General features: G+C 37.6%; 6 protein-coding genes and 1 long non-coding RNA gene across 15 annotated transcripts; 3 read left to right on the top strand and 4 right to left on the bottom strand.

Moving 5' to 3' along the window:
• Window positions 1-13,211: 13,211 nt before the first annotated feature.
• On the bottom strand, window positions 13,212-150,315 carry LOC127432640 (uncharacterized). Its single transcript, XR_007895773.1, has 2 exons — window positions 150,129-150,315; window positions 13,212-14,473 (listed from the first exon to the last, which is right to left on the bottom strand). It is a non-coding gene; the product is annotated as an uncharacterized LOC127432640 (long non-coding RNA).
• On the bottom strand, window positions 15,302-22,728 carry LOC127432636 (protein kish-A). Its single transcript, XM_051683953.1, has 4 exons — window positions 22,679-22,728; window positions 21,332-21,441; window positions 16,242-16,276; window positions 15,302-15,804 (listed from the first exon to the last, which is right to left on the bottom strand). The coding sequence occupies exons 1-4, from the start codon at window positions 22,679-22,681 to the stop codon at window positions 15,734-15,736; spliced, it is 219 nt and encodes a 72-aa protein (XP_051539913.1). The 5' UTR covers window positions 22,682-22,728; the 3' UTR covers window positions 15,302-15,733.
• xrcc4 (X-ray repair complementing defective repair in Chinese hamster cells 4) lies at window positions 22,751-78,001 on the top strand. Of its 2 annotated transcripts, none has more exons than XM_051683902.1 (8): window positions 22,751-22,871; window positions 29,317-29,459; window positions 29,546-29,739; window positions 49,657-49,823; window positions 54,720-54,869; window positions 55,366-55,508; window positions 64,109-64,250; window positions 76,344-78,001. In XM_051683902.1, the coding sequence occupies exons 1-8, from the start codon at window positions 22,867-22,869 to the stop codon at window positions 76,456-76,458; spliced, it is 1,059 nt and encodes a 352-aa protein (XP_051539862.1). In that variant the 5' UTR covers window positions 22,751-22,866; the 3' UTR covers window positions 76,459-78,001. The 2 variants fall into 2 exon arrangements, with proteins under 2 accessions (XP_051539862.1, XP_051539863.1); XM_051683903.1 differs by lacking the exon at window positions 76,344-78,001 and adding an exon at window positions 64,490-64,508.
• On the top strand, window positions 78,818-109,644 carry vcanb (versican b). 8 transcript variants are annotated; one of them, XM_051683777.1, is made up of 16 exons: window positions 78,820-79,116; window positions 80,452-80,522; window positions 83,227-83,637; window positions 86,313-86,487; window positions 86,704-86,831; window positions 88,516-88,809; window positions 94,190-94,972; window positions 96,942-97,679; window positions 97,905-99,881; window positions 100,225-100,338; window positions 100,437-100,550; window positions 105,280-105,438; window positions 106,253-106,335; window positions 108,152-108,296; window positions 108,387-108,569; window positions 109,188-109,644. In XM_051683777.1, exons 2-16 carry the CDS (start codon window positions 80,459-80,461, stop codon window positions 109,319-109,321), a joined length of 5,502 nt encoding a protein of 1,833 aa, XP_051539737.1. In that variant the 5' UTR covers window positions 78,820-79,116; window positions 80,452-80,458; the 3' UTR covers window positions 109,322-109,644. The 8 variants fall into 8 exon arrangements, with proteins under 8 accessions (XP_051539735.1, XP_051539737.1, XP_051539739.1 ...); XM_051683779.1 differs by having other exon boundaries at window positions 96,942-97,904; window positions 98,130-99,881; XM_051683778.1 differs by having other exon boundaries at window positions 96,942-98,129; window positions 98,355-99,881.
• hapln1b (hyaluronan and proteoglycan link protein 1b) lies at window positions 112,348-136,756 on the bottom strand. The gene is made up of 5 exons (XM_051683901.1): window positions 136,624-136,756; window positions 121,837-121,993; window positions 116,764-117,126; window positions 115,441-115,743; window positions 112,348-113,581 (listed from the first exon to the last, which is right to left on the bottom strand). The coding sequence occupies exons 2-5, from the start codon at window positions 121,949-121,951 to the stop codon at window positions 113,292-113,294; spliced, it is 1,071 nt and encodes a 356-aa protein (XP_051539861.1). The 5' UTR covers window positions 121,952-121,993; window positions 136,624-136,756; the 3' UTR covers window positions 112,348-113,291.
• Window positions 150,316-152,778: 2,463 nt separating the features above from the next.
• Window positions 152,779-186,198, bottom strand: edil3b (EGF-like repeats and discoidin I-like domains 3b). Its single transcript, XM_051683873.1, has 11 exons — window positions 185,961-186,198; window positions 183,362-183,436; window positions 179,993-180,022; window positions 178,703-178,831; window positions 172,483-172,596; window positions 169,367-169,548; window positions 166,488-166,643; window positions 165,419-165,563; window positions 165,141-165,325; window positions 158,697-158,852; window positions 152,779-154,000 (listed from the first exon to the last, which is right to left on the bottom strand). The coding sequence occupies exons 1-11, from the start codon at window positions 186,025-186,027 to the stop codon at window positions 153,851-153,853; spliced, it is 1,389 nt and encodes a 462-aa protein (XP_051539833.1). The 5' UTR covers window positions 186,028-186,198; the 3' UTR covers window positions 152,779-153,850.
• A 2,820-nt stretch (window positions 186,199-189,018) lies between these two features.
• rasa1b (RAS p21 protein activator (GTPase activating protein) 1b) lies at window positions 189,019-203,695 on the top strand. The gene is given in 27 exon segments (XM_051683954.1): window positions 189,019-189,093; window positions 189,644-190,099; window positions 190,101-190,222; window positions 190,491-190,643; window positions 191,607-191,742; window positions 192,151-192,221; window positions 192,400-192,517; window positions 192,615-192,646; window positions 192,798-192,850; window positions 195,109-195,227; window positions 195,277-195,372; window positions 195,511-195,634; window positions 195,725-195,881; window positions 195,978-196,065; window positions 196,166-196,246; window positions 196,620-196,777; window positions 196,884-196,960; window positions 197,072-197,244; window positions 199,583-199,742; window positions 199,830-199,972; window positions 200,075-200,190; window positions 200,299-200,385; window positions 200,470-200,537; window positions 200,681-200,769; window positions 200,873-200,950; window positions 201,880-202,014; window positions 202,615-203,695. Coding segments are annotated over 26 exon segments (3,090 nt in total). The 5' UTR covers window positions 189,019-189,093; window positions 189,644-189,727; the 3' UTR covers window positions 202,699-203,695.
• The last annotated feature ends 15,610 nt before the right edge of the window (window positions 203,696-219,305 follow it).

Genomic DNA, 219,305 nt, shown 5'->3' with positions numbered 1-219,305 from the left:
TTAGAATGTCGTGGAAAAGTTCATTTATTTCAGTAATTCAACTCAAATTGTGAAACTTGTGTATTAAATAAATTCAATGCACACAGACTGAAGTAGTTTAAGTCTTTGGTTCTTTTAATTGTGATGATTTTGACTCACATTTAACAAAAACCCACCAATTCACTATCTCAAAAAATTAGAATACATCATAAGACCAATAAAAAAAACATTTTTAGTGAATTGTTGGTCTTCTGGAAAGTATGTTCATTTACTGTATATGTACTCAGTACTTGGTAGGGGCTCCTTTTGCTTTAATTACTGCCTCAATTCGGCGTGGCATGGAGGTGATCAGTTTGTGGCACTGCTGAGGTGGTATGGAAGCCCAGGTTTCTTTGACAGTGGCCTTCAGCTCATCTGCATTTTTTGGTCTCTTGTTTCTCATTTTCCTCTTGACAATACCCCATAGATTCTCTATGGGGTTCAGGTCTGGCGAGTTTGCTGGCCAGTCAAGCACACCAACACCATGGTCATTTAACCAACTTTTGGTGCTTTTGGCAGTGTGGGCAGGTGCCAAATCCTGCTGGAAAATGAAATCAGCATCTTTAAAAAGCTGGTCAGCAGAAGGAAGCATGAAGTGCTCCAAAATTTCTTGGTAAACGGGTGCAGTGACTTTGGTTTTCAAAAAACACAATGGACCAACACCAGCAGATGACATTGCACCCCAAATCATCACAGACTGTGGAAACTTAACACTGGACTTCAAGCAACTTGGGCTATGAGCTTCTCCACCCTTCCTCCAGACTCTAGGACCTTGGTTTCCAAATGAAATACAAAACGAGGACTTTGGAACACTGGGCAACAGTCCAGTTCTTCTTCTCCTTAGCCCAGGTAAGACGCCTCTGACGTTGTCTGTGGTTCAGGAGTGGCTTAACAAGAGGAATACGACAACTGTAGCCAAATTCCTTGACATGTCTGTGTGTGGTGGCTCTTGATGCCTTGACCCCAGCCTCAGTCCATTCCTTGTGAAGTTCACCCAAATTCTTGAATCGATTTTGCTTGACAATCCTCATAAGGCTGCGGTTCTCTCGGTTGGTTGTGCATCTTTTTCTTCCACACTTTTTCCTTCCACTCAACTTTCTGTTAACATGCTTGGATACAGCACTCTGTGAACAGCCAGCTTCTTTGGCAATGAATGTTTGTGGCTTACCCTCCTTGTGAAGGGTGTCAATGATTGTCTTCTGGACAACTGTCAGATCAGCAATCTTCCCCATGATTGTGTAGCCTAGTGAACCAAACTGAGAGACCATTTTGAAGGCTCAGGAAACCTTTGCAGATGTTTTGAGTTGATTAGCTGATTGGCATGTCACCATATTCTAATTTTTTGAGATAGTGAATTGGTGGGTTTTTGTTAAATGTGAACCAAAATCATCACAATTAAAAGAACAAAAGACTTAAACTACTTCAGTCTGTGTGCATTGAATTTATTTAATACACAAGTTTCACAATTTGAGCTGAATTACTGAAATAAATGAACTTTTCCACGACATTCTAATTTATTGAGATGCACCTGTATATAAAATGTATATTATATAACTTTTTATATACTATTATATATACACTATATTGCCAAAAGTATTCGCTCATCTGCCTTTAGACGCATATGAACTTAAGTGACATCCCATTCTTAATCCATAGGGTTTAATATGACGTCGGCCCACCCTTTGCAGCTATAACAGCTTCAACTCTTCTGGGAAGGCTTTCCACAAGGTTTAGGAGTGTGTTTATGGGAATTTTTGACCATTCTTCCAGAAGCGCATTTGTGAGGTCAGACACTGATGTTGAACGAGAAGGCCTGGCTTGCAGTCTTCGCTCTAATTCATCCCAAAGGTGCTCTATCGGGTTGAGGTCCGGACTCTGTGCAGGCCAGTCAAGTTCTTCCACACCAAACTCGCTCATCCATGTCTTTATGGACCTTGCTTTGTGCACTGGTGCGCAGTCATGTTGGAACAGGAAGGGGCCATCCCCAAACTGTTCCCACAAAGTTGGGAGCATGGAATTGTCCAAAATCTCTTGGTATGCTGAAGCATTCAGAGTTCCTTTCACTGGAACTAAGGGGCCAAGCCCAGCTCCTGAAAAACAACCCCACACCATAATCCCCCCTCCACCAAACTTCACAGTTGGCACAATGCAGTTAGACAAGTACCGTTCTCCTGGCAACCGCCAAACCCACACTCGTCCATCAGATTGCCAGATGAAGAAGCGTGATTCGTCACTCCAGAGAACGCGTCTCCACTGCTCTAGAGTCCAGTGGTGGCGTGCTTTACACCACTGCATCCGACGCTTTGCATTGCACTTGGTGATGTATGGCTTGGATGCAGCTGCTCGGCCATGGAAACCCATTCCACGAAGCTCTCTACGCACTGTTCTTGAGCTAATCTGAAGGCCACATGAACTTTGGAGGTCTGTAGCAATTGACTCTGCAGAAAGTTGGCGACCTCTGCCCACTATGCGCCTCAGTATCCGCTGACCCCGCTCTGTAATTTTACGTGGCCTACCACTTCGTGGCTGAGTTGCTGTCATTCCCAATCACTTCCACTTTGTTATAATACCACTGTCAGTTGACTGTGGAATATTTAGTAGCGAGGAAATTTCACGACTGGACTTGTTGCACTGGTGGCATCCTATCACAGTACCACGCTGGAATTCACTGAGCTCCTGAGAGCGGCCCATTCTTTCACAAATGTTTGTAGAAGGAGTCTGCATGCCTAGGTGCTTCATTTTATACACCTGTGGCCATGGAAGTGATTGGAACACCTGAATTCAATTATTTGGATGGGTGAGCGAATACTTTTGGCAATATAGTGTATATATATATATATATATATATATATATATATATATATATATATATATATATATATATATATATTTATAAGTTGTTAGGTCTGTGAGATTGGGGTCAGTCGCTCTGTAATACTGTATGTTCTAGTAAGAGAGAAATTCCAGGTGTTTGTTTTTCGCCAAGAACATGCGTAGATCATTTCCTCTCAAATGCTTTGGGCTTTCATTTATAATAAAATTAAACCTTAATTGGGACTTTATAGGGGATGTACACTTTTGTCAATGCCTGGAGCACGAGTCTAGACATATAAATGTTTTACATATCAGGTCTGATGTATTTACAATTATATCATGCCAGTTATATGAAATTAAAGTGTGAGCCAATACCATGAGTATTGTTAGAAGGCATTGTTGATAGAATTCCAGGTTTTGAATGTGTCTGGTTTTTCCCCATACTTTTAAATAGTAAAGTATCTGTATAAACATTGGACGTTCTCCAAATGATCGGCCCTACCCGATATGGCAATGAGTGTGCAATAGCCCCTTTGTTTGCTTTCTTTTAGACAAAAATATATGTCCTCTGAGACCTTAGCACAGATCTTAAAAATATTTTGTGAAAAAAGCCTCCCCTTTTCATTACATCCTCTAAAAGCCATCATTGTTTGCAAGGTTTCATTGATGCCAACATTGAATAATTAACAACTGAAAACATATGGTTGTTTATTGCAGCACTTAGTGCGTCAAGTTAGATTTGTGACCTAATCCGATAATGGCTAAAGAAAACAAAACAAGTGTTTGATCAAGAAGATGTGTTAGTTGGATCCACAGTGGCCCCCAAAAAGTATTTGGACACTTAAGCCACACTTAAAAATGTTATTGCATTAAAAACAAAATCTGCAAACAAATTCTGCTAGAGCTTTTCAGAGAAGTAACTTCACTTTTTTGGTGATTAGATTTAACTAACTGGTGCCAGTGTTCAGAATACAGTAGCGTCATATTGCAGAAATCGTAAGAGTATTATGGTAATATGCTGTACACTTTACACAAGTCACAGCCTGACTTGATTTTTGCTTGGTGGATGATAAAGCTGGACCCCAAAGACTTGCATTAAATGAGGGACCAAAACTATATCTAGAACATGAAAATCAGTTGTTTTTGTAGGTTACTAACAAACATGGACTCATGTTGGAATTGCCTAGTCACTGTGCTGTGCCCAGCCATGTGCTTCATCTGTTGAGAAAAGAGCCTTTTGTTTCCATTGGTAGGAGGCTTTAATCAAATGTTTGTCGACCGCCCAAAGAGTTTTGGTCAATGTCTTTGTTGCCAAGTTAAACAGCATTTCTCTAGGATAGAGCCAAAGATCTGTGAGCTCCAGGACCAGGAGATGGCCTCATATCCCACAGCACAAGAAAACCTCAAGGAAACTTTGACCTCTATAACAAGCCTTGACTCCCTGTTTTGATTCACAGAGGATTTAAAGTCCACTCTTATAACTAAGGAAAGCATCACTTTTACTACTGCTCATATTTTAGAGTTAGAGATTCGAACAAACCCCTCTTAAGTATTAAACTTCAGACTGATCTCGCAGTGAAATCGGAAACAGTAGATTGACTTTTCTTTAGCTAAAATCGGTCTATGATTACCGAAATTTTAAAATTTGTTGGGCACGTGTGAGCTCCGTTTTCTGGGTGTATTGTCCACAGAGGGACACCAAAAGTGAGTTGTGAAGCGAGTTGTTTTCAGATGTACAGAATTTAATACAGTGAAGAGGAATTCATATTTTATAAACTGTACCACCCAAACCTTAACCTAACCATCAGTGGAGTAAAAATGTAATGTTAGAGGGAAAAATTCAACCTCAGAATCATGCTCATCACTGAATAAGCGATTACTTTCTGGTTTCAACATGGAATCCGTCCCGGGTCTCTCATGCTGCTGACACTAGGTGCTTCCAGTCACCAGCTAGGGAAGGTGAATATGTTAGACCCAATGCAAAAATGTCTTATAGGAGATGATGCTTGTCAGTGAGTTGGCACAATGTGGCTGATCCTAGGGTACTGGAACTCTCAGAGACAACATGACGACACTCTGTGTGATCATTTTGCAAACTTCTGCATGTAACTCATCCCATACTGTTCATGCTACAGACATGAATTATACCAAAAATTGTGTGTCTTGTGTGCTATGAATTTTTTAAGCAGTCAGACTTTTTGCCTAGCAGAAGATAAAACATTCCAAAAATCCCATAGTCACTGAAGGAAGGACATGAGTCATATCTAGAGACCATAGGTTGCCAGCGGTCCCATATCAGCCAGTACATCCTGTATTTTGGTTGAAATAAAGCATATTTAAGTGGAAACACTCAAGAGGAATAACACCATATTCCTCCCCATCCCTGTATCCCTCTTCTTTGTTTACCAGATAAAATTTGAGAATTTAGTAAAGTCCTAAAATGATCATTTATATCACTTCCCCAAGGAGGTCATTTTTCACCGTTGGTTTTTAGCACCTTGTTAATACACACGCCAAACCAATGACAAATATGCGCAACCATAATAATAATACACTCTAAAACTGCAATTTTTTGAATTGGGGAAAGAGAACACAGAAGAACTAGGAAAGCGTTTAACGTCATGGATGATGATTTTTCTGCCAGTTTTGCTTTCTCTTTCTCATGCTCCTTTGTCAAACATGTGTTTCTCATTAGCGTCCAAACTCTCAGAGCGCAACCTTATGGTGAAGGATGTTTGGTCCAGCACAGAAACCTGAAGACAAATGAGAGTATCAGATATATGAACAAATGATTGTTTAGAATTGTCATCAATGCGCAAAGAAAAATTGGACCAGCCAAGATAATTGAGATATCAGAATCAAACTGTTGTTGATTTATGCAGCGACTTTCAGGGGGGTCAACTTTTTTAAAATACATTTCTATAGTGAAGTAAGTAGATACACTGATCAGCCACAACATTAAAACCACCTGCCTAATATTGTGTAGGTCACCCTCGTGCTGCCAAATCAGTGCCAACCCGCATCTCATAATAGCAGAACAGGAATGCCTCGTTGATGAGAGACGTCAACAGAGAATGGCCAGACTGTTTTGAAATGACAATGTCTACGGTAACTCAGATAACAGCTCTGTACAATTGTGGTGAGAAGAATATTGGTTGGTGCTGTTTTGGCGGCACGAGTGGGACCTACACAATATTAGGCAGGTGGTTTTAATGTTGTGGCTGATATGCAACGGTATATATACTGTATATGCAATATAATACATGCAATTTCAAGATCTCATATTTATTGATGGAATACATGGATTTGTACATTTTTAAAAAGTGAAAATGCAACCAAAGTGATGAAAAACTAATGATATATATATATATAATTTTTTTTTTTTTTAGAAGGTCCCCTGTATAATTAACAGCATGAGCTGAGAGAATATCTTACAAATGTAAGCAAAGTGGACATTATAACTGAAAAATACCCAAATTAATCAGAATCGAATCAAGTCTAATCGAATCGGTTAATCTTTATCAATACCCAGCACTAAGGCACATTGCTTGTCTCAGTCACCATTCATTTTCATTGCATCTTTTTTTTCCATACAGTGACTGAGGCTGTCATTCTGCCTCAATATTACACATTTAATTTATCACATAATCAGAAATCCACACAATTATGCCGGTGTGGCTTTCTTGTTTGTTTTTGATTTGTGTGAAGTCTTTCTCTCTTGCGTTCAGCTGCTTTCCATTGGGAAGGTGGATGTTGTTCCTGTTTCCGTGAAACGTAAGATGCCAGCAGTTAAATTTTACAGTCTGTTTCAAAGAGCCCTGCCTACAAAAACTCCTCCTGCGTTTTACTGATGCTCACGGATGAGTCATTTAAAATACAGGCATGTGCGAATGGTCGTGTGTGTCACACCACGGCATAGCATGTCTTTTAGTGAAGATACAGTTACAGCTTATTTGGGGGGAGTCTCGCCAACCATTGCTGTCTTATTTGACACAAACTAAAAATATTTACTAGAAAGTACTATAAGTCATTCTGAGTAAAAGTGCGCCTGCCAAAATGCATAAATGTAAATGTGACATGATTCTATCAACACATAATTTGACATCTTGTCAAAGCCACAGCTCAAGAATTCATTCAAACTTACTCTAGTTCTAATCTATTTCATTAAACCTTTCCTGAAGGAGATATGAACCTCGACACTAAGTAAATAAAATGTTAACGTGACCAAACTGCAGTCCCCACTGATTCTTTTCCCCTCTTTTGCAGTTACACCACAGGGAAAGAGCAATCTCCCCTCCGATGCTCCACAACAGCTGTTGCCTTTTAAAACACTCTTGTGCAAGAGGACATACTACAACTGAAACCCATCCAATGATAACATGCTGGAAAAGTAGTTTTATGCTGTGGGCACATTCACTGTCAGGGAGATTGAACCCGAACAGATGTAGGCCAATTCTAACATCGCCCTGTTTTGTTAAGTAATGCCCTGTTTAACAGGTAATAAAGATATACTGTCCAGTCATTATTTGGTTTAGAGGTCCATTCAAATATTAGGCAACTCTGAAACATTTGTGTGATTCCTTGTCGTGCTTGGCAATACTCGCTAAGGATGCTAGCACAAGTCAGTCCTCGAGTAGCTCAAATCTGTGGCACCATGGTTATAAAATAAACTAGATTTTTACATTTTCTGAAAGAAAATGTGAGTGGTTTTTGCTCATGCAAACCATGCCGCCACAATGCTAGGGTGTTGGCCGTTCTCAGTGTTTTATAGCTTTTTGCTATCCGGTTGCTAGGGTGTTTTAGGTGGTTGCTAGGAGGTTCCTTTCTGGCCCGAGTCAAAAAAGCCATCCCAAAAACTCTGGTCCTTAGACGTGGCTCAGGTCTCTCCTTCAATGTGTGGGATTTCGCTTCTGTTCTATCATCTGCCAAGCAAAAATCGAAAGCCAAATTTCTTAGAAAAACTAGAGCGCAATTTGAGGTATGCGTGGGGCGAGTTACATTTCAAGTTTAATTCTTGCATCTAAGGGTTTGTTCAAATCCTGAACCCTAATAGTAATATTGATGCCAGCCCTTGACAACAACATGATCACACAGAAAGTCAGCATATTGTTTCTGAGACTTCCGGTACCCTAGGATCGGCCGCATTATGTGACTCCCTGACAAGCACCCTCTCCTATCAGATATTTTTGCATCGGCTCCAGCTTGTTTATGCATCAGCAGCATGGAAGACCTCGGTCAGACCCTGCGTTGAAACCAGGAAGTAAACGTGTTTGCATAATCACTGACGAGCGTGATTAGGAGGTTGCATATTTCCCTGTAACATTACATTTTTACTCCACTGATGGTTATGTTTAGGTTTGGGGTCTGGGTTGGAGGGTTCAGTTTTCACTGTGAGATCAGTCTGTTGAAAACACGACTAATTAATTACACCTCTGACAATGAGATTTTAACATTCTTATAATTACATTTTGTAAACATAAAGCTGTCTTTCTTGTGACCTTTTTTTTTATGTCTTGGAATATTTAACATACTATATTACTATAATATACTATAGTTAATTAGTTTTACTATATAAATAAAAAAATAAAGGTTCCAAAATTTGTCAAAAAATAATCCTATTTTTATTCAAAAATCAAAAGAAACACATAAGAAATTACATTTTGCGGATAGAAAATGAAGCCTACTTTAGGGCCATTCATATTTTTACATTGTGACATTATTTTCATGACAGTTACACACATTTTATCCCCAAATTCTAATTAGCGCAATGCGAATAATGATGGACATTGTGATACATTCATATAACCATAACTTGGAAAATGTATATATTATTTAAATTGTAAAGTATTTACCAGTATGCATCATAGTTGTACTCCCTTGGTACTGCCTTTCTTGCTGTAATATAGTAAAAGAAAAAAAAAAGAGAATGTGTTACGGTAATGAGAATCAAAACTGCAGAAATAGTCAAATTAAAATATCGAGATGCATTACGGCAATGAAAATTAGGTGGTAAAATGTGCTTAAAGGACCCAAAAATGAAAATTCTCTCATCATTTACTCACCCTTATGTCATCCCAGATGGGTATGACTTTTTCATCTGTTGAACTTGTGAAGATTTTTAAAAGAATATTTCAGCTCTGTAGGTCCATACAATGCAGGTGAATGGGTGCCAAAATTTTTAAGCTCCAAAAATCACTTAAGTCAGCATAAAAGTAATCCATACGACTCCAGTGGTTAAATCAATGTCTTCAGCAGCGATATGATAGATGTGGGTGAGAAACATATCAATATTTAAGTCAATTTTTGCTATAAATTCTCCTTTTCTCCTTGCCACTCCTTTACTTTCACATTTTTCTTCTTCTGTTCTTGGTGATTCACATTCTTTGTGCATATCGCCCTCTACTGGGCAGGGAGAAGAATTTATAGCAAAAATGGATCTGTTTCTCACCCACACCTATCATATCACTTCTGAAGATATGGATTAAAACACTGGAGTATGGATTACTTTTATGATGCCTGTATGTGCTTTTTGAAGCATCAAAATTTTGGCATCCATTCACTTGCATTGTATGGACCTAAAGAGCTGAAATATTCTTTTAAAAATCATAATTTGTGTGATGCAGAAGAAAGAAAGTCATACACATCTGGGATGGCATGAGGGTGAGTAAATGATGAGAGAATTTTCATTTTTGGGTGAACTATCCCTTTAAGTGTTACAATGCAATAAATCTTAATGTTCCAAGTATTTCAACATGGGTTCAGAGTAATTTGATATGTTGTCGCGCCTTACGAATTCTCCAGTGTGACATAAGAGCACATTGTTCTCTCTTCTCACATGAAGAAACGTCATTTAGAGAGTTTGTGCTATTAATCCCTAATAAGCAAATAGAGTGAGTGGGTTGATTATGTTCACTATGTAAGTGGTGCTCCGAGTGTCACGTACAGCAGCTTGAACTTGTTTTCCAGCATCACTTATGATGCCCCCCTGACAGCATGCACCCCACAGCCTTCAAACAGGCCACTGATGGGCCAAAACGCACCACTCACCAAAGCTGTGCCCGTGGGCACCGTAGGGCACAGATGATGTGTGCCCAGCTCAGCTTCCCACGGAGAGGGCAAACGTCACAACAGGGGCGCAAAGCTCCATGCCAAAGACAGCTGACGTTTCCAGCTCAGATGTGCTCATGTTGTTTATTACACAATTATAAACATGTCATCTGTAGGGGGTTGAGTTGTATAACAATACACAGAGAATCTATTCATGGGAACTCACTCTGTAAAAGCTCCTGTTTCCAATTTAACACAACAAGGGGGTTTTGGCTGCTTGCATTGCATGGACCAACAGAGCTGAAATGTTTCTGCAAAATCTTGGTTTGTGTTCTGCATAAGAAAGAACGTCACACACATCTGGGATGGCATGAGGGTAAGTAAATGATGAGGGAATTTTCATTTTTGGGTGAACTATTCCTTTAAAAACACAGTGCTCCTCTGCGAGACGCTGAAAAAACTACACGTGATGCAACTGTCAAAGATATCTGTCTAGCGCATGTAAACATTAAAACAGTGCCAAGAATATTAATTCCACAGCAGCTGACTTTGTGCTGAATCAATTTGTCTCAGTAGTTCAAGACCTTTTTATTCACTGCTTTGTTTATGGTGAGCAGTCCCACTTATTTTATATTGACTGCTGCCAACAAACCTGAAATCCATCAGTTAATAACTAGGGTTTCCTGTATCAATGTTGTCAAGAGGAATTGCTGCTGGCAAAGATCTAAAAATGATTCCCGCTGCTTTAACAACCCCCCAGCGTTCACTTTTAATGTCAAGTGACATCAATTTGACTTACAAGTGGCCTTACAAAAAAGCGACCTGTAGCTCTTTGGTCTTATTTTTATGCAGGCGCACAGAGTAAAACCTTTCAGAACCCCGTAGAGAGGGACTTCTTTTATTTTGCAGGGCTTCTACACTGACGCACACTGGAGGAATATGGGTTAAGCTCCTCAGGGCTTGCACTTGAAGTCACTCGACTGGATACATAAATGTTTAGTGCTTGTTAAGTTGAGATAAAAGAGTCTTTCCTGCTCTGTGTGAGGAGGACACCAGAGGTTGAGATCTTGAGATGTGATGGAGCAATCACATTTAACCTGTGATTATTACACGTTTAAGTTTTAACAGACAAATGTCGTTGGTGTCAGTATATTGCTGTTCTGAGATATTTGTGTGATCCCATTAAATCCTCTATAAGGCAATGACATAAGATAAGTTCTGATAGCACACGTACATCACCCAAACATCTATTTGATGTGTGTGTTTACATCTGGAAGACGTATTCTTTAGGTTGTTGCTCATCTGCAATACGTCTATAAGATGTTTCCTCTTGGATGTCAATAAGACATTCAGCAGATGTCTTTGAGATGTTTATGTTTTAAAATGTATTTAAATCTGATCTTTTAAAGATGTTTAGCAGATGTTTCCCTAATAGCACATGTATTGTACGTCACCCAGACGTCAACTTGATGTGCCTGTTTTCATCTGGAAGACATATTTGTAAGGTTGTTTGCTCATCTGCAATACGTCTTTAAGATGTTCCATTTCAGATGTCAATAAGACACTCAGCAGATGTCTTTGAGACGTTTATAAATTAGAATGTTAGTAAATCTGATCTTTTTATGTTGTTTTCCAGATGAAATGCTATTAAACAGACATCTCAGAGATGTGGTGTGCCATCTGGGTCAAGTCTAACCAGGTCTAACAAACAAAATATGACTTAAAACTAGATGACCTTATAAAAACAAACTTGTAGTTAATATAAGTTTGCCACAAAGCTCAGTTACATAAAAAAAACTTTGGGTTTCACTCAGAGAAATTATTCTCACAATTTAGTCTAACATCTCAACATGTTTTACTAGAAAAACCCAAAAGAATACTCATAAAATCAAAGAACTCTAATCTAAAGACCTCAGATGATCTTCAACATAACAATTTTGAAGGTGCTAAGGGAGATCTTTAGCACACAAAATGAGTCCTTTCTGTGGTGTCTCTAGTTGAAAAATGTTTAAAATGGCTAATAGACAAACTCTTTACACTTTGATGAGTGATTCACAACTTTTACTTGCATTTCCTGACCTTTCTGTCATGTATGGCTGATGTTTTAAAGATTTATGTCAGTGGCTGCTAGATAAAATAATCACTCCAGTAACATCTTCAATTCTTCCTATGCGAACTGACAGATTTGTGAACATGAGCAACGTTTGCAAATAACCCCCAAAAATCGCATTGTGAAAAGATTTATTGATGTCCACTCACAATATTAATGGCTTTTCATTGCACATGTATAATATACACAGCTTGCTGGCTGGAATAAAGCTAAACTCTAATCTGCCAGGTTAAATAATTTACCCACAGCCTGGAGAGATCACTTACTATCTTCTAACTACTTTTGGGAAGTACTTCTGGCATTTAGCACATTGAGCTATTTATAACATTTCTATATCCACTGCTTGTGCAGGTCTCTGTTATTACTAAAATATTTAGTAATATCAACTGCAAATCTTTGATAGTGATAGAAATAGTGACAGCACATAACTTTGGTAAATCTTTGTGTAGTTTTATGATAAAACAAAATGGATGAAACTATATTGTTCTAATTTAATTTATAAATAAATGCAGTTGTTTTTGTCACTTCTTTTACATTTAAATTGCTATAAAAGATAATGTACATTTACAAAAAAGCTGAATGATATTATTTAGGGATGCACATTGGTGTTACCCAATATTATTATTATTATTATTATTATTATTTTAATGATCGAAAACAGTATCGACCAGTGCTTATTTTTACCAATTCATAGTAAACTCTTTATGGATGCCAGGTTTTGAAAATAATAAACAGTTTTCCATATTTTCTATTGTACTTTAACCTCGTGCAACCCTGCGTCCACATGTGTGGACAGTGTATTTTGGCTTCGCTATACGCAACGCATAATTTAAATTTATTTAAACTGACTGAAGACCGTTCACAAGACTCTACACTGTCATTTAAGGGTTAAACTTCTGCCACACTGCGGCATGTGACACAACAGTATGAGGTTGATTTCCATAAAGTGCTACTACAGGCACAGCGCCAACAAAAGTGCCTCTGGTGAGAAACATCTTTAAGTTTTTTTTATTGAAACCGGTTTGTTTGTAAAGAGTAGCATCTTTAGTTTCATTTGATATGCTGCTTTAAATAAAATCCATACATTTTTTTATGCGTCAGCGCACTGATAAAGATTAAATCCACATATGTGGAAAATGGGACCTTGTTCTCTCAAAAGTTGAAAAAAACATGTTAGTTATTTTGAATAATTTATAACTATAACACATCTGTGTCATTTCGCTTCATTTTAATATAAATTTTATTTTGTTATCATTGTACAATACAGTTCTATTCATTAACATTAGTAAATGCATTCCTATATATTTACTAATCATTTTCACCAGCCGTCTGGCACCAACAATCATCCATGCGATTATCTAATCAGCCAATCGCGTGGCAGCAGTGCAGCGCATAAAATCATTCAGATACGGGTCAGGAGTTTCAGTTAATGTTCACATCAACCATCAGAATGGGGAAAAATGTGATCTCAGTGATTTTGACCGTGGCATGATTGTTGGTGCCAGATGGGCTGGTTTGAGTATTTCTGTAACTGCTGATCTTCTGGGATTTTCACACACAACAGTCTCTAGAATTTACTCCGAATGGTGCCAAAAGCAGTTCTGTGGATGGAAATGCCTAGCTGATTAGAGAGGTCAACAGAGAATGGTCAGACTGGTTCGAACTGACAAAGTCTACTGTAACTCAGATAACCGCTCTGTACAATTGTGGTGAGAAGAATATAATCTCAGAATGCTATTGAGATGCGGGTTGGCGCTGTTTTGGTGGCATGAGGGGGTTTTAATTTTGTGGTGTATGTGGACATACATTTTTTGGAAAACTATTTGCTCTAGAATTATTATTATTTATTTTTTTTGCTTGTTTATTAGGTGCTACTAGTTGCAAATAAAAAAGGGAAATGGACAATGCACACAGCAGTCATTCGGGGGTCTCAGGAGGTTAAATATTTAGATGCCTTAGTTTACTTGTAAAATTCGATATTGGAGTGTGAAACCCACTTAGAAAACTAAATAAAAATAAAAATAAAAGTTGAGATTTACACTGGCAGCCAAAAGATTGGAATAATATACAGATTTTGCTCTTATGGAAAGAAATTGGTACTTTTATTCACCAAAGTGGCATTCAACTGATCACAATGTATAGTCAGGACATTAATAACATGAAAGATTACTATTACTATTTTAATTTTTTTTTTCAGAACTTCTTGAACTACTTCAAAGAGTTCTCATCAAAAAATCCTCCATGTGCAGCAATGACAGCTTTGCAGATCCTTGGAATTCTAGCTGTCAGTTTGTCCAGATACTCAGGTGACATTTCACCCCACACTTCCTGTAGCACTTGTCATAGATGTGGCTGTCTTGTCGGGCACTTCTCACACACCTTACAGTCTAGCTGATCCCACAAAAACTCAATGGGGTTAAGATCCATAACACTCTTTTCCAATTATCTGTTGTCCAATGTCTGTGTTTCTTTGCCCACTCTAACCTTTTCTTTTTGATTTTCTGTTTCAAAAGTGGCTTTTTCTCTGCAATTCTTCCCATAAGACCTGCACCCCTGAGTCTTCTCTTTACTGTTGTACATGAAACTGGTGTTGAGCGGGTAGAATTCAATGAAGCTGTCAGCTGAGGACATGTGAGGTGTCTATTTCTCAAATTAATTTATTAATTATTTTTTTAATTTTAGAAGTGTTGGAGCTCCTTAATTTTAATTAATTTTATTTATCACACATTATACGTTCGCACATATACAGTGAAATTCTTTTTTTCACATATCCCAGCTAAGCTGGGGTCAGAGTGCAGGGTCAGCCATGATATGGTGCCCCTGGAGCAGATAGGGCCCAACAGTGGCATCTTGGCAGTGCTGGGGCTTGAACCCCCAACCTTCTGATCAGTAAACCAGAGCCTTAACCACCAATGCCCCTCAAACTAGAATGAGCAATTTAGCATGATTACTCATGGATAAGGTGTTGGAGTGATGGCTGCTGGAAATGGGGCCTGTCTAGATTTGATCAAAAATGACTTTTTTCAAATAGTGATGGTGCTGTTTATTACATCAGTAATGTCCTGACTATACTTTGTGATCATCTGAATGACACTTTGGTGAATTAAAGTACCAATTTCCTTCCGAAACAGCAAAATCTGTACATTATTCCAAACTTTTGGCCGCCAGTGTATAATATTAGCCATCATATTGGTTGGGCTAATAAAATTATCAGCTGTTGGTATCAGCCAAGATTTATATATCTGTGCCTCTCTAATATCATTAATATACAAAAAATTCACAAAAATCAGCATTTAAATTGCATGGAAAAGCTTTCTGTATTAAATTAATCTTTTAATGCAAATTCACATCTCCATTTAAAACAGATCCAACAGATTCAGATGAATGATGATATAGGCATGATATCAGGCACATGTATGTGCAACCCATTTGTCCCTAATGTTTCATATTAAAAGCATTTCGACCCTCTGACACCCATAAACATTTGGTTACCTCAAAACAGCTTTGAGTGCTGAGTCAATGACTACTGAAACATTACCATGGAGGCCGACAACAATTTGTATTTACAAAAATAGGTCCAGGAGACTGAGAAATGCCTCAAGATCACTCGACATGCATTACTACTGTGCTTCAACAGAACCCCAGTTCTGCCCATGAGAGTCTGAATGTTGACAAATCACAGATCTTGTTCCCTGTCGTAGAATCTTGTAGCTGCTTTTTATCTCTTCTCAGATCATCTTGTCGCTACTCCGAAAATAAAATTGTGACGGCCATGATGATACAGCAACATGCCACATATGGGCTTTTACGCTCACCTGAAAGGTAATGCAAGAGATCATTAGACCAAAAAAATATTTGAGCCCATTTTAAAGATTCACGCATTTCAATTTGATGGAATTTGTTTATGAAATATACCATATAAATGTAACTTGATAACACTTTACAATAAGGTTGTATTCATTAACATGAGTAAACAAGAACTAACAATGAACAATACTTATACAGCATTTATTAATCTTGATTTATAATTTCATCATAAATAGTTTTTTTACAACTAAAAGTTGTGTGTTAACATTAGTTTATGCATTAAGAACCAGCAGTTGTATTTTCATAAATGAACATTAACCAAGTACAATAAATGCTGTAAAAATATATTGCTCATTGTTAGTTCATGATACCAATCCATTTACAATTGTTAACAAATAGAACCCTATTGTAAAGTGTTACCGGTAACTTTTATGACATTGCTTACCTATTCTTGCACATTTCCAGAATATTCCAAGGAATCTATGGGTGGAAGGAAAGGTTTAAATGTTATTGCATGTAGAGCAACAGTAGACTTGACCCATTTAATCTTTAACATATGCAAATTACTAACAATCTTATTATGTTTACATTTGCATATTACATTAAACTGATATCGACCCCACAGAAAATGTTTTAACTTTTAATATTCTCTTTTAATGTGATCAACAATCAAGTACCTGTTTGCCAAAAAGTTACTGAACATATATTGAATAAATAATTGTGTATGTAAATAAAGGAGCTTTTTGCCCTTAAAAAATTGCCCATAAAATGCCAATGCCAAAATAAAATGCCAATATTTCATTGTATCATTCAAGGTTCTAGTTGAACAATTATTAGCTGAATAATATATTTAATTTAACCCATTTCGAATTTAGATTTTTGCTTAAAAAACATTATTCCGGACAGCTAAAAAATGTGTTCCATAGAGGAGAAAAGAGTCATTAAAACAGTAATTGAGAGCATATTAAAATCACTATTTAATATAATTAGTGTTAAATTATTACACTAATTTCTTGTATTCAACTCAATATTATGATCAAGTCTTTCCCAATGGAAATATTTTAATAATGCAATTATTACTGGCCCATACAAATGTATAAATATTTATTTTTATACACAATTTAAAATCATATTTAATCAAACTACACATTGAAGGCTTTATAGATATTACAGTTTCATTTTCTGTTAATGCATGATTTTCTGTAAAGCTGCTTTGAAACAATGTGTGTTGTGAAAAGCGCTATACAAATAGAAATGACATGACTTATAAATGCATAACATGTATAAATGTTTCTAATACCAAAAGATGGCAGGTAGATTTGTTGTAGTTTGTGAGTTATGAGGGGAAATTTTGAAATTGTTCCAATTGCCCCGGTCCCCCTTAACAGACAAATAAGATTTGTTGAATGAAGGAAAGGAAAAGACAGAAGAAAGCTGCAGTTTTGTGGCAGCTTCTGTCCAATGAGTACTCATCTAGGAAGCATGAAACAGTCGTCTTTACAGAAGATTAGATGGGGCAGAACTGGATGACTGATGAGCTACAGAGGGGCTGAAATATCATAACAGATACTTGACAGAACAGAGATCTACGAGCAGACAGGCATTTGGCGTTAACAGAAACAACAAATCTGGTGGTCAGTAAGAGCATGTACTGTCAGCAGCCCCACCCCCAGGAATGAAACCACTCAAATTGAACAAATCTTTAATACATTTCTTGAGTTAACTATCTTAAGGTTTCGCCTCTACAACAATTGTTTGAACACGATTGAATAACATAAAAATATTTGACGTTCTCTTTACCAATCATTTACATTGTGAAATACAGGCTGAGTGGACAGTTTTTGTCCATGATTTCTATGTTGTAATTCACTGCAAGTCGGGATCCATGCCACAGCGAAAACACTGCGGCAACACACGAGGCTCTGTTGTACAAAGTTTGAGAGGGGGAATGCTACACCCATTACTTTAATATCTAGCAACTCCAACTTGTCTTGGAAAAAGCATTTGTTTGCGGAGATCAGATCGCTGAATGCAAATAATCTCCTTCATTTTCTTTACCCTGTCAGCGGAAATCCAAACATCTTGTTGCGCCAATCCGACAATAGACGAACACTTTATTTCAAAGACATCGGCCCAAAACTAACTGACCAACGACACTTGTTTTAGAGTCCATAAATTAAGGAAATAAAGAGTTTATTGTACACTTTATCAGAATCAGCTTTATTGCCAAGTATGCTTACACATATAAGGAATTTGGCTTGGTGACAGGAGCTTCCAGTGTACAACAATACAAAAACAGCAGCAAGGCATAGATAATAATAAAAAATAAAAAATAGTTATACACATATGTACACACACACAGACACACACATACATACATGCATGCACACATACGTAGTGCAATCTAATACAATCTGTTATCTGTTATGTACAGTGCAAATGTTTTTGTTTTGTTTTTTCCCAGAGGAATGAAATGGCAGAAGAGGATGGATGTGTTGGATAAATATGAAAAAAAGACTAAACTGTGTATTGCACATAGTTATTGCTCAATGGGGCAATTTAACTGTTCATGAGATGGATAGCCTGAGGGAAAAAACTGTTCCTGTGCCTGACGGTTCTGGTGCTCAGAGCTCTGAAGCGTCGGCCAGAAGGCAACAGTTCAAAAAGGTAGTGGGCAGGGTGAGTGTGGTCCAGAGTGATTTTTCCAGCCTTTTTCCTCATTCTGGAAGTGTATAGTTCTTGAAGGGGGGGCAGGGGGCAACCAATAATCCTCTCAGCAGTCCGAATTGTCCTTTGTAGTCTTCTGATGTCTGATTTCGTAGCTGAACCAAACCAGACAGTTATTGAAATGCAGAGGACAGACTCAATGACTGCTGAGTAAAACTGTATCAGCAGTGCCTGTGGCAGGTTGAAATTCCTCAGCTGGCGAAGGAAGTACAACCTCTGCTGGGCCTTTTTCACAATGGAGTCAATGTGTGTCTCCCACTTCAGGTCCTGTGAGATGGTAGTGCCCAGGAACCTGAATAACTCCACTGCTGCCACAGTGCTGTTTAGAATGGTGAGGGGGGTCAATGTTGGGGTGTTCCTCCTAAAGTCCAAAATCATCTCCACCGTTTTGAGCGTGTTCAGCTCAAGGTTGTTTTGACTGCACCAGACAGCCAGCTGTTCAACCTCCTTTCTGTATGCAGACTCATCGTCATCTCGGATGAGGCCGATGACAGTGGTGTCATCTGCAAACTTCAGGAGCTTGACAGAGGGGTCCTTGGCGATGCAGTCATTGGTGTAGAGAAAGAAGAGTAGTGGGGAGAGCACACATCCCTGGGGGGCACCAGTGCTGATTGTACAGGTGCTGGAAGTGAGTTTCCCCTGTCTTACAAGTTGCTACCTGTCCGTCAGAAACCTGGTAATCCACTGACAGATAGACATGGGAACAGAGAGTTGGTGTAATTTATTCTGGAGTATAGCTGGGATGATGGTGTTGAAAGCTGAACTGAAGTCCACAAAAAGGATCCTTGCATATGTCCCTGGTCTGTCCAGATGTTGCAGGATATGATGCAATCCCATACTGACTGCATCATCCACAGACCTGTTTGCTCGATAAGCAAATTGAAGGGGATCTAGAAAGAGTCCAGTGATGTTCTTCAGGTGGGCCAACACCAGTCTCTCAAATGATTTCATGACCACAGACGTCAGGGCGACAGGTCTGTAGTCATTAAGTCCTGTGATTTTTTGTTTCTTTGGGACAGGAATAATGATTGAGCATTTGAAGCAACATGGGACTTCACACTGCTCCAGTGATCTATTGAAGATCTGTGTGAAGATGGGGGCCAGCTGGTTAGCACAGGATCGAAGACACAATGGTGAGACGCCATCTGGGCCTGAAGCTTTCCTTGTCTTTTGTTTCTGAAAGACGCAGCGCACATCATCTTCACAGATCTTAAGTGCAGGTTGAGTAGCAGGAAGGGGGAGGAGGGGGGTTGCAGGAGGTGTTGGTGTTTGTGTGAAGTGAAGGTCAGAGTGGGTGTGGGGTGTGAGATTGGGCCTTTCATATCTGCAGTAGAACACATTCAGGTCGTCAGCTAGTTGTTGGTCCACCACAGGGTTGGGGGTAGGAGTCCTGTAATTTGTGAGTTGTTTCATGCCACTCCACACTGATGCAGGGTCGTTAGCTGAAAACTTGTTTTTCAGCTTCTCAGAGTATCTTCTTTTAGCCACTCTTATTTCCTTGTTCAGTGTGTTCCTGGCCTGATTGTACAAGACTTTATCCCCACCCCTGTAAGCTGCATGGCCTCTGCTGTAAACCACTGTTTTCATTGTTGAACTTTAAATAAGTCCTAGTAGGTATGCACACATCCTCACAGAAACTGATATATGATGTACCAATATCTGTGAGCTCGTCCAGGTCTGTGGCTGCAGCCTCAAAAACACTCCAATCCGTGCAATCGAAGCAGGCTTGTAGTTCCCGCTCTGCTTCATTAGTCCATCTCTTTACAGTCCTTACTACTGGCTTGGTTCATTTTAATTTCTCCCTGTAGTTTGGAAGAAGATGAGCCAGACAGAAATAAGAGAGTCCCAAAGCTGCTCTAGGGACAGAGCGATATGCATCCTTTATTGTTGTGTAGCAATGATCCAGTATGTTCCTGTCTCTGGTGGGGCATGTAATGTGCTGTTTGTATTTGGGCAGTTCACGTGTGAGATTTGCTTTGTTAAAATCCCCAAGAATAATAATAACTGAGTCTGGGTATTGTTGTTCCGTGTCTGTGATTTGATCAGCCAGCTGTTGCAGTGTTCAACATCTTACAGCAAGACATTACTTTTTTTCTTTTCTTTTTGGATTTTCTTCCCTTTTCTCCCCAATCTGGAATGCCCAATTCCCAATGCGCCCTAAATCCTCGTGGTGGCGTAGTGACTTGCCTCAATCCGAGTGGCGGAGGACGAATCTCAGTTGCCTCCATGTCTGAGACAGTCAATCCGAGCATCTGATCACATGGCTTGTCGAGCGCGTTACTGCGGAGACATAGCGCATGTGGAGGCTCACGCCATTCTCCACGGCATCCACGCACAACTCACTACGTGTCCCACTGAGAGCGAGAACACATTATAGCGACCACGAGGAGGTTAACCCAACATGACTCTACCCACCCTAGCAACCAGGAAAATTGGTTGCTTAGGAAGCCTGACTGGAATCACTCAGCACACCCTGGATTCGAACTTGCTGATCTACCCAGGCCCCCTGCCAAGATATTACTGATTTTTTGGGGGTATTAACCAAAGGCCCTCTGTTTGAATTGTTTGTCTAACATGGCTAAATTTATCGAACTATAAAACAAGTGCAGTAGTCTGCAAGGCCGGTTTGTACATCAGCAATCTCCAAATCTGTGTCCAAGTGTTTACCTTAGTAAAGCTTTTCTTGTGTATTTTGTTACAGCAAAATAAGTTAAAATGTCAACTTGAGAGACATCAAACATTTCTTTTAGAATGTATCTGGAATTTTGCTGTGTGCTTTAGAAATATGGCAAATGACAGTAAACATACCCCGTTTTGTTCTTGTCCAGTAGACTGGGAGCGAGTGCTCGAATATATGCACAGGTACAGATGAGCAGTAAGATTACAGTCAACAGACTCTGGAAATTAAATATGGCAGACTGCAAGAGAAAGAGAAGACCTGAATGAATTCACTTAATAATGAACAATTAACAAAATAGTGACAATTCAATGCACATTCAAGCATCTTGCATTTGTTTAGATATAAATGGGGCAGTTCAATTATAGTCTTTGATTCTTACTTGATCAATTGATTATTACCCATCTTAGATGTGTGAATCTCACAAAAATATGTCCTGGTCATGCTTCCTCCACAAATTCTCAATACTGTAATGTAAAATATATTTCTGATTTTGGGGAGAAATGTGACCTGAACATGTTGTCATGAGATACACTCATTAAAAGTGTCAATACCACATTCTCCTTCGTTTGCTTCTGACAGTTTGCATTCGTGCATATTGCCACCTACTGGAAGGGGCTGGTCAAAGGTGGAGATTTACAGTATAAAAAAAAAAAAAAAAAAAAAAAAAAACCGACTTAAATATTGATCTGTTTTTTTTCTCAGACCTATCAAATCACTTCAGAAGACATTGTTTAAACCACAGGAGTCGTATGGATTACTTTTACACTGCCTCAATGTGCTTTTTGGAGATTCAAAGTACTGGCCACCATTCACCTGCATTATATGGACCTACAGAGCTGAGATATTATTTTAAAAATCATAATTTGTGTTCTGCAGAAGAAAGAGAGTCATACACATCTGGGATGGCATGATAGAGAGTAAATGATGAGATCATTTTTATTTTTGGGTGAACTATCCCTTTAAGTTTTCCTTCCCTTTACTATTCTGCTTAATTTTGCTATTTCGGTTTTCTTAATTTTAAACCATTTTAAACCAGATTTAGTGACAATTGATGTTACATGCTATACTAACGTGGACTTGATAAATAAACATAGATTTGATTTCAATTCAAGGCCCCTCTTCATTTTTCATTGTTAAAAATGAGCATTGAGAACAACATTAAACAAATCTGAGCAGGTCATAACAGTTACAGCTCAATATTGAACCAAAAATACTGATATTGATACATATCTCTCCTGATTCACTGCACTGATCAACATGCTAAACTGTTATTAGTTTGTTTATAATCATGCAGTAATACAGCTAACAGCACATTTAGCTTCTCCAGACATTTGTTTCCTTTTAACTTGCCCCGTGGACCGAAATAACGCAACAAAAGACGACATACGCAGACATACTGACTAATTAAACTGCTAAATTAAATCTACAAGCCCTAAAATGTATAAATTATATCAAAATAACAGCTTAACACTCACCATGGCGATATCTGCGGCCAGCCAACTCACACTTCCGGTGCCTGGTGGAAATGACGTCAGCAGAACGGAAATCAGAAAGCGCGAAAAATCAGCCGGAAGAACAGAGGAAATGAAAGTAAATACTGCTGATGGAGTGTGTTAGTTTGAATTAAAAATCGCTTAATATACGATATACATTTCCTTTCGGAATGAGGTGAGACTGTGTATTATGGGCTCATATTATGGTTGTTTTGTCAGAAAAATGCACTTGCACGTGATATTTGTGTGAGTGGGATTGTGCTGTTTGTGTCAGTGTTGTTTAGTTACCTGTCACATTAGCAAATTTATAAATGAGTTATAAAGCTACATCATGTGGATATTACATATTCAACCGAAGCAATGAACAGGAAAATAAATTATATTTGTTTTTTAAGTTACCGTTTAACGGAGCAGCGATGAATAGGGGTGTCTTGTCCACTTCGTGTTGACGCTAGAATGTTGTTTTTGTTGTGTTCCCTTAAATTCACCATGGTAACCATAATGTTTGCCAAGTGACCAAAATATTAACTACAGCTATTGTTTGTACGGTAAAATCATAAATGATTATGGAAAGAAATAAATATAAATTAATAAGTAATATTATTTTATTTTACAATTTTATATATATATATATATATATATATATATATATATATATATGTACACACTGGCGGCCAAAAGTTTGGAATAATGTACAGATTTTGCTGTTTTGGAAGGAAATTGGTACTTTAATTCACCAAAGTGTCATTCAGATGATCACAAAGTATAGTCAGGACATTACTGATGTAATAAACAGCACCATCACTATTTGAAAAAAGTAATTTTTGATCAAATCTAGACAGCAGTCATCACTCCAACACCTTATCCTTGAGTAATCATGCTAAATTGCTAATTTGGTACTAGAAAATCACTTGCCATTATATCAAACACTGCTGAAAGCTATTTGGTTCATTAAATGAAGCTTAACATTGTCTTTGTGTTTGTTTTTGAGTTGCCACAGTATGCAATAGACTGGCATGTCTTAAGGTCAATATTAGGTCAGAAATGTCAAAAAAAGAAACAGCTTTCTCTAGAAACTCATCAGTCAATCATTATTTTGAGGAATGAAGGCTGTACAATGCTTGAAATTGCCAAAAAACTGAAGATTTCATACAAAGGTGTACACTACAGTCTTCAAAGACAAAGGCCAACTGGCTCTAACAAGGACTTAAAGAGATGTGGAAGGCCAGATGTACAAATAAACAAGAGGATAAGTACATCAGAGTCTCTAGTTTGAGAAATAGACGCCTCACATGTCCTCAGCTGACAGCTTCATTGAATTCTACCCGCTCAACACCAGTTTCATGTACAACAGTAAAGAGAAGACTCAGGGGTGCAGGCCTTATGGGAAGATTGCAAAGAAAAAGCCACTTTTGAAACAGAAAATCAAAAAGAAAAGGTTAGAGTGGGCAAAGAAACACAGACATTGAACAACAGATAATTGGAAAAGAGTGTTATGGATCTTAACCCCATTGAGCTTTTGTGGGATCAGCTAGACTGTAAGGTGCGTGAGAAGTGCCCGACAAGACAGCCACATCTATGACAAGTGCTACAGGAAGTGTGGGGTGAAATGTCACCTGAGTATCTGGACAAACTGACAGCTAAAATGCCAAGGATCTCTTTGAAGTAGTTCAAAAAGTTTTTAAATTGTAAAAGTAATTTTTCACGTTATTAATGTCCTGACTATACATTGTGATCAGTTAGATGCCACTTTGGTGAATAAAAGTACCAATTTCTTTCCATAAGAGCAAAATTTGTACATTATTCTAAACTTTTGGCCGCCAGTGAGTGTGTGTGTGTGTGTGTCAATGACAATCCAAAAAAGCATATTTAAGCAGCATCAAAGTAATCCACACAAGTCGATTAAGTAATGTCTTTTGAAGTTAATCGATACATTTGAGCAGAAAAATGGAGGCAGCATTAAAGCATAGTGGTGTTAATGACCTCGAAATGTTGTTTTTGTTTTGGTTTCTTATCCTTGTCATGTGATCCTGATGTTCACAAACAATGGCCTTTAAAAAACAAGCTGTAAACATTATTGCTGTGCTAAAGTATTTTCACATGCACCAAGATAGCATTCCATTATAAACACATGAAGAGCCTTGTGCCATGCATAGATGCTTTTATCCTTTTGACAACGTCTTGTATAAATATTTATTTAAATAAAATTGCATAATTGTTGTTGAGACAAGCAGCGAGTCAAGGGGTGAAGTTTTTAATTTTGGGCATAGTCAGTGGTTGAAACCCTGGGATGGATCCATGTTTGCAGTTGAATGGACAATGATGTTGCCGTGGTTTATGCGGCCCATGATGTCATACCGGCATTGGCCAAAGACAACACACTGCAAAAAATGATTTTCAAGACAAGTATTTTTGTCTTGTTTTCCGGTAAAAAATATCTAAACATTCAACATGATTAATTTACTTGAGGAGCAAACTGGCATAAGGTTTTAAGCCTTGTTTTGAGAGAAATATAATCAAATTTAGTGAGATTTATGCTTAAAACAGAAAAAACTGTTTGCCAATGGAAAATAAGAAAAATAAACTTAATTCAAAGAGAGCACAAATGTATTTCGCTTACCCATTGGCAGATTTGTTTTCTTGTTTTGAGTCTAAATTCACTAAATTTTGTCAGATTTATCTCAAAACAAGACTTAATATCTTATCCCATTGTGCTTGACAAGTAAATAAATCATGTTTTAAGAATGTTTAGATAATTTCACAGGAAAACAAGACAAAAATACTTGTCTTAAAAATAATTTTTTTTGCAGTGCAGTTCAGCCACACTTAAGCTGTGTTCCAGAATTAAGATACTGTCAGTCTAATACAGCATGTGCGAATGTCATATCATCTCTGCGGTACAAAACACAAACCATTTGTTTCAAAGATCTTTTTTCCCATTTAAAACTTGAAATGGGACGTGTCCCTTAAAAATAGACTTATTCACAAAGACACACAGAGAATTGATTCATTTGCTTCCAACTACTGATGACCTTTGGAACGTAGAGACAGTACTGAAATCAGTAAGCAAGCAACTTGGTCCTTTGGTGCAGTATGAATATGTCTATTCATGGGTGGATGCGTGGAAAATATGTTGCACAGTTGCTAAAACAAAGAAGAAATCAGAATGATGCGTCCAAAAATATGGAGAATTTGTAGGGGGTGAAACCTGTCGAACATGTCCCTAAAAAAAAAAAATAAATGTTATTTTATTTAAGCTTTTAATAAAAAAAAAAAAAAATCCTGTTCATATATGATTATTTTCATTACTCATTTACAGTAATGAGAATTAGTTTTTTTTTTCACATTACAGAAATAAGAATTTAGAGAGAAAGGTGTTTAATTGTTACAAAAATAATGTCGCAATTAAAAAACTCTTAATGGTCCTAAAATAGGCTTTGTTTAATCTATGCTAATTTAGAGGGGCCTGGGTAGCTCAGCGAGTAAAGACGCTGACTACCACCCCTGGAGTCACGAGTTCGAATCCAGGGCATGCTGAGTGACTCCAGCCAGGTCTCCTAAGCAACCAAATTGGCCCGGTTGCTAGGGAGGGTAGAGTCACATGGGGGTAACCTCCTCGTGGTCGCCATAATGTGATTCGCTCTTGGTGGGGCGCGTGGTGAGTTGTGAGTGGATGCCGTGGAGAAAAGCGTGCAGCCTCCACATGCACTATGTCTCCGTGGTAACGCGCTCAACAAGCCACGTGATAAGATGCGTGGATTGACGGTCTCAGACGTGGAGGCAACTGAGATTCGTCCTCCGCCACCCGGAGTGAGGCAAGTCACTACACCACCACGAGGACTTAGAGCGCATTGGGAATTCCAAATTGAGGAGAAAAAAGGAGAAAATAAAAAACAAAACAAAAAACATCTATAATTTATATATTTTCTTTCTGTAGATTTTTAGGCCTTCTTCGATAATGTTTCTGAAAATACCCCTTTTTTTCTTTTTTTCTTCTACTCCCCGGGAAAGCAAAGACAATAAAACTGACTGTCATTTTTTTTCCAGTTACTTGCACATAAATTATAACACTCTTGACAGAGATCGATACTTATATTATAGAATGTCAGTCTTGTTTAGACAAGAGGGTTTTGTTGAGGTGGTTGTGGCCATCTGTGTGCAGCAAAAGAGCTCTTTACAAGTCTTGAAAATGAGTGGAATGTGTCTTAATTATACTACAGCGCGTGTCATTCACAAGGTCTCAAGATATATTATTAAGGAACCAATAATCTCTTATAACTGGTGGTGTGTGTATGAGCCAGACCCACATTATCGTAAATCTCTGTCTGTCAAGCTTTTGTCGATTTAAAATATTACAAGTTTCCCTAAAGCATTAGACATTGATCTACTGTATGTATTATGATCGTTATTCTCTCACAAATCCATCAGCAATCCATAAGTATATGACACTCCTCCACTGGCCTTTAATTTTCTGCAATAAACATCATGCACACCTCATAAATAATTAGCACTTGACGGACCCTTACTCACCAAAGTGACGTGATAAAAAATTGTCATTGTGAGAACCAGAAATTGCAATTTGTTACCAAAGCAGACAGCAAAAAGATACAAACCTACAAGTTTTGATCTCAATTGATAAGAAATGTGTTTGGGTGATTGCCAGGACATTGCTATGAGCTTACTAAGGTTTTCTGAGGGTTTTTAGTGCATTGCTCTGCTATGTGGTTGCTAGGGTGTTCAGGGTGCTATCTAGGTGGTTACTTACAGGCCCAAGTCAAATGACTCTATCACCATGTCTCTGTGATTATTTGGTCTCTAGATTTGGCATGTCTTTTGTGTTCCACTGATAAAAATTGGAATGACATGTTGAGAAAATAGTGATAGAATTTAGATTTTTGGTTGAACTATTCATTTCGGAGTCTTTGTCGTTTGTCTCAAAGTTGGCTTCTCGTATTCTTATTGGCTTTGCTGCATCTGTCATTACCTAGAGTTAAAAATCACCTCTGTGCAGATGTTACTGTAGCTAATGAATGGCTGTCCTGTTTCACAGAGGTTAACTTTCAGTTCCCGTAGAGCATGCACTGTGTCAATCTTTGGATATGCTGACCCTGTTGTACAATTGCGGCACAGTTTGCTCAGAAGTCGAAGTGAAAATAGTAACAATTAGTCGTGATGCACGACAGGAGGGAAACAGATGTGAATGGTTTGCTGAGGGTTTTGGACACATTGATTTTAAGTTTGACAAGCAACATTAGTGTCGACTGACATATAGTTAACTTATAGTCTTTCACCTTTCCCCTTGGTGATCTGCATAGTGTCAGCTCTGACCTTAGAGGTCGGAAGTTTCTCACACGTCCGCACTGAGCTCAGCTGACTCCTGTGAGTTTCATCCATCCAGTTGTGGTTGACTGATGTGGGTTGTTTAATGGTTAAATGCCCTTATGTATAGAAATAATACAATGAAATAGCTGAATTTTACACTTGTTATACAATTATTTATATTACAACATGTTTACGATATTGTACAATATGCTAGGCAGAATAACCACATCTGTTAATGGAGTATTCCGGGTTAAATACAAGTTAGAGTTAGATTACCACAAAAAATTATTTCAACTTGTCCCTCCATTTCATTAAAGCAGGTTACAGCGAGGCACTTACAATGGAAATTAATGGGGCCAGTTTTTGGAGGGTTTAAAGGCAGAAATTTGAATCGTATAATTTTATAAAAGCACTAACATATTATTTGAGCTGTAAAGTTGTTTAAATTGTCGTTTTATAGTTGTTTTAGGCTTTACAGTGTGGTTGTCATGGAACTTGGATGTAACTTTACAAAAAAATGTTAGTAAGTGATTTTATCACACTTAAATCATCTTAACACGCATATTGTATATGTGTTGTTGTGGCTATGCTTTTAAAAACCGTGAGTATCTAACATTTACAGATTGGCCACATTCACTTCCATGGCAAATTACTTCCTGTAACCCATATTTTAGCTTTTTTAAAGAAAAGAAGTGACAAGTTGAAATTAATATTTGTGGTAATCAACATTATGCTCCAAATGCTGTCAACTGAGCTTAACTTTGAACCCAGAATGTTCCTTAAATCGGTTGTCCACTGATTTGTGAATCCCAAAAAGGGCCAAATATCATCAGATTAATCAATCCGGCTGATTAATCAGTCTGACCGATGTATTAATCTATCACTACTCAAAAATGACAGATGCCTAACTTTTAAAATGGCCAAATATTGATTAAACAGTATCACTGCTCGAAATTGCTCATGCCATTAATTTCAAAATGGCCAAATATTGGCCAATTTATCGGCCTGGCCGATATACCAGTCTATCACTATTCACTTCTCAAAATTATAGATGCAGATAATTGGAAAATTGCCCAATATCAGCTAATTAATCTGCCTGGCCAATATATTGGTTTATCACAACTCCAATTTACCAATGCTTATGATTTTGAAATAGGCAAATATCAGCTGATTAATCAGCCTGTCAGATGTATTGGTCTATCACTACTCAAAATTAATGTTGACAATAGTTATTAATGCATTTGGATACTTTCTGTGTTTTTAAGGTAAAATGTGACTTTATGACAATTTTACTGCAGGAGTCGCAGCACCAGTCTACGTCAGATATCCGTCACCTCTGAGCCTCAACGTACGTTCTTTCTCAAGCTTGAGTGGGCTGAAGATCTCGGATCTGGCTTTGTCATTCTTTTGTCTGATGTTGTTTCTGCATGGAGTGGTGAAGGTAAGAAGTAAACTGCCAAACTGCCAATAGAATTGCTTTTTGTCTAAAACTGCAGACCTGTTTAATTGGTTGTGTTGTACGATTAGTTTCAGAGGAGGATGTGTCCCGGGAAGCCCAGGAGATAGAGATGGAAAGGGACCTGTATGTTCGTTACCTGCACCTGGCTCTCACCGGAGAGGGACCGGTAGCGGAGGGGGAGTACATCTTCCACCTGGCACCTGAGAGACCCGGCAGCCCCCTGCTGCAGCTGTCTTATGAGAAGGTGCAGAGCGACATCTCGGTGAGTGGCATGCCTGAGATCAGTACGCTGCACATTGTGATGTAATAGTCTTGCTGACTGACACGCACCCGCATAGTATGCGGCTAGGGTCCGAAATGAACGCTTGCCAAGCACCAAATGAAAGTAAATAAAACAGTGTTACGTGCCAATTGGCTGGTAACTTTATAAGGAACTGCAACATTGCATGTTTAAAGTCAAGCTGTAAAAACAATAGTCTGACCCTTGATGTAAGTGGTGTGATTCAAATCAAAGACACAAAACAACTTCTAATGAAAACTCACACATCATGTTCCAGCTTTTACCTTAGTGGAAAATATACAGTCATAATTTTATTTAGGATGCCTAAAATGATAACAACTATAGTTGCCAATTCCGCTTGCAAATATGAGCAGTTGCGGGTTGCTGTTTTTTTGCGCTTATTTCCAGTATTCAGTCAGCGGTTTTTGCGGACACGCGCAGCCCTCGTGGTCTTGCGCAAACTTGCATATTCGTGCTTTACTCCGAAAAACTGGATCAGTGAGTGTCAGTGTCACTAGGCAACCCACAGTAACAACATGATAGGTCAAAATAAAGGTAAAAGGTGAGTTTCTCCATTGTTTCCAAGTGTGCACTGGATGATTATTTGATATGATACTGCTGGAGTTTGACTGAGAGACCTGTAATTAAAATTATCCACACAATGTATCTTTATTTATGCCTTTTAGGCCTAATGTTTGCTTAAGATGACCCATCCTCCTCTGGCTTTACATCAAGAAAATATGATATGCCAATATTATTTTTCTATGGTATGTGTAATATCAATAATGTATTCATTGAATAGATTAAGTGACCTTATATTTTCAAAATGACAGTAAGGCAGTGTGTGAAGCTGTAAAGATAATTATTAAATTGCAAGGTTATAGATTAAGAGTCTTTGCAGTCCATCCAAAAATTAATGGAGGGATGCAGGTAGGAATCAGTGGTGTCTTTTGCTGTTGTGCTATGTAGCAGTATATATACTATATATCAATTGGATTAAAAGGTGAGCACAGTAAAACCACACTGGCATCCATTCAGGGAACTTTCTCAGGAAAGATAATTTGGTCACATGTTTATTTATTTATTTATTTTTTTCATAATATGCAAGAACATTTAATGTCATAAATAATTATGCATTTTATCAATTACAATATTAGATCGATTAGCCCAAGTTGCTTGTTTCACTTGAAAAATCTGGCAACACTGATAACAACACATCTTCAAATGAACATCTGGTCGACTAATCGGTTTTAAGCAAACCCTGTATAGATAAAGTTGGCAGGTTTTAATGCTTTGATGTGTTACAAAACAGCTTGATGGCTTACAATTGAATGAAACAGTCTGCGGGGGTTTCAAAATGCCCTTTAGACTATTGATAACTCGACACAGCATCTTACAAATGCAACGTTTCAAAAAACAGTGCAGCATTTATGGTTGTAGTGACAGCGCTCTGAATGGAATACACATAACTTCCTTTCATTCCATCCTTTCATTCCACCCTTTTCCTTTATATTCCTTCATTTACACTTCTTCTTATCTTTTTCCTTTCTTCCATTCCTTCCTTACTTTCCATCCATTTGTCTTTACTTCCTGCATTCTTTCTTTACTTCCATTCTTCCTTTGTTCTTCCTTCCTTCCCTCCTTTGATTTTTTTACCTTCCTTCCTTTTTTACATTTCTTCCCTCCCTCCTTCCTTCCCTTTTTGAATACACAATGGAATACACATAACTTCCTTTCATCCTTTCATCCTTTTCCTTCCTTCCTTACATTCCTTCATTTACACTCATTCCTTTTTCCATTCCTTCTTTCCTTTTCATTCCTTTCTTCCTTCTTTCCATCCTTCCCTTCTTCCTTCCTTCCTTCCTTCCTGCATTCCTTACTTCCATCCTTTATTCCTTCCATCTTTCCTTTCTTCCTTCCCTCCCTCCCTCCTTCCTTCTTTACTTTCCTTGCTTCCTTCTTTACATTCCTTCCTTCCTTCTTTCCTTTCAATTCCTTCCTTCCTTCCTTCTCTACTTTCTTTGCTTCTTTTCATTCCTTGCTTCTTTCCTTTCAATTCCTTCCTTCTTTACTTTCCTTGCTTCCTTCTTTTCCTTCCTTCCTTCATACCTTTAAATTCCTTCCTTCCTTCTTTACTTTCCTTGCTTCTTTTCATTCCTTGCTTCTTTCCTTTCAATTCCTCCCTTCTTTCCTTTCAGTTCCTTCTTTCCTTTCAATTCCTTCCTTCTTTCCTTTCCTTGCTTCCTTCTTTACATTCCTTCCTCCTTTCTTTCCTTTCAATTCCTTCCATCCTTCCTTTCAATTCTTTCCTTCCTTCCTTCCTTCTTTACTTTCCTTGTTCTTTTCATTCCTTGCTTCTTTCCTTTCAGTTCCTTCCTTCTTTACTTTCCTTGCTTCCTTTCTTGCATTCCTTGCTTCCTTCTTTACATTCCTTCCTTCCTTCTTTCCTTTCAATTCCTTCCTTCCTTTCAATTCTTTCCTTCCTTCCTTCCTTCCTTCTTTACTTTCCTTGCTTCTTTTCATTCCTTGCTTCTTTCCTTTCAGTTCCTTCCTTCTTTACTTTCCTTGCTTCCTTCCTTGCATTCCTTGCTTCCTTCTTTACATTCCTTCCTTCCTTCTTTCCTTTCAATTCCTTCCTTCCTTTCAATTCTTTCCTTCCTTCCTTCCTTCCTTTTTTACTTTCCTTGCTTCTTTTCATTCCTTGCTTCTTTCCTTTCAGTTCCTTCCTTCTTTACTTTCCTTGTTTCCTTCCTTGCATTCCTTGCTTCCTTCTTTACATTCCTTCCTTCCTTCTTTCCTTTCAATTCCTTCCTTCATTCCAATTCTTTCCTTCCTTCCTTCCTTCTTTACTTTCCTTGCTTCTTTTCATTCCTTGCTTCTTTCCTTTCAGTTCCTTCCTCCTTTACTTTCCTTGCTTCCTTCCTTGCATTCCTTGCTTCCTTCTTTACATTCCTTCCTTCCTTCTTTCCTTTCAATTCCTTCCTTCATTCCAATTCTTTCCTTCCTTCCTTCCTTCTTTACTTTCCTTGCTTCTTTTCATTCCTTGCTTCTTTCCTTTCAATTCCTTCCTTTTTACTTTCCTTGCTTCCTTATTTACATTGCTTCCTTCCTTCTTCCCTTCCAATTCCTTACTTCATTTACTTTCCTTGCTTCTTTACTTTCCTTGCTTCTTTTCATTCCTTGCTTCTTTCCTTCCTTCCTTCCTTCGTTCCTTCCTTCTTTACTTTCCTTGCTTCTTTTCATTCCTTGCTTCTTTCCTTTCAGTTCCTTCCTTCCTTTTTTCTTTAAATTCCTTCCTTCCTTCTTTACTTTCCTTGCTTCCTTTTTTACTTTCCTTCCATCCTTTATTCCTTCCATCTTTCCTTCTTTATATTCCTTCCTTGTTTCCTTCCTTCCTTTCAATTCCTTCCTTCCTACCTTTTCTTTTATCCACTCTCTCAACCATTGCTCCTGTTCCTCTGTGGGAACACATCTGTTTCATAGATGAGAGAAGGGCTATGCAATCTCTGCTTGCTTGAGGTTGTACTGGGACCGTGATTGGCCAAAATCACTCTCAATGCTTAACCATTCCCAGAGAACTACCGCTCTTTGTGTCGAGCTTTAAAGGAGGTTTCCCTTGTTTGATGTCTTGCGAAGCTAGAGGGTGCCGAGGAAATCCAGTATCTGGGAAGTTTTCAGTAAACTATAGATTTAAGGCTTCTGTCACGTACTGGATCCTTGTTCTCTCTCTCTCTCTCTCTCTCTTTTTTTTACTGTATTACACTGCCAGTCAGATGGGGCACACCTACTCATTCTTTATCATTAGTATTTTCTATATTTTATAATAAAGTCATTATAACTATGAAATGACACAAATGCAAGTATTATGTAATGAGCAACGTTTGTCATATTTGAGCTTCTTCAGAGTAGCCACCCATTAGATTCCAGCACTGCACACTCTGGTCATTCTCTCAACCAACTCAGTGAGGCTCAAATCATCTCCAACTTATCTATTTAATTTTGTCTTGTAAAGAAACCTATATGTATGCACTATTTAAATTTGTCAAGAATTTAATTAAGCATTATGCAAAAGTCTTTTGGTAAAAAGGTTTTTAAGGTCTTAAATTCAGTTAAGTCTGCCCATACGTTTGACTTGCACTGGATAGTTTGCAATGTTCAATTCATCCATCATCATTTCCATCATATTTTGCTCCTTTCTTTACTGTTGTAGCAAAAATGTTCTGTTTGTTGTGTAATTGTGTGGCAAAATGTATGTAGCCTGGAGAAAGATGGCTCTGACATAATGTTTGCTTTAAGTAGAACAGGACTTAGCAGGCCTCAGTGGATGGTAAATCACAACAAGAGAGGATTCCTTCACTTCTGCGGTCTCATTTTGAATTCTGCTCCCACCTTAAATAGCAGCCATTACTGTAAAGGGTCATTTATAAGTGATTAATCAAGGCTTTTTTTTAACATGAGGTGTTGTTGATTAGTGGTGGAAGAATGAGACAAATGAACAGTCCAAGACAGCAAGCTTTGATACTTTGATCGTTAGTACATGATCATTTGTACTGACTTTTTTTAATAGCATGATATATCTGATACTTTACGTCTCTCTATTATATGATCAGGTTATAGTCATATGAGTCCGATATGAACTTGTGGGGAAAAGTCTTTCAATTTAAGTCTTGGAATTAAATAACCAAAATTATGTTATGCCATGCTTAACAGCACCCCTTAACCATGGTAAAATCAATTTAACGCACAGCCTTGAGTGGATTATTGTTTTTATAAAACAATATAATACCGATAGAATACATGTAATTTATCAATATTAATAATCACAAAAAAATAAATCAAAAATAAATCAATTCCCAAGTAATATAATTCATTAGCCTAACTGTTGGCTGTTAATGGTTAGAGCAGCTTATTATATTATAAAGAATTTAGTTGATGTGCAGTCACAGGTGTGCAAATCGAATATAATTTAAAACTGCCTCGAAAGTTGCTCATTGGGAGGACTATGAACTAGGTTTTGCATTTGAAAACTGCATCATTAATTTTTTTGCTGTCACAGCAGAGGTGACTAAATGGAAGTGGTTGGTGTCTGTTTTAGAAAAAGGGAAACTGACACTTCCCAGGGAGGAAAGTTCTATTTAATACACAAATTTGCGCACAAAATTCTCCATGATCTTTATTAGATTACTCAATAGTTTGGCCAGTGATGCTTTGTGGTTATCCCATCAATGCTCTTTTATATAAAATAAATATGACATAATTTGTAGAACCTCCAGTTAAGATTAAGATTACCACATTAGGGTCACAGTACATTAGTGAAAAAGTTGAACATCTTTTATTAGCAGTCAAAAATGTTGTGTGTTGTGTGCTCTCAAAGAAATTGTCCTTCTCAAAGGAGAATTTTATCAGAATGTTCATGCTGCTTCTATACAATGAATGTGGATGGGGACCAATGGCTCCAAAAAGTACAAAAAGCACCATAAAAGCATCATAAAAGTTGTTCGGATGACTTGTACACTATATTTGAAGTCTCCTGCAGTTATATGATAGCTTTTTGTGAGCAAACTGACTGAAATTGTACTTGTTCTTCACTAGAAATCTTGCTTGATAGCTGTGGTCACCATTCACTTTCATTTAATGGAAAAGAGCAGCTTGGACATTCTGCCATAAATAACTTGTTTTGTGTTCCACGCAAGAAAAAAGTCATATGGATTTGGATCTACATGAGGGTGAGTAAACGATGGCAAAATATTCAGTTTTGGGTGAACTATTCCTTTAAGTACATTGAAAATAATTAGACTAACCACTATAAAGGTAAAAATATAACATCTATTGCAGAAGGAAAGCTTTTATATGGGTCAGTTGAGTTGAATTGTCCCCTCTTTGACTTTAGACTTTGTTTTAGGGCTTTCGTGTTCCCACAAACATGTCTGAGCTCTCATGCTGTGGTTTATCCATTATTATGCTCTTGAGTAAAGTTGTTCTGGACATTTGACGGTTTCCCCGCTTGTTTTCCTGGCTCCATTTACACTTTACAAATCTGGACCAGCACTCCAAATGACTCTTATGTAAGCATTAATGGGTCATTGAATTCAGTAAAGATTTCAGCTAATTAAAGAAGTGTTAAGACATAAATGCTCTGTTAGATATTACATAAGACAATAGGGCTGTAATATTGCTTTAATGTCATACATTTATTTTTTAAACTTTTCATTTTTTATTGCAGTTGTGGGTGAATCTCATGAAAACTGTTAAGAAATGTACATGAAATGGGCTACTTCATCCTAAAAGCAAAATAATATATATATATATTTTTTTTTAATAATTTTTGAAAGGTTCTTATTAAAGGTTTTTATGCATTAAGCACATATTACCATCATAACTGTAATACAATAAGTAAATAAATTAATGTACTGAATTTAATTTTTGTTGATTTTAACCCTCAAAAGGGCAAACATACTATTTATATAGAAAATTATTTAATTGCTATTTTTAAACACATTAGGGCCCCCATAATACATTTACATATTTTTTCTAAAAATTGCTTTTATTTTACATTTTATAGCATGTAAAAATATTGAAAATATAAAATTGAAAAGGTAGGAGTGTTTGCCTCTAGGTCAGCTTCCTTCTCAAAAAATGCTGCCTTTTTACTTTCAGATAAAGATTGTGAGTTGATGCCAGACTTTATATTCAAAGTCACATCCCCTTTTTCAATATTTTTCACAAAAATTTGATCGGCCCACTCATTCCTCCTCTCTCCAGCTTTTTAATGTTTGTATCCCCTAGAATACGAAAACCTTTTTTAGGTTCATAAAAGAAACCATTGTGTCCATTCATGATTTTCATGTTTTACAGTAATAAGAGTATAAGTTATACGCATTAAAATTATTAGCGTTTAGGAGGAAAATGTGCTTACTTGTCAAAAAACAAAAAAGAAATGCAAAATTATGTTTACATAAAGAAAATGAAGCTGTGTCACTATTTTCACAATTTAAAATAATAATTCAAAAATATTGTTCTCTTTACTGTAATAAAAAAAAAAAAAAAAAAAAGATAAATATAATAAACATTTTATATCTTTCACATCATGGTAGTATTTTTTTTCTACTGCCTTTAAGCTGATTTAAAAGAAAATTATGAAAAAATGCACTACAGTATTGTTTTACGGTATTACAGTAATAAGAATCATTATTGAGAATAATGGCAATTACTGAGAACTCCAAAATAATGAGAATTTGTGGGACAATATCCTTAACTGTCATGAAAATAATGTCACAATACAAAACATCTTATTGGGCCCAAAATAAGCTTAATTTACTTAATGCAAAATATAATTTCTTATTTTATTTTATTTTATTTTTTGTGATTTTGGTGTGAAATATGACCTGGACATTCACTTAAATATTATAGTATGTTAGTTCTTAATTATGCAAGGGGCACATGATGATTATCTTTAGTTTGTTGTTTTCTAAACAGTTCCTGTGGTGGTGGTGATACACAGCTGCAGCATTCTTCAGTGTAACAGCTGAAAGAAGACAAGAGTCAAGTGTAAATGGTCAGGTTGAGCTTTGCAAAAGCAGGTGTTTGGCCTGCCAGTACAGCTCTGCCACAAAGCGTTTGAAGACAGCACTTTTATTACAGTAACCCTTCTAAAGATTTAAGGACACCCTGACGTCTGTTTCCAAAACCACATATTACTTCTCACTGATGTCCCATACAGGTGGACCGTCAATGCCAAAGCACGAAAGACACTTGAGAAGAAGCGTTTGCGATTTCTTGAATAGTTGAGGTTGCATGACCTGTTGACAGTGGTATTTCTGCAATGTTGAATGATACTGCATATTTAGACAGATTCTTGTATTGATAATGGTTGTCAGATTTTAGGGTAATACTATAATAAATGCCATTAAAGTGGACGTATCATGTTTACACCATCATTTATTCAGTATTTACCAGTTTGGCATTTACATATGCAATTCTTAAAGGTACAGTAGCAAAAAACTCAGAGAAAGCTATGGTCAGAGAAATCGTGGAAAATGGTTATGTATAACTACATTACAGCTGTTTTTGGAGCAAGAAACCAAGAGTTATAGTACTCTAGTGGTGTTGGGTAAAAAAATCTATTTTCTGATGCATTGCTATCTTCATTTGAACAATATCGATTCTTAAATCCCAAGATCAATGTTTTACTCTATGCAGCAACCCTCTATCATGGGCATATGCGACTAAAAATATCTGTGTTTAGCCACTGGCTGGTAACTGTTCAGATTTCACTCACCAGTGATTGAGTAGTATAGTGGCGAAGAAGTTCTGCACTGAGATCCTTTCACTGCGTGTTGAGAGTAAAAGTTGTGTCCAAAGATGAGATCCATCATGTTTTTAACAGACGCGCTACATTTCTCTGAAGGGCGACAAGCAAACTTCCAAACCAAGGTTAAGATATCCTTACTGTTGCAGTGTATGGCACAAAACTGATTTTCTAACTGTATTTGCGGTTTATATACATTGCCTTATGACGTCTATTTCAATATCTCTCATGTTCTTTACTGTCAGTTGTTGATCATAAACAAAAACAGACACATTAATATCAATCACATACTGTATATAGCACAGAACCAGCAAAGAAACAGTGCAGCGACTCTGTCGCCTATGGCTTCTCATTTCTAAAACTATTTGAAAGATTCTTATTAAAGGAATAGTTCACCCAAAAATGAAAATTTGCTGATAATTTGCTCACCCTAAGGCCATCCAAGATGTATCTAAGTTTCTTTCTTCATCAAATCAGAATTTAAGATTTTAGGATTTCATTTCAGGTCTCCTCCTTTAAACAATGCAAGTGAATGTACTCCATTTTTTGACGGTCCAAAATACATATTTAGGGTCCATCAAAATAATCCACACAACTCACAGTCGACATATAAAGTTCTTCTGAACCCAAATGATTGATTATGTTTAGAAACAAAACAATACTTATATACTTTTTAACTACAAATGTTTGCTTCCGTACATCTCTGTGACGTGTGCTCATGAGAGGGATGACGTAAAGCTCGTTGCTGGCATCACGTGGAGGAGGAGGCAGGAAGTGCGTCATTGTTTACAAGAGAAACTTGCACAGACCTCAGACCAAGCGCCGTTCACAAACCAAAACAGTCCAAAACAGTTTCAAAACAATATATATATATATAAAAAAAAAAAAAAAATCAAAAAAAAAAAAAAAGATATCCTTTATTTCGGAGCAATGCCGTTGCGTTATCTACTTGTGCTTTTTCTTTAGCAGAAATATATAGGCTATATGACTGTCAGGAATTCAAGCCATACAAGTTGTAGTTAGTGAAACCAAGTGCGAAAGCATTTACTGAGATTCACAGGGTTTACACAGTAAGATCAGTGGTACAGGTGATATCACACAGAAGAGAAGCTTCACAAACTGAAGAGGGATTCACAAGGTTGATGTCCACAGAACTGAAGAGGTGGTAACAGGCGAAACTGCAGGGTAAGCACTAAACAGATATCGACGAAGATCAAGAGCAAATACAGACAGGTAAATAAACACTGCGTGAGAGCAGCACAGTCAAACTAGAGTCCTTTGTTTGAGACTTGACAGTGAAGTGGCGTGAAGGTGAGTTATTTATGCAGGCAGTGATGAGCGAGTGAATTGAGTGCATGTGCAGTGAATTAGAAATCAGGTGATGAGGAGCGGAGTACTGAGGGAGATGCAGAGCTCGAGGGAGGCATGAGAATGACAAAGTTTTCACACATACCTGAGTTTGCTGGAAAAACAGCACGGGCACAGCTGATGAATTCAGATATCAACCCTTTGTTTCTTTCGGTGGTCTGAAATCCTCAGGGGTAAAATGTTCACTGCACACCCTCCAATATTTGAGAGAATGTAGTGGTGTACTGATATCCAGGTTCAGCGCGATAAGCCAGAGCTTCAATCGCTCATGATCATGCATAAGCAATCGATGAAAAGTTCATATTTTTTCCCGGCGTGCATTTTCTTTGGGGTTTCTAAGGTTGAAGCATCCAGGTTACACACACCAAACAACCATTTTGAACAATACACTTATACAAATACAAATCTACAGCAAAGACAATTAAACTTTTGCACAGCGCTCCTTCTCTTGTAAACAGTGACGTGCTTCCTGCCCCCACGTGACACGTAACCTTGAGCGTACGTCACAGAGATGTATGGAAGCGAACATTTGTAGTTAAAAAGTATATAAGTATTGTTTTTTTTCTAAAAATAATCAATCGTTTGCCTTCAGAAGAACTTTATTTGTCGACTGCGAGTCATGTGGATTATTTTGATGCACCCTAAATATGCATTTTGGACCGTCAAAAAAATGGAGTACATTCACTTGCATCGTTTAAAGGAGGAGGCCTGAAATGAAATCCTAAAAATCTTAAATTCTGTTTTGATGAAGAAAGAAACTCGGATACATCTTGGATGGCCTGAGGGTGAGTAAATTATCAGCAAATTTTCATTTTTGGGTGAACTATTCCTTTAAAGGTTTTTATGCATTAAGCACATTTTACCATCATAACTGTAATGCAGTAAGTAAATAAATCAGTGTACTGAATTACATTTTTGTTGATTTTAAAAAAGGGCAAACATACTATTTATATAGAAAATTATTTCGTTGCTATTTTTCAACACATTAGGGCCCACATAATACATTTCCATAGTTTTTTCTATAAATTTCCATATAAAAAAAATATTAAGAAAAATTATTTGACATTTGATAGCTTGTAATAATATTGAAAATATAAAATGTAAAAGATAGGAGTGGTTGCCTCGAGGTCAGCTGCCTTCTCAAAAAATGCTGCCTTTTTACTTTTAGATAAAAATGGGTCTGGTCTGAACCAGGGTCAGAAATAAACAAGGTCTTAGGGTAAAAATGCCACTGAAGGTGACAAAAATTACCCCGAAATTGAAAATGTAGGGGCAAAAAAAAAAAAAAAAAAGTGGCACTTATGATTTCTATTTCTTATTTGTAGCATCAGATATATTTATTTTTCTATTCTAGACATAGTATATACGTATCATGAAATTATTTGATGTTCATTTAAATGGATTAGATTAGATTAGATTAGATTCAACTTTATTGTCATTGTGCAGAGTACAGGTACAGAGCCAGTGAAATGCAGTTAGCATCTAACCAGAAGTGCAAATAGCAATATGTTTATAAAAAATATATATATAAATATATATGAGTATATACAATAAAGATTTTTATGGAGTGCAATGTTAATGAGGTAGAGAAGCAGAGGCCAGCTCAATGCAAATGTCTATGAATACAGTACAAGGTGTAAATGAAGAAGTATAAACACTGAAGGTGCATTGTGCAGAATAAGGTATAATATATGTAAATACATATATACATATATATATATATGGCTGGTGACCATAACAGTGTAAGCGGCATCAAGAAGTAGAAATTATGTGCAAGGGGATGTGCAAAACAAATATGTTGTCCGAGTGGCATGTAGTGTTCAGCGCCTGAGTTTAGAGTTCAGTAGGCTGACAGCTGAGGGAAAGAAACTGTTCCTGAGTCTGCTGGTGCGACAGCGAAGACTCCTATAGCGTCTTCCAGATGGGAGAGGAGTAAACAGACCGTGGTTGGGGTGAGAGGTGTCTTTGATAATGCTTCTCACCCTCCTTAAGTGGCATTTGTGGTGAATGTCTTTGATGGAGGGTAGCTGAACACCAGTGATGTATTGAGCAGTTTTCACCACCCGCTGGAGGGCCTTCTGGTCTGAGACAGTGCAGTTGCCATATCACACTGTGATGCAGTTTGTTAGGATACTTTCAGTAGTGCAGCGGTAAAAGTTCAGCCGTATGTGGGGGGACAGGTGAGCTTTCCTTAGCTTCCTAAGGAAGTAAAGGTGCTGTTGCGCCTTTTTGATCAGAGTGGAGTTGTTGTAGGTCCAGGAGAGATCCTCAGCGATATGGACACCCAGGAACTTGAAGCTAGACACACGCCCCACTTCCACTTCGTCCCCATCAGTGTAGATGGGAGTGTATGTGTGGCCCTTCCTAGTCCGCCGGTAGTCCACAATCAGCTCCTTGGTCTTCTGGGTGTTGAGTGTGAGATTGTTGTTGGCACACCACACTGCTAGGTGCTGTACCTCTTCCCTGTAGGCCGTCTCATCGTCGCCGCCGATCAAGTCTACCACTGTGGTGTCATCTGCAAACTTGATTATGGAGTTGGAGCCATGCTCAGGTATGCAGTCGTGGGTGAAGAGGGTGCACCCTGTGGTACACCAGTGTTCAAAGTGAGGGTGGAGGAGTGGTGGTTGCTGATCCTAACAGACTGTGGTCTGTTAGTGAGAAAGTCCAAGGTCCAGTTGCAAACTGGATAGGTATAGGTAACTGCTTATCTGATTATTCAGGATGAACATGTATTTTAAGGAATTAATTAATTTGCAGTATTTGACATAACACTATGACATCATATTGTCATATTTTGTATGGTTAGGAAAAATATGCCCTAACAATTCCCTCATAATGGTGAAAAAAGCCCCTAAAAACAACTCCAGGGTGTTACTTTTCGCACTTGAAGTAGCAACACCCAGCGCTATTAACTAGTAATGTTTTATTATGTTACAATTTATATAAAAAAATACATAGAATATATCAGATTATAACAATTATGGTAACTGCTTTCAACAAGGTTCCATTCTTTAACAATAGTTAATGCATTAGATTTTATGAACTATTTGTTAATAAAAAAAAAATATAATTATTGTTAATTGTTTGATAATGTTTGTCCATATTCCACTAACATATATCAATGTATACTATAATTCAAATAATTATTAGTATATGTTGAAATTAATATTAACCAAGACTAATAAATGCAATAAGAGTATTGTTCATTGTTATTTCATAACTAATGCATTAAATAATTTTAACAAATACAACCTTATTTTAAGGTGTTACTACAATTATTATATATAATAATTAATGAATTATCAAAATTATAAATATTATATGTTTATTAGTGCTTTTAAAGATTGTGCCATGATAGGATGCACAGCTACTCCAAGCTGGCATAAGGTGAGATTGGTCAGGAAATAAGGATCTGATTGGTATAAATTGAACTACCCATACTTTCAAAAATGAAAAAGGATTTCAGTTTTCTTTATTAGTTAATTAGTGGCAAATCAAAAATAAGATGATCCAATATTTTCAAATAATCCAACAAACAAACAAAAAATAAATCCATTTTGCACATTTTATTATTCGGCACCAGTTTTCCATACATATGCAATTTATGTACTAATTATATAGCCTTAGATAGATAGATAGATAGATAGATAGATATTATATATTTATTTACTTGTACTTTACTGTCTATATTTTATATAGTATATAAACACACTCAATGGCCCCAAAAGAGATTGGTAAATGCTGTAATTGCTATCAGACTGCTGGACTTTAAGGGGGATCTTGAGAAAGAAACGCTGTTATTCCTTTTCTTCCTTCCGCTGTTAATTGCTTAGCACTTTTCATGTGTTGCCGCTCAAGCAAGTCGTCTTGTGGGACATGTGGAAGCATTCCTGGCCGTGTGTGGAAGATCACAGCTGTAAACTACCTTGACACTGATGCTACAGAAAACCAAACACCTACCAAACACGTGGAAATGTTTAAGCCGAGTTGTCATCACGGAAACTGTTCTCTTTACAGTTTTAAAGAATGATACTTCGAAACAACATTTAAAAAGTGTACTTATGGAATAGGGATGGGCAGTGTTGCTGCGTTCATGTCCTGTTGGAATTACTATAATTATGAGATGAGAATTCAGAGATTCTGCTCCGGGCTGTTCATGTGCTTGTAAATGATTTGTTTAAATGACAATGCTCATAAAGCCAAAATGGATCCTTGAGTGGCTTTGTTGTTGATTACAACTAAATATTTAATCATTACATTAATTAATTCACTATATTAATATTAATTGATAATTAACAAGTGGGAGCTTTCACAGAATTCTGGAGTTCAATGAAGACAATTCAGAATCTCTTAATTACGGTAATTTCAAAGTAAAATGTATAAGACACCACAACACCAAAATCGTAATTTTATGCTACAGTAACGTTATACATCATGATATGGATATTTTTACTAGAAATTCACAACAAAAAAAAAGTTTATATTTTATTATGTAACAAATTGTCCTGACTGCTAATTGTGATTGCATGAGCCGCGTTCAAAGCAGATTACAAAGGCGCATCTGTGATTACGCATAATATTATTGCGCCAAATTGCTACATTGCTTGGCAACCTCGAACAACATTGATTACTGTATAATACTTGGAGAATGAATTGCTTACTCTCTTAATCCTTATTAATGTAAGTAACTGTTTATTGAACATTGTTTTTATTATATTGCTGAAATTACCTCTTTTGAAATCATTGGTACTACGATTGACCCCAAAAGTGTCCTACAAAGCTGTCTTTACTTAAAATGATAGTTTAGCCGAAAGGTGAGAGATGAATATTGTAATAGTCACTTGATTTTATGTGGTTCGACACTACAATTTCTCTGAAACTTTGGGAGGTCTGCGGCACTGTGTGTGGTTTATTGAATTTGTGGCACCTAGAAAACGACTTTTCCCACAGGGACAAATAGAGAATGGTTCCCAGCATCCTCACGGGGATATAATGCCATCTGCTCTGGGTTCTGCTCACCAGTTGACTGATTGCAGAGATGAAACTGTCTAATACTTTCCAGACCAGCCAGCCATGTAAAGAAACAATACACGCTCTGTCAAGAGGTCATTCTTAGTCACTCAATGAGGGAATGTTTCCTTCTCTCCTCTGGATTTTGGTCATGTTCAGTTTGTTCACGTCCCATTTGTCATCAAATCTGTAATCTTTAATCAAATGGGCCATTACATTTATTCTTCTTTTGTACCATTTTCCCCCACTTGAAGTCCACTTACAATGTTTTTTGCACCAAGAACAATTTGACCCTTAGAATTAAATTGGACATGTTTGCTACTGTACTTTTAAGATTATATGTTGATGACCCCGCTTATGATTGGACAACATCATCACATTAACTACTAAACTGTGTTTGGTAGTAATTACTGTAACTAAAATAACAGTACTCCTAACTTTACAACTTTTTTTAGAAGAGAGACGGTAGCTCAGCTGTTTTCAAAATTGCTACTTTTTCAGTAACAAGCATTATTCCAACAAGTAGCGGTGTCAAACGTGAGGCTGTTCAAGCCAAATGCGTTTTTGCATCCATCTGTGCGGTTTTTCCATGGTTTTTCTATGAAAACATGCACTAGGTGAACATGCGTCCTCGATCATTGCACTTTTTTTGTGGCCAAATAAGTATTTAGATAAAGGTGCAATATGTAACAATTTTCATGTAATAGTCACCTTTTTTTTGCCAATGTGTGAATGGCTTGTAATGCAACTTAAAAAATTAGTCCTTTCCAGACTTCCTAGATTGCCTATTAAAGTCTGTAGTCTGATTTTCATGTGAAGGGAGCGGGTCACTTTTGCCGGGAAAATCCAAAGGATGTGACATTTATGCGCGCTCCCAAGAGCCTTGCCTCAGTGCTTCTCTTCCGCTATTCAACATCGACAACAAAGTCCAACACTAGGTAACGTTATCTTAGAGATGGAATCCAGCAAACGTCCGGCTCCCAGCACAACACCGACTCCTACACAAACTCAGAGTAAGCCAAAAAAAAAAAAAAAAAAATTTTATTTATCTACTGAATCCCATCTGGCTAAGCGGGAACGTGATCATGGTCAAGTGAAAACTAGAGTGAACATCGGCAGGGCATTTGATCCCTGGAGGGACATTCGTTTGATTTTGGGGATCAAAATCGACCCTGAATTGCCGTTCTTCTTATTGGACAGGTAGGCTTACATAACTGCAAAGCATGTGAAATATAGTGCCATAAGGATTGATATGTGTCATTTTAGCTAACTTGATTTTGCCTGCACAGTAACTGTCAATCTGTAATTATTCAGCAAGGTAAACTACAATAACACATTAAATGAATGCTAGACAATGTTCAAGATAATGCAAAAAGACCCATTCATTAGTGTAACGTATCTTGGTTATACAGAAAATATATACATTCTATTATTATAAAACAATAGTGCATCGATATATCAGAATGACAGTCAATACTGAATTGTGTCAACATATTTATAATGTACAGTCTATTTTATAAACAGCTACTGTCATAATCCACCAAATTTAGCTAACAGCTATTGATAAAGCTGGCTAGCTAGTTAACGCTGACATAGGCTATGGTATAAATGCAGTCAATATATCATGCAAAGAAAAGTGATTACTTCAAACTACAGTCTCGCATAGTCAGACCTATATCCACACTTTGTTTTAGCCCTGTTCCAGCACTGGAGAGTCAAATATAATATACAGTCTCAAAGTTTGTAGTAAAACAATCATAACTGTGTAATTTGAATTATGCTACCTCATCTGTCTGCATGATGCCGGTGAATCACGTTGCCTTGTTGTATGTTACGTCATTGTTTTGGCCGATGCTATTTTGAAGTAGGAATAGCTTGTAACTTGGAAAGCTACAGTTAAAAAGTATAGTTTCCCCTACAGTGCTACCAACATGCATGATCATTTGTTGAATATTAAATTGGCATAGGTGTGCTCATCGTTCTCCTCATATTGGGATTTTCCTTACAGTATTGGTTGGTTGCCTACTTATGTGTTAATTTATAAAATATAATTCACCTCAAAATACAGCTCAAATAAAAAAAAAAAATGTGTCACTCAGAGGACATTAAACTACAGCTATTATAAGCATAAGGGCCCTAGTTTTAGCCATATAACTTTTTTTCAGATTAGTCAAAGCAGCCTGTGTCTTACAGTTTGGCTTTTCAATGTGAGATGAGTCAACTCGGTCCAGGTTTGTTGCTTGGAAGCTATAGAAACTCTGGCTAGAAAAGTTTCCATGTTTAAGTTACCACTTTGAAATGAGTTGATGTTTGCTTCTTTGTTTTGTATAGAACGTAGATTTGGGGTGGTATGATGTAGCGGTTAAAGGAGAAGTTCATCCAAAAATGAATATTCTGTCATCATTTATTCACCCTTATGTAGCATGGAGCACAAAATAAGATTTCACAATTTTCATGCTGCTCATTTTTTTTTTATACAACAAAAGCATATAGTGACATGGGGTACTCCAAAATGACAAAAAAGCACCATAAAAATATAGTCAAGACGACTTGTGCACTATAATCCTTGTCTTCTAAAGCCATATGAAAGCATTGTTTGAGAAACAGACTGAAATGTAAGTCTTATTCTCTGAAAATCTTGCCCTGGAATGACTACATGTAAGAGTCACACCACAACACATTGTCTTTTGCTAGGAACTGTAAAGGACCTGTTGTAGAACAACAGAGTTAGATTGAGGAGCAGTCTCAGTTATGGCAGAAGCTTCATTGTATGCTCAGCTATGTGTGAGGTCTGTTATCTTCAGAGTGGTTCTTTTAAAGCAGTCAGTCTTATCACTGACTCGCTAACACAACAGACAGAGTTCCCTTCCCTTGTGTGTCCAATCAGAGGTCATCTATTTAAGGATTTGAGACTTGGTGTATTTTTTTGGCTCTGATCACAGTTGTTGGGGTGTCTTATCAGTGTAAGAGTCTCAACTGAGTGTTTATCCAGGTGTTAGACAGACTTGGATGGTAAAACCTTGAATATGTCAGCACTGTGTCTATCAGGATGCTAATGCAAACAGAGTGCAACAGTGAACGCTACTTTTTCTTTTTCAGCAACCTAATTTTTGCCAATTTTCTCCATTAGAATAAAAAAATACACCATCTGATTCCAAGCAAACAAGTGTTCAAAATTAAAAAAGAATGTGTTATAGTTGTCTATCGGGTCGCTAATGCTAATAAAGCGCAACAGTGGCTGCTCGTTTTTTCGAGATTGGTTCCCGAAGTATTTTTTGCCATTCATTTTCTCTGTAAGAATTTAAAAATAAAACATTTGATTCTAAGCAATGTCATGGAAATTCTAAATACTGACCCAAGTAAATCTAACTCCCTCAATTACCTGACTAACCTGCTGGTCTCCTAGTTTCCCAGCCTGCTGGTACCTTTTTCTTCAGTGCATTACAACTCCACTGAGTCCACTGAGAGATTGGCAGTGTCCTGCCCACAGACAATACTTGTATTCTGTCACTACATGCTAGCGATTTCACCATAATACCTATCTCATATTTAGACTTATGCTGCAGCATAATAACTCTACCCAAACACTAGTTTCTGCTTTGCTCATTAATTAATACACGACCGGGGGTTCCGTCAGACGCAGCTGTGGAACTCTCCCAAGAAAAGTTAAACACAAGCTTTTATAGATGATATTATGTGATCTCTCCTGATACTTGTTCACTTTATTCTGAATGGATATAGGTTAGTTAGAATTAGCTTTTCATCTTGGCAAGAGATCAAAATTATGAAATATAGATATTAAAAGAGAGTGTGATCAGTTATAGTTAGCTGCATATTCCAGTACATAGAGTTCTACAATGTCAGGTTTGCATTTTCAGTTCCCCTTAAAATATTCCACTTGCACTGACCATTCTTTTGCTTCCCTTCTCAGCTACCTTTCATATTTAGCCCAAAATTTTCTATCACAGCAAACAAGTGTATCTTTGTTTTTATCTAAGCAAGTAAAGATCAAAAAGAAACATTGCATTTACAGTAAGGCACTTTAATGAATAGCGCACCCATAAAGAAAAATTCTCTTATCATTTTCTCACACTCGTGCCATCCCTGATGTGTATGACTTTCTTCTCCAGAACACAAACTAAGATTTTTAGAAGAATATCTCAGCTGTGTAGGTCCATACAATACAAGTGAATGGGTCCAACATTTTTAAACTTCAAGAGCATATAAAGGCAGCTTAAAAGTAATCCATTTGACTCCAGTGGTCAAATCCATCTCTTCAGAGGTGATATGATAAGTGTGGTTGAGAAACAGATCAATAATTAAGTCCTTTTTTTTACTATAAATCTCAACTTTCACTTTTTGGCGATTTGCATTCTTCATGCATATTGCCACCTACTGGGCAGGGAGAAGAATTTATAATAAAAAGACATAAACATATTAAGTGTTATCATGATTTTAGTGTGATAAAATGAGCGATTTACCGTCATTACAACGTTTTACCGGATTACAGGGTTTACTGCCGTTCCATCGTCATGTCAACGAAGTTGTAATATTGGATATAACTTTACACTGAAAAGAATGTGATTTTATCATGCTAAAATCATTTTAACATGTATAATGTTTATGTCATGTGGCTATACTTTTGAAACAGTGTGTATTTTAATGTTTGTGAACTGGCCCAGTTCACTTCTATTGTGAGTGTTTACTGTTAGCATGTTTTCTTCTTCTTCTTCTTTAGGGCCCAAGCACTGAAAGTGCGAAGGCCCTATTGTTCTTCTTCTTCTTCTTCTTCTTTCTTCTTCCTTCTTCCTTCTTCTTCTTCTTCTTAATGAACAATGTTCAAGTCAAGATTAGTTTTTGTGGTAATCAACATTGTGCCACAAATGCTGTCGATTGAGTTTAACTTGTACTGAACCTGGAACATTCCTTAAAAGTTAAAATCACATTGACTTGTGACTTTACAAAATCCTATAAAGTATCAAGGTGTAACAATTTTGGAGATTATGGTTGGTCTGTCTTCAAAGATCTGTATGTTTTTGCTAAAAGTAAATTGCTCTATGATGAAAACAAATGTGATTTTTTTTAATTTTCTTTTCAGGATCCTGACAGTTGTGCTCGATAACTGATGGGCAGGTGTCTCCTCCAGGTGTTGACTTACAGAAGGTCTTTCTATTATTTATCTGTCTTTCTTTGTGTCTCTCTCCATCTTTCAGTTCAGGCTCGGTGTGGTGGAGCTGCAGGCTGTGCCAGAGCCCACTGAAGTCATAAGGGAGCTCATTAGTCATGGCCTGGAGCTGAGCACACGTCTACAGGCCAAAAATCAGCACCTGCTTGAGGAGAACCAGAAACTGAAGCGAGAGCAGGAGCACATCACCACTGAGTACGTCCTCACCAAATCAAAGCTTCATTTATCATTCAGTGCTCATAGCACTGCGAAGATGATGTCAACAAGGAAATATATTCGTCAAGTTGGTTCTGTTTTAGGATTCTGTTATGTTTTAAAGGGAATGTGACATGGAAAACAGGATTTTCCTTACTCTTTTGAAATTACACTAGGAAAAGCTCCCTAAACCATTTATAGAAACTAAGCTCCAAAAATGAAAAGTTCTGTCATCATTTACTCACCTATATGTCATTTCGATCCCTCGGTGGAACTAAAAAGGTCATCTCAAATCTCATTCGCACTTATGCACATAACGCAACCCTTACACCTGCAGATAATGATTGCAACTTCTAGGATTACTCTCTCCTCATGATCCATCGTGATTTAAAATGAAAATATATGGCTTCATCTTTACATGGTTGCTAGGGAACTCCAGAGACACAATGTTTTTGTTTGTTTAGTTTTTTGCTGTGATACTCAATGCCATATTAAAAGAGGGAACCTTATATATGTGAACACAGCTATTTTCGCAATAAAGTTGAAAGTTTTTCGCAGTTAATTTGGCTGATTTAGGGCACACGACCCATGCTGGACAATGTGGGTGGTTGCGCAAACAAGGGATTCCCTGGAGGTCCTGGTGACAGGTGTCATTAATGTGCTTGTTACTATTCTACTTCTTTTTCTCTCTCTGTCTACACGTGTTTCAGTATTTCCTCTCAGTGACATCAGCAGCCAAACTTTGCCGCCACACTTTCTAACACCTTCCAAAACAAAAATTATGGAGAATTAGTAATGCTACCCATCAGCGACATTGACAGCACTTACAGCACTTTATTGGAGTGTGTTTATACTTTCCAAACAACCACCACAGGTGTCTCCGTTCAAAGACACTCTTAAGGTTTTCCATATTAAATAATAGGGTGCTTATCCTTTTATAAATTCACATAAATTGGAATACAAACCACAGTGTAATACAAACCGCAGTAACATCATGCTCTGAGAACTAAACATTTCCATCCTTGTCATCGCCATTTCTGTGTAACAGACTAAACACGAATCTGTACAAGTCAGGGTTATTAAAGTATTACATATTTAGTTTAGTTTTTATTTCGGTTTTATTTTCAACATGCACTTTCAGTCTAGTTTCATTTGTTGTCAATCTGACCGTTAGTACCAGTTTAATTTTTCAGGGTAAACCTTTATAATAACTTTGTATTAGTTAACGCAATATTTAACATGTACTATTAATATGGAACACTTTCACAGCATTCATTAATCTTGGTTAATGTTCATTTCTACATATACTAATACATTTTTAAAGTTAAAAGTTGTATACTTTAACATTAGTTAATGAATAATCAACTAACATGAGCTAACAATATAATTATAAATCCACATTAAACAAGGTAAATTAATGCTGTTAAAAGTTATTGTTCGTTGTTTGTTTGTGATGCCTAATCCATTAACAAATTGTAATGAATTAAACCTTTAAAGTGCTACCTTTTTATTAAATATTCTTAAACATTAATTAACAATGACTAATAATATATTTATAAATTAACATGAATCAAGATTCATAAATTCTGTAAAAATTGTTTGATGTTAGGATAACACTTTACAGTAAGGTTCCATTTGTTATCATTAGTTAATGCATTAGGTGTCATGAACTAACAATGAACCATATATTTTATTACAGCATTAATTAATCTTAGTTATTGTTAGTTAATGAATATACAATCGTTCATTGTTAGTTCAAGTTAGTTCATAGTGCATTAACTAATGTTAACAAATACAACTTTTAATTTGAAAAATGTATTAGTATATGTCGAAATTAACATTAACCAAAATTAATAAATGCTGTAAAAATATTTTTCATTGTTAGTCCATATTAACTAAAGTTGTTAACTAATAATAACAAATAGAACCTTATTATAAAGTGTTACCATTTTTAGTTTGTGGTGCATAATCCATTAACTAATGGTAACGAATACAACCGTATTGTGAAGTGGTACCTTTTTCAATATATTTAGGTTTATTTTATTTATTTTTTTTATTTTAATGTGAACTGTTCATTGTTAGTTTGTTATGGCCCATTAACTAATGGAAACGAATATAACTAAAGTTCTAAAGTGGGACTTTTTTCAATGTGTGAATATATACAGTGCATCCGGAAAGTATTCACAGCGCTTCACTTTTTCCACATTTTGTTATGTTACAGCCTTATTCCAAAATGTATTAAATTCATTATTTTCCTCAAAATTCTACAAACAATACCCCATAATAACAACGTGAAAGAAGTTTGTTTGAAATCTTTGCAAATTTATTAAAAATAAAAAATGAAAAAAATCACATGTACATAAGTATTCACAGCCTTTGCCATGACACTCAAAATTGAGCTCAGGTGCATCCTGTTTCCACTGAACATCCTTGAGATGTTTCTACAACTTGATTGGAGTCCACCTGTGGTAAATTCAGTTGATTGGACATGATTTGGAAAGGCACACACCTGTCTATATAAGGTCCCACAGTTAACAGTGCATGTCAGAGCACAAACCAAGCCATGAAGTCCAATGAACTGTCTGTAGACCTCCGAGACAGGATTGTATCGAGGCACAGATCTGGGGAAGGGTACAGAAAAATTTCTGCAGCATTGAAGGTCCCAATGAGCAGAGTGGCCTCCATCATCCATAAATGGAAGAAGTTTGGAACCACCAGGACTCTTCCTAGAGCTGGCCGCCTAGCCAAACTGAGCGATCGGGGGAGAAGGGCCTTAGTCAGGGAGGTGACCAAGAACCTGATGGTCAATCTGACAGAGCTCCAGCATTTCTCTGTGGAAAGAGGAGAACCTTCCAGAAGAACAACCATCTCTGCAGCACTACACCAATCAGGCCTGTATGGTAGAGTGGCCAGACGGAAGCCACTCCTCAGTAAAAGGCACATGACAGCCCGCCTGGAGTTTGCCAAAAGGCACCTGAAGGACTCTCAGACCATGAGAAACAAAGATTGAACTCTTTGGCCTGAATGGCAAGCGTCGTGTCTGGGGGAAACCAGGCACCTCTCATCACCTGGCCAATACCATCCCTACAGTGAAGCATGGTGGCGGCAGCATCGTGCTGTGGGGATGTTTTTCAGCGGCAGGGACTGGGAGACTAGTCAGGATCGAGGGAAAGATGAATGCAGCAATGTACAGAGACATCCTAGATGAAAACCTGCTCCAGAGTGCTCTGGACCTCAGACTGGGGCGAAGGTTCATCTTCCAACAGGACAACGACCCTAAGTACACAGCCAAGATAACAAAGGAGTGGCTCCGGGACAACTCTGTGAATGTCCTTGAGTGGCCCAGCCAGAGCCCAGACTTGAACCCGATTGAACATCTCTGGAGAGATCTGAAAGTGGCTGTGCACCGACGCTCCCCATTCAACCTGATGGAGCTTGAGAGGTCTTGCAAAGAAGAATGGGAGAAACTGCCCAAAAATAGGTGTGCCAAGCTTGTAGCATCATACTCAAAAAGACTTGAGGCTGTAATTGGTGCCAAAGGTGCTTCAACAAAGTATTGAGCAAAGGCTGTGAATACTTATGTACATATGATTTTTTCTTTTTTTCGTTTTTTTTTTATTTTTATAAATTTGCAAAGATTTCAAACAAACTTCTTTCTTGTTGTCATTATGGGGTATTGTTTGTAGAATTTTGAGGAAAATAATGAATTTAATCCATTTTGGAATAAGGCTGTAACATAACAAAATGTGGAAAAAGTGAAGCGCTGTGAATACTTTCCGGATGCACTGTATGTTTTTTGTTTTAATGTCTTGCCAAAGTTATTGCTAATTAGTTAAATTAATGTTAATGAGTGTATGTAATGTTAATTAGTTACATTTCTCAGTGTTTTTATTGTTATCGTTGTCTAGTGAAATTTTTGTGTTTAATGAAGTCAAGTTGTAAAGGTTTCATGTTTTTTAAATATACTGTGTAGCAAAAACTACAATTAGTATGTGGCCATTTTAAGTTGATTTTAGTTATTTTTGGAGACATTAAAATGTACTTTTCTTTAGTCTTGAGTTTTTCCAGTTACATTAAAAGGATCATCGTCTGTTATCATTTGCTTGTTCAAAACCTGTTAAGATGTTCTTTCTTCTGTGGAACACGTAAGGAGATGTTAGGTAGATTGTATTCACTTCATCGCATCTTTTTTCCGTGAATGGTGACTGAGGTTCGCACGTCCTTTTGTTTTCCACAGAAGAAAGTCACACAGGTTTTGAATGACCTGATGGGTTAGTAAATGACGAAAGAATTTTGGAGAATAAGTTTTGGGAAAAATAACCCTTTAATTTTTATTTCAGTTAACAAAAAATGTTGGCGCCTGGGTAGCTCAGCAAGTAAAGACACTGACTACCACACCTGGAGTTGCAAGTCGAATCCAGGGTGTGCTGAGTGACTCCAGTCAGGCTTCCTAAGCAACCGGTTGGCCAGGTTGCAATGGTGGATAGAGTCACATTGGGTTAACATCCTTGTGGTCGCTATAACGTGGTTGTCGCTCTTGGTGGGGCGTGTGGTGAGTTGTGCGTGGATGCTGCGGAATCCTCCACACGTGCTAGGTCTCCGCGGTAATGCGCTCAACAAGCCACGTGATAAAATGCGCGGATTGACAGTCTCCGACGCGGAGGCAACTGAGATTCATCCTCCGCCACCCGGATTGAGGCGAGTCACTACGCCACGAGGACTTAGAGCGCATTGGGAATTGGGCATTCCAAATTGGGGAGAAAAAAAAAACAGTTAACAAACATTTTTTAATTTAGTTTTCGTTTAAGTGTTATAGTGATAATAACACTGATGTGAGTGGACTGACTTGGGCATATGAGTGTATAGGTGTGTTTCATTGATCTTTACCCCTTACAGGATGGAAAGGTACGTCCAGGGAAAGGAGACCCTCGAAAGGGACCTCTACAGTCGCTTTGTGCTGGTTCTAAATGAGAAGAAGGCCAAAATTCGAGCTCTGCAGGAGAGAGTCAAAGAACTCCAGGACTCTATAGATAAGGATAAACTGAGGTAATGATGTACTGTAACAACCTACTATGACCTTTCAGCATGATACAACCTCACATGAGGCATCTACTGACAGTTTCTCATACTATTAGCATTTTTTTCAGTTCAGCTTTTTTATTTTTCCCCTCTTAAGAAATGCCTATTTCGTTAGGTAATAGAATATTACGTTAATAAATATTACTTCCAGCTTTTCTGACTTTTTCTTGCTTGGGTGAATCTCACGCAAACATGTCCAGGTCTCAAATCTCCCCAAAATCAAAATATATATATATTTTAAATAAATGTAAAATGTTCTTAAAGTATAGGCCTTTACTCTCAAAAACATTGCACCGAAGCATTGCACTGCTGTTTATTAAAAAAATCCACTTCATGTGACTATATTCTGCTGATCTGGTGTTTTGAACATAAGAATAGGTCATTAGCATATAGATTGTGTGATGTATTTATGTGTTATCAAGTGTCTCATTAGCATGTTGTACCTGCTGTTTTTCTTCAAAAGGAAGAAAGCAGGAAGTGAAGACAAAGAGGTGAGTGAAGCTGCAGCAGATAAAAGCCCAGGGGAAGAGACCGATTATGGAGGTAGCACAGAAGATGAACAGGAGGAAGATTCCATACGCCCCGACCCAAAACCTCTTCTACAAGGTGACTTTTTTTTTTGGAGTTATTTAGAGTTCCTTAATGTCAGATGCCCCTTGAATGTTCGGGTGTTTCTATAACTTTGGGTACTTTTAGCACTGTAGACTTCTAGAAAGGACGACGTTAAAACTATTTCACACTCCTACAAATGTATGTATCCTAAATACACACAATTAAATAATATTTTCATACTCTTTGCATAATTTGGCAAAAATACAGCTTATTAATACAGACATTACACCCAATACAAATATTCTGCTCACAAGTGTTATTTAACTTGGATTTTCTTTGTTTTTAATCAAAGATAATTTATCTGATATTTCTTCTCAAGCATGCTCTTCATTGACACTTTGGTGACTTGTACTAACAAGTATACAAACTTTTGAAAAAAATTATGGGCAAAATTGTTTGATGTGGTGAAAATACTGTGGGACAGTCGTACTTAAAAAAAAAAAAAAAAAAAAAACAAATGATAAAAAAAAAATTTCACTCTTTGTTTATATTTTCATAGTTTTTAACATGTAATAATTTGTATTTTTGTAATGTTATTAATGTTTCATAGTTAAATAATGAAAGTCTGGGTCTGGGACAAGATTATTTCAGGAAAATATATACATAAAGGCGTTTGAAGAGTACTAAATAAAAGTGAAGGCTTGATAAAAAGTTTCCAATTCAGTTTTAATGTTACCTTCATGTAACAAAGAATAAGTTTATATCTGTTCGTTTGAATAAAAATCAACCCCTCTGATATTAAGTTGCCCTGAGTTAAAGAAACACCAATTTATTGGCATGCACACACCTCAAACCTTTTTGCTCAAATGCAAATTACCCCTGTGAATTTCTTTGTGTACTTTTTAATGAAGTCTTGGAACAGTTCATGTGGATTTGTGAGAAAGCCTAGCAAATTCTCAGTTGGACTGTAGCTAGTTAGACTATATATTTAAAGTCCCCAAGGCTCTAGAAATATTGTGTTCATTGGACACAGTTACTGTGCATGTTTGCGGTTATTCCGAATGTTTCAATCGTTCAGAGGCGCTCTAGATGTGCCTACAGCTGAAGTTGGACCAAGACAAATGAATGAAGCTCATTTAATAGTGTTTAGCAAGTTTGGAGGTTTAAATGTAGGGTTTTCTCCCACTGTAGGTTGAATCATGTAGGCTAGGAGAATGAAACAGAATGCAAGTGTCTCGAGTTGAAGTTCGTTTTAAACTGACAGCATCTAAAAAAACGCATGCTCCTGCTTGAGACACTAAAAAACAACAGTTAAAAACATCTGTCTAGCGCATATTTACATAGAAAAACAATTAAAAAACGGATGCAAACGTTTGGTTTGAACGGCCCCTATAATGTCTGAATAGCTCTTCACTATCTATGTTTTCAAGTTGCTCTCAGCAGTTTGACATAAATACTATGTAATGGTAGAAAAGGGTGCAAAAGATTTTTTCTTTTTTTTAAACGGTGCGCATGGCTAAAAAATTCAGAACCACTGTGCTGTACCTTTTATATTGTGTTAGATACAGTATATCCACATGTCAATCGGTAGGCAGGATGATTTACTTCCCTGCACATAATAAGATGAACAAACATGGAGAAATCCGGCAATACAGAGCGGAACATGTTCCAAACAATTCGATACCATGAAGAACTCGTACAGGCCATATTATTTAACTCTATTTAAGTTTGGAAACTCCATTTACAGTTTCTTAATGTCTTCATTTTCCAAAGTATGCATTAATGGAGAATGTTTTTTCGAAATGCTCCATTTTCAGTCTGGGAAAACAGCATTCTAGTGTGGGAGGTGTAAATTTAGCTAAATTAAAGCATTTTCCAATGAAAACCAAGCTTATGCTGATTACACTTAAGGGTCAGTATTAAGACTAGGGATGCACCGATACCATTTTTTTTTACTCCCGATTCGATTTTGATACTTGAAATTTCAGTATCGTCCAATACCTATCCGGATACAATAGCAATGTTGTTGTTTTTTTCTTGATGAGTTTAGAATAACGCATTGTGTGGAACCAACTGGGAGGAATTTTTTATGTGTAAAGAAATTAAAACCTATAACTGTACATTATTTAATTTAAATGAAAACGAAAAACAACTATGTTTTTTTAAATTAACAGCAATTCCAGTGAAAATCTTCAGTAGAAAAGAAGCCATTTCTCTTTTACACATTTTTGTTTCAACTTCTATCTGGACTTGTTAATGGTTTCAGGTCTCTTTTCTATCACATAGTCATTTTTTGGAACCCAGTCAACTTAAATATTTTTTTTATATATATAATTTATTAAATTACAGATGTAATTTGTTATTATTAATAATAGTAATTCAGTTTCATTATACAATAGTGACCCATTTCTGTTGTAATTTCTTAGGGCTTTTATTTTGACTCATGCTTTTATTTTGATGGACCGCTCCAGGAAGACTCCAGAACAGTGTTTGTAGGCTAGTTCACAGTAGTTTAATCTGGTGCCGTTCTCAATGCATGTTATTAGTGAACTAAACTATTGAGATGAAGTTTGCGTTGAGTGCCCACATATCGCGTGCCGATCTGAGCAGTGCATCACAGGCCCATGTGGGTGCTTATGTGACAACAGAGCGGCATCATTCAGGGCAGTGTTATTATAGTGAACGAAAACTAAAGTGAAAACTAACTAAAATCATTTTTCATAACTCCAAAACTAACTAAAATAAAACAAATATCTCAAATTAATTTTAGTTTTTGTTATACTAGGGTGAATATGGCAAAGTGGGACACTTTTAGGAATTTTTATTTTCTTGACACTTTGAATTATGATCCAAATGACACATAACCTAACATTATACTTTTGAAGAAAGCTTAGGATGTCTTCTACCTTAGTCAAAAGCAAAAATTAAGAAATATTCTATAATGGGAAGTAGAAACTTTGAAGATCCCCTTGACCAAATCCCAGATATGTTTAAGCAGCAGGGCCTACTGGTAAAGTGGGACAGAGGAAAAACAAATTTTTTTTTTAATTAATTTTTATATTTTCTTCTACACTTTCACATCATAACATTAAGTTAACTTTTACTTTTTACAAATTTCGGTCATTTTCTTTACCATTGCTTTTCCCACCAGTGGTCATGAAATTAGTTCTGCCATTTACTCACCCTCATGCCATCCCAGATGTGGATGACTTTCTTTCTTCTGCAGAACTAAAAAAACAAAAGATTTTTAGAAGAATATTTCAGCTCTGTAGGTCCATGCAATGCAAGTGATTGGGGTCTGAAACGTTGAAGCTCTGAAAAGCACATAAAGGCTGCATAAAAGTCATCCATAAGACTCCAGTGGTTTAATCCGTGTCTTCTAAAGTGAACTAATCTGTTTTGGGTGAGAACCTCTTTAATTGTACATCTTGCAATTACAGTCTACAGGAACGATCATGATTTCAAGCTCGATTACACTTACTAGTACAGTTCGCAGAGTGCTAGATGGCGCTGGGAAATATAATCGAGCTTGAAATCATGATTGCCAAATAGACTGCTGATGTCATCGTGTCACGGTGCATCCCTAATTAAGAGTTTAAAAGTAAAAATTTTTGGGGGGGGCATATTGATCTTGGGTGGGCAAGTAGTTGTCACTTCATCGGACTGGGAGGGGGGTGTCAGAAGTTTCTGGGGGGCACAAGGAAAATCTAGGGGGGCAATTTTTAGCTTTTATAGAATTCTGAGTTTACAACTTGTAATTACAATATCTGCGAAGACGTGAACGCTTTTTACAAATCGGAATCTCCCAATTTGAGTCTGTTTTGAGTCTTTTGGTTTTAACTTGTGTTACAGTGCATCCGGAAAGTATTCACATCGCTTCACTTTTTCCACATTTTGTTATTTTACAGTCTTATTCCAAAATGGATTAAATTCATTATTTTCCTCAAAATTCTACAAACAATACCCCATAATGACAACATGAAAGAAGTTTGTTTGAAATCTTTGCAAATTTATTAAAAATAAAAAGCTGAAAAAAAATTACGTACATAAGTATTCACAGCCTTTGCTCAATACTTTGTTGAAGCACCTTTGGCACCAATTACAGCCTCAAGTCTTTTTGAGTATGATGCTACAAGCTTGGCACACCTATTTTTGGGCGGTTTCTCCCATTCTTCTATGCAGGACCTCTCAAGCTCCATCAGGTTGGATGGGGAGCGTCGGTGCACAGCCATTTTCAGATCTCTCCAGAGATGTTCAATCGGGTTCAAGTCTGGGCTCTGGCTGGGCCACTCAAGGACATTCACAGAGTTGTCCCGGAGCCACTCCTTTGTTATCTTGGCTGTGTGCTTAGGGTCGTTGTCCTGTTGGAAGATGAACCTTCGCCCCAGTGTGAGGTCCAGAGCGCTCTGGAGCAGGTTTTCATCAAGGATGTCTCTGTACATTGCTGCATTCATCTTTCCCTCGATCCTGACTAGTCTCCCAGTTCCTGCTGCTGAAAAACATCCCCACAGCATGATGCTGCCACCACCATGCTTCACTGTAGGGATGGTATTGGCCAGGTGATGGTTTCCTCCAGACATGACGCTTGCCATTCAGGCCAAAGAGTTCAATCTTTGTTTCTCATGGCCTGAGAGGCTTTCAGGTGCCTTTTGGCAAACTCCAGGCGGGCTGTCATATACCTTTTACTGAGGAGTGGCTTCTGTCTGGCCACTCTACCATACAGGCCTGATTGGTGGAGTGCTGCAGAGATGGTTGTTCTTCTGGAAGGTTCTCCTCTCTCCACAGAGAAACGCTGGAGCTCTGTCAGAGTGACCATCGGGTTCTCGGTCACCTCCCTGGCTAAGGCCTTTCTCCCCCGATCGCTCAGTTTGGCCGGGCGGCCAGCTCTAGGAAGAGTCCTGGTGGTTCCAAACTTCTTCCATTTACAGATGATGGAGGCCACTGTGCTCATTGGGACCTTCAGTGCTGCAGAAATGTTTCTGTACCCTTCCCCAGTGCTCTGACATGCACTGTTAACTGTGGGACCTTATATAGACAGGTGTGTGCTTTTCCAAATCATGTCCAATCAACTGAATTTACCACAGGTGGACTCCAATCAAGTTGTAGAAACATCTCAAGGATGATCAGTGGAAACAGGATGCACCTGAGCTCAATTTTGAGTGTCATGGCAAAGGCTGTGAATACTTATGTACGTGATTTTTTTTTCATTTTTTTATTTTTAATAAATTTGCAAAGATTTCAAACAAACTTCTTTCACGTTGTCATTTTGGGGTATTGCTTGTAGAATTTTGAGGAAAATAATGAATTTAATCCATTTTGGAATAAGGCTGTAACATAACAAAATGTGGAAAAAGTGAAGCGCTGTGAATACTTTCCGGATGCACTGTATATACCGTGTAACAGCTGTTTTTGCATTAATGCCATTATGCATAATGTCTATTTTGTGGTCATATCATCTACGTCAGTCTTCAAGTTTTATTCAAAGAAAGTTCTTCTCCTCTTAATCCATTTTGTATTGGTTTACGACAATGGAAGTGCCAAAAACATTGGTGTCTGTATTTGCCCCAGGTGCAAGCTTGTCCATCAAGCCGCTTTTAGCTTTTGATGGAGGTGGGATGAACCAGCACCCTGTGATTATTAAACCTTTGAGCTCCTCATTAGCTAGAACTGACCCTGGCTCTGAACCAGGCCTCACACACACAACATCAGACGTCCAGCTCAGTAAGTGATTGTGGCAGTCCACAGGTAGTTCATCTAGTTCGCTTGGCCCCCTTTGCGAAGTCCGTCATTGGTTATGCACTTACTTCAGATCTCAACTATGACATCATCTCCCAGACTGTTTCTTGGAAACGCCGTCTGCTTTTTGTTGATTTCAACATCAGGCTACTTGAAGGCCACATTTGGGGGTTTGTCCAGGATGTTGAGTCACAGCATTTTGAGGCACAAAAAGGGAAATGAATGGGAGAGGTGGAGTCACACATGATTTAGTCTGCAAGTTGCTCAATTTCTCTGTTTTCCCCATGTGTAAACCCTGTGGAGTAAAAATGGGTTGTAAAATACCATATCCATCATCTCCCCCCTTCCATTTGTCATATGACTCTGTAAACAATATGGATTGTAATGTATGGTTGCTAGGTGCTTGTCACTGTCTTTGGGGTTGGTTTCTCAGCCTTTAGGCATGCTCAGTGATTGTCCTTTTCCTTCAACAAACACGACTCAGTGGTCCATGTTTCAGACTGTGTGCTTTGCAATGTTTTTGTACATAAGACATACTTAAAATGGTAGGAGTAGTACTTGAGACTTTTTCTTCGCAATACAATTAACCAAAATGGTGCAGTACATGATGTGTAATTGAAAGAGTCCTCTGATGTGGTTAGGATGTTTTTTTACGGCAACTAAAGTGAGTAAAACCCACACAGTCTCACAGTACTATCTGTCCAGTTTGAATTGAACTCATGTAGACAAAAACAAGACACCTCTTCTGTAAGCACTTAAAGGGATAGTTCACCAAAAAATGAAAATTCTCTTTTCATCATTGGTACGTGTTTTCTTTTTCATACAGTGAAAGTGTGTGGTGAATATCTCAGTGAATTTCTCTAGTGCACATTCATTTCTCAGTACTTTTTACACCTCTATCTAGTAGAAACCTTGAATAAACTACCTCTGTGCAACACTGTCATATCATTCAAGTACTCCTGCTGTGCTTAACTGCATTCGCGCTGTATGTACATCAATTAATACTGACGTTCAACATGCTTTTAATGGGTTTATGATGTTGATCCTGTTAGTGGAGTTTCAGCTTTGGCCAGCAGCCCAAACACCAGCTGCGAGAACTTCCATTAATCCCAGTTAGTCTCTTCAGTGCAAAGAGCCATTGAGATTGTAAACAAAATTATTTATTAAAAAAAAATATATATATATATATATATACATTTATAAAAACATCACATTGTGACAGAAAGGGGGGCGACTGGGTGTGCCAAGAGGGGTAGTTCACCAAAAAAAATTATCTTATCACTGTCTCACCCTCATGCCATCCCAGGTGTGTATGACTTTCTTTCTTCAGCAGAACACATTTGAAGAAAAATAGAAAAATATCTCAGCTCAGTAGGTCCTTAAAATGCAAGTGGATGGTGATCCGACATTTGAAGCTCCAAAAAGAAAAGACAATTAACATAAAAGTCATCGCTACGACTCCAGCAGTTAAATTAATGTCTTCAATATTTAAGTACTTTTTAATTCTAAAGCAGTGCTTCCGGTCTGCATCAGTATGCTTGTGTGACGAGATCGCGTTGGCATGTTCACTCGAGAACTGACGCACGTGCAACACACCCGGAAGTGCAGCGCTGTTTACAACTGAGGAGGAGGAACACTGTACAGAAGCTTCGTTGGTTTTGGTTTAGATCTGTATTTCTATCTGTTTGTTTACTCACAATGGTGCATTTGTGTGCTTATCCTGGATGTTTCAACCGAGAGGAGAACGTGAGATTACGTCCGTAACATGGCAACGCGAATATGTCACACGAGGACAACGTGAATGCGCATTCTGCTGCTGACCGGAAGCGATGCTTTACAGTTAAAAAGTACTTAAATATTGATTGTTTTTGCACCAAAAGTGATCGTATTACTTAAGAAGACATTAATGTAACCGCTGGAGTCGTACCGATGATGTTTACGCTGACTGTCTGTGATTATTGGAGCTTCAAAGGTCGGATCACCATCCACTTGCATTTTAAGGACCTACTGAGCTGAGATAGTTTTCTGTTTTTCTTCAAATGTCTTCGGCTAAAGAAAGAAAGTCATACACACCTGGGATATCATGAGGGTGAGTAAATGATGAGAGAATTTCCATTTTTGGGTGAACTATCCTTTTAAAGGTGCTGTAAGTGATTTTTAGCCGTTCTGGAGCTTCCACAGACTAGCCGTTTATTTAGCCATGCCCCTTTCCAAAACCCACACTCTGCATGTCATTTCATTAAAAAACACTTACAGTGGGGCCTGGGTAGCTCAGCGAGTAAAGACGCTGACTACCACCCCTGGAGTCACGAGTTCGAATCCAGGGCATGCTGAGTGACTCCAGCCAGGTCTCCTAAGCAACCAAATTGTCCCGGTTGCTAGGGAGGGTAGAGTCACATGGGGTAACCTCCTCGTGGTTGCTGTAATGTGGTTCGCTCTCGGTGGGGCGCGTGGTGAGTTGTGCGTGGATGCTGCGGAGAATAGCATGAAGCCTCCACACGCGCTATGTCTCCGCGGTAATGCACTCAACAAGCCACATGATAAGATGCGCGGGTTGACGGTCTCAGACACGGAGGCAACTGAGATTTGTCCTCCGCCACCCGGATTGAGGCGAGTCACTACGCCACCACGAGGACTTAGAGCGCATTGGGAATTGGGCACTCCAAATTGGGAAAGAAAAAAAACACTTTAACGTAATAGCCATTGATTATGTGTAAATATTGACGGTCAAATGTAAATGTTTTCAGGACTTTCAGAACGAGCCGTTTTTGCAGATTGGATTCAGTAAATGTGATTTTGGTCTGGAGAGGAAGTTATAAGTTCTGAAAGTTACAAAAGATCAAGAAAAAATTGATTCCTCATGATGTGAACTTTTTAAATAAAAGACAGATAGAGCTCAGTTTTTAATGTTCTAACAGAGATGCCAGAAAAAAGCCCGATGGATGACAGTCTGAATGACATCACAGATGTGGCCCCCTGCCGCAAACGTCGCCATCGCCATCTGCAACAGCTAGAGACTCAAGCCAAACAGGCGGCACTGGACCAGCGACAGAGAACCAGGTATCATCACTCACGTCTTCAGATTTACACATTTGATCTAATTACATATTTTATTGCAGCTGATCAACTCGTAATGCACCCAAACTCCTAGAGACCCGTTCTTTAATGTTCCATATGATACTCATAAACTCCTGCGACTGTTTCCATAAAAATGTCAGTGATAATTCTGGATTTTGTTATTCTCCTGTGTCCGTTTCATGCCATCTTGGATGCTGCTTTCTCTCTGCGCCGACGGCCAGTTGAGCAGACAGAAGCGGGTTTCCCAGAACCTTCTGAAGCCATTGCCTCAGCACCTTTGCTACAGATACACAAAGAAATTGTTTGTTTCCAGTGTTGGCCCCCCTAGGTGCTTCTTTCTCCTTTTCCTTTTTTCTTATTAATAGGAAAATGTGCATCATTTCAGTTTTTGCCAGTACCTCATTGGCTCACATAATTGTACAATAAAACTCCCTCAAATGGTTTAAATTTGCATTGAGCAACTTCTTCAGACTTGATGGTACCTCGAGGACAACGATCCTGAGAAAAAGTGATGTGTTTTGTCCTAAAATAATCTTACTTTTGAACCAAACAACTAAACCAAACAACTACTTTCTGAGTTTCTTGGTACTATAGAATGTGTTTGGTTTGCTTTGATTGGACATTTCTTGACTATAGATGTCTTCATGCATGCATTTAGATGTTTGACATGTAAATACGATTTTACTATGAATACGGGTGGGTAACAGGTAAAACCCCTAAATCTATAGTGCTGAATACAATGCAAGTTCTCAGATGAAAAAACACATGACTTGCTGTGAATAAGTTTCTCTCATAGCGTTCATGAATGCGCAAAATGACATAAATTTCAAACACTTTTGGCACCTAAAGGATGCCTTCAGAAGTCATTTAATATGATGCGTGAGTCGCATGGACTACTTTTTTGATACTTCTAGGTCCTTTTTTAAGCTTTAAAAAGAGTGCTATTTTTTAAGTTTAATGAGAGTCTTTTAAAACGTACTGTAAACAAGTGTGTTTGTGCAGTCTGCAGGCAGTCAATGTTTAAACCAAGTTCTAGATACACTCTTAAATACAGTCGATGTCACTGACTGATCTTGCTGTCAGCAGACACTTCCCAGGCAGCGGTGGTCTGTGACAGAGTGGTGCCTCTATGCCAAATGGTGTGTGCGTGTCCTCACATGTCAGGTGTGACACGTTGGTGTCAGGAGCACAACTTCTCCCTCAACGTCAGTAAGACCAAGGAGCTTGTGGTGGACTTCAGGAGAAAAGACAGAGAACACAGCCCCATCACCATCAATGGAGCACCGGTGGAGAGAGTTAGCAGCTTCAAGTTCCTCGGTGTCCACATCACAGAGGAACTCGCATGGTCCGTCCACACTGAGGCCGTTGTGAAGAAGGCTCATCAGCGCCTCTTCTTCCTGAGACGGCTGAGGAAGTTTGGAATGAACCACCACATCCTCACACAGTTCTACACCAGCACTGTAGAGAGCATCCTGACTGGCTGCATCACTGCCTGGTATGGCAATAACACTGCCCATAACCGCAAAGCCCTGCAAAGTGTGTTGCGAACTGCCAGACACATCGTCGGAGGTGAGCTTCCCTCCCTCCAGGACATATATACCAGGCGGTGTTTAAAAAAAGCTCGGAGGATCATCAGAGACTCCAGCCACCCGAACCATGGGTTGCTCTCACTGCTACCATCAGGTAGGCGGTATCGCAGCATCAGGACCCGCACCAGCCGACTACATGACAGCTTCTTCCCCCAAGCAATCAGACTTTTGAACTCTTGATTTCTCACGATCAATATACATCATTACTGCACTTTATTAATCTTATTATCTCACACCGGACTCATAAATTATATTCTCTCTTAACAACACACTGGCAACTGACTATCAGCCGACAACCTGAATGTCAATACAGCACAATACAACCTACTGTATATATTATATATACTATTTTTATTGTATACTGTGTATTCTATATTGTGTGTATGTGTATTCTGTATTGTATGTATTGTATACTGTACATTGTATATTATTATTTGTATATTGTGTTGTGTGTAATTGTGTATAATAGATATGTAAATTGTGTTGTGTAAATCTGATGTTTATTGTAAATTGGTATATGTCTCATCACTGTCATGACTGCTCTGTTGCTCAGAACTGCACCCAAGACTTTCACCCACTGTTGCACTTGTGTATATTGTTGTGTGACAATAAAAGTGATTTGATTTTATTTGATTTTGAGACGTTGAGGGGAACTGAGAGTTTGTATTGGACTTACTTTGTCTTATTGTTGTTCCCGTACTGGACTCTGCCACCCCGGTAAGACATTCCAAGTGTTAATAGACTTCCATGGCAGGGAATTCTGGCTCTAACTTCTTTAGAGAATAATATCGCATTCGCCACTGTGTATCGCAGGAGTCGCTGAATCCAGCTGGAGTCCGCCAAGAATTCTCATCTCATTCCATTCCTGGAACGATGTGTTTAAACAGCCACGTGACACATGTGCCTCGGCAAGAGCTGAAACGCTCTTTATGGATACGGAACGTGGGTCGTTTTATGTGGCGAACAATGTTAAAGGGATAGTTCGCCCAAAAATGAGAATTCTGGCATCGTTTTCTCACCTTCATGTTGTTCCAAACCGGACTTTTGATATATAGCTGACATATTTTATGTCCAGACTGCTCTTTTCTAAACAACGAAAGCAGACAGTAGCTAATGGACAAAAAAGGGAAAAAAAATTACCATGAAAGTACCATAAAAGTAGTCCATACGACTTGTACACTAAGTCTTCTTTAGCCCTATTATAGCTTCTGGTGTTCTTCTTCACTGTAGTCAAATTAATTCACACTTGTGCATAATTAAATGTTCACAAAACACACGAGAACCAATTACATTTGGCATTGAGTGCATTTACATGCATGGCAACATGCTGATAACAAACGAACAAAACTCAAAATCAGGGTAATGTGCAAAAATCTGTGTGTGCTGATTGTTCTTCACTTAAACCGTTTAAGATCTTACCCAGATAAAGGAAAAAAACGTTTAACGTCTTTACAAGACCACACAATGATAGCCTATTAAGCATAACTGGTGTAAGATCTAGCATGTTAAAGGAATATTCCGGGTTCAAAAGACAGCATTTGTGACATAATGTTGATTAACACAAAAATACATTTCTTTAAAAAAAGCAAAAATTGAGGTTACAGTGAGGCACTTACAATGGAAGTGAATGGGGCCAATTTTTGGAGAGTTTACAAGCAGAAATGTGAAGCTTATGATTTTATAAAAGCACTTAGATTAACTCTTCTGTTAAAACTCATATATTAAAGTTTAAATCTTTGTTTTTACAATCATTTTAGTGTTTTAGGGTTTGTTGGCATTACATCGTCATAGCAACGAAGATGTAAAATTGGCTTTTACAACTTTACACAGAAAAGGTTAGTAAGTGATTTTATCACTAAAATCATGTTTACATGCATATTGTTTATTTCTTATGTCTATACTTTTAAAATATTAAGTTTCAAACCAGCCCATCTGGCACCAACAATCATCCATGCAATTATTTAATCAGCCAATCGTGTGGCAGCAGTGCATAAAATCATGCAGATACGGGTCAGGAGCTTCAGTTAATGTTCACATCAACCATCAGAATGGGGAAAAATCTCAGTGATTGTGACCGTGGCATGATTGTTGGTGCCAGACGGGCTTGTTTGAGTATCTGTAAATGTTGATCTCCTGGGATTTTCACGCACAACAGTCCCTAGAATTTACTCCGAATGGTGCCAGAAACAACAATCATTCAGTGAGTGGCAGATCTGTGGACGGAAATGCCTTGTTGATGAGAGAGGTCAACAGAGAATGGCTAGACTGTTTCGAACTGACAAAGTCCACAGTAACTCAGATAATCGCTCTGTACAATTGTGGTGAGAAGAATAGCATCTCAGATTGCTATTCTGAGATGCGGTTTGGTGCTGTTTTGGTGGCACAAGGGGGTCCTACACAAGATTAGGCAGGTGGTTTTAGTGTTTTGGCTGATCGGTGTATATAAAGCAGACATCAAAGCGATCTCTCGCATCCCCCAAGGCAAGTAATGAGTCACAATGAACTCTGTTCACTATTCAGAATTCTAGTGCCTCTTAAGCCAGTGGCAATACTGTTCTGCCAAAATCTCTAGTGTAATCAAAAAGCGAAGAGCCTTTTATTGTCAGTTTTAAAGCTGTGGATGGGCATTGAGTAATCAAGCGTGGAAAATAGAGGATTCTTAGTTGGAAGCAGCCAAAATACAAGCTCTTAGATAGAGTCAATAGTTGGTGCCACAACTTTTACACAAACCAAAAAATCCCAGGATCACTGAGTCTAAACAACTGCCGTTCACAGATGGTGAGACTCTGTGCCATGGCATCTGCTCTAATAAAGGCCATTTTAACAAGCAAAGGCTGAAGAGAATCAGTAAGCAGACATCATTTGTTTATTCAGCTACAGAACCGCATATGGCTTTTACCTTTAATCCATGTGTTCTTGTGTTATGCTTTGATTCAATAATTTGTGATTTCAAGTTCACGTGAAACGCTGTTTGCAACCCATTTCGTTCTATAATTGTATTTCTGAGTGAAACTGGATTATGATGAAAAAAAAAAAAAAATTATTGAAATTCGTCAGGAGTTGATTGGATCGTTAAAAGTGGGCGTTTCATACCAGAATGGAGGTAGGTTATTGGAGGGGCGAGATTGAAACATGTTTGGCTGTTTTTCTCTGTTGTAATTATATGTGTTAACATGATTTTATTGTGATACAATTGCGGACCGGGTTTACGAGCGTTATGTCATCATGACAACAAAGTTGTAATATTGAATATAACATTACACAGATGAGGATAGTAAGCAATTTTATCACATTAAAATCATGTTAACACATATACTGCTTACTTCTTGTGGCTATACTGTTGGAAAATTGTGTATTTTAATGTTTATGGACAGACCCCATTCACTTCCATTGTAAGTGCCTTACTGAAACCGCAATGCTTTTTTTGTTTAATTGATTGATTGTTGAAATAAATAAATGAGAAATTAGTTGAAATTATTTTTTGTGCTCATTATCATTATGCCACGAATATTAACAACTGAGCTTAAGTGAACCCGGAACATTCCATTAAAGAGACAGTTCACCCAAAAATGTGAATACTGTCATCATTTACTCACCCCCATGTTGCTCCAAACCTATATGACATTCTTTTCTATGTGGAAAACAAAAAGAGATGTTAAGCTTAATGAAAGCGTCAGTCACCATTCACTTTCACTGCATCTCTTTTCCTTGCAATGAAAATCAGTGGTGACTGATTCTAACATCATCTTTATGTTCCATGGAAGTAATAAAGTCATATGGGTTTGGGACAACATGAAGGTGAATAAATGATAGCTGAACTTACATTTTTGGATGAACTATCCCTTTAAGAAAGTAAACAGTGTCAATTTTGACTTAAAAGTGTCTCCTTCCCAGGTCAAAGAGAAAGAAGTCTAAACGATATTAGAGGACTCAGAGAGGCATCTGAACTGATCCAGTTACTAAGGTTCTGAATAGCCATTTTAGAAGACATGAGAAGAGGGAGACAGCTCACAAAGAAAGAAAGAGAGAAAGGGAGAAGGAAAGAAGACAGAGATGGAGTCATTTTGCCCCTGGCTGAAAGAGTAGTTCTACAGTCTTGCAGCACCTGCCTAGTGATGGATCTGGGACAGCTTGACAACCAACAACAATCAACCCAATTACACTGCATTAATCCGCCGTTCAGCTTCTGTTCAGGCAGTATTACAACTAACAACTAATTGCAAACGTAATGTATAGAGCTCTAACAGTTTTTGGACAGTTGAAAATACTTTTTTTTGTTTTTTGTTTTTTTTTTATCCCTGAAAGAGAGCTGTTTTGTAGCATGTGATCAAAACATGTCTGCTTCATAAGTTGTCATTGATTTGGCATAGTCCAAAACTGCTACCATAATTCTAATTAAATCATCCATTGTTTAACAGCACAATCTCATTGGTCCAAAATCCTGCTCCCCATGCTGTATATTAAACGTTACCAACCTGGTCTCATAGAATCCCATTACTATACCTAGATTTTTGCAAAATTATTTTTACGACTCGTTTTATGTATTGCATCAGTTTGCTGGTGAAATGAACACTAGAGGTGCTACAACAACAACTTGTATTCACTTTCTTACAAACCATGAGTAAAAAGGCAGATTATCAGTTCAATATAACTTACTTTTTGCTCTGTTCCTCACACAATACTATCTTATGATATCTAAACACTTTTACTATAGCGCCAAATTGTACGGTGATACATGTTAACTTTTGCATGACATAACCAACCACATTCACAAGCTTGTCTGAGTGTGATCAAAATGTGTGGTAGCTCAACTGATAGAGCATTGCACTTGCTATTTACGAGTCCTGAAAAGCACGCATGTTGACACAAGCCGAAAGTAGAAACACCACAAAATGATTTGAATGGTTATCGGTTAGGTTTAAGGTTTATGGTAGGGAGGTAGGTTTTGTTGATTTAAAACTTTATAGAGCATTGATCTGTTAAGGGAGAACATTTAAGTCACTTTTAGTGCCACAACATTTTACTTCAGAACTGCCGCTACACGTTAAGAACCCACGAAATGTCATTTAGCAAAAATGTTGCCACAGTCACATAATTTTCATGAGATCAGGCTCAACGTAAATTATCCTGATTAACGTGAGTTTGTCGTGTCATGTCTGGCTAGGTCACAATCTTATCTCAGCACTTATCTTAAAGAGGAATAGCCAAGTATGAATCTTGCACGAAGACCTGCGCACTTCACCGTTAATGTGCATTACCCTCGCCATTATATATACAGTAGTAGTTCCCCCTAAATGTGCGCTAATGTTGTGGTTTGGACCCTTGCTCCAAAATTCTGCATTAATCCAGTCTTATAGAGCTGTAGTCTGACATTTGCTTTTGTAGAGAACTTTATGGCCCCTAGAGTACAGTATAACGTCTGACCACCATCTCACACTTTCGTTCTCCTAACCAGATCCAGAGCTTTTCGTCATGCCTTCAGGAATCATTTAAAAGAAACATAAGACCTTTTTCCCCAAACCTGCAGACAATTCCCACCCTTTTCCCACATAATAGCAAAATGTAGTGGATTACAAGATGAGTGTGTCCACATTCATGCTTTTATGAAGGTGCGTTAAAGCTGCCGTATAGACGTATTTAGTTGTCAGTGATTCCGCCAAAAAACTGACTTGCTTGAAACTGGGTGTTTCTTCGATTGAAGGAACTTTTCTGTCCCCTAGAATGATTTTATAGGACAAAATGCTGGACTATCTGTTTGTACAACCAAAGGAAGACTGGGGAGTTTTCTTGAATCTTTTTGAAAACAATGATTATTACTGCAACTCTGTTTGTGATGCAGAAAGTACACACTGCAGCTTTAACATGGATGAAACACATAGTTTGAAGAAGTAACATTTTTCAAGATTTCAAGTACTCAAAACAGTCCCATATTAAAGAATCACCCACTTTTGGATTTCCTCCAAAAGGGCACTAGAAAGTAACTTTTTCTGTTCGTCATCAAAGCTACCCTTTCAGGACTACAGAGTTTGATTGTGTCAAAATAACTTCCAGATGCCGACTGCTCGGGAGAACCAACTGCTCGGCCACATCGTTACACCCATATTTACATGTGCATAAATGCAGATGCACTGTTTACATCCAGACTGCCTGAGATTATGTTGAGTAGGCATAATTTCACAGCCAACAATTTCAGGTTTACTTCGCAAGGGCTTGTTGAAAGCACTGCAGACTGCTTTCTGATGCTCGAGTTACTTAGTTCAATACGGTGTAGTTTTCAGAGAGCAAAATGAGATTGGACCAATCAGCTGATACTATTTAGCTATTTATATTATGGAAAAGATCAAAATCTAAGGGCCTATACAGTCATCAGTGTTTGCCTGGTACCAATGCAGCATAGATGGCAACTTGGTCTATGAACAAAAGAAAGACACTTCTCGGAAATGGTGTTCGGACTTTAAAACTAGCATGCCAAACTATAAGTTACTCATAATTTGAAGTACTTCAACTACAGTCAAGCTACCTCCTTTTGGAATAGTTGGCTACAACATTTCTATAAATGCGCTATAAAAATTCCTCTGTTCGTTTAGAGCGACCTGTCCATACCGCCAAGAAAACATTGACTCGATGCAATGGTGTGAGTTGGGGCCGCGACTATCTGTTTTTTCGATCAACAAAAGACGGGGGGGATTCAGAAAGCTGTTTGAAAACAAAACGTTTGTTTTTGCAGTTCCCCCTCAGCTTTAAGGAGGCAACATATACAGTATCAGATGATATTGTTTATCATTTAATTATTTTCCGGCACAGAAACAATAAAGGCTTTTCTCAGTTGTGGTGACAGCATCAAACGTTTATTTTATTTAAACTAAATACAGCTAAAAAATTTGAATCTGTCCTTTTTATATCGCTGAGACGGAAACATAACAAACAAGTAGCTTTTAATTAAATATTTTACGAAATGCTTGAAATGCTGCGCAAGGACTAGAATCTGTGAATTGTTTTTTAATTGGTTAATTTACATGAACACATCCAGTTTAAAAGCACAGACTTTTGGAGGTAACTCTGTCACCCCCTTGAGTACTAGGGTTTGTTACCGCCACAGTAACTAAAGCACACGTTAAGCATGTTTAACTGGATTGTGCCTTGGCCAAGGGCTCACATCTGCGTACGTGTACATGTGTAACACATGTTTCTTGCCTTAGGAGAACGCATTTGATTATTCGCTCAGTTCTCGCAACTGTAAAGCTACGTGTGCAATCCGATGTGACATTAAACTACCTACACCTCTATTTGTTGGAAAAAGTAGCTTGTTATTGGAAAAGCTACACTGCTTTGAAAACGGCTGAACTACTATTACTTTACTGGAAATCACAGTCAAGTTAGTCGCGTCACTACTTGTTCTTTGTTATTCCCAACACTGCGCGATGAGCATATTTCTTGGAAGCCTACGATTATGCTAATAAATGGATTTATGAGAAACAAGTGTGGCATCTGTTTTTGAAGCCATTTTTTAAGACTTCCTCTTAAATATGAGCTTCGTTCTGTCACAAATACAGCGCAACTGCTAGCTCACCTCACCTACTGCTTCCTTTCTGCCTGACAGATGTTTAATTGCATGTCTCAGAAATAGTTATTTGAATCCTGAACTCCACTTGTGGCAGGGTGAGACCCAAAATTCGATCTTACAAAGATCTTAAAAATGAGTCGGTTTGAGATCGGCTAAGTGCTTCTAATTTGATATAAAAGTTGTTTTAAAATAATGCAGAATCTTAAATATTTTTTCTACAATTTATGTTATAACTGTTTATTTCCAGATTTTAATGAAAAAAAAAACAAATCCCATATTTTCAATAGGGCTGTGTATTGATGCATGTTTTCCAATTAGATTTGATTCTGATTTCAATACGATTTGTTTAGATTCCTATTCATTTGGGTGTATTGCAGTAATAACTGAACAGAATTTCTTTCATATGTAAGTAAAATGGACATTATAATTACTATATTTGTCCATGCTGCTCACATATGAAAGAAATTCTCAGCTAATGCTTGGCACATACTGAAAATAACTTGATACATTCCAAAATGATTAATTAAAAAAATTAACAACAGGGCCCAAACTATGCAGTTTACTTGCTTTTTACTTAACAAATTGAATTACTCAACATGACCAAAACTGAAGATAACTTTAAAGTAAAAGATTTTGGGATTGTAAGAATCAATATCGGGATTGTTCACGATTGCGATTAATTGGAAAATCGATATTTTTACCCAGCCTTATATTTCAGTGTGCTTTCAGACTTTTGGAGACCCAAAAGTCTGGAGTCTAGTAACTGGAGTGTTCTGAATTTTTTTGATCTGGGAAAATGAAACTCATAAATATTCCTATAATTGCTCTAATTCTCCAAAGTAGTGCTCTGATCTTTTTTATTTTTTTTAATAACGTTTCTTGTTCTTTTTTTATTTTTACATTTACAAATTACCTCCCACTGGTAGTTAAGCTAATAAGGTATATTCTATTTACATGTTTCATTTTTTTCTGATTATGCCAGTTTTTTTATGGAGCAGGTCTTTCTATTGTGCCAGCATATAAAAGTTTTCTCAAATATCCTCAGCATGATCAACTAAAGCACCATCTTACCTGATTATTGTAGCTACCTTATTAGAAGACGCTGTTGGATATAAACCTGTTTCTAATAAGGAAGAGCTTGTTTGCAGTGGAAGGATTTTTAAGACTGTGTGAATGCTTTGCTTGGACAAAACTCTTAACTTTTAATGAACTCCATTTCCCCCCCATAGTGAGGCTTATTAAAGCTCAGAAATATAAGTCAGCTTGACAAAAACAGAAAACTTTGAAAATTACTCTTAATCAGTGCTATGCATTTTTGCTCAACTTAATATGAAGACTGGGGCTAGTTGTCAAACTTTATACTCCAGTGAATATTTCTCAGGGTAAGTTTGTTTTTGAAAATCAGTTTCTGCATAGAGACCTACCTTAAAGTCTTGGCTAAAAAAAGAAAAGCTATTGAACATTTTCACTGTTATTGCCCTGGAAAAAAGATGCACATTATGGTAGTTTCTTCTTTTCTGAACCTAAGCTGTTGCAAAGAACCATTGAACCTTTATTTTGAAGAGTGTTCATTGAGGCTGTGTAACTTTCTTTCGACAGATGTGACGTTTAACATGTTGTCCTGTGTATGTTTGTTTAATTTCAGCCATTTTGTCCATGTGTTTTGTAGTACGCCACCGGACAAGCTTTGCTTAAAAGGCTACATGAGCCCTGTCACATCCTGAAATTAACAGGCTTAGAAGACCATAAATCTCATTTATTTTCCCTGTGACCTGATTTCTTCCAGTTCTTTGAAAAGCTCTCCTTAGTTCTTATAGACAGGTCCTGTGGGAACTGCTGCAGCTTAATCTTTTTTCTTCTCCATTTTATTGCTGAGGAAGCAGTTTCTGATATTCCAATTTTATCACAATATAGTAACAAAAGTGATTTTTTATTATTTATTTTTTTTGCTCAATTTTTACCGGCAGGACTTGCACATTTTGTTCTTTCCATCCTTGTTCATTAGTAACTTCAAAGTAAACTTGTCCAAGTTCTGCAGTTGGGCGAGTTGGATGCATTTAAGTCACACCACTTAAATGGACCCCAATACACATTTGGACTTAAGTCACTTAAAAAAATGTCATTGCATTAGAAACAAAATATCAAACCAAGTGGAATCTGCAAACAAATGATGTTAGATTTTCTCTCAGAACTTACTTTTCGGAGCTATTTTTGAACCAACAATTTTTGGTTCCAATTGGTGATTTTTAGTGGATGTATAAAGTGAGTTTCCCTCACGTTCACACAGGTGTCCTAGCAGAGTAATCACAGGTGGAGTTTATCACCTTACTATATATATATATATATATATATATATATATATATATATATATATATATATATATATATATATATATATTATTATTATTATTATTATTATTATTGTTGTTGTTGTTATATTATTTGAAACCTAACAAACTTTTTGTGTCAAATATTTTGCTTGAAATGTGTTGGTGCTACTTCAAAAGAAATGGTACTTGCTTTGATATTTAGTTATCTAATGCAGTCACATTTTTGGGTGAACTATCCCTTTAAGAGATTCACCTAGCAAGTGACAGCTTCAGTGTGTACATCTGCAACCTACAGACTCTAATTATCATCCAAAGACATCAGTAAATGTGACACTAAGGACACATGGCATGCAACTGATTAGAAGGAGCTTTATTACAATGCAGTCTTGACAGAAGTGGGGTGAACTGTACAACATTTTTGACTTGACCTACTTTTTACAGGCCAGCAAGCCTCTGGCGATATCATATTTGACTGGGTCACTGTAATCAGGACACAGTAAGAATTTACTCCAGTGTCATGACTTACTAGCTGCTGGTATGTATTTAACCTTTGCCTTCTGTTGATGGTTGTTCCTTCACTTTGTAATTTTAGAGAGAAGCCGACGGATGAGGCCAAAGCAGAGACGAGCAAAACTCCAAATGTCCAACTGAAACCAACAACCAGTGTGACAAACCCTGATCCAGATGACCTTTTTGATGATATATGACCTCAAAGGAGCACCATTTGTGAAAACATGACTCGAATACTGTTTGTAAGCTCTAGGAGTAAAAAAAATGATACTAAAAATTAAAAAGTTTATTTACAATAAATATGAATTAAATTAAAAACTACTTTTTTAACAACAAAAAAGGGGGGAAGCAAGAGGCATGTCTAAATAGATCAATTTTTAACTCTGTAAGTGTGAATAAATGTAATAAATTTGAGTAAAGAGGTCTTTTTCTAATTTCCAAAGAAATGATCTTGATTTCTGAATGGATTTGCATTATATAATTATCGCAAATACTGAGGGTTAAGGGATTTAATTAAACCACACTAAGAAAATATTATGTGTGTTACATTTATATAGTGCTTTTTCAGGCACTATACTCAAAGCACTTAACACAGTGAACTCTCCTCAACCAGTGTGCCACATCCACAGTGCACCAGTACACTCACCAGCTATTGGTGGAGAGGAAAGAGTAGAGTTTTAGAGCCAATTAATGGATGGGGATTATTAGGAGGCCATGATTGAGAAGGGCCAATGGGGGGAATTTGGCCAGAACACCAGGGTTACAACCCTACTCTTTACAAGAAGTGTCCTGGGATTTTTAATGACCACAGAGAGTCAGGACCTTGGTTTAAGGTTTCATTTGAAGGACAGTGCCTTTTTACAGTATAGTGTCCCCATCACTATACTAGGGCATTGGGACCCATATAGACTGCAGGGTGAGAACCCCCTGCTGGCCTCCCCAATACCACTTCCAGCAGCAATCATAGTTTTTCCCCAGGCGGTCTCCCATCCAGGTACTGGCCAGGCTCAACCCTGCTTAGCTTTAGTGGGCAACCAGTCTTGATCTACAGGGTGGGTGAGAGAGAGTGAGTGAGAGTGAGTATTAATGTGCAAAAATTCAGCACTGTACTTAAAAATCATGATTGCAACAGAAAAAGAATGTAATAATGCTATGCTAAAAAACTGACAATTGGTAACCATGTACAGTGAAAAATTACGTTTTATTTCACATGACAGTGCATGTCATTTTGCAGTTAAATATTGTAAAAAAAAAAAAATATATATATATATATATGATTTACATTAAAGTTAATAGTGAAAATTTTTATTTTACAAGGCAATACATGTGATTTTACAGTAAACTATTGTAAAAATTACAATGCAAAATAAAATTTGGGATTCCCAGAAGTCCCTGTATGACCCATCACATTTTATTATATTTTAGAACCGGTATGTTTCTTCATATTTTAGGTACCTTTTTATACTTTGCGTGTTTTATGTTAGCCTACATTTTATGTTGATTAGTTAATGTTTATCATTTTATTGTTACCTGTGTTACTATATGATAGTGTTTGTGTGCCCATTGCTCCTGAAACGGCCACCCTTGATGAAACTGAAGTCATCGTGTGGCATTTTTCTGTGTTGCTATGGTGGTTAACAGTAAAATACACAGGCACCAAACTGACATTGTGAAAAATGAATACTGTTTTTATTTATTTGTTGTTTTTGTTTTTTTTTCCCATGAATTTCTGACACAGCAGCCAGGTTTTCTTTCTTTTTTTTTTCCTTTTTTTTTTCTTACTGTAAATTAAACAGGATTTTTTTTATTTTATTTTTTAACATTAAAGACTAAAATATGATTACAAATGGTGAAAGAATTAATGACCAGTAACCTCACCTAAACTTTTACAATGTCCCTTATACATAGCCGGTATAGAAATTTTAACCTAGAATTATGTCAATTTTACCTATGATTTCAGGTTAGAAGTTGTATACCAAAAAGTTGTACACTTATCCTTTAAGTTCAGTTATCACCTACCCCATTGCAGTGGCTAAAACTGATGAATAGTGAATTTAGCCAGAGAAGGTAAAGGTACCTTCTATCCCCCGTGTGGAAAGCTCAAGCAAGCTCTTATGTCGGAGTTGGGCAGTTCACATGAGTTCACAAGAGTATTTCTGTCACCTTCACACCTCTTAATAACTACCAGCACCTTCTCCCGATCTGTGCTCTGTCAGACCGGTATAGTGAGCCGCGAATGCGTTTTTACGCACGAATCTGCGACTCCGGAGTGCGAACTGTATGTATCTGTTATCTGTATATTGAGTGTTGGGTTCACTTGGGAAAGTAAAACGAAGGCTTTCACTATCTGAAACGGTTTGGCGATCTGTTACAGATATTTTATGTGCAGTTGGACTGATACGTTTTGCGCGCAAATTGTCGCCGCGTCTCCTCTTTTGTGCTTCGTCCGTGATACTTATAACTTAGTTGCCCCTTTAAGAAACTTCTGCAGTATTACACTACATAGAAGCATCTAGTACTAGTTTTATTGGTGATGCAAATCCAGTTTGAAATCCAGTGAGCCGAACATCCCAGTTCCTCTTCTCCAGTATGAATCAGATTCATTTTGGGTGGGCACTCTCTGCCCCTCCTATAGTAACTGACGAAATCATGGGTAGACATATGGAATTTGAACTTTCTGCCGGCTCATGTCTTCATTCTTTTCGTTGGCACCAGGGAAAGTAAACGCTCTGAAGTCTGTTCATTGGTGTTAGAGCATTAGAAATATTTGCACTTTTTTTTTGTAGGATCCACACGGTTTCTCGAATTTGGAGAGTCGGGAATAGTAGAGACTGTCTACTGGAAAAAATAACAAGGTACGTTTATTAAACATTAATAATCATAATACGAATATTATTTTTACTATTTTATCATATAAGCACTTTATTAAAATTTTAATAACAAAAATTGTAACTAAATAAACCACAAGTCTGCAATCAATCAAGATACCTTTTTTTATTTAATTTTTTTGTATATATATATATATTTTTTTTAATAAATATTTTTTATAAATATATAAATTAGCAAGGGTAGAATATTAATTTGATCTGTTATTTCTAAGAGCTTGCTGAGTATAGATCATTTCACATGCACAAGATGTACAAGTTAGTTGTAGTTGATGTCCATTCCATCTTAGTGTTACCAAGAAGCTAAAGCAACTTTTTTACTATATGAATTTCTTGGAGTTGCATGTCATTTATACAAGATGTGATATTATTATTAGACAATATTTACTCGGTCTCCTTGTTTCTTGGTGGACTTTCTTGTACTCACAACAGTGCTTGTCTTTGGTGAACCTAAACACATTACTTCTGCGTTTGGCATTCTTCTCAATGGAAAGCCACTTACTATGATCTCATCATTATCTTTTTTTAATGCCAGTTCTGCCTTAATGTGGATAACAGAGAGTGTGATATCAGTGATGCCAACGTTTAGATAAGCTTTGGTTTCAGTGTGGGTTGCTCTGATTGATCTATCGTTATTACGCATATATAAGGTTTAGTGCGCAGTTCTCAAACTGTAGATTTTCACCGCATTTTTAATTATTAGAGAGTGGTCGTGAAGATGCTTGATGTATCGCTCTCTAGTGTTGGAGAATGTGTACTAAATGAGGGCGTGTAATACACTGTCATTGTCATTGTTTCAGTGTTTAAACCACAGTCAGGATTTGGATCCACCAGCTTTCACATTTAATGATCTTTATATTTATAAAGTATGAATATTTGTTTTTTCTCTAGTCTTGCTGGGACGATCATGTAGCTTATACTAAGAGCAAAAATATGCATATTTGTTGTCATTTACTATGAATAAATCATTTATAGACATGTTATAGATTGTAATAACACATGAATAGGCTAAAACAGTGTTCAAGAAAAAAATACATGCTTTAATAAAGCTTTATATTGAATTAGTGATGGAAGACAGGAAAGCAAGCAGATAGTGGGTGTATAAAGTCCTAGTTGGACCCAGAAGAAAGACATAGACAGGCATTAAACACAAACAATTTGCCATTCAACCCACTTTACGAATAAACTGTAGATGCCAATGCAAATAAAACTGATCAGAAATCAAATCTCATGGCTATTAACTATTAACTACTAACTATTTTTTTTTCTGTCAAAAATGAAAAGGTTTCATTTATTTATTTACAGATTTGAGATGTTATTGGACATTAAACATATCCTCTGGTTAGTCTGTGCCTGCAGTGCTATAACCCAGGATGGTAAGTCTTAAAATTTTGGTCTTATCCACTTTCACAACTTACATATTATAAAGATGCATTTCTGCTTTCTTTAGACTCTCCAGAGCTTTCATCTAGGCAGTTGTTGTAGGCTGACCTCCAGTGTGTTGCTTGCTAAATGATAACTTCCTGTCTGCTAAATTACTACTTACTACTGTATGAAAGATGATTACGGTGCAACTTTGTGTGGAGGCTTCTTGAAGTTAAACAAATTAGCATTCAACTGCAAGATTTTTGTGTTATAATCTTAAATGTCTTTAATCAATGTTTAAAACATTAACTAAACTACATAAATATTTAATTTCATATCATACTGACATACTTAGACTACCAGTAAAGGTTTGGACACAATTGGGTCTGTCAAGAAAATATCCTAGTCATATTTAACCCCCAGATAATATAAATAATTAAATAAATAAATAAATAAAAATAATAAAACAGAAGTTACAGTTTTCAATAAGAAAATGGAAATTACATTTAGGACCATAAGATTTTTTTGCATTGTGACGTTATTTTAAGGACACTTGAGCACATTTTACTCACTAATTCTCATTACAGTAACTCATCCAGATGGTTTATAGTACTATTCCCGTTGTTTTAATGCTAATTCTCATTATCGTCACAGTTCTTACTGTACATTGCAGTATATTTTTAAATTAAAATAAGCGAAAATGAAAGAAGGTACCAAAGGAGTGCTACTATGCATAATAAGTATAATAAATACTTTACAATAATATCTATATAAACTCAGCAATAAAGAAACATCCTCTCACTTTCAACTGCTTTTATTTTCAGCAAACTTAACATGTGTAAATATTTGTATGAACATAAAAAGATTCAACAACTAAGACATAAACCGAACAAGTTTCACAGATATGTGACTAACAGAAATGGAATAATGTGTCCCTGAACAAAGGGAGGGTCAAAATCAAAAGTAACAGTCAGTATCTGGTGTGGCCACCAGCTGCATTAAGTATTGCAGTGCATCTTCTCCTCATGGACAGCACCAGATTTGCCAGTTCTTGCTGTGAGATGTTACCCCACACTTCCACCAAGGCACTTGCAAGTTCCCAGACACTTCTGGGGTGAATGGCCCTAGCCCTCACCATCCGATCCAATAGGTCCCAGATGTGCTCAATGGGATTGAGATCCGGGCTCTTCGCTGGCCATGGCAGAACACTGACATTCCTGTCTTGTATGAAATCATGCACAGAATGAGCAGTATGGCTGGTGGCATGTCAGGATGAGCTTGCAGGAAGGGTACCACATGAGGGAGGAGGATGTCTTCCCTTTAACGCACAGCGTTGAGATTGCCTGGAATGACAACAAGCTCGGTCCGATGATGCTGTGACACACCGCCCCAGACCATGACGAACCCTCCACCTCCAAATCGATCCCGCTCCAGAGTACAGGCCTCAGTGTATTGCTCATTCCTTCGACATAAACGCGAGTCTGACCATTATCCCTGGTGAGACAAAACCGTGACTCGTCAGTAAAGAGCACTTTTTGCCAGTCCTGTCTGGTCCAGCGAAGGTGGGTTTGTGCCCATTGGCACAAACCCACGTTGTTGCCGGTGATGTCTGGTAAGGACCTGCCTTACAACAGGCCTACAAGCCCTCAGTCCAGCCTCTCTCAGCCTGTTGTAGACAGTCTGAGCACTGATGGAGGGATTGTGCGTTCCTGGTGTAACTCGGGCAGTTGTTGTTGCCATCCTGTTCCTGTCCTGCAGGTGTGATATTCGGATGCACCGATCCTGTGCAGGTGTTGTTACATGTGGTCAGCCACTGCGAGGACGATCAGCTGTCCTTCGTGTCTCCCTGTAGCGCTGTCTTAGGCATCTCACAGTACGGACATTGCAATTTATTGCCCTGGCCACATATGCAGTCCTCATGCCTCCATGCAGCATGCCTAAGGCACGTTCACACAGATGAGCAGGGACCCTGGACATCTTTCTTTTGGTATTTTTCAGAGTTAGTAGAAAGGTCTCTTTAGTGTCCTAAGTTTTTATAACTGTGACCTTAATTGCCTACCATCTGTAAGCTGTTAGTGTCTTAACGACAGTTCCACAGGTGCATGTTCATTAATTGTTTATGGTTGATTGAACAAGCTTGGAAAATATTGTTTAAACCCTTTACAATAAAGATCTGTAAAGTTATTTGGATTTTATTTTTACATTTACTTGACAGGTTCCATGAGAATCACCCACTTACACATTCTTTTTTTAATTTATTTTTTTCTATATTTTAGAATAATAGTTGTCATCAAATCTATGAAATATCATAAACGGAAGCATGGAAATTTTGTGGAGACAAAACATGTTAAAGGAATCGAAACTATCTAATATTTTAGTGTTTTCAAGGTATGCACCCTTTGCCTAGATGACAACCCTGCACACTCTAGTATTCACAACTAACTTTATGAGGTGCATCCTGAGATGCTTTTTAAATAGCATTAGAGAAACATACAGTAAATTCAGACTTGCATCATGAACGTTCAGAGTTGCGATCTCTGTCCAAGCTGCACTTTTATGTATGTTGTCATTTGTTTGTAAAAGCTTACAAAAGATTTTCTGCTCATGAGATCATTTGATGTGTCTGTAAGCAAATGTCAGCTCTTGGGTTCCTCGTTTTAAGTCTCCGCCATCGTTCTCCACCTGTTCTTCATCTGTTTCCTTTTCCATACACAGCCCGCAGGATGAAGGTAGAGAAGAGTCCTCCAGTATGGGGCTCCCTGGCGGAGCAGGTGGTGTTGCCCTGCCATTTCTCCATCCTACCACCCCCTACTGGCACCACCATCATCTCCAGCACCACAACAGCTGCTGCGCCCATGGCCTCCAGCGCCCACCTCGATCATCTCCGCATCAAGTGGACTAAACTGGAGGGCGATACGGAAATCACGGTGCTGGTGGCCCAGAATGGTTTCATCAAGATCGGGCAGGAGTTTAAGGACAGGGTTTCAGTGCCCAGCCACCCTGAGGACATGGGCGACGCATCTCTGACAGTAGTGAGGCTCAGAGTCAGTGATGCGGGAGTCTATCGCTGTGAAGTTATGCATGGCATTGAAGACACTCAAGATTCAGTCTCCCTGGATGTCAGCGGTAGGTGTTGCTATACGAAAGCACATGCTCAAAGGGATAGTTCACTCAAAAATGAAAATTCTGTCATCATTTAATCACCCACCCATGTTGTTCCTAACCAGTATGACTTAGTTTCTTCTGTGAAACATAAAAGAAGACCTTGTTAGAGAATGTTAGAGACTGAAAGCATCAGTCACCATTCACTTTCAAAGACGAAAAATGCAATGAAAGTGAATGGTGACTAAGCCTTTTTTTTTTCTCTCCTTTTGTGATACATGGGTGAGTAAATGATGCCATAATTTTCATTTTTGGGTGAATTATTCATTGAACGTCAACATGAAATTAAAATTGACCATACTTCAAGTAATGGACCAGCCCCATTCAGTCTTACTGTTACTGTGATTTTAAATGAGGGACGAGACAATATTGTTTTTGTGGTAATTAACATTATGCCACAAATGCTGTTAACTGAGCTAAACTTGTATTGAACCCAGAATATCCCTTTTCTGGTCTTTGCATGATCCACTGGTATGTTACTGTAAGTAAAAAACACAATTCTTGTAATCTTTTGTCAAAATGTAATAACTTACTCTGCCTCTGAATTGACTTTTCCCTTTTTGCTGACATCACCAAGCCTTCTTACTCTGTTTTTCAACCCCTCTCCTCCAATCACCTAGCTCCATTCTGGTATGACACGCCAACTTTTCTGTGAAAATCCTCTCATGATTTACTTACCTTTAAGCCATCCCAGACCTTCTTCAGCAGAACCGAAGTGAAGATTTTTGTAAGCAGATTTCAGCTCAGTTTGTCCATACAATGCAAGTATACGGGTGCCATTGGGCTGCTGGCTGTTTGATGGTCCAAAAGGCATATTTAGGCAGCATAAAAGTAATCCACACGACTCCAGTCGATCAACTAACGTCTTCTGTAGCAAACCGATAGGTTGGTATAAGAAACAAATCGATAATTAAAATGTTTTGAACTTTAAATCGTTGCTTCCGGCCAGAGCTGTATTTCTGTTTGAAATGAACTAACTCTCGCGTGACTTTCTTTCCTCTGTTGTATACAAAGCATGCGCTTCCAACTTTTTGCGTGAAAGTGCCATTGCGCTTACGTCACTGATGCGTCGACTGCTGACAGGAAGCGATTTTTTAAAGTTAATAAAGTTTAATAAAATCAGATCCAAGACACATTTGCCTTTGGTTTGAAATCTGATTAAATGCGTTTCATTCGTGATGTGACATATACAGTATATAATGTATACATACAGTATATCATCATACACTGTGCATTATTGAATAGTAAATGAGTCAGTGTTTTCGAACACAACATATGTTTGAAAGTGTACAATACAGTTGTAGGTGAACTGTGTTATTTCTAGCGCCTCTAGTGGCACTAAATGGAGTTGCAAAAGTAACGACTGTTTACAAACAGTTTTCCCAAAAACTCCCCTGTCTGCCATTGGTTGGCCAGAAGGATAGTCCCGCCCCAAACTCATGCCATTTGTTGAGCCAGTGTTGTTGTGTCAGGCTAGTCAGGACATTTAATCAAACTGAGCAGTTTTGTGATAGTGCCGCATAGCCAGCTTTTACACTTTCCTGACCAAGCAATCAACATTTGAATGTCTTCATATAATGGCTCTGCATATTAAGCTGGGATTGGGGGAAGTATTTTAACATAGAAAAACACTTTAATGCCACAATCTCTCCTGTGCATTGTGAATTCAGTGGTGGTGCTTAAGTAATACTATGGCAACTTATGTGGATATACCAGATTTTGGGTACACTGTCTGAATGGATCTGATTTCATCAAAAGATCAGATTTGAAAAAACTAATCAAAATTGGGTGCAGTGTGAACTTAAGAACATCATTTGTCAGCAGAACTGGCTGTTATGAGAGACAATGGCCTTTAGTTAAGAGTAACATTTCGAAATATACTGTAAAAAGAAAGAGTTAAAATAAGTGTTTAAGGAGTGGAGTGATATAGACAGTTAAGACTGAAGAAATTTGTCTGCTGTTTAGTGCTGTGAGAGTGATTGTTATTCTGATCATGTTCAGTCTTAGACACGACAGGTCCCGAAATAGCTGAACAATTCAATGATTCTTCATTTTTGCCAAACAACAGCTTGTTGTTGTGGTTGCAACTTCCAAGCTCTTTTACAAAGGCAGGCTTTTGCAAATATAGCAAATCCTCACATACTTTTTTTTTATTATTATTATTTTTATTTAACTTTTTTTCATTAAATCTTGGGAGGGCATGATCACATTTGCAGTTGCCAAGTATTCTAAACATTATGATAAAAAAATAAAATAAAAAAATAATAATTTACATTTTTGTAGCACCTTTCAAAAGCTCTAGGTCGTTTCACTAGCAAATGCCAGTACAAGCAAATCACATTCATTCATTATATTCAAATGAATACTGGCAAAAGCATTGGCAAAATGTAATCATCTGGCCAAAGTGCTTAAACAACAAACACTGGCGAAATTAAACATATCACTTCATTTCTATCAAGTGAATCATATTGATCAAAACTTTTATGGTGTTCTTTTCGTGTTTGACAATTTTCACACAACAACAACAACAAAATTGCTCTTTATGGTTTGATTTGCTCAACATTGTCAATGCTGTTGGCACATGATTTATGTTGTCACATTTTCAGAATTTCACCAGCATTGCTCATGTATTTTCACAGGTGTTGTGTTTCATTATCGGACCAACAGCAGTCGCTACAGTTTAGATTTTGAGCATGCCAAGCAGGCCTGCGTTGATGTGGGTGCAACCATTGCCACGTCTGAACAGCTAAATTCAGCCTACGAGGACGGATTTGACCAGTGCGATGCCGGATGGCTGGCGGACCAAACCGTCAGGTGATTTTTAGCTACAGACCCTTTGAACTGTTTGATTATATAGAAAGTGGAAAGAATTGTCTAGAATTAAACCTGCATCTCCTAAATGAGCACCACAACTCAAAATTATTGGAAACCAGACATGGGTTCACTTTTGGCATAGCATTATCTGTGTTGTGCACAATCATGTTATCTACGTTGTTGATATGAAAACCACATCTGGGATTGTTCTTACAGATATCCAATAACAAAGCCACGGGAAGGTTGCCATGGAGATATGATAATGAAGCCAGGAGTTCGAACATACGGAATCAGAGATCCCTCTGAGACTTATGATGTGTACTGCTATGTAGGAAAACTTCAGGGTAAGTTTGGAAATCAGCTACCGGGGCCTGGGTAGCTCAGTGAGTAAAGACGCTGACTACCACCCCTGGAGTCGCAAATTTGAATCCAGGGCGTGCTGAGTGACTCCAACCAGGTCTCCTAAGCAACCATATTAGCCCGGTTGCTAGGGAGGGTACAGTCACATGGGGTAACCTCCTTGTGGTCACTATAATGTGGTTCGCTCTCGGTGGGGCACGTGGTGAGTTGTGCATGGATGCCACGGAGAATAGCCTGAAGCCTCCACACGTGCTATGTCTCCATGGTAACGCGCTCAACAAGCCATGTGATAAGATGTGCGGATTGACGGTCTCAGACGTGGAGGCAACTGAGATTCGTCCTCCGCCACCCGGATTGAGGTGAGTCACTACACCACCACGAGGATTTAGAGCGCATTGGGAATTGGGCATTCCAAATTGGGGAGAAAAAAAAAGAAATCAGCTACCGACATAAAACATTTCCCATATAGAGACTCTGACTCTGTTCCAAATCTACCTTGCTATCTACGGTCTACATGTACATTTATTAATTTAGCAGATGCTTTTATCTAAAGCGACTTAAAAATATGGAATGCAGCAAAAGTGAATCATAAGGAGGCAATAATATGAGAAGTGCTGCAATATAAAGTTTCAATTTGCTCAAAGTGCAATTTTGAACAAAGAAAGTGCATTGCTTTATGCAAGACATAATAATCTGGAAAATGTGTGTTAAATGGTTGAAGCTGCTGTTGTAACAACTTTCATAAAAAATATTTTTTGTTTTTTTGGGGGGATTTTCCCCCTTTTTCTCCCAATTTGGAATGCCCAATTCCCAATATGCTTTTTTTTTTTAAAGTCCTCATGGTCGCGTAGTGATTCGCCTCCGGGTGGGGGAGGACGGATCCCAGTTGCCTCCGCGTCTGAGACCGTCAACCCGCGCATCTTATCACGTGGCTTGTTGAGTGCATTGCCATGGAGACACAGCAACCACGCTCAACTCACCATGCGCCCCACCGAGAACGAACCACATTATAGCGACCACGAGGAGTTTACCCCATGTGACTCTACCCTCCCTAGCAACCGGGCCAATTTGGTTGCTTAGGAGACCTGGCTGGAGTCACTCAACTTTCATAAATTGAAGTTTTCAACTTATAATTAGTGTAATTCCAACATGATATGAATGCGTCATAACCCTCAAAGCTGATCCAATAAAGTGTCGTGATTGCATTTCGCTAAGCTAATGGCTCGTCACTCTAATAAGCTAAAAAAAAAAAATACACAGCACAATGAAATAATAGGCAAAGACATCCATTTTTAATTAGATGGAACAAATTCTTATCAATATGTTTCCATATGCAATAAAATACAGTTATATTTAAAATGGACTTTTACTCTGTCCACCATCTTGGATGAAAGTTTTCACTGAGATTGCTGTAATGGCAAATGATTTGTCCGCAAAGGATGTTTGCAAGGCTTCCTTAAAATTTGCACTTATTTAGGTAGCTTATAAATTCAGCTGTTTGGAACAGCCTGTGCATCTGGAGCGCATCTACAGAAAGATGCCTGAAATGTTGTCTAGGTAGGCAGCTCACTAGTTTGTGGAACTGAGCCTGTAGAATATAGACAACGTGAACTGAAAGACAAAACATGATGTGTAACATTGTATGGACGTATGTGTTTCTGTTCTCAGGTGAGGTGTTTAACCCAGCAGTTAATACTAAGATGACTCTTGATGAAGCCAGGGAGGCGTGTGAGAGAGAGGACGCAGTTTTAGCAGCACCAGGTCACCTGCATGCAGCCTGGAGGGAAGGTATGGACCGCTGCGACTTTGGCTGGCTGTCGGACGGCAGCGCCCGCTACCCTATCTCTGTACCAAAAAAGCAGTGCGGCAGAGGACAGCTGGGTATCAGGACTATGTACCGCTTCCTCAATCAAACAGGATTTCCCTTACCGAGTGAGAAGCTTGGAGCTTATTGTTTCAAAGGTATGACTTCATGAGATGCTTAAATTTTTGTCATTATTTGCACAATGTATATTGTACAAAATGGATAGCTTTGGCTCATTTCGGAAGTCCTAATAGAACAGCCAAAATATGCACAACTGTGACCGCAAATCAAATTAATTCTATATTAATGCACTAAGTTAATATGCTACAGTTTGGCTAATGAATATAATCGCAGAAGAATTGTTTATTAGTGGCAAGCATCACTATTATTATTGCTCATACGCATTAGGGGCTTGTTCTAAACCCCAATCCCTAAGTATAATGCATAACTCATCCTACAATGTTTGTTCCACAAACATTTTCCCCAAAACTCCTCCTATTACCAGTAGGGGGTGTTATTTAGTGTGTTATTGCATTGAAAAAAGCTAGATGCAGTGCAATAAACAGAACAGGGTGCAGGTATCTCGAGACTCGTATTTTTAAGTTGAAGTTATTTTTTTAAGGGAATATTCCAGGTTTAATACAAGTTAAGCTCAGTCAGTAGCATTTGTTGTATAATGCTGATTATCAACAAAAATAATTTTGAATTGTCCCTCTTTTTCTTTAAAAAAAAAGAACAACAAATATTGAGTTTACTATGAGGCACTTACAATGGAAGTGAATGGGGCACATTTTGGAGGGTTTTAAGGCGGAAATGTGAAGCCTATCACTGTGAAGGCACTTACATTAATTATTATATTAAAACTCATGTATTATTTGGGCTGTAAAGTTGTCAAAATCGTTGTTTTATGGTCATTATAGGGTTTTAGCTTTTACAACATTACATTGTCATGGCAACAAAGTTGAAAAATGGCATATAACTTTACACAGAAAAGGTTAGTAAGTAATTTTATAATACTAAAATCATGTTACCACGTATATTGTTTACATGTAGTGGTAACACTTTTGAAACGTTTGAGGATTGGCACCATTCAGTTCCATTGTTAGTTCCTCACTGTGACCCAGATTTCTGCTTTTTTAATGAAAAGGAGGGATGACTAAAAATAAATTTGTAGGTAATTAACATTATACCACAAATGCTGAGTTTAACTTGTATTGAACCGGGAATATTCCTTTAGCTTGGCACGCCGTCTAAAAATGTGTCGCTTCTGCGCGAGATGCCAAAAAAGCAGTGAGATGTGCCGCATTGGTCAAAAACGCAAAAAAACTCCTTTGGTGTTTAGCTGACCAAACAGATAGTCCTGTCCCCAGACTCATGCAATTGGTTGTGCCCGTGTTGCTGCGTCAGGCTGGTTGGGATGCTCAAACAAATGTTTTGTTTTGGTAGTGCCACAGTGTTACACTTTTCGAGAAAATCAACTTTCGAATGTCTTGTAGTTGTCTCTGCATTTTAACCTCAAAAAAACATTCAACAAATGACACACTTCACCTTTAACTACATAGACATGTGCGTTCTACATTTCATCCTACATTTCCCCCATCACATATATTGTTTTTATTACGCAGGGAGGTTTCTGTTTTGCTGTGATATTGTAACAGCTGTTACTGAGAGACTCTGGGTTGACTTTCCCCTTCTCTTGTAGCTGGGTGGAAGAAGCATAAGCATTCTCTCCTGGGAATCCTCACATTTTAGCCCCTCATCTGCCAAACCTCTGTCCTACATCTAGCTCAAATATGTGCCATAAAATGGCAAACTAACTGACCTGTTTTCAGGTCACTTGCTGTGCCCAGACCACCTATGGCCTTTGAACCTTGTATGTATCCCACTGGGGGTTGTGTAAACTTGCTCTCTGCACAACCTCAATTGTCACTACTGAAGGAAAATGGAAACAGGCCAAACAAAGGCAGCGGTTAACATGCGCTTAATCCAATTTTACATCAAGTATCTCCTTTTCACCCCCTACCTCTTGGGAATTTGTGGCTTTCCTGTTAGCTGCGGTTTGTTTCATGAAACTGGTCTTGAAGCACTTCTCATAAATGGGCTTCCACTGCAGAGTACCGCAAAACAAACAAAAGCGCTCTGGGTAGGCCAGGAAAAGAGCGCGGAAGGCAAGAGTGCCCCAATATAATATACAAACAAGGGTTTGCTTGGGGATGTGGCTTCCTCCTGTGCTTTTATAGCAGAAAAAGATGCCTCGTGTTTTACACCAGAGATGACTGCAGAAAAAGAGGACATGTTCCTAACGTCGAACAGCTGGCTGTTTGTCACACTGAGCAACTGAGAGACAAAGAAGCAGAGATACTGTACCATCATAGCCCTTTCATTAGTGTGTAGCTTAAAGAAAGTTGAAGACAGATCTACAGATGGATAAACCAAAGAAAAAATAAAAGAGGGAGAAAGAAGGCAGGCAAGAAAGGAGAGAAGGGTGTGGGCCTTTGTCTGTCCACAATGCTTTGCATAACTTCAGCATTATTCAGTTGTTCTGCAAGATGAAATGTAGTGGTTACTAAAACTGATTCAATAAATGATCTAAAAATGATCAAATACTTTAAATGGCAGAAAAGAGTTACTAAGGTGGTTGCTTTAAAAGCATATTTGTTACAAATTACTACATGCAAATGAAGACAAGAGAAAAGCAATACAGATAGACTAGATAATGCCAGCAAAACAATTTTACCATTTAAATGCACTGTTTTATCTTAGAAAGAATAATAATGGCTAAGTTTCCATGAAATGAAAGCACAATGTTCAGTTGTAGTCATTGTAGTATATTTCTTTTGTTGTAAATTATCAATTGTAATCCTGCAAGTAATCCACATTTTTTTCCAAAGTGGATTGATTTTCTGATTACATTTTTAAATGTAACTGTAGTTGAATACAGTTACCTTTTTTGTATCTTGATTACTCCCCAAACCTGGTGTTGATTAATATAAAAAATGTGTGCCATCGCATAAACCACCATACTGTCGGTTCAATGCATTCGAGAACATGCATTAAGGACATGAAATGAAGTGTTAAAAAATGTATACTGTATGTTTCCAAGTATAAGTATAAATGACTCTACTGCATGCAGCCAAATGGCTGGCTGCCAAACTTGCCATCATGAATGGGTTTGCTGTGGTGTTGAGATCTTAGTGCATTTTCCTTTGCAAGAAAATCTTTGACCATCTGAGCAGACCTTTGGAAACCCATCAACAAGTCTGTCATGACCACAGCATCTAACCTAGAGGGGTGAACATTATTGAGTCAGAAGTTACAAGAGTTTAAATTTTTATTATGGTCAATAAAAAGTAGGGCTGCAACTAATGATTATTTTGATAATCGATTAATCTAACGATTATTAGAACGATTATTCGACTATTCGGTGATTATTGCAACGATTAGTCATTAGCTCTTAATCGATTATTCAGCTTGTGTACTAAACGTGCTTACTAATAATAAAGAGGAAAAAAATAATCTTTTAAAATACCTCTAAATGACATTCACTGAATTAAAGGGGAAAAATACTTTTTATTAAGTTTAATTCAGTAAAGAAATCCACTGCAAATAATCATATTGTTATCAAGTGTTTTTGTCTTGTTTTCCATTTAAAATTGTCTAAAAATCCTTAAAACAAGATACATTTACTTGAGAAGCAACATATAAGATATTTAGACTTGCTTTAAGAGAATGTATCTTAAATATAAGTGTATTTTGTATATGTGTATTTTTTCACTTGGTTATACTTCTGCGAATGAGGTAAAGACAAAATATACTTATATTCAAGATCTATTCTCTAAAAGCAAGTCTAAATATCGTATATGCTACTTCTCAGGTGAATGCATCTTTTTTTTAAAGGAGTTTTAGATATTTATATTGGAAAACAAGCCAAAACAAAAACTAATCAATAAGTATTTTGTTGCAGTGTATAATGGGGCGAAGATACCCTCTCTCACCTTTCTGTTCACTTCAATCCATCTTTAACTCACAAAAAAACGAACTCTCTCTTATTAATAAAGCTGTGTATTGCCAATTTCCAAAATGCACAGTGACATATATTATGATTCAATAAGTCGAAAGCCATCATGTTATAATCTAGCTGCATTAAGCGTGTGCACTTGAGGGATGTGTCTCCGTGACAGAGTGTGCATCAGCCGGGTGAAGTTTCCCTCCCCTTTAGATTGGGACACTTTGCGCAACTCAAAGAAGAGGCGCTCACTGCACAGAGATATGCCAGTTTTGGAGTTTGTAGTTATTTACATGATCTGCTTCCATATTATTTGAACTTTAATAAAGCTATAACGCATTAAATATAACTGCATTTAAGATGTAATGCTGGGGTGTCTACTTTAAAGAGCTCCGGCTCCGCTTATTCCACAACGAGAGTGCTTCTGTATTTACTTAATTTGTAATTTTGCAGTATAATTCCCTCATAATTTGTGATCTACATCACCTGAAGCTTTTTGTAAGGTTTAGAGTGCATCTGGACTGTGAGCTATGTAATTCTTCCTCTCCTCAGTCAGGCGTGAACTGCAGTGCTGCTCTCACGTGTCATCAATAGAGTTTAATGGGATCTCATGTTGCATTAAATAAGATCAAACAACTATTTGGGAACAAAACATTTTGTCAACAATTTTTTATTGTCGACATTGTCAATAACGTCGACTAATCGTTTCAGCACTAATAAAAAGTTAGACCTGTATCAGTGTTAGCATGAATGTTTTAAGGTTTGATTCATCACTTGTGCAAAAGCAAAGACTTTGGCACCTATTTCATAAAATATTCTTATTGCTTTTATTCAAGAATATTTACCTGCTGTAGTCAACATGTGTTCAGAACACATGCAACCAAGCCAAAACATTTCTGGAAAGGAAACTGGAGTTTCAAAATAAATATAAACTGTCAAGTTCTACCCTGTCATACACAGTACGTCATTTTCCTAAAATAACTCATTACCAGCCAAAAGATCCAAAGAAATGCTTAGACTATTCTGCTATTGTTGGCATTGAAAGAAATTCCATGACTAAATTACCAGGACTGTGCTGCCAGTGATTGTACTAACATGGTCAATGGTAATACACTGATTGTTCCTCATTTTGGATAAACCTACCAAGCTTAACTTAAAACATGTACCTTTTAAAGTTGATTTAAAGGTTATTTCAATTGTAAAATGCTTTCTCCTATCCCAGTTTTATGTGTAATTATAGTAAGCCATTCGTAGGTTGACTTAACAAAGAAAGGAAAAAACACATTGATCTGTTTCTTTGAGGAGATGGATATGTTAACTTCTGGCTCAACCAATGGCATGATTTTGGGGCAGGACTACATGTTTGTCCAAACAACAAGAGGAAGAATGTTTGAAACACCTGTCTGCATGCTATTTATTTTTGCAATTCCGTTTGTTGCCACTAGTGGTGCATAAATTGCACACTTCACTTTAGGGTTCTTCAAATTAAAATAACATCTTTCCTCTCTCTGTTTTTTTTTTTTTTTTTTCAGCAAGGGAGCCCACAACAGCTCCTACAACTGTGCCAACAACAGAGACTACAACAGCTCTATTTCCTTTGGTCACACTTCCAGTCTCTTCCATTAGAGCAACCCCTTCTACGCAAGCCCATGACTTCACAGATGAGCCATCATCCATGTTTTCTGCAAGAATTGCTCCACGCCACAAAGCCACCCCTGAGGCCTACCCATCTGCTGAAGCCATCACTTCTGCCCCAACTGAAGAAATCCCATTCAAAGACTATGAAGATGGGAACAGTGCCTTGGTGCAAGCACTACCCCATGCTGTTGATTCTCTCTTACCTGATCAGCTACCCTCAATCCCTACTGCAACTGGAATGCCCCCATATCCAGATCCTTATCAAGATTCATTGTTCTCCATTCAGCTACCCCGTCAGCCCACTACAGGAAGCAGACACCCTGGGATGGATACTCCTCATGGGGAATACAATGAGAGTAGCGCAGTGGGTAGCAGCAGTGGGAAAATGGACACTCCTGATAATGTCATTCCTACTTTGCCTACTGTGTTTGTTATGGTCAACCAAGAAGATACAGCAAAACCAGCCATCGTGTACAAAGAGGATGAAACCACAGCAAACACAACTCAAGAAGGGTTGGTCATTGCAGAGTCCACCATGATAACACCACATTTAAGTGAAGCAGTCATAAATGGTGAGAACACGGAAATTAGAAAGAATACTGACATTCCACTGGACATGAAAAACCAGCCTCCACTCCATATCCTCATAGTCAACTTCCAAGACAAAAACCACTCAGGTAAGACTCACCTCTAGGAGATGTCACATTTTTAGTGCAATTTCATTTGCATTTGGAAGACATTTTATCCAAACCAGCTTGTTTTTGTGCATGCCATTACATTTCTCAAACGGTCAATCCTTAGCCTTTCAAAATATATGCGCACTATGACTGTTTTGTGATACTCTTTATGACAGTCAAAGCTAGCTGCATGTGCAGATGACTTGAACAGACTCAAACTGTCCGTGTGTCTAGAAAAACTGGGCTGCACGCAGCAATGTACTATGCTGATGACGACATTTGCATAACGTACACTGTGCATGAGACATAGGGGCACACGGTAAACTGAAGTTTACTTTGGCCTTTACAGTGCACACAAGTATTATTTTATTTGTATGTGTGTTGTGTCAGAATTTAACCCATGATCTTGGCACTGCCAGTGCCATGCTACAGGAACACAATTAAATATGTTGAGTTAAGTTGATGTAGGAAGATAAAGTGAATAGCTTTACCAGTGAGTTTTCTCTCGTGTACCTGTAGCTCAACTGGTAGAACATTGTGCTTTCAACGTCAAAGCTATGGGTTTGTTTCCCAGAGAACACTTACTGAAAAAAGATATACCTTGAATTCACTGCATGTCACTTTGGATAAAAGCATCTGCCAAATTAATAAATGTAAATGCTTTTAAAGCAGCAAACAGAGCCAAGAAATTCTGGATTATTGGTTGTTAAGCATTCAATCAAGTTTTCAGGTGATTGTTTCCTTCCAAACAAGACCACTGTGCTCACATGACCCAAATTTGCTTGTCCTGTCATTTTTCGGTACACTAATGTTCTGTGATTGTTGCTTGTCCAAAGCAGCATGCAGTTAGTGAGATGCAAATGAATGCAGATCTTGGCTGAAGAGTGGCCAGGCTTGGCTCTGTCCAGCTGTCCAGTGCTGTCTTTCAAACCTGGCCTCTGTTGTCTTTTGATTAAATGCAGTTGCTTTGATAGCTGGCTTGTGCCAAATCTTTGTCTCATCCAGAAGTATAGCCAAACAAGTGGTGCTGCCTACATAATAAAGAAGCATGGAAACAGATCACCCATGCTTTCCCGTGACCTTAATTGACTTCCCGTGTTGCTCGAGAGAAGCTGATAAACATATGTACAGGGGCTGCAGACAGCATTCCTGTCTTGTTGGTCCTGTGGGTCAACATTAATCAGCTGACCCATTTAAACCATTTGATACTGTTAAAGTGACATTACTCTAGTAAAACGTCAGGGAGAGGTGTTGAGTTTGAAAGAGAGAGAGAGAAAGAGAGTAGCTCTCAAAGCCACAAGAGACAAATGTATCCCGGGTCAAATGGCAAAGCCCCTTAAAACATCAATCAGCGATGTAATCACTTTGAGCTAATTACTTTCCCTTACCTCCGCATCAGGTTACCATATGTGGCTGCCAGTGTGTTCACCAAGGGAAAGCATATTTGGGGTTATTATATATAAGGATTTTCAAGATGTACTAAATTTTGGCCATATTTCACACAGATTGTAGCCAACTAATTTCCCAGTTGCTGGAATCACATTCTTTAATTTTGAACAGTTTAAAAATGAAAAGATCTTGTGGCTGGAATTGGATATACTGTAGAAGCCTTTTGTTTTTAGGGTCTCATAGGGACATATCACTGAATGAAATGCGTAATAAGCAGTTTGCTGTACAAAGTAATACTAATCAGTAATATCTTGACTGCCTAACATCACAATTGACCCAAGAGTTTTATTTGCCCCAAGCAAGACTCTTGCCTTTAGGTGGAGTTTTAAGGCTCTTTTATTTTTCCCAACCATGACAGTATCTAAGACATCAGTAAAGTGTCTTCAAAAATTGGCAACATAAAGTTGGAACTGAAAATGGAAGCAAGCTTTACAGTACTATGTGGTGGTAATTCAGAGCTAGCTCTAAAATACTCAGTTTTAATGTGAATGCATAATGGGTTCTCTTGTTTTGTCAACAGTTGATGATATTCTCAATTTCCTTGATAAACCAGTCTTTCTGTCGGGTGAAATGGAGTCTCCTTTGGGCAGTGGAGAGTTTGATTTATATCCCTCAGCTTCTGTTACCATTACCCCAAAATTGAGTTTTATCAACGGAAAACACGAGCTAACTCTGAAACCGGACATTGAGCAAACTCAGGAAGCTAGAGGAGACCAGTTTGACACCGCCATTCCGGCAATGGAAGAAACCGTCCATGATTATGAGACTGGCATGATTACTGAGGAGGCTGAGGGCATCAGATCATCCCATGAGATGGGTGAATCTGGCTCAACAATGAAAAGCCCAGTCGAGCCCCAAACCACAACAACAGAGAGCTCTGAAAGTAAAACCATGGCAGAGTTACCCACATTTGCAACCAAATCCCCAAGCCATGAGATGCCCTTACACACCATAACCTTCAGAATGCCGACGAACGAAGAGGGTTTGGGGATGCAGCCAACAGATGATGAAAAGGAACTGACCCCTCCAGAAGGTTCTGTGGATGATGTGCTACCAACAACGAAAAGCCCAGTTGAGCCCCAAACCACAACAACAGAGAGCTCTGAAAGTAAAACCATGGCAGAGTTACCCACATTTGCAACCAAATCCCCAAGCCATGAGATGCCCTTACAAACCATAACCTTCAGAATGCCGATGAACGAAGAGGGTTCGGGGATGCAGCCAACAGATGATGAAAAGGAACTGACCCCTCCGGAAGGTTCTGTGGATGACGTGCTACCAACAACGAAAAGCCCAGTCGAGCCCCAAACCACAACAACAGAGAGCTCTGAAAGTAAAACCATGGCAGAGTTACCCACATTTGCAACCAAATCCCCAAGCCATGAGATGCCCTTACAAACAATAACCTTCAGAATGCCGATGAACAAAGAGGGTTCGGGGATGCAGCCAACAGATGATGAAAAGGAACTGTCCCCTCCGGAAGGTTCTGTGGATGACGTGCTACCAACAACGAAAAGCCCAGTCGAGCCCCAACCCACAACAACAGAGAGCTCTGAAAGTAAAACCATGGCAGAGTTACCCACATTTGCAACCAAATCCCCAAGCCATGAGATGCCCTTACAAACCATAACCTTCAGAATGCTGATGAACGAAGAGGGTTCGGGGATGCAGCCAACAGATGATGAAAAGGAACTGACCCCTCTGGAAGGTTCTGTGGATGACGTGCTACCAACAACGAAAAGCCCAGTCGAGCCCCAAACCACAACAACAGAGAGCTCTGAAAGTAAAACCATGGCAGAGTTACCCACATTTGCAACCAAATCCCCAAGCCATGAGATGCCCTTACAAACCATAACCTTCAGAATGCCGATGAACGAAGAGGGTTCGGGGATGCAGCCAACAGATGATGAAAAGGAACTGACCCCTCCGGAAGGTTCTGTGGATGACGTGCTACCAACAACGAAAAGCCCAGTTGAGCCCCAAACCACAACAACAGAGAGCTCTGAAAGTAAAACCATGGCAGAGTTACCCACATTTGCAACCAAATCCCCAAGCCATGAGATGCCCTTACACACCATAACCTTCAGAATGCCGACGAACGAAGAGGGTTCGGGGATGCAGCCAACAGAAGATGAAAAGGAACTGACCCCTCCAGAAGGTTCTGTGGATGATGTGCTACCAACAACTACATATCATGACTCAGATGTGGTAGCTACCAATGAGACGGAAATAGCTGAACCAGAGAAGACTACAAAAGAAAATGGGGTGGATAGTTCCACCAAGGCACCATTTGTCACATTGAAAACAACTCTAGAACCCAGCACTGTTGGCAGAAAAAGGCAGCTAGATACAGAAGATTTTGAGGGATCAACCTCAGCCGAGGAAGAGGGCTCGGGACAAGATTTATTTCCAACCGAAGAACCAAAACACCAGACTCAATCACCTTCTATTACTGTTTCATCTTACAACTTTACAGGTTCCTTAACAAGTACTGATCCTAATCAGCCAAGGCAACCCATTAGTTTGGATGTGCTGAATGCAGAACCCACTATACGTATTGTTTTAACTTCTCAGAAGGAGGAAGTCTTAGGAGAAGAAACACAAACAAAGCCTCCTACAAAGTCTACAGAGTCTCTTTATACTGAAGACTCTGGGAGTGGACAAGACCAAATGACCACCAAAAGTCCTTTGTTGGGGCCTGAGATTGAAAAGGATGCAAGCACAATTTTTACCATCACTGAGGACTTGAGCTCTGGTGATCAGCCAACTGAAGCATACTCACTGAAACCATTCACTGCTACTACTGTGCCATCCCTTCCAATTCAGGAAACTGAAGAAACAAGGAAGATTAGTGCAGATTATGAAGCAACTCAATTATTTGAAGGCTCTGCAGAAGACCCAACACCATTGACTTTTACTTCTGTCCAAACTCAGACAAAGTCCCAATTCACAACCCAAACCCAAACTCCAGTGACCACCATTCTGCCCACTGATGGTCTAAGAGCAATGTTTTCTTCTGAAGAAATAATTTTAATCCAAACAATACCTTCTGATGCGACAACCACCTCAGTGCATTCATCAGAGACTTCAGAGGAGAAAACTCAAGAAATTTCACGTTCTCCACTTGGTTACTCAACTGAGAAACCTCTCACCTCTTCAATACCAGTTTCTCATCTTCCCACCTTCAGTGTTTCTACAGAGCCACATGTGCAGGAGCCAGTGCCAGTCCAGGTCTTGGGTGGAGGAACGAGTCAGTGGACTGCTAGAGAAGAAATTCTCACCACTCCCGAAGCCACAACAACTGTGACATTTGAGAAGGATGTTGTAGATTATGACACTGAGGCAGGTCCCTCAATCGTTGAGGGACAACCACCATCCAGGGATGAGTTCACTACAAGAAAACCAGAACCTTGGACTGTTGCCAGCTACACTGTTGAGAGCCACATGGTTGATTTGAAAGGTACAGTATCACTTTTTTTCACACTGTTAAAACTGCTGTATGTAATTTCTGCACAACTTCCAGTATCAGACAGAATTCAAACAGGTTTTATACACTTGGTTAAGGCAATGGTGCTTTGCTGGGCCGCTCAAACAAAAAGACTGTAATTCTGTTTGCTGCCACTAGTGTTGCGGAAATGACACACTGCAGCTTTAATGATTCTGTAACTTATATTGATTATCATGTAGAGTTCCATTTTGCTAATTTTCACCACAGTTCCCTTCTTGAAGTTCACAAAAATACTTTTGCTTTATAATGTCCATAGACCATTTACAGAGTAATAGACATTATTTTGTCATTTCAGGCCTCACACTTTGCTCAGTCAGTATGTGTGAGAATGGTGGAACATGTTTTTTTAATGGAAAAGGAAACATTTGTGTCTGCATGCCTGGATTCAGTGGGGAACGCTGTGAAAATGGTATGGAGGCTCTGATATTTTCAGATTTATTAATTTTTGTTAAAGATTCAGAGTTCCTAGATTAGTGTCAATTTCTCATCATATCCAAATTCCTGCAGACATTGATGAATGCCAGTCCAACCCTTGTCGCAATGGAGCTACTTGTATTGATGGTTTAAACTCTTTCAGCTGCACCTGTCTGCCCAGCTATTCAGGAGCCCTTTGTGAACAAGGTATGAAAACACCATTTAACATATTGCAATAAATTTAATTTGGCTATTATATGAAATTCTTTAAGTATTGTTGGTCTATTTACAACTAAAGGTATATGGACAGTTTCTGTGGCATGCTATTGCTAACAGGTTTAGTTATATACAACTTAATGGACAGTATCTATTGCATGCTAGCATATGGCTATCAGATAGCTATTACAGCTTGATGTCTATGGAGAGTGTCTGTGACCTGTTAGTAGGTTGCTAGCAGATTACGTTATTTACAACTAAATGTCAATGGACAGCATCTGTGGCATGCTAGCAGAATGCTTGCAGTTTTAGCTGTTTACAGCATTAACTAGCTGGTTGATAGCAGACTGGTAAGAAGTTCTAGTAAGCAAATTACACTAGCTTCATCCCAACACACATAATTATGATTTTACTTTCCAAATAGTTTGATGATTGCATTAAACGTTTATTTGCAGTGATGCACGAATGCCTACTAGGCTTCCACTGTAAGTGAAATATTTCTTACCTAGTTTTCATATTATTGGTACAGGACGGAATATTTTATGATGTATTAAGGTGCAGACATTAGGTGCTTTATAAATATTGATTTATGGCTGTTTAACTATTCCACTGAAGCAATGAATGTATATGGGATGCAGTCCAAACTATTAGTCTGGACTCAGACAATCCAAACCATTGAGTTCACCACATCTGGCAGGCCTGATCCTCCAGAGGGTGTGTGGTATGGTGTCCAGAGAAACGAAAGCAGATTTGTGTCAACAATAGGGTTCAGAAAAAAGGGCACACTGTCAGAGACAGTACTGACAGTACCCTTTCACTGAACTCACTGCCTTACTTGGCATGAATCCAGGCACATTAGTGTGGCTAGGTAAATGACGAGTGCATTTTCCTTCATTAGCATCGTCATATTTGTCCACCACAAAAGCATAATTTTTCACAAGTTGGGTCGTGACTTTTAGAGGGCTTCGGAAACTAATTAAAGACAGAATGAAATGGCATTTAAAACTCACTGAATTTCTGTAATGTCACAGATTTCTGCATTAAACACAATATTCAGCATAGAACACTACAGGTTTGGCCTTTCAATCAGGATTTGATAGAATTGCCACATGATATTTATTGGTCAATATATGCACTGATGAATCATGCACAATATGACCAGGAAAGTGGTCAATTTGTTTGGTTGGTCAAAGTGGCTAATTTACTTATTAAAGCTGAAGTGTGTAATTTCTATGCCATTAGCGCCATTCTGCGCCACACAGAATTGCTAAATGAATGACTTCAAACCGCTTTTCCATATACTCCCCCTGTCTTCCATTGTTTCTTCCAAACAGGTACTGAACCCATGCCATTGGCTGAGCCAATGATCTTTTGTTAGGCCGTTCAAAGAAAAGTTGAAAGTGCCGCAGAGCTAATGTTTACGATTTTCATGGTAATCAATCTACGAATAGCTTGCATACAGTTGTCTCTACTCATTAAGCTAGGATATGAGAAAGTAAAGAAAGTAAATGGGGTCAATTTAGATTTCAACAAAGCATTTGTACTGTATCTGTAGGTGCCAAATGTACTGTCAGGTTGATCATTTATTTTAGTCTTTGGCCAGGCATTGCTCTGTGTAGGGATTAAGCTTTGATATGGATGAAGTGAAGTACAGTAAAATCACATTTACATACAAAGAGTGTCTTGTTGACATCTACTGAATGCCTCGTTTCACAGTCAGTTCCCATTACTCAACCAAAATGTGTGTTCAACCCATGAGTAACAGTGAAGAACTTCAAACATGAGAATATCCCTTTGGATCATCTGTTGTGGCTTGAATTATGACAAACATCTCTTAAAAAAAGAGACAGAAAATATTGAAACTCTTTGCACATGGCTGTGGACAGTGCTCAGTTTTTGAATATTATGAAGTCAAGTCATTCTCCTGTGATGATGTGAGGCAGCGCTGAGATTGATTCTGACAATGGTTCCTTGGCCCTTTCTTGGCTGTTCCCTTAATTAAAGGTGAGGCCCCTTAGGAGAGAGATTGCTATTGGAACATGGGTCTAGACTGCGAAATCAACTGGAACCAATTAATGCATCAATACGTCTCAAGAGGCTCATGTGAACTCCAAGTCACATTGGGGACAAGCTCCAGTATAGCAACTCCCTAACACTCATGTAGGGCTTTTCTTGGGACGGGACCCTTGGTTTTCCACTCTAAAAATAATCGGGACTTACGTATGTGAGCAAGCTCAGAAAATAGCTTTTTTTTTCTTTTTTTCTTTTTTTTTTTTACTTTGAAGAGGGCTATTAACCTTCTCGGGACTTGAAATTTACGCTCACTTTCACAGACTTGACGATCATGTTGGGCGTTGATCCCCCAATGAATTGGTTCCAGCTTCATCCAAAATATTGTTGCCATTACTCAGCAGAGCTAATCTTACACACACACACACACACACACACACACACACACACACACACACACACACACGCACACACGCACACAAGCACACACGCACATGCACAAACATCACTTCTGAGGACACCTGTTTGCTTGATAGCCAAAGTCAGAAGACCAACCAAAAAAGAATCAAGAACTCTTGAGTTTTGCAGTTGTGGTAATGTAAAAGAAATGTAAAAAAAGACACTTATTTCACTTTTAATAAATCATGTCACAGTACCACTCAAAAATTATCTTCTGACGACAGAGCCAATGCAGCATGCAGTAGCAATATGCAGTTCAATGGCATGTTTGTTTCTATCATTGACTAGTGGTTGCAGTCTTTTTCCTTATTTCATCCATAGCATGGTTCATCATCATATATTTCACCTTACAGCACTGAGCAGACAAGTTTACAATCTTCCACAGTCAGAGGCCTGAGTTGGCTCCATTTAACAAGTTTACAATCTCCCACATTCAGAGGCCTGAGTTGGCTCCATTTAACAAGACCACCTGAACTTTAACCCTAACCACCCAGTAGAGAGGGTCAACTCAGGGTCTGGAGCAGGGGTGTATAAATATTTGGTCTGACCATTGTTTAATTTCAGTTCTTTATTATATGATGCAATGCACTTTTAGACCCATAAATGTCTTTATAATATTTCAGACTCGAGTTATTCTAATGCAGGTATCTCCTGACCTCCTCACACAAGTGCTCTTGATGTGCACTTCCACTGTTGTTTCCACCTTCGTCTCCTGTTGTTCACCATCATTTACATCGTCTTCTTGCACTACTTAATGAAAGCAACAGCTTAACTGTGAGTGTTGCCATCTTGTGGACCTATTAATAGTGCAAATAATTCCAGGCATATGCGCAGACTATGTGTACAGACTACGTGCGGTTAGAAAAATCGGGCCACATGCGTGTACTTTGTGTACGTCACTCAACCTGTATACATAGGCTAGCCTACAAGTTAAAACTGAAGTATATTTTGGGCTAACTTGTCCCACACTGTGCTACGAATGGCATAACAATGAGTTCTTATCTTATTTTATTTTTTTACACCCCTAGTCAGGAGGCTTAATAATTCTGAATGTCAGGACGTGTATGTTATCTATACTGTAAATTATATTTTAAAACACGTCTAGGCTATGTGGTGATTGCCTTCAAACCCCAACATTTAGCACTAAGAGGTAATGCTTGTGAGAAGGATCAGTTATTTACTACACATTTTGTATTACTTGCTCTGAGGTTCTGTGTGCATTTTGCTAATATTTACTAGTATGCTATGAGAGCGCTTCTGCTATATTAAGAAAGAACTGTACATTCAAGGCAAAGGAAAAAAAGCTTGTAAATGTGAGTAATGAGTCAAATAAAACTATGAGCTGTGCGTCTGACATGATTTACTTGGCCTTGTTTAGTGGTGTTTTCTTCCCAGCCTCATTAGATGCCATTGTTTGCATTTAGCTTACACGCTGAGCGCTACGGTCATTGGTGGTTTCAGTCCAATCAAAATGTTGATGATCTTCATTGTGTGCTGTCTTATGAAAAGTGCTTTGCGCTAGTTTAACCCACTTAGCTGCAAAACTCAAAACAGATACGGTTCTGTGTCCACATTATATTCTGCAGCAAAACTGATTGTACTTGATCTGAAAGACAGGCTTGTTTATGGATAAGATCAGACAATCGCCTTGAGACATTTTTTCTGATAGAGAGATAGACTGTGAGCACTCTGATGTGTGTTACTTGTTGCTATATCATGAATTTCAGAAGCATCTACAGTTAAAAAAAAAAAAGGCTTTTTATTTAATTATTTTGAGAAGGGATGCACCAAAATGGCCGATATTATGGTCAAAAACCGATATGAGGGCAGATATTCTAAATCAGTAGAAAAGGTTGATCACTTTTTAACACTTTTTAAACCTAGCATGTAGAAATTATATTTTAAATTGGAAAAACTATGACCTTTCCTGCTGAGAACCTACTTAAACCAGCCCAAGATGGTCTTCTAGCCTTGGTCTTCATGCTAATTTTAGATGGGGTTTAGGCACCTGTCATCTAGTTAGGCTGAAAGATCAACTGAAGACCAACTTGGCCAGGCTGGGTGACCAGCTTAAACCAGCTAAGACCTGTAAACCAGCAGGGTGATGCTATCTGCTTCCAATATTTGCCTAATCAGACCAATAACAAATATTTTTTTCTTTTAAAGAAAAATACTAATAATCACTGTGTTTTTGTATGTGCTACTGTTTGTGTGTTTCTCATAATTCAATGTATCCCATTCATACCTGCAGATACAGAGGTTTGTGACTTTGGTTGGCACAAGTTTCAGAGCCACTGCTATAAATACTTCACGCACCGGCGCACATGGGAAGCAGCCGAAAGAGAGTGTCGAATGCACGGTGGTCATCTCACCAGCATCCTGTCTCACGAGGAACAGCTCTTTGTAAATCGTAAGTGTCCTGTTTCATGAACCATATATCCAATACAGGTTATTTATTTGGGGTTCCCCTTAAATGTATGTTTTACAAAAAACAGATACTCGTTATAGAAGTGTATGAGCACTTACTGAATGCTTGGATAGATTCAACAAGGCATTAGTTATATTACAGATGCTTGACCTTGCAGTTGACTTTAATCAAACAAACTTCCCTTCGGCTGCAAATAAATGATTTGTAATTCATTTGTTTGTGTCATATGATGTATTGTTTGGTTAAAGTGACTTTCTGGTGTTTCCACTTCAACCAGGTAGTCCATTAAGGATGTCAAAGATGTTTTCACTAGTCCAAACATGAAAAGATTAATGAATTTCTATCATATCCATTAGCTACTATTCTATAAAATGACACACCCTGTATCTTAATTACTTGAATTATAGGCTTTTGAGAGTGGTAAACATACCACTGCCTGGTATTAAAGGTTTATTTCCCCCAAAAATGAAAATTCTGTTATCATTTGCTCAACCTCATTTTGTTCCAAACCCATTTGACTTTCATTCTTTTCTGGAACACAAAAGGAGATGTTTGGCTGAATGATAACAATGCTCTTGTCCATGCAACAAAAGCATATTGTGATATATTGGGGCTGTAAACGTCAAAGATTATGAAAGAAATAGTAAAAACGTAATTATTATGACCCTGGTGCTATATTCCAAAACCTTGTACAAGGAAAAAAAATCTTATTTGTGTCAAGACATGAGTGTTCCATATTTGAGATGAGGGACTAATATTGTAGAGATATAAATTGACACATGTAATTGTTTTGTAGGTATGGGACATGACTACCAGTGGATTGGGCTGAATGATAAAATGTTTGATAATGATTTTCGCTGGACAGATGGCAGCCCGATGGTAAGACTAGTCATTATTTACATCTTAATAAAGTTCATTCATTAGATGCACACCTGTGCTCCAGGTAACCACCATTGCTGAGATATGAGTCTGGAAAAGCTAGAAGCTGGAATTTGGACTTGATTAAATGAGGTTGCTTGATCCTAAAATTAGTGAGAACCCCTAATCAACAGACGCAAGGCAAATTTTTTGCAGTACATCTAAGTGCACGCAGACTTTGGAAGGATGTGGGTTGACCCTCAATCTGTGAAACTGTCTTGTATACACATTTGCTGCAACCACGGTTCAGTTAGGAATATGGTTAAAGGAATAGTACACCCAAAAATTCTCTCATTATTTACTCACCCTAATACCATCCCAGATGTGTATGACTTTCTTTCTTCTGCAGAACACAAATGAAGATTTTTAGAAGAATATTTTAGCTCTGTAGGTCCATACAATGCAAGTAAATGATGACCAGAAATTTTAAGCACCAAAAAGCACATAAAGGCAGCAAAAAAGTAATTCATAAGACTCCAGTGGTTTAATCCATTGCCTAGAGACTGAAATGGCAAGATGTACAGTAAAAAAGAAGTTACATTTTGGTCTGTTCTCACCCATTACTATTCAGTCATTATTATTATTATTATTTTCAGATATTCTAAGTCTAGAATGCTCCACAGCCAGATTTTAGAGCTGTTTGATTCCAGGATTTTGGAATCGATTCCAATCGATTCTTCATAAAAAAGGAGGCAAAGTGGAATCTTACAGTATCGGTCTTTTGAGATCAATTCATACAGATGAACAAACATATTGGATATACTGATGACTGATCGACCTCAAAACGCTCGTTGATCAGTCAAGGAATTGTCATTTAGCTGCCATCCCTTTCAAATCTGTATTTAGTATTAGTTTATGTAATTAAACACAGTCCAAACATGTCATGTCCCTGAGCGGAATCGATTCCCCTGAGTGGAGTCAAGCTTTGGAGTCGACTCTGGATTCCCAACACCTCGGAATCGAAGAATCAATTCTTTTTGGAATTGATTCCCAGCCCTACCAAATTCCACAATGCTTTACCACAAACTATTTCATGAATTATTACTGATAGCTGGTCGAAGGCAGCTGATTTTGTGAAGGACCTAAATTGAATGTGTACATTGCTTGTGTTTTGTTATTTGGTTTTGTGTTGAGCATTTGTTTCCTGTGTATTTGTGGTTGATCGTATTGTTAAATCTGATCTTTTATATTGAGGGATTACACCATAAAGTAGACAGTTTGCACCTTCATTTGCAGTTTGCACTCCCAATTAGTTTTTCCTACAGCCAATTAACCTCAGTTGAAAACTTGCTAAAGATTTCAGACCCTTGCATCTTGAATCTATGCATTAGGGTTTAACAGTATTTCTTCAGTATTTCTTCACAAACAATAGCCCATGCAAAATTGATTTTACATATTAATATAAAGTACAATGATTGTGCATCAACCATTCGATGAAAACATCTATGCATGTTTTTACTGCCTTTCTGCATCTGAAATGGGGCTTGTGTGTTTGTGTTAAACCCACGCAAATTGAACGCAGCAGTACATTCGGTTTCAAAAACCTATCATCCCTTTCCCCCCTTTTTGATCAAGGAAAGTCCCATGCAACCCTACCAGATGTGTTATAAAGAGCATCTGTTTTGATTCTTACATGTGATCTTTGCGCCCTCATGTGGCCACATGATGTAGAATAAATTTGTAGTAGTCTGAATAACACAACATCCCCTTGTTGTACTTGTGTTGTGGAATTCATTACCGTCTTGTATTAAACCACACTCCATTCTGTTTGCACTAGCAATTTGAGAATTGGAGAGAGGGTCAGCCAGACAGCTTCTTCTCCACTGGTGAGGACTGCGTGGTGATGATCTGGCATGAGAATGGCCAATGGAATGATGTGCCATGCAATTACCACCTGACTTTTACCTGCAAAAAGGGCACAGGTGAGACCTTCTCTTCCTCCTCATTTGGCCGATAGGCATCTTACACCCAGATGTGAGCTCATTGCCTTTCTACTTTGCTTCTTCTCACAGTTTCCTGCGGGCAGCCACCTATCGTGAAGGATGCCAATATATATGGCAGCAGGAAGCCGCACTATGAGATTAACTCCCTGGTGAGGTACCACTGCAAGGACGGTTTCATCCAGAGACACGTTCCCACCATCAGATGCAGAGGAGACGGCCAATGGGACAAGCCCAAAATCACATGCTTAAATCGTAAGTCACTGTTACCAAGTTTCTGATTAAATGGATGTTAATGGAATAGTTCACCCAAAAATGAATATTCTGTCATTTTTTACTCACCCCCATATCGTTCCACACCTTCAACCCTTCAGGGCCATTTCTGAGCATATGGCGGCCCTAAGCAAAATCCTACGTAGAAAACACATAGCCAAGTAGCTGACTTACATTCATTTCTTACCAGTGGTCTGGCTGCATTTCTCCTCCTCTTCCTTTTTCTTTTTTTCCCCCCACTCCCAACTTGTAGGTGCGCATGCCTGTCACATTTAGCTACAACTCTCTCTTTGCAGTTACATTCTCCCATGCCTCTCAGGCTACCAGGGGCCCCCTGGTGGCCCTAAATGGCCACTTACACCGCTTATAGCTAGAAACGGCCCTGTGAGAAAGAGAAGCCTAGATCTTCTGCAAAAAAGTCTTTTGTGTTCCATGAACGAAAATAATACATGTTTGGAACGACATGAGCTGAGTAGCTAAATGATAAACGCAATTTACAATTTTTGGTTGAACTATTCCTTTGAGTGAAATTATGTATTATACTGCAGATTTGATGGTATTGCACTTTATTTAAAAGTCTCATTTTCTTTTGTTTCTCAGCATCAATCTACCAGAAGACATACACACACAAATATCAAAATAATAACTATTACAACAATAGTAAGAGACGCTACAATGAGCTGACGCAGAACCGTCATCGCTGGTCAAAAACAGCAGATGTCTCCATACACTGATCTCCAACCAGAGCTACAGATGCTTCACATCAACACAGAGAATATCTTCAGTCTAAAGGGACGAAGCCAAACTATGTGCCTGATGAATGTTTTACAGCAAGAATTGAATTACCCTGAGGGACTGCAAAAAACAAAAAACAAAAAAACAAAAAAAAAAACACCGTTACCCACCCACTGAGAGAGTGTACTTTCTGTCATTGACTATGCAATAGTGATAATCGCATATTGTATTAATGTTTAGAAGTGAAATGGAGGGGGTCTCTGGTTGTAATGTATATAGTAGAGATAATGAACAAGAAATTAAAAACAGCTGTGAATGGTGACTGTTTATTTTTTAATTGATCTGTAACTTTTGCTTGCGAAGAACTGGATCTCCTTGCTGAGAGCACAATTAGGGTATGCAGAGAGTATAAACAGAACAATTACAGTAAGTATTTACAAAGAATAACAGAACAAAAGTCTTTATTTTGTTTCACATTGGTGGGATGGGGAGGGTTTCAAAAAGTACATTACAGGGTTGGAAGAAAAGCAATGCTGAAAGGACTGGAACTCATGAATCGAAAACAAATCTTCATCATCGTCTTCCTATGTGGCATCCTCACTCTTTATCCAAAAATTATACCAAACCATTGTACACTCAGTTATCATATTCATTTACACATATCAAAATATATATTTTAGGTGTTTTTTTTTCCCTTCATTTTTTAAAATGATATGTGGGTTTGTAATATATAACCATTTTTACTTTTTTAATGAATGTCATGATAAAATATGAAAATATGAATAATGTATGTGTGGTTGAATGAGCTAGACTTTTTTGTTGGACATTATTACAACTACATGAAGCCATAGAAGTTAATTTATTGCTGAAGATACATATAACGATGAACGAACTGTGAGATTTTGAATAATAAAGCATTATTATGAACAGTTTAAATCGTGTGTGTTCTTGTTTGATTTCATTTCACAAAAATCCCATGTTAATTCTGACAGAAAGTGACATTAATGTTGTGCTGTGGCTTTATGCACCAGAGAAACTAGCACGCAGCCATCTTGAAAATTTTGTCTCGGAACTTCCGGTCTAGCGGTCGCTATATAGACATCTGTGGTGTTGATGTCAAAGTAAAATTAGCTAGTGAAGTGTATAGAGTTGTCAAAAGTCATTATGGGTATTTTAAAGTGGTCAGGGGATGTCATAACAACTGGAAGCAGAGTGGGAAAATTTTAAAACAAGAGTACTTCATAAATACACAAGATTCTACCTTCATGCTGTGGACGTACTAATATGCCTCTCTGCTCATGAAACTCAGAGACAACACAAAGTCATTAAAAATATCTCTGTACGACACCTCTGACAATCTTCTCATGTCATTTACCCATCGTGTTATAGCTAAGGCAAGTAGAGTGTTAAAACTAGGACGGGGGGAAGGGGTGCTTCTGTGAAAGTGTATGTTTTATTTTATATTCCATGTACAACAATTTTAATCACATTTAAGCCTCTTAAAATTGTAGGGTGACAAATACATTTTAAAAAGTACAATTTAATTGTTATGAAATGTGTAATTATTACCACACATTTACAGTGAAATTCTTTTTTTTTTTTTCACATATCCCAGCTAAGCTGGGGTCAGAATGCAGGGTCAGCCATGTTACAGCACCCCTGGAGCAGATAGGGTCAAGGGCCTTGCTCAAGGGCCCAACAGTGGCATCTTGGTGGTGCTGGGGCTTGAACCCCTGGCCTTCTGATCAGTAACTCAGAGCCTTAACCACTGAGCCACCACTGCCCAATTATTAGCTGTCACTGTTGGAAATTTCATGTCAACTATAACAATTAAACGCTTGTATTATGAAAAGTGCAGTGTGTCATAGCTGTCCGAATGTGATCTGCCAGGTCCAGTTTACCTCCACGGGTGTCGGGAAAAATGAACATTAGAGAGACAGAAAAAACACCTCACTAGCATTTTCACGTAAAGGTAAAGGGGAGGTGTAGACTCACACCATCAACTCTTGATGAAAAATACTTTCTGTGCTCCCACACATAATCCATTTTGATCAACTCTTCTCAGTAGCTTCAATACAAACAGGAAGTTAGATGACAAAATGCGGAAGAGTGGAGTATGGAAAAGGGGCGGGGCTGAATAAGGCGAATAGAGGGTAGTGTAATGGAGAGTTTTTTCAACAAATTACTGCCATCCACCACTGTCTTTTCTAGGGACATCCCTGCATTTTCCTGCAGGACAACTTCAAACCACATACTGCCTGGATTACAAGTGCATGGCTCTGTAAGCAGAGAGTGTGGGTGCTAGATTGACCTGCCTGCAGTTCTGACCTGTCTCCAATTGAGAACGTGTGGCACATTATGAAGCACACCATACGGCAATGAAGACCCCGTACAATTGTGCAGCTAAATGATTGGGGGAAAATTCCACTTTCTAAACTTAACAAACTTGTGTCTTCAGTGCCCAAATGTTTAATAAGTGTTATTAGAAGAAATGGTGATGTTTCACAGTGGTAAACACTCGACTGTCCCAACATTTTTGGAGCGTGTTGCAATCAACTGATTTGAAATTACTGTACATTTTCAAAAAAGAAAAACATCTTATAATGTGTAGATGTAGTACTTTCAATTTAGCAAAGGGTGAATATAATTTACAAATCACTCCTTTTTGTTTTTATTACCAGTTTTCATACTGTCCCAACTTTTTCGTAATTGGGGTTGTACTACGTAACACAATATGAAACACTAATGTCTTTTTGACTATATCAGTCCTGATACCTGGAAACAGTAACATGCATAGAATAAAACTACTCATGTGACCTAGAAACTGGGCCATGTGTTTTCTTTTCTTTTGAATTCTGCTAGCAAACTAATTTGTATTTACTAATTTGGCACCTTTGCTATATATATATATATATATATATATATATTTTTTTTTAGGTTTCATGAATTGATCACATCAGGTCTGCAATATAATAGAACACAAATATAAAATAAAAACAAGCATTAGAAAAAACAAGCTAGATTTACTTTTGAAATGCAATGGTATTGTCATTATGTCTGTGGTATGAACCACAAATTTCTCCTATATTTCTGGCCACAAAGATCATTTTACAGTGATGAGGTCAATACAGTACAGCTCTTCACATGTATGCAGATAGAATGAACTGTTCTTAAATTGAGTCACAGGGGAGACATTTTATAAAAACATATTTTTAAGAAAAAGATAATTAACAGATACATTTATAAACACACTACTTTTATATTTCAATAGTTTAAAAAAATCGTAGAACAATGCTGTTGTTTCTTAACAATGCGACTTATGTAAGACTCAACATGGTTTGGTCCACACATGAAATGTTTTCAAAAAAAAAAAAAAAAAAAGGTATGATATTAGAAAATAATACATTTATAGCACCCCTGTAAGGATGACAAAAGGGAAAATTGTGTTCATTGTGCCATGACTGTGTGGTGTTTAGCACATTCATTGAATTTATTTCCATCATGCTTTTAAATGGGATATGATTTCTTGAATGATAAACTAAGTGCACAGAAGAATCATTTAAATGTGTTAAGCTTTACTGTCATTCAATTCTAGCACATCCCTCAAGCTACTGCATGCTAAATGGAAGAGCACAGTGTGAATCTCTACTGAAATATCTCGCCAAATATCTCTTCCTTCAGCACTGCTATAAATGATCATTCAGACCTGGAACACATTTATTTTCTGTGGCATCCTATGAATACTGTTCTTGTCTTGTTGGCGTCTTGTGGCAAAGTCTTGATTTTGAGTGAATAGGGTAACTGAAGTCCCTTTTTCAACCTTTGCTTAAACAAAACACCAATCACTTACTGTATCTTCAAATCATTCCGTATTACAGTATCTAGAGACTGTCACAGTTTTAATGGACTCAAACTAACTCCTTTCATTGTTATGCTTCAGTTTGTGAGTTATACGATTGGTACATCATCTCATTTTTCGCTCTTGTAGCAGTAGACGCCATAGAGTTTGTGCTTCTTGTTGGGGAATCCAGAAAAGCGTACTGCAGCCTCTGTGGGACTGCAGCGCCGGCGAGGCCGTGAGATCGGGTAGCGCACACTGCCGTCCGCCAGCCAGCCCGCATCACAGCGGTCGTAGCCCAGCAACTTCCACGCGGCATACATCTGGCCAACTTTAGCGATTTGAGCGCTGTCCTTCAGACACGCTTGCACTGCCTCATCATACGTGAGCTTGGAAGGATGTATCAAGTAGTAGAACCGTCCTGGAGAAACAGGGGTGATGTAAAGAGAAATGTCAATTATCTAAGTTGGATATAAGGTCAAATAAAACAGAAAAAATGTGGAAGAGAATTTGCATTAGAGGTTCTTAGCATGGCTAAGCATGCATGTAACGATGTGGCGTCAATTTGTAGGCCAACACAGATGGCTAATTCACCATGGGTTCCTTCAGGAATTTCCTGTGTGTTTTAATTTGCCATTTTTAGACTGAGTAAAATAAGTTCTGTGGTAAAATCACTTGAAGAGACTTGAAGAAACGCTGTGCTTTACAACATAATTTAGAGTCATACTTTAAACGGAAGTTTAAAAGCCACTGTGTTGCTAATAAACTAAATAAGGACAATAGTGGCTGTCTATTTCATCAAGATTGTATATTCAATGTATTACTGTGTGTACTTCATGTTGTAGAACAAAACGTGAAAGGATGCACGATTGACAGAAATCCTATTTGTGAATGAATTCCCTTCATATTGTAACCACGATTATTAATTTCAATTAATAGAATTTACATGAAATTCCTTTTTTGTGGGGGGCAGATTGCAATCCATATTTCTTTATGTAAGCTACACCTCACAAAAACAAGTGTCACAGCTCTATCATCCCGCCACCTTCCCTTTATGTTTGGACAGTTAGACTACACTTCCCATGATGCACTGTTCCCCATCTTTGTTCCCAGGTGTTCTATGTTTTGTCATTACCCATGTGTGTATATAAAGCCCTCATGTTTCCATTAGTCTTCCTAGGTTCTTGTTTGTTAGCACGTTAGCGTATGGATGTTACATACATAGTTACCCAGCAAACTGCTGTTATGTTTGATTTCCCTTTTGCTCCAATGCTTTATTTTCATCATTGTTTCTTCTTCATCTTCTGAGTTCCATAATAAATAGTTCTACATTTGGATCCCCACTCTCTTGTCTCGTCCTTTCCAGTACCGTGACACTTAGAACTTAATTATCGCTTTTATATTGTTATATTATAATGGGAGCATTCCAGTTTTGTTGCACCAATACTTATAGGCTTATGTACTTAATGAACATGTCTGCGATTGTTTACAATGCTCAACCACTGAAAAAAACTTAAATACAAAACTTTAATTCAGTAGGAGATCTAAATGGAATGCTGTAATTGACAGTTTTTCGGTTAATTGCATTAGCCGTAATTGTAATCTTGATTATTTTTTCGATTAATTGTGCAGCCGTATGTGAAAGTCTCCTCAATAATTATAACCACAGACCCTATTTAACTCATAAATCCAAAACTGCAATTATAAAAACCCTTAGGAAATTCCCATGGTAACCAATGGCTTGAAAATGCTAGATGTACTAGGGTTATACATGCATGGGTTCCAACTGGTAGAGCATGGCACTAGCAACACTAGGATCATGGGTTTGATTCCCAGGAAACACATGAACTGATAAGATGTATACATGTAATGAACTGCAAGTTGCTTTAAATGAAAGCATCTGCCAAATGTAACAGCTTTATTACTGAGTTACTGATGAGTTTATCACCAAGGTTGTAATTATCTAGCTTATGTCAAATGTCTTTCATCAAAAGTATGTAATCTTTTATATATTAAAATATCGTATCCCAACTTATTATGCAGAGAAAACTAGAGGTCAGTCATCCATAGGTTGATTTCCACAAAACTGTTGCTCAGTGGTGCCAACATTGGTTCAACCATGAGTTGGACATGGCATGAGTTTGGGGCAGGAATTTTGGTTTGTTCGACCAATGAAACACTCTGAGATTGTAAAACACACATTATTTTCGCAATTCCATTTGGTGACACTAGTGCAGCAGAAATGTAAACCTTATTCTTTAAACAGTGGGGAGGACAAACCTTTGTAGTTAGAGGTGAAACAGAAGACATCATATTGTTCTTTTTGCTTGTTGCGCATCCCATAATTCCTCACACCGGGGATGGTGTTTTTGCCTCCACACGGCTCTCTGGATTTGGTGATGGGGTACTGCACTGATCCGTCACTGAGCCACCCTGCATTGCACCAGTCCAGCCCATCTCTCCAGGCATCGTACAGCTGCTCGAAAGACGCTACAATGGCATCCTGACCTCGACAAGCTTTCTCAGCGTCATGGAAGTTCAGGTTGTAGCGACCAAGTCGAGGGAAATATGGAAAGACAATGCCTGTGGAATGTCAAAGATCAGGTAAAGCATTAGATATGGACTGTATCAGGCTGGTAGTAGACCTTATTCAGACTAGCCATATTTGAAGAGACTGTACTTCTATCATTCACAGTCTTTTTTTCATTCCTGTCAAAAGTTAAATATGGCAGTACTCTGAATAAGGTCCATGATACAAATTATTGCGTTATTATTATAAATTGTGTATATTATTTATAGATAGATTTAGGCCGATTTTCTGAGCAAAGTTGCAAAGTTCTTTTCAGAGAAACGATCTAATGCTTTCTGATTCGAGAATAATGTGTAATCTGGCAATAACAAATTCCTGATTGCTAAATCAATGTTTTCTGCAGTGCTCCTTCTAAAGTGAATTAAAATGTTCTTGCATTTTGATTTATTGCATGCAACTGAAAGATGACAAGAGTGTCCCATTATTTGGCCTGGATAGCTCTTGCGTCATGATCTTGCTGATGGTTTAAATTGAAAGTCGTTCTACTCTGCATTGTAAGATAATTGAATAGTGTTTACATTACACACTGTGTGAATAGAGTCTTTACACTGCTCTCTCACAGCTATCTGGCTTTAAGGATGCTATAACAGAAAATAAACATGATCCAGTGTATGTTTATTGATTCAGTGTAATAAATTACAAAGAAATATGGAGTTAATTTAATGTTTTTCACTTCATCTGAACTGCATGCATAAACTGTTTAGAGTGATTGCTGAAAAACAAGCTCAGTTTTACAATAGAAATGTTGTTCTACAAAAGTGTTTTTTTTTCACGTTCACCACCAAAACATAATTTTTATCCTAATTTCTCTCAGACCAGAGGATAGCCACATACTGGGGACCAGCATCCAGAGCACAATGGTGACCTTTTCAGCTTTACAGATTCCTCGGAATCTGGGTTAAAAGTCCACACAGAGACGTTCTGGTGGCGCACAGGTAAGTATAACTAGATTGGCATTTCCTTCCTGTATAAAATCCAGCAAGATTTATTAGCGACTTAAAGCTGTGCTTTACCTTGCAGGTCAAGGGATACAACCGCTGTGTCATCCTCCAAACCATCAATGACCTCACACTTATATTTCCCATAATCCTCCAGTGTGATCTCAGTGATGACCAGCGAGGCATCGTTCTCGCTGGCAGCCTGCAAGTGCACGCGGCCGTGGAATTGACCATAGCTCTTTTTGTGGAAGCCCATAGCTACATACACATCAATTTCCTTGAGATAGTCTGAAGTCAGTTTAGTCCATTTGATCCTCAACTTGGGATTTGGGACAGAAGTGGGATCCCGGTTGAACTTGCACGGCAGTGTGGCATTGCCTCCACGTTGTGAGATCACTTTTGGTTGTGCTGTATCAACTGAGAGTCGGGGTCCATTTTCTGAAAAATCAAAGACAGAGATTTCAGACCTTTAGCTTGCTTGATTTGTTCCAAAACAGGGGCTAAAATAGTTACACTGTTGCGTTTTCTTCATGGTTCGGTTTACTTTCACAAGGGAATATTTCAAAACAAACCAAAACTGTGTTAATAAAAGTCTCATTTGAGCAAACTGTTCTCTCATTGGTCAGAATGTTTGTGCGCTGTTCCACAATTTAGCTCATACATCGATATACCGGTTAAAATTATGTACCTGTAAAACTGTGTCAACTGGTATAGATATTTGAGTATTGTTTATGTCACGTTTATGCAAAAGTCTCTGCAAAAGAGGTTGCTCTGCAAATAAACATTATTAGACACACTAATGGATATTGGTTGTAAAATGTCCATTACGGTTATTTTTATCTGTCATTAGCTGCTTTTGCATAATTTTTTTTTTCATTGAAAAGGACCTGTTCTCACGGTCTCTAAGCTCTCTCTCTCTCTCTCTCCTTCTCTCTCTCTCTCTCTCTCTCTCTCCCTCCCGTCTCCCTCTCGCGCCCGCACACAAACACACATGCATACACAAGCATACACACAGAAAGAGTGAAACCAGGTTTTTATCTGTGAAAAAGTTGCTGACGCCTTCCTACTTGTGTCTGTTCTGCCGCTATCCAAAAGAGAGAAGCGATCGTGCTAAAATTACCACAGGAATTATTGAACAACTCCCATTTTGAATGTGCAGCTATATCTAATATAGTTGCCAAAAGGCTATATCTATATTTCTTCTCAGCAGATCCATCTGATATGCTCATGGTTTTTATTGGGATATTGTTTGGCTCATTGGTCCTTTGGGTCGCATTGCATTCTCACCACATGCTAGACCACTCCAGAGTTCGTTTGCAATCGGACTGAGACTATCTCATCCAGGTGGTCTCGGACTGATTGTATTGGTGCGGATCGGAGTGCAATTGCCATGTTCATATATGCCTAAGCGAACCAAACTAATGGAAAAAATGCACCAGGTTCCAAATCAAGTGCTCCAAATGAGCCAGGTGTAAATAACACCCTTAGAAAATATTTTGCATAAAGCAAATATGGATCAAATAAATAATGGACACAATAATTTGATGCAGAGTGTGACATGGTTAATAGCCATCGCTTAGATCCAAATGAGATGTAATACCAAAAAACAGAGGAACTTTATCACAATTATCTTCCCATTTCATTCTCCTAAGCCCTCAATCATTGGTTAGTGTCCAATAACATAAGGCATTTCTTAACCCTTATGCACTGTTCATCACTGAATCACATTACAGTTGTTCCCAGTCAAAAGTGACCAGAAACAATAAACGTGTAATTCTTTTAATTGTTATGAAAGAAATGTAACAACTCTAAATTAAATAATGTAAAAGCACTAAAGTTGTGCATTTTGGGTGTTTTTTATTTTATTTTATTTTATTTACTAATTTATTTACCTATATGACCTTGAGCTTGAGCTTGAAAATGTATCTTTTTGACTTTTATTATGAATATTTTCTCAAATACTGAACCAATCCTCATAAATTACAGTATATACTGTTTGAAAGCTTAAAGTCTCAAGAATAAAACTGTGCTGTCCATTTAAAAAAAATAAAAACCAGATGAAATTACAAGTATAAAAACTAGATAGCTGCAGAGAGCTACTTATTCATCCCTGGTTGAAGAGAAGATGATTTCTAGATTTTGTTACAAGTTCTGCATTTAGATATATATATTTAAACATTATCAAAGACTACTTTTGTCAAAGTTTAGCATTTTGTTTGATTTGTTTGAGGTTATTTTTTGTCAGTTTTTGCATACCTGAAATGAGTAGAATAACAAGTAATAACCTAATTTATCCCTGGTTGTAACAAGATGAATGTGTGTGTGTGTGTGTGTGTGTGTGTGTTCAGCATTGTAGATGTGTTATGGTCTCACCAATTCATTTTGGTGTGTGTGTGTTCTGCATTGTGGCTGATTTATTGATTTATTTATTGACAAATTAAAAAAATATACATAATTCTGTTTTATAGTCTGACCAGTTCAGCTTTGTGTGTGTGTGTGTGTTTGTGTTTTGCACTCTTGATATTTGGTAGTCTCACCCCTTCATGTCTGTGTGTGTTTTTTTCTGCATTGTGGCTGTTTTTTACATTTTATATAATAAATAATGAAAAACAAATCTGTGATTTTTAGTGTTTCCCATTCATTTCCAATGTACAAGTGTTACTTTTTTTTCTACCACTTAGACTAATCGAATCAACTCCAGTTTCTTTGTGTGTGTTCAGATATTAAATGGACGAAAAGTCACCAAGTCTTGTACCAGTCAGATAAAGGAAACCAGTTTTATTGAAGAAACAAAATTGATTTAGGTCAAAAATGACCAAACAGTGCATGAGGGTTAAAGAAGTCAGTGTGAATCCATCCTTGCCTGTTGTGGTTTTGTAAAGACATGAATCACTGAGTTTGTTAGATTTTTGAGATGGAAACTCCCTTACATGTTTATGAAGGAAACTCAGAGGGACTATTAACATTGACTAAATATTCCTCCAATGAGGACACTCCAATAGATGTTCCATCTCCTGCAACCATTTGAAAGACCACATAAAACAAGAGAAATGTGCCGGGCTGAGTCTCCCACTAGCAGACAATGTTGTTCATGTGACCTTTTTGCAAGACTTATGACTGGTTGCCATATTCACATGCTGTTGTGCTGGCTTTGTTGTTGACTCATGCCATTCAATACTTATGCGTGATAAATCAATTTGCCATGACATTTACAACTGCTTAGAGCCATGGAGTTAGTAGTAAATGGTAAAAAAAACATCATGGAAGAAAACATCATTTAAAAAACATTTTTGTTATTGCCACTACAGCTCTGTGCAGCTATAGCTAATGTCATCTGGTTCTCATAATGGTTCCAAAGTGGCATGTGACATATTCAGAACTCATTTGAGATGTGATTGGAGTGTGATTCCAAGGTAAATCAAACCTCATGTTTACTCAATGCGCAAGAGATTTGTGTATATCAACAAAACTCCCCCATACTTGTCCCCAGTAACAGGAAGATGACATCTCAAATTCAAATAAGGATCCTAGTGAGATTTTTGAGTGGGACTATCATAGTCAAGTTGTCCTCAACAGCACCCTGTTGGATCTGCTGATAAAACTTGAGAGTCGCCCACTGTCAGCTAGGACACACTGCAGCTAAACTGCAGAAGAATTCAGCTTCTGCTTTGTAAGGCTTACATTAACACTATGTTCATACTTGTGCTATGCAACAAGTTTCCAGCATCAAGTAATTTTTCAGTTCTCAGGGTAAGTAAAATGCTGCACGAACATTTCAGCCAGTCATAACATTTCTGCTACATGAAGTGTAAATTTTGGACAAATGAGATTTACATTTACATTTACATTGATGATTTTGGCAGATGCTTTTATCAAAAAAGACTTCGCTATCGCTTGCACCATGTTCTACCTGTTGAGCTACATAAATACTCAGCATGACACATCATAAAAGGACACCAAGAAATTGATAAAATGTCTTTTTGCGCATTGTTGTTAGGGCTGGTAGGCCGGGCGCATCTACCCATTAATGCTAAGCAGGGTTGAGCCTGGCCAGTACCTGGATGGGAGACCTCCAGTGGAAACTAAGGTTGCTGCTGGAAGAGGTATTAGGAAGGCCAGCAGGGGGGTGCTCACCCTGCGGTCTGTGAGGGTCCTAATGCCACAGTATAGTGACGGGGAAGCTATACTGTAAAAAAGCACCATCTTTCGGATGAGACTTTAAACCGAAGTCCTGACACTCTGTGGTCATTAAAAATCCCAGGGCACTTCTCATAAAGAGAAGGGGTATAACCCTGGTGTCCTGGCAAAAATTCCCCTCACTGGGCCTTATCAATCATGGCCTCCTTATAAACCCCATCCCTGAATTGGCTACATGTGTGTGGGTGTTTTGGCGCACTATGGCTGCCGTCGCATCATCCAGGTGGATGCGGCACACTGGTGGTGGTTGAGAAGACTCCCCCTATACTATGTAAAGCACTTTGAGTGCCTAGAAAAGCGCTATATAAATGTAAGGAATTATTATTATTATTATTATTACCCATTTACAGGGGTGAATACAATATCAACGTTGGAGACCCCTTGAAACTGGTGCCTGACCGGGTGAACATTTTGCCATCTGTGCACCGCCCTTTGAGGTTGGTTGGGTTTGCACTGCATATGCTGCATACCTGTATGCTGTTCTTTTGCCACCGCTGGTAGGTCAAAAACTCAGATTAACTTCGAAATGAAAAGTTCACTTGTTTTTGTAATCATGTTGTTTTACCTGGATGGTACATAGTGGTTTATACTTAATAATGCATACTATATTGTTGATGACAAACTGATCATAATTGTTTTGCAGATTTGGTTAGGAAAGCTGTGATACTACTGATACTGATATCAGCACAAGTAAATATGGAAACCCAGTGGCTTATCAATTATTCCACACTGGTAGTAAGTAATACCAGCCACAAAAATGCATCTTGTGATGGAACCCAGAAGGGTTTGAATCACCTAAACCGACACCCATTGAGATAATTATGATAAGTGTCCATGTCTTGCAGAAATGCTGGAGGGTGAAACCCCATTTAGGGGATGTGCAGTACAGCCCCGTATCTCTCACTTACACACATAATCACAAACACATACACTCCTTTTCCCACCCCTTACCTGAGATGTATATGGTCCTATAGTGTTCCAGGTCGCTGTACGCCTCGTCAAAGTTGTCTGCTCGGCTCACGGAGAAGAAGACCAAGATGCAAACAGGAAGATAGATCACCTTCATCTTGATTTATAGCACCAGGGGGGTTGGGGGGGTGTCACTTCACTACACAGAGAAAAGAATGGGGGTCAGTCAGACAGTATGCATTTGATGAAAGTTGAGTTTTCTAGGATAAAAGAAAAATTCTTAGGAGTCGTATTATTGAGCATCACTTATACAATGTCAGGTCATTTTGCATTTAGTTTAGAACAGAGATCTGTTTTCATTGAGCAGCAGATCCTCTGCATATTCCCATCTGCAGTAAAACTCCCCTGTGCAGAGCTGTCACGCAAAGACCAACGCACACCGTGTCCTTTTCACCACATCTCCCAAAGAGCCAACTACATAAAGAGGACTATTACAGAAATAACTGTCCAGGCACCTTAAACTTTTGCATGCATGCATTAATCTCAATTAACACCACTGCAATCCAAACACCAGTGCTGCAGAGTTGCTTTCTGTACCCTTCACCTTATGAGGCACTGAAGTGTGCAAAACGTGCAGTCAAGATGCTCGCTATGGCAAACTAACATAAAACTTTACAGGCATACAGTACTTCTAAAGCACAGATAGTCCCTTTACAGCACAGCCTTTGCAGACATAGAGCTCAACAAAGAACTTACCATCTTAAGGAGCTTGTGCTCCCGGCTACTAGCGCATGTAAGGACAGCTACACAAAACTTCAAGGTTTGAAATTATGTAGACTTCTCTTTCTCTCTCTGCAGTCACACTGATTGATCCGTGTTTTTTCTTCATTAATTTCAGAGTGCTGACGCACTGAGGTAGTTCCTCTCTACTGCAGTCAGCAGAACTGCTCTGCAGAGTAGCCAACCCAAACCCCCCCCCCAACCTCATTATGCCTAGCAGGAAGCCACCCCTGATAACACTGAAGACTCACAGATGCAGTGTGCCTTCTCCTGTGACAGATAAGTTACCACAGTGTGCTCGGCTGGGACAAGGCAAAGCCTTATGTGTACAGTGCAGGAGAAGTATTGCAAGCAACTCAATACATCTAAGCACTATGGGAGTTCGAGGCAATAGTAATGGGTCACGATTGTCGACTAGTCATCCAACAATCTATTAATGACTAGTTGAATAGTATGGTCGGCTATTTTTTTTTTTTTTTTACATAGTTTGTATATTTTTAGCAGCATAACTTTAATTCTTAACACATACAAAAAGATGTCTTTGGGCCATTCACACAAAAACTGTTTTTGTGTTTGCGCTCTTTAAAAAAACAATTATTATGTAAACATGCACATTTTTGATTGTCCAGCAGTTTTCAGCATCTTATGTTTTTTTAGACACCGTGTCAGATAAAAAAAGATTTTCAGCTTTTAACGTCAACTGCATCTAGATTTCTTTGCGCAAGAATGCGTTCGGTCTGAATGGCCCCTTAGATTGCTGTGTTGTGAGTTACACTGTTTTTGAGCATCTCACAGCATGAACATTGCATTTTTTTAAATGCCATCTCAAAGTTAAAAAAGCTCAAGACCCCTGCATTCTGTTTCATTTTATTGCGCTCAGTCTAGCTTTTTTGAGAACACATCTTAATAATAAGCCTAATTATACACAACTTCCTTAAGACCAATTAGTCCACTAGTGGTTCAGTCAACCCACCGACTTGTCAATTTTGAAAATCTGTTTTGCACATCCTAGGCACTGCAAAAAGTAATAGAACAAATTAGGCAGGGACTGGAAGGATGCCTCATGGATTTGCTCAGCTAAATTGCCCCACGAGGACACTTTATGACACAATTGTTACAGTGGGAAGAGTTGTTCCCACCCAACATGACCCTAAGGCATTTTTAGCTTAACAACTCTCAGACATGCACTGTTTTGTGGGGTGACGGTTAAGCAAACACAGACTGTTAACTCTTATCCACACCAACTCTGCTGTTGACAAAGAACACTGTTACCAATCGCATTCCTTTGTGAAATTCCATTGTGTACAGTGAGGTCAAGCACAGGGAAAACAAGCCATGCCTTAAGTTTTTAGAATATGGGTAAACGTCCTAAACACACGACTGCAATTGATCAGTATGCAAGAATGGTTTAAAAACAGTGCCAGACCACCAGTTAATTAAATTAAGCATTACATGAATCTTAGTCTTGCACAACTTGAGAACTTATCTTCTGGAAAGAGGCACAGATTCAGTTTTTTGCAATCACAAACAAATAAAGAAATGTTTTGAATGGAAGAACCCATGCTCAGGGTCTTTAAGCAGAAATGCAAACACTTGGTGCAGTGTAATATCAGCATGACATCATCTGTAAAGAAATTAAAGGAGTTATCAAAACTCTGAAGTCTGGGACAGGTCCCATTTAAACATGCTTGTTTAACTCAAGCACAGATTATTCCAGCTATTCTACTTTCCGATCCTCATTTGGAAATCCCTTCTGCAAAACTTAAACCTTTCATTTGTTAGACGTTATTTTTACAGAACTGATGTAAAGTGTTACGTTAACTGAGCTTTTTAGCGAGTGTCCATTAACATTCTTTTGCAGTGATGTTTGAAAACAGTTGCTCTAAATGAACTTATAATAAATGTTAATAGTAATGTTTAATGCAAAGGGTTTGGCTCGTAAAACGTATTTCGTCAGAACAGTCATTTGTTAATAGAAGATGAGATCTGATCTGATCTGATCTTCAGAGAACAGCAGTTTTGGAGACTATACACAACTTTACTTTTATATAAATTTTGACTTCACAATGGTGAGTGGTAATGTTGTCGGCACAACGTGGGGGGCATATAATTACATCATTCCACTACTGGTTCCAGAGCAGCTGTGAAGCTCAGGGAGATTATGGATCCATTTTGGCCGGAGCCTGATTTCCCCTTTGACCCCATTGTCTAGCATGCCAAAAAATAATCCCTTAAGTGGTTGATTTGAGTAGTTGTTTTGAATTGCTATGAGGGCTATTCCTTTCTTCTTTTAGCAGTATATCTTGAGAAGTGGTAGTGGTCATTTTAGCATTTACTATGCACAGACCATATGCACTAAATATTCATTCTAATCATGCATTACAAAATTTAACCTTTTAAACTGCCAACAAAATGTTTTCAAAAGACATTGCCAAGTAAATTGCAGTTTGTCAGAATACAGAATAGCAATACATTCTTAGTGATAAACCAATAAATTAGCTAGTATCAATCGCTGATATTTGTACTGTACATTTAAGCTGATTAACAGCTTAATAGTTTCTCCGTTATATCAGTTTCAGATACACCAATAGCCTTGTCAAAAGATTTTCTGTTTTCATTTTTTAGTGAATTTTAAATAGGATGACCAGACGTCCCCATTTTCCATGGACAGTCCCAGTTTTTGGTGGTATGTCTCCGACTGGAGCGGTCCCCAGAAATGTCCCCATTTTTCCCGAGCATTCAAAACAGCCCGCATGGTGAATTATATTACATGGCAAGAAACTGCCCCAGCAGCAAAGCCTACCGTGTGCTGTTTATTTTGACCAACAGAGGGGGCTGCTCGCTATAGCAGCTTCAAATCATTCATCTTCCTTCACTGATTATTTGGTCGGGCCAGTTTTGCCATTAAGCAGCCATTTGCCACTAGCTATTTATGTAATAAAGTTATATTGTTATGTATTTTATAACAGGTTCTGAATTCGGTGCGGGATTGTACTGAAAGTTTGGCCTTCATAACGTGGGAAGTCCTGCACAGACCACACAAACTATAACATGCTGGTTAAAAGTAGTCAAATTAATACCTGCAGATGAACAAATAAAATCAAAAATTTTATCTATGTATTTAATTGGACTGTAAAACCGATCAATGTGATAATCTCTCCGTGTGATCAGTGTAATATTCACACACTAAAGGAAGCACCTTCTCACATATTTGCTACTTTGTTGTTTTAACATATACCCGAAATAAATTTCAAAGAAGAATATTACATTAATAATAGTGATCCACCGATATGGGTTTTTAATAGCCAATTCCGATGCCGATATCCAGAGAGTAGGGTGGTCGATAGGCCGATACAATGCCGATATATCACACAATTTAATAAATTAAATTACAAACATAAAATTGCTAAAAAATTAATAAACTCTTATTTAGCACTATATTTACTCAATTTCACACTAAACTTTAACTTATAATAATATAAAATATAAAAATATAAAATAATATTGTTTATAAAATGGTAGATACCAGTTTCTTCTGATTTCTGTTTAGTCACCAAATTTTAGTAATTTATTTGCACATGAAGAAATTGTTCATATATTAGGAAGAAGGAAATAACAGTATACAGAGTAGTCCAGGAACCATTGATGGCATGTGTGCATTAACAATATAATTTTATCCAAAAATACAGAATCAAACCAATTGTACATACAGTGCATAGTGAATAGGATATTTACTTATAGCACACGTGAAGCGCTCATGTGGATCCAGCACGAGCAGCAATCTCCTGACAGTTTAAACGGCCTGGATCGCCTGCTTGGATTGTCATGGACAGACTGTCATGATTGTTTGATCCTGATCCTGAAGTTTTGATTCTGGCTGATAGAATATGCGCTTCAGAGGAAGATATTAGACGAGCGCTCGACTGGAAGAAAACCCTGGATTTTCATAAGGTTCGTGAATTACATCTGTTTAAACGAGATATGCGCATGTTTGCAGACGGTAGGCTACATGATATAAGTTTTATTGATATTTGCCTTTTTATCATTAGACAAGACAGTTAAAAGTTACAGGGAACTGTTGAAGAGAGAATGAAAGAATATGTGCTTTAGAGGTAAATAAATGAGTGCTCCACAGGATGCTGGATCTGCTGAAGTTGTGTGAGGTTGGTTTATTACATCTGTTTAAAGGAGATATGCGCATATTTGCAGATGGTATATGATATTAGTTTTATTGATATTTGCCTTTTTATCATTAGACGAGACAGTTAAAAGTTACAGGGAACTGTTGAGGAGAGAGAGGGAGAATGAAACAGGTGAGCACTTTAACATTATGAGCTCAAACGTGTCTGTCGCAACTCTGATATGTGGACCGTTTAAATGAGACTGTGTTGAACACCGGTCTGTTATTGTAGTAGCACGATGGCACATAACTAAACGAACCTTGGCTGGTCGTTTATATGTCTCAGTCGCTTCAAATGCAAGCAGACGATTCTCAGTGCCCTCAAGAAACAAATCGACCAAACTGGAAAATTTATCGGACAATGCCGATAATTAAAAAATTCCAAATATTGGCCGATTTATCGGCCTTGGCGATATATTGGTCAACCACTAATTAATAACATGGAAATAAAATATGTATAATAAAATATCTGCAAAGAAATGTACAGTTAGTCAGTACATTACAGCATAAATTACATTGCTCCTTGCAGGGAAATGAGTGACTGAAACGGATCACCATATATAAGACTTGATCGAAATAAAAAATAGTAATTAAGAAAAACAGGTCCATATGAGATATGCAAACAGTTAGGTAAAATAGTATTATGATAATAATAATAATTATTATTAGACGAAATTTAATGATCAACTTTACCTCCGTGTTTGAATTTCATTGAGACAAAGGCTACAATTCAATAGAGCATGATACACCACACCGTAAAAATTATTTCCATGATTTGTTAATTTAATATTTTTTGCCAGATCAACTTAGATTCACTAATGTGTTCAGATAACATACTGTAAGAATCTATGTTTTTATTGAGTAAACTAATGGCTCAATGGCAATGCACTGATATAAAAAATTATTCCACTAATTGTTTTTATTCAAATTATTATTTATTTTATTTTATTATCAAATTTTATTTTAAATGAACTCAAAAGTCTACGACCTATTGACCACTGAATTTGAAATGTCCCTGTTTTTCGTTTCAGAAATTTGGTCACCTTAATTTTAAATACAAAATGTGTTCATTTAATCTCAGCAATTTCTTTGTACATCTCATTTGCTGTTTTTTTACATGTATATCGCCATCCTGCTCTTTCACAACAGCATCAACCATTGAAAAACATACTGGTCGACCACTAATTATTAGTGTACCTGAAAGCAATATTTCTACAGGAAATGACCAAAAATAACCTGATATGCATGTTTGCATGAGCATAAGCAAGTCCGCAAGAGTTTCAACGGCACTGAATCTCATTTGTCCTTTTCGTATTTTCTGTTAACATAATAATACAGGTGATCAGCAGTGGTTACTTAAGATGATACCAAAACTGACAGCATGAAGATGCCCTTCAGCGATCCAGATAGCACACAAATATTAAAGAGTGCACACTAATTTCAACCTGAGCTGATATGCATGAGAGATGAGGATTTGTCTGTCTTGTCTATGCTAAGTGGGTTAATTGTGCTTGCCAGGAAATGCAGCTAAACAAACCTGTGCAGGTGACAGTGGTGGTTTTCAGGTAAGTGCAGAAATGGTAAATCACATATATAAAACGGTAAACCTGTGATTTCAATGACTCATGTTTAATGCTTATGTTTGATTCCACAAAGCGCTCAGAAACCCTTAATTTCCATAACATCAGACACAAACAGGATTGTTTCCTCCCTTCAAATGAGTCGCTGTGTTTGAAGAGCACACCATCTCTCTGCACTAGACATTAGACCGATGACAGATGTTTGACCAGGATCTTTAAACCTCATTCACAGTGAAATCAGGTTTGGTTTTCAATGACTTCTCAATGTTTCTGTTTAACATTAAAACTCAGTGTTTCCCAGAAAGGTCATGTATTGGTTTTTAATCATCGAGGACAGATTAAAATCAATACATGAAAATGGTGTCTGAGAATAAAATATGTGTTTCATGTAGATGTCTTAGGCCACATCCACACTAATTTGTTTTCAGTTTCCTAACATCAACGTTTTCCAAAGTATGTGGTTATGGAGAGCGCTTTCAAAGGCGCTCAGTTTTCTGTAAAGGAAAACGCCATTCTAGTGTGAATGAGAGGCGTAAACGTAGCTAAATCAATGTGTTTTCAACGAAAACATATTAGTGTGGAATTGGGCTTAGGAAACTTTTTTTTTAAGGATTTTGAAGATATAAATTCTGGCAGTTTCCTTTAGCTGTTCCTCTAAAGAAATTCCTCAAACTGTCTGAATTTCCCAAATCCTTCTAAACTAAACCACTTCAGCCATTATTACAGGTCAATATTCACTTAAATTTGGAATGTATTGAAATACTGTATAGATTTGATCTTTGCAGGCATTTTCAGGGCAACGCTGATTGAATTTTCAGCCTCTCCCTGAAACACACGTGTTTATTTGCCAGGCAAATCAACTGTATCTTATTATGAGCAGTGCAGAAAGACCCACTGACACGTATGTAGTTTTTGCACACTAAAATTTGTAAGACTGGCCCCATTGACGGGGTAATTGGATGGGCCATTACACATTTTTTGGCAGCCAACACACCACTCCCAGCCCCAACAACTTAAAGAGCCATGTCACAACATTTAAAATCTTTCCATGTGTTTCTCTAGGGGTCAGGCATGTGTTTGACCCCCACTCTCTACAAGCACTGACTAAAGTGGTCTTCATTACATAAGTCCAATCCATTTTTTAGCAGGAGTCAGATACAGTATGTCATGAAAGTATTTTACAACACACAGCTGTGGTTTTACCCCCATTTGCATTTAGACAGTTAGTGTTGTTTTGACATACTGGAACATTCTTTATCGGTTTGGTTTATTTGGAACATTTTTAGCTAAATATATCTTAATTTCTGCTTCATATACGGTATGCATTCACCTAGTGTCCTGGGCTATAGGCCCCCTCTGAGTGTTGCTTTTCTTATATTAAAAATATTATGTAGTGTTTCACATATGAGCTGTTTGAGAGACCATTGCAACAGTTCAGCCATTAGTGTGTAAAATAAGGAGACACTCTGTTCTGAACCAAAGACTCTTTCTGGGATCCAGATGAAAAAACTATTTTGGGATTTGTGGCAAACGACTTAGAAATAAGACTTACAAAAAAAGAGAAATCTAATGTTGTATCACTGAAAATAAAGCTATTCTCTTGTTTTCAACTACACTATCAGATAAATATACTTATAATGTCAAGTTTATGTGTTTTGGTTCATGTTTTTCATGTCTTTTATTTTCAAGTTTAGTTCCTGTTCATGGCATGTGATTTCCTGTTCCCTCATGTGATCTTGTCATGTGTTCCCCCTGTTCATGTGTCTTGTTTTCATTGGTTCTTTGTTTGATTACTTTGTTATTAGTCTTGTCTTTTCATTGGTTTAAGTTCATTTAGTCTTGTTATCTTGTTTATTAGTTTAGTCTTGTGATTGGCTGTCTTGTTTACTTGTTACCCATGTCCTTGTATTTAAGCCCTCATGTTTGCCATTGTCTGGTGTGAGGTATTGTGTATGTAACTTTGTTGTTTTGTTCTAGTCAAGCCATAGTCAAGCCATAGTCAAGCCATAGTCAAGCCATAGTCAAGCCATAGTCAAGCCATAGTCAAGCCATAGTCAAGCCATAGTCAAGCCATAGTCAAGCCATAGTCAAGCCATAGTCAAGCCATAGTCAAGCCATAGTCAAGCCATAGTCAAGCCATAGTCAAGCCATAGTCAAGCCATAGTCAAGCCATAGTCAAGCCAAGTTCATGTTCACGTTTTTGGGATTCCACGTTTGTAAATAAACTGCACTTGGGTTCATCTTCACACCATCGTCTCTTCGTCTGCCTGTTGCCAACATCATTACATATAACACATTAAAATGACATCTTTTACAGTACACTTAGTAATTTTTTGTTCATGTGTTGCTGGTTGATAAGACAGGGGTCTTGAACTTTATATTGACACCTATTTGCATGCATAACAAATGGGAAACATTTCCGGTTACCGATGCCATTGTAAAAAAAAATACTGTATTCATAGGCCAATCTGTCACCTGTGATTATTTTTTTCCAAAATCAAAATTGCCTGAAAATAGGGGGTTACTGAGCTGAAGTGAATAGTATTCAACTGGTCATGTGATCTCAACATAATGTAAAAGGAAGACCACCCTTGTGCACAATAAAACAACTTTTTTGGGGGGTGACTGATATAACTGGAGTCTTCAGCTCATGTAAGTGTTCATCATGTAACTGAAAAAAATTACACTATCAGTTAAATTTTCTAAGCATTAAGAAAAAAAGCAAGTAATCTTTTCATTTGGGTTGTACCTGTTCTTTACTGTTTTCTAAACATGTCCCATATGAGTTTAAGACAATATACCTTTTATTCATAGACTCCAGCATAAGGGAGAGCTCTGTGCTCAAAGCATAAAGAACCTTTGACTTGGTGGCACTACCTGGGTGTGAACGGCATGGCTCATACTGGCTCTAAAAGTGGAATCATAACGCTCAGATGTAGAACAGCGGATGGAGTTTTTGACGCAATGCAGAAGGTAACATTCTTGATGTGTGTCACTTTTTCAATGTAAGAAAAACATTATATGCAGAGACAACTTATAAATAAACCATTTTGAGATTGGTTTCCCAGAAAAGTGTAAAAACTGTGGCTCTGTGGTGCTATCAAAACATTGCATTATTTGTTTGAGCATCCCAGCCATTGCAGCATTGGCTCAAACAAGAGTTTGCAGTGGGACAACCTGTTTGTCTGACTATGGCAGATGGAGTGTTCGAGAATCTGTCAAAACCATTTGGTGACACTATAGAGGTGCAGAAATTACACACTTTGCCATTAACAACAGATTATGTTTATTTACAAGGCAAAAAACCCATGAAAACAATTTCAAAATGAGCAAAGAGCCCATTACTCTTGGTAAGGCTATTTATTTAAATGCAAAATAGTCTGTACTACAAATAAATTGGTCATTTGAAAAATTATATTTTCCTCTAGTGGTACAAGGGGTGGGTTCATACCAGTCCACCCACCCAGTATCTCATTAGAGTTCTGTAGGTTTTGACGTCACCCTCGTGCCACCTTAGCTCACAAAGAGCCCTCAGTACTGATGCATAAACTGCGACCGTTTCTCTACTACTGAGCATGAGAGAGAACTAGCATCCTCAACTCATCCAGTCCAAGCTACCAGGAAGCTCTCTACACACCTTCAGTGGGCATTTTCTAAGTTATGTACCAAAAATAAGCCATTAAAAATAGATTTACAGTCCTTATCCTCAAAATTATATAACAAATGTGTGTTTCAGAAGAAAAGACTGATCAGGAAAACTATATGCTTCCTATAAACAGTGGGCTGTGTTTGGTAGCTTTACAGAACATGAAGCATTTTAAACATTAAAACTGAAACATGTTCTTGTAGGTGTCCTTAAAGAGGGTCAGACTTGCACAAAGCACATAGTTCCTCTACATGCCCTTATTTGCAATTCAGACGTGATTGTCTCGGTCCAAAGCCAACATTTTTCAATCTCAGTGCTGTAATATGTTTTGCAATAAAGCCCTAAAAGGCATGTGTTTTAGATTGTTATTTCTCCAAGTGCCTGGTGCCATCTGACCTGTTTGAAGTATCAAAAGTATTAAAATATTCAAAAGAACAACTCATAAGAGTAATTCGTCTGGGAATCGGACTGCACTGGTTGTGCTGTATGTTGTGTGCTCTAGGTTTAAAAGAACCAACTCATAAGAGACATTAGATTGGGAATCAGACAACACTGGTTACACTGTATGTTTTGCACTGTAGGTTCAAAAGAACCAACTCATAAGAGTCATTAGTTTGGTAATCAGACTACAATGGTTGCGCTGCATGTTTCACACTGTAGATTTAAAAGAACCGACTATTAAGAGTCATTATTTTGGGAATCGGACTACAATGGTTGCACTGTATGTTTTGCAACGTAGATTCAATATAATCCATTCATAAGAGCCATTAGTTTGGGAATCAGAAAACACTGGTTGCGCTGTATGTTTCACACTGTAGATTCAAAAGAACCGACACGTAAGAGTCATTCATTTGGGAATCAGACAGCACTGTATGTTTCACTTTGTAGATTCAAAAGAACCAACTCATGAGAGTCATTAGTTTGGGAATCAGACTACAGTGGTTGCGCTGTATGTTTTGCACTATAGATTCCAAAGAACCGACTCATAAGAGTCATTTATTTGGGAATCGGACTGCACTGGTTGCGCTGTATGTTTCCTGCTATACATTCAAAAGAACCGACTCATAAGAGTCATTAGATTGGGAATCAGACAACACTGGTTACACTGTATGTTTTGCACTGTAGATTCAAAAGAACCAACTCATAAGAGTCATTAGTTTGGTAATCAGAAAACACTGGTTGCGCTGTATGTTTCACACTGTAGATTCAAAAGAACCGACTCATAAGATTCATTATTTTTGGAATCATATAACACTGGTTGTGCTGTATGTTTCGCACTGTAGATTCAAAAGAACCGACACTTAAGAGTCATTCATTTGGGAATCAGACAGCACTGTATGTTTCACTCTGTAGATTCAAAAGAACCAACTCATAAGAGTCATTAGTTTGGGAATCGGACTACAGTGGTTACGCTGTATGTTTTGCACTATAGATTCCAAAGAACCGACTCATAAGAGTCATTCATTTGGGAATCGGACTATACTGGTTGTGCTGTATGTTTTGTGCTCTGGGTTTAAAAGAACCAACTCATAAGAGTCATTAGTTTGGGAATCAGACTACAATGGTTGCGCTGTATGTTTCGTACCATAGCTTCAAAAGAACCGACTCATAAGAGTCATTAGTTTGGTAAACAGACTACAATGGTTGCGCTGTATGTTTTGCAACGTAAATTCAATATAACCCACTCATAAGAGCCATTAGTTTGGGAATCAGAAAACACTGGTTGCGCTGTATGTTTCACACTGTAGATTCAAAAGAACTGACTCATAAGAGTCATTAGTTTGGGAATCGGACTGCAGTGGTTGTGCTGTATGTTTCGTGCTGTACATTCAAAAAAACTGACTCATAAGAGTCATTCATTTGGGAAAGGGACAACACTGGTTACGCTGTATGTTTCGTACCATAGATTCAAAAGAACCGACTCATAAAAGTCATTAGTTTGGGAATTGGACTGCAGTGGTTGTGCTGTATGTTTCACTCTGTAGATTCAAAAGAATTGACTCATAAGAGTAATTTGTTTGGGAATCAGACTGCACTGGTTGCACTGTATGTTTCGTGCTGTACATTCAAAAGAACCAACTCATAAAAGCCATTCATTTGGGAATCATACTGGTTGTGCTGTATCTTTTGTACTCTAGGTTTAAAAGAACCAACTCATAAAAGTCATTAGTTTGGGAATTGGACTGCAGTGGTTGTGCTGTATGTTTCACGCTGTAGATTCAGGAGTGTTGCGACGTTGCTGACTGGCAGATTATTTAGTGCAGTGTTCCATCCGCATTGGCAGAAGAATGCTTGTTCGAGAACCATTAACGGAACCAAAAGTCATGAAAATCTTTTGGTTCTGGTATTTTTTTCAAAGTGAAATCAGTTCCCAATCCTAGTTGAATAAATCTCTGTACAAACACTAAATGAGTCCAAATTAGGCTCTCATTATTAACATAACCAACAATTCATAAATCCGAAGTAAAATGGTAAGAACAGAAAAAAAAACTGGCAGTGATTGTAATTAACAGCACTGGAGTATAAGCATGAAATGCTCCATGTACTAATGAAACAGACATAAAACTGGCTCTCTGTTGCAGTAAGTGATGCAAGGCATTAACCTGGAGGAGATCAGGGGTGAAATGAATTGCATCGCTCGAGGCCGCCCTCTACTACATCACAGAAGTGTGGAGAATCAATTTCAGAGGTCACTTGGAAAATCTGCAGCTTTAATGTGATCTGGCAGCAATGTGAGTAAAAGGTCAGAGTTCAGCCGTGGTCATCTCAGACCACTGGGCCTATCTCAGAAAAAATCTGGCAATATGACCTTGAGATCAGCAACCAAACAGCTGCCAGACAGATCTGATTAACTACAAAAGATGGCAACATGCACTGACCATCTTTATTTGCTTTGCTATTTTGCGTGTGTTATACATGACATACATATATAGTACAAGAGTCCTGTGTATGTTATAGCGGAAATGTTATTTTGAAGAAAGTCAGTCAAGAGTGCTTTAGTGGCTGACCATGTTGAAACTCAATGGGTTTTAAAGGTACGTGATATTCATGCTCCAAACCGATAGATGGCAAGCTCAACTCATCAAGCAATTCAGAATGCTTCATTCATATGTCAAATAAAGCCATGCATTATTAATTTATACTTTTACACACTCTCTGGCCCCATTATTTGTTTAACCAGCTGTTTCCTTCTGGGCACTTTCCACTATTGAAGTGAACCCTCTGTATGCGCCCATTTTGTACCATAAGAACATTCTGTCATTGCATGGGCAATTCAGACAAGTAGGCTTTTCACTCAGCAAAATGTAGGCTACACTTGCTGGTCTCTTTGGAGCCAGAGTGTCTCATAATTAATTGAGAAATTACAAGGGGAAGTTGTTTGTGTTTTAATGTTAATGTGACTGTTCATATGAATTGACTCAACTGCTGGAACACCACTAAACAGCTTTAGGAAACCATAAAGATAAAACTAATTGATTTGAGGGGTAGATTGAAAGCTAAATGACTTATGTAACCATCATGACGTCTTTTACAGTTCTAATTAAACATCAAAATATTGGCAAATCTTCCAATGCAAGGACGACTACTTTGAATCTTGAAACAATCAACTGCTTTGATGATTTATTAATTGCCGATGTCATAAGCTTCTTCAAAACATAGTTAATAAAACTAAACCTCATCAATTAAATACTGAACTGGATTACAGTATGAGTCATTCAAATGGACAGTTGACATGTCAAGCAGTTGCAGTAAAGTAGTGTCCTGCTGTGTGACATGCTATACTTCATCAAAAACTGTTTAAAGAACATTTGTCTTTTTCTGTTATAATTATCACACATGGTTTTAATGGCCTCATATTGAGAGAACATTTGTAGGCCCGTTTTACACCTCAGGACTATTTATGTGAACTGTATAAATGTTAAAATGATTAATAATGGCTAAAATTTTATAGAACTGGTGAACAGGTTTACCTTAAATATAGGCTAATTCCCCTATGCATTAATATTTTAAAATGTAAATTGTAATATGTTGTAATAAAATCTTATTCCATTAATATTACTGTGTACATAGTTCATGCCCATGATACAAAATATAAATATACAAAACTAGGAATTGTTTTTATTCTTGAAAATGTATCTGCATGCCAGAAGTCCCAAAAAGATTCAATCAACACAAATACAAAATATTTTTTATTTTTTTATTTTTTTAAATCTATAACATTTTGAACTTGAACAAACATATGTAGAAGTAGTCTCACTATTGCCACTATTTGTTCCAGTATATTATTATATTATTAATACATAGGCCTATCAATAAATGCCCGATTAGTAGAAGACTACAAAAATGTTTACGAATTATTTCCGTAAAAGTCTGAGCATGGCTTTTGGCTGACTTCCCATTTCAAATATATTTTTAAAGCCATGTAACAATTTGAGAAGTTTATAAATGCAGATCATGCAGAAGATCGCTAAGAATAAACATATGTTCGTTAATTCCACATGTAGTGAGGTATTGCGAGTTCTACTGCGCTTTAAATAAAATAGCCTACATTTTTATTTTGATCACAAGTAAACTCGGCTACCCATAAAGAGAATAAACGGACGGAGCATGGAAAGAAGGGATGTGTAATTGCAGGTTCTTACCTTGTGGAGCAGAGCTCTGCGTGACTGCGTCCCTCTGAATGATCTCTGATGAGCTCGTGCATGTGAACTGCTCGCTGCTCTTCACACACGTCACACATGAGGCAGAGCCCGCTGGAGAACAAACCGCGCGCTGACCGACAGAGCAGAGAGGTGCTGAAATCGACACCGTGTGCGTCATCAAGGACTGTTACAAAGTTACACTGGAATGTAACAAGCGGTGCGATGATTAATGTTACGTGACATAATTGTTTTTCAATGAAGCAATATTTACAAACATCCGTTCTAACGGACAGGGGCGGACTTAGCACTAGGCAAAGGTAGGCAATCGCCTAGAGCCCACAGAAGCCAAGGGTAGGGTTGCAACCCGTCCCGTAAAATACGGGATCGTCCCGTATTTAAAGATAAAATGATGTGTCCCGTATTGATTGTCCCGTATTTAAGCTGGTCATATGGTGTAAGGGTGAAATCCTTCCAGATCGCCAGTTTAACATTGATATAAGTTGAAAAATTTGCCTATGGTGGGTAAGGGACCGTCTGAAAAGTCCACACATTGTACTAAAACGTGCTATTACTGTGGTGGGTGTGGTAAGGGACCGTCTGAAAAGTTCACAAATGGTGGTAAAACTGGCGTTTTTTCTATATAAATGTTCAATAAGATCAAACAATGTATGAATACAATCATCAAGACAAGTACAGGTGAAGGAAAAAAATAAACAAATAAAATACAAATTATAAAAAAAAAATATGTATAAACCATCCAAAATGTATACATAAATAAGATAAAGAAGACAAACAATTGAAAGAATTAAAAGAAATATATATTTAACATATAAATTATGTATTTATTTATTTTTTATAAGTCATGGGTCAGGAAATTCTCATTTTAGCATATAAGAAAAGATATACATTTTTTATTAATAATGCATATTAACTCAACGCATTTATTGCTAAAACTGTGGAGGATGTGGTTAGGGGCCATGAGGTTTTATGCAGTCTACACAAGTTCATAAAAATGTGAATGTGAGCCAAACCACTCAGACAGTTTTGCGTGATTTCACTGTATACTCTGTTGTAAGTTACAAGCTAAACTACATTGCTGCTAGTTCACAGTAGCAGATCCTGGCATATGTGATATAGGCAGGCACCTAAGGCGGCAACGCTCTCTGGGGTGGCAAGACAGGGTACCTGCCAGGCTGCCCCTGCACAGAACTCGCTAAATCGCGATGGAAGAAAGGTGCCCCGAATTGTGCCGCCCTGCCCATGGCTCGCAAGATCGTGATGGGAGAAATGTGCCCCAAATTGTGCCACCCCGCCCCCGCCCAGAGCTCGCAAGATCGTGATGGGAGATAGGTGCCCCAAATCATGACACCCTGCCCCCGCACAGAGTGCAAGATCGCGATAGGAGAAAGGTGCCTTGACAGGCTACTCAGCCTTAAAGGCTCTATATGGTTAGGATTATGGATGTTCATAATGTATTCTTACATTATGAACAAACATAAGATAACCATGATAAACAGTAGGCCTATAGGAAGGCTACACCATGACACAGGATCTTCTTAGTGGTCTTGCAATAATTAGTATCAACCATGTGATTGCTGGGCAGATATGAAGTCATTGATGATTTTGCATCAGTGAAAACTAGAAGGTAAATTTAATTAAGGATTAGGTGTAATAGCACAGAGTAGCAGCAATCTGTAAGAATTCTGGCATCTGTTTTATTTATTGAATTTAATTGTGCAATTTATGTTATGTACTGTATATACAGTATTATGTCAATGTTAATAGAATGTGCCATTTATTTATATATATAAGGGGCATTAAGGGGGGTGCCATGTCCGATCTCACCTAGGGCACCAAGTAAGCCAGAACCACCACTGCTAGTTCAGTTTGAATTTAATTTGTGGAGAGAAAATAATTTAAAGGAATCAAGACTTCCTAAGGTAACACTGTCTTTCCAAATGGATCAGATTGCTGCACAGCCTGCACTGCCACCCACCGCTGCTTTCACAGCACTCACTATATTCACCAATACAGTGTTGATGATGATTATGGTCTGGGCATTGACACTCATAAATAAGAAAACTTTTTTCTCAGACTGTTGACTCGTTTTCACCTTATTTAGCAGCATAACTGTAGCTAACTTTTTATGTTTTCAAATTTAAAAGTTGATCAAAGCCTTTTGGAAACATAATATTCTAATATAATCTAATAATTTGGATATATTTCATTCAAGGTCAAGTTGATGGAGGAAAAGTGCATTAAGAAAGAGGGAGAGTAAGAAAGAAAAAAGGTATTGTAGTGGTATATACAGTATTATAGTTCATAGTTGCCAGATTGTGTTTTTTATATAATGTGTTGTCAGACATTATTATTCACTCCTTTTTAGAAATTTGGCACAACCACGGACACATTTTTGTTTGCTGTTTGCACAGTCTAGTGCTGTCACATAGATCGATGAGGTATCTCAGGACACTAATTGTATTTCAGTGATATCTTTCAGGACGAAGGAATATTTTTTCCATACCATTCTATAATATATATATATATATATATATATATATATATATATATATAATATTTCTCATACAGCACCTTTAAGAGAAAACTGACATAAATTACGTGTGTCATTGAAGAGGGCCCCATCCCTGAACTTTGCCTAGGGCCCCCAAATCACTAAATCCGCCCCTGCTAATGGACTTATAGTTAAAGGAATATTCTGGGTTTAATACAAGTTAAGCTCAATCGACAGCATTTGTGGCATAATGTTGATTTATCACAAAAAAATCATTTCGACCCGTCCCTCCTTTTCTTAAAAAAAAAAAAGAAAACAAAAATAGAGGTTACAGTGAGGCACTTACGATGGAAGTGAATGGGGCCAATTTTTGGAGGGTATAATTTTATAAAAGCACTTACATTAATTCATCTGTCAAAACTCATGTATTATTTTAGCAGTAAATTTGTTTAAATTGTCATTTTTACAGTCATTTTAGGGTTTTAGGATTTGTTGATGTTACATCATCATGGCAAAGAAGTTGTAAAATTGACTATAACTTTACACAGAAAAGGTTAGTAAGTGATTTTATCACACTAAAACCATGTTAACACACATATTGTTTGTCTTGCGGCTATACTTTAGAAACAGTGAGTGTTTTAGCGTTTACGGATTGGCCCCCATTCACTTCCATTGTAAGTGCCTCATTGTAACCCATATTTTTGCTTTTTTAAAAGAAAAGGAGGGGCAATTCCATTTTAAATAATGATAGTCTAATAATAAATAAAAAAAAATACTTATATTTTTCAACACATTTGGATTAAAATAAAACAATGGTGTCGTGTTAACTATAATTTTACAGTTTATTTCCATATTGCACATTTTGGGTTTTGGTAAAAAAAAAAATTTTGGTCATGCTTCTTATAAAGATTTTTTTTTAGTCTGTATCATAAACATTTATAACACTTTAAAAATACCATAGTATTCCCTTTTTTTCTTTTTTCTTTCTTTCTTTCTTTTTATTTATTTATTTTTGACATGGTACCATGGTAATAACATTTTTTTGGTCATGTACTATTGTTATACTATGTTTTTGGACATGTATGATGGTAACACCATGGTATTCTTTGAAGCAGAGAACCATGGAAATACTGTGGTATATGAATATTGTAGTCATTTAATATGGTACATTTCAAAATATTGTTGAATGGTTTGATGGTTTCAAAAGGTTTTAATTGCCTGAAACCACAGATATGTCCCCTCTGGGTGTTATCAGATATTGTCAAAATGAATGAATGATTGCAGTGGTTTATGTAATGCTCAACTTTTCATTTGACTGAATGAGGAAAGCATGCAGTTACAATTCTAGCCTAATTTGTTAAAAAGTCTTACAAACCTAATTTGTGTTGTGCTCTTGCTTCATTTAGAGGAAACATTCTTCAAGCTTCATTGTATAAAAATAAGATCATAGTTCTATTTTTGGCGATTTTGTCAGCAAATTGCAATGTACGGGTTTACAAATGCTGGAAAAAGCAGGACAGGCTTACACCTTAATACATATTTAGATTTTAGAAGGAAATTTTTACCTACAGTAGCTGGTTTTCACAACAGAGTGTTCTTTTAGAAAATGTTTAGAAGAAAAATACAAAACAAAAATGAAACATCACTCAAGGATAGATGTAAAGTATTTCCACTCTGAACATATAAAAAGAAAAATTTGTCATTCATAATTCATAATGTGCCAGGTTGCTCTTTGTAGCAGTAAACACAGTTCTGTTTATTAGATCCAACATAGTCCTCAGTCTTACAGCCCACAGTCCATTCACTGACCATCTGATATTGTACATAAAACTGGCTAACATTTGCAAATGGCAAACTTCAGTTTGATTCACCCAACTGCTATGCAACGGGACATAGCAGGAAATATTCACGATTATGTAAAAAACCTACTTTTGTGAACTAGTCCTAGGTTTTTCGCTCAACCTCAATAAAACCAATGCAGTACAATTCTCTGGACTCTCTAGGTCAATAATTATATATATTAAAAATATTGTTGAACTTTACCTATTGGGTAGCTATAACAGTGTCATTTAGAAAATGGGCGTGGACAAGTGTACAAATACTGTAAGCCCATAATTCCTAAACAATTACTCAGAACTTAACGAAATTAGGTGAGCACATGCAACGTATGATTCTAAACAAACATGCAGACTTTTATGGAGACTGGACCACAGGTGGCGTTATGAGCTTTAAACACCATGTATTTCCTTAGTAAATTGCCTGTATTGGCTGTAAATGGTCTATTCCATCTATGATCTAGGTGGTTACATGCTTGCTAAATAAAACATAATACCTTTTTACACATGTGCTTAAAGGCCTTAAACCCCTTGAACCCTGTTAATTGCTGCCCGCAGCTATATTTTTTATTATTATTATTATTTTGGAGAAACTTAATAACAAGTTAATTACATATCTTCGACCATGTGAATTTTCCATTTTGTTTTCTGTGTATGAAATAATCAGTTCTTATTTTTGGATGAACAGAATTTCTTATTATAAAATCACAAATTTGTTGTGTTCTAAATAATCATTTGCAGAGACGGCTTCACCATTATTCCAGTGGGGTTTTTTTTCACTCTGGTGTATTCTTGTGGTGTCATTGATTTCAGATTTACCTCCCTGCCTTTAAACAACACTCATTCAGTCAAACTCTAGTTGGTCTCTTCCTGTCTAAGTAGGAGGTTCTTGTCCAAAAACAAAAAAAAAAGCTGTAAAGTGGACCGGACTTTATGCCGATTGTCAAAAGTAATGTCCAACACATTAGTCATCAAGACAGCTGATTCTCTTACCACAGGGCAGGATTTGGCTTTCCATGGATGTTGTGATACAGTACTAGCGTCACATCTGTGCACAAAAGACAAGAGTTCTTATTTTGTAGCTTTCCTGATGTGCAGTAATTGTTGTTGTAGATCAAGGTATGCCAACACAGTAGTATTAATTCAAACCATTCCTTCTGTGCCCTCAGCCAAAAGTTGGCACAGACTGAATAGAAGGGCAGTAAATGTGCAAGAGAATGCAAAAGGACACCCTAGCAACTGTTCAGCTAGGCTAATGTAGATTTTTCCTCATTATATTGATATACATCTTTGCACAGTTCCATGTTCTTTTACGTAGACACATTGTTAATGATCTAATTTCTTGGATTTGTCTCTATATCTCATGATCAGCTTAACTAATTCTCCTGACAGTACATTATTGATTGTCTTCACAGAATCATGTGGTGTCCTACATAGTGTTAGTGCATTAGAAGACACAAGATTTAAGGGTAGCGATCAGTAATGGGTGAGTAAACAACATCTCAAGTATTCAGATTTAAAAAAACTCCATTGGGATTCATAAACTCTCTGCACTCTTATGGAAAAAAAAAAAAAGATTGATAGACAAACACTTCATGTTCATATGTCACATGTGAACAGGGCCTGAATTTCACATGTGCTGTTTTTGGGACGCATGCCTGTTTACAATCAGCGTGCACAAAGACACCTTTCTGTGAGATAAATACCTTTAGAGCAATCAGAAAAAACACATGCCGCTTCGCTGAACGATCTCTTCTGTGGTTGTGTTTCTCAGAGGCACTGAGCGCACAGGTTTGCTCTTAGAAAGCAGGTACTGTAAGTTGGCTACAAGGTCTAATTCATTTTAGAAAACTGAGCCCTCAGGAATTTTGCAGCACAGCTCCCTGAGGTTCTTGGTTAACTTTCTTCCTTGCCAACTGAAATTGCTGTGGGGCAGCGAACAAGAATCTAGATTTTTAGAAGCTGTCAAAGATTTTGTAAGCTTGTAAGCCAAAATGATCTGATCATTTCATTAATATCTCAACTATGTTAGTGGTAGAAATTCAGGAAGAAACTCTGAGGTAATTCAGACATTTGATTGCCACATGCCATCATTATATAACAAGGAGGTCTATAATACGCTGATTATCTGATGGCACCTCAAGAATGTGCACAATCCCAAGTCCTTCACTGGTGACTATCCTGCCGGTGCATGAGCTGTGACGTCAAAGTATAAATCCATTTCACACTTTTATAAGGATAGTTCGCTCAAAAATTTACTCATCCTCGTTTTGTTCCAAAACCATATGGCTTTCTTTCTTCCGTGGAACACAAAAGATGTTAGGCAGAACAATAGCTCAGTCACCGTTCACTTTTATTGTATGGAAAATTATTAAAATTGATTGTTATTTAAACAAATGGAGATTTATTTAAATATGCATGACGTTGCCAATTTTATAATGAGTTCAATTAATGCCAAAGCAAATACAGTTGCTTTACCATTTACAAACTGTACTGTTTAAAACATTACTACGTTTTTAAAGTTCATACAACTGAAATGTGCAAATCTTAAAAATGAAATAGCATAGAAAAATTGAAATATTTTTTTGAGTATACCTGGCAAAGCTAAGCAATATTCTTTTTCTCAACATTCTTTTTCACTTTTGTTAAACTTTTTCATCCATGGAGCTGCTGCAAGTATTTGCTTGTAATTGGAAAAAGGTGTTTTGAAGGCAGCGCTTTCCAACAAACACACTAACAAAAGGTGCTCAGTACTCTGTGGTTGAAAGATCCTGTGACTGACAGAAGATGGACCCAGTTAGTTGCCATTTAGCAAAAAGTTCTCAATCAAAGTGATTTACGGAGCACTGATTGCATGAGCAGCCTCCTGACAGCAGTCTGGGTTAAATGCCACGGCTCAAGGGCACAGTAGTCACAGAGGAAGTGACTGTCAGTTAAAGAGAATGAAGTACTGTTCTATTTGTTTATTGTTTCGTGTCTATTGTTGCCTGTCTCGTGCCTGCACCAAACACATTTAATCTTTTTACACTATGGGACAGCAATGACTATGACTTACATTGCTTTGTCAGTGTTATCTGTCAGTCTACAGGGCTGACAACTCTGAACCAGAATGAAGTTAATTAGTGGTATTTGCTAAGCAAACATCACTAGAACTATTGGTCATGCTTTGAACAAACCCCAAACCCTAAAACTTTTACTTGTAACTCATCAGCTCCGTATGGCTACAATTTGAATGATACCTCAAATTGTGTGACTTATTGACTTTTCAAAGGTCTGAATTCTTTTTCCAAATAAATAGGCAGCAAAAAAAACAAAAAAAAACAAAACAAAAACAAACGTACATTAAAAGAGAACAAAGTCGTACTGTATAGGGACCAGAATCATAGAAACTTGATGATGTCAAGTATTTATTTTTACTTGAACCTGTGTAATGTGTCCGTCTGGTGTCATTACACTGACAGACACACCACACACACATAGCAGGGCTTCCCTGTCAGTGATAAAATGATGGAGAAAGGAGCTCTTAATGCTATTTGATGTACAAAACAAGCCAAGATGGGACTTTTGATAGAAATCAAGTTTTTTTCAGCCTATGTTAGGCGCAGGGTAATTAACACAGAAGCAAGTCTAATCTTAAATATTACCAAAACGCAGAATGAGACATTTTGTCTGTAAGCGCTTTTCATGTTGAGTTCAAAGCGGCGCTTCCACTGATGCCCTGACGCTAATCATGAATGCAGCTCACGATTACTGTAGGAAAGCGGATAGCCACAGTCTACCGGCCAATTAATATTGTGGAGGATGAGACTTTAAGAGATTTAATGCCCATTGCAATGAATATGCAACCTATGGGGATACTAGTTCTTTCAGTTAGTCAAACTGGCACTTAGACTTTGTGAAATGTTTAATGTTATTTGAATTGATGCTATTTTAGTGTATTTCTATCTTTATACTGTGGAAGGCTTTGTTTGAAAAATGTTAATAAAGCATTATATTGTTATTTACTGTTTTGTTTTCTTTCTTAAGATGGAAATAAATGCATTTTGACAGTAAAATAAATATATATAATGTCAAATTTCAGCACTGCAAATCTGTGATTAATCACGTTTAACTACAAAAAATGTGATTAATCGCGATTAAAAACTTTTACTCGACTGACAGCACTGATATATATATATATATATATATATATATATATATATATATATATATATATATATGCAATTTCCATACATCATTTTTATTGATGGAATACATGGATTTGTACAATTTTAAAAATCTAAAATATGACCAAAATGATAACAAAAAGAAAATAAATTGGTCAAATTAATAATCTCGTAATGTACCAAATTTGCTGTTAAAGAATTTATTTCATATACAAGCAAAATGGACATTTTAACTTAAATGTACCCATATGAATCAGAATCTAACTGAATCTGGAAATCTGTATCAATACCCAGCCCTAGTCTCTAGGGTATTTGTAGAGTGTTTTGGGTGGTTGCTAGGTAGTTGTTTACTTGCCTATATCAAAAGGGCCCACCTCAAAGTCTTTATGATATTCTGGTCTCTTGATGGCTTGTGTCCTGCTACAAGGTAATTCACAGGGGTGGATCTACCGGGGTGGCATAGGGTGGCATATGCCACCCTAAGAAAAAGCATTGCCACCTCATCAGCATCCAAATGTGTTAAATATAAATGTAAGTATATTATAGTTGACATTAACATTGTGTAGGGGTTTATTCATGTGAAACTGTCTAAACTCTCAACAAATGCACAAATGACTACAGACCCATAGCGTGATTGATTACAGCAGCAACTAATCCTGTGATTGTTTACAGCAGCTGCAGCGGCCAATCACAGCATCGACCAATCGCCTACCTATTATTGCAGCGCATGTACTGTGTTTGGGCTCTCATGGGTTGATGAGCTTATTTCCTCAACAATGACCACATGGACACATACTGGAAAAAAAGAGGTAAAAGATGAATTTCTCAGTTGTTTCCAAGTATTCACTGAATGATTATTAGATACATCGCTGACAGTTATGGGCTGAGACGAGTGGGACGTGTCCTCACCAATTATTGAAATAGCTATGTCAGGTATGTGTATAATCCAGATGAAACATCTCCAGTTCTTGAGTAGGAGTTTCTATTTCATCTGTGTGTGTTTTGACTGGTGATCCGGTGCTGGAATGTGTTATTTTGAATTTTATGATGAGTGTTTGTTGCGGCTGTTATCAGTGTCATTTAGTGTCTGTAGTTTTTCCACAGCTCGCGCTCATTTCCGTGTCCCCCATTGTGATGGCCTTCTCGGCCATATTGTTTGTGTGTATGTAGTGTGTGTGTGTGTTGTCTTTTTCTATTTTCTCCCTCTCTCTTAATCACTCTCAGGTGTGCGGTAACCAGGTGAGATGATTGTTGATGGTGCGCAGTGTGTTTCCTCCCTATATAAACTGAGCATTTATGTCTAGATTGGAGACGGGTGTTCGTGAGCTGTGTCATCTCGTTCACTTGCGCTCAGGTGCATATTGACATTCTTCCGGGTTCCTGCTGCTGGAGCAGAGAGTTTGTGGTTGTCGCTGTCTGAATTTCGGAGTTCACTGTTATTTTGATATATAGAACTGTCAATATATGTGTCCGTGTTTCCGCTACTCTCATCTCCCTGCATCTGTTGATGCATTTTTAAAGTGTAACACCCATCCACTGATGTACAGATGCAATCTTGTTTTATTAAAATAAAAAGTTATATTTGGGCAAATTAGAATCCAAAACCTCTAAAAACTAAAGGCAAAAAGTTACCACTAGACCCATCAGTCATGTTCTTAATCAAAGTGCTGATCTATGTGATCATATACTGACTAACAAAATCCCAAGATTGATAGTGGCAGATGTAGAGATGAGATTTGGGTGCTTGAATGAGTCATTAAGAATGACTGTTAACTGAAACAGGTAATTTAAAAGAATCTTTTACTGTGTATAGCATAATTAATATTCATGACTTTTACAGCACTGCCCTCAACAGTACAATTTTCTGTGCAGTTTATTTTATTTAGACCTAAGTTTGTGTTAATCTTCGCTTTCAAATGGCTTATTCCAGCTCTAACAAAGGTGATAGGCATACAGGACTTTATTAGCAGAATAACATGGGATATGCATGCATTTTCCATCAATGGGTACACTTAACAAAATAAATAAATAAATACAAATTTGGCCTGCATAAGGTGGTAACGTTTAGTTAAGTTTGACAGTTCTATATGTGAAGCTTAGGGACATTTAGAACTTGTTGATGTGTTTAATAGACAGTGTCTTGGTGCTCTGGAGATATACAATTTGTTACTTATTTTTTGCACATTATATTATGCACATTTTTTTTTTTTTTTTTTTTGTAATGTTGGAAAATCAGTAGCAAAATGGTTACTATGTGGTTACTGTGGAAATGCAGTTGTATCGCAAATTAATAGATATTTGTAATTTGATAGTGACTCCAATTAATGAACTAACACTTGTTGCAATGAAGCTCGGTACCTTCATCCATAAGAACTACGCATGGGCGCTTGTTTTGTTGTTGCCACCCCTCATAGTCTGCATGCCAACCCCTTGCCACCCCATAAAAACTTTTCTAGATCCGCCCCTAGTAATTCCCTTTTTTAAGTCCTATGCACAAAAACATTGCAAGTCAAATTGCTTAGAAAATTAACAGCACATCTTTGACAAGGTATAATTTATGTCCGTAGTATTTCACTGTTTGATTGGTTCAGATATTCCAAGGTGTAACGTCTCTTTAGAAACTATTTCCAAGGTGTTGGCCGAATATCTTGTGGCTCTCAAACCCCCCATGGAATGTTTCATAACACACGTTCAGCCAACTTTAGCTCAACACGGAAATCAAGACAAATAGCCTGTTCATGGCATCCAGCAACTGAATGTTGATTTTTGAGGCGTGTGTTAGTGTAGCCATTTGACTGGGCATGTAGTGTAGTTTTTGTGTATTCTTACTTGGTCTTGGTCTTACTGGGTGTGTCTGTTGGAAAACTGCTGACTACACAAACCAGTTAACATTAACATTAACACACCTGGAAAAATAAGTCGATGCGGTGAAATTCTGGGTGGTACACTTTCCTGTGATATGCTAATCTTGGAACAACAGCATCATCAAATATGGAATGGGACAGAACCAGAGGCACCTTAATTCTCCTGATTTGCAGAGTGGTGCAGGGCAGAATTATAACAAGAACAAACAGTGAATGAAATTCATAATATAAAAGCATCACTATTATTATGAGTCATACTTGGGGTTAGTGATTTGAACAATGCCCCCAACCCCAACATTCATGAAAATGGATGAGGATTGAAGATTCCTCAGATTGTCTGGCTTCTAGTTTGTAATGAAAAATATAGTCTGTAATTGAAATTTATGTTTTAAGTCTTAGAGAACTTAGAAAGTTTGGGAATTGCTATTTTGGATTTCCTTCTTTTTTTATCTCTAAACCATATGCAGGTCAGAATGATTCTATTGTGTGCAGATATTGTTTGAAGTGGGCCCTTTCTTGACTGGCAATGTTTGGAGAGACCAAACAGAGGTCAAGGGGCTCTTTGTTTTCAGAGAAGACTCAGTAGGATCCCTGTCCCTACTTCCTGTTGACACAAGATGAATGTCCATCACATCCTGTCTCCAGTGTTGGTGCCTGGTGTTTGCTTTCTGACTGACAGCTGAATGAATGAAGCCAAAGCTATATGTGCGAACAGAGAGATGACTGTTTCCTGCATCTCTGTGGTTGACTGTGTGTGTGTGTGTGTATATGTGACCTCACAGTCAGTTTGACTGAGATTTAACATGGGATGACACTTTGTAAACGTTTTAAACATATTGGATTTATCAGAATTTGTTCAAACACTTCATCTGACAAGTTATACATTTAGTTTTCTAAAAGAAAAGATAGACCGTAGCAGAACTGAACAATCAGTGCTACTGTAATGAATCGGAACTGTCCTGAAACTACCCGTAGATGGCAGCCATGTTCTTTGTTACTATGTGCTATTTATTGCCACTAGAGGGCGACATTAAAGCACTGTTTTGGATCAGAGCATCATCATAACGGGTTAAATTATACTTTCTTTTATTATTATGTATTATATAAACTACACATAACAGTAGCTGACACTCTGAACTGTATCACAACAGCAGTTTTAGTGGGGAACAAATTGCATATTGATTATCACAGCTTGCATCAGTCACACAATAGTCACCTCAAAGCAAAATGTGCTTAAAATTATGATTTTTATAATCAGTTGCTTTCTAAAAACACTTTCAAAGAGGGAGAAAAAATCATTAATGATGATAATAATAAAAAATATGCTCCTGCAGTTTTTTTTTATCTTAAATGAGAAGTGTACTTAGAGTAAATGTTTAATATTAAAGTAAAAAGTTTACTACTACACTTTCATTATTACATTTTTTATTTGTCTCACATTGCATGTAAATTTATTATTAAAAATTGACTGTTCAATTGGAACTTAAAGAAGGCACTTACAATATTGATATAAATGATTAAATATCAGGGTTTTTTTTTAACCTATATGCTCATGAAACCAAGCATATATCTGAGATGTCACATTAAAGAGAGATCAATTAATTCATTTTTTACATGACTTGTGATTTTACAAAATAATAATAATAATAATAATAATAAAAAATAGGCTGCATGATTTACATAAACTGGTGGCCAAAAGTTTGGAATAATGTACAGATTTTGCTCTTATGGAAAGAAATTGATACTTTTATTCACCAAAATGGCATTCAACTGATCACAATGTATAGTCAGGACATTAATAACGTGAAAAATTACTATTACAATTTGAAAGAAATGTTCAGAACTTCTTAAACTACTTCAAAGAGTTCTCATCAAAAAATCCTCCATGTGCAGCAATGACAGCTTTGCAGATCCTTGACATTCTAGCTGTCAGTTTGTCCAGATACTCAGGTGACATTTCACCCCACACTTCCTGTAGCACTTGCCATAGATGTGACTGTCTTGTCGGGCACTTCTCACGCACCTTACAGTCTAGCTGATCCCACAAAAGCTCAATGGGGTTAAGATCCATAACACTCTTTTCCAATTATCTGTTGTCCAATGTCTGTGTTTCTTTGCCCACTCTAACCTTTTCTTTTTGTTTTTCTGTTTCAAAAGTGGCTTTTTCTTTGCAATTCTTCCCATAAGGCCTGCACCCCTGAGTCTTCTCTTTACTGTTGTACATGAAACTGGTGTTGAGCGGGTAGAATTCAATGAAGCTGTCAGCGGAGGACATGTGATGCGTCTATTTCTCAAACTAGAGACTCTGATGTACTTATCCTCTTGTTTAGTTGTATATCTGGCCTTCCACATCTCTTTCTGTCCTTGTTAGAGCCAGTTGGCCTTTGTCTTTGAAGACTGTAGTGTATACCTTTGTATGAAATCTTCAGTTTTTTGGCAATTTCAAGCAATGTATAGCCTTCATTCCTCAAAACAATGACTGACTGATGAGTTTCTAGAGAAAGCTGTTTCTTTTTTGCCATTTTTGACCTAATATTGACCTTAAGACATGCCAGTCTATTGCATACTGTGGCAAACACAAACACAAAGACAATGTTAAGCTTCATTTAATGAACCAAAAAGCTTTCAACTGTGTTTGATATAATGGCAAGTGATTTTCTAGTACCAAATGAGCAATTTAGCATGATTACTCAAGGATAAGGTGTTGGAGTGATGGCTGATGGAAATGGGACCTGTCCAGATTTGATCAAAAGTAAATTTTTTCAAATAGTGATGGTGCTGTTTATTACATCAGTAATGTCCTGTCTATACTTTGTGATCAGCTGAATGCCACTTTGGTGAATTAAAGTACCAATTTCCTTACGAAACAGCAAAATATGTACATTATTCCAAACTTTTGGCCGCCAGTGTATAAAAACGTAATTTGCCATATAATGATTAATTTTCCATATAACTGTTTTGCTTGTGTGCAAAAACTACTTAAAGAACTGCTTTGATTTGGCTTATGTGGCTCAGATAGTGATGGAGTTATTTAGCTAGGACTCATCTCTTGAGAACTGGCCTCTTTAGACAACATTTACATGCTCAGATTTACACTCAGATCAGTGTTTGATGATTGGCAGGTGTCCTCCACCAATCCGAATTTGCATTTGATTTCACTAATATACAGTTTTTTATAAGAATAACTAATTAATTTCCACATTCACTTGCCAAAACTCTCTAAATAGATTTGTATATACAGGCTTCATTTGCACATTTTATCTTTAGGTTCATTATATTGGACCCATGCTGACAAGCCAAATCTGTGTCAAGAGATAAGAGAATCTGTAGATTTCAAACGTTTAAGCAGTCAGACGCAGAGGCAATCTGTTTACCATCCGCCTAGTACATAATACTACTAAAATATTAACATCAAAATCCACTCTGTTATTTTGACTGCCTGATAATTTGTAAATGTAAATGAATCACTTACTGTATATCTCAACTTTTATGCTACAAACTAGAACTGTACACTATCCATTGCAAAGTTACAACAAAGGTGATTGATAGTTTTTGTCAGATTGAACTCAGATGTGAGGCATGAGAAGTTGTTTCTGTGTCCTCTGTCAGGAGCTCGGAGTGCTGCGATGTGCTGTCTTGGTGTTGACATTATCAGGAGATGCCGATGATTAGCTCATGCATTTTTCATGCACATCAGCTCAGAGGAAGAGCTTTAGACTTCAGCTGTGAAGTAACTGCATTTAATCACTTCAGGATTCATATGCGTGTCAACCTCTGCATACAGTGGAATTCTCACATTCTGTGCAATCACATTACTCATTTGTGTGTTCTAGTTTTGTCATTTCGTGTTGCTAGTGTGGATGAGGTGTCAAAATCTCTGCTGTTTAACACCGTTGTCAGTTCAGATTATGTTCACAGGTGAATTAAGACCATTTTGAAGTGTTAAAGTGGAAAAAAAAAACAATTCTTCCTTCTTAGTTTAACACGCTGACAGCTGATTTACATCTTTGCACATTTAGACATTCAGATATAGTGTGTGTGTGTCGTGAGGTTGCATTTCCACCTCAAGCAAAAGATGCACAACACACTTAAGTTAATAAGAGCATAAAAACCAATATACAGTACCTTTTTTTTATTTGCTGTAAAATACAGCTTCCGACGATAACTGGTTTTACATGGTTTCTAGCTGGTCTAGATGGTAGATCAGACAGGACTACAAATCATAGACCTGATTTTGACCATCTTGGTCAAACTGGTTGGAGCTGGTACACTCAAAAAATTATTTTAAGATTTACGCAAATTTAAGCAAAATTCAATTAAATTTAATTGAGTAATCTTTTACAAAATAACATAAAATAATAATTAAAAAAATCTATTTTACACAAATTAAAACTAAATTACACAATTCAGTTTGATGGAATTTTGTTATGAAATTGAAATGCATCAATCTTAAAAAAATAGGCTAAAATATTCAACAAACCAGCAAAGTATGTTCCAGAAAAGCGTACTGACCACCTGAAGCTGATATGTTTCACAGTTGAACATATTTGGTGTATGTGGCAAAGTTTAGCAGAATACATGGCAATTCACGTCCAGTAGCTTTCCATTTTTACATATTTTGTGAAAATGGATTTTGCTCTCAAGGTCAAGCTGTTACAGTTATTAAAGTGTGCAAAGTGAAAACATCAGCAAAAAAGGAATAGAAAGGCAGAGAAATGTCCTTATACAAATTCAGACTGCAATTACAGTTTCACAGTATCTTTATTTTTAAAGTGAACATTAAGAATTGAATAATACTACCCATAGAGAGCACATTATACTCAGTTACATAACAAATTGTCCTGTGAATACTGCAATGAGGAATTAGAAAGCGAGTATAGATTATGCTTATACGAAAACATCTTTTAATATTATATTTACAATACACATTCTAAAAAACAAGAAAGAAAGATTCAGATTTTGTTAACGAGTAAAGATATTGTGAAATGCACCTTGTTCTGAGTATTTTTGCTATAAGCATACTGTTTATTTCAATGATAGACAAAGTCAATATGGAATGGCATTCGCAACCCATTTTACCTCTGGAATGTGGCATATAGAGTGAAACAGGAACAAAATGTTCAACGGGACCAAAATGTTAGACAGGACTTGATTTTATCCACCGGGAATTGATTGGCTAATTAAATTTGTCTCTATATGACGGTTGAAGAGGAGGGGTTGGAAAATAAGAGGGCTTGATGACGTCAGCGGAAATGGAAATTAATTTCAGAGGCGGGGCAAGTTGGTACATTTTGATTACAAAACATTTCTCTCTTTGGAATAATGTGCACCGATTAATCATTCACAATAAGACCAAGAATGTGTAGGAGAGTATAGGGTCCATTTTTGATTTAATTCTGACTGTTGTATCTATTGACGTTTGATCTATCTGGAATAATCTAATCTATGTTGTGTTGCACAATTAATGTCTTCCTGCAAATGTATGTACTATTCATTCTGTTTTTTTCATTCTTCAATTCTTATTTCAATACATTATAAAATATGTACACCATTTAGTTAATATACAGAAAGTCATATAGTGATGAAAATCAGTTCTCACTTCCTTAAATAATATACCCTGAACACTGTTCTAGCAGGTGATCATTGACCTGAGCATTTTCAATTTACTTATTTTAACTGATAATACTCAATTCTCAAATAAAAGTAGCTGTACGGCAACAGTAACATTTGTAAAGCATTGCGATTTGTGGCAATTTCCAGAACGAAAATTCCATCCAAAATCACAACAGACTCTAAAGATCACCATTAAAAATGTTTAAAGTTATTTTTACACAGTCCGTCACAAAGGTTTCACTGCTCCTCTGGACATCCCAGAAGCTCCGCCCTCATGGTGATGCGTCCGTACCACGACCACGGAAGGATCCGGACATATCGGGCATAGATGGGCGGATCTATCACGTTCTTTCTGTGTGTTTCATTGTCAAAGTTTCCTTGGAAGATCTGTCAAGGATATAGAAGGACAGTGGACTATTAACAATGCAGTGAGTAAATCAGCCTTTTCATGATAAAGTAAGGTGAGACTAATGGCAATTATAATTTTTTTTATATTTTGCTTTATAACTAAAAGACTACTACAAATCGACCTGCCATGTTTTGATATAAGACATATGTGTGTATGTATATTTATATTATATTATATATATATATATATATATATATATATATATATATATATATATATATATATATAATATAAATATACATACACACTGTATATATATATTTATATACAGTGCATCTGGAAAGTATTCACAGTGCTTCACTTTTTCCACATTTTGTTATGTTACAGCCTTATTCCAAAATGAATTAAATTCATTATTTTCCTCAAAATTCTACAAACAATACCCCATAATGACAATGTGAAAGAAGTTTGTTTGAAGTCTTTGCAAATTTATTAAAAATAAAAATCGAAAAAAAATCACATGTGCATAAGTATTCACAGCCTTTGCCATGACACTCAAAATTGAGCTCAGGTGCATCCTGTTTCCACTGATCATCCTTGAGATGTTTCTACAACTTGATTGGAGTCCACCTGTGGTAAATTCAGTTGATTGGACATGATTTGGAAAGGCACACACCTGTCTATATAAGGTCCCACAGTTAACAGTGCATGTCAGAGCACAAACTAAGCCATGAAGTCCAAGGAATTGTCTGTAGACCTCCGAGACAGGATTGTATCGAGGCACAGATCTGGGGAAGGGTACAGAAAACTTTCTGCAGCATTGAAGGTCCCAATGAGCACATTGGCCTCTATCATCCATAAATGGAAGAAGTTTGGAACCACCAGGACTCTTCCTAGAGCTGGCCGCCCGGCCAAACTGAGCGATCGGGGGAGAAGGGCCTTAGCCAGGGAGGTGACCAAGAACCCGATGGTCACTCTGACAGAGCTCCAGCGTTTCTCTGTGGAGAGAGGAGAACCTTCCAGAAGAACAACCATCTCTGCAACACTCCACCAATCAGGCCTGTATGGTAGAGTGGCCAGATGGAAGCCACTCCTCAGTAAAAGGCACATGACAGCCCGCCTGGAGTTTGCCAAAAGGCACCTGAAAGACTCTCAGACCATGAGAAACAAAGATTGAACTCTTTGGCATGAATGGCAAGTGTCATGTCTGGAGGAAACCAGGCACTGCTCATCACCTGGCCAATACCATCCCTACAGTGAAGCATGGTGGTGGCAGCATCATGCTGTGGGGATGTTTTTCAGCAGCAGGAACTGGGAGACTAGTCAGGATCGAGGGAAAGATGAATGCAGCAATGTACAGAGACATCCTTGATGAAAACCTGCTCCAGAGCGCTCTGGACCTCAGACTGGGGCGAAGGTTCATCTTCCAACAGGACAATGACCCTAAGCACACAGCCAAGATAACAGAGGCGTGGCTCCGGGACAACTCTGTGAATGTCCTTGAGTGGCCCAGCCAGAGCCCAGACTTGAACCCGATTGAACATCTCTGGAGAGATCTGAAAATTGCTGTGCACCAACGCTCCCCATCCAAAGAAGAATGGGAGAAACTGCCCAAAAATAGGTGTGCCAAACTTGTAGCATCATACTCAAAAAGACTTGAGGCTGTAATTGGTGCCAAAGGTGCTTCAACAAAGTATTGAGCAAAGGCTGTGAATACTTATGTACGTGTGATTTTTTTCGTTTTTTATTTTTAATACATTTGCAAAAATTTCAAACAAACTTCTTTCATGTTGTCATTATGGGGTATTGTTTGTAGAATTTTGAGGAAAATAATGAATTTAATCCATTTTGGAATAAGGCTGTAAAATAACAAAATGTGGAAAAAGTGAAGCGCTGTGAATACTTTCCGGATGCACTGTATACTGTATATATAACATGTATTTATAGTTCAAATGATAATAGTACCATTGGAATATGTTAATTATTCATCATGTTAACTTTTAATCAACAACCTAGTGCATAAACTTTCATAAAGTGTAATGATTTCACTTCTTTTTTCTTTTGTTATGATGGGGATGCACCAATATGGAATTTCTGTGGCGATACTGATAATTCACAGCTCATTGATTACCAATACGATTATCGATAATTGTACTTTTTTTGCATTTCATCACTTTAAACTGGGGTTGCTAGTAAATTAATAAAAAATACTCACATGAAACAAAATATTCGATAGCCAAAAATTGATTGAAATCTTTTTTTTTTTTTAACATAAAATCATTATTAGAAATCATATAGAATTCAAATAAATTCATAAATTCAGAATGTAAATGTTCACTAAGTTAAATATCACTTTTATTTTTTATGAGAGTGAAATTTACTGTGCATGTTCTGAATACACGTCATCACTTATAATTTCTATGTAATAAAAAATTGAGGGCGTTGCACTTGGCCCCTATTACAATTGCTCCCAGTGTCTCCTACTGTTATGTTCTGATGTTATTAAAAAGAGTATAATGTGGGTGGTAAATTAGGCCATAAAAAGCTGCATTTAAGCAGATGTTTGGCTTTCATGTGCTCTTAACCTTCAGTCTTTAAATAGCACTTGTTAAAGGACATCGTTTACAGATTGGTCCATTGAGAGAAATCTATTCTGTGTTCGGCAGTAGAACCGTCTCATATCAGCCCTGTCAGAATACATTACCCACCCAACACCACCAACAATCCCCAACCATGACTCTCATGACCTTACTGTGTGTGTTTATGGGACAAAGTCTGCATGTGTATGTGTGTTTAAAGTACAGATGCAGACATGTTCCGAATGACATACTATAACAGTACTCATAGAACTTTTGTAGTATGTACTATATACAGTACTACACAAGTATGCTTATATTCAGTATGCATGGAATACCTGGATCTTCTACATTTGCCAAAATGTGCAGTTTATGCAACCTGACCAAACTGTGTGAGATAGAGTAAATAACCCCCTAGCAACCGGTCAGAACATCCTATAGACTATTTCAAGGATGTAAACAATAACAAAGGAATTAGAACGCTACTGACCTTGGAACACTTCCGGTATCGTTACCGGATCCTTTAAATAAGGCTCTGAGTTAATATCTTTTCTCAAAGAACATCAAATGTTTACCTGAAGTGACTTATCCAGACGTGTTGTTGATACTGAGCAGGAGAGGCGATGAAATTGTATCATAGTTTAGATGATATTGGATCGCTTCTGTTATAAATTAAGCCGTTCAATGAAGCTGTCTGCAAGATAGGATTTCTTTTTCTTTCTTTTTGTATTGTCTTCCTAATTTGTAAGTCATTTTGGATAGCTAAATGACTAAATGTAATAGTAAATGACTTGCGCAGCTTCATTCATTATAATGGAAGCCAACTATTTAGTCACATTTAGAGCTCTACCTCTCAAACCTCAAAATGTCACCTACCAGACATAAGATGTGCGCTACAGTTGTTAGTACGGCATATATTCAGTCGTCTCACTTCACTGCAGTAGTTTATGCGTCCATTTGTCGGTGCTTTATCGGAGATCTAAACACTTTAATTTCCGTTAGTTCCAGGCATCCAGGGAGGATTCAGCCATTGAACAACATGGTCCACATTTTAATAATGACATTTTAGGAATGTCTATAGATAGGAAATGTTCATGGAACAAAGATGTTACTTCCTTTAACTGACGAACAGTCCTTGAAATGGTCTATAGCAACTACCTAGCAACACCTTAGTGACCAACCTCATAGCAACACGCAAAAAAACACAACACCTTAACACACAAGCATCATGGCAGCGAGTTTTGCATGTGCCCAGAAAATGTACAAATTCGGTTTGGCATTTGTCCTTTGAACGTCAAATAGAAATAACTCTATTTCTAAGAAATAAGTCTCTCTTCTTTTGTCGATGTTTTCATGCTGGGGGTTGGCTTCTTTAAAGAAAATTGTGCTGAGGAAAGAGATTGTCTGCCCCCTCTGACCGGGAAGGTGATAACTTCAACTTGTCATAAAAATGCTGAGAGGTTCAACTTTTTCCCTCACAGTTAATGCTGATCTCTTGTCCTTCACTATGTCTGTGTGGGAGGCTACAGTATATTAAAGCTCAGTGAATTCAGTCTTTCAGATTTTTATGGAAGTCATTTAAAAATTCCCATATGATGGTAAAGAAAAAGTTAATAAAACCTACATATTTAATAACATTAATTTATTTTAAATGTATTTGTAATAATTGTTATTTATAATAATTAAATCATTGATATTTAGGGTTTCAACTATTTAATAATAAATATTTAATGACATTTTATTAATAGCCAGAAATAAACATGGTTAGTATAGGTAAGCAATGTTTTGTGTCTGATGCTGGTTATCCTACAAGAATGGAAACAACAATGTCCAACAAAATACAATAGTGTCATTGTTGCTACTGAAAAATCATATTCAGTTAATATATGGTCTCCTTCAAACAGCGTAAGGAACTTTCAGAATCTTTCTGACATTATTTATTTATTTATTTGTGACAGTGGCTAATACCATATTCCAACAATATTATAATAAACAAATTGCAGTTACAATGGTATTTTGGCAGACATGCATGTATGGTTACTAGGATGCATTTTTGTAAGGATATGCTCACTGACACAATTAAATAACACATATAATATATCAAATTTCTAATTTCCATTTAACACTGTTTTAATACATGTAAGAGCAGGATTCATACCTTATCCTTCCGTTGTTTCTCATCCTGGTATATGAGCCATCTCTCTCCATCATTACTGAATGCCAGTTTATAGGAACCAACAAACTGCACACGCCCGAAATCTTTGGCCCCTTGGGTGATAATTCCTGTGATTTTGGTGGGAACTAGCAAATCCACCTGGTGATAATTAGAGATGAGAGAGTTCCAACATTCTGTGCGATGTACAGTACACTTTATTCAGAATATTCACTGTTCATTTATATATGTGCACGTTTAAATTAAAATACTTTAGTTATAATTGCAATGAGAGACAAGCAGTTATGAAGAGTCAAGCTATCGTAAAAACAAATTTTGAAGCCAGATTCCTTTTTACAAGCATTAAAGGGATAGTTCACCCATAAATGAAAATTCTGTCATCATTTACTCATCCTCATGTTGTTCCAACCCGTATGACTTTCTTTCTTCCATGGAGCACAAAAAACAAAACAAAAAAAAAGATGACAAGCAGTATAGTCTCAGTCACCATTCACTTTCATTGCATCTCATTTTCCATACAATGATAGTCAATGGTGACTGAGACTAACATTCTGCCTAACGTCGTCTTTTCTGTCCCACAGAAGACCATAACGGTCCAGCATATTGACCTTATTTGTAAATTGATGTAAACGTGTTCATAGTTTTCTAAAGAACTAGAGAATCGAAGTTATTTGTTGGATTTAAAAGGTACTTCTATAGCATCAGGCTGTAAATCCTTTTTGATTTTAACTGGATCCTTTATTTTTAAGAGTGTTTTGCTGTTTCGAACCAAAGGCAAGCCAAGTGTCATTTTTGAGTAGGTTATTACTCAGCAAACAACTCTAAAGGTGTCTGAAGGCTAAACAAATCTTGCATCTGCTTTGGTGGTACTTTCTCTCAGGCTATTATCTGTTTAATGCAGCTTGAATTTACAGTCTTCATGTGATGATTGGCGTCAAAGTAAATCACAGCTCTCATCACCACGGAGGTTCTTCTTAGAGAACTGAAGTTAATTAGGGCCACTGACACCGCAGGAAACTCTTCATTCCACTGAATTTTGTTAGATTATTATTTGTGCTGTTACAGGATTTCCAAACACATTTAATTAAACCGCAAGTGACTAATTATGCCCATTTATTCCCTGACAGAGTGTTAAAACAAATTTTTCTTCATTATTAACAGACCTTTCTCAAGTAAGTTAAATACTGACAAACACTATCCAATTTTTTTTATTTTGTCATACATAACTTCAGATTTATAGAAAGTAAAAAAAAAAGATAACTTAAATTTCAGATCATAAAAAATAATGACATTGAAATTGTAATTTATTATTATATAATAGTTATTAAATGATTAAATATTTAGTAAATTAGAACCTTCTGAGAAATTAAGTTCTTCCATCATTGTCAATAAAATAAAAGATCGTTTATTAAATATATTGAAATATATAAATTACAAATGGAATTTTTGTAGTACCATAGAGACACGAATGGCTTACATATAGTTGTCTCTACATAGGGATAGTTCACCTAAAAATGAAAGAGATTCCAGATGTGTATCACTTTCTATCTTCTGCAGAACACAAACAAAGATTTTTTTAAGAATATTTCAGCTCTGTAGGTCCATAGAATGCAAGTGAGTGGGTGCCAAACATTTTAAGCTCCAAAATGCACATAAAGGCAGCATGAAAGTAATTAATAAGACTCCAGTGGTTAAATCTATATCTTCAGAAGTGATATGATAGGTGTGGATGAGAAAGAGATCAATACTTAAATCAGTTTATACAGTAAATTCTCCTCCCTGACCAGTAGATGGCGATATGCAGAAGAATGGCAACCACCAAAAACAAAAGAAGAAGAATATAAAAGTAAAAATGAAAGTGGAGAGTGATAGTAAAAAAGGACTTAAATATTGAACTGTATCTCACCCACACCTATCATATCACTTCAGAACGCTTCAAAACCACTTGGAGCTTCAGAATTGGCACCCATTCACTTGCATTGTATGGACCTACAGAGCTGAAATATTCTTCTAAAAATCTTCAATTGTGTTCTGCAGAAGAAAGAAAGTCATTTACATATACATGGGATAACATGAGGGTGAGTAAATGATGAGATAATTTTCATGTTTGGGTGAACTATCCCTTTAAGCTGGGACAGGAGAAAGTGTTTTAACAACAAAAAAGTGACATACTGTACTTCATCTTTTATATCATCTAATATGTCTGTAAATACATAATACAGGTTGTGTGTACGATAACATGTTAATACATAATTCATTCTTAAAAATGAAATTCAGTATACTATTAAAACTTCACTAGTAGTATGGATTTCTTAGAATTGAATTCTGTTTTGAAATCTTTTTAAATGCAAATTCAAATTCTGCATCCTAATTTCTACCTCAGGAATTCAATTGGAATGTAATAGGTATTCTCAGCTCATCTTCCGAATGGGGCAAAACCCTGCAGTCTGTACAGCCATCTATCTCTCTCTCTCTCTTTCTGTCTCCTCTTGCTATGGTATAATTCTTTCATGAGGACTCAGGCTCTGCTTCTCAACTTGTACTGATATGAGAGACATTCATAGCCATTCTGCAATCTCAGAGGAGGATTTGATCAGCTGGACTCAGCTCTGCAAGCATGCAGGTGTAATATAATTTATGCATTACCCTGTTCTCTCTGATCCAATTCAATCTCAGTTCAATGGCGACAGATTCCTTAACAGCCATAATAGGCCTCAGTTCGGATTTACAGTCTATTACAATGGCCAGACAAACATGGACTAGAACAAGTGGGTTACCAGTTTAGACTGATTAGTTATGTTTGTGACACTGTGGTGGAGGCTGACCTCATAATGACTTGTGGGGGAGTCTACATGAAGGATTATAAGTGATATGAAAGATTATCCTTCAGTCTATTGATTGCATGAGCACAAATGTGTTCTATGTGTCATGGATTGTCAGGGCTGAAATCATGATGTACTCAACAAGGTTCACTTGTTCAATGTCATGCCAAATCTTACCCCCACCCATGTCAAATCCAATCCCGCTTGGACCACTAAACGATTCCATTTGCTTTTTCTGGATATTCTATTTGCTGCCTACTTAGAAATCCTAAAATGCAGCTTGTTGATATATGTAGTTTTTACCAGAAACATAAATTCAATTTGATCAAAACTTTGTACAGTTTTAAACAAACAAAACAAATAACACATACACCATGGGTGCTCATTACATCTGTTGCGATCGATTGTTTGATTGTAAAACAACCACTGGTCGATCTCGTTAACAGGTCAAATGGTAAAGGGAGTAGAGAGAGAAACTACTTGAATAACGAAATTCTTAAAGATCACTTTTTATTTCCTCATTTTGGCTCCCATGTGGGTGGATTTCCAAAACATAGGAAGGCAGGAGAAGACTCATTCATATTTATGAAGAAAGCTCTATCTGATTGGATACAGTTACGATTAGGGGTAGATACATTTCAAAATGCCTGTTTTAGCACGGTATTTATAGAAACATAGTCAGTTATGTTTTAAGTAAGTGTAAATACCGGGACAAAAAAAGTGAATTTGTATCAAAATATCGGATCTGTGCAATGGGACTTGTAGTGTAAATGCAGCCTGATAGACCTGCCACTACCTATGCCATTAATATTGACAACAATAACAAGAAAACAATTCATTGCTCTTGGCTGGATAATTTAGTAGCTTTAAAACAAAATATGAATGTATAATCATACAGTAAATACCTGTAATCCACAAGAATGTAAGAATGTTTACTTGAATACTTGATACTGCTGTTAGACATTTTAAGCAATGTTTTCTTAATTTGTTCTATGTTCTTATTTTATTACTGACTATTTCCTTGTCTTGAATAATTACTTGAGAACTTGAAACATTGTTTACCCAATGAACAAATTATTCAGTATAAGTTTTTGCATCAAGAAACATAAAATTTCACAAGTATTGTTTCCGACTACTGAAATGTATCAGTACTGAAATGAAATGTATATTTAAATTGTGCATGGTAGATCTTACTGTAATAGCATTATGAAAAAGTAGATCTCATGCCATAAAAGTGTGAGCACCCCTGATGTACACTAAATTGATGAATTTAAATTTAAAAACTCTTATTTTGCACAGTATTTACTCAAAAGTTACTAAAAAACATTTTAAAAGAGGCAATGTGCACTATCATTTGACAAGGCTGATGGTAGGTTTCGGAACTGACGGAATGGTATATAACTAATTGTGTTAAGGACTGTCGATTTAATGGGTTAATTTAGTGTGATTAATTGAATAATTAAAAAATAAAACATAAAATAATGTCCCTGGACTGTAATAAGGAATTTTCCTTCCATCAGACCAATTCAAGCTCGAAATACCATCTGTTTTCAGCAGGGGGCAGTAAGCAAAACTCCAGCTGTATAGGCAACACGCAGCTGTACAGACAACAAACCACACTCAGGCTTGCTTGAAACTGGCGACAGCACAAAATGAGATTGCGTTCAAACACAGCTGGACATAGCGCAGTTTCGAATGCAGAGATCTCGAGACATGTTTTTCTGAGTTTCAAACTACGTTTAACTTGACACAGCGACCTAAATACGCTGCGTTTATGACGCGTTACAACCAAAGTGAAATACTCCAAAAGCGTCTGTCTGATGCATAATGTATGTACATTGACACCTCCTTCAAAAAGCCCTTATAATAAATGTATCTCGGACAGATTGGCGAATTCATTTGCAAAATGGACTGGTGTGGACGGTAGGCCAATGATTGGCTTATGTTCAATAATATGGAAATTAACAATATTTTGCCTTCTAAAACCACTTTTTTATTATTGTCTTATCAATGCTTTACATGTCTGCCATGATAATGTAATGCATTTCAATTATCTGAATTATTATATTTATGATATACCTATACTATATTTAAAATGATTTAAATTATATTATTAAAATTATAATCATTATATATTCAATAAATGTAATTTGGCCTTTCTCAGCAAAAATGTACATATAAGCGATTAATTGTGATTAATTTAATTATTAATCTGCATATCATTTAATTAATTAGATTACATTTTTTTTATTGATTGACAGGCAATACAATTGCACTACCTATTTTCTAAAATGGTAAAACCTTAATAAAACGTATACTGTCTTTCCAGCCCAACGACACTACAGTGACTGCTCGAATTTCTGCCTGCCTGGCGGACATCTCGGCCTGGATGAAGGAGCACCACCTGCAACTCAACCCCGCCAAGACTGAACTCCTTGTCTTTCCAGCCAACCCTGCTGCTGAACACAACATCACCGTGCAGCTGGGTGTAACTACAGTAACACCTTCCAAATTGGTCAGAAATCTAGGGGGTAACCATCGACAACAGACTAAATTTCACAGACCACATCTCAAAGACCGCAAGATCATGTAGATTTACACTCTACAATATCAGGAAGATAAGACCCTTCCTCTCTGAACATGCCACACAACTGCTTGTCCAGTCACTTGTCATAACTAGACTGGACTAATGTAACACTCTCATTGCAGGCCTCCCGGCATGTGCAATTAGACCCCTGCAAATGATCCAGAATGCAACAGCACGTCTGGGTCTTTAATGAACCAAAGAGAGCACATGTTACACCACTGCTTGTCTCTCTCCACTGGCTGCCAGTTGATGCACGTATCAAATTCAAGGCTCTGATGCTGGCGTACAGAACAGTCACTGGGTTTGCTCCAGCATACCTAAAATCATTTATGCAGAGCTACGCGCCCACTAGAAGCCTGTGGTCGGTTAAGGAACGTCACCTTGTTGTACCAACACAAAGAGGCACCAAAACACTTTCCCGGACTTTCAGCTTCATCGTACCACTTTGGTGGAACAACCTTCCCAACTCCATCCATGAAGCTGACTCACTCTCTGTCTTTAAAAAACGACTAAAAACACATCTTTTCCATGAGCACTTAACCAGTCATTTAAAAAAAATAAATAATAATTCTTGTTGCACTTTATTCTGTTTTGAATACTATTATGATGCTAGTGATACTTTGTAATACAGCACTTTTCATACCACTGTCTCCTAAGATGATTCACTTATGTTTTCCTCTTTTGTAAGTCGCTTTGGATAAAAGCGTCTGCCAAATGAATAAATGTAAATGTAAAGGTTATGATACTTTTAGGCACCAAAACAGAATGATACGTTTATAGCCAATGAAATATCCAGAAAAACTATATAAAATATATTATATTATACTACATTTTCAACATTGAAGTTTTATTCAATTATGACTGTATTGACCTGAACTACAACATAAACAATTTTTGATCAGGCATTACAAAAACAGCTGACCCTATATATGTGTACAAGGGGGGTTGGATTTGACATGACATCAACACATAAACTAAGGTGTTCCCACGGCATCATATTTACTTTCATGTCTGTCTCACCTGCAGCCATTGGGATTGGTCATTGTGGGCTGACGTCCATGCATTGACCTTGCCCTGTTTGTCCAGTCTGGCCTTGGATGGTTCCCAGGTGAACATGTCTATGTTCAGGGTATGAAACACACTGGAGGAGGAGATCTGATAGTCCTGAATGTGTCCCGTCTTCATCCCCATTGGCTCTGAGCATCCTGACAAAGAAATCCAAGAAATATGGACATAATTCTCACTTCAGAGAAGTGTGAGAGAAGAATTCTAAGCACTCTGCAATGAATCGAGCATACCTGTAAGCTCACAGCCCAGGAGCTCCATACGCAGAGTACAGTGTTTCCTGCATACTTGAGGATAAATCCGAATGTACTGTGCTTCAATTGGTGGACTGAAAGAGTTGGCCGAGGGGGCATTGTTATCGGCATTTCCAGTGAATATCTATATATATATATATAAAAACAAAGAATTACAATAATTTGACCGAAAGGCACAAAAAACATGCATAAGGTAAAAACAAAATGCCTAACAAATCAAAGATTTTGTGTAATATCAGCTCATTATGACCAATATGATAAACTATCAGTGACATTTGCTGACTTACTACATAGCCCTCTAAAAAAAAAATTGTTCTGATTGGTCAGTTGTGGAATTCTGCAGTCAGTTTTGTATAATGAATGCTAAATTGTATAATTGACTTCCTACATAGCTGTCTAGTTTTATATCTCTCAATGTCATTTCACAGTTTTTCGTCTCACATAAAATAATTTCAGTAAATTCCATTTCAATAATTTCAATTGACTCAAATCAATATTTCATATCAATTTATTTGTATTTGCTTAGTAGGTAATAGGCAGCATCATTTACAGTCAGATGATTATTATTGCAAAATAAACCCCTTTAAATTGATAGAAGACCCAAAGGCCTTACGTTGTGGTCCTGATCACCCTTTCTGGCTTTATTATGTATTATTGTACATTATCCTTAAATAAAAGTATAATAGCACTAAACTTTAATTTGGAATACTGTTAACATTTGTCTAAGATTGTAGACACATAGTATATGTACAAGATAAAACTAATTGATCAAACCATTTCACCCCCCTTATGCTCATATAATGAAAGCAGAACTTTGATATAGATGGTCTAGACTTTCCAGAAATGACGATACAGTTCTACACTTATATGATAAATAGTTCTTGTCCACAGATATATAGAATAACAAGAGTTTGATTGATAAAAAGAAAAACTCGAAAGAGGAGCAAGTTGGCAGGAGAGGCACTTAAGGGGACAGTTTCTTAATTTAAAAATATCTCCCTCTGGCTCTTTCATCTCAACTAGAACGGACACTGTCGCCATGTCTTACCATGTCCTCATCCATGTCCTTGACTTTAAACATGCTCCAGGCCTTCCCGTCGTCACTGTATGCCACTTTATATGATTTCACGTACTCAGGACTACCGATTCGCTTTGCGCCCTGTGTTATCAGTCCAGTCACCATCATCCTCCGCTGCAGATTTATCTGTGAGGGGACAGCACAAAATCGATGGCCTCAGCCCACGTGATGAATGAGTGAAGCCCTGTGGGGTTTTGAGTTATAATTTGTCCATCTCAAGATTTGCTGTGGTGGAGACAATGATGGCCATGTGTTGGAGAGCCGCTTTGTGGATGTTATAAAGCATCTGTGTTTCTCAACTGGTGGGTAGTGAGTCAAAAATGGCTCACAGGTCTGTTCTGACAGTACATTTTTTTTTAAATATTTAAGATCGCTTTTCAACTTTTAAAAGGGAGAAGACTCTTTACATAGCTTTTGGTATCAATGTCAAAAGCTGTAGCACGAATCAAAAGTAACTAATCAAAATAACTGTTAATGCATAAAAATAATATAATGATTATAATATAATCAGTATTTGGATTGCACTTTCCCTACCATGCGGCAGCATTTTGTATGTCCGCGAAAGAACTATGCTCGAAAATGTCTACCGGTTAACATATTTATACGGGACTCATCCATCAGGAGTTGTGAAAAGTGGACATTACATACTAGAATGAAGTCAAAGTGTATGGTAGGGGTTGAAAAAAATGAGGACTTGTTGACGTCAGCCAGTATCGATGACAAAGGCTGTAGCTCGAATCAAACTCTGTATTTTGGCACAAATTCATGCCACTTGCTAACCAAATTGGACAGGTTGCTTGACACACCCTCATCCTCGAAAACCATGAACAACTACATGAGCTGTATCAAATCAATTATGACCTAGACTACATTAAATACGAGTTTGCTTGCAGTGAGGATAGCCATACAGAATTTGTAGTATTGGCTGCAGAACATGACAAAATCAAAATTTTAATGGACATTTAGAAAACCAAACTGTCTTTTTTTATTCAGTCTATATGTTAATCATGTTTGAAAATCTTGCATATTGTTGGCTCTATGCAGTTCATGGTAATATGAAAACATTTCAGTGATTTTAAATTGTTGTTAACTTTTATATGATAAACAATTCTGGTGCTGTGTTGGGTCACCACTTGGGTTACCACTGTCCAATGTAAAATCTAGGTCCTGAAGCAATACCAGTTAAGGAATGAGAGCTTTTAAGGGCAATGTAAACAGGTAACACAGTGTTTTGAAAACAAGTTGGGGTCTTATTCTAAGGCATCTTTGGCATCAGAATCCTCTTTATGGGCTCAAAAATGAAATTAGGCACAAGCAATCTGCCCAGTAGAAGAGCAGGAACGCTGGTGTTGCGTGGGCTTGGCTGGTGGCAGTGTGCAGTTAGCACTTAAGTCATTATGGTGGCTGTGAACAGTTTAGTACTCCCACACTGTTCTTTCTGTGTTTGTCCTAATGAAATCTTAGCTAGACGTGCCTTTAGCAGCTCTGAGACCCTACAATCTTTGATGCAATTTACCTTCAAACATAAACCAATTACTATGGGGCATTTGATGCTTTAAAAGCTGTTATTGTGTTGAATGCTTGGCAAATACCTTTGAGGTTATCTTTTTTTTTTTTATTACAATTTTTAGGTAACTGATGTTGAGAAAAGATCCTAAGGTAGAAGAAACAACGGCGATAACAGCAGGTAAGTTGTGTATTGTTTCTACATATTAAAGTCAACATGAAGTGGTAGTCTAATTTTACTTCAATAACTATTTTACTTCAGTCATCTGACATAGTTATGGCTACGTTCACAAAGTCAGTGTTTGAGACTGACAACCGTATTTACTTACAGATGTGAGTCTTGAAATGTCCCATTCATACAACAGCGTACAGTAGCATTTCGAATGCTGTCTGTATGAACGAACAACCGAAGTTAGAACCGTATTCTAACAGCTGTAACCATAGTGATAGTGACTAAAAAAATGGTGACGTCCATAACACCGGCATGTCTTTTCACAATTGTCGCCACGTTATTAAATAAAAGAGTCCAATCGAGGTGCGAGTTCATACATTAGATCATAATTAAAAGACAGTGACTTTGAATGCTTTTTAACTGCATGCAGAGTGCAGTGTTGCGTGGCTTGCGCCCTGTGAGCAGCTGGTGGAAGACAGTGGCTGAATCTTTGGATGACACGCAGCTCATTTCTCCATCTCCGTGAGTTAACGAAACCCCACATAAAACACATGAAACACACGTGTGTACAGTGCAGCATGTCTCCCACTGTACATGATGTAACAACTAGTTGTCCAGTACGGTTCCGTTCACACAACGCAGGTTTGCAGAGAATGCGGCTGTGAGACGTGAAAATTTGCGGTTGTCAGTTCTGTTATAGAATGTGGTTGTCACTCTCATAAATAACCGAACTGTGTGTGAACGTAACTGTATTAAGCACTCAAAACAGGTCTGACAACCATATTCTGCTGCTGTGTGGATGTGGTCGAAGAGTTTTTAATGAGGAAAATACTTGGCGGGAGTAGGGTGGGCGATATACTGTAAGCAAAAAAAATAAAACAATTTTTTATTCTTGTCAATAACGATTTATGTCACGCTACACAAATTTTTGGGAAAGTGGCTGAAAAATAAGAGGCCTTGTTGACTTCAGCTGAAAAAGGAAAGTCGTTTCAGAGGCGGTATCAGAAAGTTATTACATTCTGATGGAAGATTACAAACTTTTTTCCCCCTTGGAATAACTTGCACTGATGAATTGTACACAATAAGACTTGTAATGTGCATTACGAAAGTAAATAACTTTCATTTCATGTTGACTTTAAAAGCTAATACAGTCAAAATGTGGTTTGAATACCTGAATCCAAGGATATCGATCACGCTCGGCTGCGCTCCAGGCATTGACGAGACCCTTCTTATTGAGCCGTGCGAAGTGCGGAAACCACTTCTGCAGTCCAAACAGAGCTCGATGTGTGGAGGAAGCTGTTATCTGCTGGTTTGAAATGATACCCCCTTCCATCCCTAAAGGTCCAGAACATTCTGAGAGAACAAACAGAGATACAAAGAGAAATGGGGACGTATCTCAGAGAGTACAAATGAAAAATCACAAATGAGATCGCCTTAATATTTCATATGTTTCTCCTCAACAGCAACAAGAGAGCGCTAATAGAGACTTTTGCTTCTCAGCTGTTGGATGGTCTTCCTAAGAAAGACACCAGTATCTCACATGTATCTCTAGAGTTTCAGAAGATGTCTCAACAATGTCTTAACTGTACTTAGATTTGCCAAGATACCAAGCCTGCAATCAAAAGTCAGAGGTTTCAATATGTCAAACTCAGAATTTATGCATCAACAATCGTCTCATTTGGGTCTATTTTTATTTCTCCTTAAGGAAAAAACATCTGAGACCAAGCTGAGACTTAAATCAGACAAAATTGAGAACTCCTGAATCATCATGAGCTATGAAAACAGCAAGTTAATAATGGAAGATTTGACATGTTGTTTCAAATAAATACCACAAACACCGCACTCTTCGATCTCAAGGGGTAATATGATGGCATTATTCTTGCTCTCATAGGTCGCTACAACAAATACTGCATCGGCCTCCAAAATGTCATTTGTCACCGTTTTGTCCTCAAAAATATCTGGCAGGTCTGAACTTTTGGACGCCACATCCTTGATTTCATCGATGGATATTGTGTCCTTGCTCTCACACACAGAGATGCTGTCTTCACTCTCAGACCCTAAGACATCATCCCTGATGTCAACGCTGTCATCAGTTCGTCCACCAGCAGAGAAGACACCTGCTCGCTGGTGCTCCGGGAAGAACATTAGTGGAGTACCCGAACCATCTCCACCAATCGATCGCACCGAATTGGGAGACTCGAAAAGGAGCCGCAAGCTGCTCAAACTAGCCCGTAGGGAGCTCCTGTTGCTTTGTTTGGACAGCATGGTCGCAAACCAAACCTTACCGTGGGGTGTAACTTTATATAGGCTCCTCTGAGAGCCGTGTAAATGAGAGAGCATGACTATAATCTTCAACTAATTCAATTGTACGTTCAAAGATGTGTTAAGGCTTAAGCTACAGCTGGGACCTTTTTTTGAGTCAGCAAAAAAAATGTAACAGCAAACAAGTCGTGGTTATGTAAGTCTTCATCTCTCTTGAGTTCAAAACATACGATGAGTTATGAGGGATTTTGAGGCACATTGGGGCCAGACTGTCATAAGAAATGTGTTTTATGGACAAAAATACACAAAATAGAATCTGTTTTCCACCAGAACTTATGGAAATGACAGAAGGATTTTGTGAACTATGCAGTACCATATTCAGTCGATGTAATTTTGTCCGGGTAGATGAAAAATGGGAATCACACAGCGGGACTGAATAAATAAACATGGAGGTACTGTAGTTCCACATAAACATTACAAATTTAAAGGAATGTTCTGGGTTCAAAAGAAATTAGGCTCAACTGACAGCATTTGTGGAATCACGTTGAAGACCACAAAACTTATTTCAACTTGCCACTAGTTTATTTAAAAAAAGCAAATATTGCAGAGTAAGGCACTTTCAATAGAAGTGAATGGTGCCAGTCCATAAACATTTAAATCAAATGAACATTTTTACTTGATGTAAAGTTGATATAAAAAGTTGATATAAAATTAAAACATAACTGACCCTTCGCTAAGCTCCACCCCTTTAGTTACGGTTGTTTGCTCTGACAAGCTCTGCAGAACTCCCCATTGGAATGAATGGGAGATTGCCGTGAAGGACACGATTTTTGTCAAAATATTCTTATAAACGGAATGGATAATATTTTTATGTGGGTTGGTATGAAGAGTGACATCGTAAAGCATATTTATTTATACGTTTTTTGTAGAAGAAATTGTTAAATTACACAGTAATTTGATAAAACACTGTGGAGACTGTGAATCAGAATCAAGGTCACTTGATAAGAGAAAAACTTCATTTAATAGCAATTACACATCTAATAACATTAATGTAAGTGATCAGAGCTGTTTATAACATCTCATAATGCACTCATTTTGATGCTGTGAACTGTTTATTTACTATCACTTTTACTATGACTTGAATAAATGAATTAACATCAGAGATTATTTAGCAGAGACGGGCCACTTCTATTTAAATGAATGGGAGAAATTGGAACGCTCAACCAAGGAGCTCTGAGCGCCCAATGGTCAACGGATGTAGAAAGGAAGTCCCACCTTACAGTTAAAAGAGCCTGTCATGACTGGAAATAGCCTCCTGAGAGCGTTCCAAAGATGGCCGACAGTGGACTGACTTGTAGGTGTCGTTGCAGATGTTCATTTGGGAATGAGGGCTGAAACAGTTTAATCCACAACATTCTGCTCTTCTCCAGATTTATTTAAAGATAATATTGAAAAAGAAAGAAAAACACTGCAGGTATCCTCTCTGGGTAACTCGTGTCACTATTACAAATGACCCGGTAACAAAGTTTTCTTTTACATTTCTTGGATTATTTCGATAAAATCCCACTTAAAAGTACTCAAACATACAGTACATTACTTCCATAGGCTCTCATTGGAAAATAGCAAACGCATGTCAGAGTAATGGTGGCAGGGCAACAGTTCCTAAGACAGGATCGGTCAGATGTGCTTTTAAAGCAGGGCTTAGCGAAGGGTCAATTGAAATAGATATTTTATGGTTATATACAAAGCTGTGTTCTTTGCTGTCCAGCCAAGTAATGAAAATTTAAGAGAAAAAATGAACAGCCTTTTTCTTTAAATACAGTCAAATTACATGTCATGTCAACTACCCTGCTTCATTCTCAGGCCTCAGATTTGTGTAAAAAAGCTGGCAGATGGTTTGCGTTCCCCAGGCTGAATCCAGTTTTAGTTCGTTGAGTTTGTTTCTCTGGAGATGCAGCGATTTGATAATGAATATTTAAGCACATGGTTTAATTAAATGAGGTCCTGAATTCGATTCTCACTTACTGTACTGACAGTTCCGCCCCATGTAATCTCCGGGACACTGGCAGGTGTAGTTCGCTCTCAGGTCTGTGCAGCTGCCCCCATTTTTGCACGGATTCCTCTCACATTCGTTAATGTCTGAAAAGATAAGCAGACATAAATCATCCGCCGGCTGTACAATTTTTCACATGAAATTATTCATCAAACGTGATTACCTGAAAATGGCTTTAAAAGGTCAAAAATAAATTCTCATTATCTATCCACATTGATGAAAGTGCTTATTTACTTACTAAGAGAAACAAAATACACAGAGGAAATTTTTTTGCTCAAATGTTGCTTTCCAGAGACTTAATAGAGTTCTTAATAATGTTTTATTGAAGTATCAACTTTGTCTTCTATGTTTCTCCTTAAATGCTTAAGGAGAAATAAAACTTGATACAATTGAAACAACTGTTGTCATACAGAATGGGTACAGTGCTTTAAAATTTATGTGTAATGCCTAACTTTGGTCTTGGACTTTTGATTGCAGACTTTGTTATCTAGGCAAATCAGAGCACAGTTTGAGACATTGTTGAGATCTCCCATCTCCCAGATAGTTTTGGTTCTCCTGTATTATTACTACGGTTTTAACATGAATACCTATAAACCCCAAATAATTGCGAAGGAATGCAAAACTATTTAAGAAAATAAATTCCCCTCTTGTCCTCTAAGGCAGTGGTTCTCAACCAGGGGGATGGGGCCCACTAGGAGCCTCAGCACACTTCCAAGGGGGCCTCAAGATGACTTAATATTAATTTAAAATAAGAAATATTAAAATAATTAAAATAATCCTATTTAATTAAAATGCTAAAAAATACTTTAAGATGCATGCCTACAAATTATAAACAGACTCTTTCTGAAACTTCTAGAATCAAAAATTATTCATGATTAATTCATTTAATCACACACGTCTAGTTTTGGGCGAGGGGGCCTTCAAATATTGACAGTGGGGAGCCTTGGAGTCAAAAAGTTTGAGAACCACTGCTCTAAGGAGCGCCATCATTTTCCAATGTGTGCGGATTATTCCAGTACTGTTTACTTCAAAACACAAATTTCTTAAGAATTCTCTGTAGACACCGAACAGATCAATGCTGCTAGAAAAGCTTATAGTTTCCTCTCTCAAAATCATGTTTCAGGAATATACCATCAGCATCTCCTCTACGCCCTTAAAGCAACATTGACCTCCGTGTCTGATTTTTAGTTCGGAAGGAACTCAAGAGACTTGTTAAAGACAGCAAACGGTGTGAGCACCAGAGCAGAAATTCAGCAAGGTGGAATTTGGGCTCAATTTCGTCAGGTATCTGGCAGAGATAAATCGCACCTTTGGGTTTACCACAGCAGAAAAGCACTGGAGGGGAACAACATGAGTTACTGGAACACCCTTTAAATCCTCAGCTTAAGCAGGACCATCTCATGAGAAATAAAAGTATGGGCGTAAATAACAAATGAGGGATTTAAGGATCTTTAAATCTGATAGTTACTGTAGATAGTAGATACTGATCCTTTCAATTGAAATGAAATGAAAAGGGGTGCCAAAGATATTCTAAATATACCCCCAACACTGATGAAAATGTGAATGGTGCTTGTCCATGAAAAAGTCACCGACATGATGCTTGGGTGTTGTGGGTGGTTGTGAGTGTGTAACTACTGTATGTGGTCGATAAGGTGTTCTGAGTGAATTTGAGCATGTTGCTGTGGAGTTCTGGGTAGTTGCTAAGGTGTTCTGGGTGGTTGCTAAAAAAGAACCCACCCCCAAGTCTCTATATTTTGGTCACTATAAATAAATAATCCTTCAGTGCAAGTCTTTGGAATTTCTTTGTCCATTTTATCATTGACCAAAATCATAAGTCTGATTGCTTAGATTGTTTTTTTCCACTTGCACCATTTTACACCCTTTCTCTTACTTATAAAAAAAAGTGCAACAGTGTGGTTCTGTTCCTCAAATAATTATTTTAAGATTTACACATTTCAATTTCATAAAAAAAATTCCATCAAATTGAATTAAATAATCTTTAATAAAATAATAACAAATAAATAAATAATATTAATTAAATTTAGTTAAACATTACACAATAAAATTGTATGGAATTATGGAAAATTAAAATACGTAAATCTTAAAAATAGGCTAAACAATTTTTTTAGTGTAATAAATATACCTTTCTTTTTCTCCATAGGTGATTGATTTTTGACAATAACTTAAATTTAAAGACAGATCATGTGCTCCCAGGTATACTCAATTGTATAAGCTTCTGTTGACGCCATCAGTCAGCATTATTTAAATGTCTTTTTTATGTGTTTATTAGTGAAATTCCTGGTGTAGAACTACACTACCCATAAGCCTGAAGGGCTATGATCCACCAGTCAGAGAATCACGGCAAACAAAGTGTACCATAAGAGCTTTGCCCGCTTCCATGATGCACTGTGACACAATTTCTATACTTATAATAATCATCTTTAAATAAATAGTTTCATATTTTTCAATCATTTTTAATTTGATTGTCATTCGCAATGCTCCATGGGATTATAGTTCATGCCCTCATTAAGGAGTTATGTACCTTTTGTCTTTTTGTCAGATTTTCAAATATTTTATTGCTTCAAATCAAAGTTTGTAATGTTATAATTCACCTCAGAGCTGGTTGTTTTGTTTCATGGCTTTGGAACTCTTTTATGAAGGATTTTATGAAATCCCTTTGGAAGAAATGAATGGAAAAAATACTTCCAGAACCAAGATGGCTGAAAAAGTGGGTGTGCACTTGTAAAGGGAGCCAGCTGGTACATGATAGCTGTGGGGTCTGTGCAAACCTCACTCCCCTGGCCTCAAGAGGCACACTAGCGACTGACACTAGAGGCTGTAGCCTTTAGCCTCCTTGTTAGCTTGCCCGCCTCCCATGCCGGCTTATGCCGGTTCGAATACCACTCTGAGCAGTTCAAGCAGTACTGGTTACACACTGTTGCGCTCTATTAAGCAGGCTGTTTTTTTTTGTTTTTTGTTTTTTTTGCTACAGTATCTTTAAGAGTTAAATGACACCTTTTATGTTTGGCTAACATACAGGCATAGTTCACACAGTCAATTGTCAGGGCGGGTCAAGTGGCCAAATGCTGAATGGGTATTGATGTGTAAAAGTAGACCGTTGTATGTTAATGTGCTGATGATTGTGATGTCATATTTAGATTTAGATTCAATAAAAGGTCTTTTAAACTGGGGATGGAGCTTTGCATTGTGAACGTTTAAGTATCCACATAGTAAATTGAACTCAGTTCAGTAGAGCAAGGAAAATCCTGTTTTCCATGACATGATCCCCTTTAATGTTTAGCAGAACACATAGGTTTTTTTTGTTTTTTTTGGCACATTCAGAGTGGAGAAAGACCATTGGATTCAGCCTTTACTATAGTCATGTGCATCCAAGCGCCACTGTCAGTTACGATAGAACACACTCGAACTGATTGGTGGGATTTCTTCCGTGAGACCAAAGTCCAGCCAGTCATGCAAGTGAGTGGGGGCGGGGGTTGGCTTGGTCAGCTGTTACGCTGGATTTGTGGTGCTGCTGTACACCTCTTCCTGAGTTAAACATAGAGCCTTTCAGCATATAAATTACATTTTAAGATGTTATAGTCCCTAGTTGCTCCTCCTAGACAGAAGTGGTTTAGCAAACAATTTAAGCAAAGATATTTTATTGCTCTATATTCAAATGCTTGCATTTAATTTCTAAAACATACATATAAAACTCTTAGGATCCAGTGTCCTGGGTTGTGCCATGGCTAGTAGGTTAATAAAGTCAGGGAAACTTCACACATCGTTATAAGCCTGTGTTAGATGATTTCAGAGAAGATAGACAGCATCTGGAGGTAGGAAGGCATCAAGTCACATTCAAATCCAATGTTCCCATTGAAAGGTATGGCTGAAAGTAGCAAATTAATTTATAAATGTCCATTATATTTTTTATTTAATGTAGTCATTAGATATTTGTTTGGTTATCTCTCTCAAGTTCACTTCAATTTATTCTAGATTAAATCATGTTTAATGACATGATGTTATAATGCCTTGGAAACCTTGGAAGATTACTTAGGAGGTACCTTCATATAAAATCTGTTAAGAAGTCCCAACCTAGTCTTGCCACTGTATATTGTAATTTATGTAAATGTATTATTGTAATTTACCACTATATAAATGAGGTGTTAATTAAATTAGAATGTAAACACAAGTTATAGCAAAAGTATACTAAGATTTGTCATGTTTTTTTGTTTGTTTGTTTGTTTGTTTTTGGAACACAAAGTTTTGGATGCCCTTGTGTTTAAAAGTTTCTAGAAGCAAATTTTAAGAGTTCTAATAAATGCCTTGATTTGTAAACTTTGTAACAGATATTTCTGAAGGTAATTCAAATGGGTCATGCTATGCTTCCCACTTTGTTCCAATTTTGCCAAGCTTCCTTGTTGTTTCATTCTGAATTTGCCGGCTTCTCAAACAAATAATTTTCCAACACAGAGGCACTGAAGGGGCCAGTCATATTTTAGCTGGGGCCCCGCCCCTAGCTCCACCTTTGTAGACAGTGAATCGTCCTTTATGGGGCCATCGATGCTGTGAAATCTAATTATTATGACAAAAACTCATGGGGGCCTCAAGCAAATAATGAGACCCTAATGTCATCCTCCAAGAATTTGACCAAAAAAATTGTGACATCTTCAGCTGTGCCATTGAGTGTCTGAGATTTCTAGGGCTAGTGCTCAGTCTGTTTGTAACCAACCCCCCACTGCCAGGCAAGCATCAGTGTCTTATCTTAGCTTTAGTTTCACTGCAGCATTAATTATAGACTACTGTTAAAAGTCAATTCAGGAGACTGTGCAAATTAAGGTCACAGATGCACAAGTGCAATGTGTATTAGGCTCTGCATGCTCTGTGAAAAAGTGCAGCATCTTCTCTCTCAACCCAAGCCATGAATAATGGAAACAGTGTGAGGTAACCACAGAAAGATGAAGGAAAACAAAACACTAAATAAAAACTTTCTGACAGCTAGCTCATAGATTAAAAAGCATATATTTTTTCATGTCTTTATTTATCATGTACTTGAAATGTTGCTGACTGTTTTGGCATGAGATTCTTTTTTTAGATGAAACACACCAGAAAAAAAGGACATGCTATAAATTCAGCGATTGTACTGGAACACAAGCAGGGGCGGACTGGCCATTGGGATAACCGGGACTTTTCCTGAAGGGCCGGCTGCGAAACGGGGCCGAATGGGCCACGATAAGCTGAAATGGGCCGCCGTGTTATGCAGAATGGGCCACAAAATGGTGCCGCGATATGCCAAAGGGGGCAGCGATATGCAGAAAAGGACAGCGAACTTTTGGGCCAGATTCCAAAATTCCAACCCGATCTAATAAAGAGTCGTACTAAGTTCATTGTTCATTGCTATTAATTTGTACAAACTGTACACATGCAAATCCCCTGATGTGTAATGCGGAAGTAAGCAAAAGTTTGCGTGTCAGACATTATGGACATGCTTATTCGTTTTATGCCCTAACCCAAATGCCATCTAAAACTAACCATAGAGTACAGTCCGTAAGTATGATCTGTAGCGTAAAGAGTATGTTGTGTATGACGGAAGATTTAGCCACAATTTAGCCAACTCAAATGTATCTGTACGATTTCTCCATGAGAGTGTGTTGCAAAATTTTGAGAAATTAGCCAACAAATACACAGTTTTGTTATATGCTTGATGAGTTTCCTTATTTTCACTAACTATAACAAAATAGTGATCAATCCGTATATTGACAATATACTGTAAAAAAAAAACGATTAATTTGCTCATTTAATATGGCCATTTTATCATTCTCTGCATTTACATCGACAACCGTCACCTTATTTTCAAATATTTTTAGTTAATTTTGAGTCAAATGTGTGTTAAATGAACAGTTAAGTGGTCATTATATAAATGACCACAGAATACAGAATGACCACAGAATGCTGCGATTGACCAATCACAATCAAGTATTCCAGACAGCCATGCAATATATACAATATTGGTATTTTACCAGTCATTGGCAATTCTGCTCTCCAGATATCAGCATTGAAAAGCCCATAATGCATGATCACTACATACAGTAGTGAATGGTAGTGAATTATCCATGGAAATGTCCATTTATATCACACTGTAGAATGGAAAATTCAATGAATCAGATGCAACTTTGATTCTTAGAAGTTTCTTACTGTGTTGGCAGTGGACTCCGTCAAAGCCAGGTGGACACTTGCACACATATCCAACAAAAGTGTCGCCCCGGTACGTCTTACTGAGTTCACAAACCCCTCTGTTGTGACAGGGGTTCAGATGGCAGGGCCCTAAATCAGGGAAGCAAACCATGCTGTAGTATTAATATAAGTATTAAGGCATTTGGAAGGGTGGTAACACTTTATTTTGATGGTCCCCCTACAGATATTCAACTGACTATAAGTAACTTATCAACTGACTTGCTATAGCTAGTAAACAGTGTTTCAACAAACATTCAGTAGACTTTCAGTAGCCTGTATATAGATCTTTATTAATGACCTACTTACATTTCTTTGCTTACCTGCTCGTTTTTTTATTTCACCTTTAGTTACCCAAAGGTTTTCTAGAAATGCTCTACTGACTGTTTGTTGCATATGAATTTCCTATCAGTACAGAGTCACTTTAAGGTAGTATCAACTGTTCATCTATAGTTACCTAGGGACCATCAAAATAAAGTGAACATCTAAAGAATACAGTTAACTGACTGCTACATGTCTCCTTTTTTGAAACAGACTATCAACAGATGGTAAATACAAGTACTGATAATAACACATGGGAATAGCAGTACCACATTGCAACCAGCACATAGATTGTATGTAAAAGAAATGTACAGAAGTCATTGTTTTATCCAACAATTTTAATGAACTGATGTTCTCAACAATAATGTAGGTAGATAATTAATAAAGATCTAGATACAGGCTACTGAAAGTCTACTGAATATTTGTTGAAACACTGTTTACTAGCTATAGCAAGTCAGTCGATAAGCTCTTATTTTGCTGTTATACAGGCTATTGAAAGTCTACTGAATGTTTGTTGAAACACAGTTTACTAGCTATATCAAGTCAGCTGATAAGCTCTTATTTTGCTGTTATACAGGCTATTGAAAGTCTACTGAATGTTTGTTGAAACATTGTTTACTAGCTATAGCAAGTCAGTTGATAAGTCACTTATAGTCAGTTGAATATCTGTAGGGGGACCATCAAAATAAAGTGTTACCTGCATATCTAATTAAAGGGAAGCATATGTTTAAATAGGAATTAACAAATGAATGGAATTTGAGACTGACATAATTTATATTCTGGACTAGTATGAGCATGAGCCATCTGGCCTCTATATCAGGGAATTCATATCTGGAGTCTTGTGAACAAACTCTCTTAATCTTGTGTAGATGAGGTTGTTGATTGAACGTAGTAAAACAGACCATTTAGGAACTTTTAAATGTACAAACTCACCAATTACAGATGGTTCTTCCCAGCCTGATACTGTTGAGAAAACAGAAAATATGTCTCAAAGTCTGGCTTATTATTGGAACTATTTTAATTTCCAACAAACCATATAGCCAACCCAAGAACCCTATACAGCCAAAAATGTTTTTTGATAAGAAGAGGGTTCTTTGTTGAACCTAAGGCCTTGTCCACACTAGCATGTTTATATTTGAAAACACATTGATTTTGCTACATTTAAACCTTTCATCCACAATGGAACTGCGTTTTCCTCCACCAAAACGGAGATTTTCGAAAAGGTTCTCTATAACCACATAATTTGGAAAACGGTGATGTTAGGAAACTGAAAACAGAGGTTCCAAACTCAAACGGATTAGTGTGGACGTGGCCTAAGGTTCTGCAAAGAACCCCTGAAGAAACTGTATTTTTAAGATTGTGGAGACACAATGTTAAAAAAAACATCTAAACCCTGTGAACTCATGGCTGAGACATTGTCAGGCCATTAGAAACATACAATTTAACCGAGAGGTTAGATAACATTCCACCTGTGATAAAATGTGGTCTTTAGTCTAAGTGAGGACACTGCTTAATCAAATATCGGGAGACCGGACTCACAGTATAATGCTTATTGTAGAAAAATGTCTCGGTTACATATGTAACCTCGGTTCCCAGAGACGAAAGGAACGAGACATTGCGTCTGGAAGCTGACGCTATGGGGAGTGTTCTTCTGTACGACCTATTTGGAACCTTTCTACAATAACGCTAATTCTAAAATTGGCTATGGTGTTTAAGCCCCGCCCTTTTAGGCACGAAGCTGTCCAGTATAAAAGCGGGCACGCAAACACCATTCCTCCGAATTTTCCGACCGAGGGACAAAAGCGCATCATTGGCGACTTATATATACCACTACTGTTCGAATCAGAATGTGGTGATTCACGATGTCAGAATGAAAAGCTCTCAAAGCTTTGCCTGTTTCACACCTGTCCAGGTGTCAAAAGTCGGGCGTCCATCACACACCGTGCCCCAACCTGTGTTGGATGCATCTGAGGTCAACACTTTCCTTCTGAAAATTTGACCCAGCATAACACCCTGTTGGTAGAAGGCCGGCGCTGTCTATGGTGCTAGAGCAGCCAGACAGCAGCAAGTCACCACGATACGCATGCACCAGAGGCTCCAGGCACAATGTGGAACATCGCTTGAGTCAGTACTGGAGAGGTCTCGTGTAACAGACCTAACAGTATGACAGCAGATGCTACCACCATAAAACCCAGCATTCCCTGAAATGACTTCAGTGGTGATGTTTTGCAGTTTGAACTGAGACAGACACCGAAGAGTGGTCGTTCGTTAGGTGCGCATGCATGCTCACGGAGCTGAGACAAACTCCTTAAAAAGGAGATTTACTGGCTGGGGAAAAGTGTGCTTTTCGCCCAGTTGACATTAGACTACATTTTCCATTTGGCAAAGCAGCAAGTCTCTGTGTTCGCTCAGTAGTGCCACTGATTGGCTAGTAATAACCAATCGCTAAGGTAATTCAAAACACGCACACCGTTCATTTTCAATGGGCCATCAATACATTTTGTGAATGTACAGAGAGCCAGAGACAGACTGAAAAGAAGGACTTTAAATTGATACGCAGTTCCCTCGAACGCTAATCTAAAAAGCCACCTGTAACGCGGTACAATTGGTACATGAAGTATGCGTCCTTCAGATCTATTGACACAAACCAGTCCCAAGGATGGGTATGCGATAAGATCTGTTTCTGAGTTAAACTTTTGAATGGGCACGTCGCGAGCGCGCGTTTCAAGCGTCTCAGAACTATAATGGGTCAAAGCCTGCCGTCCTTCTCCAGAATGAGGAAATAACCACTGTAAATCCCGCTGTGTGTGTCACAATAAAAAAATTTTGTGAGAAGACTGTGAATCTCTGCACGCAACACCGGCACATCCTGTGAAGCGAGGTGGCCGGCGTACAAACTGAATCGTATGACTGTGCTCAATCGTTTTAAACACCGGTCTGACACGCCCATGAGGGCTTGCCATTCATTTGCGCAGCAGGACAGCAGGCTTATTAATTCATCTGAAATTCATCTCTTTTGCGTTCTTTGCGAGAAGATTGTGTATTTCAACTCGTAACACCGGTGACTTCGGCTGGAACCGTGGAAGACAGAACACCATTGAAATGGGGCAGCCGACATGCAAATTGGATTGTATAACCATGTTAGATCGTTTTTAGCACCTAGTCAGAAATGCCCGTAAGGGCTCACCATGCGTCCGCATAATGGGACAGAGAGCAATTTGGTTTGTACATTGTATGATATAATGTGCCGCTCACCATTGGGAAGTGGTTCTGCATAATGTGTGGGCTTTGAAGTGGGAAAGCTCTTTAATGAAAAAGTGTGAGTGTCTCGTGCATATGCAACTAGTGCTGTACTCTTTTTTTTTTGCATTCTTTATTGTATGTGATTGAATGTGAGACACAGAAACAACATACTGTACAACATTTTGAACAATATTCCTTTCCTGACAAACAGCAGTGGGGAAGAGGGGCGCTGAGGAGGCTGCCTTCATTTGGGCCACGGCATGCTTGGCTTTACCGGCGGCGACATTTGGCGGTGCTGAGGCAGCAGGCATGGGGTTTTTAGCCCAAACAGAGCAGGAGCGAGCTGGTTGTGATGAAGTTCTGCTCCATTTTGGCATAAAATGTCTCATAGCCTGTGAGTGTTGCTGAGTCTTGATGTAACGCTCAGCAAATCTATCCACAGATCCGCCGAAAAGGCCGGCTTGGGACACCGGAGCATCAAATAGTGTCTTTTTCCGTCTCTGGATCGTAGCCTTGCTCGTCCATTTGCTTGAGGAGCTTAGCTTGGAAAACTTGGAACTCTGCCATTGTGTGGAGTGCTGAACCAACTTAGCCCGCTGCTGAGTATGCTCTTCCAGCCAGTGCGGACGTTAGTCGACACGGCTTGGAAGGATGAACAGGGCGTGATTTCCACACCCTGCTACTCGCCAGGCAGAGATGTGCCGCTACCGCCTCTTCCACAGGGGGAAGTTGGGCATAACCTTTGTCTTCCCCATGGTCCACTTTAGTGAGGAGAGTGGAATTCAAGTATGTCGACTGCGAAGTAGTTGAAGGCTTCTAGATGAGAGATGAATCGCTGTCTTGAAGGAAGAAAATTCTGAGGAATGTTGTTTGCGTGCCCGCTTTTATACTAGACAGCTTTGTGCCTAAAAGGGTGGGGCTTAAACACCATAGCCAATTTTACAATTGCCGTAATTGTAGAAAAGTTTCAGCTAGGTCGTATAAAAGGACACTCCCCATAGTGCCAGCTTCCTGATGCAATGTCATGTGTACTGAGTCATAAGGGAACTCCATACTCACAAGAAACATTTTCATCGGTTGGTGTACTGGGACAGTCAACACCATTCTCACAAGGAACCGGCTCACACACCTCGCCTACAAAATAAGATGAGATGTAAACAGAACACAAATTAATTTTCTGATCAAAGAAATATTAATAGAGAGTCATCATGTCTAAAACATTGTAAAGTGTGCCACAGAGCATACTGTGAATATTTAGGCTAATGCACGGAAGTTTGTGATGTTATCCTTAGCTATGTCAACATTTTGAACTAAATTATTCGGCCACAGGAATCTAAAGTATAACTATGGGTGTTTACACAAGTGTCAATGCTGGGTTCAAACTTTGGAATACAATTATTGACTTTAAAAGATGTAGCGCAGGTGTCCTAATTAAACATTACTTGAATGTAAAGTTTTGGACACAAATATATAATTTATAAATAAATCTATAGACTTAAAGGAATAGTTTCCCCAAAAATGAAAATTCTCTCATCATTTACTCACCCTCATGCCATCCCAGATGTGTATGACGTTCTATCTTCTGCTGAACACAAACAAAGGTTTTTAGAAAAGTATCTCAGCTTTGTTGGTCCAATCAATGCAAGTGAATGATGACCAATACTTTGAAGCTCCAAAAAGCACTTAAAGGCAGCATAAAAGTAATTCATACAGCTCCAGTTGTAAAACCCATGTCTTCTGAAGCAAAATAATTGGTGTGGGTGTGAAACAGATCATGATTTAAGTCCTTTTTTACTATACATTCTCCTCCATGCCCAGTAGGTGGTGTTATGCACAAAAAATGTGAATCAACCGAAAACAAAAGAAAAAGTGAAAGTGGAGATTTATAATAAAAAGGACTTAAATATTGATCTTTTTCTCACCCAAACCTATCACATCACTTCTGAAGACACTGATTCAACCACTGAAGTCGTATGGATTACTTTTATGCTGCCTATATGTGCTTTTTGGATCTTCAAAGTTCTGGTCACCATTCACTTGCATTGAATGGACCAACAGAGCTGAAATATTCTTCTAAAAATAATCATTTGTGTTCTGCAGAAGAAAGAAAGTCATCCACATCTGGAATGGCATGAGGTTAAATTAAATTTTTGGGTGAACTATTCCTTTAACATTTTAAGTGTTTATAACTCAAACGATTGAGAACAAAATTGAGGCTATGGGGAATACTCATAATCCCTTGTGCTTGAATTATTTAATTATGTTTCCTTGTTCAAAGGGAACTTATAGTGACATTTAAATAGTTGTTATTAAGAATTCATGGAGGTTTTAGCTCTTCTGTGGTATTATGTTGTTTTGTTGCAAATAGTTGTTTCATATGATGACACCATTAGGGTAATCTGTGTCACCTTTGGTTAAGTTCGACCCTGTTAACATATGCATGAGCAACTGAAGTACAGGTGTCTATGCATTTCAATGGAAAATTCAGTTTATGTAATAATTGACCTAGAATCAGTTATAATCTTCTTAATTTGAGCCCTGTTATTGTATGATCTAAATTTATGTTAATTTAACTAAAATGATTAAGTTGAAACAACAATATTTAAATAGCAAATCTTAGTTAAGTCTTCTTGCATCTAGTTGCCATAACTTAAATGTTAAGTAAGTTAAGTAAACTTAATTACACAAGTTATGAAGATGCCATTACTCAATTCAACTGAGTACAGTCAGCTTATTAGGGTTTTCAATGTAATGGACTCCAGAAATAACAATTTAAACATTACTATAAACTGAGGGTTTGTTTTTTTGTTTGTTTTTTTTTTTGTTTGTTTTTGTTTTTTTGTATTGGTCATATTTTTGTGTCCCTGGAAAATATTTAGACTCTGAAAGGGTTAACTATAGTATTATGAAGGAAACTATCATTAAAATAAACATTGTATTATTATTTTTAATGAATTACATGTAATCATTTAAAAACTTTTACATGACTAACAGGTATGACTTAGAAACAAGAGGCTCAAACTAAAAACACTGCACTATCATAACAACTGTTACATTATAACAACACTATCCCGAAGAATAATTTAATTAAAACTTTGGTGGCGTTCCACATTGAGCCATTCTCTATTTAAAGGTCAGCCTGAGATGCAGAGAATGACATTTCAGAGAATCACACTGGCTTAATCTATTACAGTAAAACACTGTGGCTTGGAGAAGATAACAATGTTTTAATGTCTCCATTGATTTGTGCAGAATGACCTCTGGGCAACCTCAATGTAACATCAAACATAGATGATGACAGCCCATCTCAAATTACTCAATCACTTTAACATGTATCTACAAAGCACATATTTTATTGAGGCAGTTGCGCTTTCGTTAATATCGTATTAATAGCATGAATAGAAGTCTGTAAGAGGGTGCTGATAAAATCATAAGCTCGAAATAACCCGACATCTCATTATCATATCCCTCATGAATTATGACTGAGGACATTGGAATAAAACTGAACTGGACCTTGTTGATGCGTATGATGCCCGACATGTAAATAAACGCATCACACGTTGTCTAGAAGTTCTGCTATGTGTTATACTCTTAAACCTGGATGTATTGTGTAAATGTGAGCCGAATATGAAACATAGTTTTTGTCCAGTGAACTCACCCGTGGATGTCGGATGTGGGATGGACGCGCCAATGCGGACAAGCAGGAACAAAAATAAAGGCACCATCGCAGGAAACTCGTTTCTGTTTGCTGTTTCAACCGTAATTACCTCAATCCGTCTTGTGTTCCAGTTGTGATGCAGATAGAATCGCAGTGCTCTGGGTGAAGGATGTCCTGTGACGCCGCTGTGTATCTGAGCACTGATGCTGCTGTGCTGCTTCTTACTGCAGTGAGGATGGAAGAGAGTCCACACTGGCAGAAGACAGGATTCACAGCATCAGATTCATTACACTGAAGCATACTCGAATACTATATAGTATATCTACTATATTGCATACCACAGTGTAGTAGGAAGGAATATTATATATAGAAAAGAAAAGAAAAAAAGGGCCACTCTAAGTCTTTTTTTTTTATTATTATTTTTTTTTTAACTTTCCAACATCTCGCATGGCCACATGGCAACTGTAAAAGCTTTAAATGTCTAAGGTAAAATATTGAACTTAATAAACTTCTGAGAAATGTTAAGGAGGTCCACTAATGTCTCTAACCATGGGGATTCCATGGTTTATTTAGTCACAAATCACATATTAGTATATTTAAGGTTTAAAAGATTTATTAAGTCATAAATTGCAAAGATAGCGAGAAAAAGAAAGAGACAGCTCCACAGCAAAAAAATAAATAAAAAATAAATAAATGTTGAACCGTTACAACTGATATGCACTTTACAGATTAGAAAAATGCCTTGAAATTGCCAGTAACAGCTTTTCTCACTTTCTTTTCAATTTTTCACTTATTGGATCTTTTTTTTTTTTTTTAAGGAGAAAGTATTATTTTCTCACCTCTTACATCTTCAGTAATCATGTTTTTCTCTGGTGCGCTCATTGACTACACGAGAATTGATTTATCACACATATATTGATCAGCTTCATATCATACGTTTACAGTAGGCTCATAGTATATTTACACTGGCAGCCAAAAGTTGGATTAATGCACAGATTTTGCTGTTTCAGATGGAAATTGGTACTTTAATTCACCAAAGTGGCATTCAGCTGATCACAATGTATAGTCAGGACATTACTGATGTAAAAAACAGCACCATCACTATTTGAAAAAAAAAGTCATTTTTGATCAAATCTAGACAGGCCCCATTTCCAGCAGCCATCACTCCAACACCTTATCCTTGAGTAATCATGCTAAATTGCTCATTTGGTACTAGAAAATCACTTGCCATTATATCAAACACAGTTGAAAGCTATTTGGTTCATTAAATGAAGCTTAACATTGTCTTTGTGTTTGTTTTGTTAGTTGCCACAGTATGCAATAGACTGCCATGTCTTAAGGTCAATATTAGGTCAAAAATGGTAAAAAAAGAAACAGCTTTCTCAACTCATCAGTCAATCATTGTTTTGAGGAATGAAGGCTATACGATGCTTGAAATTGCCAAAAAACTGAAGATTTCACACAAAGCTGTACACTACAGTCTTCAAAGACAAAGGACAACTGGCTCTAACAAGGACAGAAAGAGATGTGGAAGGCCAGATGTACAACTCAACAAAAGGATAAGTACATCAGAGTCTCTAGTTTGAGAAATAGACGCCTCACATGTCCTCCGCTGACAGCTTCATTGAATTCTACCCGCTCAACACCAGTTTCATGTACAACAGTAAAGAGAAGACTCAGGGGTGCAGGCCTTATGGAAATATTGCAAAGAAAAAGCCATTTATGAAACAGAAAAACAAAAAGAAAAGGTTAGAGTGGGCAAAGAAACACAGACATTGGACAACAGATAATTGGAAAAGAGTGTTATGGATCTTAACCCCATTGAGCTTTTGTGGGATCAGCTAGACTGTAAGGTGCGTGAGAAGTGCCCGACAAGACAGCCACATCTATGACAAGTGCTACAGGAAGTGTGGGGTGAAATGTCACCTGAGTATCTGGACAAACTGACAGCTAGAATGCCAAGGATCTGCAAAGCTGTCTTTGCTGCACATGGAGGATTTTTTTGATGAGAACTCTTTGAAGTAGTTTAAGAAGTTCAATTTTTCAAATTGTAATAGTAATTTTTCATGTTATTAATGTCCTGACTATACATTGTGATCAGTTGAATGACACTTTGGTGAATAAAAGTACCAGTTTCTTTCCATAAGAACAAAATTTGTAAATTATTCTAAACTTCTGGCCGCCAGTGTATGTATCTAGGCCATAGATTTATGCCATCCATTCAGGAACCCACTGACAATCAGATCAGTATATATATATATATATATATATATATATATATATATATATATATATATATATATATATATATATATATATATATTTCAAGCATTGTATAGCCTTCATTCCTCAAAACAATGACTGACTGACGAGTTGACAAAGCTATTTCTTTATATATATATATATATATATAAAATACTGAAAAACTGAAAAAAATAAAAAAATAAAAATACAATAATAATAATAATTATTATTATTATTATAACCGCGAATCTTTGAATCACAATTTTGGGTGTCTGGTGCCCTCTGTAGGTGAACAAGAGGAACTAACGCAACAGCATTCCACAATTATTATGTATGTTCAAATTACTTTATCATTTAAACCCGATTTAGTATAGCCTATATTTAGCATAAATTGCATCTATAACACTAAATACAAAGGCTTTTCTTAATATCAATGGATACATCACTTCTTTAATCATCAAAATATTGAATAAAGTTGTAGTTTAAAAAAAAGAAAAAGAAAATTGTCTAGGCAACGTTAATTACCATTAAAACGTTGAAAATGATTTTACGTCACTTTTTTGACATTGTTACATCAATACTGTAAATCTGTGGCACTTACAGTTGATAGTCACTAACATAACATTACAGAAAAGGAGATCCTATATTGATTTAATATGATTTTATAGCAGCAAACAATAACTCTGCTAGCTCGCTCACTCTCTCTCTCTCTCTCTCTCTCTCTCTCTCGTGGAAAGCTGTTTATTATGGTACATTTCTGTAAGGACTGGCACGGGCACGCGCCTCAGGCAGAGTCAGGACAGGAGCGCGGCGGGCGGGTTCACGCGAGGTGGGAGTGTTTGAGGGGCGCTAGACTTCACAACACAACTCTCAACATAAACTAGCCAAAGTGAGTGGAACAAAAGTAACAAAAAAATCGCCTTAACACATCTACTCCACTTTTTAAACACTTCTGCCTAACCTTAAATAAATCAACTAACCTCAAATGCTGGACCTTTGTGGAACAGTTGGCGTCAGTTTGGCCAGAAACAAACTATGCTAACGAGCTAACCCCTTATACTCGTCATTTCCATGCACTGATTTCATTTAGGTTTTATTTCTTTGGTCTTATTCTAGATTGTAACGGCGCATTATAGGCCCAGTGTGAATGTTCTGATGTTTCTCCCCATATAAGATTATGTTGTGATTCCAGAAGCTGTGAGTGGAAAAATGAACTAGCATCACATGTAAACAATGACATTTTAAAGACATTTTGCAGCACTTGTGATTTCCCAATGGTGTTTTTGATTTCACTTAAGGTGAAAAAGCAATGAAGACTTGAAGACTCTGTCTTGGTTTGGAAAAGAGACCATTGCCTCTCTCTCTCTCTCTCTCTCTCTCTCTCTCTCTCTCTCTCTCTCTCTCTCTCTCTCTCTCTCTCTCTCTCTCTCTCTCAGTAGGGAATAAAAGTGTAGTTGTGGGTTTCAGGAGGGGAAACCCTCCTGAACTTGGCCAGCTTTCCTTGTCAACTTGTCAGGGTGACAATGATGGCAACACAGGGTAGCAGCGAGGAGCCTGACCCCTTTTCGGTGGTGAACCAGATGGCTGGAGCACCAGTAGACGGGACCACCCAGTTACCAGCCTGTCCTGGGCCGGGCATCTGCATATCAGACCTGAGCCCAGCTCTGTCCCTCCATACCACAGTTATACCACCTAAACAGTCTCCTGAGGTCACATACCTTGTCTTTGGGAGGGATCCAAGACCTGGAACCGTCATGTTTGCCTCAAAAGGAGGTGGTGTTGGTAGTGGACATGTTACATTGGGGTCTTTCTTAGGAGTGGGTAGGGGAATGTTAGATCCTCTACCTGAAGGAGCTGTCAGCAGGGAACCGTCTGCATCCGTGAGTCCAGAGGTGGGGTCTAGCAGCCCCTCTGTTTCCACTGCTGGGCAACGTTGAAGAAGGTGATGCTTTGGAAGGGCCGGAAATTGGAGAAGAGGATGAAGTAGTGTTAACCCTTACAGCACCGCCTCCTAATCAGTGAGTTGGTGTAATATTATGACATTTCATCCCATGACTTTTATCTTGCTGCCTTTTTTTTAAATATATATTTGTTTTTATTACTTTAGGCTGTTTATTATTTTAATGCATGAAATATAGTTCTGAAGGCATCTAGAATATCCCTCATACATCTGGCAGTGTTCATCTTTGAGTTTAAGAACTCTTCTGATCTCAGGGTCAGTGTGTGATCAGATAATTCAGGTGAATGGTCTTTTGGTTAAGGATAACAGAGTTTGTAATTCTTCAGGTGGTACCATGGAAAGCTGGACCGTATGATTGCAGAGGAGCGTTTACTTCAGACTCAAACGTCTGGCAGCTACCTCATCAGGGAGAGTGATCGCCGACCGGGCTCTTTTGTGTTGTCTTTCCTTAGCAAGTGCAACACGGTCAGCCATTTCAGGTGTGTTTGTGTCATAAAATTTTACCTTTGTCATCCAAAACTTAAAAGAATAGTTCACCCAAATATGATAATTCTCTCATCATTTACTCACCCTCATGTCATCCCAAACACATGTGACTTACTTTCTTCTGCAAAACACAAACAAGGATAATTTGAAGAATGTACAAGTTGTCCTTGTCCATGTAATGTAAATCAATGGGGTTCAAAACTTTCAAGCTCCATAAAGTTCCTTATTCACTATAAATCTTGACATCCAGCCCAACTGGAACACAGTGCAGACTTTACGTAGGTAATGCTTTGATGTTGCACGTGGTTGCGAAGAACTAAATCCTGGTATCGTACAAAAAAAAAGACATTTGCATTTGCATTTTCTAGAGTTTACCATCAACCTTTTGGTGACCACATTATATTTTAAAAGTAGAGTGTGCCCAAAAAACTCAACATGCGACTCAGTCATTTTAACTTGCATCTGCATTTTTAAAATAGCCCAATTGGTCATTAAAACGCAAACCTGGCAACACTGTGGCTGGCTTGTTTACAGCATTCTGCATGCTTCAAGTCTGAGGAAGTGTGTGAATGAGCTATTCTTATTGAGACTGCGGATGTCAAGGTTCATAGTGAATCACCCAAAGCATTCATATTGCATCAGAAGACATAGATTAAAGCACTCGATTCATATTGATTACTTTTATGTTGCCTTTATGTTATTTTTGGAACTTGAACATTTCAAACCCCATTGATTTACATTATATGGACAAAAACACCTCATACATTCTTCAAAATATCTTTGTTTGTGTTCTGCAAAAGAGAGTCATACTGTACGATGATGGCAGAGAAAATGGCACTGTTTATTGTATAATCACTAAGTTGCACATAATTTGGTCTGTTTCCAACTTAAACTGCAGTGAAAATCATGAATGCTTTAAAGTGAGATGTTTGTTTTTGATTTGCTGTTGTTTGCAGGATCATTGCCATGTGTGCAGACTACTACATTGGTGGCTGTCGTTTCTCCTCTCTGTCAGATCTGATTGGTTATTACAGTTACGTGTCCTGCCTGCTGAAAGGAGAGAAGTTGTTATCACCGGTGGCCCCTCCAGAGGTAGGCCTGCCCAAAATGGGGGATAGTTCACCATAAAATTGTCATCATTTATCTTATTCATGTTGTTGTTGCAAACCCATGTGACTTTCTCACTTCTGGAAACACAGAAGATGATGTCTGGCAGAATGTTAGCCTCAATCACTATTCACTTTCATGATTCTTTTTTCATACAATGAATGTGAATGGTCCCTAACATTCTGCCTAACACCTTATTTTGTGCTTCACGAAAAAAAGAAGGTCATATTCGTATGGAAGAACATTTTGGTCAGTAAACAATGGCAGAATTTTCATTTTTGGCAAAACTATACCTTCTATTTATTGAAAATCATAATGGAATGTCACCCTGTGATATTGTCTTTCTTGCTTTGTCAAATGCTTCAATGCATGTCTGTGTTGTTTTTCTTAAAGCCTGTCGAAGATCGTAGGAGGGTGCGAGCAATTCTACCATACACCAAAGTGCCTGAAACTGATGAAATCAGGTGTGATGTTATTTTAGCATTTTTATAAAATGCATAATAAATGTACATTTAAATGCATACATAATTGCTCAAATATACAGATGTGGTTGGAAGGTTTTATATATAAGCTTTTTTGGATTTTTCTATTGAGCTTTGAAGTTTTGTTCTGATTATTTAAGTGGACCTATTTCTCTGACAGTTTCTTCAAAGGCGACACTTTTATAGTTCATAATGAACTAGAGGACGGCTGGCTGTGGGTGACAAATGTCCGGACAGATGAGCAGGGACTCATAGTCGAGGACTTGGTGAAGGAAGTGGTGAGTTAAATAAACATGTTATTTTATAACAAACATATGTGTCCATAATATCAAGAGATTTTATGACAAAGGAAATTCTGTACTATCACATTCACAGGGGCGTGAGGAGGACCCTCATGAAGGAAAAGTGTGAGTTGGATTATTTTGAAGTAGTTTGAGTGGTTTTAGTTTCAAAGTGATGCTGGATTCTGAACATGTAGAAGTTTGTTATAGCGTGGTGGGACTTAAAAAAAAAAAAAAATGTATGCCTCATCTGCTCCACGTCTTCCGTCTGTTTCAGATGGTTTCATGGAAAAATCAACAAGCAAGAAGCTTACAGGCTGCTGATGACAGGTCAGTCATCAAACAAAAGTTTAACCCTCCTTTGTCTGAAGAAACTGCACCCTCCTTTTGTCCTTCAGGTCATTTTTGACCTGTATTGAAAACCATTCAAAATGCATAAATTCTTGATTCCTAAACAGCTCTATTCTCTCTTAACGAAAATGTTTTATTGTGGTTCCAAATTTTATAACTATATGAAAAAATATATATTCTTAAAATAATGGATTAACATAATTTTTTCATAAGATTTTAATAATAATAATAAAAAGTGTTAAAACTTGGCAAACATGGGGCCTGGGTAGCTCAGCAAGTAAAGACGCTGACTACCACACCTGGAGTCACAAGTTCGAATCCAGGGTGTGCTGAGTGACTCCAGACAGACATCCTAAGCAACCAATTGGCCCGGTTGCTAGGGTGGGTCGGGGCACGTTGGGTTAACCTGCTCGTGGTCACCATAATGTGGTTCTCGCTCTCGGTGGGGCGCATGGTGAGTTGTGCGTGGATGCCGCGGAGAATAGCGTGAGCCTCCACATGCGCTAGGTCTCCACGATAATGCGCTCAACAAGCCACATGATAAGATGCGTGGATTGATGGTCTCAGACGCGGAGGCAACTGAGATTCGTCCCCCGGTTTGAGGCGAGTCACTACACCACCATGAGGATTTAGAGTGCATTGGGTAAAGGGCATTCCAAATTGGGGAGAGAAAAAAAAACTTGGCAAACATTGGCCAAGGATGTTTCAATTTGCATTTATTTACTTAAATATATTACAGCAATTTCTGATTTATTCTGCTTGTAGACAATCAACAGTGTACATTTTAGAGTTCAGTTTTAGTACATGTCTATTTCACAAATGAATCTCTATTGCCTTTTCCAGCAGTCAAAATAGGCCCACTTTGCTCGACCATTGCAACAAATCCATTCCTTCCCAGTAATGTAAAATAATTTGTTTCAGCCTTACAGGGGTTTAGTAAGGTGTTTAATAGTTATTTCTGCCATCTAATGTTTTAGGAGAAAATTATATTCAATACCATTGGGGGGCCTTTAGCCCTATTGTACCCTATCATATAAAATCATGTTAGTAAACTTATTTGCTACATATTACCTGTTCAAAACTGTAAAAAATTGCTTGTGTGTGTGTGTGGACATGTGCATGTGTGCACAAACCCCGTTTGAGAGGAAAGTATAGAATTTGTGGGAAAGATGCAGTACACAGTGGAGCAAGTGGCAAAGCTGGAGAACAGTTTGGGGCTAGAGGCTAAATTTAAAATATTTTTAGGTCAAACTTGATTCATAGATGTACACCCAAAACTGAAAATTCTCTCATCATCTACTCACTCTCATGCCATTCCAGATGTGGATGACTTTCTTTCTTCAGCAGAACACAAATTAAGATTTTTAGAAAAACATTTCAGCTCTGTAGGTCCATACAATGCAAGTGAATGGTGATCAGACCTTTGTAGCTCCAAAAATCACATAAAGGAAATATAAACGTAATCCATACGGCTCCAGTGGTTAAATCTATATCTTCAGAAGAAATATAATAGGTTTGGGTGAGAAACAGATACTAATTTAAGTCCTTTTTTGACTCTAAATATTCACTTTAACTTTCACTTTCAGATGTGAAAGTAAAACTAAACAGGCACCACATGTGACTTTTAGATGTAAAAGTGAAAAAGGAGATTTAGAGGGGAAAAAAGACTTACATTTTGATCTGTTTCTCATCCACACCAATTATATTGCTTCAGAAGACATGGATTAAACCACTGGAGTCATATGGATTACTTCTGTTTCCTTTATGTGATTTTTGGAGCTACAAAGGTCTGATCACCATTCACTTGCATTGTATGGACCTACAGAGCTGAGCTATTCTTCTAAAAATCTTTGTTTGTGTTCTGCAGAAGAAAGAAAGTCATACACATCTGGGATGACATGAGGGTGAGTAAATGATGAGAGAATGTTCATTTTTGGGTGAACTATAGGTGAAAGGTCACAACTGGCTCTTCACATACTGGTCAAAATTGACCCGTAAAAACAATGGAAGGAACAATTTTTATTTCTCTTAAATTATTATATACATATTATATAATTTTTACAATTTAATTTGGTTTGTTTTGATGGTCTTGACAAAGTAACAATGTTTGGTTCCAGTACCGAAAATTCTTTACCTGCCCTGGGTCAAAAATGCTGCTTAGACAATAGGAGGGTTAAAAGCAACAATTAAACAGTGACATGTCACCCTTGCTAAACTCCTATAATCAATCTCTCCAGTTGGACAGGTGGGCAGTTTTTTAGTGCGGCCCTCTGATAGCACACCTGGAGACTATTCACTGTACTTCCGAACCACAGAGACCTTGAATTGTGCTCATACTTACAACCCATACAGATCGATTTTTTTTTTTTTTGTTTGTCTGTTACATATTGCTTGAGTTGAATGACACTTCTTTTTTGGGCAGTATTGATGACATCATTGAACACTACAGGAAGGAACAGATAGTTGAGGGTCACAACCTCAGAGGTGCTGTATCTCTCCAGGTATGTGTCGCAGGAGAGTAACAGTTGTTATTGTGTCATTGGTGAATTTTTTATTATGTTATTTATACTCGTTGTATAGAAAGTGATACAGCGCGAAAGGTTGAGTCTCCTTTATTAAGTCTGTGATTTATTATTTAGCAACAGGAGCAGCTGCTCTCTGACTCGGTGGAAGGCGAAGAAATCTACAACAATATCCGTCAAAAGACCAAGGATGCTTTCTATAAAAACATAGTGAAGAAAGGCTATGTCTTGTTTAATAAAGGTATTCCTAATATTTCACGTTTGCTTTATATTGACAAATACTGTTTGACAATAATAGATACAGTTTTACCAAAATGTATATCTTTTATAGGAAAAGGCAAAAGATGGAAAAATCTGTATTTCATCCTGGAGGGCAGCGATTCACAACTGATCTACTTCGAGAGTGAGAAACGTGCAACAAAACCAAAGGGTTTAATCGATTTGAGCGTGTGCTCTGTATATGAGGTCCATGACAGTATGTTTGGCAGGTTAGAGTCCCACTGTATAATGCACTTGTAGTGACTTTAGATTCACTTAAATAACATTTAGAATGTTTTTTTGTTTGGTATTTTGTCTCACTACAGGCCAATCTGTTTCCAGATAGTTGTGCAGCACTTTAATGAGGAGCAGTGTATTTTTTACTTTGCAAGAGAGACTCCTGAACAAGCTCAGGTACTGTTATATTTTTATTGTTTATATATTGTTGTTGAATATAATTGCTAATTAAATTTATTCTTTGGTTTCTCTTCTATGTTCTTTTTTAACTATGTAGGACTGGATGAAATGTCTGCAAACCTTTTGCAATAATCTTAGAAAACCAAGCCAGCTATGCTCAAACAAACGCCTACGTCAGGTAAGCTCTCAAGTTCCTCCTGTTGTTAGACCCATGGACCTTATTCACAGTAGCGTTATCTTTACATTTTGACGGGAATGACAACGAGGCTGTGAGGGATATTTTTACAGTCTCTTCAATGGTTGCACTGTTGTTTAAAGTGTTTTAAAAATATATATCTTTTCAAGAATTTTCATGATCCATTCTAGGAATTAGATATGATCTAGGAGCTTTTTACTGTTTAATAAAGTGCATACGTTTGAAGAGACTAAATCTATCCCTCACAGCCAAATACTGATCAAAATATCAAATACCGCTAGTGTGAATAAGGTCTATATTCTTGTGCTATATGAGTTCCTGCTTTTCCTGACATGTTACTTGCATGTATCTTCAGGTCAGCAGTTTATTTCTGAATGTTGAGGAGGCTCACAAGCTGCCCAGTAAACATTTCACAAACGTCTACTGCAACATTTACCTGAACAGCATTCAAGTAGCAAAGACCCATCCACGAGAGGGCCAAAACCCCGTATGGACAGAAGAATTCATTTTCGAGTAGGCTCCCATCGTGGTTGTTGATGTCATTCATCTATTTTTCCTCCATTTTCTTCTTCCAACTTCCTGACGTCCATCATTAATATGTTCCCTAATATTCCTGCAGTGACCTGTCCAGCGAAATCAACAGATTTGAAATCAGTCTGAGCAACAAGATGAAGAAAAGCAAAGAGAGTGATATTTGTATGTTTCTCCTAATTTTTCTGATTTAGATGTCACATTTTTACGAAACTTTTCCGTACGGTTTGTGTTAGGAATGCTGGGAATGATCTCTGCTCGTTTGTTTTCTGGCAGTGTTCATGTGCTGTCCGCTGTGCCATCTTCAGAGGGGTCAGATGATTGACGAGTGGTTTCTCCTGAGCTCTCATGTGCCCCTGAAGAATGTGGAGCCCAGCTCACTCCGTCTGAGAGTGCGCTACTCTGTGGAAAAGATTATGCCCGTGGAGGTGTACAGTGAGTTAAAAGAGGTGGGACACTTTCTCACCATATTGTGTCTCATACACATACTTGCATTATTGATGTCTTAGGTCTGTCAACAGGGCTAAGAAACTAAATTGGAATTTTTTCACTGAAATATTTCCAAAGTTATTTTAATTTGAATATTAGTTATATTCGAATTTGAAAGACATTATTATTGCAGGTAAGGGGGAAAAAAAATCTACAAATTAATAAATTCTTTTTAAATCAACATTGTCTCCTTCTTCCACAGGAGGACGCAACAAATCAATATACACCAATCAGCACCGTGTTGTAGTGACTGTTTGATGCAAAGAAAATATCTGGCTTTTAAAAAATGTGCATAAAATGATCAAGTCAAATGATTTAGCCAGTTCATATTCTCAAATATTACCTGTAAGTAAAAAAGTAAAATGAGAAAAGAAAAGCTTTAATAGACGGTTCTATGGTAACTTGTTGCACAGTAGCCTATACCAGTGCCATAGTACTACCACGGATATAAGCTTCATAATACCGACCATCTTTTTCCATGTAAGCATGCGTTAGATGGACGTCTTTGACCATTTTTTTCAGCATTTCGTGCAGTAATGATGATTTTTTTTAGACAATGTCAATTAAAAGGCAATTCAACATTTAAAACACGTCTCGAGACGCCCACGTTCTGTTTTATCTGTAGCACTCTTCCTGTTTTAGCCCAAGAATGCAAGTCATCATCAGTGCTTGGCACACATCTAAAATTTGAATGCTCATTTTAGCAGTCGAATGTGCATTTTTATCTTAAATTCGACGAATATAAAATTTTTTATTTGACAGCCTTATTCTAAGCAGTATTAGAATGAATATACCAGCCTGCAAGTGAAAATTTAGATTTGTTAACTATAAAATTGAGTTACAATAAAAAAAAAGAACCATCACCATTGTCAGTTTTATTGAATCCTCCCTTGTTCATATAACTCAAAAAATGCATGTAACCAAGTGCACTTAAATTAACTGAGTTGTTTCAGTGCTTTCAGTCCTTACTTAATTTATTTGTTTTGGGACAACATGAATATTTTTGGTTTGATTAACTAAAACTGGGCAGGGCATTTATTTTATTTATTTATTTTCTCCCCTGTTCTCCCCAATTTGGAATCCCCAATTCCCAATGCGCTCTAAGTCCTCATGGTGGCGTAGTGACTCGCCTCAATCTGGGTGGCAGGGGACAAATCTCAGTTGCCTCCGCGTCTGAGACCGTCAATCTGCGCATCTTATCACATGGCTCATTGAGTGCGTTACCGTGGAAACATAGCGCGTGTGCAGGCTTCACGCTATTCTCCACGGCATCAACACACAACTCACCACGCGCCCCACCGAGAGCGAGAACCACATTATAGCGACCACGAGGAGGTTACCCCATGTGACTCTACCCTCCCTAGCAACCAGGCCAATTTGGTTGCTTAGGAGACCTGGCTGGATTCACTCAGCACGCCCTGGATACGAACACGCGACTCCAGGGTTGGTAATCAGCGTCTTTACCTACCCAGGCCCCCCAGGCGAGACATTTCTAATTCCCAGCATGCTTTGCATAGTGAGAGAAAATTTTAAAATTAAGTGTAATATTATATGTGTCTTTACTGAGATTTAAAATAGTTTCTGTTATGGCAGAGTTTTGGGGATTACCATCATGGTGAAGAGTGGAGTTTGAGCTTAGCTCGCGGAAAGGTAGATGTTGAGTGTGCTGTATTGCTTTACTCACTGAGCAATTGCTATGTAAATCACTGCACTGATAATCACTGTTTCCCATTTTACTAGCTAGATAATCATGGAAAAATATTTATTTGAGTTAATTTAACATTAGTAACTTAGTTGGGTTTACTCAATTCAGTTTTCAGTTTTCCTCTACTTGAGGTATTTAATTTGAAAGTACACGGTAGTTTTAATTTAAGAAAACTCATTTAAAACACGTGGAACCCTGTCCATGATTGAATCAAGTTCAGCCAAAGATTGTACTGGCCAGTTGGATGGTAACTTCAGGAATTGTTACATAATGTATCACAATGTAAGAGCAATAGTCTGACTCTCGCTGAGGTAGGTGACATGGTTGAAACAATCAAAGAGATACTTGCTTCTACAAAAGAAAAAGGTCAGTAATACAAGGACCTGCCTTGTGTATAAGGAAAATATGCAAGGAAAAAAATAGCTAAATATTTTGTCATAGGGACTAATAATGTTTTTAATGAAATCATGCAAAAAACAGTGTCATGGCCAGTGAGAAATATATATGGTGGGCGAGGCAAATAATTAACTAGTAATGAGTTCATTTTTGGTCCTTTTATGTTAGGTAACAAAATATCATTTGATTCTTTGCAGCTGGTTCTGCTGAAGGAGTTGCACATGATCAGTGCCCTGGCTCACGTGTGTGGACAGAACCGCACTCTCCTCGCCAGTGTTCTGCTCAGGATATTCAGACATGAGAACCAGGAAGCTCAGCTGCTCAGAGCCCTCAATGACCAAGACATCAGCGCTGAAGGTAGGGATTCTTTTACTCCTGCTGTACATCACGTGTGACTTTTTGGACGTGTGTGACTATTGGTTCCTCTGTTGCTTGATGTTCCAGATGAAGCTACAACACTTTTCCGTGCCACCACGCTGGCCAGCACTCTGATGGAGCAGTACATGAAAGCCACGGCCACTCCATTTGTTCACCATGCACTTAAAGACACCATCCTTAAGATCATGGAGTCCAGGCAGTCCTGTGAGGTATCAGCCAAGTTTTCACTCTGTAACACATGAATTAGTCTTATGAATAGTCTTAGAATTAGTTTTATGTCTAATAAACATCTCGCTTCTGCTGTAAATTAGCTCAATCCCTCTAAACTGGAGAAGAACGAGGACTTGAACGTGAATCTCGCTCACCTCTTGAGCATTGTGTCCGAGTTGGTGGAGAAAATATTCACGGCTGCTGAAATCCTTCCTCCGTGAGTCATTGTCGTGCCATTTTAAGGAATTCTGTCAATAAACCCTTCAATCAGAAGAAAAGCTAAAAATGTGAATGGAATTTTTTTTATTCGTCCCTCTTTCTGCAGGACTCTCAGGTTCATTTATGGGTGTTTACAGAAATCTGTACAGCAGAAGTGGCCGAGAAACACGACCATGAGAACTAGAGTAGTGAGGTACGTTAAGTTCCCTTTTGTTGAAGGAAGCATTGCAAGACTTCATGTACCATATTTTAATCCATTCCCCGCTGTCTCTTCCAGTGGTTTTGTCTTCCTCAGACTGATCTGTCCTGCTATTGTCAATCCAAGAATTTTTAACATCATTGCTGGTGAGATATTTTTGCTGTGCACATTCGATTTGCCTTTGACTGGTGAATTGTTTGGATGATCAGCGATTATTAAACGTCATACCAAGGAACATCTTTTCGTCAAATATGGCAATTTGAATCACTCTTGCATGTTCTGTCTGTAGACCCTCCTTCTCCCACGGCATCCCGTACACTCACCTTAGTGGCCAAAGCCATCCAGAATCTGGCTAACCTGGTGGAATTTGGAGCCAAAGTAAAAACATGCACTTCAAGTGGATTTTAACCCATTCGATTTACATTTACCAGTTACCATAGTAGCCATAGCTGTCTTTAAATTCTTTCTTTTCTCATCTCAGGAGCCGTACATGGAAGGAGTGAATCCATTCATCAAGATTAACAAGCACCAAATGATCATGTTTTTGGATGAGCTTGGGGTTTGTCACCATCTCTAAATGTGTTTTTTTGCCACTGATCAGCAAGTGTTGATAGCAAGTAACTGTTTCCTCCAGGGGGCTCATGGGGGCTTAGAAAACTTAAAGGAATGTTCCGGGTTCATTACAAGTTTTTCAACAGCATTTGTAGCATAATATTGATTACCGCAAAAATTAATTGAGACTCCTCCCTCCTTTTCCAATAAAAACCAAAAATGTTGGTTACAGTAAGGTACTTACAGTGGAAGATTCCTTTAAAGGTGCTGTAAGTGATTTTTTTTTCATGGAAAAGTATGCAAAAAAATGTCTTACTGCCTTAAAGATATTAATGAAATAAGTGTCCTGTGATATCTCACGGGTCTCTGTGACAGCTGTAGACTTTGTAAACAGCAAACAAAAATGTGTTCATGGACATTGACGCTTTTCACCAGTCAATCTGTGGCTTTTGAATTTGACAGCCACAGGAACAAACAATGCTGCTCTTTTGCTTGGTTTTGGCCTCAAATATATGTGGAGGGCGGGGTTTTGGAATAAGGGGGTGTGGCTAATTCAACGGCTCATTCACGTGAAAGCTTACAGCACCTTTACATTTCTGTTGAGCTGCATTCAAATCTCTGAACTTGTTTTTTCTTGTTGGAGCAATGCGTATATTAAAAAGTATAATGTTGTAAATCTATTTTAAAAGTATTCAAAGGATTATTACCTAACTTATGTATGTAGACTCATAGAACCATCTTACCTGACAAATTAGAGACAATGTCCAGACTACTATGCCCCACCGACTTTCAGGCTGCTCTGTTTCATTGCATTCTACCCTCTCACTGTATTTATATGGATTTTGCCCCCCAAGCACATTGCTGATGTCATATACATGTAACTAATGCTGTATTTACAGTATGTTTTAAAGATGTGCATCTGTTTGCTCTTTACAGAATGTCCCTGAGCTGCCTGAACCCACAGAGCACTTTAACACTGATCTGGCCCGTGACCTCGCCGCCCTACACCAGCTCTGTGTCACACATTTAGATGAACTGAGGACACTCAGCAGTGAGAGAGGAGCACAGCAGGTACGAATTAAAGTTATGAACTAAAGTACAAGGGAAGTTTTTTTTTTAAAGCCAGTAAAGCCAATGCACCAACACAATTTTACTGATCCTCAAGGGGGCAGTGTCGTTTTGAGCATCCAAAATGAAACAGGCAAACACAGATGCTGGGGTTTCAGAGTGAGAGGCTGTCAGTCTGTTGCTTGCAATATTTGTCTGGCTTCATTTGAACAATTGTTGTTTGGAGAGGAAAAACAAAAATATTCAAACTAAATGCAAAATTTTGTCTGAAACTTTAGGTACTCCATATTAACATATAGACTGCTGAAAAGCAGCAGTTTAAAATGTGATATTCAGTACAATAGCACTCTTCCACACATGATATTGCTTACGTGTGAAGTTGAATAAATATAGAAATACTGTATACTGTCTAACAAGGTAGGAATAGCTCACAATAATAATATCTGTAATTCTGAAAGGGAATAAATAGTCAAATTATAAATGGCTGAGGAGTAGTGCACAAGAGGAGAATTGCACAAAGGTGTTCACAAGCTCTCAAGAAAGATTCGTTGCAATCCTTTTTGATTGCGTATAATGACAGATCTCTCTGGGCTTTTTCCACAGCACATCTTGAAAAAACTCTTGGCAGTATCTGAACTTCTGCAACAGACCAAAACTCAATATGCAATACCCAACAGCAACCGATAGACTATTTCAGCTGCATGATTTCACAGCTCTACATACATTAAATGACTGCTATAAGACGTGCTACACAGTTCTCAAGTGTATCATTTTTGTTAAAATCACATGATCTGTTGATCTCACAGAGTTAAAGGGATAGTTTGCCCAAAATAGAAACAATTAAAAAATGTTCAACATTTGCTCACCCTCATGTTGTTCGTATGAGTTTCTTTCTACAGTGGAACAGAAGGAGACGTAAGCCTCAGTCAACATTCATTTTCATTGTATGGAGAAATAATACAACGTGAAAGTGAATGGTGACTAAGGATAACATTCTGCTTAACATCTCTTTTTCTGTTCCACAGAAGAAAGAAAGTCATACAAGTTTGTAACAACATTAGGGTGAGTAAATTATGTCAGAATTTTCCTTTTTGGGTGAAGTATCCCTTTGAGCTAAAAAGAAAATACTGTATTAAGCAAGTGAATTTCAGTCACTAGTGAATGAAGTCATTTCAGCCATCCTCAGCTGTGTAAAGAGGTCATAGTGACATTATCCGGGTGACAGAAGGGATGTTTTCCAGTTTCATATCTACTGTAGGCTACTGTTTGCTTTCTGTCAAACACCATTATAGTGTTTGCTCTGAAATGGCAAACAAAACAACACTTTCATAAAAATGCTGAAAAGTGGATAAACCGAAGTGCGCGAAAAGATCAAACATGCCTTTTCAATTGGCTCTCTGTCGGTTTTTTCTTACACTTTTAAACTGTAAGCAGAAAGCATGTGAATTTATATATCCGTCCGATAAAGCAAAGGAAGGTATTTTGTATTAAAACAGCTCTTGAAAACAAAGTGCAATTTGTCTCTGAATTTTTCTAGAATGATTTTCTGACAATATGCATAACGATATGAGAGAGATTACGCTATCGACTATGCATGCACTCATTTAATACATTTTTGTAAAATACTTGCAATGATTGTTTTCTAATATATATGTAATATGTAATAAATCTAAATAATTTTCCATTTGTCTGTGAGGTATTTGTCATACTTAAAATATCAGTTCTAGTTTTACTAAAATAAAGTGATAGATAGCAAAATTATGAAATTGTTTTTGGTACTCCTACACTCTCCTATAATAGTTTCCAATTTTGCCACTAGATGGAATAGTTGTACTTCTTTTATAGAATGTGATTGCTGTCGAATTGGTTAGTCCACCAGTCCATATTTAAGGCACTACACGCAGTATTGTGAATACAGCTTTAACAGTATAAAACATTAACTTTTAAAATAAAAAAAATAAATAAAAAAAATGCGGATGTATATATATATATATATATATATATATATATATATATATATATATATATATATATATTTGTGTAAATAAATAAATAAATATATATATATATATATATATATATATATATATATATATATATATATATATATATATATATAAAATGTGTGTGTATAGAAACAGTATATAGATATTATTATTATTATTATTATTATTATTATTATTATTATTGAACATTAAGGGCACAATTTCCATTAAAACTTTCATGGTGTCATTCTTCCACTTGAAAATATAATCCCTGATGTGTTAACTAAGGTTATACTAGGTGCTAGTTGGTAATAGGTTAGGAGGTGTTTAGTTTGTACTACATCGCATATTTTAACAGGGCTACAATGCTGTATTCACCATTTAGCAACATACAAGTGTTTTTATATGCATAGATATTCACAAATAATCCTATGACCGTCTTTATTTTACATTCTTATCCAAACTATATCACATTTCCTCCCCGTGTTCAGCCAAACACTCACAGACTCTGGTGGGTTTATTTAATTGTCCCGCAACGACCTCTGTGAAGCACAATGGAGATTACTAGCACCCACCGATTGCACAGTTGGCCATGAAAGGGTCTCTTTTCCCCACATTCCTACCTCGGTTTTCTCTTTATTTTCCTCTTTCAAAGTCGACCAAATAGAGCCCAGCAGGTTTGAGTGAAGAGAGCTGAAAGAACTTCTTCCTACCAGCATTTTAGCTGAGGAACAATGCCTTAACGTTTATCTTTTCCCAGCAATGATTAAATCAATGTCAGGACAACTAAAATCAACAGGCGCTCTGACAAAATGAACAGAAAGTGATATGTTTAGTTTGAGTCTCGTTTGAAAAACAGCCTTTGAAAAAAATCGTATCCCTGCTAACATTTTATTTGAGTAATTTCAAAGTTTTGATGGCTTTTGATTATTATTATAATATGTGGAAAATAGTTATAATATAAAAATGAGTAGATGTGTTCAAACCTTTGACTGATAGTGTATAGTACAGAGTGAGAGGAGGAATATTCAGAAAATCTTTTTATAGTCTGTTTCTCTGTCTTTCATTGAATTGAAACGCCTTGAATAAATACCATGATTAATGGAATAAGGAAACTCAACATGTCCATAAATGCCTTTAACTCGTGACCCCTCGCCCAGTGGACTTTATACGTCACCTTTTGTGACCTAAAAGAGGACAAGGTCTATTTTCAATTATGGGTTTTGGGCCCTTTACACAAACCATTTAACCCCTGACCTCCCTTAGGGCAGTCGGACTGCCTACCGCTGGGCCGAGCGCTACTACCACCTTGTAATCCATACGCTTTGAATGACCAAGTACCGCGAACAGCTGCCCTCTCACTCTGTGCACTAACAACCTGCCTAATCCATTGAAGTCAAAACCAACAGACCTGCCTTCCACTTCAGGGGACTAGCTATTGAGCCCTTTCTGAGTTTACAACGTATCACTGTTTGGTTTGGTTTGATTTGTTTTTTTGTTTTTTTCACAAAGGAGGACAGAACTGACTTAATTATGGAGTATTTGTGGTTTGGCATTTTTAAATGAGTTTGCACTGTACAGCAATTTAAATATCTCTCTCTATATATTAACACACACATGCAAACCTGTCTATATTTTTTATTTTCGTTTTGTAACATGTTGGGTTTTGGCATTTTAAACATTTTAAAGTGATAGTTTGCCCAAAAATGAAAATTCTGTCATCATTTTAGAGGTTGACCGATAGTGGATTTTGCCGATATGATAACTAAGGTGGTGCGAAAGGCTGATAACCGATTAATCGGATGATAGTTTTTAAAATCTATTTATTGAATGTCAAAAACAAAAAACTAAATCTTATTCTTTCCTTACCATGATGGTCAGAGACAGAGTCCTAAATGAATAAAATCCCAGATGCAGTTTATTGTTCAACCAAGATCCCCAAAATAACCAGAAAAAATTAAGATTTTGTGCATAACATGGGAATTTTACAAATAATCAAGCCTGAAACACATCAGAGACTTTTATTTTGAAATAATGAAAAAACTATTGGCAACTATCCCCATAGATAAGGATAGTTCTAAAAAACAACTACCGGCACAGATTAATCAGTAAAACCAATATATACAATCTACATAATTTACCCTCATATTGTTTCAGACCTGTATGACTTTCCTTCTTCTGCACAACACAAAAGAGAAGTACAGAATTTGAGTCTCAGTCACCATTCACTAACTCCCCCCCCCCCCCCCCCCATAGTGAATGGTGACTGAGACAAAAATTCTTCTTAACATCTCCTTTTGTGTTTCACGAAAGACAGAAAGTCATACAGGTTTGGAAAAACATGACAGAATTTTAATTCTTGGGTGAACTAACCCTGAATTCTGGGTGAAGTGGTGCGTTGTTGTTCATTTTGTGCGGACATTTCCCACAAGACCTGGAATTAGTTAAGAACAAGCAGGATTTTAGGACTGTGGGAAAATAATGGCGACATTGACGGCAGCCATTCAATGCATAATTATTGCTCGCAGATGGTTTTAACAATATGTTAATGAAAGGTCTGTGTGTTATTTGCATTTTAGGGAGACAGCCGTGAGGGACACTTGTGTCTGACCGTGTCATACGTTCATTGTCTGCAATACTCCCTGACATACAATTTTTTTTTAATGCTTTGGCAACTCTTATATACTTGTCTTATTTTTGTAATGTACACAATTACATACAGTAAACCCTTAATGTAAGTGAGTCCATTTAAAAGTTGAATTTGAATTTTGTTATCTGAACTACAAAAATTTAGGTTGTTCCAAACCCAAATGACTTGTAAAGGAGATGTTTAGCAAAAGTTTTGCATGAGACACTATTCACTTCCATTGCATCTTTTTTCCATAAAACGAAAGGGAATGGTGAATGAGGCTAACATAGGCCTTACACCCTCCTTTGTGTTCTATGAAAGAAACAAAATAACACAGGTTTGAAACAACATGAGGGTGAGTAAAGGATGACAGAATTTTCATTATTGGGTGAACTATCCCTCTAAGGTTAATTATATATTATATGTATACTGTTATGTATCTAAAAATAAACATTAAGGTTAGCCTAAATTAATATAGGAAAGCGCTGATGTAGCCATTTGGAATACATTTTAAAATGATAATGCCAATGATAAATGAACAGAAAGTGTCCCACTTGTGTTCACCCCTACTCTATTTTAAAAATACTTTTAACATTTCTTTTACCCTTTTAGTGCTAGTTTGGGCCAATTGGAAGTCACTTCCTGACAAGTAGTCACTTTTGTAAGAAAGTGTCTGCTCAGAATATTAATGTGAACATAATAAAATATTTAAAGAAGTTACTGTTAGTTTTGAGAGGGTTGAACTTTCCACTCTAGACAATCTGAGATCTTTGTTTTTTTTTTAACCAGTGTTTTACTTTATGCCTGTTTTGCATTTTCATTCGATTTTATAATTGTGAGCAAAGAGAGGTTAAGGGCTGGCCTTTCACCCGATGCAATATGTGTCTGAATCAGGAACAAGACCAGGGCAGTCAGCAGGTCAAAGCAATAGTTGACCAAGTGGATTTTCAATGACACTCTCTGAGAGCTGTGGTCACTTCACTTTTGCTATCTGCTGGTGCCCTTGTCCTGCTAAATTAAGCTGCCACCAGACCTCACTTGACCTGCTTTTATGTCTGTCCATATGTTCACAAGTATGTTGTCCAAGACTCCCAAGGGTCAAAGGGGAAGAGGATGTTTACAGAGGACATGAATTTTAGGCCCCTGTAGCACTTAAACAACATTAAAATATCATTATGTTTATATAGGAAGTTGACATGTCCTGCAGTGTGACATATTATATCGCTCTGTATTTGGCTCATTCTATTCTAAGTATTAGTGGCTTATATTACCTCATTTTAATTGAGAGACTACATGGAATATTACATGGAATATTTGTACATTTGTGAAACCCCAAGAATATTACAAATGAACTAGTGGTGCGAAAAGGTGTTTAAAAATGGTGAATAACTTGAAAGAAAGGGTGACCAATTACAGGACTTATACATTTTGATGTTTTCAAAGTAGTCAGAATGGACTCGTTATGGGTCTTCTACTGGGGTATTTTAAAAAACATTTGTCAGAAGGTATTTTACCCATTCATTTGGTGTTATAAAAATGTTCATAGTGTGTGTGCATTGGGTGTATTCTTGTGATAGTGACTGCGTGCCAGACAGCAACAGAAACCGCCCCTGAGTGATGAATATAGATGTAAAAGAAAGGCTTTGTTTCTAACGGGTCCTTTTAGGATGAAGCATTGTCGCTGGCTGACCTTTCGGGTCAGACTGAACTCTCCTAGTATCAGGAAGCCCATGGAACACTTTTTCCCAGGCGTTGTAAAGGCCTTTGTCCCATGCTGAGAGCTGCCATTAACGTTTGAACCTTCCTTTTTGGGCCGCTGCAGTCGGCCGCTGGGTAGCAGGGCGTCTCCCTGGTACGCTGGATAAAAACCTACCAATAGCTCCCTTGGAAATGTGGATAATAAGGATCAGCTAAGCTAACTGTGACAGCGTGGGCCAATTTTCCGGCCTGCTGAGTCTGTAAGGCGTTTTTCTGGAACACACGACTGGAGCCGAGGAGTTTTCAATGGATTGTTTGTGTGAGAGAAGCACGCACCGGGTCCAGAAAGAGAGAAAAAAAGGAGGGCAGGGTGTTTTAAATTTGCATCCTTCACTCTATATACCCCTCCACTCTTTCTGAGAATAGATAGATAGATGGATAGATGGATGCAGTTGAAGTCAGAAGTTTACATACACTTAGGTTGAAGTCATTAAAACTAATTTTTTAACCACTCCACAGATTTCATATTAGCAAACTATATTTTTGGCAAGTCGTTTAGGATATCTACTTTGTGACACAAGTAATTTTTCCATGGGACCACGCAGCCATCATACCGCTCAGGAAGGAGACGCATTCTGTCTCCTAGAGATGAACATAGTTTGGTGTGAAAAGTGCAATTCAATCCCAGAACAACAGCAAAGGACCTTGTGAATATGCTGGAGGAAACAGGTAGACAAGTATCTATATCCACAGTGAAATTAGTCCTATATAGGCATAACCTGAAAGGCTGCTCAGCAAGGAAGAATCCACTGCTCCAAAACTGCCATAAGAAAGACAGACTACAGTTTGCAAGTGCACATGGGGACAAAGATCTTACTTTTTGGAGAAATGTCCTCTGGTCTAATGAAACGAATATGTAACTGTTTGGCCATAATGACTATTGTTATGCTTGGAGGAAAAAAGGGTGAGGCTTGCTAGCCGAAGAACACCATCCCAACCATTAAGCATGTAGGTGGCAGCATCATGTTGTGGGGGTGCTTTGCTGCAGGAGGGACTGGCGCACTTCACAAAATAGATGGCATCATGAGGAAGGAAAATGTGGATATATTGAAGCAACATCCCAAGACATCAGCCAGGCAGTTAAAGCTCGGTCGCAAATGGGTCTTCCAAATGGACAATGACCCCAAGCATGCTTCCGAAGTTGTGGCAAAATGGCTTAAGGACAATAAAGTCAAGGTATTGGAGTGGCCATCACAAAGCTCTGACCTCAATCCGATAGAAAATTTGTGGGCAGAACTGAAAAAGCATGTGCGAGCAAGGAGGCCTAGAAACCTGACTCAGTTACACCAGTTCTGTCTTGAGGAATATGCCAAAATTCCAGCTACTTATTGTGAGAAGCTTGTGGAAGGCTACCCAAAATGTTTGACCCAAGTTAAACTAAATTTAAAGGCAATGCTACCAAATACAAACAAAGTGTATTTAAACTTATGACCCACTGGGAATGTAATGAAAGAAATAAAAGCTGAAGTAAATAATTCTCTCTGCTATTATTCTGACATTTCACATTCTTAAAATAAAGTAGTGATTTAACTGACCTAAGACAGGAATGTTTTCTATGATTAAATGTCAGTAATAGTAAAAACTGAGTTTAAATGTATTTGGCTAAAGTGTATGTAAACTTCTGACTTCAACTGTAGATAGATAGATAGACAGACAGACAGACAGATAGATAGATAGATAGATAGAAATGTCATATGATATCTTACAATTTTGCCATTCTGTACCAATTATTACGAGTTATCATGAGACCACGTTCCAAACTCGGAAATGGGAAAAGGGTGTGTGAAATCTGTGCCATTTGCATCACCAAACAGGATTGTAAAAATATTTTCTATTTCCTACATGTTAAGCTGAGATGTAAGAAAGTTTTCTTTTTTCCTGTTTTTACATTGAAAAAATGACACATCCCATTAAAGAAAGTACATAGTAAAAATTGATTTCATGTTATCTTTAAAAGTACCTCATATAGCTCATATTTCACTCTGCCTGCAATATTTCTCCCTAACATATCTGAAACATGGCCAAGAGAGGGAGCAAAATGGACACTCAGTCTTTTTTTTTTTCTTTTTTTTTTAGGCTGAAAACCCTCTCCGTATTAATGCGGAAGTGGACTCTACCAGACAGGAAATGTTACTCCATTTTAATCAAGGTCTGAGCGAGAAAAAGCAGAATGCTGCTATACAAACCCTCATAATGCTAATAACCCTCAGCCTCAGGGTGCTAATGGAGGACCTAGCTCGTTAGCCGAGCGCTAATTAGTGTGCACGTCAGGGCAGGGGCTTGTTGTTATGTGAATCTTTAATGCGAGAGCGTTCAGGCCCCAGCGAATGGCGTTTTGAAAGCCTCTTTACATTTGGCTAATGCATTAAAATGAGATCTACAGAACACAATGTCTTGTACGCACATTAGCACAGTTATACCGCGGTGCATGCTTTTTCCTCGTCTTTGTCCTCGCCGCACAAGACGAGAGGCCAGCGCATTAATTTCCAAAGACAGCCTTTATTCCTCCAGCTGTACCTTGTCTAGATCATGCCAGGAGTCACGCTGTGGGATGCCAGACAGGGAGAGATAATTTTGGCTCTCGTACCCTGGCAACTGTATGCGTAGACAGAGGCTCGACGGCTACCGACTCCCTTCCAGGGTCTGGGCCACACTGGAGCCCTGATGTAAGCAGGCTGGGTGAAATAAGTGAGCCCTTGTTATTTGAAAAAATCCGACAGGCCTTTCTAGACAAATCCCACCCTAGTTTTCATCAGTCTACGCTGTCAGATCTTTTTGTTATATATTCTGACAGTTGCACCATGTAGTTGCATGGCTGCTGATGTCATAATTTACAATCATGCATTGTGTTGGATGAAAAACGTCCAGCCTGTAGTATTAAAATCCGACTCGTACACACAAAAAAGTCTTTGGATTCTGCACAGTTGGAGGAATGTGAGTATGGGGCGCTGTCAAAAAGGCCTGTGGTTTTCTTTCTTTTATGTAGAATCTAGAATTCATTCTGATGATCCTGTAGAGCTACATAGACAAAACAAAGATGTAATTTTAACACTGTTCAGCATGCTTAGAGAAATAGTTCACCGAAATATAAAAATTCTGTCCTCATTTATTCACTCTCATGCCATTCAAAACCCACATGCAATTGGGTCTCATAGAATCACATTACTATTCTTAAATGTATTGCGAAATGATTTTTACGTGGCTCGTTCTATGTGTCATGGCAGTTTCCTGGTGAAATAACACTAGAGGCGATAAAACAGCTATGACTTTTATTCACTTTCGCACAATTCTTGAGTTGAAGTTCATAAACACATACATTTCGCCCTGTTCCTCACACAATGCCATCTCATGACATCAAAGCACTTTTACATGACTTGTAGAGTGATGCATTTTAATGTTTGCATTCCATGACAACTACATTTACAAATTTATTCGGTTGCAATCAAATTGTGCTGTAATTTAACTGATAGAGCATTGCACTTGCGATGTACAAGTCCTGAGGAAATGCAAGTCAACACATGAGCCGAAATTGTCATAGAAGCAGCACGAAATGATGTGGTTGCTGCAGCAATTGCATTTTTCCTCTCACAATTGCTTTTATAACACTATCAGTTAGGTTTAGTTTTAAGGTTTAGAGTAGGGAGGACATTTTGTTGATGCCACTATATGTGTAAGGAGCCACGAAATATAATTTTGCAGAAATGTTGCCAGAAACACTTGATTTTAATGAGATCAGGCTTACCGTATGACTTTCTTTCTTTTGTGGAACACAAAAGATGATTTTTTTAAGAGTATCTGCTGTCTGAATGGCTGCTTCTTTTTTCAAGTACAGTATATGACTTTCATATGAATTCAAAAATCCACCTTTTATGTTCCACGGAAGAACGTTTCTTTGGAACGACATGACGGTGTGTAAAAGATGGTAGACTTTGATGCACCTTGTTTCTTCCTTTTTCATAGACCTTACATTTTCAAAATAGCTCCAAAATACAGGTGATGAAAAAAAGTGGAAAACAAAATCTGAAAGCCTTTTTTTCCTTTCAAAATCCTCTTTACATCCTCTTTTCTTCATTAAATGGATCTTCTAATTCTCCTATTTTCCCAACACATCTAAAATAGACCGTCATCTCTTATCTCACTTCCGTGAGACATCAAGCCCCCTCAGACCCTCGAGTGTCCATTAGTTGTGATCCAGATCGCAGAGGTAATGGCAACATCTCGATATACATTAATGGGGTTAAGCGACTTGACTCTACTCACAGCTAATTCAGTGCTCCACATTTCTTAGACACATCACTCATTTGACCTTTGTGACAAGACCTGTGTTAAAATCTTGCCATGTAATATCTATATCTATCTTGAAATATTCAGTACAACAGCACTATAATTGTGCTTAATTAGGATTGTTCTGAGCCATTTTAGTTGGCGGCACATACCAGAGTCTTTCTTGAGAATGCAATGATGAATTTCTGTGAAAGGTAGACAGCAAACCAAACAAAGAAAGTACAAATAGACTGCATTTTTCTTTAATATGTCACCAACTGATTTGGGTTCTGACAACCCACTGCAAAAACTTTCGTCTATGTGCTTTAATTGTGTTGTGGCTGTAGGTTCACTCCATCAGAGTTCTTGACCTCATGGGGGTATGGTGCTCTTGTTTAACGAGCTGATCTCAGGCTCATTATATTGGCCTCAGGCTTGGGTTCAGGTCAGCAGGGGACCAAGTGCCCCTTTTAAACAGTAAGAGATCCAGTTGTTGCTAGGGAGATTGTAAACCATGTACAGAATATATGACTTTCCTCATGCAATGTTGGTAATTATGGTGATTATTTTTAATGTTTAATAGACGTAATTTTTTTTTTTTAGAAATTGTCATTTTTAAAGGACTGTTCCGGGTTCAGTACAGGTTGGGCTCAGTCGGCATCAACTGTGGCATATTGTAGATTAATGCAGAAAACTATATAATCCCTCATTTATTTAAAAAAGAAAACATGGTGGTTACATTAAGGCACTTACTATGGAAGTGAAATTATGGTTCCTGTCCATAAACATTAGAATACTTTCTGTGTCAAAAGACGAGTTATAATAAGGTGTTATCATGTTATCCTATATTATTATATGTGTTAACATGACTTTAGTGTGATAAAATTGCCTACTAACCTTATCTGTGTAAAGTTATATCCAGTATTACAACTTTGTTGTCATGACAACGTAAAGCAGGTAAACCCTGTAACATGGTCAACGCCTTAACGGCCACTAAAATCATGTTAATATGCGTATTGTTTACTTTTTTGGCTTTACTTTTGAAATCATTGATTTATGGACTTTTTTTTTTTTTATAAATGATGGAAGGGTCTAATTTTTTTATTTTATTTTATGTGATGATAAAGATTATGCCACAAATACTGTCAACTGAGCTGAACTTGCATTGAACCTGAAACATTCCTTTAAGCAAGAGTAACTTATATGATATTGTTTACTTGAATTTGGTACTTCAGTTCATATATGGCTTAAATAACACAACACTATCAAAAAGTACCGTGGTATTACTATATGGGACGTATACCATAGAATTCTAATAAGTACTTTGAAGTACAATGTATTTATATGTATATATATGTGTATGTATATATATATATATATATATATATATATATATAAATCAAAGTACCATGGCATTACCATCTGATACCATTATTGTACTATGGTAGGGATACATCTAGAATGTTTTATTCTATCAAGCCTTTGGCTTGCTTACTGGGGGACATAAAGTTTAAGGCATGATTTTCAATGATGTTTTTCAGTGAAACTGCTCAACAAGAACTTTAAGACATTACACCATAATTTTCTGTAGAGGTGCTTTGAAACGATGTGTATTGTGAAAAGCACACTACAAATAAAAATGACTTGATTTGAGTATCAGAATCTGATGACCAGTTTTGATGTATTTTTGTTCCCTGTCTTATTTTGTCTCATTGGCAATATAACAATGTAAGGGTGGCAATAGATCTGCCCCCACAGGTCAAGAATGTCTGCTTAACCTGTCGTCTGAGAAAGGCCACCTCAGAAAGAGCTACAGGAAAGTGATCTTGTCATTACCATGGTAACAGGCAGCTGGATACCAATCAGACTTGACAGGGGGAGGATGTATTCAAAGTGCTAAATAAATCTGAAATTGCTGTGCAATTTTCTATGGCAATTAACCCAAGAGAGAGAGACAGAGAAAAGAGAAATAGCGAGAAAGAGAGATAGCTAATACATTGTTTGAGAAAGCAACTGAGAATGAGAGTGCGACGTGACAAAACCGGAACGGTCCCGTTATAATCCACAAAGCTGTTGATGTGTCGACTTGGGTTGACGGACGACCCGGTACTATTATTGATATTTTTGTCTAACAACTACTGCACTGTATTTACAAATATTATACATTGATCACTTTGAATTTTATTCCTTAAATATTTCGAAAACTTCTGAAAGCGAGCTTGTGATTTAGTTTTTGGTCAACTAATTTAAATCATATTTTTAAATGTTTACGTATGGAAATATGTATCAAAATACATATTTGGATTCGTATACGGTGTTGTAAGCAGTGTTGGGGAAGCTACTCAGAAATCTAGGTTGCCAGCTAGAAACCAGCTACTCTTCAGAAAAATTAGCTAAGCTAACCTAGTCTACTAATTTAAATAATCTTTTAATATGTACTGTATGAAATTATCAATCAAAATACGTATTTGTGTATGTATACACAGTTGTAAACAGTGTTGGAGAAGCAATTTAAAAATCTAGCTTTAGCTAGCTACCTAGAAACCAACTACTCTACAGGAAAATTAGCTAAGCTAACCTGGTCTGCCAATTTAAATAAAAAAAATTGTATGTATAGGTATGAAATATGTATCAAAATACATATTTGGATATGTAAATGCAGCTGTAACCAGTGTTAGGGAAGCTACTTTAAAATGTAGGTAGCTAGCAACCTACTTGACAGAAAATTAGCTAAGCTAACCTTGATGGTCTACTAATTTAAATAATCTTTACATACATCTATGAATAAAAATATCCATCAACATACATATTTAGTTATGAATACACAGTTGTAACCAGTTTTGGAAAAGTTATGCAAAAATCTAGCTAGCTTGCTAGCTAGAACCTACTACTCAACAGAAAAATTAGCTAAGCTAACCTGGCCCACTAATTTAAATAATCTTTTCATATGTCTGTGTATGAAAATATCAATCAAAATACATACAGTATTTGTATATGTATACAAAGTTGTAAACACAGTTGAAGAAGCTACTCAAAAATCTAGCTAAAGCTAGCTAGCTAGAAACCAACTACTGTACAGGAAAATTAGCTAAGCTAACCTGGTCTGATAATTTAAATAATCTTTTTGTATGTGTATGTAGGAAATATTTATCAAAATCCATATTTGGATATGTTAATGCAGCTGTAACCATTGTTGGGGAAGCTACTTTAAATTGTAGATAGTTAGCTATGTAGCAACCTACTTGACAGAAAAATTAGCCAAGCTAACCTGAGAGCTATTAGGGAGTTACACTAAAAGCTACATGGCAAAAGTAGCTTGCTACACTAATCTTACTTCATATTTATTGTAATATGAAAATTATGAAATTGAAAAACAAAAGTCAGTTTATACACCAATGTATTTCAGTTGAAAATAAAGTATAGAAATTGGCCAATTTCACTTTTGCTGAAGTCCAGGCTCGAGCATACAGCTAACTGGTCCGTCAATATTCAACAACATTTATGTTCTGGTTATTACTAAAAGTCAAAAATATCCATGGCTGATTCTGACATCCACCTTCTGCTATCAATTAATGTCTCACAAATAAGACCCAAGAGAGACATAATCTACTAAACATAATAGAGGGTCATTGATTATCACTGAATTTAACTTGAGGCCAAGAGATGTTGACCTGGATTCAGACAATGGTTGACCCATCGTTTACTTGTAGCATGATGCGGCTTTATGGTTCCCCTAGGACCCAGAACAGTTCCCTGTGGAGTGAGAATCCTTGACACATTCACTTAGAACATTCAGCATGCAAAAAAACATTAATATATTTAAAAATTACAGATTCATTTAACAGGAAGTCAGAAAAAAATAGAATACTATGACTTGACAATAACTATACTGTATGAATATATATATATAATTAATATATTAATCAAATGCTTACAAACAAAAAATATGCCTTCCAAACATTTAAAAAATTTTTTTGAGTGTTTTAGGGTTAATGGCTAAAAGCAGTTTTAACATGAAAGAAGCATAACATTTATTAAAAAGAAGAGGAAATTAGAAATTTCAATACAATGACTTAAACATTTGAATATGTAAAGGCCTAATCAATATTTCAATATAAGTTAACTAAAAAATATGTCTTTTTAAACATTTTAAAGGAATTAAATGTTTGGAGCTTGTCTAATTTCATTTGGTAAAGGATTGGGACATAATGGCTAAAAGCAGCTTCTCCTGATCACTTGTATTTTACATTAGAGTATTCCAAAAAAATGGAGCATTGGAGCAGACGGGTTGCTGGTGTTGGGAGGGGGAGGTCTGGGGTGGTGCTGTGTGGACAACAAACTCGCTGCAAGTTCTCAAGGAATCATTTCTATTTCACACTCCACTTGGCTGCTGATTTGAGATTGTGTGTTAGCATAACAAAGCCGCAGAGCCTGTGAACTTGAGGGACCTTTCGACCCCGCCGCTCTGGCGGTGAATAGGCTTTGGCTTTGCCAATAGAACCCCTCCCTGCCTCTCCTGTTCGTGGCTAAATTGTTAATCAGGGTAATTTAATATAGTTTTCAATATGTCTCATCTCTCTTTGGGAGAGCATTCACAGCTTCCCCTCTCCACCCCAACCGAAAAACACCCGTTCTTTCATATGGGCCCCAGACGGGCAGCTGCAGTCTGGCCCTCTCTCTGGGCTTAAGAGAGCTGGTATCATGCATCGCTGTGGTGAAGTGGGGAGAGAGTCTAAGTGGACGTGTTTGCAGAAACCTCTTAGTCTTGTCTGACTCTCAGAATGGGGGAGAGACTCTTGTGGGGTCTGAAGCTGTAGCGGGACAATAGTCTTTTTCCAAACTGCTCCACACACAACCAGACAGTCTGTCGCGCACACGATCCATTGAGATGTGACCGTCAGTCCAACTTTAATGCTCTCTGAATGAGTTAGGTCTCAGTTTTGTGGGAAAATGGGGCAGGTGTCTTAGTTTTGAATTGTGTTAAAGGGATAGTACACCCCAAAATGAAAATTCTGCATCATTTACTCACCCCTGTGTTGTTCCAAACCTGTACGGCTTTCTTCCTTAAATTAAATGAAAGTAAATGGTGACTGAGGCAAACATTCTGCCTAACATCTCCTTTGTGTTCCACAGGAGAAAGTAAGTCATATGGTTTTGGAACAACATGAGGGAGAGTAAATAATGACAGAATTTTTATATGTTGGTGAACTCTGTTCAATAGGCTTGATTTTTAATTACAGTTAAAGTTAGTTACAAGTTAAAGTAACAGTTTTTAGGAATTTATATGCCATAAATCTATACTTTTAATACATTGTAAATGTATTTTTGCCACCTGTGTTACCAAAAAAAAAAAAGCAAAAATAACAATTTTTTAAAATAATTTTTAAACTTGTGTAAACTGGTTTCCCCTAACATTCCCTCTGCCTGCTATTGGTTGGACAAATAGATAGTATGCCCAAAATCATGCCATTGGCTGAACCAATTTTGCCTTGTCCGGCTGGTCAGGATAAATATAAAATGACAGAATAAATATAGAAATACAAAAATACCTTTATATTTAATATTACGCTGTTTTTATATGTTTATAAACATGGTTTAGTCCAGTACATGCATATCAAATAAGTATCAGTGTATTATGTCCCAAGTTGGACTGATTGGACCATTGATTTGAATTCAAGGGCATGGACAACATACATACAGGTAGTATCAGGTAACATTTGGACATTTAATGTGGTTTGATTTGGCATCTTTCTGTAAAGCTGTTGCATTCAGTCTTTTCCCCATGTTCACTCACTTACATAAAATAAACACCCGTTTTAGAACTCATTGAAAAACAAATCCAAAAACAGTGCTAATGTTGTGTCCGCTAGTTTCTCCATTTTTTTTTTTAAGTTGTAAACTGAAAAGAAAAAGATTGTGAATTTACGCTAATTCATTTCACTAGCACCTCATCTAAAAAGGGCCCCCTGAGAGGATGAGAGGAGGCTGTTCACATGAGGGCCAGTGTCCACTTACATCACGTCTACTGACCAGATACTGGAGTAAGTGGACCTCTCTCAACCTGTGGTCATTGAAATAGCATTATCATTTATAATGGTGCATTAATTATGTCAAAGTACACACTCTATTACGTTTTAGCCACCATAATTATTAGTAAAATGGCCTTACAGATGAGTGAATGATGGCCAGAACTTTGAAGCTTCAAAAAGCACATAATTGCAGCATAAAAGTAATCCATAAGACTCCAGTGGTTTAATTCATGACTTCAGATGCGATATGATAGGTGTGTGTGAGAAACAGATCAATATTTAAGACTTTCTTTACTACAGATTTTTCTCCCTACCCAGTATGTGGTTATATGACAGAAGAATGTGAATTGCCAAAAACAAAAGAAGAATATGAAAGTGGAGATTGTTAGTCAAAATTAACTTTTAGCAGATATATGCATTTAGATGTCATTTTCTTTACTTTTCTTTTTAGATTTACTTTTCTTTCTCTTACACAAATGAGCAAAAACATTTACTTGCTTGTTGACCTGACTTGTTGGCAGGGTGCCACTGCCTATATATATATATATATATATATATATATATATATATATATATATATATTTTTTTTTTTTTTTTAAAGTTGCTTTCTAAAACGAGAATATCCCCTCC

This window comes from Myxocyprinus asiaticus, chromosome 42, assembly GCF_019703515.2.
Source record: "Myxocyprinus asiaticus isolate MX2 ecotype Aquarium Trade chromosome 42, UBuf_Myxa_2, whole genome shotgun sequence".
NCBI classification, from domain to species: Eukaryota; Metazoa; Chordata; class Actinopteri; order Cypriniformes; family Catostomidae; genus Myxocyprinus; species Myxocyprinus asiaticus.
The sequence above is the reverse complement of the archived record's forward strand: the minus strand, read 5'-3'. Positions and strand labels throughout refer to the sequence as shown.

What these genes read in the sequence shown, in the direction of transcription:
- LOC127432636 (XM_051683953.1), bottom strand. An exon ending in CTGGACAAGAACAAAACGGG is followed by an intron (nt 16,277 to 21,331) that starts GTATGTTTACTG and finishes TTCCACCCATAG; the next exon opens with ATTCCTTGGAATATTCTGGA. An exon ending in CTGGAAATGTGCAAGAATAG is followed by an intron (nt 15,805 to 16,241) that starts GTAAGCAATGTC and finishes ATTACCTTTCAG; the next exon opens with GTGAGCGTAAAAGCCCATAT.
- xrcc4 (XM_051683902.1), top strand. An exon ending in CAGGAGCACATCACCACTGA is followed by an intron (nt 49,824 to 54,719) that starts GTACGTCCTCAC and finishes TACCCCTTACAG; the next exon opens with GATGGAAAGGTACGTCCAGG. An exon ending in CCCAAAACCTCTTCTACAAG is followed by an intron (nt 55,509 to 64,108) that starts GTGACTTTTTTT and finishes ATGTTCTAACAG; the next exon opens with AGATGCCAGAAAAAAGCCCG.
- vcanb (XM_051683774.1), top strand. Translation starts at nt 80,459, where the DNA reads ATGTTATTGGACATTAAACATATCCTCTGGTTAGTCTGTGCCTGCAGT. An exon ending in AGTCTCCCTGGATGTCAGCG is followed by an intron (nt 83,638 to 86,312) that starts GTAGGTGTTGCT and finishes GTATTTTCACAG; the next exon opens with GTGTTGTGTTTCATTATCGG. An exon ending in TGGGGAACGCTGTGAAAATG is followed by an intron (nt 100,339 to 100,436) that starts GTATGGAGGCTC and finishes AAATTCCTGCAG; the next exon opens with ACATTGATGAATGCCAGTCC.
- hapln1b (XM_051683901.1), bottom strand. Translation starts at nt 121,951, where the DNA reads ATGAAGGTGATCTATCTTCCTGTTTGCATCTTGGTCTTCTTCTCCGTG. An exon ending in TGTATCCCTTGACCTGCAAG is followed by an intron (nt 115,744 to 116,763) that starts GTAAAGCACAGC and finishes GACATTCCACAG; the next exon opens with GCATTGTCTTTCCATATTTC. An exon ending in TTTCACCTCTAACTACAAAG is followed by an intron (nt 113,582 to 115,440) that starts GTTTGTCCTCCC and finishes CTGTTTCTCCAG; the next exon opens with GACGGTTCTACTACTTGATA.
- edil3b (XM_051683873.1), bottom strand. Translation starts at nt 186,027, where the DNA reads ATGGTGCCTTTATTTTTGTTCCTGCTTGTCCGCATTGGCGCGTCCATC. An exon ending in GGAAGAACCATCTGTAATTG is followed by an intron (nt 178,832 to 179,992) that starts GTGAGTTTGTAC and finishes TCCCTGATTTAG; the next exon opens with GGCCCTGCCATCTGAACCCC. An exon ending in GGGGCGGAACTGTCAGTACA is followed by an intron (nt 169,549 to 172,482) that starts GTAAGTGAGAAT and finishes TTGTTCTCTCAG; the next exon opens with AATGTTCTGGACCTTTAGGG.